Genomic DNA, 288,358 nt, shown 5'->3' on the forward strand with positions numbered 1-288,358 from the left:
TTTTAAAGGTTAGAGAAGACCTGAGTGTCTTCGAGACAGAAGGAAAAGAATGAGAAGAGAGGTGGAGATTGAAGAAGCAAATTACAGAGGAATTACTAAGTGAAGAGCTTAGAGCGGTAGGAGAGGATACTGTCCGTGGTGTAGGCATATGCTCCAGGGAGAAGAGCGGGCCCTCTGCAGAGCTAGGAAGGGCAGGCTGATGGCAATAGAGATTCCTCATGCTGTCTCCCTTAGATGGCCTGAGTCTCCTTGGCCTGGTGGTGGCACAGGGAGGGGCCCGGGGAGGTAGCCTGGTGGCTTGAGGACGGCAGAGATGTCACATAGCCACTCAAGATACTAGAGAATACCATAGGACTGTCAGATCCAAAAACCAATCCAAAAATGTTTATTGTGATGATTTATAAAAGAAATATCACCATAGCAATGTAAAGCTATTTACAGATTAAAAAATAAATTTACAGAAATGTATCCACATCATATTACATGAATCAGTTTTACTTAAAATATTACAGGTAGTGTTGAACAAACACAGCAAAACAAAATCAAGTTCTAAATCACATAAATGACCTCCAATCATGCTCAAGAGCCACTGGAAGGTAGTTCGGAGGAAAAACTGGAAAACAGGATTTTAGCAACCGGAGTAAGGATGATTCCACTACTGGTTATAGGTGATGGGGCCAAATAAAAGTCACTTCAATTTTCAACTGAAACCAGAAGCTTACATGTAGACAAATGGAAAAAAAAATGTGAGTTTTAAGAAAATTTTTTAACTTATTCTAGAGAAGCCCAGAGAACACAGAGAGTTGGAAATTTATGTTCTAATCCACATGAAAGTAGTTTTAATCAAGGATGATTTTATTTGTGGCTAATTGGGCATCACACCATTCTCTCGAAGGTTATATGCCAATCAGTGTTCCAGTGTGTGGGGAAAGGGAAAGTGTGAGGATTTGTACGGAGACTGTGGAGGTGGCTCTTGCTGCCCTGGGGCCTGCTCGCGTCTTTCTCGACACATTGTCAACACCCAGGGGAAGAACACCATCTGAAGACTTGGCGCAGACCCTGGCCTTGGATGCCGCCTTTGATAAATGCTGGGCACCGTCCCTGAAGTCAGGGAGGGAATGCTTGGCAGCTGCCTGGGCATGCTTCCCTTCGTGTGGCTGCCAGGCCAGATTATACCGTGGCTGGCAGCTCTGTGGAGATGCTATCGTTTGAGACCTACGTGTCAGAGACTGTGGTCAACAAATAATTTATATGAGGAAAGTAGTGAAAAACAAGTGTTTACCAAGACCTGAGAATTATTATGTAGTTTAATTAAGCAAAGGTATAGAGGGGTCCATTCAACTTATTCCTTCAAGGATGCCCCTTAAAAATCAAAAGAACTCCCCTACTTTATGTTTCTTGATTTACAGCCAGATATATGACCCTCAAGTGTAAGTTACAGGATACATGTTATTAATGATTAAAAATAGCGAATTTTACTAATCTGGCAACTTGTGACATTTCATGATTACAAGCCTTAAAAATTTCATCCAGTTTTTTCTTATATAGACTGCATACACATTTAAAATATCAAAGGCACTTTTAGGTTACATGATAAACAAAAATACTTCAATAGAGACAGGATTATTTATTGGTTCCTTCAGTTTCTGTGCCCATGTCGATCGTCGAGAGCCCAGTTTTGCACTTCACCTTTGGCAAATAGTGAGAAGAAAATGGCACCAAACACATTGATAGCAGCAGCAATGTAGAAAACTGTTTGCCATTCTCTAATAGTGTTCTACAGGGAGAAAGAGAAACATGCACATGAAAAAAATTTTGTTTATAGTCAGCTTTATAGAAAAGGTGGGATCACAAGACTGTTACAACAAGCCTCATGATGAAAACAACCCAAACTCCCTCCACAGTGAAACTGTGATATTTTTGCTCAGTGGAATACTATACAGCAACCAAAATGAATGTGCTACAACAACATCGATGCATCTCACTAATGAAATGTTACACAGAAGCCAGGCACAAAAGAGTATGTATTAAATGACTGCATTTTTATCAAACTCTATTACATAAAAGCTCGAAATTACACAAAACTAATCCATAGTGTTAAAAGTGGGAGTAGGGGCTCCTCTTGGTAGGGTGAAAGGGGAATGGCAGCCAGGAGCACCCAGAGGCTTTGCGAGAGAGGTAACGTCCCATTTCTTGACGGGTGTTGGTTACATGAGTGTGTGAACATTCATCCAGCTGTATACTTAGGATCTGTATATTTCTACACCAACATTTACTCAAAGTTTACTCCCATTTACTCAAAATAAAACATGGCATGGCTTTCAATCATGTGGTACTAGGAAAGCAGTATGCTTGCCCATCATCTCCCTAGTTCTTAGGTGGGAGATACAAGGCAGATCAAGTAAGGATGAGTTAAGATGGGCTTTGAATTTCGTTTGAGGCCCAGCACAGAGAACTCCTGATTGACCCATAAAACAGAACATGGATGGGATCTGCCAGTTAAGCGATCAACAAAACACAATTGTTTAGCATATAATACAGTGATATAAAAACATCAGGCAGTTAGCTAATTTCTGGGTCATGTGACTAACTTAAACAACCATTTTTTGGATTTTGCAATGTCAGTCTAACCAGAATGCTACATCTGCAGCATGGAGAAAAGAAAAAGCAAGCAGGGGAATTGGAAATGAGGAAGAAAAAGGAAAGGCACTAGGAAGCTAGTATGAGGTCATTCTTTTAGGAAAAAAGGAAAATCATGGAGAAAGACAGCACTCTGTTAAGTTATGCTGATCAGAGATTCATGTATTTTGGTAAAAAAAAAAAAAACCTTAGAAATCCATCTTAAATTTTAGTAACTAGTTAGATATGCTAACAATATGTTACTTATTTGTACTTGGCTCATTCTGCAAAGTTTCTGAGGCAGTGCAATAATTTTCAATTGTGAGCAATTACAATTGTAAAGGCAAGTATGTGTTTCTCCTTTTTTTCAAAAAGATTTTATTTTGAGAGAGAAAGAGAGTGCATGCGTGCATACATGCAGAGGGAGGGGCAGAGGGAGTGAGAGAATCCCAAGCAGACCCCACACTGAGCACAGAGCCCGATGCAGAGCTCTATCCCACCACCCCGAGGATCATGACTTGAGCTGAAATCAAAAGTCTGATGCTTGGGGCGCCTGGGTGGCTCAGTCGTTAGGCATCTGCCTTTGGCTCAGGTAATGATCCCTGAGTCCTGAGATCAAGCCCTGCATCAAGCCCTGCATCAAGCCCCGCATCGAGCTCCGCATCGAGCCCCGCATCGAGCCTGGCATCGGGCTCCCTGCTCAGTGGGAAGCCTGCTTCTCCCTCTCCCACTCCCCCTGCTTGTGTTCCTTCTCTTGCTGTGTCTCTCTCTGTCAAAAAATAAATAAATAAAATATTTTTAAAAAGTTTGATGCTCAACCGACTCAGCCACTCAGGGACCCCTGTGTTCTCCTTTAAAAAAATAATTTCCTTTTAATAACATTAAACAAATGTTATAATAGCCTATCCAAATTCAGTTCAGTTCCCACTTTACAAACACTCAAGACTTTAACTGAGGAATCCAGGTGTTCTTAGCAGAAATACTACGATTATCCATAATAAATGAAATTAATACATGGTAGTACGTTGACTTAGGTTCCTGTGTTGCCACAGTGCTCCGCAGAGATAAGGTTAAACATTCCTGACATGTCCATATCGAGACACAGAATTCTAGGGGGAAAAAAAATCACAACTTTCCCAACATCCGTTTCTATTAAGTGAGAGAACATAGTAACAAGGAGGCTTGGATTCATTCAAGTAAGGAATCAGAAATAGTGGGAGAAGGGGTGCCCGGGTGGCTCAGTCTGCCAAGCGACCGACTTTTGATTTTGGCTCAGGTCATGATCTCATGACCTGATAAACCCTGGGATAAACCCTCACATTAGGCTCCCTGCTCAACGGGGAGTCTGCTTGTCTTCTGCCCCTCCCCCTCCCCCTGCATGAAGGAACGAACTCTCTTAAATGAATAAATCTTGAAATGATTGAATGAATGAATGAATGAATGGTGGGAGCAGAGAAGAAATAGGAACACTCATTGTGGTGAACACATACACATCCGAAATCAGTATATTTAGTAATAAGAAAGTTTGTAAGCATATTCTGAAATTCTAAGAATTAGGTGGTGTTAATCTGATCACAGAGACAAAGAGAAAATTAAGTCTCTTTTAGAGCTTTAAGTCAGCCACTTGAAAAATATATTTCAACAGGCTTTAGATTTTTTTAAACAGAAATTTTGAGTCAGAGGTCATTTATTTTTCTTTCTTATACACTGTGAGCCACTGGTACAGTGCTGAATCTCTGCTGACTGATGTGGCACCACGCTGCCTCCTGGCTGGAGGTGGGACCACCCCAGGGCCCACTGCATTTTGGAGGCTGAGTGCCCTTCCCACACATGGCTCACTTCTCCAGGGCTCCTTCCCCACAAATTGCGTGCTCTCTCCCCTGTGCCCACAGCACCCTGCACACATTTTTTTTTTCCCTGCAGCATTTGTCACTGTACTTTAGCTATTCGATTATGTGCAATCCCTAAATGAGGAATTTCACAAGTGCAGAAGCTTGTCGTTTTGCCTTTGGATCCTCAGTACCTGGCATATTAATAGTCACTCATGAAATGCCTGTAGAATCCGTGTTTGACTATCTCAGGGCTCGCTAACTCATAAGGCAGCCCTTTCCACAGACTAGACAGCTTTTAACACAATTTTCCTATTGTGTCCTCATTACTTCTCTTCACATGTCTTTGTGGAACTGCCAAGAATAAGCCACCATCTCTCGTGTGGTCGTCCTTCAAGATGTAAAGACACATGCCGTGTCTTCGCAAGTCTTCTGCTCCTCTCAGTGGCGATCACTTCCCCAGTTCTTTACTCATTCCCACGTGACTTCCCGATACCTCACCTTTGTGGATCCACTTTTTGAATAACTTTCCATTGCCAGTTGTTCTTTGTTCGAACCAAAGACACAAGTTACTTACCTTGTAAAATATCACCACTTTTAAGTACTTGTGTGGTGTGAGCTACAACAGCTTCGCTGAACTTAGTTCTATCGTTTTGTCTAAAAACCAAGGGGTGTCCTTGGAAAATATATTTTCCTGTCCAGTATGGCATTTAGCTTTTTGCTAATGTAAAGAACTGCATAAGAATAAACATTCAGAATTTTACTCTTAATTAAAATATACTCAATTTTGACACAGATGTGCAGGCTCAAGTGAATTGTGTAGACATTTGCAGTTTACAAGCAAATTATCTACTTACATCAGGGGTCAGACTTTTAGCAATGACAGGCCCAACCATTCCTGGAATAGTGGCAAATGTATTTGTGATGCCCAGCAGGATACCAGCATACCTGCAGAAAACATTTTCATAGAGATTTATTACTGTGTTACACATTGAAGTAGCTTCTTTCAACAGATAGCTGTACTACTTTCAGAACACTCTATATTTTTGTGAAATTTCAAGTCTAAATGAAATGTCTTACTAAGCTGGACTGAATATATTTAGCTGGTGAAAAACTTGCATTTCAATAGTTAATAAGCATTCTAATATTACATAGGGGAATGCCACCACTGAAATGAAAATCCTCTTTATAGTGATTTAGAAAAGTGCTGAGATTGATTTTCGTACAGGGTACAGGACTGTATTAGACAGGAAGTTGGATGTGTCTTAAGATTCTTCAGTTTAAAAAAAAAAAGGAAGAATTTATTTCCTGATTACAAAATCTATTTCATTGTTGAAAATAAAAAAAAGTAAGAAAATAAAATTACCTTTGAGAGAATTGATATTAATACTTTGGTAAATATTCTAATTACTTTTGTTTATATGTATATATTTCTAATATACTATTATGAAATGAAATAATATTGAACATAACAACTTCCGATTTACTTGTTCTACTTATCATGTATATGCGTATAGCTAAGTCGTTGCATACTTCCCAGAAGTAGACAAGTTTGGTATACATTGTGTGGGTGTATATATAACAAAAAATGCATTTTTAATAACTCAGGGAAAGTTGATTTAAGAGTAAAGCTTAGAGGAGTTGGATATTCTTAGTTATGTTTAGATGCAAATCTTTAAAGAAAGAATTCCTGCTTTTATTTGGAAAGTGCTAATGGTCTGATTTCTCCAATATATAAGGAATGTATATAAACTAAGGAAGGCTGAATGAAACGCTTACTTTCCATAAAGAAGTCAAATTGAACTGCTAGTCAGGAGACCTAAAGATCTGTGACTTCTAGTTCTACCATTGACCATCTATGTGACCTTGGCCAGTCAGTGATAGATTATTTCCTTATCACTCATGGGTTCATAGATGTCCACATGTAACCTACCTGCTGCTCCCATGTGAGTCCCCCCAGGACCCACCAAGTACACTAAAACATTATTTTTGAGTATAACATACATATGGAAATGAACACAAACCATAAGTGCACAGCATGATGAATTTCTATAAAGTGAACAGAACCATGTCACTAGCACCCGGTCAAAAAACAGAATCTACTGGAATAAACATTTTTAAGGATATTTTACACATGGCCGAACTGCCTCTCAGACTGTATAAGTTTTAATTTGAATAATCATAATTTTGTGAGGTCATTCCTACTCTAAAACTTACAAGGATGGCTTAATGCTTGCCCTTAAAGAGATTATAATCATTTGCCTAATTTGCAATGGCCTTGCCCTCCCTGGTCCATCTACCTGGTCTTACTACCCAGTGCTGCGGACTGTGTCACTTTGGATTCCCACAGCTCCTACCCAGCTGCTCCCACCTGCTTGCTCATTCCTGTTATCCTCCCTCATACTCCACTCGCGGTCTGAAATCCATATTCCTTCTGTCCAGACCACTTGCTCAGCACCTCTTCTGTGAAGCTTCCTTTGTCTAGTTCCGCTCACACTGAGCTCTGTCTTCCCAGAACTTTATTGTCCTTAAAGCCAGTGCTATGGGTTCTAGGAGGTAATTGTTCTCTAAGTCAAGTTTGCTAGTTCTGATTCCATAGTCTCACTGCAAAGTTGTGCTTTATTCCCCTTTATTATTTGCAGGGCCAGCACATATATGCTCGTTCAGTATATGCTGACCAGAAAAGTGGCACGTGACCCGCAGTTGTTCCAGACCCTGACCATGGACCCCCGGGGCACTGGCTGCGCTGGCTGCTGGTGCTTTGTCTCACAGACGCAAATACCTCTTTTGGGTACTAGCTCCAAAGCGTGTTGATTCCTGATCCAAATGGAACCACACAGTATGCAACCTTTTGGATTACATATGGGGGTTGCTAAACATCCCAGGACGCCTGGGTGGCTCAGTGGGTTCGGCATCTGCCTTCAGGCTCAGGTCATGATCCCAGAGTCCTGGGATCAAGTCCCACATCAGGCTCCTTGCTCAGAGGGGAGCCTGCGTCCCCCTCTGCCTGCAGCTCTCCCTGTTTGTGCTTTCTCTCTGACAAATAAAAAAATAAAATCTTTAAAAAAATAAATAAACATCATCCCAAGTTGTTGTATGTATCAATAGTTTATTCGTTTTTTATTGCTCTCTTTGTAACTGAAGAAGCTGGGATTTTGTCCTATAGACAGTCCTGCATTCTGTTTTGTGTAGATTGCATCCCTGAGATATCATATAGCATAATCTTATGTTCCCTGTATTTCCTGTACACTGATAGCATCTAGACCACAGATCTCAGAGCATGGGTTAGAGTTAGCTTTGATATTTTTAGCAAGAAAATTTAAAGATGATGGTGGAGTTAAAAATTGGTGAATTAAGTAAATGGCATTTATAATTTATTTTTCATAAAAGTCATCTAGGTATATACAAAGTCCAATTAGAACTTTTTTTTTGAGAGTGAGAGAGAGAGCAAGCACAAGCAGGGGTTGGAGGAGTAGCAGAGGGAGAGGGACAAGCAGACTCCATGCTGAACACACAGAGCCTGTCATGGGACTGAATCTCAGGACCCTGAGATTATGACCTGAGCCAGAATCAAGAGTTGAACGCAGAACCGACTGAGCCACCCAGCTGCCCCAAGAACTTTTAATTTTCATGAAATAATCAGTGTTATCATAAAATAAAATACAATTCTGGTCCAAATTAAAGAAGCTCGGTATTTACTAGTCTATCCAGTCTTATTGTGGGGTACTATTATTTCTAGTAGTATTTAGGATCCAATGTCTTGTCTGCAGATGACTAATCTGCAATTTCTCTCCCCATTTTCCTTGTGGACAAGTGCCTGATACGGACTGAACTGTGTCCTCTCAAAACTCATATGTTGAAGCCCTAACCCCCACTGTGACTTTTTTGGAGCTACAACTTTCAGGAGGTAATGAAGGTTAAATAAGTGTAGGTTCTTAACCCAGTAGGGTTGGTGGCCTTGCAAGAGGAGGAAGAGAGCGAACTCACTCTATCTCTGCGAGCACTGACCAAGGAAAGGCTATGTGAGGACACAGGGAGAAGGGGGCCGCCTGCAAGCATGGAAAAGAGCTCTCACCAGAACCTGACTGTGCTGAGACCCTGATCTCCGACTTCCAGCTTCCAGAACTGTGAGAAAATAAAATTCGATTTTTCTAAGCTCTCTGGTCTGTGGCATTCTGAACGGCAGCCCGAGTTGACTAATATGGTCCCTAAATAAAACATCCTGCCGAACCTAAGTCAATGATCTACAATCATCACACATTTTTATGTTCAAAACTCGTTCATACTGGATACAGTAACAAAAGCGTACAGCACAGGTCTTTTTGGCTTATGCCCTTTAGGGAGTGTATCTTAAATTAACCAAGCTTGGCAGAACCTGTCTTTTTTTTTTTAGTTAAACCATTAACACCTTGGCAGTAGGAGGAACCAACTGCAATGTTGCCAGGCCTTTTCAGTGACAGATATTAAGTGCAGACGAACACTGTGAAATCCTAAATGTCAGCACTAAGAAACTCATTCAAGTATTTATATTACACTTGGCCAGGCAGGGCCATGAAAGATGGATGACTGCTGGGAAAAAAACATGTTGTACAGACCCAGTCTGTATTCTCTGCTGGTGCAGTACTAGCATGCTATGGGATTAATCGTTAAGTCTCTCCAATTCCTGTGTATCTGGGCAACAAAATTATCCACAGAAAATCTATTTTAATCTAGAGAGGAAAAGGTTTGGAAAATACCGCAAACACATCTTTATGTTAATAGGATTACTGATTGTGTATTGAAAAACCTTATGTCAGGAGTGGCTCTAAGTATTTTACATATACCCCATTTTAATAGTAAAATCCTCTCCATGAGGTAGGGATTCCTATCTCCATACTACAGATGAAGAAAGACTGTAAAATGTCACCCAATTTGTCTGACTCCAAATCAGTACTTAGTAATATAAGGTTATAATCTGTAATGCTGCCTGCTGAATAATGCTGCCATAGTCATCACTGAATTCAATCTATAGGAATTACCAGTTTTCTTGAGCTTAATTTTTCACCATAAGCTCCAGTGTTGAATGCTTAACAGTCTGTGGCCCTCAAATATTCTTGTTCTAGGGGCGCCTGGGTGGCTCAGTGGGTTAAAGCCTCTGCCTTCGGCTCAGGTCATGATCCCAGGGTCCTGGGATCGAGCCCCACATCGGGCTTTCTGTTCAGCAGGGAGCCTGCTTCCTCCTCTCTCTCTCTGCCTGCCTCTCTGCCTACTTGTAATCTCTGTCAAATAAATTTAAAAAAAAAATTCTTGTTCTAATTACCAGAGCGTTATCTAGTGCATGGGCACTCAGTTGTTACCAAAGAAAAAGCAACTAAGCAACAACATGGTCAAAAGATAGGTAATCCCCCAGTTAACCAATACACGGAGAACTAGAAACAACCTAGCATCCTTTGAACAAAGAAATTCTAGTTGGAAAATAAAAACTGCAAGCTCTTCTGAAGGGCTGAATCAAAATATAGGGAGGGAAATCATTTTGACTTTGATGAGATGACCTTACATTTGTACAGCAATATATTTTTAGAAGTTACATATGCTGTTCACATATATACATATGTTGATTACAACCACGTATCTGGAGGTAAGTGCATGGTGCATACATGTACTTACCAACTTCTACAACTACTTGTTGACATCATTTATGTTACTAAACTGTTTCGTTTCATACTATATCTAGATAAATGTCTTTTTTTGACTTATGACTCACAGAATGCCAGGACTAGAACAGGGTCTTCAAGATACGAAGTTCAACCACTCAGCTGATGCCTGAAGCCCAGTTCCAGGATCCTGCTTGGCCATCATCCAGTATATGCGCCAGGATGTGACCTTACCATCCTCCCAAGCTACCAGAAGCTTCTACAGATGCAAACAGGGACCATGTTACCTTCATGTTTGTGTCTTCAACATTTGGTAGAGTCGCTGGGTACAGTGTTTGTTAAATGACTAGATCCTTTAATCCACATGCCATGACACTGAAATTTAGTAATTACACACCCACCTAATTGTACATACAATTCATCTTTTTCCAACTTATCCAAAAGGTTATCATGGGAGATCTACTTGAAATCCTGATGTACCATATATATTGTGTTCCCTCTATGTATGAGGCTAAAAATGCTGAGAAATTAGACCATTTTGCTCTTTTGGCTGTTAATGATCCAATGGTTACTCCCCAGTAATCAGCCTTTTCTTTTCTAAGAGCTCACCAATCAGCCCTTTATTATTTTACTTGGATTGATTTGTAACCCTGGTCATGGGACCTGACTCAAAGTTTCCCAGAAAATAATAGTCTATTGTGTTATGTGCAAATGCACTTACTATAATGAGCTAAGTGTATAAGCAAGTGTATATGTGTTCTATAATCTTATAAGGTAGGTACTATGTGTGTATGTATACATATAAATATAAATATATATACACACATATATTTCCCCCCCCTTCCCAGAAGTTCTTGCCAGATTCCAGAGCTCCTGAGGACTGAAGGCACCTGGTGAATCCTGAATTACATTTCAGCTCCATGAAATGGAGTGGGTGGCTCACTACCTTTTTTCTGGCTAGCTGGCTAGTGAGCCAATTTTATGTTCCTTACAATTTTTACTTCTCATGTTTATTTACTTAGTTTTAAAATAAACTCACATAAACTGAGGCAACCAGAGTATGTATCTGTTCTTGGCAATGAGTTCTTTTCCCTGAGTTCTCAAAATAACTACTGAACAATGACCAGTTTTTAAGATCTTCAAGAGACAACTTGATGTAGCAGAAAGATCCCTGAATCATGTTGCTGAGACCTGGATTCAAATCTTAGGTCTGCCATTTCCTAGGGGTGACTTCGGAAGCCACCCAACTCCTCTGTCTGTACCTGAATTTCTTCATCTTCAAAATGAGTTCTTCCTGCTCACGTCTTCATGTGTTGCAGTGGACATTACCAGTGGCCTTCTCAGCATCCATTCCCATGAGATTTGGGGGATACTGACTCCTTCACCTCTAACTTTAGGGTCAGTGCTAATTGTCCTAAAGTCAGATGGTATTCTCTTGGTTGTAGGGATTGGTTCAGGGGTGGTTATGTAACTTGCTTTGGTTCAATCAAAATGAAGCCCAGGCCTTACTTCCATGGTACAGAGAGGAAAAGATTCTTTTCTTTCTTGACGATGTGAGTAGAGCAGCATGCAATTCTGGTAGTTACTGGCAATCATTTCATTGTGTGATTTAAGAAGCACACCCAGTCTCAGGGTAAAACTAATATCATGAAAGCTAGAGGGTGCAAAAGAAATGAATCTTTGGTAATATTAGTGAACAGCTGATGTCAACTCTTGCCTGAAGCCAACTGTCACTGGATTTTACACTAAAGTGAATCAATAGACTATGCTGTTTAGCCAGCTTGAATTAAGGTTTCTATTACTTCAACTAAAAGCATCTGAGAGATAACACAGCCTAGATATCTTGTGCCCAGACCCTCAATTCCCATATCCCATATTCATCAACCCTCAGCTTATTAAAATCTCAAGCCTAAATCAATCCTACAGCACATTTTCAGTGCTATACTTGGGCTGCTGAACACCACTGGAAGAACAACTCTGTAAAATAGAGAAGTACAAAATTCATCTCCAATCGCCTCTGATCCTCGTCAATGCCAAAAACCCCTTCAATGAGTTCTTACGGACAATTTTCCCCAGTAGCTAGTTTGAACTTTTATGATTCTCAAGTCTTTTTCTTCACCTATCTTCTTTCTTAGTCTCAGCAATGAACTTGAGTCCCATGTCACAAAGAAATCAAAGACTGACAGTTAAGATTTTTCAATTAGTTATCTACTGCTACATTATAAATTACTTCAAACCTTGCAGCTGAGAACAAATATTTATCCTCTCACAGGTTCTGTGGGTCAGGAATGTAGACGTGGTTTAGCTGGGTGGTTCTGGGTCAGATTTTCTCATGAAGTTTCAGTCATGTTGGCTGGGCCTGCATTACCCCCTTCTAAGCTCACTCATGCGGCTGCTGGCGATGGCCTTGGTTCTCCCCAAGTTGGCCTTGCCGCAGGGCTCCTAAGTGTCCTCCCTACATGATAGATGAGTCATCTGAGAGAGACAGAGAGCAAGGAAGCTGTTGTGATGCCATTTATGACCTAGTCAGATATCACTACTCCTGCCACATTCATTAGAAACAAGTCACTAAATCCAGTCCACACCCAAGAGAAGGGGAAATAGGCTCCATCTTCCAAAGGGAGACGTGTTGAAGAATGTGTGGACATATTTTGAGTCACTACAATTCCCACGTTCTCATCTCACTCAACTCAGAACTTTTCTTTAACTGAATCCACCTTACTACCTTCCATTTCTTCTTATTTGAAAGCTAATCCCTCTACTTGGACTCTGAGTTTCATCCCTTCCTGACTTCTACCAACCACTAGTTGTAACTTCTTCCTTTCAGCTTTAACCCTTCCTTGTTTATTGGACTTCTTTTCTCACTATATTTACAACCTGGGTCTCTTTCACCTTAAAAAAAAAAAAAGACAATCTTCCATCAATATGTGTCTCTCTTTAGCTTTTTCTCCTTCCCTTCATAGTTTATAGTTTTGAAACAGTTGTTTATTGGCAGTAGTTCTCACATTTTTAAAGTCCATGAAAACCACCGGGAGGAGCGACAAAATGCAGATAGATTCTTTCCCTAGCCCTGTGATCGTGATTCTGCTTTATTTTTAAGAAGCAGTCCTGATGATTTGGATGTGGATGGGCTAAGAATCACACTTTTGAGATCACTGCTTTATGCTGACGGTCTTCACTTCCTTATCTTTCCATTCATTCCTTAAGTCACCGCAGCCTAGCTTCCTTCTCCTTGTTCTACAGAAGCCTTTTCACCAATATGTTTAATGAACTTCTCCATCTGGAGAGGAACATTTCCATTCTTGCTTTACTTGGCTTCTCTGTGGCATCTGACACTGTTAATCAAGCCCTCCCTTTGGGGATTCCAGTCTCTACTTATTTTCCTTCTCTTTCTCCTGTTGCTTCTTTTCAGTTACTCCTGCGTCAGGTTCTTTCTCTTGATGAATTCCCAAGATTTTCATCATTTCCTGAGCAATTTTATCCAATTCCATGGCTTTATCTACAACTCATATGTTGTAGATCTAAATCTTTTATTAGATTTACATCTAAATCTTTAGATGTTGTAGATCTAAATCTTTATCTCTTATCCAGAGCCCATTCTTGAAGATTGGATGATCTTGGCTTTCATTTTTTTTTTTTTTAGATTTATTTATTTATTTGACAGACAGAGATCCCAAGTAGGCAGAGAGGCAGGCAGAGAGAGAGGAGGAAGCAGGCTCCCCGCTGAGCAGAGAGCCTGATGCGGGGCTCAATCCCAGGACCCTGAGATCATGACCTGAGCCGAAGGCAGAGACTTTAACCCACTGAGCCACCCAGGCACCCCGATCTTGGCTTTCTTGACAACACATTCTTGATTTTCCTTCTATCTTCCCTGTTGCTCCTTTTTAGTTTCCTTTTCTAGTTATTTCCCTCTTTCTGGGTGCTAAGTGTTTGCCAAGATCCAGTCCTGGGATCACTTGTCACTCTCTCCCAAGGCAATTTTTGTCTTTCAATACTTTAAAATGTGTATTATTATTCCTTAATTTTCATTTCAATCCAAATGCTCTGAGTTCCAGATCCATAAATCCTACTGCCTTTAATTACTATTTTCTAGATGTTTTCAGAAATATCTAAAATTTAACATGTCTGAAATTTTTATTTTCCTCCAAGACTCTTCCTCCTTCAAGGTATCCCAGCTCCAATAAGTGGCACATCCATCTATCCAGCTGCAGATACAGAATGCCTGGAAATCATCATGTTTGATCTCTCCTTACTCTTCAGGTCTAATCTATTGTCAAGTCCCATCTATTGTATGGGTGCCCTTAAAGGAAGAATGAGAGACACTGGAGCTCTTCTCTCTCTGCACACATGCGAGCATGCCTTCAGACACACGAGGGAAGTGCCATGGGCGCATATAGCAAAAAGCAGCCTATCTGCAAACCAGATAGTTCTGACAAGAAACTAAACATGCTGGCACCTTGATCTTGGACTTTGAACTGTGAGAAAATAAATTTCTGTTGTTTAAGCCACCGAGTCTATGGTATTTTGTTCTGGCAGCCTGAGTAGACTAAGACACACACTGATTTCTTTTCCTACTCATATAAATTCTTCTCTCAGGAACACCATTCCCTTTTTGCCTGGCTAACTTATTATTTTTTAAATAATTTTTAAAAAGATTTTATTTATTTATTTGAGAGAGAGAGAATGAGAGATAGAGCACAAGACGGGGGAGGGTCAGAATGAGAAGCAGACTACTGTTGGGAGGGGAGCCCGATGCGTTACTTGATCCTGGGAATCCAGGATCATGACCTGAGCCAAAGGCAGTTGCTTAACCAACTGAGTCACCCAGGCACCCATGCCTGGCTAACTTTTCTTTTTAATTAATTATTTTTATTAACGTATATTATTTGCCCCAGGGGTGGCTAACTTAATTCTTTCCTTAGACTTTAGCTTAAATGTCATTTGCTCAGACAGACCTTCCTTTACTCCTTCATCCACATTATATCTCTCTCTTGTATTCTCTCATTTTTTCTTCAGAAAGTTTTTTTTATCTGTGTGAGCCTTTCGTTTCTACCATCCTAGACCAAAAGCTTCACAGGCCAGGGCTATGTCTGTTATGGCTGGTAATTGGCAGGTATTAGATAAATATTTGTCAGAAGACTGACTTATCATAATATATTACAGTTATTTATTTTTTTACTGCTTATTTCCTGAACTAGACTGATCTCATTGCACACATCTCATAACACAGCTGGGTGTTATTTTTTATAGTGTCATAGAGAGCGAGCTCAACAGACATGTCTGTTGTAGGAGGGACAGGACTTGACTAGGCCAGGGCCTTGTAGCTGAAGATGCACAAGAATCACCTGAGGACCTTAACACGCAGATCCCAGTTCAGCAAGGCTGGGGTCAGGCCTGAGATTCTGCACTTTGCACAAGCTCCCGAGTTAACACTGATGCTCCTGGGCTGTGGGCCACACTTGGAGTAGCAAGGAATGAGTTACTGTAAATCCGTCCTGGTTCTCACTTTCTATGATTCTATAAGCTACATAATGGAACAATGTCATTTTGTTTAACTCACTTCAAGAGAAATCCTTTCCAGATTCCTTCTCTAATCAGTAGCATTAAAGAACATATTTCAGTTCTTTAATTATTTGCTATTTCTTTGAATCCTTTCTTGGGTAATCAGTCTTTGTTCCTACTTTGTAAATCTCAAATACATGCTTCACGTCACTGTGCAGAAATTTGGTTAGGCTTCTTCTATTCTCTGTCCCTCAGAAATGACATCTCATGTCTTTATTCCTTCAGCTTCAAGGGGCTCTTATTTCCGTTGTGTTTGTATCGATTTTTTTTTTAATTTATTTATTCATGAGAGACAGAGAGAGAGAGAGGAAGGGAGAGGGAAAGGAAGGGAGAATCAGACTTCTTGTGGAGCAGGGAACCTGACATCGGACTCGATTCCAGGACCCTGGGATCATGACCTGAGCTGAAGCCAGACACTTAACCAACTGAGCCACCCAGGCGCCCCTGTTGTGTTTGTATCAGATTCAGATCTTTCTTTCCTTTCCTTTCCTTTTTTTTTTTAAAGATTTTAAGCACTTGAGAGAGAGTGTGCACAAGCATGAGTGGGTAGGGGCAGAGGGAGAAGCAGGCTCCCCTCTGAGCACAGAGCCCTACATAGGGATCCCATGACCCTGGGATCATGACCCGAGCCAAAGGCAGATGCTTGACACTGAGCCACCCAGGTGCCCCTGTATCAGATCTTTCTAATTATCACTAAATTGAACAACATTTTCTTTAAAAAAAAAATTTTTTTTTTGTTTTTTTTAGATTTTATTTATTTATTTGACAGACAGAGATCACAGGTAGGCAGAGAGGCAGGCAGAGAGAGGAAGGGAAGCAGGCTCCCTGCTGAGTAGAGAGCCCGATGCGGGGCTCGATCCCAGGACTCTGGGATCATGACCTGAGCTGAAGGCAGATGCTTAACCGACTGAGCCACTCAGATGCCCCTAAACTTTACTTCTTAACTCACCAATAAGTATACTCAATAAGCATTTCCTAGCTTGTAAGTTACACAAAAATTCTTCCTTCTGTTTTGATTTTTTTTTTTTTTTTGATGAAGACTTTGGTATTCTGTAAACAATTCAACATTAGACATTTGGTCTCATGATAAAACCAGAGATTATTCCTTCAACAAATGTTTACTGAGCACACTCTATGTGACAGGCATTGTAATAAAACTTTCATGCATGGGGCTGCCTGGGTGGCTCAGTGGGTTAAACCCTCTGCCTTTGGCTCAGGTCATGATCCCAGGGTCCTGGGATCGAGCCCCACATCAGGCTCTCTGCTCAGCAGGGAACCTGCTTCCCGGCCCTCCGCCCCCCCTCCACCCACCGTCTGCCTCTCTGCCTTCTTGTGGTATCTCTGTCAAATAAAAAAAATTTAAAAAACCAACAACTTTCATGCATGATCAATTTTGGGATGTGAAAATATTACATTGCTAGATAGGATAAGACATATTCAGAGTTTTTTTTTTTAATCACAATAGACTTCTTACATACAGTGTAATATTTTTACTATTCTGCAGTCAAATGCTCTACCACTGAGCTATACCCCCAATATTTTTACTATTCTGATTATCAGATTCTTATACTTTAAAAAATGTAAGTCAGCATTACATTAAAAAGATAAAACAGGGGTGCCTGGGTGGCTCAGTGGGTTAAAGCCTCTGCCTTCGGCTCAGGTCATGATCCCAGGGTCCTGGGATCGAGCCCCGCATCCGGCTCTCTGCTCAGCGGGGAGCCTGCTTCCTCCTCTCTCTCTCTGCCTGCCTCTCTGCCTACTTGTAATCTCTGTCTGTCAAATAAATAAATAAAATCTTTAAAAAAAATAAAAAGATAAAACATTTTATATTTAAGTGGGATTAATGTAATTTTCTAGTTTAAAGATAAAAATCACATGAAACTATACAAGAGATGTTTGAACTTCAGAATTTAAACACTGCCAAGACTGTAACTAATGGGTTTAATAATGAATCACATCTATTTCTGGTTCTGAAAGTTTAAATTGATTTTAATTATTTGAAATACTATGACAATAATTAACTCAAGAAGGTACCACTTTCTCTGTAAAATGGGTGGCTATTTAGTCAGTATATACCAGTTATTGTTCTTACAAATTTCTAATTACCAACAAAAATATTACTGTTTAAGGCAAGTAGTTACCATTGTTAGTTAAATAAACAACTACCAGATTCAAACCGTATAAAGAATGACAGGCTCCATAGGCCTATGCAGTTTAACTTTTGTTAGAATTCTAAATTTTGAGGGTCCTTCTATCCTAAGTCTGTGATTAGATTAGCAAGGTATAAATCAGTGAGGTAAAGTAATATGCAGTCACATATTATTAATGTAGTTAATTCCATGAAAGAATTATGTGAAAGTAAATACATATATAAAAAAGTAAATAAATAACATATTATCCATAAAGTATGGCTAAATATTAAAATATGTCTATTTAAATTATTTTGGGTATAAAGCAAAGAAGTTGAGAGGACAAAATATTTTAATAAGTAAAATCTCATTTAGATATACTATTTCCTTTTATTCCTAATCTCAGAAAATATTGTATTTCTAACCTCAATCTCAATATTATTGTCAATATAAATTTACATAGTACCCTGTGGAATTCACTATTATGGAGACACTTTTAATATTTATTTATTATTTATGTAAGCTCTATGCCCTATGTGGCGCTTGAACTCATGACCCCAAGAACAAGAATTGTATGCTCTACCGACTAAGCCAGCCAGGTACTCCTATTTCTAAATTTTAAGTAAGCTCTACACCCAACAAGGAGCTTGAACTCACCACCCTGAGATCAAGAGTCACATGCTCTACTGAGCCAGCCAGGGGCCCCTACAGATACTTTTTAGAGCTATTTAAATACATATAATGTAGCTGATATGTGAACTCAGCTTTAACCCATACATTGTCCTAATTAACAGTTATGATTATGGAAATAAGGAGATAACTAAACAACTAAACTAGAATTAAGAAATAATAACTTCATAATAAAAGTAGCATACATTTAAAGCTGTCATCTTTTGCTCCTTTGTGGAGGAAGGCAACCCTACAACTCACTCTAGAAAGATTTGCAAGTCTCTGCTGGTACCTTGATAATTCTATGAAGGACTGAAGGATCACTTCAACATCCCAAAGATAAGAAAGTAAAAAAAAGTTTTAAAACAAGGCCTACTATGTGCTATTCAGCATACAAAAGATGTAAAAGAAATAATTTGATAAAATTGCCAACTTTTGTGTTCTGTTTTTTTTTAAAGATTATTTAAAGATTTTTTTAAAGATTATTTATTTATTTGACAGAGATCACAAGTGGCAGAGAGGCAGGCAGAGAGAGAAAGGAGGAAGCAGGCTCCCCACTGAGCAGAGAGCCCGTTGCAGGGCTCAATCCCAGGACCCTGGGATCATAACCTGAGCAGAAGGCAGAGCCTTCTGCCTTTAACCCACTGAGCCACCCATGTGCCCCTATAGTGTTCTACTTGTAAATAAACCTTTGGCAACAGTCAATGCTTCAAGTGATTTCTAAGTAGTAACTAACACCTGCTTAGGAGAGGCAATCTAACTTAGTAATGAAGGCATATGATCTCTTGCCAGGGCCTTGGTTTCTAAACACCACTCTTTACTGAAAGGAACCAGGATTCCTTGGGGAAATCACTGATTCCAAGGTATTTCAAGGCAGGGAAGATACAAGATGAATCTGGAACATCTAGTTGTTTCATCAATAAAGATGTGGTCAAAGAAGAAGCAGGGTGGGGGATGGTGAAGGGGTGTGGGGAATGTCAATAGGCTACAGGACCCAGCTTGGAGGGGCACCTATGGCTAAATCTGAGATAACGTGAGCATAAAAACAGATACGGACAATAACGGATTATAGCTCATCAAATAAATTAGGAATCTCTGAGTCCACGCTGATGATGCATAAATAAGTGGAGGAGGAGGGAAGATCTTCCTTACAAAAGAATGCCAACTGATTAAATGTGGAGGGAAAGATAGGGCAGAAATACCACGGTTTTGAAGCCACCATGGTAAAACTGGTTTGGCGTGGATCAACAATGGGTACTAAATCTAAGTTGGTGAGGAGGGTGATGAGAAGGATGTTTGTATGATCTCCAAGCATCTTTCCAGGGATGCCTTGTTGAAGGGGGAAAAAGTAAGTAGTTATTAGAGAAACTACAACATCTTGACTGGGTGATCAAAATTAATATTACCAGGGGCTTCTGGATGTGATTCCCTGAGGTCACAGGCCAGTGAATCTGGTCAGGGATATATTATCTGAATCTAATTACTACAAGACATGAGAAAAATCCAGAGTGCGGGCATTCCAGTTATATAGACTGGCATGAGCACAGGGCCAAAGGTAGAAAAGGATATGTGTGTGTGATGTGTGTGTGTCTCTTGGGGGATATTTTTTGAGAATAAATAGTAGTTTAGTTCACCTGGGGCGAAGTACAAATTAGATGAGGCAAGGGAGAGAGAAATAAAATTATAGAGGTAAATTGGGACCATAATGTAGAGGATTTTCCATGTTGGTTGTGGATTCTGTATTTAAATTTAATAGAGAATATAAAAATTGATTTTATTATATAATACTAAAGAAAGAGCATTAAAGAAAAGTGTTGACATACAATGAAATCAATACCCAAATATTTTTTAAGAAAGAGTTTTAACATGGTGCTAAATGTGAAAGGCTGTTTTCATTCTTCCATTCATGCCCTTGATTGAGACGTGACCAAGACCCAGCACAGGGCGAGGTTCTGGTATGGCTGGGCTCAATAAGGTGGACTTGGCCCCTGTGCTCTCTGTGCTTATAGTTCCAGAGCTTTTGCTTAGGTTACTTTTTATACCAAATGGTTTCTTGGTCCAGTGCCTAAGTGTTGCTGATTTTCCTCCTTGGCTCCTCATTGTTAAGGGTATATGTAGCACTGAAGTTCCTACTCCCTTGGTATGGTTATATAAATCAACCACTCAACAAGTATGGACTGGGTGTGCCTCTCCTTGTGCAGAAGCTGTGATATGAACGTATAGCCTGTCTCAGTCTGATGAGTTTACATCCAAATGGGGAGATAAGAAAGATAAGAGTTGCATTTAAAATAATTACAAATCAAGGTAAGGCAGTGAATATAAATGCATCTAGCATAAAATTATAACTGGAATGCACTGAGAAGAGGAAGAGAAGAAAGTAGGCATTAATGGTCTGGAAAGGCCTAATAAGAGCTAGGGTGTGAACTGAGAAGGGTGCAGAGGGGTGGAGAGGAAACAGCACTGCCACAGGGGCTGAGAATGAACCTTTAGTAGAAGGTGCTGAAAAGTGGCAGACAGGATTCAGCAGGGAGCTGGGCACACTTACAGTCTGATCTATGGAAACTTCTCTGACTTCTTCTTCTTCTTTTTTTTTTTTTAAAATTTTATTTATTTATTTGACAGACAGAGATCACAAGTAGGCAGAGAGGCAGGCAGAGAGAGAGCAAGGGAAGCAGACTCCTCTCTGAGCAGAGAGCCCGACGTGGGGCTTGATCCCAGGACCCTTGGGATCATGACCTGAGCCGAAGGCAGAGGCGTTAACCCACTGAGCCACCCAGGTGCCCCAACTTCTCTGACTTCTTACTGAAGTACTTATTGAAGGGATGGGAGACTGAGGATTAATAAGATCAGAAAATTCTGTGGTAGTCCAGGTGTGAAGAATTTGGGAAAGTGTAAACATGGTACAGGACCACTGATGTTTTCTCCAAAAATAAATTCATATCCATTAAAAATTAAGCACATAAAATCTTCTGGGCTAAAATATTTACATAGCCCCCTCCTCTACCTTGTTGACTGGCACAAATGAATCCTAGAAGTATGTGGTCCAAAGAATATTTCCAGAGAAGGAGCTGTAAAAAGAATTCTGGGCTTAAAGATAAGAAGTTTAGGTTCAAGTTTGGGCTCTATCATTTATTAGCTATGTGATGTAAGAAAATCACTTAATTGCTCTGAATCTTTAGTTATAAAATAAGTTAAGAATATCTATCTCATTAGGAATGTTTTAAGGATAAAATGAGGTAATGTTTGTGAAAGTGATTTATAAGCTATCAAGTGCTAGACAAATATATTTGCACATAGGTAAGATAATAATTGGACAAATAACTTGGTCTGGTCTTGGGCATTCATCCATCCAACTAAATGCCCACCATGTGCCAAGCCCATGGTAAGCCTTGGGGATGGTAAGACAGCATCTGCCTTGCGAGTTTCCACTCTAGATGGGTGGACAGACACAAGTTATCATGTGTTATGCGTAATGTTTTTTTGGAAACTGTGTACAGAGGTGATGACGTTAAAATTTTAAATTTAAAAAGAATTTCATGTGTTATTATGCAAACTGAAATCTTGTTTAAAAATTTGTTTTTTAAGCTATTTTATTTATTTGAGAGAGAATGAGAATGGAGTGGGGAGCAGTAGAGGGGGAAGGAGGGAGTCTTAAGCCAACTCTGTGCTGAGTGCAGAACTGAGGTGGGGCTGGATCCCATGACCCTGAGATCACCACCTGAGCCAAAACTGAGTGGATGCTCAACTGATTGTGCCACCCAGATGCCTCTTGTTTAAGAATTTAAAGTCATTCCTAGAGTAGTTAATTTATAGAGAAAGAAAGTAGAATGGAAGTTGCCAGGGATGGTGGGCAGGTTAGGAATGGGGAGTTAGTGTTTAATGGAAACAGTTTCAGCTTGGGAAGATGACAAAGTTCTAGAAATGGATGGTTGGTGATAGCTGCATACCATCTTCATACCTGAATGTAGTTAACGCCATAGAACTGTACACTTAAAAATGGTTAAAATGGTGTATTTCATGTTATATATACTTAACCACAATTAAAAAAAAATTTAAAGTCAATCATAGCCAATTTTTATATTAGTACTCACGAAGGAGCAATATCCAGATGGTTGATGCTAAATCCAGAAGAGCAAAAGCCTCCCAGTGTTGTCGATATGGTTAAGAATGCAACGGCCAATGAATAATCACAACCTATAAATCCAGCGGCTACCAGGAATACTGCAGGTCCAATCATTCCTGCAGTTAAAAAGTTATAAACAGAAAAGAAGCCCCAGTATTAATATTTGCTTCGGTTACCTTAATATAGTATAAATCTGAGATTTGACACTACTGCCACCTACTGTAGAAATGCTATACTGCATAGAAGACTGAATAGTTTTCACGACAAAACGAAAACTGCTGAAAAACACATAGACATAATGCAACTAATGTGAAAGTAATGTAAAAGACAATATCACAATGCAACATTATTAAATCTTCCTTGCCGAGACTCAGCTAAAGTTCTACAAAGAGCAAGAAGAGAATGAAAAATACAGTTCTAGAGAGAAGCTATATTTGGTACAGAATGAGATTTAAAGTTCATATGACCAAAGAAGATAAACTAGATAAATTCTGTTGAATAAAGTTAGAAGAACACTCCATCTAGGTTTTAGCATTGATAGCAATACACATATTTTATTATAGGCAGTTAAGCACAAAATAAAAGTAACAGGAAGGGACTTAATGAATGGGTTGCCACTTTTTCTCTGTTCTACAGCAGCACCTATCCAATAACTCTCTGTGATGTTGGAAATGTTGTATTTGTATGCACTGCAGTCAAGAAACTTATTTTTAAGTTTCAATTAAATGTAAATAGCCATATATGGATAGTGGCTACCATATTGGACAGAGCAGGTGAACAGAGCCAAAAAAGAGAAAATTGGATGAATCTAATGGGATCTATTTCATTTGCAGGTGAGGAAAAATTCTTGGGAGTTGAAATAAGTAAGCAATAGAACAGGACAGCACCTTCCAGCAGTAGCTGCTCAGAAGGGGTTTGCAGAATTATCCTGAATAGCGTCCTTTTATAAGGTAATTTCTGAAGCATAGCCATCAGAGACTTCCAGGGTCTCCACTTACCGAAGATCTTAAAAAAAAAAAAAAAATAAAGCAATTGTCATAGAAAGTTTTAAAATCTACCTTTATGAAAGCAGTCTGAAACATATGATTACTGAATGTTCCTTTGAGTTCTTTGATTTATAGGTCCTCACTTAATGTAATGATGTCAGTAAATGTTTTTGGATTCAAGTTGAAAATGTGTTCATTTAGAAAAGGGATGGAGGCTTAAATAATTATTTTCACTGCAAACTTAGACCTGAAAACACTGTGGTTTATAAAATTCTGGAAATGATATTCGGCAAAGCAAGCCATTTTTTATAGTTATAAGACTATGGTGGAGATAATAGGATATTATCAATATTAACCCTCAAGGGGCGCCTGGGTGGCTCAGTGGGTTAAAGCCTCTGCCTTCGGCTCAGGTCATGATCCCAGGGTCCTGGGATGGAGCCCCGCATCAGGCTCTCTGCTCAGCAGGGAGCCTGCTTCCCCCTTCTCTCTCTGCCTGCCTCTCTGCCTGTCATCTCTGTCAAATAAATAAAATCTTTAAAAAAAAATATTAACCCTCAAAATGCATGGTTCAGAAAGAACTAACCATCTTGTACAGAAATGCACTACATGCATTAAAAACATAGTGTTTTAATATGTGGACAAAATAAATGACTAATACCATTTTTATTTTGCCTTGCACTATAAACACAGTAAATAATGGTAAACTGAAACAAACCTTGATTCAATTCACTTACCTATCAGGCTAAAAACTCTTCGGACACATATTGTTGAAAAATTCCATTTTGCCCTTAAATTGTCAGCAGCTTGACCAGAAAGGATCATACATAACCAACAGCCAAAATAAGGCAGTGCAGAGAGTAGCCCATTCTGGAAGGAATAAGAAGATTTAGAATTAATTATGTGTTGGGGGTGGGGGGAGGGGGAAGAACCCAAACAACATACACATACGCACACCCACCAGCACTCAAAAAGGAGATTCATAGCAATATCCTGTTGCTGTTTAAACAGTCCAGTCTGCTCAAGGTAATCTTGCATGTTATTTTGGGACCTGGGGTACAGCTTCAGTAAGAGAGGACAAATCTAGTAGCTACAGATTCTCCCTATTGACTAGTTTTTGGTCAATTTTCACTTATTTATTTATATTTACATAATACTTACATATTATATATTATGTATGTATTATATCTTTATATTTAAAATTATTATATGTAATTACTCTCATTTATATTTTAAAATTTATTTCTATTTTAAGTGATATAATAATTTATATTTTATATAAATATAAAGATAGAAAATATTTAACATATATTTATAAATTATATAAAATTATATAAATTTAAATAACAAATAAAAATAAAATTATATAAAATTGTTATATGGTATATATAATTATATATTTATAATTATACATATTTATATTTGTATTTATACAAATAGTTTTATAACATGCAGATACAGAAAACTATATAACTCCAATGTATCGCTTAATGAATTATTCTAGAATGCACACCATCTAAGTCAAGTGTCCAGTGCACTACCACATACTTTGAGCAGAGGACACAGGTAGTGAGGTGACAGACCTCTATTTTTCCCTCTTCTTTTCCTTTAAGTTCCCACCTAAAAAAAATAAAAGCACCAGGAGATATGAAACAATTTAACATGGAAATGTGCTATTTGCTTTGTAGGAAGTGATCTGACAGTCAGCTTTTTAGGAAATCACAAATTCTGTAAAATGAAAAACACATACTCGGAAAAAAAGAAGACATTTCCTTCTTCTAATCATTTTTTTCCCAGCATAAACCTGGGGTGCCAATAATAAATGGTCTAATTTTGATAAGAACAAATGTTTTTATAGTCTGAGAAAGATGGATACACCTTTTAGTATTTTACAACTAAGGTCGTGTTTTACAAAAAAGGTAGAAAGATATTTTCTCAGTGGTATTTAAATCTGGTAATAATTCCATTTAAGCATCATGAATGGTACAAACCAAAAAAATCTGTTGATATTTTAAATTTAAGAATTTAAGTGTGCTTAAGATTCAGTTTTTTTCATCAGTTTGTGGTCCTCTATATTCAGTGCTGTATGCTTCAAGTTCTACTTCTATAGCTAAGATTTTTGTTTCTTTCTTGTACTGAGCTGAGTAATTTCCTCTTAAAATTTTTTAAAAAAAGATTTTATTTATTTGACAGAGAGAGAGAGAGAAACAGCGAGAGGGGGAACACAAGCACAGGCAGAGGGAGAGGGAGAAGCAGAGCAGGGAGCAGGAGGCAGGGGCTCAATCCCAGGACCCTGGGATCATAACCTGAGCCAAAGGCAGACGCTTAACGACTGAGCCACCCACGTGCCCCTCCTCCTTAAATTTTATTCTATTTAGATTTCTGCAGAGTAGGATCACATATATCATTATTTGTGGCAGAATCCTACACATGAATAAACTGAAGCAGATAGAGAAGTGAATTTTCTGATCTTGGTCTTGTTCTCTTGTGGGATAAGACTGATAATTCATCAGAGTTACTGAAATTTTCCACTTAAGGTTCAAATGTTAAAAACTCTGCTAGAACCTACAACTACGTTCTGCAAACTACTATAAATCTTCAAAACCGGGTGCCTGGATGGCTCAGTTGGTTAAGAATCTGTCTTCAGCTCAGGTCATGATCCCAGGGTCAGGCTCCCTGTTCAGTGGGGAGTAGGCTTCTCCTTCCGCCCAACCCTGCCCCCACCCTCGCTTGCTCTCTCTCACAAAAATAAATAAAATCTTTTAAAAAAAAAACTTAAAAAAAATAGGGACATTAGAATTAGGAAAAATTAGGAAAAAAGAAAAGTGAGGATAACTAGTGAAGCTAAACTATGAAAAAGAAAACTTATAACAAAGGATCAAGAGCTTTAAAATTTTAAATTGAGATTATAATTTTAAATATAACGCTTTTCCAAGCAGGCTTTATTTTGAACAAAGGTCAAAAAGGAATTCATTTTATTTTATTTTATTTATTTTATTTTATTTTAATTTTTTAAAAAAGATTTATTTATTTGACAGAGAGAAAAATCACAAATAGGCAGAGAGGCAGGTGGCGGGGGAGGGGGGGAAGCAGGCTCCCCGCTGAGCAGAGAGCCCGATTCGGGGCTCGATCCAAGGACCCTGAGATCATGACCTGAGCAGAAGGCAGAGGCTTAACCCACTGAGCCACCCAGGTGCCCCAAAAAGGAATTCATTTTAAAAAGGGGCTTTTATACAACTAGAGAATTATTTTAAACTTTTTTTTTTAAGATTTTATTTATTTGACAAAGAGAGATTGCAAGTAGGCAGAGAGGCAGGCAGAGAGAGAGGAGAAAGCAGGCTCCCCACGGAGCAGAGAGCCCAACGCGGGGCTGGATCCCAGGAACCTGAGATCATGACCTCAGCCGAAGGCAGAGGCTTGAACCCACTGAGCCACCCAGGCGCCCCGAGAATTACTTTAAACTTCATTCACATTTCTTTGAATTTTGAAAGAAAAAATATTTTTGTATAAAAATGGAAGATAAATGATTTCGGTTTACAGATATTTTCTCCTATTTAGTGGATTTTCATTCGTGTGTATGTGTGTGTGTGTATTTTCATTCTTGATAGTGTCCTCTGAGGCACAAAAGTTTTTAATTTTGATGAAATCTAATTTATATATTTTTTCTTTGGTCACGTATGCTTTTGGTATTATATATAAGAAACTGTTGTGAAGGTCACAAAGAAGTATACCTTCTAAGAGTTTTATCGTTTTAGCTCTCACATTTAGGTCTTTGACCTGTCTTTTATTTTGAAGGCAAAACACCACCAACTTTCCTTACAAACTGCCTCTTTCTCTTTAGGCTTTTCCTCAATCTCTTAAAAGACAAAACCCATCAGCACAGAGATTATGATAGAAACTGCCTCAATTCTATGGGTTCAAAAGAACTGGCAGTTTCAGGAGGTTTTTCTTTTTCTTTTTTTAAAAAAATTTTTTTTTTTTTAAGATTTTATTTATTTATTTGACAGACAGAGATCACAAGTAGGCAGAGAGGCAGGCCGGAGGGGGAGGAAGCAGGCTCCCCGCTGAGCAGAGAGCCCTATGCAGGGCTCAATCCCAGGACCCTGGGATCATGACCTGAGCCGAAGGCAGAGGCTTTAACCCACTGAGCCACCCAGGCATCCCTTTCTAAAAAGATTTTATTTATTTATTTGAGACAGAGAGTGGGGGGCACACAAGCGGGGAGGAGGGTCAGAAGCAGAGGGGGAAGCAGACTCCCCACTGAGCAGGGAGCCCAATGCAGGACTCGATCCCAGGACCCTGGGGTCATGACCTGAGCTGAAGGCAGATGCCTAACACAGTGATCCACCCAGGCATCCTAGGAAGGCCCTTCTTACACAGCTTTGCAGTTACAGCCTGCCAGTGCATGAATAATGCCTCAGAGCAACCTCTGCCCAGGAACCTCATGGCTCGCAAGTTCTCTCAGCTGCCAGCAGAGCGCCCTCACCAGCCCTTGGAGAAGTGACGATGGGTATGCTTGAAATTGTCATCTGATATCCTGGCACATTATGAGGGACTACTAAGACCTTTATGGTTAAGGGGGATACCTGCCAAAAGATGCCTTGAATCAAGAACACACACTGAACAAAGAAGGTACAACTGCGAAGCAAAAAAAGCAGTCTCTAAAAGCCTCTAAAAAAGCAGTGTAAAATGGAAGATACAAAATAACTGACTTTTATATGGGTAAAAACAAATTCTGTGTGCAGTTTCAAATGTACTTTTGGGGCACCTGGGTGGCTCAATTGTTAAGCGTTTGCCTTAGGCTCAGGTCATGATCCCGGGGTCCTGGGATCGAGCCCCACATCAGGCTCTGGGCTCGGCAAGGAGTCTGCTTCTCCCTTCCCACTCCCCCTGCTTGTATTCCCTCTCTTGCTTTCTCTGTCAAATAAATAAATAAAATCTTTTAAAAAAAAGTATCCTTTATATCAGAAAGAGATCATTATTTTTTCTTACCTCTTGAACATTGAACCTTAGGATCTCCTTCATGTAAGTAGGCAATAACGTCAATAAAGTATAAAAAGTCCAGTTGTAAGAAAAATGTGCAACTACAATAGCCCAAAGAGGCGATGATTTTAGCATGGATGTCCATGGCACTGACTTCTGTGAAGAAAGCTGAAAAAAATAACAGGCACTATTAGTACATGTTATGTTTATATCTGTACTTTATCAGCCAAAATCCCATCTGGAACACATTACCAGCCTTGATTAGTAAGCTCCAGAAGCTTTTTTTGGAGGGGGTAAAGATTCACTTATTTTAGAGAGAGAGAGAGAGAGAGAGAGCACAAGAAGGAGAAGGGGGAGAGATTGAGACAGAGAAGCAGACATCCAGCCTGATGCGGGGAAGATCTTACAACCCTGAGATCATGACCTGAGCTGAAATTAAGACTTGGACACTTCACCAACTGAGTCACCCAGGTGCCCCAGTAAATTCCAGAGTTTTAAACCAACTCTTTCAAAATATTAAACAGCGATAGAGATGTCCATGATTCAGGTTGAAAGAAAAAACAGGAATGTAATCTTATAACTCCTTATGAATGTCAGAATTCACTTGCAGTATTAATTTCTCCATCTATAAAATCTATAAAATAGAGAATAGTTTCATAATAAAATTCAGAGGTTGACATAAGGGCAAAGGAATGAGACTGCAAGTCCTATCAGAATTCCTATTTTTTTTTTCAACAAACAACAAGTATTTATTGAGCGCCTATTATGTGCCAGGCACTAGAATTCCTATTTTACCATCCAATCTTTACTCAGTTCCAATGACTTATAAGAAGGTCACAATAGAAGGTTTGTTTACGTGGCATCTGGAGAAATGGTCTTCAAAGTAGGGTGTAAGCACCCGAGGGGGATGTAAGATGATCCCTCGCTGTATGGAAGAACATTTTAGAATTTTTTTTTTTTTTTTAAGATTTTATTTGTCAGAGAGAGAGACAGCACAACGGCAGGCAGAGAGAGAAGAGGTTCCCCGCTGAGCAAGGAGCCTGACGGGGCACTAGATCCCAGGATCCTAGGATCATGACCTGAGCCGAAGGCGTCCCTGTTTTAGAACATCTATCTATACTCACTTTTATTCTAAAGAAGAGAAACTAAACACCATTAATATTTAATAACTAGGTTGGCCCTGGAGTATGTCGGACAGTCATACACTGTATTACCTCCCCAGTCCGAAGGGGTTGACGGTGTCCTCACTTGTCGGCTCACCCTCACAACTACAACACAGTACAGTTTACCCCCACCTTTTTAAGTGGGCTTATGGATTTTTTTTAACCAGTTTTAATGAAAACAAATCTACAAAACTGACACTGTCTTCAAAAGGTTCTAACAGAAAGTCATGGAAGAGAATTCTAATAACCCAGGCTCACAGGAACACTAAGACAACAGTGGAACTGACACTTGTCCTCATCAGTCTTTTGTCAGCTGCTGCACCCAGCAAAGTCACGGTAGGCTCATCAGATACAACACAGTCAACACTGCTCCCATTAAACATTATTATTACCAATTTTTAAGTAATAAAAAGTTTTTCCCATTGAAATTCCAAATTCATGTACACACTGTTTATTTCATTTTATTCACTCTTCAAAAAGTCTATTTTTAGACATGTTTTATAATACCTGTAAGTACAGTAGTACCTATAGATAAGCATGAATAAATATACCTATATTGAGTGTTAACCCCCACCTTTTTAATGATGATGATTAAGAAACATGAATCCACTGGCCTGGAGCATCAGATTATTACATTTCCTATACACTGAAGCTCTGTGGTTTCCTTCTCAAAAGCTAATACAGCCATCTATGTTTCTGCCTCCAGGGTTCATGACTATTTTAAAGAGAGGAAGAATTATTATTAATCTTCTTGTGCCTTTTTTCCCCTAGGGACTTTTTATCTGACTTGGTAGGTACACTCTTGTGTTTTTCACTCTGTATCAAAGATGTAGGGGATTTGGGGGAAGAGGAGGAGATGGAACTTTTATTTTGATACAGAAGCATATATCATATTGAAATTATGTGCACACATGTCTGTCTCTCTCTGGAGATCACAGGTACACCAGGAACCATGCCTTGTTCATTTTCTTTCTTTCTTTTTTTTTTTTTTTTTAAGACTTTATTTATTTATTTGACAAAGAGAGAGAGACACAGCCAGAGAGGGAACACAAGCAGGGGGAGTGGAAGAGGGAGAAGCAGGCTTCCCGTAGAGCAGGGAACCGGATATGGGGCTCAATCCCAGGACTATGGGATCATGACCAGAGCTGAAGGCAGACACTTAACCACTGAGCCACTCAGGCACCCCTCATTTTCTTTCTTGTATTAATTTTTAAGTCCTCAGTACCTGACAAAGAACCTAGGACATGGTAATTCTCAAAAAAAATGTTTAAAGAATGAATGAAGTTCAGCGGATGCTGCACATTTCTTAGATTTTAGATTCTTAGATTCTTAAGATTTCAAGATTTAAAGGTGGAACTTCATGTAACACATCATTATTTTATGACATTTCTTTTTTTTTTTTTTAAAGTAAATACTTTGTCCTATGCGGCGCTCAAACTCACAGCCCTGAGATCCAGAGTCTCATACTCTACCAACTGAGCCGGCCAGGCACCTTTATCTTGTGACATTTTTAATCACAACATCATCTGGCTTAAGAATGCAGTTTGGAATTCTATGAAACATAATCCTCCTAACTCCTCTAGCTTCTGAGTATTCCATTTTCTGAAGTATATGGAAAAACAAATTAACCTTAAGTTTGGGTAAGGGACAGCTTTAGACACATATCGAGGTAGAGAAAGCAAGCTTTTTAAAAAATCTAAATAAACTGGGGCGCCTGGGTGGCTCAGTGTGTTAAAGCCTCTGCCTTTGGCTCAGGTCATGATCCCAGGGTCCTGGGATCGAGCCCCGCATTGGGTTCTCTGCTCAGCGGGGAGCCTGCTTCCCCCCTCCTCTCTCTCTGCCTCCCTCTCTGCCTACTTGTGATCTCTGTTTGTCAAATAAATAAATAAATAAATCTTTAAAAAAATCTAAATAAACTAAAAGGTTTCATAAGTCCATAAAAATAGTGATGAAATAGTGATGAAATAGTGATGAAATGAAGTAATGAAATAAATAAGCTGTTACCATCAATGTTGAGAAAATGTGACAAGACGTATCAAGTTTTATATGGCAAGATCTCACAATGCATTACATTATTTTTATCTGTCCCTTAGGAGTAAAGTGGGTCACTCATTTGATCAACATCACAGAGGATACCAAGTGAATAAAGCAACTTTATACTATATTGTGATTTTTTTCTGCGTTTTTGCCAACCTGAAGACCAAGAGGCGCCATATTCCCTAAAGTTCAGCAGCTTATAGAGACATTTGTAGCAAAATTTAAAAACTTAAAAAGAAAGGTGAATGAGTCAATATTTAATTGCTGCCTGGTTATACTATATATAAAAACTGAAAATATCAATAATAACAACTTAATGGGTAAGAAAAGTTTTTTTTTTTTAAGATTTTATTTATTTATTTGACAGAGGGAGAGAGATCACAAGCAGGCAGAGAGGCAGGAAGAGAGAGTGGGAAGCAGGCTCCCTGCAGAGCAGAGAGCCCGATGTGGGGCTCGATCCATCGACCCCGAGATCATGATCTGAGCGGAAGGCAGAGCCTTAACCCACCGAGCTACCCAGGTGCCCCAAGAAAAGTTTTAATATAAAATATTTTGTTCTTAAACTAATAAAGTCACACTGAAGGCATTAAAATGCTAAAGAAGACTGAATACATTTTAATTTTTCCTGATTTTTTATGTTCTTTTATTCCCTCCAAAAGACAAATATTTTATTTCCATGACTTGAAGATTAACTGTGTTAAATTATGACAGATTTTTATTTCTGACATGCTATTGTGCTTTATTAAGTGATAAAAATCTAGCTTTAATAACATGTAATTCTTTTCCAAGGATCTACTCTAGAGGAGCAAACAGGTAGGTATATATCATACTATATGTCATAACAAATGTGCTGTTTTCCTTATTATATCACACTCATTTAAAATATAGATAAGGGCTTGGGAGAGGGGAAAAAAGAGAAGAGAAAAATAAATAAATAAATAAAATGTAGATAAAAACACTGGTTTTCTAACAACTAACATTTTATTTTCTATTAATTAAGAAGACAAACTTAAGATGCACCAATAATCATTATTCTAGAAGGTTTAGAGCAACTTATGGGCGCCTGGCAGGCTCAGTTGGTAGAGCATGCAGCCCTTGATCTCAGGGTGTGGGTTTGAGTCCCACATTGGATGTAGAGATTACTTAAAAAAAAGAAAAATTGAAGTGACTTATGAAAGTAATTTTTCGGGGCACCTGGGTGGCTCAGTGGGTTGAGCCTCTGCCTTCAGCTCAGGTCATGATCCCAGGGTCCTGGGATCGAGCCCCGCATCGGGCTCTCTGCTCAGCGGGGAGCCTGCTTCTCCCTTCCTATCTGCCTGCCTCTCTGCCTACTTGTGATTTCTCTCTCTGTCAAATAAAAAATTAAATAATTTAAAAAAAAAAAAGAAAGTAATTTTTCATGAACTTAACCTTAAAAGATTGGAATTTCTCAGATAAAATAAACCAATACTTCATCTATTTCATTTGCCTGGTCTCTACTTTGCCCAGAACACGCACAATAGAAATATCTGTTTAAAAAATTGGTACCTCACTTCTGAAGAAAAAAAAGTTCTGAAACTGTTTTAAAAATGTGCCAAATAGGGCACCTGGGTGGCTCAGCTGGTTAAGTGTCTGCCTTCAGCTCAGGTCATGATCCCGGAGTCCTGTATTGGGTTCCCTCCTTTGCAGGGAGTCTGCTTCTCTCTCTGCTTCTCACCCAGCTTGTGTTCTCTCTCTGTCTCCCAAATAAAAAAAATAAAATAAAATAAATGTGCCAGAGTCCATACCTGATTTTTTAATGATGAAAGAATATATTCTTTTTCATGGCGGGAGATTGTCTTGTGAGTTTCTGGCGTTTCACTAACGAAAAAGATCCATAAAATAAACCAAACGATGCCAACTATACCTGAAAATGGAAAATAGTTAAATAAAATTAGAATGCACCAACATCAATTTTTACATGTCTTGAAAAAACTATGTAATCATAAATTATCAAAGTAAAACTGGTTTCAGCTTGGTGTTGATTTCAAGTTCCACTCATAATTTCCTAGTGGGATACTTGCTATCTATATTATTTCCTATAAGTTTTGAATAGAACAACTTTAAGCATACGACTCTGCTTATCAGAGTCTACCAGACAAACATTTTGAAAAATAAATTTTCACAATCTATTATTTCCACAGGTATCTGTTTTCACTCATTGATTTGTTTTTTGTTTAGAGTGCAGATGTATTTTCTGCATGAAATGTCTACATGGCAATCTAATTTATTAAAAACATGTATCACCCTGCTAATGAGATTGAGAAATGAAAGGCCCTGAGACTGAATAAAAAGAGAAAAAATTAAAGCTATCAAGTGAGGGCATCCTACTTTGCTTGAGAAAAAATCTTTTCAAAATGTAAATTTTTATAATAACCAACACTGTAGTTTTTGGTAGTGAGAAAAGAAAGAGAAAGAAAGAGAAAATATTAAAGCTATCAAGTGAGGGCATCCTACTTTGCTTGAGAAAAAATCTTTTCAAAATATAAATTTTTATAATAACAAACACTGTAGTTTTTGGTAGTGAGCATAGCATTAAAGTCTTGGATTCAACAGCAGTTTCTATTGAGAAATATTCCAAAATTAGTATCACATCATAAGTCAACTAGATCATTTTAAGCAAATAAACTTAAAAAACAGATTTTCATTAAGTATTTTAGAAATTTGTGGTTTAGGAGTTGGTAACTTAGTGAGTTGGAATATATATTTTTAACCAGTTATTAGACTATTAATACATTTTGGAATTGTTACATTATGATTTAAGTTTAATTTTTGAGTAAACTTACCAAAAAGGTAGAAGACATAAGTCCAATTCATATAGAAACAAATTATTCCAGAAAGAGGAAGAGAAATTACTGTCCCAAGCTGTGCTCCTAGAACAACAATAAAAAGTAAACTTTATAGAGAGATGAACAAAGGGACTGGTCTACTGCTTAAGGAAGATGGGTAACAGATTTTCTCAAGGAATCATTTACTAGAAAACCAACAGTATGTAAAACATACACATTAATTCGTAATTACATTAGTTACAACTATGTAGCTATTGATGAATTAGAATGCATCAATCAGTATAGGACCTGTTATAACATGAGCTAGTAAATGCCACATTACTAGTAAATGAAATGAAATGCAAGTGTTTGGGGAAAGGTTCAAAGATGGTCTCTAAGGCTGATAAACATAATGTACTGCAGTACAATTGAGGAAATAAGAATGAAGCTTTTAGTAACCTAAGTCACCCAAAATATATTACAAAGAATTGTTTCAGACAAATAAATAATGAAATTCATTTTAATCACCAAATAGAAGACAGCTTAGTAGGTAGAGTGGCAGTTAAAATAATGAGATGTTTTTTCTGATGTCAGGTTTTAGAGGAGAGAAAAATAAATAAGTAATTATTACGGGTTAGAAAGGGTTAAGTGTCACAGAGCAGTGTGGAAGTTCAAATATGGGACAGATGACCTTTGACTGCCAGAGGTCAGGACAAGATGTAAGAGGCAGCAATAGACTTTGAAAGATGGGTAAGATTTTTGTCCCATAGAAACAAGGTAAGGAAGAAGACACAGAGGCAGATGTAACAGGATAAGTAAAGGAGTGAAGTAGGGAAACAGAGAGTGGGTTTAGGAACTTTGCCTGGTGAAGGAAAGGAACAGAGGATAAAGGCTGGAAAACTATGTTGGATAGTAACTGAATATCTGCTCCACTTCAGGCACTGTGTGCTAGGGATTAGGCTAGCTGCAACAAAGTGGTGAAGACTAAAGAATCTTGACCCCCAGCTGGAGCGCAGACCTCACTCAATACGTAAGGAGGAACCATAGGTAGTACCTGCTCATGAACTTATATCGGATTTCTCATGTTAGTCTTTACATAGCTGTAAGAACCCCCTTCTTAAAATGTAAATTGGATCATGTCTCTCTTTTGATTAGACACCTCTGATGTCTCCCCATTGTATTTTGGAGGAAAAAACCACAACAACTAAATTTCTTCCCATGGCCTGTAAAGCCTGATATAATCTGGCTCTTGTCTATTTCTCCAACCTCATCTTATTCCATTCTCCCCTTTATTCGTTAAGTTCTAGCCACCCACCGTGGTTTTTCATTTCTTTGAACTCTTATGTTATTTCCTGCCCGAAAGCCCTTGTACATGCTGTTCTGGTTGGCTGGAATGCTCCTCTGCTCTTTGCATGGCCGGTTCTTAGCCTGCAGATTTTAGCTTAAAGGTGACACCAGAGAGGTCTTTTTCAACCACTGTATTTAAAAGCAGACAGGTCCAAAAGTTTTCATTCAGTGTGTAATCTAGTAAAATTATAATTCACATATAAAGCTCACGCTATCTCACCCATTGATTAAAATGATAACAAATAAATGCATAGAAAAAAGATGTATGAAGAGGGGCTGAGAGTTATGATATGCTCATTAGACAATCAGATTAGAAATCACAACTTAAGGACGAAAGGGTTTAACTTTCCAGCTACTGGAACTTAAAAAAAAAAAGAAAGAAAACCATAGCATTCTTTATATAAACATCTGAATAAGCAACATGTTTTGAAATAAATGATGGCAGATGGAAAAAATGACATTAGTCAACGAAGCCACATTGCTATATGTTGTTGGGCCAAAGAGAAAAATTAATAATAAAATTATACCTCCAAAATTTTATTTTTCACCCAAAGGAGTATTCTGACATCGTTTGGGTGTGAACACATCTCTTTTTTATCCAACGCTGATATATACATAACAGATAATACCAAAGTTTTTACAAGAATATTTATCTCACCTGCATATGAAATGCTAAGAAGCTTGCTTCTTTCAAGAGGGGGAGCCCAAGAAGACCACATGGCATGCATAGCTGGAAATGTAACACCCTGAGGAGGGGAAAAAGATATTTCCACTGAAATACAAGGTAGTTTTGTTAATGTTTTAAATCTAGTTGAGTCTTTTGTTGTAAGAGAGATTTCTGGATAAGAACCACATTAGAATTGGGTTCCGCGAGGTGAGATGTTTCCACAGTGTTGAGTGAAAATACCTTATAGTGAAGTACTTCCAAAATCTGAACAAAGATTTGTGGATTCTGTCAAGTGGCCTGTGGACTACAAGGTAAAGATTTATAATAAATCTAAAAGAATACACTGCATGATGATGTAAAGGAATCCCTCTCAAGGCCAATTTTACTCATTCGCTTTATTACTGGCCTGAATGAAATGGGAATATTACTACCAATATAAAACTTTTAAAAAAATGCTGAGCTAATACTTTGGGACACTGGAAGAAAATTCAAATTGACCTTAATCAGTAAGAAAAATTGTCCAACAAAAAACCCCGATGAATTCAATTACAGTGTATATAGTCCTTTTTTTTCTTTTCTTCTTGGTGATAACTAGCTTAGTAAATGCCAGTTACTGATATGAAGTGGCAGTGGAATGGTGGAGGCAGGAGAGTCACAGAGATTTGGGAGAGGAGGAGCTGCTCGAGGAGAGGTGGGAGGGAAGAGATTTTGGTGGATTCAAAGCTGTGGATTCACAGTTGTCTTTGGTCACTCACTAACTGTGCAGTCTAACAAAGATTAGTTAACCTCCTTGAACTTCAGTTTCTTTATCTGTAAAGCAAAGATAATACTCCCTATTTCACATGATTGTTGTAAAGCTAAAGGGTAGCTAGTGCTATTATTATTAACAGAGACAAGAATAAAAGCTTTAACACTTTGTACTTTCTGCTGATTCCTTTAAAAACAAAACAAAACAAAACAAAAAAGAAGAACGAAAGACAGAAATACCAGTAGAAGGCAAAAATGATTTAGGCAAGGGCGCCTGGGTGGCTCAGTCAGTTAAGCATCTGACTCTTCATTTTGGCTCAGGTCACAATCTCAGGGTCATGAGACGGAGCCCTGCACTGGACTCTACACTCAGTGGGGAGTTGACTAGAGATTCTCTCTCTCTGCCCCTCCTGCTTGTGCTCTCTCTCTCAAATAAATAAATAAAATCTTAAAAAAAATGATTTAGGCAGCATTGCAAGTTGATAAGAATCTGTATCACAGGAGAATAGAGATCACTACAGAATAGAGATGAAGGTATTGGGAAACATCCACAGAAGTTATGTTGTGAAAAACTTTATTATAAAACCTTAGGGGCCCTGTGGGTATATTTATGGCGAGTCAGATGCTAGAGATGAAAGATGCTGACCTAAGTTTATGGATGAGGTAATGTACATGTGATACATACTGGTGGAACAGATAAAGACAAAAGAAGAATAAACACAACTTAAATTCTATTCAGAAGTAACATAGTTACTTGAGATAACAGTAGTAATACAATCAATATACTATAATGCTAAATTAATGATATAAACAGACAAGAAGCTAACATATGGGAATACATTCAGCAAGGAGATTCAATATCGGGATCAGAGAAAATACACTATAGTTAAGTATATTTTATTTATGTAAGAAGAGGAACCTGGTAATAAGGGAGTCATTTTTATTTTGTAGTCAAGAGAGTTTGTTTAGTACAACTCCATTTGATAAGGACAAAATAAGAATGCTCAGATGAGTGATCAAAGCTTAAAAATAACAGTACTTGGCAATTTCCAAAGTATTCTAGCAATCATTATCACATCTGAGCTGTGACTGAGGAGGGGGCAGGTATTTTAGTCCCAGTTTTAAAAATGATGGAACTGAGGTCTAGAGATGAAGGCTTACATCAGGTTTCACTATTAGATGCAGTGGAGTTAACTATTCAAGCTCTGATCTTAAGACTCCAGTCAGTGTTTTTCCAGCACAGCATGATTCACTGCTACCTAACATAATAAGCTTCATGCTACACATCAAACCCAGAGGTCACTATTTTGGTTGGGTCAAAGGTATGTTAAGAGCAAAATAAACCTATGTCTCAGTTTCACAGGTAGAAGCTCAAAGTCAGAAACAAAAAGAGACCATTATTTAAAGATCGAGGTACAGGGGCACAGTCAGGTGAACGTCCAACTCCTGAATCTGGCTCAGGTCATGATCTCAGGGTTGTGGGCTCAAGCCCTGTGTTGGGCTCTGTGCTGCACATGGAGCCTGCTTAAGATTCTCTCTCTCCCCCTCTCCCTCTGTCCCGCCTTCTTGCCTCTCTTTCTTTCCCTCTCTAAAACAAACAAACAAGTAGATACAGACTATGAAATGCAAAAGAGAAGTGGAAAGGAAAAGAAAGATAAGAATTAAAATTTCCAAGTGATAAAAATCTTAGGAGGAAAGGAAAAAAAAAGATAAAAATTGATAATTCTCAAAGCAGCAGAAAGTTCATAAGAATCATAAAACTAAAGAAAGATAGTTATATAAAATGATAAATTATTTGTCTCTAAGCTAGGGAATCAGAAAAAAAGAACAAAGAGGAAGCTCTATGATAAACAAGTAGGGGGGCGCCTGGGTGGCTCAGTGGGTTAAAGCCTCTGCCTTTGGCTCAGGTCATGATCCCAGGGTCCTGGGATCAAGCCCCGCATCGGGCTCTCTGCTCGGCGGGGAGCCTGCTTCTCCCTCTCTCTCTGCCTGCCTCTCTGCCTACTTGTGTTCCCTCTCTTGACATCTCTCTCTGTCAAATAAATAAATAAAATCTTAAAAAAAAAAAAAAAGAAAAACAAGTAGGGAGCCAGATGCGGGGCTCCATCCCAGGACCCTGAGATCATGACCTGAGTGAAGGCAGATGGTTAACCAACTAAGGCACCCAGGTGTCCCTAGTTAATCACCTTTCTAATTAAAAAATAAATCCCTATTATCTTCTAATGTTTATTTTTGGTTTATATTCATACCAAAGAAAGATACCTTTAAGAAGACCGGAAAGTGGTATAGGGTAAGAGGGAAAAAAAAAAGAGAGAAAAAAATTACCTCTCCCAATCCTTCTAGTGCCCTGAGTACAATGAGGGCTCCAACTCCCAAATCTGCAGCAATGGGAGTGAACAGGGTGAAGACAGCAGTGCCAAGGATCCCAAATCCTAGCAGCAGTTTCCCCCCCACTTTGCTGGCAATATATCCTCCAGGAATTTGGGTGATGATGTAGCCATAAAAAAAAGAACCGAGAATCCATCCTTGAGTTTCCGCATCCCACTGGTACTTTTTACCCTATAAAGAGTAGGAGGAAAAGAAACAACATTTTAAGACCTTGACTAAAGAGCTCTTTGTCTAACTGGCATGTTAGTATATATAAATATAATTTTGAACCACTGTTTTAGACTGAAGAACTTGCAAACGTTCTACTAGGTAGGTGAGTCACCACAGCACAGGCATGCAATTTCTAGAAGTGAATGGAAAGTAACTGAAAGCCATAAACTTCAAGAAGGCCTGTTATTTTATGAAACTAGAGTATAGGATGAGTTGTAGAGGCTTTGTAATGACCATAACCAAGAAAGCTCAAAAAAGAGGCACAGATTCAGTCCAGAAATTCTACCAAACAGAATATTGTAGTGGCTGAGCTGGACTTTGGAGCCATGGCTGGGTTCAAGACTAGCTCTATTAGTTACTGGATTTGCGATGTGGGAAGATTATTAAATGAAAAGGCCTGACACACACTTAACTGTTCACTTAATGTTGGTTATTAGTATGCACAAATATAGTTCATTAATATCTCTCTGATTCAGAACAAGTGCTTGAACAAGCATACAGAACAAGGCAAAAGAGCAAGAATTTAAACCAAGCCATAGCCTTCATGTGAACAGATGTCTTTTAATTAGGAGCAGCACATTGTAAGGTCATAATGAAGATTTAGTGACTCATCTGACATCTTTAATTCACATAGTTGTATCACTGAGCCATGTGTCAAGAACCACGTCAGGATCTCAGGATTTGTTTTTACTGGTCATATAAGGCAGATGAAGATAACTAGCTAGATCAACAAAAGCATTTGCTAAACGAAAGATACAAAGCACCCCGCTAATTATCCTTACTTGAAATGCCAATTTGTGGCTTATCTATAGGATTCTTGGACTTCATGAAACGTCCATCCAGCAATTATAAGTCACAGGGTGAAGCAGGGAAAGTGTGTGATGTGTACTCAAACACGTATTCAGCAACATTATTAAAGTCAAATAAATTTTTTTTTTTTCTAAGTCACTATTCTGCATGTTTGCTTGTTTGGGCAGAAACCCTCTCCTGAGCTTGAATGTTCTTGTGTATAAATGGCAGAGGACACTAACCCAAGTGCGATCTGGCTCCTCTGTGAGCACTGAAAATGGGTGACGATATACTCATAAAAAAGGACACCAGCCGTTTCTCCTTTTCTATCTCCCTGTGTCATTAGCAAAATAAAACACTTAAAGTATGCAAAACTCAATTCTGAACAAATGACGAACACACAATTATCAATTCCACTCTAACGGGAAGCAAGCGAAGTGCCTTAAGCAGCTTAAGTTAGGCATGTGTAAACTTTGGAAAAGAATGTCCTAAGAAATTGACCTGTTCTTATTCTTCCACTGCAGATGACCTAAGTTTTCTTGCAACCATAATCTTTTAAGTAAAACAGCTATTGCAGAAGAGTCCCATAAAAACTATTCAGCAACATCAAAAACAATCAAATTTTCTAGTATGCTAAACAGGTTTTTCCAAGTTATCTTCAAGGATGGTTGGTATGTTTATACAGGAAACCAAGAAACTACTTTTCAAACAGATCAAAGTATATTACACCAAGCAGCAGTAGCTGTAGTTATCTTACTGTTCAACCAGTTGCTGAAAAAAGCACAAGAAAAAAAGATTCAGAGCTTCTGTGAATAAATTGTGGTTTCTGTAGGATGAAGAAAGACCTTTCAATACTTTTACTTGGACATATTTTAGGATTAAGATTGCTTGTTTAAAAAGTAGCACTTACCGTTTGATTATGATGAACTTTTATGGGAGCAGAATGCTCTGCACACTCCTTAGAGGTTCTATTGTCTGCTAAAGTTGTATTTGAATCTACCATATCCACTAAGGCAACACTCAGATTCACACGTAATGCATAGAGAACGAAGAAACCAAAAAAAGCCAAAAGTGCTAAGTTGTAGCGAGCAGAGCAGCACACTGGAGCTGAAATAAATATTGGGAGACAACTTTCACTAGAAGAATAACTTAGATGATATTGTCTAAATTCCTAAAAAGGGTACTTTTTAGAAGTACACAAGTTAATAAACCATGAATATTCTTCTGACACTATTTTCAGATTAAGCATAACTAAAAACATTTATCAAAGAGAATTTGTTTTCGGTAGCTGTAGTTTTGATAAGCATTTACACATGAGACCCTGCACTATAAGACAGTTTCTTAAAACATGAAGGCAATAGCTTTATCAACTTTGCTCAGAAAAATCTCCATTACAGGGGCGCCTGGGTGGCTCAGAAGGTTAAACATTTGCCTCTTGATTTTGGCTCAGGTCATGACCTCAGGATTGTGAGACTGAGCCCCCCAGTGCTAAGCCTGCTTGAGATTCTCTCTCCCTCTCCCTCTGCCCCTCCCCCTCCCCTTGTTCCCCTCCCCCCGCTTGTATGCACAGGTGTTCTTGGTCTCTCTCTAAATGAAAAGAAAAGAAAAGAAAAGAAAACTCCATTACAGAGTCAAAACTGAATCCCTAATCCCTGCCGGTTGACAAAGATTCAAGAAAAATAGTTAAGCGGTTTAATGGCATCATTATTTCTGAAAAACTATATAAAACATGGCCAATCAGTACTAGAGTACTCATTACAGCAAAGCACTGATACCGGGGACTATGGGTCAGTAGCCATCTCACTGTAATTGAAGCCCAGCACAAAAAGTTTCCTGCCAAGGCTCGCATGAAACCCCTCTTGATAAATTTCTTACCTTGAAAAGTATCCTCGGAGGCTGGGTTTGAATCAGAAGCCATGATTAGTACTTAAGGCCCTCCTAAACTAAATGTATTTAAGAATCCAGAAGAAAACTTGCAGAATCTATGACAGTTGCAGCATCTGTGACAGTTGCTCAGTTGAACATGCTTAAAGGGCCCACATTAAAAAAGGAAGTAAGTGAACGTAACACAAAGATTAAAAAAAAAAAAAAGAGGAAGGCGGAATTGGTTGAAGGAACCAATGAAAGAAAGATCATGCAAGAGGAGGAGTTTTGATCTATTTTTTTTTTTTACCTTAATTAGGGGCGTATGCACATTAGTTTGTCTTTTTCTTCCTTTGCTGAGTTGTAGCATTGGAGAGGGGACAGGAATTTAGGAAGTTAAGGTTGAGTGATCCCTTAGTGACAGAGAGAGAGCGGCTAATCCAGGGTTTTACACCAGTGCTGGGCAAGCACCAAGTGTCTGATAAATAGCTGTCAAAAGATACAAACGTCTATTTTACTCGGTAATGACAACCTGGAGTTAAATACATATACATGAATATGTATGCTCTTGTTTAGTAATAACCTACTAACACTCCATATGTTTGTGTTTTTCTTCTACTCAGGAATCCTGGTGTTGCACTGACCCAACCTCAAGCAACAGGACATTTTTCAGAGTACAGAGGTCTTAGTACTGACTCAGACTGAAGCTTAATGAATATGGCACAACTCTACTAAGGGATATGTTAATGTATTATGATCCACCTCACTTTCTGGAAGCCCTCACACACTTTTTTTTTAAAAAATAATTTTATTTACCATAAATATGGTACCATAATTTATGACAAAGAGAGCAAGAGAGCACAAGCAGGGGGAGCAGTAGAAAGAGAGGGAGATGCAGGCTCCTGGCCTAGCAGGGAGCCTGACGAGGGCCTCGATCCCAGGACCCTGGGATCATAATCTGAGCTGAAGGCAGATGCCTAAAGATCTGGGCCACCCAGGTGCCCCTAGAAGCCCTCACACATTTAACAACTGCAGTCTGTTTTTCCTCTGTGTAGGAATGACATCATTTACCAGAGGATTTTTCATTTGGCATTCTCTACTCCTTTTGGAGGAGTCCAGCTATTAGAATTATGGCACTGCTGCCGAAGTGAGATCTTGACCTATGAGAACTGTATTTCTTTTATTTTTAATTTTTTTAAATTAAAAAAAAAAGATTTATTTATTTATTTGACAAAGAGAGCACAAGCAGGGGGAACAGGGGAGGAAGAAGCAGACCCCTCACCAAGCAGGGAGCCCAGTGTGGGACTCCATCCCAGGACCAAGGGATCATGACCTGAGCCAAAGGCAGACACTTAACTGTTGGAGCCACACAGTCCAGAGAACTGTATTTCTAAGACTCCGTTTATGCTGTCTCTGTTACCTGAATCTAGATACATTTGCTCTCTGCTCTAACCAAATGGGCCGCTATCTAGGTAAAAGATTTTCGGATAGTGTAAGGCACATTTTCTTTATCATCTGCTCTGTGTGGGACAGTAATACTTAGAGGTCTGGATGGCAGACTCATAATCTTGCCAAATTTAGACAACCATAGTGTTATTTGGAGTAACTTGGAACAAGATCATTCCAGATATATATACTGTCTGCTTTACCAAGGTACTATTGACAAAGTTCATTATGTCTTTCAGCAGAGAATGACAGTTGGTAATTTACGGTTTCAAGAGCTTCTCGGGTTGCCAGTGTGAAGATTACAAAGGGGGAGGTGTGTGAATGGTGGTGGAAGATATACACTCAGAAAGATCATTTATGGGACTGTTGTTTTCCTGGAAAGAGATGAAGGTGGCTTAAAGTAGGATAAAGCAGAGGCAATGGATCAGAATGGGCAGATTCTTTTTTTAAGATTTATTTATTTCCTTGAGAGAGAGAAAGAGAGAGCGTGTGAGCAGGTGTGCTGGGGGAGGAGCAGAGGGAGAAAGAGAAATCCTTAAGCAGACTCGCTGTTGAGTGAGGAGGAGCCCTGGGGCTCAGTCCAGACCCCATGAAATCATGATATGAGCTGAAATCAAGTGTCAGGTACTTAACTGACTGAGCCATCCAGGCACCCCAGAAATGGCAGATTTGAGATAAATTTAAAAACAGAACTGGCAGGCCTTGCCTACATATTAGATGTGGAAGTAAGTGGAAGGGAGGGATGAAGTTACTAGTAACTCAATTCACTAATTAGTCTAGACAACATTATTTTATGCCATTCTGACTTATAATGTTATTACTCCTCTCTATCCTATTTGCAGTTACCTTATTTTACTGTTTTCAGCTTCTCCCCATGTGATGCTTGATTTGGACTATGAGTGCATACCCTATGAAGATGTGGGGCAAGCAGCCTGATATTACTTGAAAAACTGACCTACAAGTTATGGATCAGGCAACTATGACTTTTTGGGGCAGAGTCAATAATCAGAAAATAAAAAGCCAACATAGATGTCACAAAGTATACAGCTATGAGGTTGTAAGAGATATTACAAGTATTTGGTCACTACTTTAAACAAATGGCTGTTGCTTACGTATCAGTCAGAAAATTTTTTTTTTCAAGAAAGCATGGTGATAAGACAAAATGTGCCCATGAATCTGGATAATGTTTGAAATTGGTCCAACAAAAGAATGTTTGCATTATGAAGAGAGAAAACATCCATCAAGCATCCGTCACACTGAAATCTGGTTGAAAGCAAAATCATGCTTGCATAACGAACAGAGCACTCATCAAAACAAACATCAGTTTCTAAACTATGGTTTAAATTTAGGAATGTGGAGTGGGTGTAGTTGAAAGAACACAGGCTAATTTAGAGAGAAGCAGACCTGGGAATGAATCTCAGTCCTGAATCTCACCAGCCGTGTGTCTTTGGGGGAAGTTACTTAATAGTTTTCATTCTCAGGGCACCTGGGTGGCTCAGTGGGTTGAGCTTCTGTCCAGCTCTTGGTTTCGGCTCAGGTCATGATCTCGGGGTCCTGGGATGGAGCCCTTCGTTGGGCTCTCTGCTCAGCACAGAATCTGCTTTTCCCTCTCCCTCTGCTCTTCCCCCACTCACATCTTCTCTTTCTCCCACAAATAAATATATAAATAAAATCTTTAAAAAAAAGTTTTCATTCTCAGGTTTCTTGGCTCTAGAATGAGGCTAACAATAACCACCTCACTCGGTTGTGTGTAGATTAAATGAAATACTCTCAGGCAGTTATAAGCACTCAGCAAAAGTGAATTCCTTTCCTGTTCACCCCGGAGAAAGTTATACCAGTAAGACAAAGTGCTATAATATATGTGCATAACAAGGGGCAAAAGAGTCACATTAAACTGTCTGTGTGTATGTGTGGGGGTGGGGCTCGGGCTCAGGGAAGGCCCCTTGGAGAAAGAACATTTATACTGAGTCTTCATCCATGAGTAGGAAGTCACCAGGCTTTGAGAGTGGAGGGGTAATTGTCTGGAAGCATCATCCATGTGGAATAAGGAAGAGTCAATCTCATCAATTAGCACATGAAAAGAGAAAATAATAACCCCTTGAGGCAACAGTGAGGAGTGAGAATGATATGCCCAGAAGGCCAGGTTTCTGTAGAAGCAAGGATGTGGGTGGAGGGAAGGCCGGTGAAAACCCTAGAATTCCGGGCATTTACTCATTGTGGAAGGGTTTGGCAGTGAGGAGAAGGAAAGAGTACTGAATAATGAGATGTTGAGACTGAAAATCCATGGTTAGGAGCTCTGACCCACACAGATGGGTGATTTTTCCTAGAGGTGGGTGGGCACTGGACATAGTGAGCTCCTCCCCTCCCCCCGCCCAGCCCAGGAATTGCATTAAAAAAGATTTCATATTGGGGCGCCTGGCTGGCTGAGTTGGTAGAGCATGTGACTCTTGATCTCGGGGTTGTGAGTTCGAGCCCCATGTTGGCATAGAGATTACTTAAAAAAAAAAACAAACTTAAAAAAGAAACAAGATTTCCTATCTAACATGAATACAATATGCTGTGTGTTTAAAATGGTAATATTCAACTGTCTTACTCTTCCTTATGGGTCATTAATTCCTGATAAATCCTTATGTATTCTCAGCTCCCAAATTAATACCTGTTTATGTGAAAACACCAAATTCCATTAAAATGGATCCAGTTACTACTGGTTATCATAACATGACCCAATGATCCAATGATCCAAGACCATTAGCCTTTGTTCTGTAATATAGTTGCTCTCTACCAGCACTCCATATCTTATATTTAAGGCTATATTCACACAAGAAGTATATTTGTGAAACTCAATGCTCGTATAACTAAATCCTGAATGTAACCCCCAACAGAGTGGTAGAGGCAAAACCCAAAACAAACAAAACACCTCTCCCCCACCAATGAAAAGAAAGCACAGAATGACCTATATTACAAGCTAGAAATCACAAGTTCCAATAGAGTGAGACCATGAAGAATGTGTCCAGCTTCTCCCAGGAGTGCAAAATCCAAATGGTCTTCGTTGATATTAGTGATAATAATAATAGTAATAGTAACTAACATTTACTATGCGCCAAACTCTTCTAAGCACTTCCTATTACCTCATTTAACCCTCACAATAACCCTGCAAGTTAGGTATATTATTTTCCCTGATTTATTGATAAGGAAAGCATAGAGAGCTCAGGTAATTGCTAAAGCTCACACACCTAGTTAGTAGAGGTGGGTTTGGGAGTAAAGGACTCTGGCTCCAAATCTATGCTTTGTCTTTAAACACAAAGAAATATTTTAGAAGCCTTAAAACTGAATTTTTCCTAACACAAATGAGCACATTCTTGGTGCAACAGTATTTTGAAAATCCACTTAATCAAATACAAGACACATGTCATTCATACAAAAGTAAACCTTCACCTGGTGCAAAGTATAAGGAATGAAGAATTTTTATGTGTGGATGGGGACGCTTTGCTCTTCCTTGCTTAGTTCCCTCCCTTCTTCCTACCTAAATTAGGCAGAAATATCTATACACTTCCTATTGTTCATCAATGTTGAGCCTCCCTTCCCCCATCATTTTGGTGCGCATGTCTGAAACCCACCAGGCTGAGTAAAAGCATATTCTCGAGGGGCAAACCATAGTTGGGTTACTGAAAATTCCATCATATTATGTCAGCCTGAGGGGCATTAATTCTTAACATCTTAATTTTAGCTCTCTTAGTAAAGAAACACTATGTATAATTTAAAACCATATCCTCATATGCGTGGTGTAATGGGGGAACTCACAAATTTGTAACAGATCAAGTAAAAACGATTAAGCATTATTCAAATAGGAATTTCTCAACTATAACACAAATGTGGCCACATACAAACTTGGGAATGTAACCTCTGCAGCCCCTGGTTGTCTATGTATAAAATGATGCACCACCAGATGGTGGTTAGTTTCTAAGGTCTTTTTAATACTGGAAAATATTACGACCAACATTTTATCAGCCTTTCCTTCCTGAAAATCAAAACTATACACTTAGCCGTAGATAAGGTACAGCTATATGTCTTTTCTCAACTTCAACAGAATATAGTAGTCCCCAGGGAATATTTTGATTATGGCATTTGTTTTTTTATTTCCATACTAGATTATTTTACAGAAGATTTTAGAAATCTAATTGCATGCCACAGAAAAAAGCTCAGTTTATGGAACTAAGTCCAACTTCCAGGTGGAACGTATTTACAGTATTTACACTGCGCGTCCTCTAAAATAAGCTCCCAGGCTGCCGGATGGAGAACTTATGTTGTCCCATCTACTGCCACCATCTGGTAATGTGAAAAACAAATAAAAAAAGATACCACAGGACAATCCTGTTCTTCGGTCAGGAAAAGCCAAATTTCTAATTCAACTCTGCTTCTCATGCACACATCTTTGAAACTATAGAATGCGTGCAGACGGATTTGTTCTTTAGTTTTAATTACTTTTTAAAGAAGTTCCATTTGTTAAAGTACTAAATGGAAATATATTTTAATTTCTCCAAATTCGGGGCAGATACATTGTGAAGTACTTCCTTTTCTATTTGTGGCAAGACCTCTGGCAAATCATCTTAGAGCTTTATAGCTATTCTATCTTGAAGATAACTGTTTTCTGACTTGAATCGTAGACTGCTACGATGTCACCGTAGACTACCATACGGAAAATCATTCGGGATACTCGCTGGCTTATGCAATAGTTTTCCTTCACAGACGCACAAATGTTGACCTCAATCCTCTACGGTTACAGCTCTCGCCCAAGGCGCTACCAGATTTCCAGCCTGCGGACGGCAGCTGCGGAAACCTGGCGGTGCTGACAGGAGAAAGAGCTACCAGCTCCGTCCAGCCCTTCGCCCACCGATCTGCAGGTTTCTCTCCCAGTCTGCTCTTAACTCCGGGTCTTCCGCCCGGCCCTTTGGCCATTGATTTACAGGTTCCACTACAATACATTCTTCCACGGGGTCCTCCGCTCGATATTATCGAGAATTGCCAGGAGCCCAGCGCCCGCGGCGCCCAGCATCTCCCGCCCAGACCCCGCGGAGCTGCACCTGCCGAGGCCCCACCCGAGCCTCCAGCCCGGCCCGGCCTCCCGGTCCCCGCCCGACCCCAGAGCGGCGTTTGAGTACCGGGGCAGGCGAGGGCTAAGCGGGGCGCTGAACGGACTCCCCCTCCTCGAGTTCCCTCGCGCTTTGGCTTCCCTTCCTCAAGACCCGTCACATCTAAGCAGCCCTGGTCCCATTGGCAAAGCGCGGGTATCCTGGCCACCCCCGCCCTGGGACAGCTCCGAGGCTCACCGGCTTCCACCCGCGGAGTGCTCTGCAAGAGGGGCGTCCTATCCGAACCCTCCTCGCCATCGCTCGAGGCCAGGCCCCGAATCGGGGACCTCATGACGCCTCCGGGAAGCAGCAGTGCGATACCGGCGGAAAGGAGAGCCGGGGCCCGACAGCCGAAGGCCGGGGCCGCGCTGGCGGGGCGGGCTGGCGGTGCTAGCACCGCCCCTCCGCTGCGTTCTGTCCCCGCGGTCCCGCCCAGAGGCGGCCGCAGCGACTCCGCCCCCGCCGCCATCTTAGGTTCGGGCAACTGTGGAGGGGGTGGGCGGCGAAGGCAGAATTCCGGGCGTTGCGGCCTGATGGGGCGCGGTGGGAGTTGACTTACCTCGCCCCTTGGGTTCTGGGCATGCTAGATCGCCGTCGTTCTGAGGAGCAACGCTCTCCCCTCTTGTGCTCCTTTGTAAAGCGTAGGGGCTGCCCCTCCGGGATGAGTGGGACCCTGGAGGCGCCCGCGAGGACTTGAATCCCTTATAATTAAGCGGAGGTCTGGAATCGAAATTGGGAAGTAGATGGTGTGTATTTGACGTCAATTTATCAATAGTAAAATGTCATGAATATTAACAATCCTGCTATTATCTAACCGTGACAGCATATTGTTCACGTAGTTTTTGCGAAGGAAAAACACTAAATGGAAACATACTGTTCAGTCCTATGAAATGGCTTGTTTTGTGGGTCAAAAAAGAAAGCCAGTACTGTCACTTTCATATGCTTCAACCTACAGAGTCCTCTAATCTGTGTGTGTAATATCCCCCTAGGTCTGGTTCGAAAAGTAACTTCTGGCATATGCTGACTGAGAAAGGAAAATGGGCCAGTCTGTCTTGGAGGGGGGAGGGTTGGGGAACGGGGCGGTGGGAGTGGGACGGATGTGGGCCTGCAGTCCTGACCGCAGGCTTCAGTTTTGCTGTTATCGTGAGTAATAGCGACCTGGAGATAGGAAAAATAAGATGTGGTAGGTGCCCTTGGGGAGCTCACTGCAGTCGGGAAGACTCACAGGACAGTAATTTAAAAAAAAAAAAAAAGGTCAGAAGCTTGGTGAGGTCCACATGGGAACAAATGGGTGGATTACTGTCACCCAGCACAGAGGGTGGGGATTTCTGAAGGCATCCCTCACTTCCAAATCAATAAATGCTAGGAGAGTTATCAAGTTAAAATAACAACAAATCAAGCCATGTTTCTGAGTTAGTGAATTTACCATGTATATTTAAAGTTCTTTAAGAAGGGGGGGCGGAATTCTGGCCCTTTAGGAGTATTCTACAGCAATGCCACTTAAACTTGAAAATGTGTGAAATCACCCCGCAGATCTTTTTAAAATGCAGATTCGGATTTATTAGGTCTGGGGTGACAGTTAATTTTACATGTCAACCTGGGGGGTGTGTTTGGATGAGGTTAACATTTAAATTGGTGAACTCTTCCGTAGTGTGGGTTGAGTTTACTCAATCTAAGGCTTGAATAGAACAAAAGACCTCCTCCCCAACGAAGGGGGATGTTGTCCAGAGGACTGCCTTTAGGCTTCATTTGCAGCCACGTGCTCTCCTGAGTCTCTGGGCTGTTCCATCACACTGCAGATTTGACTTTCCAGCCATCATAATTGTATGAGCCGATTCCTTATATAACTCTATACACACACACACTCTCTCTCTCTCTCTCTCTCTCTGCCTTTCTCTCTCTCTCATTCTTTTGGTTCTGATTCTCTGGAGAACTCTGACTAATACATCTGGGATGGGCCTGAGATCCTGTATTGCTAAGAAACTCACAGGTGACCACATTATGAATAGCAAATTTAAAGAAGACTTGGACCAGGGAATAAAGATTCTAACAGATTTGAAAAGATTTCAAACTGGAAGAGATCCTTTTTTTCTTTTAATACACTTTTTATTTTAAGAGTTTTAGATTTACATGAAAGTTGCTGAGGTAGTACAGTGAGTGCTCCCTACCCTTTACCTGATTTAACCCGTTAAGATCTTATAATAGTATGATACATTGGTCACAACTGATTAGCTAGTATTGATTGGTTATTATTAATTGAAGTTCATTCTTTATTTAGATTCCTTTAGTTTTTACCTAATGTTCTTTTTGTGTCCTAAGATCCCATTCAGAATAACATAGTACATATAGTCTTTGTGTCTTCTTAGGCTCCAGTAGACTGACAGTTTCTCAGACTTTCCTTGTTTTTGCTGACCTTGGCAATTTTGTAGAGTACTGGTAGTTTTTGTAGAAAGTCTCTCAATTTGGGTTTGTTTGATGTTTTTCTTATAATTGAACTGGGGTCATGTTTTTTTGGGAAGAAAGACTGCAGAGGCAAAGTGCCATGCTTATATAATTTCAAGGGAATGTGCTGTCGATATAATTTATCACTAGTGATTATCACTGGTGATGTTAAACTTCATCACATACCTGAGATAATATTTGTCAGGTTTTCACCCTATAAAGTCACTCCTTTTTCTCGCCTCTTTTTCTGTACTTTTCTCTTTGTAAGGAAGTCAGAAGTGCAGCTTACACTTAAGGGGTAGGGGAGTTACTCTCCTAGGTCTTTGAGGGTCAGAATCCTTTGTATGGGAGGTTTTTCTATTCTCCATTACTTACTTATTCATTCAAGTATTTGTTTATATTATTCTGGCCCATGGTTATTTTTACTTGGGTTATAATCTAACACTATGTTATTTATTTTGTTGCTCAAATTGTTCCTGCTTAGTGATTGGAAAATCTTTCAGTTGGTTCCTGTGTCCCTTTTACATGCCTCCCTTGTGTTTTTTTGAGCTCTACCTTACTTTCTGGTATAATAAGATGTTCTAGGATCAGCCTGTATAGCCCCTGCTCCTGCCATTTCTCCAGAATGCATGATGTTAGAAACCAAGATGGTGCTGGATGTATTTCTTGCTATTGCATTGTCATTGATTCTACACCCAGAGAAAGTATTTTTGTTTTGTTTTGTAATATTACAAAGAGGATTTTTTTTTTTTTAAAGATTTTATTTATTTATTTGACAGACAGAGGTCACAAGTAGGCAGAGAGGCAGGCAGAGAGAGGAGGAAGCAGGCTCCCCGCTGAGCAGAGAGCCGGATGTGGGGCTCGATCCCAGGACTCTGGGATCATGACCTGAGCTGAAGGCAGAGGTTTTAACCCACTGAGCCACCCAGGCGCTCCAAGAGGATTTTTTAATAAAAGATTTATTTATTTATTTGAGAGAGAATGAACAAGAGCACATGAGCGCAGCAGGGAGGGACAGAGGGAGAGAGAGAATCCCAAGCAGGCTCCACACCCAGTGCAGGGCCGGATCCCAGGACTCTGAGATCACCACTGGAGCCAAAATCAAGAGTCAGGTATAGAGTCAGATTCTCAACTGATTGCACCACCCAGGATTAAAAAATGGACAAAGGACTTGAGTAGACATTTTACCAGAGAAGACATGTAAATTGCCAACAGGTACATGAAAAGATGCTCAACATTACTGATCATTGAAGAAATGTAAATCAAAACCACAATAAGATACCACCTCACATCGATCAGAATGGCTATCACCAAGAAGACAAGAGATAGTGTTGGTGAGGATTGGAGATAAAAGGAACCCTCAGGCACCACTGGTGGTGGGAATGCAAACTGGTACAGCCAGTTTGTGGAAAACAGTATGGAGATTCCTTAAAAAATTAAAAACAAAACTACCATATGATCCAGAAATCTCACTTCTATGTATATATCTCAAGAAAGTGAAAACACTATCTCAAAGAGATATCTATACCCCCATGTTCATTGCAGCTTTTTGTTTTGTTTTGTTTTGCAGCATTATTTACAACAACCAAGGTCTAGAAACAACCTAAGGGTTTATCAACAGATGACTGGATAAAGAAAATGTGAGAGATATCCATCTATCACATATATATATTTATATATAATGGGATATGGAAATGAATATGGACTATGAATATGGAAAGATATAGAATATTATTTAGCCATAAAAGAAGGGAATTTAGCCTTTTCTGACAACATGGATAGACCTTGAGGGCATTATACTAAATGAAATAAATTAAGCAGAGAAAGACAAATACTACATCACATATGTTCAGGATCTAAAAAAACTGAACTCCTAGAAATAGAATGGTGGTTGCTAGGGGCTGGGGCAGTAAGGAAAATAGAGGAGATGTCAAAGGGTACAAACTCCCAGTTCTAGGATGAATAAGTTCTGGGGATCTAGTGTTTGTAGAATGGTGACTCTAAGTAACAATAGTGTGATATATAATTAAAAATTGTTAAGAGTAGATCTTAAATGTTGTCACTGCACACACACACAAAGGTAGTTATGTAAGGGGATAGAACTGTTAACTACTTGTACTAAATACATGTATCAGATCATCAAAATTGAACACCTTAACCTTACATATAAGTCAGTATCTCAATAAAGCTGAAAAAATTTCTCCTTTTCCCTGTATCATCTATATGTACCTCAGTGTTGTCTCCCTAAAATGCAGATCTGATACTATTACCTTAAAAAAAACCAACAACCCTTCAATGTCAGCTTATTGCCTAGGTCTTCACATTTTTTGATTGTGTACTCCATCAATAAAAATTGTGAATATGCACCCAACATGTGTATTTTTCATTTTCATTTTCTTTTTTTAAAAGATTTTATTTATTTATTTGAGAGAGTGTGAGCTGGGGGGGAGGGCAGAGGAAGAGGGAGAAGCAGACCCCTGCTGAGCAGGGAGCCTGTTGCAGGGTTCAATCCCAGGACCCTGAGATTATGACCTGAGCCAAAATCAAATGCTTAACCAACTGAGCCACCTAGGAGCCCCTGTATATTTTTTTTAAGTCACACACAGACACATAGACACATGCACACCCACACTGCACCCATCAAACACTCAAAATGTAAAAGGATGAGAAAAGGTAAATATAAATAGATGTTCTGATTTTTCATAGAAAAATTTTGCTTATGCTCTTGGGTGAGTGGGGTCACTTTGGAGACCATTTGTCTCTAGGATAAAATCTAAATTCTTTGGTATAGAACATGAGATCCTTACAAACTGGCCTGTTGCCAGTCTCATTTTCAACCACTTCCTGCCATCTGCTCTGTGCTTTACACATTGGACTACTCACTGAGCCTTATACATACAATGTTTTCCTTGTGTTGTTCCCTCTACCTGTTTGCTTCTTTTGTGTATAATGAGTTCTTATTTGTCCGTAGACTAAAATTTCATCTTTTCTTTAAAGATCTCTTGACAATCTCTCCCTTTTCCATTTTTTATTATAGCAAACTGTACTAGAGTTATCTAAGACAGTCTAATAGTGTGTGTCATTCCAGGAAAACAAGAACCTTGACTTACTTACTTTTCGTTCCCAGTCCTTAGCAGAGAAAATAGCCTAAGAAATATTTATGAAAAAAACATTTATGGAGCTTCATATTATGTGAGAGGCCCTGTTCTGGTTGTTAAGGGGGTATACAGGATGTATAAACATGGTTTCTGCCTTCAAGGAGTTTATAAGTAAAATGTACCTTGAAGGAAATATTTCTTAATTATCATCCAAGAGAAGTATAAATATTTCTCTAACAGTTATGAAAGTTAGAGGACATAGCTTTTATTTATATTTTCTAGAGAGCAAGTGGTATATGATAAATATATTCCAGAGGAAGAGGAATGGTATTTTTAGGAAGGAATTTAAAAAATGGATAGTCTGGACATAGTTTCCCATATCCTGTTAACTTTAGGCAGCTGTCCTGTCAGATATCCTTGGATAGTGATCAAGATATAAACAAAATAAGATAGGTAAATGTGCAGCTTTCTGTCACGTTTATATGCTAGCATGCACTCAATTGTTTTCACAGCAGAGTTAAAATTTCCTCAGTGCTTTATAACCTAATAATTGGGTAATTCTTGGAATAGATCCACAGGGACGTGGGTGTTATAACCACTTGTAAAGAGGGGAACTAGCGGGTGGCAATTGAATGAAGTCATTTGTTCAAGATCAGTGAAAGCCACTATTACCATTTCCATTTACTCCCTTTTCAGGTATTCGAATCCTAGGATATTGTATCTCCATAGTTTCCTTAATTTTCTACACCTTATATGTTAACTTTGCATCTTAAAACTTTCGAGTACAGTTTCACTTAGCTGTAGAAGTCATTTCAATGATAAGTATATAATGTGTGAAGTTGTCAACTGCTGATTACAAGTTATATGACATTTTCTTCCTCAATCTTTCATTTACTTGCTAGAGGGGAGCTGAAAAAGCAGCCTTCTTTAAAAAAAGAAGATATAAGTAATGTTGCCTCTGTGAAAAGCCTGGAAAAGACCAACAGATACAACTTATATACATGCAAAGAAGATACGTCATAGTTTTGTCTCTTTAACTTCAGGGAAATTAGACCAAATTTTGCAAATGTCATGGAATACCAGTGAAGCAGATAGTAAATCAGCTGGCTAAACACACAAGAAGCACAAGAAACAGAATGACCTTCAGAAATGAGCTAAAAGTGCATGCGAAGCAACTTAAAACTGAATGACTCAGGCGGATTAGAAGATTAAGGTTCAAATCTGTTCTTCTAACTAAGATGTCTAGCCACAACTCTGTTGAGTCAGCCCTTCCTGGTAATCCTTTTGGTCAGAATTCTGTCCCCACATACATTCGTATTTTCTTTTCTTTTCTTTTTTTTTTAAAATTTTATTTATTTATTTTTTACACACAGAGATCACAAGGAGGCAGAGAGACAGGCAGAGAGAGAGGAAGGGAAGCAGGCTCCCTGCCAAGCAGAGAGCCCGATGTGGGGCTCGATCCCAGGACCCTGAGACCATGACCTGAGCCGAAGGCAGAGGCCTTAAGCCACTGAGCCACCCAGGCGCCCCACATTCGTATTTTCTAAGGAAAGATATGCTGGCTTAGAAAATAACTTGTTTCATAACAGAAAAGAAAATCTGAGATCAATGGAATCTTCACAGTAGAAAGTGCTAGGGCATCATGATAACCAACTAATTAATACAGCAATACCTTATTTTTCCAATGGATGTGTTTCTAAAGTTTTATACAAAGTCAGCCATATTTAAGATGACATATGAGAGTTTGCTATTTTTAGAGAAACCATGATTAATCCTTTTGTTGAGGGATAGCTGAATTTTCTTTTCTTTCTTTTTTCTTTTTTTTTTTTTTTGGTGTACTCTATTAATAGGGAACACTTAGACTAGTTTTTCTCTTCCAGAAACTTAAGGAGGGAAAACAGCAGTTATGTTTAGATTATCTTTTTAATTGAGTTCCTCAGGAGTAAAAATTGCCATCAGAAAATCAGTTGTAATGCTAATAAATCAGAATATTAAAATTCAATCCTTCCTGTTTAAAAAAGTTCCAAAAGGACTGGTTACTTCATGTTGGTGAGATGATTCTAATTCCATCAGTAGTCCCCTTTTCATGCAAACAAACAACAAACAAATAGCAAAGAGTAGAAATCCAAAGACAAAACAAACAAACAAACAAACAAAACCCCCCTCTATGGAATGTGTTTGATTTACTTCCCCAACCCCAAATAAAAGCCCACAGTAAGAAACATAATTAATGAGCTGTGTAGAGCCATCCTTACACATAAAACAAAGCACCTAAACCAGGTCTCAGTTTAACTTACAAGATGTGGCTATAAAATAATGAGATTGTATGAAAGAGAAAGATTTAAGGCTAGGCTCTTAAGAATACTTAAGAATAAGAATAAGGATAAGAATAAGAATAAGAATAAGAATTTGGAAAAGTTCCGAAAGTATTTTGAGGGATTGAGAAACTGGAGAAAAGGTTTTTAATCTGTGAAATTTTATCTTTCCTTTTCCATTAACGTGTACTTATTTGAAACAAAAAACCCCAATAGTCTCTTGCATTATTGTCACATACTGTCTTTCATGTAGCCACGATGTCAGCTTAGCTACGGTGAGGTCAAGAGAGGCAGACCCCATATAACACCAGTGAATTGATAAAGAAAAAAATATCTTTCGTGGAGACTATAAGGTGGGGCTGTGGGGAGCACTTTTACCTGAAAGAGAAGAGATGATCAGAGTAAAACCAGAAACTAAGGTTATTAATTTCTTTTTAGATGAAATTAAATAAAATAAAATTTTATTTTATTTTTAAGTAAGCTCTATGTCCAACGTGGGGCTCAAACTCACGACCCTGAGATCAAGAGTCACATGCTCTACTAACTGAGCCAGCCAGGTACCCCAAGGTTATTCATTTTTTAAAAATAACTCTGCCAATAGTGCCTGCAAGCTTGAACTTGTAAAAACACACCCACCCTCACTTTGGTCCAGTGTGATAAGAAATAGAAGAAATTAATATTCAGTACCTGTTATGTGTCAGACACCACGGTAACACATATTATTTAATTATCAAGGCATTTGTAGGTCTTGGTATTAATTTTCTCATTTTATAGCTAAGGAAACCTGAGCTCAGTAGAGGGTAACTTTTTTAAGCACAAGGATTAGAACATGTGTTCGTCTTACCCCGGATCCCCCATGCTGTCTTCCTGTGGGTCATCTATGTAACTCCTTATCTGCAAGGTGCTAAAATTTGCCTGGCTTAGCTGTTAGTCAAGGCTCAGCGTCTGAACCCATCAACAGTGGGAAGGGGCTGAGGATGGGATTAACTATCTTGCTAGAGAAGCCTCAGCCTTAGAACGAAGGAGGCCAGACTCTATCAAGCCCAAGGGTTGGAAATGGGAACCCCAGAGGGTTAGAAGGTTGATAGACACAAATATGAAAAAAACAAGGATAAAAGAACTTTTCAAGACAACTTTCTCCTAAAAAGCTCCAAGTGGCCTGTAAAGGATATTTTTTTCTTTTTTTAAAAGATTTTATTTATTTGAAAGAGACAGAGACAGCGAGAGAGAGAATACAAGCAGGGGGAGTGGGAGAGGGAGAAGCAGGCTTTCCACTGAGCAGAGATCCCAATGTGGGGCTCAATCCCAGGACCCTGGGAGCATGACCGGAGCTGAAGGCAGATGCTTAAAGACTGAGCCACCCAGGCACTCCCTGTAAAGGATATTTTTGAAAACAAAACTCAGTCTCAGTCCGTACAGAGGGGTATCCCAAAGCGGTGCAGATTTGGACTGGGGTAGGGTTACTGTCTGCTGACCTCATTACTTCTGATGGCTTTAGTTGTATCTCAGAGGCATTGTTCTTACTGTAGACATTTTCTGATTACTTAAGGCACAGGAATGAATAAATTGAATGCTATGATGCAGGTTTAAGGAAATTAACACTATCATAACTTTGTAAATCTTGGAAGGAACTCTCAGTGATAGCTTCAGCTGTGTCTCAGAGTCACTGTTTACATTGGGGTTCATAGTTTACCTCAGGGTTCACTTTTTGTGTTGTACAGTTTTTGTGTTGTACATTTTGCCAAATGCATAATGTCAACATGTATCCATCATTATAGTATCATAGAGAATATAATTCAGTATCATGCAGTGTCACTGCCCTAAAACCCCCCCATGTTCCAGGTATCTATTCCCACTACTTCTCTTCCTCAACCCCTGGCAACCAACGATCTTTTTACCATAGTTTTGCATTTTCCTGGATGTCATATAGTTGGAGTCACATAGTAGCCTTTTCATGCAGGCTTCCTTCCCTCAGCAGTAAGCATTTAAGATTCCTTTGCAACTTTTCTTGACTTGATAACTCATTCCTTTTTATTGTTGAATACTAATCCATTGTTTTGGTTGTAACACAATTTGTTTATTCAACTATCGAAGGACATCTTGGTTGCTTCCAAGTTTTGGCAGTCATGAATAAAGCTGATTATCTACATACAGTATTGATGAGGGATAGATGCAGAACAATTTTCACCTTTAGCCCAGAAGACTGACTCCGCATGGTCTGGATAAGGATCAATAGGAGTGTGCTGCTACATTCTTAAAGGGTCTCATGACTGCCTGTACATCTTGCCGGGAGTTAATATTGAGCTGAATGATAAGCACCGGAGAAATCTTGCAAAAGTGGTTTTACGAGTAGAAATTCGAAGAAGAATTTAAGATCTAATACTCCCTACACATCCCCTCCTCCCTGAGCACTAAGCATATAACCACCAGCTTCATACAGCAAAAGGGCAGCTCTTTCTGCCCATGGGTCTTGTCCTGTGCTACTTAAATCAACTTACAAAGTTGTACTATAAAACGTCTCAAGAAGTCTTTCTTGACTATTCATTCCCAATCCCACACTACCAGCGGGTTTTTCTGTGGACATAAGTTTTCAGCTCATTTGGGTGAATCTCTGGGACCATGTTGTTGGATCCCATTGTAAGAGTATGTTTCGTTTTGTGCCAGCATTTGGTGGTGTCATTGTTTTGGAGTGTAGCCATTCTAATCGGTCTATAGCAGTATCTCATTTTTTTAAAAAGATTTTATTTATTTAGTTGGCACAGAGAGAGAGAGAGAGATCACAAATAGGCAGAGAGGCAGGCAGAGAGAGAGGGAGAAAGAGGCTCCCTGCTAAGCAGAGAGCCCGATGTGGGGCTTGATCCCAGGACCCTGAGACTATGACCTGAGCCGAAGGCAGAGGCTTAACCAATGAGCCACTCAGGCATCCCTGGTGTCTCATTTAAAAAAAAAAATTTGCAATCCCCTAAGGGGATTATAATGTTGAGCCTTCTAGGTCTTCCTCCCCCACCCCATAATAATTTTGTACCTTTCTTCTCTTGTCATGCCATTTATTTGCTAAAGAAACTAGACATTTATTTTGTAGAATTTTCCAGTTTGACAGAATCATGATTGTAAGGTATTTATATATATATATATATATTTTTTAAAGATTTTATTTATTTATTTGACAGGCAGAGATCACAAGTAGGCAGAGATACAGGCAGTGGGGGGTGGAGTGGGGAAGCAGGCTCCCTGCTAAGTAGAGATCTCGATGTGGGGCTCAATCCCAGAACCCTGAGATCATGACCTAAGCCGAAGACAGAGGCTCTAACCCACTGAGCCACCCAGGCCCCCCAAGGTATATGATAGAGGGTTTTTTTTTGATAGAGGTTCAGTATTATCATCTTCATGTTTGCAAGAGGACACACACGGAAGAGCATACTGGATGGAAAGACCTTAAGATTCTACTATATTTTATATCTTAATATTTAAAATTTAATATTTTAAAATATTTTGCCTACATAGGATAGATAGGCATAATATCCTTTGGAATCTCTCACACGTTTCAGATGGTAGGTTTCTTATTATATAATTTGTCTGATTTTATGTTAACTAGTAGGATAAAAAACAATCCCTGGCCAATGCGGAGTTAATGCTTTTCAATTCTACTCAATGCTGTCTATTTCCAGGATTTTGAAAATATAATTTTCTAAAATTGTTTCAGGCTGAATATATGTTCTGGAGAAGCCCTGTCCTAGCTCTTTTCAGGGATAATCAGAACTCAAGGGAAATATCTGATTAAGAATAGACTCAAGGCTGTTCTATTAGAGTGTTTTACTTATTGGTTTATAGTTCGTGTCCTGGCCATGATGCTTCTGTCCCTTGAGGCAATAATTTCTCTTGATCAATGCAATTTTTATTTTTATTTATTTATTTTTAAAGATTTTATTTATTTATATGACAGAGATCACAAGTAGGCAGAGAGGCAGGCAGAGAGAGAGAGTGGGGGAAGCAGGCTCCCTGCTGAACAGAGAGCCCGATGCGGGACTCGATCCCAGGATCCTGGGATCATGACCTGAGCCGAAGGCAGAGGCTTTAAAACACTGAGCCACCCAGGCGCCCCCCTCAAAAGAGTATCTACTACTCCTCTATGGCATATTACCCTTTTAATTCCCATGTTTTAAATGGCAATGTGGAGAGAACTGTCATATAGTTGGTGATCTATGGACTGATGCAGGTGATAGACTGAAAATTGAATTATCAAGAAGCAAATTTTCTGTTTTAAATAGTACACAGTTTATTTGATTGGAAGCAACAAATTACTTTAAAAAAGATTTCATTTAATGATAACCGTAAAATCGAATGCATATTTTTATCACCAAAATTTCCATGTCATATGTATTCTTGGGGATTGACAAAGTTTTATCAGGATGCCTCGTATTTCTATGGAATCTGTCCCTCAGTCTAGGCAAACTTTCTGGAGCTGCTCAGATCAATTACTATACATAAGGAGTCTTTTAAGTTCTTTACCCCATTGCAAGTGATAACTTGTTCATTCTGCTATCTCTTGACCAGGGTTGGTGTATATCAATTAATTTATTAACAGTGTAATAATTGGGCCCTGTGTAAGTTCAAAAGGGATACAAGGGCAGTACCAAAGCATCTCACAGAAACATACTTGGGACTTCATGGGACTTCAGTGTTGCTTAAGGGAACCCTGCTTTCCTATAATTGGATCCTTGGGAATGAATGGAATTGCTGAAGGTATTTAGAGAGAATTTAGCTATCTTCAGGAAACAAAATTGCACTAGCAATTATTTCCTCAAAGTTTAGGAATCTTTAAAACTTTCTGATAGGAGCTGAGGAAAAGCAGAGAAAAGATAAATCTTTTCCTTTCTGATAGTTCGTTCTAAGCCCAGTACTTGTAAAACAAATAAACCTGAGTCTCCTGAAAGTAGGTTTTAGAAATGTTGGCTCAGTTGGAAAAGCATGTGACTCTTGATCTTGGGGTCACAAGTTCAAGCCTCACCTTGGGTGTAGAGATTACTTAAAAAAAAATCTATATAAAAAGAAAAAATGTACTAGCACTTCTTTTTATTTTCTGTAGTAATCAATGGAGTGTTAGCTGTTATGGTTTCTAGAAAATGGCTCTAGTTGTAGATTTTTGATATTCTTTTTTTTTTAAGTTGCAGTGAGTTTAAAACAATTTAGAACTGATTATTTTTATCACTTATAGAATGGAATTAATACTTAGCTTCAGTTGAATGATTACTATAGTTTGTTATGTGGTTGTGCTAGGTTCTCATTTAATTTTTATGGCTCTTCCAAGGTGTTCTCTCTGTTTTTTGTTTTTTTATATTTTTTTTAAATTTATTTATTTGTTAGAGAGAGAGCAAGCGAGCACAGGCAGACAGAGTGGCAGGCAGAGGCAGAGGAAGAAGCAGGCTCCCCACCGAGCAAGGAGCCCGATGTGGGACTCGATCCCAGGACACTGGGACCATGACCTGAGCCGAAGGCAGCTGCTCAACCAACTGAGCCACCCAGGCGTCCCTGTTTTTTGTTTTTTTTTTAAAGATTTTATTTATTTGAGAGGGAGAGAGAGAGAGAGAGAGAGATCACAAGTAGGCAGAGCAGCAGGCAGAGAGAGAGGGGGAAGCAGGCTCCCCGCTGAGCAGAGAGCCCAATGTGGGGCTCGATCCCAGGACCCTGAGATCATGACCTGAGCCTAAGGCAGAGGCTTAACCCACTGAGCCACCCAGGCGCCCTATTCCCTCTCTTTGATAGACAAGGACTTTGAGGCTTGGAGATGGTAAGCAATATGCTCATGGACACAGATAACAAGCAGTAGAGGAAGGATACAAACCTAGTAACATTTTCTCAAGTTCCTAAGTTTGTCTGAAGGTTTAAGTAATGCACAAGATGGTGAAATATCTGAAGCAGGGTAGTGTTCCTTGAATGTTGATTTATTTCCTTTCCTAACCCCCTAAATTATGGGGAGGAGGTATGTCCTCTTTATGTGCATTTTCCTTTCCTCCCCTTTTTGCACTTAAATGTGTTAAGATCAGTTTGTTACTCAACATTATCCTAAAATAGGCTTATTTTAATAAATGATTTAGAGTCAACAAGAAGTAAAAAACTTTAATGATCTAAAACCAATACAAAAAAGTGAAAATAGACAAAACCCTAATATATGGGAGGATAGTACTGATTAATTCCAAATTAGAGATTAGCATCATCATGGAGTTTTGGGTTATGCTGCCTTTTTTTTTTTTTAGATTTTTATTTATTTATTTGACAGAGAGAGATCACAAGTAGGCAGAGAGGCAGGCAGAGAGAGAGAGAGAGGAGGAAGCAGACTCCCTGCTGAGCAGAGAGCCCGAAGCGGGGATCGATCCCAGGACCCTGAGATCATGACCCGAGCCAAACGCAGAGGCTTAACCCACTGAGCCACCCAGGTGCCCGTTATGATGCCTTTCGAATGCATATCAACAAGAGGTAGAGCTATGAATGGCTGTGAATGGTCCCTGCCACAGATGGCTTTGTGTAAACTGAGCTCCAAATTTAGGCTTGGGCCTGAAATTGCTACTCAGCTCTACTCTGGAGTCTGCTTGGTGGCTTTCTGCCCTCCACAGCTGCTATTTCTGGAGATACCTAAAATTGGGAAATCATTCAAGTCCACCCTGAGAGCCCTTGTGTTGGTTCAGAGTAACCTCTTTTCACAGCAAAGTTCTAAATACAATGGAAACTATTTTAGAATAAGCAACCTCGTCCTACTTTCAGGTTCTGGAGAAACTCTTCTCCAAGAAGTACAAGTGAAAGGTATTTTTAGGATGGGTGGCATTTGTCCTAAGATCGAGCTTGGCATTAAGTTGAGGTTATCTTCAATTTTTATTGAGGGAAATTGAAATTCTTACAGTGATGAAGAATACAAGACTATTCAAGATTAGGGTGGCAATCTGAAACTCCAAATTCTATAACAAGTGTAAGAATTACATTTCTTTATTATTGGAAATATCTTTTCATAATAATTTTATCACCAACTGCATTATCTTGTCACATTGTAACAGGAGTGTCTACTTCCTTCTCTCCCTTGGTTTGACCCAGTAAGCGCGGGCTCAGCGGCCCAGAAAAGGATGAGGCGTGTATACGGATCATGCTAGGACTCCAGGAACATGTTGCATCAACTGCTCTGACCACTAGGTGGCAGGCTGAGGCAGAATGGCTGTACCCTAGATAACTGGACATTGTTAAAAGTCTGGCAACTTCCCTGGCCACAGGCATGATGCTGATGACCATTCGTAGCAGGTTTTTCCTAGATTCAGAATGCAAGTTCAGTGAATTCAGGCATCTGTCACTTTATGGACCTATGATTCCTTCTGATTTATGCTTTTAGACCTTAAGGGTTTTATTCCAGATAACAGAGCTCTTTCTTTCTTTCTTTCTTTCTTTCTTTCTTTCTTTCTTTCTTTCCTTTTTCTCTTTTAAGATTTTATTTATTTATTTGACAGAGAGAGACAGCGAGAGAGGGAACACAAGCAGGGGGAGTGGGAGAGGGAGAAGCAGGCTCCCCGCTGAGTGGGGAGGCCCAGGTGGGGTTCCATCCCAGGACCCTGGGATTATGACCTGAGCCAAAGGCAGACGCTTAAGGACTGAGCCACCCAGGCACCCCGAGCTATTTCCTATTTTAATGTGATTTCAGGGTCTCTTAGATAGCCATCTAGAACTGACACAGGTCGCAGTTCTAACATTCTGAACCTTTTATTAAAACTCATATAACTCTGTAATGAAAATGTAAAACCATTACAGAATTCAGAAGTGGTGATGAGAATTGTAAGGAAGGTTTTATTAACTGCAATCACTGGAGAGACACTGCAGCCCTGACAAAATCGCCTTTCATTTCAGTGTTTATGAGAAGTCAAAAGGTTTCAGTCTGGGACGCCTGGGTGGCTCAGTTGGTTAAGCGGCTGCCTTCGGCTCAGGTCATGATCCCAAGGTACTGGAATCGAGTCCCACATCGGGCTCCTTGCTCAGCAGGGAGCCCGCTTCTCCCTCTGCCTCTGCTTGCCACTCTGTCTGCCTGTGCTCACTCTCTCTGGCAAAAAAAAAAAAAGGTTTCAGTCTAAGGTGGCTTCCAGTGGTCCATCCCTGGCTGGGATCCAGTTCTTCTCTCTTTCACCATACTCCTTCCTGTATCGCGATATTTACTCCAGTAGTGGCATTCAGTGTCTCAATGAAGACAAAGCAACTTTTTTTTTTTTTAAAGATTGTATTTATTTATTTGACAGACAGAGATCACAAGCAGGCAGAACAGCAGGCAGAGAGGCCGGAGAAGCAGGCACCCCGCTGAGCAGAGAGCCCAATGCAGGGCTTGATCCCAGGACCCTGGGACCATGACCTGAACCAAAGGCAGAGGCTTTAACCCACTGAGCCACCCAGGTGCCCCTAAGACAAAGCAACTTTTGCTCCCATGTTTCTTCAGATTGGACAAAGTCTATTTTTGGCCCAACTTGATCTGCCTTAAATGATCTCCATAGCAGTAATATTATTTGGTTCAGTGACTGACTGTCTCTGATGCTTGAATCTTCCTAGACTCTACTCTCTTCTCTCTCAGCTCCAGTGTTTCACGGCCCTACCTCTGGTTCCAGCGCTAGCAGATCCCCTGAAGTGTGCTAGCTTGTATCCTTGCCCAGAATGCCAACTCTGCCTTTTTGGTCCTGTCACCACGTTACGGGTAGTCTGTACCGCTAGCACCCAAACTTCTTGTGTATGCTACTCTTCTGTTTCAAGACTCTTCATGCTGTCACCATTGTGTCAATTCCACTCAAATTTTTCCGTGTCCCTGTGGTTGCCTGATGGAAGCTAATTAGTAGGAAATGCAAGAGACTCTGTAGACAAATTTTTAGAACGAGTAAGAGTTCAGCAGGGTTACTGAATATAATCAACATACAAAAATTAATGGTATCTTTTATTAGTAACCCATTAAGCAATGCAATAAAAAAAACCATTTACAATAACATCAAGGACTATAAGTCTGACAAAGGATAGGCAAAACTTTATGCAGAAAAAGTGAAAAATGTTATTGTAAGATATAAAAACATAAATATAGAATTATATGATGGCCATGTATGGGAACATTCACTTTCATAAAGGTGTTGATGCTCCTTAAATAATCTTTAAGTTAAAGGAAATTCAAATAAAAATGCCATCACACTTTCCCCTATGGAACTAGACATTTCCTAGGATTAATATGGAGGAGCGATAGTCAAAGAACTGCCAAAAGCAATTCTGAAAAGGAACTAGGAGAGGCGATTTACGTATTAGACATCAAAACTTATTATAAAATTATATTAATTAAGGCATGTGACCTGTGGTCCAATGATGGATATATAGATCAATATAAGAGAAACAAGAACTTAGAAATAGATTGAAGCATTTATGGCAAATCAATATAAATATATTAAGAATTCTTTCTATGAGTGATAGAACACTCCGTATGACAATGGCTCAAACAGGATAGATGTGTATTTCTTTCTCACCTAATAATGCAGAACAAGTCAGGGACCTAGACTTTTTGTTTTTTTAGAGAGGGTGAGAGAGAGAGAGAGAGCACACACCCACGAGTGGGGGAAGGGCAGAGGGAAAGGGAGAAGGCAAGAGAGAATCCCAAGCAGGCTCCATGCTCGGTTTGGAGCCCCACGCAGAGCTTGATCTCAAGACTCTGAGATCATACCTGAGCCAAAATCAAGAGTAGGATGCTTAACCAACTGAGCCACCCAGGTTTCCCCTTCTAACTTTTTATACCATGCTCATGGCCAACTTCTCTAAAGTCAACTAATGACTCAGGATGGCTTCTTTAACTCCAACCAAGTTGTCTGTATTGTGCCAGAAGGAAAGAGGTTTAGGAAGGAAAAAGGTACGACTTCTCCCTTTGGGGATATTTCCTGAAAGTTGCATATACTACTTCCTCTAACAACCCATCAGCTAGAACATGGTGATATTCTGTTCCAAGTAAGGCTGGGAAATGTAGTTAATTCTGAGTGCCCTGGCTTCCAGTTAAAATTTTTGTTACTAGAGAAGGAAATGGAGAAACAATATTGAAGAACTAGAAGATTCTGCTCAGGCAGCAATACGAATAAGTTGAAGAAGGAGTCACTAACACATTTGTTAGGACAGTGGATTCATATGGAAAAGTCAAATCAGATACCTTGCTTACACTGTACATAAAGAAAAATTTACATGGATTAAAAATCTAAATGTGAAAAAACTTTAAGACAACTTGAAGAAATATAGAACATCTTTTTGACTTTGCAGTAGGAAGAGATGATTTCTTTTTAACAGAGAGCGCAACCCATTAAATAAAAGTCTGACGAATTTGTCCATACTATGATTACCACAGAAGAGAGAATAAACAAAAACTAGAGACCGAGGAAGATATTTGTAACTTATATATTAGAATAACATTTTAGAATCTGGAATATATAAATTTCCCACAAATCAGTGAGCAAAGAAAACCTAATACAAACTGGGCAAAAGATCTCATAAGGCAAGTTATAGAAGGTGAAACCAGGATGGCAATTAATATGTGAAAGTGTACTCAACCTTGCTAGTACAAGTATTGAGTAGAAGGATGTATTCTTTTTTTTTTTTTAAGATTTTATTTATTTATTTGACAGAGAAAGATCACAAGTAGGCAGAGAGGGAGGCAGAGAGAGAGGGGAAGCAGGCTCCCTGCCGAGCAGAGAGCCCGATGTGGATGTGGGGCTTGATCCCAGGACCCGGGGATCATGACCTGAGCCAAAGGCAGAGACTTAACCTAGTGAGCCACCCAGGTGCCCCAGAAGGATGTATTCTAAATGACAATGATGGTTGCTTCTGGACAGGCAATGTCAAATATCCAGAGAGGGAGAGGAAGAGAATGGAGGAAAGAAGAAAGAGGTCTTGGACTTGTTTGGAGTTGTCACATAATTCCTAGTCTTTAAGTTAAAAAAAGAAGAAAGGAACAAAGATGAATCACAAAGCCCCCCCCCCCTTTTTTTAAAGATTTTATTTGTTTATTTGACAGAGAGAGATCACAAGTAGGCAGAGAGGCAGGCAGAGAGAGAGGGGGAAGCAGGCTCCCTGCTGAGCTGAGAGCCCTATGCGGGGATCGATCCCAGGACCCTGAGATCATGGCCTGAGCCGAAGGCAGAGTCTTAACCCGCTGAGCCACCCAGGCGCCCCACAAAGCCCTCTCAGTTGGGTTTTTCTTAACTTCATTTGCCCGCTCTTGGATGGGAAGCATTGAGGTCTGCTTATCCATTAGTCCCTGTGTACATGACAGAGTGTAGAGGGGACAGTTCTCCCTGAATTTGTCTTGGTTCTGGTCCCTTACAAGGCCATGGCTGAGGAGGGTGGCCCATTATTTGTGCAAAATTCTGTGGCTCTAGCTCTCTTTGTTGCCATATCTCTATGAAGGGAAATGTAGGAATCCTCTCTTGACTTTTGAAGAAGATCCCTGCTCATTCCTTAATCTTGCAGAAGGAATATGTGCCATTTTCCTTGTCATCTTCAGTGACAAGCTTCTACTAAGTACTGACTCTTGGGGGCGTTTAGGATACCTAAGTCAATTTGTTTTCTCTCTTGGCACCCTGTTCTCCCAGCTAAAGCCCAAGTATCCAGGGTATCCGAAGTATCCGATGGTCCTGATCCGTGGGTTGTGCCTAGCTAATTTAAAGAGAAAGGGAAAAATTAAAAGGAAAAAGGGCAGTATGCAATAATAAATTATTTCAGTAACGGAAAGATGCATCTGAAATGAAGTCCTCTTTAATATCTGATTTTTAACATATGGAAAATGAAAACATCATCTTTCTCTGAGACTACATGCAAGACTAGTTTGGTGGTTGGGGGTGACAGGCCCTATAGGAACCCAAGTGTATATTTGGTGCCTGTGAAAGCAAGGAACTGAGAAAAGCAACTGTGTGTGGCTCTGGCGTGAGCTGACCGTGGGAAGGGGAGAGAAGCCCAAGTGAGCTACATACGTATGAATGCACACAGGCTCAGGGTGAGTCTGGAGGCCAGCAAATCAGGCCATGATGGATGAATTGTGTCTAAGGTCTGGAGGCAAGTCAGCAAAGAGAGTAAAACTGGGCACCACAAACCCAAAGATACGGGTGGATTCATGATTCATTTCTGTTTTATTTGTTTCCATTTGAAGTCATTTTTATTTTTGTACATTGAATACTTGGTTTATATTCTAAACATATTAGGAACAGATTTATGTAGTACTATTTATACAATTTCTCTTCTCTTTCTGTTATCCAATTCCTTTTTTTAAAAAAATATTTTATTTATTTATTTGACAGACAGAGATCTCAAGTAGGCAGAGAGGTAGGCAGAGAGAGAAGGGGGGAAGTGGGCTCCCTGCTGAGCAGAGAGCCCGATGCGGGACTTGATCCCAGGACCCTGGGATCATGACCTGAACTGAAGGCAGAGACTTTAACCCACTGAGCCATCCAGGCACCCTGTTATCCAATTCCTTTTTGCAAAAATCTGTGATAGAAGGTCAGCAAGGAGATACATTCTAGCACATGCAGTAAATATACTCTTATAGCAGCCCCTGAAGCTCGATGGGATAAGACTTACAATTAAAACGTGATGGTGAAGGGTATGCCATAGTCAAATGAAAAAACATTAGAGAATGGGTGGAGAACTTGCCTTGTGTTCCAAGAAGGCTTAAACTTGTTGAGGATCATTGACTCCAAGGGTTGTGGGGGCAGGACAGGATGGGAAAGATCACCTTTCATGTTCCAGAAAGGCAATGAGAGGGAAGGGGCAGCGGAGAGCTTTGAGGTAATAGTAGCGTCGCCATACAGCTTGCCAGGTGCACCCAAGGGGAGAGTCCCAGGTGGGAAAGGCTTGGCAGCCTGGCAATAACTCAGGAGTTCCCTCCACAGGGAGATGAACTGATGGGGAAGTGGGCATTTGGAGTCCTCCAGGTGCTTACTCGTGCTCTCCGAGATCCAGGGACCGTCCACCTTTCTTTCCTCCTGGTCTCCTCAGGTGGCTTTCATCCCCTGAGTTGCAAGGTCTGATGTCTGTGTTCTGGGCAGGATGGAAGCAGACGAGCCAAGGGCCTATTCTCTTGAGGCGTTGCTTTTTATTCAGGGAGAGAATTCATTCTCTGTAGTCTTCTTTTTACGTATCATCGTGCAGAGTTATGTCACATGGCCACATCCAGCTGGAGTGAACCTAGAGAGGAGTACGTTAGCTTTGCAACTGCTCAAAGGAATACATGGCAGAGGGAGGCAACTGCATCACTTTTGTTTTTGTTTATTTATTTATATATTTTTAAAAGATTCTATTTATTTATTTGAGAAAGAGAGAGAGAGAGAGCACAAGTGGGGAGAGGGGAGAGAGGAAGAGAGGGAGAGGGGGAAGCAGACTCTTCACTGAGCAGGGAGCCCAATGTGGGGCTCGAACCCAGGACCCCGAGATCATGACCTGAGACAAAGGCAGACGCTTAACCGGCTGAACCACCCAGGTGCCCCTGGATTGCTTTTTGGTAGCCAGTCTACAGTGTTCATTCTAAGGTTACATAGGAGGTGTCCAAAAACCAAAAGTGAACAATGACAATGAAAAGCAAGGAGAAGCCAAGAAGTTAACGGAACAAAGCAGATGTATTAAGTTGATGTGACAATTAACCTTTGGTGTGTATATAGTGTTGGCGAGGTCTAAGAATCGGACACAGTGTTAAAACAATTTCTTATGCACATAGTTTATTTTTTAATTTTTTTTTAAAGATTTAACTTATTTATTTGACAGAGAGAGATCACAAGTAGGCAGAGAGGCAGGCAGAAAGAGAGGGGGAAGCAGGCTCCCTGCTGAGCAGAGAGCCCGATGTGGGGCTTGATCCAAGGACCCCAGGATCATGACCTAAGCTAAAGGCAGAGGCTTAACCCACTGAGCCACCCAGGCACCCCTCTTATGCACATAGTTTAAAGGCTCAAATAACTCTACAAGACTTAGTAGAAAAACAAAAAACCAGCAGTCCCCTTCCCCTACAACTGTCTATTTCTGGAGGAAGTAACTTTTAAACCGAGAATTTTCTTTCTTTGCATTTCTTGCTTGAGTCTCATCTTTCCATTGACTCTCCGTCTCTTCAGTGAAGACTCACCTAAGTATTTTCCTTAGGCTGTGGTAATTGGGGACACAATTTTTGGTCATAATCTTCATTTCCTCTGTGATAATATTTTTCTGATGAGTTTTATTAGCTAGTTTTCTGTTTTAGTTTTTTTCTTTTAAACTGATTTTTTTTGTTTCCTTGTATAAATATTGTTTTGGTACAAAAAAATTTTTTTAAGATTTTATTTATCTATTTGTCAGAGAGAGAGAGAGAGAGAAAGAAATAGAGAGCAAGCACAAAGCAGGGGGAGAAACAGGTTCTCTGCTGAGCAGGAGCCCAGTGCGGGACCCTGGGATCATGACCTGAGCAGAAGGCAGATGCTTAACAGACTGAGCCTTCCAGAAATTCCCCCCAAATATTTTCATTATGATAAGTTTCAAACATACACGGAAGTAGAGAGAAGAGTATAATGAATCCCTATGTACCCATCATCCAGCTGCAACAGTCATCAGCTCAAGCCATATAATTCCATCTTTGCCCCACCTGCTTGGCCTTTCCTGTATTATCATTTTTCATAGAAAAGCATACATAACATAAAATTAACCATTTTAATCATTTTTAAGTGTAAAGTTCTTTATCATTAAGTACATTCACATTGTTGTGCAACCAAGCCCCACCATCCAACTCTAAAACCTTTCATCTTCCCACACTGAATCTCCCTACTCATTAAACAATAACTCTCCATTCCCCCCTCTCCTCAGGCCTTGGCAATCACCAGTGGAGTGTATTTTCTGTCTCTATAAGCCTGACTGCTCTAGGTACTTCATATAAATGGAGTCATGCAACATTTATCCTTTCATGACTTATTTCCCTGAGTTAGCATGATGTTTTCAAGATTCCAACATGTAGCGTGAGTCTCCTTCCTTTTTAAGGCTGCATTCTATCCCATTGTAAGGATACACCACATTTTGTTAACCATCCATTCGTCAATGGGCACTTGGCTTGCTTTCACCTTTTGGCTATTGTGAAAAATTCTTCTGTGGACAGGGGTGTAGAAGTTTTCTGTTTGAATCCCTGCTTTCAACTCTTTTGGGCATATACTCAGAAATGGATTGTTAGATCATGTGGTAATTCTGTGTTTATTGTATTTTTTTTAGGAACTGCCATACTGCGTTCCACAGTGGCTGTGCCACTTAACGTTCCTACCATCAATGCACAAAGGTTTCAACAGAGGTTTCTACACCCCCCTCCCTAATACTTGTTATTTTCTGCTTTGTTTTTTTTTTTTGTTTTTATAATTGCCATCCTACTGGGTCTGAATTAGTTCCTGTATGATTTTTGAAGCAAATCAGACCCAGATGTAGTATTTCATCCACAAATATTTCAGTCCGTCTTTCCAAAAGATGAAGACCCTTTCAGAAAATAGAACTCCAATGTAAATGATTAATAAAAATTCTTTATTTTTTAAAAAGACTTATTAACTTGAGAAAGAGAGGCAGGGAGGGGAGAGAGAGGAAGAGAGAGAGAATTTAAAGGAGGCTCCATGCCCAGCACAGAGCCCAACTCAGGAATCCATCTCCTGACCCTGGGATCATGACCCGAGCTCAAGGCAGATGCTTAACCAACTGAGCCACCCAGGCACCCTGCTTAATTGTCTTTTCTGTTCCTTTAAATGCATAGTTTCTTTCCATTCTTTTATTTTCCTTGCAATTTATTTGTTGAAGAAATTACATTGTTTGGTAATTTCCTGTGGTCTGGATTTTGTTAATACATCTGTGTGGTGTTTAATATGTTCCCTATATTTCTTTGCCAATTGGTAGTTGAATCTAGAAGCTTGATATGATTCATGTTCAGTTTTTTTGGCAAGACCACTTCTTAGGTGGTAGGGGTTCTTCTACTGGGAGACACAGTATCTGGATGACTCCTTTTGTGTTGCTAGCAGTCATTTATGATGAGTGTTTAGGTCTGCATGATCCATTGTGGTGGCTATTAGTCACAGGTCACTATTTACATTTAAACTGATTCAAATTAAATCAAATTAAAAATTCAGTTTCTCAGTTGCACTAGCCACATGTCAACAATGCTCATAGTCTCTTGTTGCTCGTGGCTTTAGGGCAGATATATAGCGTTTCTATCATCACAGAAAGTTCTCCTGGGCAGCACTGGTCTAGATCTGTTGATTCATTAAGGGCTGTGATATGGTGTTATTCTAATTCTAACATTCATTTTTACATTTATTAGCTGGAAAACTTCCATGAGGATTAATTTCTTCATATCTACTCTTTGGTCACCCAGTGGTACAGTTCATACAGGAAAAGCAGAATGAAGCTTAATTCTTTCCCTTTAATGAGTTTGATTTTCTAAGTTATAAATCAATAAGCCATTCCTACATTGACATAATTAGGTAATTACTGTTTACTGCAGAGCCAACTGATGAGTTATGGCTATACTTCCTTTTTTATTCAGCATTCTTTCCCCCTGAGTATCTAATTCCCCTTCCCTTTTATTGCACTACTTTACTTTATTATAGTCTTCATCCTCTCCCCCCACCACCCAGTTTTCCATCATGTTTATCCACTCTATTAAGATCCCTTTTTTCCCCTTGAGGGCTTATTCTTGGAATTCTTCTTCCTGTTGAAACTTCTTTTTTCATTGTTCTCTGAGGTTATATATATATTTTCCTGATTCTTACATCTTTTGTCTTAGCTCTTTTTCACTGGTTTGCTAAGTATGTCCTCCTAAAGTGACTTCCTGAAAAGAATTTGTGGAAGGCAAAGTTCCTGAGCCATTCCATTTCTGAAAATATTTTTATTCTATGTTCACTCTTGTTTGATAGTTTGCTTGGATATAGAGCTCTAATTTTAAATTCTGGACTATCATACAGAAAGTTAAGGATAAGTCTCATTATTATTATTCTAAGGAATATTATTATTATTATTTTAAAGATTTTATTTATTTATTTGACAGACAGAGATCACAGGTAGGCAGAGAGGCAGGCAGAGAGTTCGGGGGCGGGGGAAAGCAGGCTCCCTGCTGGGCAGAGAGCCTGATGCAGGGCTCAATCCCAGGACCCTGGGATCATGACCTGAGCTGAAGGCAGAGGCTTAACCCACTGAACCACCCAGGCACCCCCTCTAAGGAATATTATTATTCCTTGTTAATTTCCATATCATTCTTTGTTATCCAGTGGACAGGGAGTTTCTCCTTCTGTTCTTGGGTTAAAAAGGATTCTCAGGGAATATTCTGGTGTTCTGTGCAGGAGTCTATCAAAATATTTCTCAAATAGATGGTGAATGTAAGTTGACACTAATTTCATATATAATATCTCTGAAAAGTTACAGATTTGTGTAAAAATCAAATAATAAACTCTAGGATGTGGTATATGCTCTAAATCAAAATTGATGTTTCTCCCAAAGGAAGCTTCATTGGTCTGAGGATAAAGGAGTGGAATAAGAGTGGTTCCTCTATTATCTCTAGTGACCCACTACTGAAATTTTTGCTTACCATTCAAGAGCAGCACTGAACTCTGCTGGTGCAGAGGTCTTGGTTTCCAAGACAGCAATGCTTCCAGGAGGGCACACTGCAATGTTTCCATTCAACTGGCAGTTGAGATTGCCACCCGGCCACTTGGAGCTCCTCGTGCCAGTGGATCAATAGCCAAAGAAGAGGTTACTCTTTTGGCAGGAGTGAGTGAATGATCCTGATTGTCAAGGAGTTGCCACTACACAGCGAAAATGAGAAGTATTTCTGGAATGCAGAAGATATACTAGGACATCTCTTAGTTCTTTCCCCAGGTTCTATGATTCAAGTCAATGGAAAACAACAATACAATACAGGGAGAACTGCTAATGGCCCACATCCTTCAAAATGAAGGTCTGGGTCACCTCACCATACAAAGGACCATGCAAAGAACTGAGGGCAGAGAAATAGGTAGTGGAAGAAGGTAGTTATAAATACTGTCTACCTCCATGTGATTGGTAGCAGAAACGAGGACTGTACTAGTTATTTGCATTTCCTTCTTGTTTTGATATAAATACACTTGTGTACATTATTAACCAATATTTTTTTTCTCCCTGTCATTCTTCTACCATATGTGTTAACAGTAGTTAACCTTATACCTTGGTATTGAAGTTATAGGATCTCAAAGGGAGAATGTGATTCAGCTAGAAGAGGCATGAACGAAGTCCAAAGACAGTTAGAGGAACTTTGTAGCCCCTTTTGGAGAGAGGGTTAGGTTGTGTTTGGTTGTATGAGGGAAAGTTGCATCATGCTAGGTGAAAGCATGATTTGTCTATTTTTTTCATCTTTTAAGTTAAATATGGTTTAAAAGGGTATATACAACGTCAATTTGATGAGGCACAAGTTTTGGTTGTTTTGTACTAAGGCAACATATCTAAGATGGAGCTAAATGTCTCAGAATTTCCCTCTCTGTATGGTTCTGAGTCGGTGTTGGCTGCAAGAGACATTTTGTGTGAACTTGGAGGAGAGCAGTGAAGCAGAAGCCGTATTGCTTACTCTCTGAAGGTCACTACAAGGTGCCAGACAGGTGAGCCACTGGCCCTCATTGTTATTGATCTGCTAGCTCACTTTGTGGGTGTGGGGTGGCAATGAGGCCTGTGCTCCTCCAGTTCTTAGAAGATTTCCTCCTTGATCTTTTCTGAATTCTGGGCGAGGTCCATATGTAGCTCCTGGTGAAAGATACCAGCTTCTCTTGCAGATTACCCAAGACATCAAAGTTGGAGGTGGTAAGAGAGAGAGGGGTTCCAGTTCTCCCTCATGTTTCCTTTTTCTTGTCCACATTTAGCTGACCTTGGGAGACTTCAGGTTCTACACTAGACGCAGAGGCCATGGCTGGGTAGGATCAGTCTCATACTAGTTCTGCTTTCTCATTGAACCACACCCTAAAGACAGGTCAGGAGGGACACAGAACTGTGGAGTTCTTATGCCAAAGGCCATTCAGTTTTCATGGGAGGAACACATGCAATTTTTTTAGTATTAAAATTCAAGAATTTTATGTAAAAGAGTTTCCAAGATGCTGCCTTAGAGACCTCTTAATAAAATAGTACCGTTTCATTGTTTTCTTCATAAATGAAAATGATATTTATATTCATTATAGGAAACTTGGCAGATATAGGTAATCACCAGGATAGAGACAACATTTTGGTGAGCATCCTTCAACTTTTTCTTCAATGCATATATCTACAATGTATATGTATACATAAATACACTTAGGGAATCATATTTAGGGATTCCTGGGTGGTTCAGATGGTTAAGCGTCTGCCTTCGGCTCATGTCATGACCCAGGGTCCAGGGATCAAGCCCCACATAGGGCTCCCTGCTCAGCGTGGAGTTTGCTTCTCCCTCTCCCTCTGCTCATGCTCTATCTCTGTATCTCTCTGTCTCAAATGAATGAACAAAAAAAATTTTTAAAAAAAGGAAACATTTAAATTCTGTTTTAGAAAACAGATTCTCTACCCTCCCAACAGCATATCATGAATATTTATTCATAAATAATTAGTCTCCAATTCAAGAACATAATTTTTAATTACTTCAGAGTATTCTATTGCATGGATATACCATAATTTATTTAACCCAATCTCTTATTGTCAATCTCAGACTATTTTCAATTTTTCTTTTTTTTTAATGGTCTGTTTTCTTTCTTTTCTTCTTTTTTAAAAAAGATTTTATTTATTTATTTGTCAGAGAGAAAGAAAGCACAAGCAGGAGGAACAGCAAACAGAGGGTGAAGCAGGCTCCCCACCGAGCAAGGGGTCTGATGTGGGACTCGATCCCAGAATCCTGGGATCATGACCCCAGCCAAAGGCAGACACTTAACCGACTGAGCCACCCAGGTGTCCCATATTTTCAATTTTTCTTAATTAAAAAAAGCCCGAGGGGCACTTGGCTGGCTCGGTTGGTAGAGCATCCAACTCTTAATCTCAGGATTGTGAGTTTGAGCCTCATGTTGGGTATGGAGATCACTTAAGGAAAAAAAAATAAAAAAAAAAACCCTCTGAGATGAACATTTTTACTAATCCTTTTAACACATTTTTATTGAGTACGTATAGCAGGCATGTAGTAGCTTCATCTCTATGCAAATCTACCTAGCTAAATTTCTATATGGTTAAGTTTTTCAGCAAGTGTGTATTGTGAGAAGGAAGAAATAAACACAGAGATACATCCAATTTAAGATCTGCACAGATTTAATTTTATAAAATAACTAGGTCACTCTAAACTGTTCTATAGGTCTTCTTGGAATGCAACATTCAAAGTCCCTCTTACGTTTGCTTGCCTCTAGAATAAACTTAAAGTTATTGCTGTGTCTCTGTGAAGCTTGAAAAGAATTTTCTCCATGATCCCAACTTCCCTTTTAAATCAAAGTACCCCCAAATTGCCTGTACTTGTAGACTTTCTGTGACCCCCTGTATACTGAAGTAAAGTACAATCTTAGTCCCCATCCCAAAAATAGTGTTTGCATTCCAACGTGATTATCATACATGTTAAGAGTTTGAGAAGCACTGGTTTAGACCTCCAGGCTTGGTTCACACTTGACCTTGTTCCTTGGCTCTGAACAACAGAGGTAAGGAGACTAGATCAGCAGTGACAGCCATGTCAGGGATAGGATCTGTACCCAAGATTCCACTCAGACACTTTTCACTATCCTCAAACCCTGCCTGCCCAGGAAGCCAGGCACTAAAGATAGGCTGCCTGTAAGAGCCATAAGGACATAAGGGACCTCTGCAAGCCGTTCAGCAGGGTGAAAAAGGGTGGAACAGGAAAGGGAGGAAAGCAAGTTCCTGGATTCCAAAAACCACAGTTTGTCTAGGTGCTACTTTCTCCCTTATTTAGCACATAGCTTTGTCATGTGACATCCCTTCGCTGACCTCTTTTCCTTGTGCGTTTTGCCCCACATGAAAAAGTCACCATCTAAAATTTTTCTTCACGAATTAGAAACTTTAAGTTGTCAGGGACTGAATGTGCCTGTTCTCCAACAGTTTCTGGCAGTTCTCTGCTTTTATGGTGTAGTCATGGTGAAACCTGAGTCATCTGAAGATGGTGCCAGTGCCAAAGAGCTGGAGAAGGAGCTGTTGACAAGCCAGGGTGGTGAGGAGCCGGGGAAGATCGGTAACTGCTGCACGGCGGCTCCCGGCCCGCTGGGACAGGAGAGCCACCCCAGTCCTAATTGTTTTTCTACAAATTGCTCCCAGCTTTACAGTCCTAATGAATACTGTCCGGAGGAAATGTGTTTAGAGACAGCCCAAATTATAAAGCATCACCCTAGATAATTGTTCTTCCCAGTTCCAAGTAGCAACACCTAACTGTTGAGTGTGCCAGAATTCCTTTCTTCCTTTTTTTTTTCCCAACTGAGAAACCACAACATTTTCCTGGAGAGGCAAACGAAATACCTTAATCTGCGTTTTAAGTAAAAACAGTTTTTCTCCTGTCTTTTCATATACATTAAATACCTTGGTTTGGCCTCTGTGTGTGTGCATGTGTGTGTGTTTGCCATTTCTCTAAAATTATGACTCATAGTCTGGGGGACAATGATTGATTTTTTCCCCACTTCACATAGCTGCTCTGAATTTCTCCTCACAAGGATGGGCCTGTTTATTCACTCTGGGCATCGCTGGTAGAACGCTAGTGTAAACAGCCCGGCAACCCGGTGGGCTGGGAAGTGGGCGCCCTGTGTTCTCCGCGGGGAGCAGGGATGCCGGGGCCGGGCCGGGCTCGACCGCATTTAGAGACCGCTCTCTGACCCCCTCCCACCCCCCACCAGGGTTTTCGATGCCGGCGGGAGCCGCGAGAAGCGCCATTGTGATGCTGGTGGGAGGGGTGGAGCCACCAAGTCCTGTCTCAATTTAGACTTCTCACTCCGCTTTTAGGCGCGCCCATTTCAGATTGCTAAACTCCAGAGTCAGGGGAAAAAAAAGCGGGGAGGAGGTGGAAAGCCACACCCCGCGGCGCCCGCGAATTTTCCCAAGAGCCGACGGTGGCCCAGGCAGACGCGGCCGAGATGCGGGGCTGGGGGCTCCTGACCGCCGCCCACCTCGTGTGCGTGTGGACCTCGGTGCTGGCCGCGGCCCCCGGGTAGGAGCGCGGGCGCGGGCGCGGTGCGGGCGGCCCTGCGGGCGGAGGGGGCGGCGGCTGTGCGGCCGCTGCCGCGGGTGGGAAGCGGCCCCGGGGCGGCACAGCGCGGCGGGGCACCCGCCGGGAGGGTAGACCGGCTGTCGCTGCAGCTGGGTTCTCCGCGGGACAGTGACTTTCTCCACCCGTGCAAGTTGTTGCAGCGTCTTTCTGGCCGTAGCGACTTTCTAGAGAGTCGTTTTAGTTCTAGTACACGTTGCCTCTGCCTTTCCCTCAACATTTTCCCCCCTTCCAAAGAGCGTGCCTTCTTTTCCCCAAGGCGTGTGATGTGTTTTTTCTAAGCGAGGTCTCTCAGCGGCGGCGTTGACAAGGTGTGGCTGAGGCGAAGTGGTTTGGGTGCAGACACCGTAGGAAGATAACTAATGAGACACCCACATTAATGAAAGTGCCCCACTCCTACGGGTTTTTGCAGCTGAGCCTTTTTTTAACCCTCGGCTTGGGCGGAGAAAGTGCTGTTTTTGCTGACTTTTATGCACTGCTACACCTGGACGTTTTACCACTGGTCCTTTAATTTCTGATGGTATATTTCAGCCAGTGGTATTTGTTAGGTGATGTTTTCTGGGGGCAGATGCCCATGGATGAAGGTTTGAATAAAAACCGCAAAAGTGTGTGTGTGTGTGTGTGTGTGTGTGTGTGTGTAAGCCAAGAAAAAAAATCACGCTGGGGTGAGGTTGTCTGTAAAGGAGAAGTTTAGAAGCTTGTACGTTGCCAATAACTTCTGCATGCCTCAGCATAAGCCATTCACACTGAGGCTCATCCTGCGCTGTCTGTGGTTTATAAAATGGAAATAATAACACATGCTCTCCTCTAGTGGTGCAGGAATTACTGTATTAAAGTTGACTTATGGGAATTCTTGTTTCAGAAGGGTTTCAGTGCAGTTGCTAAATGGAGCAGTGGGGCCATATTGGAATAATTGGAACAACTGCAGTTGGCGCAGTATGAAGTCTATTTCACTATCTGTGAAATTTGAGCATCGGAAAAGAATGGAGATGTAAAGATAAGAAATTGTGTTTTTCTCTTCTTGGGAACTCTTTAGGCCTAGATTTCTGGTGACGGCCCCAGGGATTGTCAGGCCTGGAGGAAATGTAACCATTGGGGTTGAGCTTCTGGAACACAGCCCCCCTCAGGTCACTGTGAAGGCAGAGTTGGTCAAGATGGCAGCCAACCTCACGGTCTCTGTCCTGGAAGCAGAAGGAGTTTTTGAAAAAGGTAAGATAAACAGCATGAAGTCTTACCCTTCTGTAGTAGTAACTGAAGTATGTTAATAAAGCCATGTGTTAGGTAGGGTAACAGAGAAACCCCAGAGTCGCAGTGTTTCATGTAGTACGCTTTGATTTTTGCTCATGGAGAGTCCAAAATGGTGTTCCTGGATACTCTCTCAACTGGAGATTCACAGACCCAGGTTCCTTCCACTTTGTGGCTCCCTCATCATCAACATGTGGCTTCCAAGTTTGCATGGGAAGAGCATGGAGTTCTCATGTGGGAGGTTTTTATAGGATAGGCCTAGAGGAGGCTCATATCACTTCTGTTCCTCTTCTGATGGCCACATTTAGCTGCAAAGGAGGCTGGGAAATGTAGGCCAGTGACAGCCAAGAGGGGGAAATGGGTAAGGTCAACAGGCTAAGGCAAAATCATATTTATATATAGTTTACATAAACCATATGTAACCATGTTTTTTTTTATATTTATTGAGTGCTAAGGATTTTATTAAGTAGGCCTGTGGAAAGGAAAAGAGCTATATAGTGTTAAAAGTTCAGTTTTATGGAATATTTCTTAATTTTTAAAGTACAGGAAAAAAATGATGTAAATGTGGAAGTCATTGTAAAAGAACCCACATCTCTTAAATTTGGATTCAAATCTGGTTTAGGATTAAATTGGGTCAATGAATGTCTTCTTTTTTAATATGGAGGGAAAAATAATTTGGGGGTTAAATACTTAAGCCTTTTTCCATTAAAATGAACATTTATTGTATTTTTTTCTCTAATTGAAAGAGTAGTATATACTCGGTGATTACATCCTGGAAGTAAAGGAAATAAACCAAAATCACCCATAATCCTACTTCCTAACTATAAACACAGTTAACTAGAAGCATGTTTAGATGTTTCATCAGAGGGCAGAGATTGTGGCCTAAATACCTACAGTATTAAGAGTTATCTTAAAAAATTAATGTAAGGGCACATAATGAAGGGTAGAAGGGATTCCACAATAGTTCATCTTCTAAATGTTTATCCTCTACTAACATACAGAAATTAACACCATCATGAAAAAAGGTAAAATCAAGGTTTATCTGTATCTTTTTTATATTTATTGTATTTTTTTTGTATATGTATATATTTTTGTTTGTTTTTTGTTTTTTATTTTTTTTCTTCCCCTGGAGGTCGACTGACTAAGGGAATAAGTTTGGGTTGGAAGTTAAGAAGAGTTCATGTATGGGAGCCAAGCCTCTTTGTCTTTCCTAGGAGTTATGTCAGGAAAGTGAGAGGCCTTGTTTCCTTGGAGAGGAAATGTAGCTTAGTGCTTAAGATCTGAGATTGTCTTAGCACTGGTTATATGATCTTGTGCAGTTACCTGACTGTTCTGAGCCTCAATTTCCTCACCAGTAAAGTGGGGATAACGAAACTTACATTCCGGAGCAGGTATAAGGTGAAAGTTAGTATCCAGCGCCTATGCATATTCAACACCTGCTGTTAGTATTATCCATAGTCATACTGAAGAAGAACATGCAGGATGTATTATTTCCTTTTATATGAGAGTAGACTTCTGCTTTCACTATTGAACTATTATTCCTGAAAATGAATGAGTGAATCCTGGTCTTACAATGATGGCTAAAGAAAATACTGAAATACTAAGTTCGAGTGGACATTACTTAATGTAGTTGCACAGTCATTATTTATCCACTAAGAGTTGTCATTTTGGCTCTACTAGTGCAGTAGTTTTGCTGCATTGCAAAGGTCCAGAATAACATGGATGATTTTGATAAATATTTGGGCTTTGCTCTGATGTTTGTATACTCTTATTTTAGAATTTCTACTGCATTATCTTTCTGTTGAGGGGATGAGGGGACTCTGGCTCATTTTAAAAATTTTTCTTAGATTTTTCTTTTGAGAAGAGAGTTGGTCCCATGTCTCTAGGAAGTCTAAAATACTCAAGACTGGGTCAGACCACACTATCCTGAGGGCAGCATGAATCTTTGAAAAAGAGAGAGAGAAAATGCATTTCTTCTAGTGGCTGTTTTCTGACTCTGTTGACGTAGAGTTTCATTGAAAATACCATTTCTGGGAGCACTCTCTCCCTTGCAAAGGAGAATGTTACTCCGTTATCAGAGGCTGTGAGTCATTGTTCTCAAAGCAGATGCTTCCTGTAATGTTAGGACTCAAGGACCAAGACACTTTTTTTTTTTTTTTAATCTAACTTCTCAGTGGCAGCAATATGTAGACAAATGAGCATTTTAAATCAATGGGTCTTCTAAATCCGGAGATCCTCCTAGGATCCATTTTTTTTCCTCCCTTGCCACATAAACACAAACAAATAAATACATTTCAGTCTGATTATGTCATTACTTTTTTATGAGGTCCTCCAAGAAAAGGTTGCTTCTAATAAAGATTCATCATCCAGTAGAGCTGGGTAAAGAGAGATATTATTTCTGAGCGGCTGTTTCTAACAGTCTGTTTTAGAAATTCCTGGGGCGGAGCAGTGTTTCACCATAACCAGAATGCATTGGTAGCTTAGTTTGTGTCAGAAATGGAAATAGCTAAAGGATTCAAATTGCAAAATATACTTTAAAAAAGGAATGGATGAAATTGGTGAAGGGGATTAAGAGTGCACTTATCTTGATGAGCACAGAGTAATATATGGAATTGTTGAGCCATTATATTGTACACCTGAAACTAGTATAACATTGTGTGTTAATTACACTGGAGTTAAAATAAAAAATGAAAAAATATAAATGAATTAAAAAAGGAAAAAAGACAGAAAAGTATGGCTTGTCCTCAAGGAAGAGTTCATTTACTTATTTGACAGACATAAGGAAGATTTTATTTACATTTCCATCTGTGAGGCCAGCAGCACTGATTACAGTATAGTTTATTAATTTTTATTATTTGTTTATTTACTTATTTATTTATTTTAAATTTTTTATTTTTAAATTAACATATAATGTATTATTTGCCCCAGGGAAGTTTATTCATTTTTAAATATGTTTCTCCATTTATTGGGGATCAGTTATGAGTTTTCTTGGGTGAACGGCAGCCCTTTAGAAAAAGTGTTTCTACTAGACTTTGTGGTATTCTGTAAAGGTATATTAATGCCTCTTCAGTGGAGAGATTCAGACACAGAAGTGTGCTTGCCACTATCACCACCAACACCATCACCCTCATTGCCACCATCACCATCATCGCCAGCACCTTTATACTGAACAGAGCTAGGTTCATAGTCTTCCGTCGCATAAAATAGTTAAGTGGACCCAATTAACAAAACATGGTAAAAGTTCAGTAGGTAGTAATTACTAGAGGAAAGACGATGGAGTCACATTTGAAATCAAGTCAGATTTGAAATCAAATCAGACTGCATGTTGGGTGGAGAGTGAGTCTGTCCCTTTATGTCTTTCCTTCTTGGTTTTTATCTTTTCCGTTAGTGAGAGGTTGCCCTGGAGTTCCATGCCAGATCAAGAAAAAAAGTTGAAGAATGTTCGAATTCATGGGTCATAAATGAGAACCATCTTCTCATCTGTGAAGCCATATGTAATGATTGAATTATTTTTAATGTCCTTGAAATTGTTATTTCTGCCTTATCCCCTCCTCTTTCTATAATCTGAAATGTTCCTGTGTAAACTTTCAGTGTTTCTCTTGAGTGAGAATATGAACTCACCCTTTCCCCTCATTAATGAATTGTCGGTGATTCACGTAAACCTGGTTTAAGAAAAAACCCTAAACAAAATGTCAGCGGAAGCCGTGGGTGCTCTGCAGGGCATCTTGTGTTGAGTGCCTGCTGATTGGGATGCATTGTTTAATTATTGATTGGGCCAAGCCTACTTCCATCTTCCCACTGAGGCACTGGCATAAGACGCACACTATGAGGCAGTGTGTCTATATCCTTTAGTAATTGCTTTTTCTTTTGCTCTAAAATCTTGGAGAGTCAATGCGGTGTTTACTCCCTACTTTTTAAGAGTTAAAAATTCTTCTTTGTCCTTTATTGTCTTTCTTTCCCACATTGACAAGGGGGTATTTTATTTTCCATCTTGATCCAGTAAGGGTGGGAAATCAGTGCTTCTTAAGTTTGAGCTATTATCTGAAAGACTTAAAAAAATCATCCAGTTCAGTTCGGATGGCTTTCTGGTGGAAACAAAGCTCCGGAACATACGTTTCATGGCTTGTAGATCAAAATCAGTCCCGTGGTTTTTACGAGAGTAGATTAATTAGTGTAGTGTGTGGGCAGATCTCCCAGGACAGGTTTTCACAGGCAGCTTTGCCAGGAGAGCTGAGTCTGAACTTGTAGGTACGTGAGAATTATTTTTAAAGGGTGTGGACTCCTCATTCACATGTCTTTGGTATTGTGATATATATACACATATATATATATATCTCCGAAAGATAAAGGACTACAGTGTAGTCATGAAGCCAGGCTACCTGATAGTCCTTCTATTAGTAGTTGTATGGTTGTGGGCAGTCATGATCTCACCGGGCTTCGGTTTTATTATCTGGAGAATAGTGGTTCCTGCCTTATGCAATTACAAGGCTATTGTACGGATTGAGTGAGGTAACATGTTGAAAGCACTTAACACATAGGAATTATTCAAGAAGAGGATAGCTGTTGTTATTAGAAAAGAATAGCAACAATCATGACAGAGGCAGTTATTAATCATCAGTTGGGGTGATCTTGAAGTGGGAACCCTGTAAAAGGCACATCACTAGAAGGGGCTGGGAAAGGGATTTAACATATTAAATACTGAATTTCCTTATAGTGCCAGAGACTTAATGCACAATATTTAATGTCAATAAGCTTGTGAGGAAGGCACTATTATCTTCATTTTAGAGATGAAGAAACAGGCTAAGAGAGAAAAAAAAATTTTTCCATAGTTAACAAGCTAAATAGTGAAGCCTGCATTTGAAGTTGATTCTGTTGGTTCTGAATTTGAAGGTTGAGATCGGATGGAAGAATATGACATAGTTTTTGTTTGTCTTACTTTGGGATATTGATACAATGTTCTATCGGTCATCTTCCTATAATAAAATTATCATCACATTTGCTTGTGGTGATTTAGTCCTGGATCTAACGAAATCCAGTCTGGATCTGAAGAATCACAATGCAGTGCTAGCTCTCTACCCACTTTACTTGGAGCTTTATAGAATTCTGGATCTGGATGGGACCTCAGAGATAAGCCAATTCAGTTACCTAATTTATGGCCGAGGAGACTGAGGCCTGGTGTTTGATGATTTGCCCACGGTGAAATCACTTATTGGTAGCAGAGCTGAAGACCCCACACATCCCTAAGTTTGCAGGCCCGTGCTATTTCCATTATACTCTAGGAAACTTACCTAACATATGGAGAACTGTGTGTAAGACCTAGGATATATTTGCAAATGTTGATTTTTCTGATATGGAAGAAGATAAGGCTAACTAAGGAGTTTTAAAATGCTTACCTGCATATTTGTGCAAGTCTCTTATTTCAGCTCAAGGTGGAGTTGCTCTTTATGGACTAATGATTCTGCATGGGGCAGGGGCTGGGCGGGGAGCCTCATGGATCTTTCTAACCTAAATCCTGTTTCTGGGTTTTTCACTGTGTGAGTTGTGCTTATTAACAGCACAGACTCAGGGTACCTGGCTGGCTCAGTTGGGGAGCATGCCACTCTTGATCTCGGGGTTGTGGGTTCGAGCCCTTCATTGGGTGTAGAATTGGCTAAAAATAAAATCTTACAAAAAAAAAATGCCATGGCCACCCCTTTAAGACGTGGGTAAGGTCTAGGAATCTACATTTTGTTTCAAGCAGTCATCACAAGTGATTCTTAGCCACATTAAAATGAAAACGACTACTTTTTACTATCTCATGAATGGCTCCTGACCAAGTGTTGGAAAGCCTGAGAATGAGAGGCATGCCTTTGCAAGTCTGTGATGATTCATGGCAGCTGAGCCAAGTCCCCTCCCAGACTTCTGTATTTGCTTTCAAGCAGCCCCCAACTCTAAGCATGGGTGTTCATTTTAAGCAATGGAGAATCCTATTTTGGGGTTTGATTATGAATCAGTGATTGAGTGAAGCTGAAAGGGAACTTACTGATTCTTTAAACTCCAAGTTAAACATGTGGTGCTCCTTTTCTAACACAAAATGAGTCACTGTCCCAGTGACTCACTGAGGGGTTGTGGTGGAAATAGAAATCAGATCCTGTAAGAATTCGGGCTGGATTACTGTTTGATCCTTTATGTTGCTAAGAGGGCTTTGCAATGCTACAACTAGTTGTTTGCCCAATGACATTTTCCCCCACTAATTTATTATTTCCTGATTATTTGTTGTATGTGATTGTGGATGAATGGGGGCAGTTGGGGAATAAGAGAAAGGAAGGATTAGAAAAGTTTCAGAGATTCTAGAAGGATAATATATATTTAAAGTGCAGAAAGCCTGAGTTTTTATTTCTTGTTTTTATATAAAGAATTCAGTGTGGTTTGTAAATAGTGCTTCTTGTGTATGACCTTGTGCTTGGTGCTGTTACCTTTTACATCCAGAGTTATACAAATGTCCATTCATACGTGTTCCACTCCTGCTGATATATTTGGCATTTAGTGGGAGAAGTCATTTCACATACTAGGGGAGGGAAGGGTGTGCCGGAGGAAAGAGCTGATGGCTGGGAGTGGCAGCCATGGGGGGATAGAGGTTTGTGAGTCTGTTTTCTGAAAAGATGCTACACTCTGCTTTAGATATAAATTTGGGGAGACATCCAGGTGGAGATGTACAGCAGATAGTTTTGAAATTGTAGCTAGGGAGAGAATCTAAAGCATTGTTTTCACAGAGGCAGACAATACTCGAAGTCTTGGTGGGAATGCACAAGATGTACAAGAGAGACAAAACTTATGGAACAAGACTGGTGACAGAAGCTTGAAGAAGGAAAAGAAATCAGTGAAATGGATGAATGATGAGTGGCCAGAGACAGGGATAGATTGAAGATGGTGAGATGTTTCTGAAGCCAAAGGAAGAAAGTTTTAAGAAGGAAAGTTGATAGAGTTGGGTGTCCCAGAGGGTCAGAGAAGAGAGGACGAAGACAGAGAAAAGGACATTGGGTATCTTTAAGTGAATGGTTTTAAGTTGAACGTTGGGAGCAAAAGCCAAGTTTAGGTAATAAATGAGTAATGAGAAAATATAAGAGTGTAGACTACTCTTTACCGAAATTTGACAGTTGAAAGGAGAGAGGTAGATGTTCTCTTAAAATACCCAGTAGAGAGGTAAAAGTCGTCGATGCAAAAGGAGGGGGTGGATAATTCATGGATAAGAAGTCATGGGATCAGGATTAGGTGCACAGGTAAGTGGATTAATCCTTGAAACAAACAAACTTGTACTTTTTGTTTTGATGCAAGAAAGAGATTAAAGAGAATGAATAAAGAAAAGAAATATTTTGAGGTATGAACTTGCAATGAGGAGTAAAATTGGAATGCAGTTTCAGGAAAAGTTTGCAGTAGTTATTTACCTGCCTCTAAATTATACACATTGGTCGTCTCTTCATAGGGAGTGGGGATATACATAATAAGTAGTAGCTCATTGGAAAGAGAAACACAGAATGGAGATACTCTCTTGTGGTATCCAAATGGATCCCTGCTGGTTTGTGGGATGTTGGAATGCAAGGGCGGATCAAGGTATCAAGGAAAGGAACACAGGAGAATAGAGAAGAGAAAGGGGCATTGATGGTGGTAGTATGCTTCCACTTGAAGCTTGAAGGGATCTGGTAGTTATTTTATTATTGCCATGGGATTGTCAGCATGAGTAGGAAGTGGAATTATAATTTATTATCTCTTGTCCTGGGCTAAGGTGATCACCAGATCAAAGGTGCAATGACAAAACTTGAGGAGAACTTTTCTCCTCAAGTTAGAACTTTTCTATTCTACATTTCTCTTAGGAAAATTCCATGACTTGACTTTCTTCCTTTGCAAGGGTGAGGGTGAAATTGGCCAAGGAAAATTTGGTGGAGGGAGTTGGGTGGGAAGTAGTGGGCAGGTCCTTGGGTCTTTAGTTTTGAAGAAATGACTCATGAATTAATCTAAAAACCAAAATGGTAAAGAGCTTTGAAATAAACAGGGAGTTACATTCTCTTAGGAGTACTTGGTAGCTTCTTTTTGGCAGGGCAATGCTGGGAATTTACATTTATGGAAATGTAGATGGCAGAAATGATTTAGTATTATAAATGTAAATTTTGCTGAAATCTTGTTAAATCTTCTCAGAAATATAGTTGAGACAGGGCATTACTATTTTGAGAATTCCAAATATTTATTAGGCATCAAATTATATATGGCACAATATTGGGTGGCATAAATATTGGGCTCTTCACGGGGATGCAAAGTAGGTTTCTTTTCATGTGCCATCTCAAGTTGGTGGTAGAGGCTGCTTGGAGTGCTCTGTTGATGGTGTCAAGGTCAAGTCCGGGTTTACCACAATAGAGAGTAGATGGATTAGCTGTGTCTGCCATGGGCGTGGGGATGGGGAGTGTCTTATGAATGCTGTAAAGAAGGCTGTTGGGTTGAAGAGGGATGGACTTCTACAGGGCTACATGGGGCTTGAGGTAATCACAACATGGATGAGAGAGAAAAGGTAGAAGAATGGGTGTGTTCAAATACTATTGCGAGAGTGCACTAAGTACAGAGGAGGGACAGGGAGGAAACATGAGATTTTGTTGGCACCAATATTTTGGAAGTAATATCCAGGTCTGTTCTGTATAGTTTGGGAGGCATAGTGAGTCGGACTCAGGGCTCTAGAACCACACTGGAATTGAACCCTTAGCACTACCTCTTATTACCTAAGTGGCCTTGGGCCGGTCACTTCATTTAATCTAATCTCAGTTTCTTCATTTGTATGATGGCAATAATAATAGTACCCACGTTAGAGCTTTGATGTGCATATTAAATGAGATAGTACTTCAGACCTGTGCTGTGCAATATGGTAGCCACGAGCCACCTGTGGATTTTGAGTGCTTAAATGCGGTTTGTACAAGTTGAGATGGGCTGCAGGTAAAAAATACACACTGGACTTTGAATACTTAATACCAAAAAATGCGACAGAACTGAATTTTTTTTTAAACTGATAAGTTTTTAATATTGTTATACCTTCAGGGGTAATATTTTGGGTCTATTGAGTTAAATAAAATATATTATTAAAATTAATTTTATCCATTTCTTTTTCTTAAGTGTATTGCCTTAGAACATTTATCATATTGTCTGGCACATGGTAAACATTGGAGAATGTCAGCTGTGTCGTACCTAGCATTTCCTAGTATCACATGTTATTATTGATGCCGTGCAGCTGTGGCATCAGGCGAGGTCTCTGTTGATGGCAGTTTGATTGTGACTCAGCTGGGCCTTCGACCTTACTCCTTATCCCTTGAGAAAGGAGGAGATCTCTCTAAAAAGAGCACCATCCCATAGGGGACAGTAAACTTTTCCAAAAAAGGCCAGATGGTAAACATGGTAGGTTCTGCTGCCTTATGGTTTTTGGTGTTTGTCCTTGTAGGCGCAGAGTAGCTATAGAGACAGTGCATAGTAAATGAGTGTGCTCATGGAACTTTAAGGACCCTGAATTTGGAGTTCATGTATTTTCATGTGTCATGAAATATTTTTTTTTCTTTTCCCTGCTATATAACAATGCAAAACCATTCTTAGTTGACGAACTGTAGGAAAGTTGGTGTGGGCCATCTTTGGCCCATGGGCCTTAAACTGCCAACCCTGCCATCGTAAACGCCTGGACATTCAGTAGCCCAGAGCCTTGTTTGACTCTTGGTTTTTCATCTGTTTTGAACCCAATATTTAGTTTATACTGTAACGGTGTATTTATTTTACTTTTAGTGGGTTTTGTTTGACCTGTTGATGCTCAGTGGTCTAACTGGAATAACACATTATTTATGAAACTCCTGTTTATTGGGATGTTTGTAAATAAGGAGAGGCAGGAGAGAAAAAAAAAATTAAAGGAGTGTGTAAGGGGCCAAAGGAGATATTTTTGCTTTGTTTTACTCGAAATGCTTGTCTTTTCTGTGTAGATTGGATGCACTGAAGAGTTACTTAGCTTTACAGTGACAGTAAACCGTGAAGCAGAAGCATGTTTTAAGGTTTTGTCTTCCTCGGATTTGTAGCGGGAAACCCCATTTCTCGCTTTGTCTCCCTGTGATCAAAGAAAATGCTGAATAATGAGAGAGTATTTAATAACTTGGTAAGGAGGTCCAAGTTTTCAGCCAGGATAGTGATATACTTTAGTTTATATTACTGAATAGCAGAGAACTACCAAAAATAATTAAGCAGTAAATATTAAGTCAGACATATAAATGTATATGTATGTATATATATTTGCATATATATTCATATACATACATACATACATGCATATCTGTTTATATGCATTTAGTGGAAAAGCTGTTTTTTTTACCCATAGGGACTGTTTCTGGATCTGTTGGATTTCCCATTACACATCACCCCTTTCCTTCAGCATTTCTCCACAGAGCTATTTGGTGAGCACAGATGTCAGAAGAGGCAGCATATGGTATTATAGAGTGTGTTTAAAAGCTAAGGGAAGGTTCGTTTTTGTGTATGCTTATTATACAACTTAAAAATAGCTTGACTCTATTTGTAAATCAAACGGCCAGCTCTCAGGCTTGTGCCAAGTGTGAAGCCTTAAAACAAGGTTTCTTTTGAGTGGCTTCGGCAGCGTTGGGAAGGAGAAAGCATCTGAAAGGGTTCTAAGATTGACTTTCTGTGGTTACACACAAGAATGACCTGAGTCCTACAGACTTATCTACAACAATGTTGAGAAGGACTTTTCGTCCCAGAGCGGATCTTTTGTCTGCGATTTAAAGGAACGCGAGTTAGTGTTTCTAGAGGTGGTGCCTGTTTCCCGTGTCTGAGTGGAACCTTGCTCAGAGGGAGCAGAAATGGTCACAACACTTTGCGAATGCTGTCTATTTAATCTTCAACCTAGCAACAGCATGGAAAGAGATTACGGTTGCGCATCTACATTCCCACCCGTTCGCTCCCAGCTTTAGGTTTTGGTTGTGTAAATTATTGCTAGAATGTTAGGACTTTCACATAAGGCTGAGTAAGTGCCTAGGACATTCCAAGCTGCGTTTGTAAATTTGGAGAGAACACAAGTTGAAAAAAATGTCAAGTACTTAAAGTTGACCTTTTAATAATGACACATGAGACCAGTGAGTGGGCTTTAAACTGGATCTCTCTACACATCCTTTGAGCCACTCCCTGAATCTAGCAAGAATTAGGGGTGGGTGGGACATCTCAGCCCTGACGCTCTGGCTTTTGGGAGCAGCTTCTGTTTCTGGCCCTGTTTTTCCTGGGTCTGTGAACAGATACCGTCATGTGTCAAAGTAGTGAGAGCCAGGCATGCGGTCAATCTCCTCTTCCAGTTTTTCTCTAATGAGAAAGCCCCTCAAGGGTTTGACCCAAAAGAGCTACATTAAAAAAAAAAAAAAAAGTTCTATGAACTGGGATTTCCTGCACTTCGAATCTGGGTAGCTGGTCCTGAGTTGCTGAAATGCTTGCCCTCCGATTAATCAACCTACTGGATTTATTTGGATCGTAGATTCTCAGCTGTTTTTTGTTTGTTTTTTTGTTTTGTTTCATTTTGTTTTTTACTTTATCCTTGTTTAGTGTCTCTTAGATAAAAATAAATACCCCTGGTCCCCTGCCCCAAAATATACATACACACATACACACAGACACACACACAGACACACACACATACACACAGTCTTTGTAAATTTGCCAGTGATGGGAGGTAGACTGCGTGTCAGGCCATGATGGAGAGGAAGCACATTGTTTTCTCCAAGTCACAGGCCTGACAAAATGGCCAACCCCGACGATTTATCCTAAAGTAATGAAAAATAAATACCTCTCTCTAATCGAGGGTACTGGTTTGATGGGGCTCCGCTTTCTGTAGTTTAATTTTGTCCATTTTCTCCCAGTGTGGGATATCGTGGTGGATCTGTGCTGTGGCACCCAGGTAGAGCCCTTCGGAGAAGAAGGACTGGTTCCCTCCAGCTCCTGGGAGCGCTGTGGCATTCTGCCCTCAAAGCCAGGCCACTTTGGGGATTGCATCTGCTAAGAGAATCGCCTTGCCCAAGGGGCACCCTTCCTTGGGTGAAGGTCCAGCCCCACCCCCTGGCTCAGGACAGTTCTCAAGGGTCTTGGCTGTTTCTGAGAGTGCGTGTCTTGTGAACACACCTCTGGAGCCTGCCTTGCAGCTCTGGCCCCCCGCCCCACCAAGTCCTATCACTTCCCTTTACCAGGTACTGAATACAGCAGCACTTCCCACAAAACCCCTGGCTTCCCTGGGGTCCCAGCTATAGACATATGTGGTTATTTTTAACTTTCCTTTGAAGAAGGATTTTTCAGATCTTGAAATTAACTTCAAATGTATCAGAACTATAGTATGAGGAAGTGATATGAGAGTTGGGAAATTTTCTTGTTTTTGTATCCTTTTCAGAAGTTTTTGTATAACGTGAATTATTTTAAAATTAGTTCTGCTATTGCAGTACTTATAGCTGAACTGGAAGGTTGGGAGCAACATGGATAAAGAAGAATCCCTAGGTCCTTTGATGACTAGCATAGAGCTGGGGAGAAAAGTCCTGAGATAATAGAGGTTTTGAACCTCTGTGATGGAGGGTTGAGAATGTGCACAAAGAGGCTCTCTAGGCTGGGGAACTTTTACAATAATCAAGGGTATGTAGAATAAAAGCACAAAGGTAGGGCACTTGGGTGGCTCAGTTGGTTAAGTGACTGCCTTCAGCTCAGGTCATGATCCCCTCTGGGGTGGAGTCCCATATTGGGCTCTCAGCTCCGCTGGAAGTCTGCTTCTCCCTCTGACCTTCTTCCCTCTCATGCTCTCTCTCTCTCAAATAAATAAATAAAATCTTAAAAAAAAAAAAAAAGGCACAAAGGCTCAGCTGGTTGTTCTGTGCTGAGAGGGAGCCCAGAATGATGATTTATGGCTCAGACCCAAGAGCCAGGCTGCCTGGATTAGAATCTTGGCTCTGTTACTTCTTTTCTGTGGGTGACCTTGGGCGAGTCACTTAATGTCTCTATGACTCAGGGTTCTCATTTGTAAAATAAGGAAAATAATGCTTAATGGGATTATGATGCGGATTAGATCAGTTAATATATGTCATGCTTTTATAACACTAGAAATAGTATCTATTATTATTTATATTCACCATATTTAAAAATTGCAGGCAATCAGATCTAGCTGGTTGTTTTATTGCTTCTAAGCAGAAATGTGAGTCCTCCATCCTCCAGACTAACGTTGTCCAATAGAAGTATGATTCTACCATGTATGTAATACAACGTTTTATAATAACCAAAATAAAAAAGTAAAAAATAGGGGCATCTGGGTCACTCAGTTAGTTAAGCGTCCAATTCTTGGTTTGGCTCAGGTCACCATGTTCTCAGGGTTGTGAGGTCGAGCCCTGTGATGGACTCTGTGCTCAGCATGGAATCTGTTTGTCCCTCTCCCTCTGCATCGCACCCCCTCTCTTTGCTCGCTTGTGCACACAGACTCTCTCTCTGGAATAATAAATGAAATCTTTGAAAAAAAAAAGGTAAAAAATAGGGGTGCCTGGCTGGTTCAGTCAGTGGAGCATATGACTTTTGATCTTGGGGTTGTGGGTTTGAGCCCCATGTTGGGTGTGGAGATTACTTAAAAATAAAATCTTTAAAAAAAAGGTAAAGAAAATCCAGATAAAATTATGTAATAATAATAATAAAAATAATAATAATGTACTTTAATTTAACCCAATAATTCATAAATATAATCAGTTCAGCATGTACTCACTATGAAATTATTACTGAGATGGTTTACATTCTTTTTACTTCTTTAAGTGTTAGAAATATGGGGTGTATTTTGCATTTGTAGCACATTTCAGTTGCTCATTTCAGTAGCCACTGTGGATGGAGGCTGTTGTGCTGCTCTGTGCACCTTTACGGGTTTGCTAGTTAATCTTTTTATTTCAAGAGTGTTCCAGTCATCCATTTCTGTGAGTGATCCACCCAAAACTTAGCAGTTTGAAACAACAGTACTTCATTATTTCTCACGAATCTCAATCACCCAGCTTGTATGCACAAGATTGATGATTGTTGCTTGAATCAATTATTACCATGATAGCTGTAAAATTTCCCAATTCCATGATTCCTTCTATATTTACTTGTTGGAATTCTACAGTAAAGAAGAACTTTTTCTTCTCCATCATTTAGTCATGTGTTTAATTATAGAGCAGCATGAGCTCATGGACTCTTCCTTTATTCAGTAGGTTATAATCCATAAATTATTTGAATGTTCAAGTTGTCTGACTATTCCATGATGTATATTATTATATATAATCTTTTATTTATATTATTTATGTATACATTTATAGAATTTACAATTTATATGATATATAGGAGTGATCAAATGATTTGAACAGTCAAATAAAAGCTTTTTTTTTTTCTCCAAATTTTCTATATTATCCCTGTCCCCACACATGCACAGCCTTCCCCATTATCAAGATCACTAAACCAGATGGTACCTTTTTTTTTTTTAAGCAGGAATGAAACTACACTGACACATCATAAACAATGGAAGTCCATCGTTTTCACTAGGGTTCGCTCTTGGTGTTGTATATTCTGTGGATTTTGGCAAATGTATAATGACATATAACCATTATTATAATATCATACAGAGTATTTTCACTACCTTGAAACCCCTCTGTGCTCTGCCTATTCATCTCTCCATACCACTTCCCAGCAACCGATCTTTTTATCGTATCCATAGTTTTGTTTTTTTCCAGAATGCCATTTATTTGGAATCATGCAGTATGTAGCCTTTTCAGACCTGGCTTCTTTCACTTCACAATATACATTCAAGGTTTCTTTCTTTCTTTCTTCTTCTTTTTTTTTTTTTTTTGAAAGATTTTATTTATTTGTCTCAGAGAGAGAAAGAGAGAGAGCGAGCGAGTGCACAGGCAGGCAGAGGTAGAGGAAGAAGCAAGCTTCCAGCTGAGCAAGGAGCCCGATGTGGGACTCGATCCCAGGACCCATGACCTGAGCTGAAGGCAGATGCTTAACTGACTGAGCCACCCCGGCGTCCCACTTTTAAGGTTTATATGTCTTTTCATGGCTTGATAGCTCATTTCTCTTTAGAGCTGAATAATATTCCATTGTCTAGATGTACCACAGTTTATTTCTTCACTCACTGACTGAAGGAAACTTGGTTGCTTTCAAGCTTTGGCAGTTATGAATAAAACTGCTGTAAATACCTGCGTGCAGATTTTGTGTGTGGTCATAAGTTTTTAGCTCTTTTGAGTAAATACCAAGGAATGGAATTGCTGGATTGTATGGTAAGAGTATGTTTAGTTTTTTAAGAGATTGCTTAACTGTCTTCCCAAGTGGCTGTACCTTTTTGCATTGTAAACCAGCCGTATGGGAGTGTTCCTCTTGCTCCATATCCTGGCCAGCATTTGACATTGTCAGTGACTGATAGAAGTTCCTGGTATCTTATTGTTTAATCTGCATTTCCCTACGATGTGGAGCATCTTTTATTATGCTTCTTTGCCATCTGTGTATCTTCTTTGTTGAGTTGTCTATTAATGACTTTGGCCCATTTTTTAGTCTGTCATTTGCTTCCTATTGTTGAGTTTTAAGAGTTCTTTGTAGATTTTGGACTACGGTCCTTGACTTTTGCAAATATTTTTTCCCAGTCTGCAGCTTTTCTTCTCATTCTCTTGACATTGTCTTTTGCATAGCAGAACTTTTTAATTTTGATGAAGTCCAGCTTATGAGTTCTTTTTAAAAAATATCTTATTTATTTGAGAGAGAGAGAGAGAGAACACGAGTAGGGGGAGGCAAGGAAGAAGCAGCACCCCCCCCCCCCCCCAGCTCACCCTCTGCTGAGCAGGGAGCCCAACATGGCGCTCAGTCCCAGGACCCTGTAATCACAACCTGAGAGGAAGGTGGATGCTTAACTGACTGAGCCACCTATGCACCCCTGAATTGTTTCTTTAATGGATTGTATCTTTGGTTTTATATCTAAAAAGACCAAGGTAATCTAGGTTTTCTCCTGTGTTATATTCTAGGAGTTTTGTAGTTTTGCATTTTATATTTAAGTCTGTGATCCATTTGGAGTCAGTTTTTCTGAAGGGGGTAAATGCTATATTTAGGTTCACTTTTTTTTTACACGTGGTTGTCCGTTCCAGGATTATTTGTAGAAGAGACTGACTTTGCTCCATTGCGTTGTGTTTGCTCGTTTGCCAAAGGTCATTCGACCATATTAGTAGGGGTCCATTTCTGGGCTCTTTATTCTGTTCCATTGATCAGTTTGTCTGTTCTTTTGACAATAGTACACTGCCTTAATTACTGTAGCTTTGCAGTAAGTCTTGGAGTTCTTAGTACCGGTCCTCCAGCTTTTGTTGTCCTTCAGTATTGTGATGGTTATTCTGGGTCTTAGAATCAGTTTGTTGATGTTCATAAAATAACTTTCTGGGATTTTGATTAGGATTGCATTGATCAAATTGGGAAAAACTGAGGTCTTGACAATGTTGAGTCTTTCTATCCATGAACATTGAATATCTCTTCATTTATTTAATCCTTTCTTGATTTCATTTATTATAGTTTTGTAGTTTCTTCATATAGATCTTGTATACATTTCATTTGATTTATACCTAAGTATTCTTTTTTGGGGGATGCTAGGGTAAATGGTATTATTTTTAGTTTCAAATTGCATTTGTTCATTGTTGGTATATTTTTTATTGAGAATACACTCTCTTCATCTGCTGAGGTATGTGTTAAGATCAGAGCAAATTCTGCTCTATAGAGGATGTTCTCAATTCCATCTATTCCTGCATATTGAGCTAAATGTTTCAGTCCAAATATTTTACAGGGTTTGTCTTTTTACCTGGAGAGTACTATGACTCCCCTTAACAAATATTTTTACAACACAAAACTTGTCAAGTAAATTGTCTGTATTTATGGTTCTTTTGACTGTTTGACCAAGTTCAGTGGGTGCAATATCATAGGGCTTCTCAAATCTTACTTCAGTTCAGTATAGAATATGGCTATCCCATTAAAAAGAAGAATTTAATGAGGAGAAGTTTCTTCCCACAAGTTATACCAAAGATATCCCAAGTTATACCAAAGATATACCAAGATAATACCAAAGCATGATTACAATATTTCAAAGTTAAGTCTTGTGCAAATTAAACCCATCTCTTAACAATATTTCACTAAACCAAAACGATTCAGGACAATTGCTGCATCAGGATGCTGGGATAGTGGCATAACTTGGGATATTCAATACCAGCCAGGACTCACTCTGTGCAAAAGGCCTTTCAGGATCTCGTCCAACCTCATCTCTCTAGTCCTCTCCTTGCCAGCTCTTTTCTTCTGTAGACTCATGCTGAGCTCCGCTCTTTTGCATTGGCTGCTGCTCTGCCTGGAAACTCTTCCCTTCCTTTCTCATCTGGCTAATTTTTCCTTATCCTACAATCTTAGACTTCTGGCATCGTTTTCTCTGGGAGCCTTCCCCTGGTCCCTGTGGGGTGGGCTCTGTCCTCTTCTTATTGCAGCCCTTCCGTGTTGTGCTGTATCTGTTCAGTTGTTTCCCTTTGTGACCTTTTCAAGACACTTTTTGTCCAGTGTCCTGTTGTTTAAGAGTCCTGCTCTTTGTTTCCTATGGTGACAGTCATTGGATAAACTGATCTGTGCTAGGTGATAAGTGATTTTGATGAATTGCTTATCTGCTTCTGAAAACATTGTATTTCACTGAGGTCCATTGGGGCAGTGGTCTTCAGGTGGGTGTGCACACATTGGGGATTGTGCAAGGCCATTTATAAGGGTGTAGGCAGAAAATGTACCCACTTTTACTTCTTTTATTTTATTGAACAAAACTAAGAAACTAAGGTTTTCTAGTATTTTGATTGAGAAAGTGCATTATGTATATGACTTGATAATCTAACTTGACATTGGTGATGTGTACTGATCGACTGAGTGCTCCATTATGAAAACGGGAAGACCCTGCTATAGAGGCATGCTGACATCCCCAGAGGAGATCTCTTACAAGTTTTCTGGCGCTACAGTGACTTACATTTATCAAGTGTTTCCTCCGTGCCAGACACTGTTCTATACACTTTCTAGGTATCAACATACTTATTCTTCACAACCACTTTATGAGATTGGTCCTATTATTAACATGCTCATTTTATGGGTGAAGAAATTGAACCCAGATAATCAGGTAACTCTTTCAAGGATGGGGCTAGTACATGGTTGATGAGTATAGAAATTGTGGAGTCTAATTCCAGAGGCCACTTGCTTAACCCCTACTCTGTACTGTGCTCTGCTCTGGTGTCTGTCTGTTTCTATAGGATAGACACATGTGGGTTCCAGGAGGACAGGGACCATGTCTGTCTTGTTCATGGTGGTAAATACTTCTTAAATAATCACAAGTATTTCTTAAATGAAGGAACTGTGAGAGTCCATCATCACCTCTGAATTCATGTCACTTAAACAGGACCTTTGGATAAGTACTCTTTTATTTTTAAGTTGAAACATTTTTTCCCTGGAAATAATTAGATCTGATGAGAAATTGGCATGAGTTAAATTAGCAGTCCTGTGTTTAGAAACTGTACATGAAAAGAAGTCTGCATCACTCTAATACCAGTGACTCAGTGATGAGTCCCAGCTCACCCCTGATGTGACTAATGCCTTCCTTTTCTTCCTTTATCATGAGGGTCTGAGAACATAAGAAGTAAACCTCAGCTTCTTTCTCAACACAGATTCAAATGTCCCTCCAATATGTAGAACCTTAAAGCAGCCACAAGAACAGCAGCAACAGTGACAACAAAAATGATAATGGAAAAGAGAAGCAGAACTTAAGCTAATTTTGCGGGGTGGGATTCACCCACTGATGGCTTTTTAAGTCTGGCTTAGCTTTCCTTAATTCTTTGGCACGAAGTTCTGTGGTAATCTCTCAGGTATTCTGGGCTTTCACATAATTGTTTTGTTTTGACCAGACAAGTTTACGATTCTGTAAGCTTATGATTCCTTCTCCATCTGAAAGAGTATTAGGAAAGTCTTTGGAGTTGTGTAGTATATCATCGTATTCAAATTATGACTGTTTTCTTCCCTGTTTTGCTTTTAGGCTCTTTCAAGACACTTACTCTTCCATCAGTAAGTATCCATTTAAAAAATTTGGTTTCAGAAATATACATTGCTTTGACCAGTGAAACAAAAAAATTAATATTTTGTTGGCCTTTATATCAATTTACACCCTTGTGAGTTTGGCTTGAGTTCAGTTTCACCTGTAGACTCAGAATACTGTTACTTCAGGGAGATTGGTTATCAGCCTCTTTAAACCCATGGCAGAGATTTTCCTCATGTAAACCAGGGAACTTCACTGAGGGAAACTGGCCTGGACTATTGCCACAAACGCAGGCATCTGCCTTAAAAAACCTTACAGTTTTGAGGGTGTAATGATCACCCTGTCCTTCAGTTTCTCTGTCCTGGAAAAGTGGAGTGCCATGCTAAGCTCTATTGAAGGCTGAGGCATTGATGATACTGATCCTGTCTTTATTGAAACTTTTTTTTTGTTGTTGTTCATAATTTAATTTTTTGCATTATTTCTACTTTAAAATATTTTATTTTTTTATTTTTTTTAATTTTTTTTTAAAATTTATTTATTTGTTAGAGAGAGAGCGAGCGAGCACAGGCAGACAGAGTGGTAGGCAGAGGCAGAGGGAGAAGCAGGCTCCCCGCGGAGCAAGGAGCCTGATGTGGGACTCGATCCCAGGACGCTGGGATCATGACCTGAGCCGAAGGCAGCTGCCCAACCAACTGAGCCACCCAGGCGTCCCTAAAATATTTTAAATATTAAAAATTTATTTATCTTGATTGCTGAATTTTTTTTTGTCTCCTCTTTAAGTTTTGCACCTGGGACAAGGGCCTCACCCACCTTGTCCCAGCCCTGGAAAAGGGGATAAAGAAACTGCCTCCTGTTTCATAGGGGATATACCAGAGGTGAAGTAAGATGTGAAAGTGCTGTACAAATTTCCTATAGAAGTGGAAAGGGGTTATTATTTTGTTGAGAAAATCATAAAACCTGATGATTACATGCTGTTTGTGAACGGATCCTACTTGTCATAGCTTTGATTTGGAAGTTTGTGCTTTTATGACTATGTTTTGTTTTTGAGCTTCACACTTTGAATGTACAATAGAGAACGGAGACCACAGCATCCAACAAGAGATGCCATTTAGTATACTTTTCTGAGAAGAGATGACTGGTGACTTTGTTAAAAAAACAAAACTCAGCCTAGTAAATCTGAAGATCTAATTGGCCTTATTAAGACATTGGACAGGATCCCATCTAGCAAGTAGAGGGGGAGCTCCAGAGTTGTACCATGTGGAAGATTTTTGTAGGAAGGAGGGTGGGGCAAGGAAGTTATTAGCAAAAGAAAAGAAAGGATTGTTCCAGACAAGGTCACCTTCCCTTAGGGGGAAGGGCCTGGGGTCTTATCCTGTAGATTACCTCATCTTCCTTTGAAGGGGGGTGGGGATCGAGAGGGCCCATGTGGCAGATTACCTCATGGGTACTTGTCAGAAAGTTCCAGATTGATTGTCCTAAAAGTCCACTCCTGGAGAAGTTGAAACCGCCATTAAATCTCAGTTTGCTCGTCTGGGAGCAAGCTAGTTCACCTTGGGCCGGTGGTTTTCTTTTGAACAACTTTAGCCCTGACACTTTACATACTTAATGTAGAATCAGCATTACCTGATGAGCCAGGTTCCCCCATTTCCTCCATTACTTCTTGAAGGTTACTTATGAAACATATTCAGGAATCACACTCATTTTTCTGCTGGGGGTGGACTGAGGTTGTTCCCAGAGAATACAGTGCGGCCAAACAGTGCTTTATAAAAATTACTTCTATTCCATGGCTATTATTTCTTACCTATTATGTTTGTGCTTTCCTTACTAAGAAATAAAACTGCTTTTCTACTGTTAAATAGAAAGTAGGGAAAAAGAGGCAAAGCAGGTGGAAGGGGGGAAACCCAATCTCAGTGATGATAAAACATTGCCTTGTGTTCTTGTACCCTAAAACATTAGAAGCTGGCCATACGCTGTTGAAAGAATTTTCTAATAAATGGTTAAAGTAAATCCTGTCTAATACAATAGTCCTACAGCAGAAGTGGTGGGATTTAAGTCCATGAACCACAGTTTATTTTTTTTATTTTTAAAAAATATTTAATTTATTTATCTGAGAGAGAGAGAGAGCCTGAGGGTGGGGGGAGGAGCAGAGGAAGAGGCACACTTCCTGCTGAGCAGGGAGCCATGGGTGAGGCTCGATCCCAGGACCCTGAGATCAGGACCGGAGCCCAAGGCAGACGCTTAAGTGACTGAGCCTCCCCCGCACCCCCAGGAACCACAGTTTAAAGTACAACTGTCTGGTTTCTTCAGAGAAGCCTGCAGGTGCACAGGCTGGAAATGTAGAAGGGCTGAGCAGGGAAGGCATCAGGCGGGATGAGGGCACATGGGCCTGTTCCGGTAATGTCAGTTTATTATAAACTGTACTTGGCCAAACTATCATTAAGCTGGAATTTGGCTGCTCTGACTCTTTTAAGTCTTAACTGTGTGAAATACAAACTCCAACATCCTGTATTTGTCTTTAATATTAATGCCATTTCTATTGTTGTAGATATAGCAATTATCTATTGAAAGCTTTACTGGAGATTATATTTAGGACTATATCCCTTTTCTAGTAAAACAGAAGTTTAAAGACCTAGTCATAAAGTGTCTGGGAAAACGTGATCATTCTTGGCAAAAATAGAAAGTTCTGTATTGTTACGAGTTTTCAGTTAAAATAGACCCAACTTTCAGAGTATGCTCTTGCAATCTCATGTTTGTAAGTGTAACATTTTGAATTGTTTTTTAAGGTTCTCTTGAGTTTTTGCTGTAAAATATAAATATTTTGACTGCATTGAAACAAATGTGTTTTTAATATCCGATTAGCCTATTGTTTCTACTTTTGATACACTACAGTCAGCTTTTAATAAGAAGTAAATTAAAAAACAATTGATGCTTAATACCATATTACTTTTTGCAGAGAATGTGCTACGAGAAATTTCTTTTATTCTCTCTGTAAAGAAGTCCAACTTAAAATGAAGGAGTGGCTTTTAAAGTTGGAAATGTTTTTAAAGTTTATTATATGTATAATTAATATTTTTAAAAAATATTTTTAATAGAAACCGCCCTCTTAAATTCCCCAACTTTATTTTGAAAGTTATTTGAAATCTCCACTACTCTTAGTAACTAGCATTATTAATGAAGTAGAGTAGGATAAATGCTATTGTGTTGTCTCAGTTTCCTTGACAACTGATCTTTTAGAGAGGGCACGGTGGTTTTAGTCAACCCAGATTAGTTCCTTGCCCACCAAGGGACCTTTTTAAAAATTGTTATTTATTTTTATTTTATTTTTAAGCAAACTCTCTGCCCAATATGGGGCTTGAACTCATGACCCTGAGATCAAGCATCACATGCTCCACTGACTGAGCCAGCCAGGTGCCTCTCCACTAAGGACTTTTTGAGCATACCTTCCTTCCATATCTTGGGCAAAAAGCAATAATTTACTCAGAAAATTTGTATTCGTGTATACACAGAATAGACTTAGCCTAATGAGAATCTTGCATGCCCAACTCAGATGCTGATCGATACTTTGCTGATCAAAGCCCCTTGATGTTGTGCACTGCCCGACTCTTGTCCTGCTGCTAGACAGTGTCATCTGTGGGCATTGTATCTTTCCCCAGCCATCTGTTCTTGGCTTAACATACAGGAGTCCCAAATCTCTGTGGGTGAATAATTGGTACTTGTATAAGAGATATGGAAATCTCTGATGAGGGAGCCTCTTTATTACCAATCCTGGGAACTCTTTCAGTAATTGTGACCCCAAGAAGGCAGAAGGCAGTTGATCAGCGAAGATTCAGGAGCTAATACCTTCTGGTGTCCTCCCATTGTGGGGAGCAGGTTACAACCCATCCTAGGTCTGGTACAGAGAGAAACTTCCATAGAGATTGCTTAAAATCCATGGTGTTTTCTTCAGTCTCCTCATTCTGCCCCTGTACTGTTAACAATGGAAAACTAAGGTCTCTACCATGGCTCAAGATTCCTGGTGCCATGCAAAGTCTGTGGGGACACCCCAAGGCATATAGTGATGCCCTGTGGCTTGTAGAGTCACCCCTGCTCTTCTGATATACCAGGTTCACTTGTCATCTCTGACTTTCCAGCCCTGGGATTAACACTGAGGCTCTGAGCATCTTGAACTATGTAAATCTTACATATGCAGGAGTGGGAGGTGAGATTTCTAACAGGGAAGTTGAGAAAACAAATTGGGGTGGGGGGTGGGCATGTGGAGGGCGAGGTGTAGCTGAGAGGAGCAGAAAGATAGTACTATCTCCTCCTGAGGCAGTGCAAGCGCTCCCTGAAGGAGGATGGATAGGAGAGAAGGTTTTTGGACACATTGTATTTTACTTCTGTTTCTTTAACTCTTTGATGTTCTAGTGATTAAAGGGCCTCTTCAGTTTTGGGCCACTGCATCATGGATTTGCCATAAATCTTCAATCTGCTATCTGTTCTGGGGCCTAAAAATGATCAAACTGTCTCCAGATCATGAAAATCAATCCTATCAAATACCATATTTTAAACACGAAGTATTTTTGAATCTTCGCCATGTGTAAGTCTTTGATAGGCTGGCATAGACCGTGTCCTACTTTTAGTATTAAAATATCTATTTAAAAGAATCTGGGAGCTGAAGTATCATTTGAGAAAATGGAATATAAGAATGCAGGTTCCAAGCTAGACTCCCAGCCCTATGAGGTTGCACGTCTTTGGTTCATGTTGTATCCCAAAGACTTAGAAAAACCTGGAGACAGAAGGTGCTCAATAAATGTTTACTGAAGAAAAGCAGAAATTGGCACTGGAAGTTATTTGAGTGTGATGCTACTGATTGTTTTTTTCTAACTTTTTATTAAGAAATTTGCAAATACACACGAAACATGAAGGAATTCATAATGAACCCTTTTATACCCACCACTCCGAGTCTCCCATTAACATTTTACCATACTTGCTCTATAACATGTCTGCCGTCTCTCCATCCATTAATTCATCTTATTTTTTAAATGTATCTCCAAGTAAATTGTGGACATCAGTACTTCTCTCCCTAAATATTCTTTGTTGACCATTTTATTGGTGCTTTGTTACATTCCTTTGTATTCTTAGCCATCTTGCTTGCTTCCAGGTAGCTGCTATGACTGGAAGGTCTCCGAGCTTTCTGTGGACAAAACTTATTTGCAAGAATGAATCAGAATTTAGTTGTAGAATCGCAGGTTTATTAACACGAAAACCAACTGAGAGTCAAGTATGCTAAGTCGTCTGTTGTGAACCGATTATCCCAAAGCTTTGGCATTAAAACAGCAACAAACTTTTATGGCTTCTCACAATTTCTGTGGGTCAGGAATAGGGGAACCGTGGAGCTGGGCTGTTCTGATTTGGGATATTGCAAGATGTCAGTTAGACTTGCAGTCACCTGAAGGATTCCCCAGGGCTGGGGATCCTCTGTACGGGAGCTCATTCATAAGGCTATCAAGCTGGAGCTGAGGGAGGCCTCAGTTTGTCCCTGCAGGCGTCTCAAGTGTCTTCATCACGTGGCAGCTGGATTCCTCCAGAGTGAAGAATCCCAGAGAGAGAGAGAGGGAGAGAGAGAGAACCAGGCAGATGCCATCCTTTCTATGACACAGCTTCATTCTCTTCTTGAGAAGCAAGTCCCTAACTTTGGAGAAGGAGACTCCACCTTTGGAAGGGCAGAGGGGCAAGAGTCAGGGAATGGTCGGACGTGTTTCAGAGCCAGCCAGTGGAGGCTTTTCGCAGAGTAGCATAGCTCATTGTGGGTTTGCATCTTTGCTCCTGACCTGGAGCAACTTCCCAAACTCCTCCAAGCCCCTCTTTCCTTGCTTATAATACAGGTGTTAGTAGGAGCACCCATCTGGAGGATTGTCGTCAGGTACCACAGGTCACACAAACTGCTGAGTAAGGCTTCTGGTCTGTTCATGCTGGAAGGTAGAAATTCTGTCAGTGAGAGCCTTAGGAGAGCAGCAGTAGTGCCCCGGTCCTTTCCAGGACCTCGACTCGTGCTGTGCGGGGTGCAGGAAGCGTGTGCGCGGTAGGAAAGAACTCGAGAGAGTACAGCAAGGAAAGAAGTCTTGTGCAAATGTGCTTTTCACCAGTGGACTGCCTCAACTAAGGGGACATGGAAAAAATGTTGAAAGATATTAGCTATCCCAACCCACAGCGACCATGAGGAAGAATTTGCTCCGGGAATAGGAAATGACATGGTCACTGCTGCTGAGCTCTCCTTTCCAGGAACCCTCCGATTTAGCTGGGGAGAAAACTGCAGGATGTTAGGAGGAGATACAAATTGTTTAATGTCGGTGCCTAGGAGGGGTGAGTTTTTCAACAAGGCAATTGCTGTTAATAATACTATGGATTTAAATGTTCTAGTCTGATTTACAATTAAAAACACTTTTAAGGCAAAATGAGAATGTCATTTGTCTGATCTCTTTATTTTCCCCAGCTACCTCTGAACAGTGCGGATGGGATCTATGAGCTGCGTGTAACCGGAAGGGCCCAGGATGAGATTTTATTCTCTAATAGTACGCGCTTATCATTTGAGACCAAGAGAATGACTGTCTTCATTCAAACAGACAAGTCTCTATACAAACCAAAGCAGGAAGTGAAGTTTCGTATTGTTACACTCTTTTCAGATTTTAAACCTTATAAAACATCTTTAAACATTCTCATTAAGGTAAGTGCCAGACAGAAATAAAGTAAGTTCAAGTTATCTCACTAAAGCTCTCTTTGAAGTCCTGTTCATGTTATTTTAGAATTCACCATGGGTAAGCTTCCTTCCCAACATGAGAGTGCTCTCTCTTGGAGGGGAGGTGGTAGAACAATGGGTTCAGAGCTTAGGCTCTGGAGTTGGGGCAACTCGGGCTCCAGTCCTTGCTTTTTCATTGATTAATTCTTTGGTCAAACATTGAGCTTCTGTGTTCAGGGCCCTGGGATGGGTCAGTGAACAGAACAGAATCAGTCTCCTGCTCACATCAAGAGTGTATTTCAGTGAATAGTGCAGAGACAGACACTAAACAAATACATAAATATGTGTATGAAGTGGGGCGCCTGCAGTCTGGGTGGCTCAGTTGGTTGAACAGGTTGATCTCATGGTTGTGAGTTTGAGCCCCCACATTGGGCTCTGTGCTGGGCAAGTAGCCCACTTTAAAAAAAGAAGGTGCAGGGACGCTTGGGTGTCTCAGTTGGCTAAGCGTCTGCCTTTGGCTCAGGTCATGATCCCACAGTGCTGGGATCGAGCCCTGCATTGGGCATCTTGCTCAGCGGGGAGCCTGCTTTTTCCTCTACGTCTGCCTGCCGTGCACCCTGCTTATGCTCTCTGTCAAGTGAATAAATAAAATCTTTAAAAAATGTATATAAAAGAATAGGGGTGTGTGTGTGTGTGTGTGTGTGTGTGTGTGTGTGTATGTGTGTTAAGAGAGAGACAAAGAGTGTTTGTGTTTGCTATTTTCTCTAGGCTTGTTAGGGAAGTGCTATTTGAGCAGAGACCTAAAGGAAGTAAAAGAATGAGCCCCTACAGAGGGAACAGCTTGTATAAAGGCCCTGAGGTGGGAACTTGTTAGGTGCACTGGGGGAAAAGAGGCCGATAGTGTCCCAGAGAGTGAGGGGACAAGTAATAGGAGATGAGGTAAGATATAGGTAGGTGGGTTAGAGGAGGGATAGTGCAGGATCTTCTTAAGGGTCATGATATGGACCTTGGATTTTACTCTGAGTGAAATGAGAATTCACTAGAGAATTCTGAGGACAGACATGGCGTGATTTGGCTTATAAAAGGATCACTGTCTGCTCTAAGAAGAATAGTTGCTAGTTGTGTGACCTGGAGAAAATGCACCTCTCTGAGCCCCAGTTTCTTTATTTCTAAGATGAGTAATGATGATAATACCTCACAAAGGTTTTTGTGAGATAATCCAAGTAAAGCATTTAGAATTATGCCTGCCACATAGTACATGTTCACTAAACATTAGCTCTTATGTTTATGGGAATCCCCTATGGCAGGAAGTCATTTGGCCTCTGCTTCTCCAACGCTCTGATGCCCTAGAGGCAACATAGTTAGACTGAGTGCTTTCCTATGAGAACCAAGTTGAGGACAATTGAGATCCGGCTGGACCTGCTTTTCTACACTTATGCTGAGGAGAATATGAGACATTGGATCACTACATGGAAATATGGTGGTGACCAACCCATCCCTGTTTTCCTGGGATTCTCTTGATAATACAACTGAAAGTCCCTGGTCCTGGGATCCCTCTTGGTTACCCTAAATGTTCTGATGAATGCCATAGGATGGAAGGCAAGTTCAGGCTTTTTTAGTTCAGTATCTTCCTATTCTTTTTAACTTCTTTGTCATTCTAAATTAAACTAAAAAGCAAACAAAAATCAAGCAAACACGTATACGTGTAACTTCAAGCCAGTCTGTGTTTGTAGTAAATACAACGTTGGTCGGCAGGGTGCTCGATGCATATTCTTGAATTTCCGAGAATTGTAGCTCTGTGAATTTCTGCCTTTGCTGTGTGTTGGAATGTTTATAAAGGAGGTTGACATAGTGAATAGCATTTCTTTCTTTCTTTTTTTTTTTCCAGAGATTTTATTTCACTTTATTTTTTATTTGAGAGAGAGAGAGAGAGAGTGAGAGCGAGAGAGCGTGCAGGCAATGAGGAGGAGCTGAGGCAGAGGTAGAAGGAGAAGCAGACTCTCCACTGAGCAGAGAGCCTGTCTCGGGGCTTGAGATCATGACCTGAGCCAAAGACAGACGCTTAACTGACTGAGCCATCCAGGTCCCCCAGAGAATAGCATTTCTAAATTCAAATAGCTCTCTAAGCAGGGTTTTATAGACTGCATTCATACCATCTTTCAAGTCAACATCTGCCTATTTCTGGCTGTTTTTATCCAATCTGCCTTGTTCTACCTGTGGCAATAAAAGTCAGCACTGGATAAATTGCCTGCTCTAGGCATTAATCTGGAACTACTGGATTAATGCTGATGCTGGACAAACACCTCCCAGGAATTTTTGTGAGGATTAAGTGAGATAATTTAAGTAAAGCATTTAGAGTGGTGCCGGTCTGTGCATTTATTATTTTGTTTCTCTATGCTGCTTTAGGATCGCCTTTGAAACCTTCAATTTGTACTCTTGGGCTCTTCTCTCTAATTCTGAGCTTAGCTTGCCACATTTGAGTTTCTCAGATGTGCTCAGAGAACTCTCTGGTCCTAGTTGCGTGGTCAAGATGTGGCCCTCTTGGCCAGGGAAGGGGGTTTAGACAGGTTGGAATTCCACCTGGAACCCAGAGTGTTTGGGCACAGGTGCCTGGGCAGGAAGCCATCCTCTGCTCTGTGCACGCAGGCAGTGCGGCTGGGGCACGAACTCAGGTCCAGCGGCCTCCTTCCCTCTAACTTGTGGAAGCCAGATCAGAGCATTGAGGCCCCCACTGCTGTCCTCCTTCGTCTGACAGCAGTCCTTTGGGCCAGACTGTGATGTTTTCTCCATCTTTGAGTGTGCGATAGTCGGTTTCTTGGCAAAGCTTCCCAGAAAAAAAGTAGAACTTGCTGTAACAAAAGAGCCTCGGACTTGAATCCATGTGTACGCCCTAGGACAGCACCACCTGCAGGCTACGGTGGAGAAGTGCACCTGATGGCTGAGAGGCCGACCTCTCAGGACCCATCTTGCCGGTCAAGAAGTCAGTGACTGGGGGGAAAATCAGAGGGGGAGACGAACCATGAGAGACTATGGACTACAGGAAACAAACTGGGTTTCAGAAAGGAGGGGAGTGGGGGGTTGGGTGAGCCTGGTGATGGGTATTAAGGAGGGCACATATTGCATGGAGCATTGGGTGTTATACACAAACAATGAAGCCTGGAACACTACATCAGAAACTAATGTACTGTATGGTGACTAACATAACACAATAAAAAGACAAAACAAAACAAAAAAGACAGTCAGTGATACTGTCATAGCAATGTAACGGGACCGACAGTAGCTACACTTGTGAACACAGCGTAGTGTATAAACTGGTCAAATCACTAAGTTGTGAAAGAAAAAGAATGGCTGTAGGATGTAGCTAAAATATTGATTGTCACGGCACGTTCAGGGGTGATCAGTGTCTTTTTTTTTTTTTTTGTCACCTGATATTATTCATTTTGCTGCCTCAGTAGCTGACCTTCTCGATGAGAGGGCCTTCAGAGCCCTTTCAGCAGTGGTAAAAACTTGCCCTAATTCCGGCTTCCTGCAGCTAATCTGGGCTCACACTTTGGAAATAAGTGCCTTCGACACTGGCCTGGCAGCTGGCTCAGGGGGCTTCTGCCCTGACTTCCTTCTTGAAAGGAAGGAAGTCCTTGTCCAGGGGAATGACCTTGCCTGGGGAGAGGTGTTGTTGGGGTTCTATCTTCCGATTGCGCCCTGGCCCTGCAGCCTGGAGCAGCTGGGGCAAAACCACGACCTCATCCCTGGTGAGGTGAAGGGCCACCTTGTTTAAGTGACTTGACTTCTCCAGTTCTCCACTCTAGACAGACCCTGGGTGCATCATCCTGGACTCTAACGAGTGGCCAAAATTCTCTGTGGGGATGCATTCTGCAGCCAGGGAGCTTGTGGCTGGAGACATTCTGGCCCAGGCAGCAGAGACTGTGCTGAGCTGAGACACCTGAGAGAGATCCTGGGCCATCTAAAGGTGACTCTGAGAGCACAAGGGGCCACTTTCCCAACACGTCCAGCTGTGGTGGCTGTGGCGGCTGTGCCAGGGACACGGTTCACATGGTACCTGGCAGTCTTGCTTGCGACATCGCAGGAAATGATGACGTGCGAATGCGGGGTTCTGCTCTGATGCCCTGTTCACATCCCGATGTGTTTCTGCGCTCTCTGTGTTTTTGGTGACAGGCCTAGGTCTAAGACAGGCTTGAGCAACCGGGGAATTATCTCGTTCACTCCCAAACCTCCAGATCCTCTGGACAAAGTCATCAAAGACTTCACTTAGGATATCCTTTGCTTGTGAGGCCGTGCCGCCCCCCCCGAAAAATGTGTACCCTCAAATGTGTACCAAAAGAATGCACCAGCAGAGTACGAACATTCCTTTCTATACAGTTTAAATGACACTGGGAATTACTGTTATTTTTTTATTTTTGTCAGATGAACAGAAGAAAAATGGTATTTTTTTCTCATTTTCACTTGCATTCCCTTTATTATTAGACAGCATGTATTTATTCACTGTTTGTGTTTTTTTCCTTGGATTTTGAGTGTTTAGACTTTGTGGATCTCGCATGCATCAGGCGGTGGCAGGCACAGGAGAGCCGACTGCTGATTAGAGTGCCTGTCCCAGGAGTTGGCCAAGGGTGGTGACATGCTTAGTCTCGACTTGCTTTTGGTTTTCGGTTTTAACAGTGAGTTTCAGGCTTACTAGACTGTACCGTATTCAGTTCTCAGCATTGTACTTAACCTATGACTTTCACGTTCTCCCCCACTCAGGAAGAGGGGTTTCTTCTGGCTTCTAGTAACTGGGCTAACCCACTACCTCTAGTCAAAGGACAGAGCATAGGAATAAGGGAAAATATTTGATCCTGCTCTCAGGAGCTCACAGTCTGTTTGGGAACAAAACCCCCCATATATTAACCATGAGTACCTTACATAGTAATATGTTCTCAAAAGGGGTAAACTCCAGGTATCCTAAGGCTCTCCAGGAAGTGGCCATTTCATCTGCTGGTGGTGTGGATTGGAGGCAAGATACCGGAACTTATTGCACCGACTGGACGGGAAGGGAGGGCATTCTAGGCAGCAGTTGTAGAGACCTAGATGCAAAGGCTTTTGGGGGTGAATTGAAAACAGATCTGTGTGTTTGGAGGAAGATGAGCTTAGGAATGTAGATGGAGTCAGACTCCTAAGTTCTGTACGCTGTGTAGAGGAGTGTAGACCTCATTCTGTAGGCAGACAAAAGCCAGCATCACCTAGTGGTCCAGCATAATGATCACAGCCGGTGTGTCTTCACTGCCTGTTGTGTCAGCAACGGGACCAAGCATGTTGACCACTTTGTCTCAGTCTGAGATTTATGTTTCAGATGGATAACACTGTCGGCGGTGGGGAGGATGTCTTGGAGGGGCGACACTGGAGGAGGGAGATTAGTGGTGATGGTTAGAAAACAGGCCGTGCTGGCTGGATGTGAGGATGGAAAGGAGGAGAAAGATGAGAGAGAGGTTAAAGAGCCGGAGCTGACAGGGCTGGGAATGTGAGAGGGATCCGGGATGGCTGCTGGATTGGCTTGGATGAATTCTGCGTGAAGGGATTATTCCCTTTCCCTGTTGTCTGGGAGAGTCTAGGATGGAAGGGTTTTTCACATATCCGCTTGGGTGAGCATCTCTGTGATACATTTTTTGGATTTAAAGGCACATGGGTTTGAATCCTGAATTTACCTATTACTTACAGTTGAGTGCTTCCCTAAGCTCTCTAGGAATCTGTTTTCTACTATAATGGGAGGACAGTCCTCCCCTGGGGGAGAATTACAGATTTAAAAAATTTTTTATTAAAGATTTTGTTTACTTATTTGACAGAGAGCATGCACAAGGAGGCAGAGGAGGAGGCAGAGGGAGAGGGAAAAGCAGGCTCCCCACTGAGCAGAGAGCCTGATGTGGGGCTCCATCCCAGGACCCTGAGATCATGACCCGAGCTGAAGGCAGATGCTCAACCCACTGAGCCACCCAGGCGCCTGATTGGGTGATGTGTGATTGTAATGACTGAGTGATGTGTGATTGTAATGACTGAGTGATGTGTGATTGTAATGATAAAACACAGTGCCTGACACACGGTGGGCCTTAAATACACGAGGCCTGTGATCTCTACAGTTAACAGTAACAACACAGGTTTGGTGGTGTTCGTGCCATTGTGTTCCATGTAGAAGGATATATAGTTCCGAGAATTAAAAGGTGGAGCAGAATAAAGATGGGGAGTATGAGAAAGGAAGAATTTTGGTTGTCTTCTGTCTCGTAGTATATAGCCAACATTTTCCAAAAACTCTCTATGGCCATATTTTGGATGTGCCTGGGAGTGCTTCAGGGCATCATTCATAACCAGATAGGGTACACATGTACACGGCAGTCTATACAGTTAACATGTACGGTTTTCATTGTAGGACCCCAAGTCAAATTTGATCCAACAGTGGTTGTCAGAACGAAGTGATCTCGGCGTGGTTTCCAAAACTTTTCAATTATCTTCCCACCCAATACTTGGTGACTGGTCTATTCAAGTTCAAGTGAATGTGAGTATAAACGTATTTTTAGGGGGAATGCTAAGATGATTTGAATAGGTTAGGTGGGGAAATAGCTCCAAAGTCATTTATTCAGCGAACAGAAAAATGTTAATCTGAACATTTGGACAATTTAGGCGGTTTATTTTTAATTTACTGCGTTTTTCAATGGGTTAGCTTTCATTGTAACATATTAAAGTTCTAGTCATTACTGCTTTTTTCTGTAATATAATGTTTGAAAGTTAAAACATTGCATTTTAGTGTAAAACTGATTAAATAATGTTTATTTTATTTATTAAGTGTACACATTGAGTATTTTAAAACTAAACAATGAATACATAGTTATTATTTGGCAGATTTTATGTCTCTGAGTGATGAGATTGGATTAACCTACTTTATCTTTGTTTTAAAAAACAGTGATTTTGGGAGGTAGGTGGGGGGTGGGGTAATTAGGTAATGGGCATTAAGGAGGGCACTTGAAATAATGAGCACTGGGTATCATATGCAGCTGATGAATCACTAAATTCTAACTCTATGGATAATAATACAGAATGTATAAACTAAATTGAATTTAAATAAAAAATTAAAAATGAAAACCACAGTGATTTTAAACAACCACACCAATTTTATGTTCCCTAGTCCTCTTTCTCTCCAGCTTTTCCACATGCTTCCTTTGTTCACTGCCAACTTTTGTAGCTCTGAGACCCAACAGGGCAGGCGCACGGCAACATCCTCATCTTTCTGCCTTAGGTTTCCTCTTGCACATCACTGTGTGATGTTTGAAGACTCACTGAATATTTTCCCATTTTCTTCGATACTTATTAAAAAATGTACAGATATGAATTTTGAGCTCGTATGAATATGAGCTTTTAAAAATAGTTCTGTTGAAGTAGCTTCTCACTGTTGACATTTTGGCCACAGCGCTTTTCTGCAGGCCTTGTCAGGTGCGCTGGAGGATGTTTAGCAGTATCTTTGCCCTCAGCCCACTAGATGCCAGGAGTAGCTTTCCCTTCCTTCCAAGTGTGACAACCACGCACGTCTACACAAACAGTCAAGGTCCCCAGGGGAAAATACCCTCTCTCCCCTGAGAACCACTTTATTAAAAGGAATAATCATTCACTAACATCAGACCTTTAGTGGGATAGAAGTACCAAGTACTTCATCAATAAAAATTAAAAAAGAGTTTCCTCTTTTGGTTAACGTATTTTGGGGTGATATCCTAAAGGCAGAACTCGTCCCTCCTCGCCAGCACGTGTTCTGAGCACCCACGGAAAGATGAAGAGCGCCCGTCGGCCTGCGGAGAGGTTGTGCTGTGGAGGGAGACACGTGGGCAACAAGAAAATGTAGAGCGGTGCTTGGGGGTTGTTGGGTGATGCGTTCTGGGGGGAACAGATGTTTGTGCTTACAGAGAAGGAGGAGCTTGTATGTTTGGGAAACTTCAGAGAGAGAAAGCTGTGTGTAGAGGCAGGGAAAATGCAAGAGAGCCTCACAGGTCTGGGGGTGTGGGAGAAGTTTGGTGTTCCTCGCACGTGTGGAGAGGGATGGGAGTTGAAGGTGAGGACGTACACATGAGTTCGAAGGAGTTTGGGATTTATTCTCAGTTCCCACCTTTGATTTTACCTTAAACTCTCTAGGATCAATTGCTTATTTATCCATCCATCTGTACATCTTTCCTTCTGTTCTTCTGTTGAGTATGTGGTGAGGGCTTTCAGGGCAGTGATACAAGGAAGTAAACACGCGGCATTTGTGTCCTTGAGGACTGTCGGTGTGCTGACATGAAGATTAGGATAAAAGCTGACTAACACAAGCGTGACAAAACCAAGGCAGTGCAGCAGCGGGAAACCGCCAGGTGCTGGGTCAGCGAGCTCTGAGGTCTGTCAGAAGCTTCTAAAGAGGGTTTATTGTAAGGATGAGCATGGATGCTTCTGGGGACACTGCTCCCTCTGTCTCTTGTGGCCTGTATCATTCTCCTCTTGCTCTTCTGTCAACCTTTAAATCCGAACCGGTCGCAGTGGCTCTGCTAAATAGCCATCATCTCAGAGCCCGGCAAGCCAGCGTCTTCACCCGTGGCTGGCAAGTGGCGGACATGCTTCCCTTGGGTCAGCTGTCCATTGTTGGCCCATCTTGGGGCAGCTCTGCACACTGGCCAGGTGGGGTCACAGTCTCCAAGGGGTAATTTGTTCAGAGAGTGGTGACCAGAATATGTACCAGAAGACAGAGGGCAATAGAACAGTGGAGAAGATTTTGGAAGATATGAGGTCGTAGGTTAGAAGATTTTCAGGATTTCTCATGCCGTGCTTTGTGGACTCGACCCATCATGTTGCTTTGGTAGGAGAAAACCACAAGGAAATGTAGGTGCTTACGAAATTCAAATAGTTGACATGATTTGGCCTTTACCGACCTCTAAAGCCTTGTCAAGTGCCACCCTTATCCTTGAACCCTGTGCTTTAGACATTTTATGTCCTTTAAGTTCCTTAAACTCACAGTTCTTCCTGATCCCAGAGCCTTCCCATGCTGTTCCCTCTGCCTGTAATTCTCGAGGCTTGCTGTAATTCTAGAGGCTTGCTTTTGCCCTTCGGGCATCATCTAAAATGGCCTGATCCCTCTAGACATTCCCAGAGCACTCTGTGCTTCTCTTGCTTCATTCATGTCACTTTTAATGGGTGGTACCTACTAGACTGTGGTCTTTTGGGGCCTGTTCATGTCTGTATCTCCGTGACCTAGCGCACATTTTGCACTTGGGTGTTAGTCAATATTTATTAGGTGAGTGTATTAAAGCTATATGATAATCATTTGTATTGAACTAAATGTAATTTCCCCTTTTCCACATTCTATAATGCATCTTCGTCTTTTAGAAGACAAGCATATTGATCAGGTACTTATTGTTGGTGATATATTTTTTCCCCCAATTTTATTGAGGTACATTTGACAAATAAAATGATAGGATTTTTAAAGTGTACAGTGTGATTATTTGATAGACATACATGTTATGAAAGGATTCCTTCCAGGTGATATAATGTTAAGGCACACACTAGAGGAAAATAAACGCTTTAATTAAGAAAAAAAAAAAAGTCTTTTAAAGGCCACCAGGGGTCAGTATAATCAAAGAAATGTTATGGGACACAAACCCAGACTCCATATTTGTCTCTGGTTTTTATCTTTCCTTGACTCCTGCATAGCAGTCAAAGACTGTTTATTGCTTATTATTAAACTCTTTTTTTCCCAGCAGTGAATAATGACTCTGGTGAAAATGTATTTATTATTTAAATAGTCTACCACGGTAAACTATATTTTTGTTTTTCTAAGGCAGTGACCATTCTCAGTATAAATCTCAGGGAGGAGAAAATATTTATTTCAGAAGAATGTTTGAAATTCCATTTGTCTCTAGAAATAATATGGAATGATCCTAGTATTAGACTTATCAGAGCTTTGATTTGTAGTGACTGTGCAGATAATCAGTGTGGCATTCTTTTTTTTTTTTTTTAAGATTTTATTTATTTATTTGACAGAGAGAGATCACAAGTAGGCAGAGAGGCAGGCAGAGAGAGAAGAGGAAGCAGGCTCCCCGCCGAGCAGAGAGCCCGATGCGGGACTCGATCCCAGGACCCTGAGCTCATGACCCGAGCTGAAGACAGCGGCTTAACCACTGAGCCACCCAGGCGCTCAATCAGTGTGGCATTCTTAAATCACACTTTTGGCTAGGTCAGGGAAAGGATCCTTTAGGTGAAGTACACTTGGTGGGTTCCTTGGCATTTCTGCAACTATAAAATGTACCATTATGTGAATGAGTCATTTACTATATGCTAGCCTACCTGGATTACTTACATTGCTTTTGACCTTCAAGTAGTGCATTTTACTTTCAGGATTTTAATAATGAGTAATTATTTTGATTTAGTTAAATTTCTAGGTTTTTATTATTTTTATCTATCGTACAGTATATAATGGTAGAGCATATTAAGTTCCCTATATATTCGTAGACCTGCATTTTTTACAATGCCAATTTAATTAAATTGCAAAGCTACTCATGATGATGATAACTTTTTAAAAATATTATATTTTAAAAGATTTTATTTATTTATTTGACAGACAGATATCACAAGTAGGCAGAGAGGCAGGCAGAGAGAGAGAGGAAGGGAAGCAGGCTCCCTGCTGAACAGAGAGCCCGACGCGGGGCTCGATCCCAGGGCCCTGGGATCATGACCCGAGCTGAAGGCAGAGGCTTTAACCCACTGAGCCACCCACGCGCCCCTAAAAAAAAATATTTTATTTATTTTTTGAGAGAGAGAGAAACAGAGAGTGAGAGAGATAGCGAGAGAGGGAGAGCACAAGCTGGGAGAAGAGGGAAAAGCAGTCTCCCGCTGAGCAAGGAGCCCGACACGGGGCTCGATCCCAGAACCATGGGATCATGACCCAAGCCAAAGGCAGATGCGTAACTGAGGCAGGCGCCCTGATGACGGTAACTTTTAAGCTCTTTTAAAGTTAGTAAAATTTAGTAAGAGCACTGATTTTTTAAAAAAGATTTTATTTATTTATTTGAGAGAGAGAGTGAGAGCGAGAGAGAAAGAGAGAGAGAGAGGGAGCACAAGCAGGGGGAGCAGCAGGCAGGGGGAAAAACAGGCTCCCTGGGATCATGACCCCGTGCCTTAAGGCAAATGCTTAACCGACTGAGCCACCCAGGCTCCCAAGAGCACTGATTTTTTATGTGTGCTGCTTCTGCATGTACTTAATTTCTATACCTGCTTGGAATGTGGACAGTTCTTTGCTGCGATGGGGACTGTGCTTCTTTTGAAAAGAATCACCACCCTTTCTACCTCTTTCAGCTCCCTGCCCCCATCATCTTTTCTCTCTTAACTTCAGGGACACTGTGACTTCCCCTTAGAAGGAAGAAATTAATTTTAGCTGTAATACCTCTTCACAGAAGTGTGTGTTACAGAGTTGCTATATTTCAGATACATTCGAGGACAAGTGGGGAAATGTGCTCCAATTTAATAATCATCTTACAAATATCCCTTGGTCAGTTAACTTGTGAGAGTTAGACATTGCTTGTATTTTCATTTTTTTGTAGTACTTCTCTAGGTGTCTTATCTCTCTAGGTATCTATCTCTTGACTCGGATCCTTGGCTGTCCCAAATAGTTGCACGTTTTTTTTTTTTTTCATTTTTAAAAATTTTGGTAAAATAGATGCAGAATTTACTCTCTTAACTATTTAGGGTACAGGGCAGTGGTATGAAACATACATTGTTATGCCTCCCTCCCTGGGCTCCATCTCCCAAACTCTTACCCTCTTGCAGAACTGAAACTCTGTAACTAAACACGACCTCCTCATTCTTCCTCTCCCCCAGCGGGAGGCAACCATCGCTCTCCTTTCTGTCTCCGTGAATTTGACTATTCTAAGCACCTCATACAGGTGGAGTCATACAGTATTTGTCTTTTTGTGACCGGCTTATTTCACTTAGCATGATATCCTCAAGGTTCATGCAGATGGTTGCACATGTCAGAATTTGCTTCCTTTTTAAGGCTGAAAAATATTCCACTGTATGTGTGTGCCAGGATTCATTACAAATGGTCTTGCATCTCTGATTTAAAAAATTGTATTCTAGGTTCCTAGAATACAAAAAATTGTATTCCTGGCTTAGAGGTTTTTTCAAAGAACTGCTAACGTTGGTGTGTGAACAGTAGGCTCCTGGAGCGGGGAGGGATCTGGCCACCCCAGCCCGCTCCCCAGAGGCACCCACAGCCTCTGGGTGACCCAAACATGGGTGCTCATGTTCCTCTGAGAACCCGAAGGGAGAGGGAGTCACAGAGAGAATCCTGCCCAGTTGATAATCGTAGCCCTTGCCCTTCTCCAAGGTGTGGTTGGTGGAAGCCTGTCTTCCCTTCCAGAGGACTTCCCGCAGCTCAGCTGACCACCTGAGGTTACGCTTGCTAGAACCTTCCAGTGGTTCTCAAACAGCAGTGTGCCTGAGAACCAGCGGACTGGCGAGCTTATTTAAGATGCCCAGTTCGGGCCCCGCCCCCAGATCACAAGTCAGTATTGCTGGCATGGGCCCGAAGAATTTGCATTTTAAATAAGCACTCTGGGAAATTCCATTTGTCTTCTGGACCACATCTTGAGAAGTGCTGATTACTGTCCTCAGCCAGGCAGCCTTCCTTTCTGTCCATTCTGCTGAGAGGCAGAGTCGGGTGATGTAAGAGGCGCAGAACGGGAGACGGGCCTGCGATGCAGTCTTTCATTCTCTACCGGGGAGACTCTGAGCTAGACTTTGCCTCTAGGTAACGAGGTGACCCAAGCATGGGTGCTCATGTTCTTCTGAGAACCTGAAGGGAGAGCGAGTCACAGAGAGAATCCTGCCCCGCTGATAATGGGAACTCAGAAGCAGTCCACCTTGAATTGCTCCTTTCTTCATAGCACTTGGCATCCGTTCTTGCGAGTTAGTTGTTGTGGCAGGGCTAGGAAGGGTTGCTAGGGGCACCAGCTTCCCACAGCCTTGCAGCGTGCTCCTTATCTTTCCTGCCTTGCTGCCTAGCTGCTGCCTGGCTGGGTTCGCTTCCGCTGGAGCCCTTTGTCCTTTGCAAAGGAGCATGTCTTTGTTTGGACAGTTCCTGTCCTTGAAGCTCTCTGGAGTAGCATCTGGTGACCCCGCTCCTGGCTTGTGCTGACAGCTTAACAGAAAGCATGGAGCGATCTGTGACAGCTCAGAAAACAGTGGCATCCTCTGGAATGTGGACGGGGCTTCCAAAATACTTTCACTAGCCTCCCCTTGAAGGAAGACTGCTTTTTTTGGGAATCGCTTCAAGTCCTTCCATGTGCAGTGAGAAAGGCAGGGAGGGGAGTCGGTTTGAGGATTTTGGTTTCTTACAGCAGCAACGGGCAGAGGTGAGCACCTCGTTCTCCATTCTTCTCTGGGCCCTGATACACATCTCTACTACAGCACTTGCCAGTCAGGGTAGCTGTTTCCTTGTTTCCTTGTTTTATTGTGGCAAAATATAAATAACATAAAATTTACCTTTGTAGACACTTTTTAAAATTTATTTTTAAATTATTTTTTAATTTTTTTATAAACATATAATATATTATTAGCCTCAGGGGTACAGGTCTGTGAATCGCCAGGTTTACACACTTCACAGCACTCACCATAGCACATACCCTCCCCAATGTCCATAACCCCACCACCCTCTCAATACCTTTGTAGCCATTTTTAAGTGTATCATGTTCAGTGGCATCAAGTACATTTATATCCATCCCACCGCCAGTTTCCAGAATTTGTTTCATCTTTCCAAACTGTGATCAGTGTAGTTTTTAAAAATGACTGCCTTGTTTATTAGACTGTGAGTTCCTTGAAGATAGGAGTTCTGTTTTATTAATTTTCATATTTATTCTGTCTAATGGAGTATCTGACCTTTTGTGTGAACTCGTTCATGCTTGAGGGATGAAAGAATGAATGAATGGTTTCTCCTAGGCTATTGACATTGGTTATTATCCTTTGCTTTTTTTTTTTTTAAGATTTTATTACTTATTTGAGAGAGAGAGAGAGAGGGAGAGTGTGCACAAGCAGGAGGAAGTGGCAGAGGGAGAGGGAGAAGCTGGCTTCCCCCTGAGCAGAGAGCCGGATGTGGGGCTCGATCCCAGGACCTGGGATTATGACCTGAGCCAAAGGCAGACAATTAACTGACTGAGCCACCCAGATGCCCAGTGGTGTGCATTTTAATTTCTGGATCCCAACCTAAGTTTTGTGAGGAGTTCCTTGTCTTGTTCTTCCTCTCCAAAAGCTGCCCTAGGACTGCCCTTCCTTTCAAGTGTGTCTTACCTACGGCTCTCTTCAGGTACCTCTTTTTGGCATCAGGTGGAAACTCTGAGATCAGACGTTAGCATGTCCTGATCCTCAGTGAAATGGAGGATCTCGGGAGGCTGTCAGCCTGTAGCAGGTTTCCCCAGATCCATCTCTTCATTTTATGGAGGAGGAACTGGAGAGCAGGGATGTGACCTGGTTAGGCTTACACGGTGTTGTGGTAGCATCAGGGCTCAAAGACAGATCTCCTGACACTTTCAGCTGTAGAACATTTAACTATCTAGTATGTGTAGCAATTGCTGTTTAAAGATGGTCACCTTTTTGGTTGAGTTGAGATGTTAACAGAGCTTGCCGTATGCATCGGAGGAGAAGATGCCTACCTCTGTGACATGATTCACGGGTGCCATACAATCACTCCTTCACACATTGGCCTTTTTTTTTTTTTTTGGCTTTTTAAGTTTTTATTTTAATTCCAGTTAGTTAACATACAGTGTAATATTAGTCTCAGATGTACAATATGGTGATTTAACACTTCCGTACATCACCCTGTGCTCATCATGACAAGTGCCCTCCTTAATCCCCATCAGCTATTTCCCTCATCCTTCCACCCCCCTCCCCTCTGGTAACCATCAGTGTGTTCTCTATAGTTAAGAGTCTGTTTCTTGATTTCTCTCTCTCTTTTTTCCTTTGCTCATTTGTTTTGTTCTTAAATTCCACATGTGAGTGAAATTGTATGATATTTGTCTTTCGTTGACTGATTTATTTTGCTTGAGCATTATACACTCTAGCTCTATCCATGTTGTTGCAAATGGCAAGATTTCATCCTTTTTTATGTCTTAATAATATTCCACTATATATGTGCATGTGTATATATGCCACATATATTTGCCACATCTTCTTTATCCATTCATCCATTAGTGGACACTTAGGTTGCTTCCATAGTGTGGCTATTGTAAATAATACTGCTATAAACATTGGGGTGCATGTATCCTTTTGAATTAGTATTTTTGTGTCCTTTGGGTAAATACCCAGTAGCATGATTGCTGGATCAAGGGTAGCTCTATTTTTAACTTTTTGAGGAACCTCCATACTGTCTTCCACAATGACTGCACCAGTTTGCATTCCTACTGACAGTGCCCGAGTTTTCCTTTTTCTCCACATCCTTGCCAACATGTGTTGTTTCTTGTATTGTTGATTTTAGCTCTTCTGACAGGTATGAGGTGATATCTCATTGTATCTTTGATTTGCATTTCCCTGACGGTAGGTGATGATGAACATCTTTTCATGTGTTTGTTGTCCATCTATATGTCTTCTTGGGAGAAGTGTCTGTTCATGTCTTCTGCCCATTTTTAAATCAGATTACTTGTTTTTTGAGTGTTGAGTTTTATAAGTTCTTTATATATTTTGGATTCCAACCCTTTATTGGATATGTCATTTGCAAATCTTTTCTCCCATTCAGTAGGTTGCCTTTTAGTTTTGTTGATTCTTTCCTTAATCGTGCAGAAGCTTTTTATTTTCATGTAGTCCCAATAGTTTATTTTTGCTTTTGTTTCCCTTGCCTCAGGAGACATATCTAGAAAGAAGTTTCTATGGCTGATGTCAAAGGGGTTACTGTCAATGTTCTTGTCAAAGATTTATTTATTTGAGAGAGAGAGAGTGAAAGAGTGTGTGGGAGGAGGGGCAAAGGAAGCAGGAGAGAGAATTTCAAGTAGACTCCCCACTGATCACAGAGCCCTCTGTGGACTTTGATCCCATGATCCTGAGATCATGACCTGAGCCAAAATCAAGAGTCTGATGCTTAACCACCTGAACCACCCAGTTACCCCTGCCTATGTTCTCTTCTAGGGTTTTTATGGTTTCAGGTCTCATATTTAGGTCTTTCATCCATTTTGAATTTTGTGTGTGTGTGTGTGTGTGGTATAAGAAAGTGGTTGGGTTTCATTCTTTTGCATATAGCTGTTCAGTTTTCCCAGCACCATTTGTGGAAGAGATTGTCTTTTTTCTATTGGATATTCTTTCCTGCTTTGTCAAAGATTAGTTGTGGGTTTATTTCTGGGTTTTCTATTCTGTTCTATTGATTTATGTGTCTGTTTTTGTTCCAGTATGCAGTGTATCAAATGGTTATATCTTTTTTTTTAAAGATTTTTAAAAAATTTATTCATTTGAGAGAGAGAGAATGAGAGAGAGAGAGAGTGAGCACAAGAAGGGAGAGCGTCGGAGGGAGAAGCAGACTCCCCACAGAGCAGGGAACCCGATGCAGGACTCGATCCCTGGACTCCAGGATCATGACCTGAGCTGAAGGCAGTTGCTTAACCAACTGAGCCATCCAGGCGCCCTTCAAATGGTTATATCTTAATGTTATTATAGTTCAATATCAAAACAGTAAAATTACATTGATAGGATGTGTGTGTATAGTTCTGTAAGATGCTTAGTTTTCAATGGCAGAGGGAGTTTGGGAAGATTACAGCTCATTGGACTCTGCTAGTGGCAGTCCTGGGTACCAGGGTAGGTCACTAAAATGAGTACTGTGTCTGTCGGGTGGAGTGATAAAAGGAGAAATGAGCAAGAAATGGAATTATTTTGCTTCAAGGGTAACTTTTCCATTCAATACAAAGTTGTAGCTACATTTCTGCTTTTTCATCTTGTTAGAGATAGGTGCCCAAGAAAGGGGGTCATGGGGGCATATCTTTAAAAACTTTTATTTTTTCCGATTTTCAGGAGAAACAAGGTTAAGTGGATGGTTTTTGTTTGTTTGCTTGCTTGTATTAAAGGGAGTGTGTGCTTCTAGTTAGCACTTTTCTGCTATGGAAACCAGTTTGTCTCTTGTACAGCATAAATTTGTACTGCAGATGGAGAAACCTTTTAGAAGTATGCATGTGCTTGTGGTATGGGTGTCTGGTCCACCGTGGAGTCTTACATGGTCTATGTCTTTGTTATTGGTTAGATCCATTTTCCCCAAGTCTTCTTACTATGAGTAACTATTAGGTATAGACTAGTTTAGTTCCAGTCTTGATGAGTACCAGAATATTTGTCATTGTTTCTAATGAGAGAGGGGATTCAGGAAAATGCTGTCTCATGGGAGGGATTCTGGCCCCTCCCTCCTCACTCTCGGTAGGTAATCTTTCTTTGTACTTCATAAACAAAGCAGAACTTGTTAGATAGGAATTTTTTAAATTCCTCTGCCAGATCTATGTGTCTACCTATGTGTGTGTGCCCATCTCAGGGTCATCCTCTTTCCAGAAAAGATGTAATTCTTCATATCTAAGACCAAAACCTCAACCTCTTCCCTGGCTTCTTCATATCTAAGACCAAAACCTCAACCTCTTCCCTGGCTTCTCCCTTCTACTTTTTCAGAAATCTTAACAGTATTTATGATTTCTTCTTTCTCCATCTTCTACCTGGATCTCTCTCTGTCTCCTGGATCTTTCCACAAAATCTAGTCTGTTCAAATCTCTTACATGATTAAGGGAAAGGGAGAGAGAGAGTGAGATAAAGAGAGAGAGAGAGAGAGTGTGTGTGTGTGGAACAGAGAGAGATTGGGAAGGGTCACTGAACTCTGCCCCTAGTTTCCTTTCCAGTAACTTCACTTTCTTTGTCTTTCCCATTCTAGCCAATCCACCAAAAAAAAAAGGGGTTGTCTTAATCTCTTCCACAGCTGTTTGGGACTTAGGTTTCTTTCTACAGGTTTGCTAGTCTGAATTCTTCTCCTTATCTTGTTTTGTCATTTATTCTTTCTTACATATGGGCATATCGTAAGGTTTGGCTTTAAGTTTCTTTCATTTCTCACTCCAGACCATGTCATCCATAGATATGGTTGTATTTTCCATCTATACACTAAGAACTTTCGTATTTGTCTGAGAGAACACAGACCTCTGTGTTCCAGGCCTTTATAACCATCAACCTATTTAACATCTCTACTTGGATGTTTTAAAGGCTTCCTAATCTCCTCACGTCTGATATTTCATTCTCATAATCTACCCTCATCACATCTGGCTCTTCTCCAGCATTCTCTAGCTTATTGAATTACTCTACCATCTATCCAGTTGTGCAAGCTGGTAACCTTGGAGTTACTTGGGGTTTTCCCGTCATCTCATGCTCTGTCACCATCCTAATTACCCAGACCTTCACTGATTCCCATAGATAGTGTCCTCCAAATCCATCTACTTCTACTTCTCTTTATTTCCACCTCTACCTTTTTTTGTCCAAGCCTCCCTCATATTTCCCCCAGATATTTGCGATGTCTCTTAATGCATCTCCCTAAATTTGCTCTTTTCCCCTTGCAACCAGTTCCCTACACAGCAGCGAAAGTAATGTAATCGTTCAATTGGATCGTGTTCTTCCTCAGCTTAAAACTCTCCACAGGCTTTCCATTGCCCTCAGAATAAAATTCATATGTTTCACCATGGTCTACATAAGGCCCTGCTATGGACTACTTTTCCAGCCTCATCTTCAGAGGTCATAATTCCCTATAAATTTAATTCACAGCTTTTATCATTGTCTATAATTATATATTCATGTGTGTGATTATTTGATTAATATCTTCTTTCTACCAGATTAGAAGCCTCATCCTGGGCAAGTGTATCTCTGTCACTGAGCACAATGCTAAGTGTACTTAGGTGCATTACTTCTCTGTTGTAGGGTGGATGAATGAATACATTTGCTCTGTTTGGGCTGCAGTTCTCTTAACGCTGATTCAGCAGCTCTGGGGTGGGAATGGGGCATCTCTGCTTATTGAATCTACCACAGTTGATCCTGATGCCTGGGCTGAAAACCCCGGGAGAAATATGTTGCAACTACAGTGTGACCACAGATGTTTAGACTCTAAACAGGAAAGGCAAGGATCATGTGGATGTTAACCAACATTTCCGTTCTTTCGCACATCTATCATTTCTCCAAGTAGGTCAGTATCCACTGACACTTTTATGGATGGTGTTTTCACTGTGAATTCTTGATAATTTTTAAGTTCTTTGCTAATTTTGTGGTGAAAATGAAAGAGGGAAAAAGATGAGATACAACACAATTACTGTTCTGTAAATATTATGGTAAAGCGTAGGAAAGTTAATAAGCATCTGCATAAAACTAAAAATAAGGAATTTTCCTATTGTGTGTTTGGTGGGAAGAAACACAGTTAGTAAACATCTAAAGACGATAAGACACAGACCCTACTATGAAGGAGCTTAGAGTCAGGGAAGTCTTCATGTAATAAATGCAGAGCATTAGATTGGGAGTTACGTGAACGTGGGGCCTTATGCTGTAGTCGAGGGACTGTGGACAGGTGGTGTCAGCCGTGGATCTGTTTCCTCAGCTGAAAATAAGTCCTGTAAAAAAAAAGTCCTCTTGGGGCAGAGGACTTGTAAGCCTCTTCATGCCTTTAAAATTCCGTGCTTCAACTAGATGGAGGTGAATGACACTGTAGAAGTCAGACGGGGACCATGGCGGTAGAGGTGGCATGGGGCTTGGAGCTGGGTGAGTTGGGGGCAGACACTTGCCTGGAGTGGAGGTCCTGCAGGGAGTAATAGTCAAAGAGGACTGTGAGAAGAGTGTGTCGGTCGAGGTGTGGAACATATTGGATATCAGGCTCATGTTTTAGATTTCATTTTGTGCACGGGTGGAGGGGGGCTCTAAAAACTTGATTTTACTTTGAATGTTAATGTTACAAATTTCATGTAAGACTTCTGAGGACAAAGAAAGCAAAAATTATGTGTGAATGAGTCTCTTATTATAAAAGATATAAAAATTGCACTTTTATTATTTTCCTCCGATTATACAAGTAATGCATGCTCAATATAAAAACGCTGAAATATTATGCAGTGGACAGAATGACATGCTTACGAGAAACCCCTGGACGAAAAAATATGTCTTCATTATTTGTTGTCTTGTTGGCTTCTGTAGTATGACATGATTGCAGTAGTCTTTCAGGAAGATCGCAGCATGTCGGGGTGATTAAAAGGAGAGGAGCCAAAGACAGGGAGAAGGCCAGGGGCTTAGTATCATTGCTTTGCAAATACAGCCTATACAGCCTACCTTCTGTGTTAGGTGATAACAGTCTAGTCTGAAGGTAACAGAGGGTTGCTTTAGGGGAGCAGCATGAACTCAAGAAGAATGGGTGAATTCAAGAGACACTTTAAAGGATGATTCATCAGGTTTAGGCACTGATTAGATTGTGATTGTGAAGGGAAGAAAGAGGTGTAAAAGGTGTTAAATTAACTAAAGAAGGCCATTAGACAGGTGTGGTTCTGTTCCCATGGTGGACTGCTTAAGCAAACTAGACTCTAAGTCTGTAAATCCCTCAAGGTTACGAAACCAAAATGCTAGGGATAACCAGTCACAAACAGCTAACGAGTCTTCAAGTTACAGCCAGTCAATACTTTCCTTACTTACTTTTCTCTGTGAAAGTTTCTCCCTGAGCTCCTGTTGGTAGAGGTTGCCTGACCCCTTGCGGTTCAGGACTGCCCACTGCCAATCAATTTTTGTTCACATAAACTCTTTAAAATCTTTAATGTGCTTCAGCTTATCTTTTGACGAGTTGACTCTGGAATTTCAAGGGTGATCTTTGGGAGAATCATCTGTTACAAGCGAAGTCAGGGCCAGAAGCTTGGTTTAGGGGAGAGAGGGGGCAGGCTGATCAGAGGGAAATCACTACATTTAGCAGCTAAACAGAGGAGCCACCCAGAGCACCAGAGAACGAACAGCCAGGTTTGGAATGAGAAAACCCAGAGTGCAGGCACAGAGCAGAGGAGATGGGATTCAGAGAGGGTGGCCACAGAGTTAGGTGCTGCACAGGCCTCCAGGAGAACCTGGCCTGAAAGAGAGGCCACGGGCAATTAGCAGAGACAAGTAGCCATCACTTACTGAGCACCCTTCCAGACCAGTGACACGGAAGAGCAGAGTCCAGGTGACAATAAAGAGTATAGACAGCTCATTTAAAGCTTTTGTTTCTAAGGAGAGAATTAATATAGTATGTTGTGGGCACAACAACAAAACACCATGTGATTTTGTTCATATTATGGTAAAGTAGACATTTGTGGAAGAGTGGAGAAATCTAGGTTCTAGTGGGAAACTAGGAGTCAGAATTGTTGGTATCCTTTGCACCCCAGCCTTTCTTAACATGAACAGCTGGCCAGTTTGGGATGCCCAGTTATTTGTGTGGGACTCTGACATTGAACATGTATAACTGAAAGGTGCAATACGAAAACCACAGCATTATTCTTTTGCTATTTAGTCTTGTTCTTTGGGAACTATTCTTCCCTATTACTTGGTTGAAATGTAGGCCAAATCCCACCATTTTCCTGGCTGTTTTTTGGTAATAAAGGTTCTGTCATTTTTGGTGATATTTACACACAAAGAAGAGTCTATGTTCAATAACTAATATGTCCAGTTCAATAAAGTCAAGTGCTGTCTTCTCCCAGTTTGGGTCTTCTCTGGTCTGGCTATCTCTCTCTGGCTCAACTCCAGGATTGAACAGGGTGGAGGGAAGAGAGGCAAGGGGTTAAAAAATCCTTACCTGAGACTTCAAGCTCTATTACAAAGCTGTAATCATCTAGACAGTATGGTACACCTACACTGTTGGTGGGAATGCAAGCTGGTGCAGCCACTCTGGAAAACAGCATGGAGATTCCTCAGAAAGTTGAAAACAGAGCTACCCTTCGACCCAGCAATCACACTACTGGGTATTTACCACAAAGATGCAGATGTTGTGATCTGAAGGGGCACCTGGCCCCGAATGTTTATAGCAGCAATGTCCACAGTAGCCAAACTATGGAAAGAGCCTAGATGTCCATCAACAGATGAATGGATAAAGAAGATGTGGTGTATATATACAATGGAGTACTATGCAGCCATCAAAAGAAATGAAATCTTGCCATTTGCAATGACGTGGATGGAACTAGAGGGTGTTATGCTGAGTGAAATAAGTCAATCAGAGAAAGACAATTATCATATGATCTCTCTGATATGAGGAATTTGAGAGGCAGGGTGGAGGGCTTAGGGGGTAGGGAAGGAAAAAAATGAAACAAGATGAGATCAGGAGTGAGACAAACTGTAAGAGACTCTTAATCTCATAAAACAAACTGAAGGTTGCTGGGGGGTGGGAGGGTAGGGAGAGGGTGGTTGGGTTATGGACATTGGGGAGGGTATGTGCTATGGTGAGTGCTGTGTAATGTGTAAGCCTGACGATTCACAGACCTGTACCCCTGGGGCAAATAATACTTTACATGTTAATAAAAATAATTTAAAAAAATCCTTACTTGATTTTTGATCAATTTGCCAATTATGTCCTACAAAACCAGCAGTTTAATATGGTTCAATGTCAATTATGAAAGAAATTGAAGAGGATACAAAGACAGGCTCATGGATTGGAAGAAAAAACATTGTTAAATGTCTATACTACCAAAGCAATCTACATAATCAATGGAATCTTGACCAGAATAGCACCAGCATTTTTCACAGAGCTGGAACAAACAATCCTAAAATGTCTCTGGAACCACAAAAGACCCCAAATAACCAAAGCATTCCTAAAAAAGAGAAACAAAACTGGAGGTATCATGATTCTGGACTTTGAGCTATATTACAAAGCTGTAGTAATCAAGACAGTAGGTGCTTGCACAAAGACAGACACATAGATCAAACAGATCAGAATAGAAAACCCAGAAGTGGACCCACACTATATGGTCAACTAGTTTGAGACAAAACAGGAAAGAATATCCAGTAGAAAAAGGGCAGTCTCTTCAACAAATGGTGTTGGGAGAACTGGACAGCTACATGCCGATAAATGAAACTGGACCACTTTCTTATACCATACACAAAAATAAATTCAGAATAGATGAAAGACCTAAATGTGATACAGAAAGCCATCAAAATCCTGGAGGAGCATAGGCAGCAACCTCTTTGACCTAGACCGCAGCAACTTCTTACTAGACACGCTGCCAAAGGCAAGGGAAACAAAAGCAAAAATGAACTGCTGGGACTTCATCAGATAAAAGCTTCACAAAGAAGGAAACAGTCAGCAAAATTAAAAGGCAACCTACAGAATGGGAAAAGATATTTGGAAATGACATATCTGATAAAGGGTTAGTATCCAAAATCTAGAAGAACTTACCGACTCAAAACCAAAAAAACAAATAACCCAGTCAGGAAATGGGCAGAAGACATGAATAGACATTTTTCCAAAGAAGACACCCAGATGGCCAACAGACGCATGAAAAGATGCTTAAAATCACTCATCATCAGGAAATACAAATCAAAGCCACGATAAGATACCACCTGACACCAGTGAGACTGGCTAAAATTAACAACATAGGAAAAAACAGATGTTGGTGAGGATGTAGATAAAGGGGAACACATATTGTTGGTGGGAATGCAAACTGGTGCAGGCACTCTGGAAAACAGTATGGAGATTCCTCAAAAAGTTAAAAATAGAATTACCCTGTGATCCAGCAATTGCACTACAAGGTATTTACCGAAAAGATACAAAAATACAGATTCAAAGGATACATGCACCTCAGTGTTTATAGCAGCATTGTTAACAGTAGATAAACTGGGGAAAGAGCCCAAAATGTCTATCTACTGATCGATGGATACAAAGGATGTGGTTATTTTTATACCTATATATGTGTGTGTGTGTGTGTGTGTGTATATTACTCAGCCATCACAAAGATTGAAATCTTTTGATTTGCAACGATGTGGATAGAGCTAGAGGGTATTATGCTTAGTGAGATAAGTGAGTCAGAGAAAGACAAATACCAGATGAATTTAAGAAAGAAAACAGGTGAACATATGGGAAGAGGGGGGAAGAGAGAGAGGGAAATAAACCATGAGAGAGTCTTAATGATATAGAACAAACTGAGGGTTGATGGAGGGCGTGGGTGGGGGATGGGCTAAATGGGTGATGGACAGACATTAAGGAGGGTACTTGTGATGAGCACTGGGTGTCGTATATAAGTAGTGAATCACTAAATTCTACTCCTGAGACCGATATTACATTGCATGTTAACTAACTAGAATTTAAATTAAAAAAATTGAAAAAAAACATGGTTCAATGTCATACAGTTGTCATCTGGCATTAGAGCTCTTGGGGCGTGGCAGTCATTTAAAACTAACACCTTCCTTCATCAGACTCTTCTGTGGGCTCTTTGGAGCACCCCTACCTTTGCTGGGAGGCTTCACATTCAGTGTCTTTGATGCTTTTGAACCTGTCTCCTCCTCTGGCAGCTCTTAACTTTGTCTTTGGCACCTGGTCATCTATAGTATACCTCCAACTTCCCCCTCCAGAGGTGCTCCCTGTCTGGAGGCTTTTTTTTTTTTTTTTTTTAAGATTTTATTTATTTATTTGACAGAGATCACAAGTAGGCAGAGAGGCAGGCAGGGAGAGAGAGAGAGGAGGAAGCAGGCTCCCTGCTGAGCAGAGAGCCCAATGTGGGGCTTGATCCCAGGACCCTGGGATCATTACCTGAGCCGAAGGCAGAGGCTTTAACCCACTGAGCCACCCAGGCGCCCCTGGAGGCTATTTTTTTTTTTTTTTTTTTTTTTTTTTATTTTTTATTTTAATAAACATATAATGTATTTTTATCCCCAGGGGTACAGGTCTGTGAATCATCTGGTTTACACATTTCACAGCACTCATCATAGCCCATACCCTCCCCAATGTCCATTTCCCCACCACCCTCTCCCGTCCCCCTTCCCCCCCGCAACCCTCAGTCTGTTTCTTGAGATTGAGTCTTTTTTTTTTTTTTTTTTTTAAAGATTTTATTTATTTATTTGACAGAGATCACAAGCAGGCAGAGAGGCGGGCAGACAGAGAGAGAGGAGGAAGCAGGCTCCCCGCTGAGCAGAGAGCCCGATGCGGGGCTCGATCCCAGGACCCTGAGATCATGACCTGAGCCGAAGGCAGAGGCTTAACCCACTGAGCCACCCAGGCGCCCCGAGATTGAGTCTTTTATGGTTTGTCTCCCTCCCAATCCCATCTTTTCATTTTTTCTTTTCCTACCTCCCCCCAAACCCCCCCACCTTGCATCTCCCCTTCCTCATATCAAAGAGATCATATGATAGTTATATTTCTCCGATTGACTTATTTCGCTAAGCATGATACCCTCTAGTTCCATCCACGTCGTCGCAAATGGCAAGATTTCATGTCTTTTGATGGCTGCATAGTATTCCATTGTGTATATATACCACATCTTCTTTATCCATTCATCTGTTGATGGACATCTAGGCGCTTTCCACAGTTTGGCTATTGTGGACATTGCTGCTATAAACATTCGGGTGCACGTGCCCCTTCGGAGCACCACGTTTGTATCTTTAGGATATATACCCAGGAGTGCAATTGCTGGGTCGTAGGGTAGCTCTATTTTCAGTTTTTTGAGGAACCTCCACACTGTTTTCCAGAGTGGTTGCACCAGCTTGCATTCCCACCAACAGTGTAGGAGGGTTCCCCTCTCTCCGCATCCTCGCCAGCATCTGTCATTTCTTGACTTGTTAATTTTAGCCATTCTGACTGGTGTGAGGTGGTATCTCATTGTGGTTTTGATTTGTATTTCCCTGATGCCGAGTGATGTGGAGCATTTTTTCATGTGTCTGTTGGCCATCTGGATGTCTTCCTTGCAGAAATGTCTGTTCATGTCCTCTGCCCATTTCTTGACTGGATTATTTGTTCTTTGGGTATTGAGTTTGATAAGCTCTTTATAGATTTTGGATACGAGCCCTTTATCTGAAAGGTCGTTTGCAAATATCTTCTCCCATTCTGTCAGTTGTCTTTTGGTTTTGTTTACTGTTTCCTTTGCTGTGCAAAAGCTTTTGATCTTGATGAAATCCCAATAGTTCATTTTTGCCCTTGCTTCTGTTGCCTTTGGCGATGTTCCTAGGAAGAAGTTGCTGCGGTTGAGGTCAAAGAGGTTGCTGCCTGCATTGTCCTCAAGGATTTTGATAGATTCCTTTCGCACATTGAGGTCCTTCATCCACTTTGAGTCTATTTTCGTGTGTGGTGTAAGGAAATAGTCCAATTTCATTTTTCTGCATGTGGCTGTCCAATTTTCCCAGCACCATTTGTTGAAGAGGCTGTCTTTTTTCCATTGGATATTCTTTCCTGCTTTGTCGAAGATTAGTTGACCATAGAGTTGAGGGTCTATTTCTGGGCTCTCTATTCTGTTCCATTGATCTATATGTCTGTTTTTGTGCCAGTACCATACTGTCTTGATGATGACAGCTTTGTAATAGAGCTTGAAGTCTGGAATTGTGATGCCACCGACTTTGGCTTTCTTTTTCAATATTCCTTTGGCTATTCGAGGTCTTTTCTGGTTCCATATAAATTTTAGGATTATTTGTTCTATTTCTTTAAAAAAAATGGATGGGATTTTGATAGGGATTGCATTAAATGTGTAGATTGCTTTAGGTAGAATAGACATTTTCACAATATTTGTTCTTCCAATCCATGAGCATGGAATATTTTTCCATTTCTTTGTGTCTTCCTCAATTTCTTTCATGAGTACTTTATAGTTTTCTGAGTATAGATTCTTTGCCTCTTTGGTTAGATTTATTCCTAGGTATCTTATGGTTTTGGGTACGATTGTAAATGGGACTGACTCCTCAATTTCTCTTTCTTCTGTCTTGTTGTTAGTGTAAAGAAATGCGACTGATTTCTGTGCATTGACTTTATATCCTGACACTTTACTGAATTCCTGTATAAGTTCTAGCAGTTTTGGAGTGGAGCCTTTTGGGTTTTCCACATATAGTATCATATCATCTGCAAAGAGTGATAGTTTGACTTCTTCTTTGCCGATTTGGATGCCTTTAATTTCTTTTTGTTGTCTGATTGCTGAGGCTAGGACTTCTAGGACTATATTGAACAGCAGTGGTGATAACGGACATCCCTGCCGTGTTCCTGACCTTAGCGGAAAAGCTTTCAGTTTTTCTCCATTGAGAATGATATTTGCGGTGGGTTTTTCATAGATGGCTTTGATAATATTGAGGTATGTGCCTTCTATCCCTACACTTTGAAGAGTTTTAATCAGGAAGGGATGCTGCACTTTGTCAAACGCTTTTTCAGCATCTATTGAGAGTATCATATGGTTCTTACTCTTTCTTTTATTAATGTATTGTATCACATTGATGGATTTGCGGATGTTGAACCAACCTTGCAGCCCTGGAATAAATCCCACTTGGTCGTGGTGAATAATCCTTTTAATGTACTGTTGGATCCTATTGGCCAGTATTTTGGTGAGAATTTTCGCATCTGTGTTCATCAAGGATATTGGTCTGTAATTCTCTTTTTTGGTGGGATCCTTGTCTGGTTTTGGGATCAAGGTGATGCTGGCCTCATAGAATGAGTTTGGAAGTTTTCCTTCCATTTCTATTTTTTGGAACAGTTTCAGGAGAATAGGAATTAATTCTTCTTTAAATGTTTGGTAGAATTCCCCTGGGAAGCCGTCTGGTCCTGGACTTTTGTTTGTTTGAAGATTTTTGATGACTGTTTCAATCTCCTTACTGGTTATGGGTCTGTTCAGGTTATCTATTTCTTCCTGGTTCAGTTGTGGTAGTTTATACATCTCTAGAAATGTATCCATTTCTTCCAGGTTGTCAAATTTGTTGCCATAGAGTTGCTCGTAGTATGTTCTTATAATTGTTTGTATTTCTTTGGTGTTGGTTGTGATCTCTCCTCTTTCATTCATGATTTTATTTATTTGCGTCCTTTCTCTTTTCTTTTTGATAAGTCTGGCCAGGGGCTTATCAATCTTATTAATTCTTTCAAAGAACCAGCTCCTAGTTTTGTTGATTTGTTCTATTGTTTTTTTAGTTTCTATTTCATTGATTTCTGCTCTGATCTTTATGATTTCTCTTCTCCTGCTGGGTTTAGGCTTTCTTTGTTGTTCTCTCTCCAGCTCCTTTAGGTGTAGGGTTAGGTTGTGTATTTGAGACCTTTCTTGTTTCTTGAGAAAGGCTTGCACTGCTATATATTTTCCTCTCAGGACTGCCTTTGTTGTATCCCACAGATTTTGAACTGTTGTGTTTTCATTATCATTTGTTTCCATGAATTTTTTCAATTCTTCTTTAATTTCCTGGTTGACCCATTCATTTTTTAGAAGGATGCTGTTTAGTCTCCATGTATTTGCGTTCTTTCCAAATTTCCTCTTGTGATTGAGTTCGAGCTTCAGAGCATTGTGGTCTGAAAATATGCAGGGAATGATCTCGATCTTTTGGTACCGATTGAGACCTGATTTATGACCCAGGATGTGGTCTATTCTGGAGAATGTTCCATGTGCACTAGAGAAGAATGTATATTCTGTTGCTTTGGGATGGAATGTTCTGAATATATCTGTGATGTCCATCTGGTCCAGTGTGTCATTTAAGGCCTTTATTTCCTTGTTGATCTTTTGCTTAGATGATCTGTCCATTTCAGTGATGGGAGTGTTAAAGTCCCCTGCTATTATTGTATTACTGTCGATGTATTTCTTTGATTTTGTTATTAATTGGTTTATATAGTTGGCTGCTCCCATGTTAGGGGCATAGATATTTAAGATTGTTAGATCTTCTTGTTGGACAGACCCTTTGAGTATGATATAGTGTCCTTCCTCATCTCTTATTATAGTCTTTGGCTTAAAATCTAATTGATCTGATATAAGGATTGCCACCCCAGCTTTCTTCTGATGTCCATTAGCATGGTACATTGTTTTCCACCCCCTCACTTTAAATCTGGAGGTGTCTTCGGGTCTAAAATGAGTTTCTTGTAGGCAGCATATTGATGGGTTTTGTTTTTTTATCCATTCTGATACCCTGTGTCTTTTGATTGGGGCATTTAGCCCATTAACATTCAGGGTAACTATTGAGAGATATGAATTTAGTGCCATTGTATTGCCTGTAAGGTGATTGTTACTGTATATTGTTTCTGCTTCTTTCTGATCTACTACTTTTAGGGTCTCTCTTTGCTTAGAGGACCCCTTTCAATATTTCCTGTAGAGCTGGTTTGGTGTTTGCAAATTCTTTCAGCTTTTGTTTGTCCTGGAAGCTCTTTATCTCTCCTTCTATTTTCAATGATAGCCTAGCCGGATATAGTATTCTTGGCTGCATGTTTTTCTCGTTTAGTGCTCTGAATATGTCATGCCAGTTCTTTCTGGCCTGCCAGGTCTCTGTGGATAGGTCCGCTGCCAATCTAATGTTTTTACCCTTGTATGTTACAGACTTCTTTTCCCGGGCTGCTTTCAGGATTTTCTCTTTGTCGCTAAGACTTGTAAATTTTACTATCAGGTGACGAGGTGTGGACCTATTTTTATTGATTTTGAGGGGCGTTCTTAGCATCTCCTGGATTTTGATGTTTGTTCCCTTTGCCATATTAGGAAAATTCTCTCCAATAATTGTCTCCAATATACCTTCTGCTCCCCTCTCTCTTTCTTCTTCTTCTGGAATCCCAATTATTCTAATGTTGTGTCGTCTTATGGTGTCACTTATCTCTCGAATCCTCTCCTCGTGTTCCAGTAGTTGTTTGTCTCTCTTTTGCTCAGCTTCTTTATTCTCTGTCATTTGGTCTTCTATGTCACTAATTCTTTCTTCTGCCTCATTTATCCTGGCAGTGAGAGCTTCCATTTTTTATTGCACCTCATGAATAGCTTTTTTGATTTCAACTTGGTTAGATTTTAGTTCTTTTATTTCTCCAGAAAGGGCTTTTATCTCTCCGGAGAGGGTTTCTCTAATATCTTCTATGCCTTTTTGGAGCCCGGCTAGAACCTTGAGAATTGTCATTCTGAACTCTAGATCTGTCATGCTACCTATGTCTGTATTGATTAGGTCTCCAGCCTTCGGTACGGCCTCTTGTTCTTTTTTTTGAGGTGAGTTTTTCCGCCTTGTCATTTTGTCCAGGTAGGATTTGCTTTCTCCTGCTGTGGAATTCCGCTGTTCTTGGTGACTGAAGTTGGTTTTGGATCGGTTTCTTGTTGATCTTCTGGGGGAGGGGCCTGTTGTAGTGATTTTCAAGTGTCCTTGCCGCAGGCGGAATTGCACCGCCCTTGCCAGGGGCCGGGCTAAGGAATCCGCTCGGGTTTGCTTTCGGGAGCTTTTGTTCCCTGAGCGCTTTCCGTAGAGTTCCGGAGGACGGGAATGAAGATGGCGGCCTCCCAATCTCTCGGCCCGGAGGAGCGGAGAGCTTGGGGTTCCGCTCCTCAGTGCGCTCTCAGAGCAAAGCGCCCAACAGTCCCGCCTCCCTGGCTTGCGGTCGCGCCTCGAGGAAAGCAGTCAATTGTTGGAGCTGGAGAAAAGCGCCGGGTCGCTTTTGTCTCTGTGGCCTCCGGCCGCGCTCCGAGCCCACCCAGCCTGCGACCGGCACAAGGTAACCCTGGGCTTAGAGCTCACTCCTCGGCTTTGTCGCTATAGCCGGCTTCCCCGCTCCAATACCTGCGAGCTCTGCGGCACTCAGACACCCCCAGTCCTTCTGTGACCCTGCGGGTCCTGGGGTTATGCTGACCCCGCCTGGGTTTCCCCCCAGTTTAGCCTCTGGAGCGATGTCTCCCACTGGAGCCGACTTTTAAAAGTCCCGATTTTGTGCTCCGTCGCTCCGCCGCTTGCCGGGTGCCGGCCCCTCCCCCCGGGGTCTATCTTCCCGTCGCTTTGGATTCACTTCTCCGCAGGTCCTACCTTTCAGAAAGTGATCGATTTTCTGTTTCTGGGATTGTTGCTCTTCTTCTCTTTGATTTCCCGTTGGATTTGTAGGTGTTCACAATGGTTAGATAAGCTATCTAGCTGATCTCCTGCTACCCGATGTCGTCTCAGCCTGCTACTTCTCCGCCATCTTGACTCCTCCCCCCTGGAGGCTATTTTTGATCAGGATAGAAGAAAGCCCCACGTTGACTCTCTCTTTTTTTGCATTTCTAGTTTAGGGAAATTGCTTATCCTTTCTTAGCCTCTTGCAAGTCAGTAGGCACAGACCACTCCCAGTGCAGCACTGCGTTTTGGCTTAGCTGTCTGTACAGCTGGCCAATACCAGTATTTTGCTCTTAGATTGTCCAGGCATGTCAAGTGCCTGCCTACAGCCACTGATGTGTGAAAGCACATCAAAAGCTTTCTCCCAAAATTCCTTTCTAGTTTATTTCCATCTTGACCTTTTTGGTTAGGAGTTGCAAAACGAGTTTTTGGAAACCTCCTTTGTAAGTCCTGTGGGCTAGTTTACACCTGGCTTGGGAATGTGGATGTAGTTGGCATCTGTGGTCTTGGGGGACAGAGCCAAAACTGAGTCTGAAATAATTCTCTATTTGTTATGTGTGGATTTAAAAAAGCTCAGTGTCTTTCTTAATCTTTAAATACAAATTAAATGCAGACACTGGAGATCAGTGCTGAAGCAGACTTTTGGGAAATTGAAACGATCATGAATGAACATAAATGTGCAAGCAAAAATCCACTCAGCACCTTTAGTTCTGTTTCTGGCATTTCTTTTTACTCCAGAAGCAAGAGTTAAAAGTTGCTGACCTGCACTTTACCATATATATTTTTTAAAAGGTCATGTAGCATGTCATATTCCTTCAAGTTTATTAAAAATAGGAATTCTCTCAAAAGTTGCATGGCTTCGTGGCTAGAGAAGAGAAAGTCTGTAACTGGAATAGATGTTTTTAGCAATTCACATGTCTTTAATTTGCATCCAGTCATAGCATATTTTTTTAGGAACTAGTAAAAGTAGTGTATTTTCTCTTTTCTCTTTCATTTGACTGATGTTTTGAACATATAGGGTCCCAGTGAACTATTGGTTTAGGGATAAGGGGAATAAAGAAATTGCAGAGATTACTGAGAATACCTCCTGGTTTGTCTTCTCCGTTTCTCCTTTAGAGTTTGTTTTGGAAAGTCTAGTTGAGGGGCGCCTGCGTGGCTCAGTGGGTTAAGCTGCTGCCTTCGGCTCAGGTCATGATCTCAGGGTCCTGGGATCGAGTCCCACATCGGGCTCTCTGTTCATCAGGGAGCCTGCTTCCCTCTCTCTCTCTCTGCCTGCCTCTCTGCTACTTGTGATCTCTCTCTGTCAAATAAATAAATAAAATCTTTAAAAAAAAAAAAAGTCTAGTTGAGACAGGCTTCCATCTCATACGAATGAAGGGGGAATGTATGCGGTAAGAGCAGGCTTTGTAAGGGAGCGCTTTCCCCATGGAAGAGTGACCACTTGGGACTTGCAGAGCTGAGCAGAGCTGAGAGGATGTTGATGAGTCATGTATTCTTGCCCCTGGAAAGGGGTTGGCTTGCAAGACACGCTGCTCAAGTATTTACTCTTTCAGGTCAGCCTTCCTCTCCTGTTGCTGGCAGAGCGAATGAGTACAAACCATATTTGATGAGCTAGAATAAACATGAAAACTCATGTTGAGGCAGATTGTTTCTGTGGAACTGAAGGAAGATTGTTTAGCCAATGAAATTGTGCTTCCTACAAAAGCACTGTATTTTTTATTCCTTTTTCTTTCTTCTCCATTGTTCTAGCTAAGGTTAGTCAATTTAGTTCAGCTAGAGTTAACATAGAACAGTTTGGAAATACATTTTATTTTTTAGATCAGGGTTAAGCAAGCTGTGGCCTAATGGCCAAATCCAGCCCAACAGCTACATCTGTTTTTGTAAATAAAGTTTTATTGGAACACACTCAGTCTCATTTACCTCTTGTCTCAAAGCAGAGTCGAGTGGTTGCAACAGGAACCATATGGACTTGCAAAGCCTAAAATATTTACTATCTGGCCCTTCATGGAAAAACTTCACAAATACCTGTTCTAGGCTTATGAAAGTACTCAGTATCAGTATTTTTATGGTTATATATGACAAATTGCTATTAATTCTCTGATTTATTATTAGTTTCAAGTATTTCAATATCTTATACCAGTCCTGATGATAGGTTTTGTAAACATATTTAATAAAAATCACTAAACTCATTGTGGGAATTGGTATGACCCGATTGCCTAATGGATAATATGTTGGAAATTACAAAACTCATTTCTGCTTTTGAAACCCCTTGGAAAGTAAAAGAATTTATTTCTTGATTTGCATTTCACCACTTATAAACACCCTGGGAAAACCTCATCCAGGACAAAGCACCCTGTCAGCGCTCAGTTACAAAATGATTTCGTGATTTACTGGAACAATTTAAACTGACAGTGAAAAGAAGCACTTCTTTGCTGCCCATTAGTGTTGCATGCAGTTGGCGTCTTCTACTCTTTGACATTTATATTCCTTCCAAGTACAGGGCAGAGAATTAAGGTTACTCTGTGGGCCATTTGCAATTTGCAAAATGGCCATGTCTCTTCAGGGTTGTCTGATTCTTCTCATGAGAAGGTTATTTCAATTTCTGGTAGGAGATGCTGTATAATAATTGAGGCCAAGCTGAGGAGCCCTGTAAGAACCAGCCTGCGGACAAGAATCCATTTTTTCATTCGTTTATACACACATTCATTCAACAAACATTCAAGGCATGCTGCATTAGGTGCTGGGTCCCCAGTGATTTCATAGTCTGTTCTAGGATATGGATACAAAGCAGATAATTATAATATATTGTGTTAAGTACAACAATTGAGTTATACACAAGTTATTATGGGAGGGAATGGTATTGAACTCAGTAGGGGGAAAGGCAAATAAGAAAATGTCCCTGGGCGAGGCTAAATCCTGTTAAAGACGTCCAACACATTCTGTAGGACATTCAGGTGGAGATGTACAGAAAGTGGACTTGAGTCTGCATCTTTGGGCTGAGGTATGGGTCAGAGATAAAGATTTAGGAGTCTTGAGTATAGAGATGGCAGTTAAAACCAGGAGAGTTGATGAGCTCACTTAAGGGTCTAGAGAATGGCAAGAGCCTCAGCCTCGGGGTCGGTAGGGCCCACATTTCAGGAGCAGAAAGAGAGGACCACTAAAGAAACAAGGAAGTAGTCAGAAAGATACTTAGGAGTACCAAGAGAACAAAAGAGCTGAAAATGTTTATAGACTGAATGAAAGAGGAGATCGTAAACAGAGAGATGGAAAATCAGGAGTTATCAGGGATGATGAATAATGCAGGAAGCACGAAAGGAGAATTCATTTCAAATGTAATTCATATAACTACTTATCTGTTAAATAATTGCCTAAAACTTGGTTTCAAGGCTGTTGTTCAAAGTAGGCCCAAACAAATTAGTTGATTTCCTACATTTGTCAGATCTACTACTATTTACCTAACACATATTGATTGAGCACTTTTTTGGTATTAGACACTCTTAGGCTGGCAGCTCAAGGGATGAACTATGAGGCGTAAAAAAATCAAGCAAGGGCCTGGCCCTCAAAGAACTTGCAGCAAGATAAACTACATCCCTAAATATTTATGATATACTTTTTACAGGATGCGAAGGGACAGAAGGAAGAACTAAAGAGCATGGAGGCTCAGAGTGCTGAGATTGCTCTTAAATTGGGGATTCGGGGAAGCGGTAATGTTTGAGCTAAGTCTTGGAAGATGAGTAGGGATGGAAGTAATGGATAGGTCAAGCTTAGGGGAGAGTAGGAGCCAAAGCACAGTGCATGAAACTGGAAACAAATTAGAATTTATAAATGAACCTAATATAGGTAATTTGTAACATTCCTATATAGGACATGAAAACAATTTACGATAGAAGCCACAAATGTAGATTCTTATGACTTTGATCACACAATTTCTTTGGGATCTACTTTAAATGACATCATCGAGATCAAGTTTTAGACACTTATTTTGTTGGCATATAAGCAGTTACATTTGTTTCATATCTTGATTGCACTCTATTCTTTTAGGATTAAAAATAACTGTTCAGTTGATTTAGATTAACTAAAGGATGATTTAAAAAACTAATATTCTGTAGCTGGATCTGTGTAGTTGCTTTGATAAACACAGGGAATCAGATTTAGAATACAAATTTTGTTAGTGGAACTACTTAGTGATTTCAAGGAAGTTCTAGTTAATATGTTACTTATGGACTTAGGGTGGACAGAAATATGGGAAATTAGAAAAAATGATATAACAAGAGGCCACATATTTTCTTGTTGATCTTGGAAAAGGAAATAGTTAACAATATTTGTTACAATAGGGCAGAATATATTGTATTGTTTTAAGGTTTGCACAAGAAAATGGAAGGTAGAAGATGTTGGTCCAAGATGATTTTGTATTTTTGATTATGTATAAATACTTAAAATATGTGTAACTTTATTTTCTCCATTGGTTTTTTTTTGACAGTGATATTCAAAACAAATTTGAAGTCATAGTTTGGCACGTGGTATTCTTGCTTCATAAATTTCTAAACCATCTAATTTAATTTAGTTTTCATTTCACAAATGATGGAAGTCAAATTAAACAGTTTGTTCACATGACTGCAGTGAAATACAGAGACAGGTCACCTTTTTATGTTAGTGAATTGACAAGAAAAACTCATGAAATCCCATAGGCTTCATGTTGCAGATGACTAAGAGTAAACTTCACAAGTTAAAGTTAACTGTTTTTCTCATTAAATCATTATAAATGCAATTAAAAATAATTACCTAAATCTTTCTATGTAAGTAAGTAAGCAAGCAAAATAATTAAATAAGAACTCATATGTTTTCTTGTCTTTTTTTTTTCCTCCCAATAGGACCAGACATATTATCAATCATTTCAGGTTTCAGAATATGGTAAGAGTTCTTCAATTTATTCTGAAAGAAAAAAATATTTGTTACTTTCCATAGAGATAAGAGGAATTTCCAAGAGATATGTTATTTAAAGTACAAATGCTAGTGAGGGCAAATTCCTGGTGTTTCTTACAGGCCTACCTAAACATATTTTTTCCTTTGTAAAAAATATAAAAGGTCATTATAAAGAAAAATATACAGAACAGATCACCTGGAGTCCCATTATATGGTCTCTCTTATGCATACTTTTTTTGTTTTTCTACTTCATTGTGATCTTAACATATTTTAGTTTTTGTAAAATTTTTTTTTAAAGATTTTGTTTATTTATTTGACAGGCAGAGATCATGAATAGGCAGAGAGGCAGGCAGAGAGAGAGGGGGAAGCAGGCTCCCGCTGAGCAGAGAGCCCGATGTGGGGCTTGATCCCAGGACCCTGGGATCATGACCTGAGCCGAAGGCAGAGGCATTAACCCACTGAGCCACGCAGGCGCCCTGTAAATTTTTTTTTGACATAACAGTTATTTCCCCTATTTTTCATTTGGTTGGCTTTGGTAAAGACGGTCTGTTTGACTTGGGCAAATCCTTTTCTTGCAAGTGTCACATTTATATAACAGTTAGACATGCATAGATAAAAACAGCATGGTCCAACTAGTTTGTTGGTGGATGGAGAGGAAGGAAAGATAAGACTAGGATCTCATCTGTTAGTATAGGATCTGACTATTAGTTATCATTTGGATGGCTGTTTTGAGGTTATACATGAGCTTTTTCATTTGATTTGTGTCACTTTTTGACACTGTGTCTCATTCAGACAATAGAAATTCTGGAAAGTGGTTTGTTCACACCTTAGTGGCTCAGAGTCCACATATCTCATACAGCACTGGTCACTCCTAAGTCTCATAATCCACGAGAACAGGGATCAGCAAATTTTATGCTCTGTGGTCCTTATGTCTTTGTCATAACTACTCAATGTTGCTGCGGTCGTAGGAAGTAGCCATCGAAAATATGTAAGTGAATGTGGGTGTGACCCAATGACATTTTATTTAGAGACACGGAAATGAAAGTTTCCTATAATTTTTACATGTCATAAAATATTCTTTTGATTTCCCCCCCAATGAATTAAAAATTTATGAACTCTTCTTAGCTCATGCTGGTTGTCGTTTACTGACCCCTGATCTGGAAACCGTGTTGTTCAAGTTGGGGGTCACTTACTGCATGTGGCTATTGAGTGCTTGAAGTATGACTAGTCCAAGTGAAATGTGCTGTAAGTGGTAAATTATCAGATTTTGAAAACTTAGTTAAAAAAAAAGAGAAAGAAAAATAGCTCATTAGTAGTAATTTTTTGTATTGAGAACATGTTGAAATGATAATATTTTAGGTATATGGCAGCAAATAAAATACTACAAAAATAAATTTCACATGCTTCTTTTTACTTTTTAAATGGGCTACTAGAAATTTGAAATTATACATGTGGCTCACATTTTATTTCTTTTGCACCACCCTGATCTAGATGAAGAAATTGGAGGTGGCCAAGGTTTATCTAGGCTATTTTCATTTCACATAGAGGTGGTGCTGAGTGGTTATATGTAGTTGAATTGGATATGGTGGAGGTGGGGAACTGATTGCCAACCTATGATGTTTGCGGAGCGGACATTTAAATTCTTCGTTCTAAGGAAATTCCACCTCTGAGTGGATCATGTGGCTTTCTTGGCCCACCAGTCCTACATTTGTCTAGGACTATCTTTTTTTTTTTTTTTTTTTAAAGATTTTATTTATTTATTTGATAGACAGAGATCACAAGTAGGCAGAGAGGAGAGGCAGGTAGAGAGAGAGGAGGAAGCAGGCTCCCTACCGAGAGGCAGGTAGAGAGAGAGGAGGAAGCAGGCTCCCTGCCGAGCAGAGAGCCCGATGTGGGGCTCGATCCCCGGACTGTGAGATCATGACCCGAGTTGAAGGCAGAGGCTTAACCCACTGAGCCATCCAGGCGCCCCTGTCTAGGACTATCTTGACATACTAATGGCCTTTGGCCTGGTCTGGAGCTGGAGGTTTGATCTATACTGTTGACCCACTGGCCTTTTTGACACTTCTCTTGTGTTAAGTGAATGGTGAGGTGGTTTGTAATGAGACTGATCTATTTGTTGAGCTAGTGAAGTTTGAGAAAAAAATTTCTATAGACTGGAAGGACACAATATTTTTTTACTCTGGTGGTATGCTTTATATCAAATAGTGTTCATATTTATAAAATATTTCACATCTTAATTATATAAAGCTGACCAAAGTCAGGTTTTTTGACTTTGAGATTGCCCTCAGAAATCACTGTCATGCAAGAAAAGCATCATTACTTTGTAGTCATATCTTAGTGATTAACTCAGAAATCCTACTACACAACTTTCCCTTCATAGCATTCCATGACATTTGACTGTCCCCAGATTCCCCTTTGATTGTCTCAAAGCATAAGGATTCTGAATGACTGCATACATGGTACCATGCAGAGGGAGAGTCTTAGGGCCCTAGGATGTGCTTTTAGTAACCACACTGGAGAATGGTCCTAGGGAAAGGGCTGCTCTAGACGCAAATATTTAACACTTGGTGTGGGAGTATTTTAACAAGCAGTAAGGGAGCACTAATGGGAGATGCCTGGTCTCCCACCATCCAGACACCTTAGCATCTAGGATTCTGGATACAATACAGGTTCTACTGTTGAGAAACTTCCAGTGACACAAGTGTCCAGAGCAACTGGCCCCCACTGTCACTGTCTAGTCATCAGCCTCATAAGGGTTTCTCATTTTGGCTGAAATGAAGTGCTTTTCATCTATCTCTGTGTTAATGTGTCTTTGGAGTCTAAGGAATCTAATTCAAATCAAATTCAAATAGTACCAATTGTTGACTTCCTTGGAACAACTTAGTCTTTATTTTGTTGTTAAAAATGATAGTAAAATAGATTTTTTGAGATATTTATGCTTGCTTCTCTTTTTCAGTACTACCCAAATTTGAAGTTACTTTGCAGACACCATTATATTGTTCTTTGAATTCTAGGAGCTTAAATGGTACTGTCACAGCAAAGTAAGTATCATTTTTTAAAATGGCTATATATTGTTATAAAACTGACCAAGAGCTCATTATATACTCCAGAATATTAGCACCATGTTCTGTTTATTAAAATACCCCAATGAGCAGGAAACAAATATCTGTAGTAACTAATTAAGCACGAAACTTATCTGTACAGGTCTTTGTATCCACCTGCCTGCTTCCACGCTGATCCAATCCTGAAGTATTTCCCATAGACGAGGATCTTTCTGAGACTAGTCAGGGGATTTGCATTATAGATTGTTCCAGATTAAAAAAAAAATTGTATCTTTATCCCTCATTCAGCTGACATGGATCGAGGCTACTTAGGTCTTCTTCGATCTTAATTTTTTTCTGTCAGTAATGGAGGTTGAATCTTGAGGGAGGAATTTGGTTGTCTTAATGCAATTAGCAAACGAGTAAGGAGTTCCCCCTCCTCATTGTTTCAGTGGACGTACACGGAGAGATTCCAGCCCACCTGTATCTGGTGTATCATGGTTCTCATGATTTTGATCCACTGGCTGGAACAGCAGAGGGTTTCATTTTGGGGCGGCAAAAGCATCCCGAGAGTCCCAACCTACCAGAGTTATTCCAGAACCAATCTTATGTAGCTTTCATTTTTGATGTGTGACTAGCTGTACTTTGGTTCCTGAAATTTATTTAGTTTCAGAATTTATTTGTAATGGCTGATAAATACTGGACTCCCTCTCACTGCTTTCTCATCGCTATATTCCTCTCTTGGTGAGGGTTTGTGGCAGGGGCAAGTGACGGGCAGTGAGTCCCCTGGTGGAAGCAACCCACTCCTGCTTCAGATTTTATTTGGAAAAACAAAAACAAAAACAAAACACAAATACCAACCCATGTGAAAACCCTGTGACACAAAGGCAAAAATGTGTCTACAATTTATAAACCAACTTAGTGTTCTGCCTGTGTTCAACTAAGAGGCGGCTTCTAATATGAATTTGGGTACTGTGGATGGATTTATGGTTTAGAAAACATGTAAATGCCTGCATTTTACAAAATTATTATTCTGTCCTTGATCTTGGCTGAAGGCTAAGGATTCTGAGTTTTATTTTGAGTTCTTTGACTAGAGTTTTTAGAACAGTGAGTGCAAATCCATACAAACCATCAGCGTCTTCGTGGATTAGGTTGAGTGTGGAAACCTTCTTTGCTTCTGGTTTTTGGTTTTCAGGGCTGTGCCAGGGAATTCAGTACAATCAGTTAGAACAGTGATTCTTGAGCTCTGGTAACTCTTCAGAAAGTTTTATATACAATTTTGGGGGTGGGTGTGGATCCCCTGATACCCTCCTCCCTGCTAGCCCACTAAGAATTCTTATAGGAGCATCTTTTTAGGTGCTAGAAGGGATGCTGCCAATTCATGAATTGCTTAGTTAAGCCAATTAGGTTAAAAAAAAAGAAAAAAGAACTCTTCTAGTTTCATCTGGATTCTCATTTGTCGAGCCTCTTTGAAATACCACTGTCTGAGAACAACATGGTCATTGTGATGGCCCCTGGTATTTCTTTAGCATTCACCACATCCCACTCGCATCCTTTTCCTTGGGACACGTGTCCGTTAAGGCTCCGTAGGAGAAGTAGAGCCAGTAGAAGATACATATTAAGAGGTTGTTGCGAGGAACGGGCTTACATGGTTGTGGGGGGCTGGCTTACATTCACACTGAGGATATACTTTACGTCTTTGCAACAGATTAAGGAAATCTTTTGACCAGCAGAGTATTTTATCAGTCTATAAAAATTGGTGTAGACCTATTCTATAAATACTGTGTCCTGCAAAAAATGGAGATGTGTTGATGAGGATGATGATCCTATGAGTGGTTAATAAACAGTTCGGGCTTTTCTTTTGGTCAAAGCCATCTGTCCATCAAGGCATGGTTAAGGTGAGGAGCATTGCTGGGAAGTTCCCAGAGAAGAAGGTTAACAGTCTCTTTTTGGTTTAGAAATCTTTTAATTTTTATTTATTTTTAATTTTAAAAAGAGTTTTATTTATTTATTCAACAGAGAGAGAGAGATCACAAGTAGACAGGGGCAGGCAGAGAGAGAGGAGGAAGTAGGCTCCCCACTGAGCAGAGAGCCTGATGTGGGGCTCCATCCCAGGACCCTGAGATCGTGACCCAAACCAAAGGCAGAGGCTTAACCCACTGAGCCACCCAGGGACCCCTGGCTTAGAAATCTTTAACTGAGATGAATAAAAATATGCATTTATCTACTGGCTTTGATGTGAACATCTGCTCACTATTCCCACCTCATTAAAATAAATAGTAGACTCTTTCCCCACTGACCACAGAGGATTCTAGAGGATTGTAAAGAAAATAATGTAGCATGCATCTAGTTATTTCTAAATATTCTGCAGACAGTAAAATAAAAAAAAATATTTATTAGGCTAAGGTTTATTTAAGTGTATTTATTATTTGATGAATTGAGACATGTGTCTTCGAAATTACATGAAAAAAGGGTGGGAGAAACATGAACTATACTGGCTGGTTCAATTTTTTAGGTATCATTTTGTAAACCTTTTGTGCTATGTCTATTTAAAAAAAAATCCTTGTTTTGTTAATGGAACTACCCTAGAATATGCTTGATTTGCTTTTTAAAATGTTGTCAAACTATTATTTTCTGAATCATTAGTTTATTCCAAATGCTTCCAGACTTATTTAGGACAATAATTATCAGTATCCTTGTTTCATAATTATTATAATCAGCTTGAGGCAAAGAAGGCTAAATCTGCTTCACATTTAAACAAAAATAAAAAATATTTGTATCTGAGAATACATTAAATGATGTCTGGATTTTCAAGTCCCCGGTACTATCATGTGATAGAACTCTTAGAATATGTTTTGGTAACCTTATGCATTTATTTAAGCTTTAACAAGATACAAGAACTGTTAAGTTTTGAGGACTCTCTTTTGAATGAATGAACTTTGTGCTGAAGTTGCTGACCAGGGTTGCCACTGACTTTACTGTTTTCATTTAGAAGGTGATACATTTGAAAACGTATTTGTTTTATTCTCCTCAATTTGGAATGTACTGCATTTCACCGTTGGCTTTTGAGTTGAGTTGATCCAGATGAGGAGCCGTTTCTGTGTCCAACTAATGGATTCAGGAAACAGGAGTTTACTGTTAGATTTATAGAGTGCGGAGCAAAATTGACTTCCACATTTGGCTGAGCATTTATTACACAATAGAAATGGAAGGAACCCAGGAAACACATTTAAAAAAGGCTTTCTGGCAGTAAAATGGTTTACCAAAGATTGCCTCTCTTTTTCACATGAAGAGATTTTCCCATCATGAGAGAGGATTAAAATTAATACATACAATGTAAAGCAGCAGAGATGAGATTTGACTCCAGAAAATAATTTTGGTACTATGGGTGAAAAATTTCACTTCTTTTACATTTTTCTGCACAAAGCCAAGTTTTGATAACCATGAGCACATTTGGTGCCACAGTGTGTTTGGTCTAATAAACCCTTCTGGGTAATATTGGAACATGCAACAGTGGGCCTTGGCTATTGCAATTTCAACTACCATTTAAAAATGTTCAAAAGCTGCAAAGTGTCCTGGGCATGCAGTTAATGGGCCAGTCTAGATTTCTAGGAATAAAACGTTTTTGTAGCTTGAAAAAAAAAAATCTTTGGACAGGAAACTGCACTTGCAATTATAATCAGATTTATCTCTGCAGTGTCTAAAATGGTTAGAGGTGAAGTATGTGCTATGAATGGTTTTTGAAGTATTGTCATTAAAAGTCTTTTCATTTCAGAGACTTAATTTCAAGGATCACCATTGATTAAGGATATTCCTAGTAGTGATTAGTTTTAAAAATTTGCAGTGAGAGTATTTTTAAAAATATAATTCTTTTAAGTTGGATTTCCAGTGATGCTATTGAAAGTAATATTTTCTTTTTTGGAAAGTCATATTTTCATGTGCTATTTTGATACTATCAAGTTGAAAATGTAAAAAAATTATTATTTTTCAGGTATACGTATGGGAAGCCCGTGAAAGGAGATGTAACACTTACATTTTTACCTTTATCCTTTTGGGGCATGAAGAAAAATATTACAAAAAATTTTAAGGTAACTTTTACAGAGATCTTATGACCTCAAATGGGGAAACACTATACGTATATTTTTACTAGAAATAAGATTTCATACTGAATTAACAAAGATTAAGTGTAAGAAAATCAAGAGTTTTTTAGAATCGGATAGATGAGAATCTACCCATTTATACTCCAGAGCCATCATATTTTTCTAACTCAGTTTGAATTTTATTTCTAAAATTTGAATTGCTGAAGTGAAGAATAAAATTGAATTATTTTAAACAAAACAGATAAATGGATCTGCAAACTTCTCTTTTAATGATGAAGAGATGAAAAAAGTAATGGATTTTTCAGAAGGGCTTTCTGAACACATGTATCTGTCTTCCCCTGGGCCGGTAGAAATTTTAGCCACAGTGACAGAATCACTTACAGGTTTGTAGACGTTGAAGTGAAGGTAAAGCCGCTTATGTGGTGCTGCTCTCTCTCCTTTCTTGTTACGACTAGCACATTCATTTGGGAGCCTTTCTAAAGATGCTACTTAATTCTGAAATTGTCATGTCTGTTAATTAGTGTCACTTGCAGAATGTTTTCATTATGAAGGAGAAACTTCTTTTCTTTCTTTTCATTTTCATTTTAAATTTTTGGGGGGGAATACCTGTTTTCTACCACAGTCTGTGCTTCAACCACATGTAATAGGTATTTGTAATTTTCTCCATTTCTGCTTTCTTTTCAACCTGGGAACTACATGGAAAGGCCTGTTTTTTCAGCCAACTAACCTAACCTTCTGTTTTGTGTGTATGTGTTTGTGTTTTTAATCATTTAACATCTTCTGAGCTCTTGTCTGCTCATGGACAGTTCTTTTTCAGTAATAAAATAAAGGTTAATTGCTTGAATCTTTCTGTTGCTATCCAAAGCTTTAACGAGAACTCGAAGGAGCAAAAAATGATTCAGTCTGTGGCCTTAATCTTCAGTGTCCATGTTGCGGATGGACACAGCAGTAACAGTGCTTAGAAGGGGTCCATGGAAGCCGTAATAGAACTGTATGGTTGTCTTTATGACCGAGCCAGTGTGGGAATGAGGCTTCTGTGCCCCATTAACCTCTTGGGACGTAGCTTAGATAGAGAAATTGGGTGAGTAGAAGCTGTTGGTGAACAACATTTCATTTCTAAATGGTGCAATTTCCAAAACAGGTATCTCAAGAAATGCAAGTTCTAATGTATTTTTCAAGCAACATGATTACATCATTGAATTTTTTGATTATGCTACTGTCTTGAAGCCATCTCTCAACTTCACAGCCACTGTAAGTTGGCATGCTTATTAATGATCTAAAGCAGCAAGTTCAGTTTAATGAAACAGAATGACAGATAATATTTTTGGTGCTTTTTAAAAAAATATTAAACTCAAAGTAGATAGATTACTTTTCCCCCTTAGATATATGAGGTATGTAGAGTTGTTCCCAAATGACATTTGTCTAAGTTTACTTAAAAAAGTAGTCTCCAACAAACGTATTTTCCTCAAAATTTATTTAATAAGGAATTTAAGTTAGATTTGGATTGCTACATTGAAGCTTTTATAAATTACTTGAAAGAATTAAGTGTCAGTCAAAAAATTTCAATTTCAGTTTGATTTTCATAATGACTAATTTTAGTTCTAGCAAAGATATTGCATTAAAAATTATCAACAATTACTCTTTTTTTTTTTAATTTAACTCTTATTGAGTGAATTTTGACAGTGTGCAAGGCAGTGTGCTGGGTGGGGCTTACAGAGCTAAGAAGAATCCAGTCCCTACCCTGGATTCACAGTTTTTGTGATGGTGACAAGAAAGTATACACACAAGTATGATTTAAGGCAGGATAAGGTCAATGTCATGCATACATTTCTCTAGTGATTTAAAGGAGGGGTTGGCAAACTTTTTCTGCAAAGGACTGGATAGTAAATAATTTTAGCTTTGTGGGACATATGGTCCCTGTGACAGCTACCCAACTCTGCCATTGTAGCATGAAAGCAGCCTTAACTACTTTGTAACAAAGTCAGGGTGGCTGTGTTCCAGTAAAACTTTATTTACAAAAAGCCTTCCTGCCTGCCATAGTTGCTGAGATCTGGTTTAAAGAAGGAAGGTATGACTTCTTGTTGAATGGATCAAGAAAAGTTTTAGATAGTTTCTGATTTCAATGATCACATAATTTAGTTTGAAAAAGTAAAGAAGAAAACCCTTCAGGCTGCAAATGGTAACTTCCAGATGAGTAGAGTGAGACAGTAAGAGTCTGGAGGAAGAGTTGGCTTGGGATAGGGAGGAGGGTCTTTAAAGGATGCTTTATGGAAGGGGAAGATTTAAGCTATTTGCTAAAAGATCAGTAGGGTATTATTTTATTTTTTTCGAAGATTTTATTAATTTATTTATTTTAGAGAGAGAGAGCGAGAGAGTGCAAGTGTGAGCTGGTGGAGGAGCAGAGGGGGAGGGAGGGAGAGAGGTAAAGAACCTCAAGCGGACTCCACGCTGAGTGTGGGGCCTGACGTGGGGCTCGATCCCATGACCTGTGAGCCAAAACCAAGAGTCGGACACTAACCAGCTGAGCCACTCAGGCGCCCAGTATTAGTAAATGTTTGGTGTGGGGGTGAAAGGTGGGGAACAAGATGTGCTGAGACAAGTAAAGACCCCTCTTTGCCAGGTTCAGGTGCATTCACCTGGATGGGTACAATTGTAGCAGGGAGTTGTGTCCGGGGGTGGTGAGACAGAAAACAGGAGGCAAAGCGTGGGAAGTTGTCAAGAATCCTAAATGGCACATGCATGTTTTTGAACTTTATGCTCTAGACAGTGAAGAGCCTAGGAGCCTTATGAATGTGGGAAGGGTATGGCGAAAGCCGTATTCCAGGGAGATGGATGGGGCTGTGTGTAGGAGGAATGCTGCAGCTCAGGCAGGAGGTGGTGAGGAAGCTTGAGGGGGTATGTGCTAATGGAGAGGATGCAAGACAGAAGTACAAGACTTGGTGTATATTTGATCTGGGAGGTGGAAAGAGGGAGGGGTAACTGAGAGATGTGAAGCCTGGCAAAATTGTGGTGTTAGCAAAAATAGGAGAGGCAGGATGGTTGCTCAGTGATAGATGCACTGAATTTGAGTTGACAGGGATACTTAAGTAGAAGTTGTCTGCAAGTGGAAATTGGAAGTGTTGAGTATGAACTCCAGAGCAAGGTGAAGAAAGCAGTAGGAGTGCTGAGATCTTTGAGAAAAAGAGAAGCACAGGTAACTGATAATTTAGCCTTGACAAGTTTCCACATTTAGGAAGAGGGACGTGGAACCCAAAAGGACACATGAGGATGCAGAAAGAGGGCTCTGAAATAAAGAGAAGGTTGTTGTGGAGCCATGGAAGGCAAGAAAAGCCATACTAACAAGAAGGGAATGGTCAGTGGTGTTGGAAGCCTAGAGAGAGACTACTTCTTCTGGAAGTTAGGGTACTGCCAACAGTTTTTGAGAATTCATTTTCATCGGAATACCACGGATGGGGACTGGATTCATCTGAACTTAAAAGCTTTGCTTTTCTTGTTACCTGTTTTTAAAATGTTGTGTTTTGACAATTAGGTGAAGGTAACCCGTGCTGATGGCAATCAACTGACTTTTGAAGAAAGAAGAAATAATGTAGTTATAACAGTGACACAGAAAAATTCTTCTGAGTACTGGAACAGATGGAATAGTAGAAATCAGGAAACAGGAGCTGTCCAGATCATAAATTACACCCTCCCCCAAAATGGAATCTTTAAGATTGAATTCCCAATCTTGGATGATTCCAATGAGCTACAGTTGAAGGTACCATTTGTTTTTCATCGTTATGTTACTGTAAGATCATTAAAATTCTAATCTCATGGTAGGTACTCAAACCGTTAGAGGTCAAAGTGCACAGGAAGTAGGAAGTAGACACGTTTCTATTTTAAAACATGGAGGAAAATGTTATAAACAATTTAATAACAGTGGCTTGAGGGATGGACCAAGTACTTCCTTGTAAATTCATTTTAAAGAGCACAGTAAAATATAGCGCTCTGAAGATATGATGAAACTCCTCAGATTCCCAGCCTAGGTTGGTTTTCAATCATTTGAAAGTGTATTTTGGCAGGAGCTGAAATGAAGAGGAAAACATTTTTGTAAACCTATGTTCCTTTGCTGAACTCTTCTCAGAGGGTCTCATTTGGGACACCCCAACCATTCCTGCTCTTTCTTTTTGTTGCTCAGCCCTGCCACAGGTTTGGTCCTTTGAGTTTTTCTCTGACTATTGGTAGGTACATGAGTTGGCCTGATGTTTTCTTGTAAATGAACTCTGTGTTGTGGAGAGAAGGAAAGGAATCCTTTCTCATTTTGTTCTCTCTTCTCATTGTGTTTCTAGATAATGTACTTTCATTTCTGAAATAAGTTAGGACTATGCTTTTTCCTCTTAGATTATGGTGATGAAGACCCCCTTCTGTGTTTTAAAGCTGTCACTTTCTTTATAAACTATAAAGTGAAGATCCAATGTCTGGAGAACATACTTTTTCTTTCTGCAAGAAAAAAAAGTAAAAGTGAATTCGCCTTTCAGGAATTGTTCAACAGATAGTATCCTTTCTCAGGGTGTTACTGAAGATGAAAATTTATAGCTCCCTTTTCTTCTATTATAGGCTTCTTTTCTTAATAGTGTGAGTAGCATGGCAGTTCATGGTATGTTTAAGTCTCCCAGTAAAACATACATCCAGCTAAAGACAAGAGATGAAAATATAAAGGTAATGCCTACAGTCACTTATAATTACAATATAATTGTTCTCTTTTGCCATTCATATGTGCTTATTAATTAAGATTTTTTTTTTCTAGGTGGGATCACCTTTTGAGTTGGTGGTTAGTGGCAATAAGCAATTGAAGGAGTTAAGCTACATGGTAATCTCTTATAGAATCTGAATTTATTATCTCTTATAGGATCACCACGAATGATATCTACCTTATGTCTAAACTCATTAATTTTTAAAATTCAGTCATATATCCTTTAGCCTGCCCTTTTCATATTACAGTCAAAATTTCTTTTTTATTCCTTCACCTGTATTTGCATTTCCAACTTAAGATGGATAATTAAATCTTGCATTGTGTTTAAAGTTTAATTTGTTTGAGATAATACATCTGAGTTTATTGCAGAAAATTATAAAGTATGAGAAAAACAAAGTAAATAAATAAAAATTGCTACCCATAGTCTTGAATTTTGCTCGTCCTGGTCTCCCCAGTGGTGCTCTATATTCCTCCCACTCAAAAACAGATTCTTGACTGTGAAGCTACTGTTGTCTCAATCAGTATTTCTTTTATCCTTTTCTGTCTCCTAGCTTATGCTCTCTGTGTTGGTCAGGGAAGTTTCTTTGCGTTCATAAAGGCTTTGAAGTTGGTTTAAGTCAAAGATTTGTGTGTATGGTTAAAATTATGATGATTATAGCTGCAGCTGAGATTCTTACCAGCTTTGGCATAAAATGAAACTCTTCTACTCTTCTTTTCAGGTCGTATCCAGGGGACAGTTGGTGGCTGTAGGCAAGCAAAATTCAACAACCTTCTCTTTAACGCCAGAAAATTCTTGGGCTCCAAAAGCCTGCATTATTGTGTATTATATTGAGGATGATGGGGAAATTATAAATGATGTTCTAAAAATCCCTGTTCAGCTTGTTTTTAAAAATAAGGTAAGATTTAAGGTAATGAATGATGTTAGAAGAAAACTTTGTATTAGTGAAGTCTGAGAAATGTTACTATTTCTTTAGAAAAGTATCACTAAAAAAAAAAAAAGAAAAGTATCACTAAAAAAATTGATTCAAAATTGAATCAATTATTCAATTGATAAACAAAATCAATATTCTTGATATTCATTTCCAGAACTATGGTTGAACCTTTTCATCTTGTTACATGTGTATTTTCACATGTGGAATTACTGGGCAGTGTGGGTCTTAAACTTTTAAGTTATGATTCTTGGCTTTAAAACTTTGACTGAATTCCGTGAGGCTGTTTCAGGATTTCTCTGATGGTGGAGTCGATATTGCTGTGGCATGGAATTCCAGTGGCGATTATAGAATTTGTGTGGTGCTGATATTGGCGTGAGAGTGAAATGAAGGGGTGGGTGGGTGGGAGGCCGTTAGCAGTGATATGTGGAATTGGAGCCCGGATTTGGTTTATCCATTTCATTGGCCTGGAAACTGAACCAGGACAGATTTACAGTAAGCCTGTCTTCCTTGCATGTGGAGATCGGTGTGGAGTTTGTTCTCCAAAAGCACAAGGGATTTTTATAGCTTAAGATTTATAGCTTGTGTAGGAAACCCCCTTTGAGCCCCAACTTTGAAAAGTAACCTGGTTGCAAGAGTGCGTCGTGGAATTGAGTCATGTCACGTGTACTAAAATGAGCCATTGTTCTCACTGGAAGTTGCTGCCTTCCCAGTTCATTTTTTTTTTTTTATTTTTAAAGATTTTATTTATTTATTTGTCAGAGAATGAGAGAGAGAGAGCGAGCGAGCACTGGCAGATGGAGGCAGAGGGAGAAGCAGGCTTCCTGCCGAGCAAGGAGTCTGATGTGGGACTTGATCCCAGGACGCCAGGATCATGACCTGAGCTTAACCAACTGAGCCACCCAGGCGTCCCTTTCCCAGTTCATTTTAAACAAAATAACCATTGTTTAGAAATGTTGATTTGAAGAGTACCATTCCTTTGATAGCATTTCTGTTTGCTTAATTTGTTAAAATTCTGAGAGGCTGCAAAGTCATCCATGCATTTTTGTCAGTGATGGTTAGTTAACTAACTTTGATTGTCAAGATAGAATGCAAACATCTATTTTTCATTTTATGAAGAGTTTTTTCTAAGACAGTGCTATATTCTGTTGTTTTTAGAGCACAGATTTTGACTTCTACTGGTTCCATTAATCCCCTGACAAAGATGAGTTTTAAAGCAGGAGTCAGGCTTAAATAAGGAGATGTACATCTTTGATAGTGAGGGCAAGTATTAAAAAAAGTTACAGTGTAAGAGGTCATTGGCTTTGAGGAAGCAGAGTGTATAAATAGCACAATTCCAAGAAATTTCTTAGCTATGAAAAATAAAAAGTATAGTTTTAGCTATATTTGTGAAGATGTATCTTTCTCTACATTTAAAAAAATATTTATTTGTCAGAGAGAGAGATAGAGCGTGAGCATAAGTAGGGGGGAACGGCAGGCAGAGGGAGAAGCAGGGTCCTCGCTGAGCAGGAAGCCCGATGTGGGGCTTGATCCTGGGACCCCAGGATCTGAGCTGAAGGCAGACACTTAACCGACTGAGCCACCAAAGCATCTCTACATTTTTTTTTTTTAAGTAATCTCTACACCCAATGCGGGGCTTGAACTTACAACCCTGAGATCAAGAGTGGCATGTTCTACCGACTGAGCCAGTCAGGCACCGCTTTCTTTACTTTTTATATAATTTTTATTACATTACACACGAAGAGACTACAAATTTGAAAAGGATATATTTAAGCAAGAGAAAATTAGTGAGTCTTTTTGAGGTTCAGTAATGATTGTGGAATAAATAGATGGGATGTGGAAGGCGAAAGTCTTTATTTAAGACTATTGCAGTGGGGGCTTGGAGGAGTCAAGATGGCAGAGAAGTAGCAGGCTGAGACTACATCAGGTAGCAGGAGATCAGCTAGATAGCTTATCTAACCATTGCAAACACCTACAAATCCATCAGGAGATTGAAGAGAAGAAGAACAGCAATTCTAGAAACAGAAAATCGACCACTTTATGAAAGGTAGGACTGGTGGAGAAGTGAATCCAAAGCAACGGGAAGATAGACCGTGGGGGGAGGGGCCGGCTCCCGGCAAGCGGCGGAGCAACGGAGCACTAAATCAGGACTTTTAAAAGTCTGCTCCACTGAGGGACATCGCTCCAGAGGCTAAACCGGGGGGAAGCCCACGTGGGGCCAGCGTGGCCCCAGGTCCTGCGGGGTCACGGAAGGATCGGGGGTGTCTGAGTGTCACAGAGCTCGCAGGTATTAGACCTGGGAAGCCGGCTACAGAGACAGAGCCGAGGAGTGAGCTCTCAGCTCGGGGTTACCTTGAACCAGTCACAGGCTGGGTGAGCTTGGAGCGTGGCCAGAGGCCAGGGAGACGGGAGTGATTGGTCTCTTTTCTCTGAGGGCGCACTGAGGAGTGGGGTCCTGAGCTCTTGGCTCCTCCGGGCAGGAGACTGGGAGACCGCCATTTTCATTCCCGTCCTTCGGAACTCTACAGAAAGCGTTCAGGGCACAAAAGTTCCCGAAAGTGAACCTGAGCGAATTACTTAGCCTGGCTCCTGGTAAGGGAGGTGCAATTCCATCTCGGGCAAAGACACTTGAGAATCACTACAACAGGCCCCTCCCCTAGAAGAGCAACAAGAAATCCAGCCAAGACCAAGTTCACCCACCAAGGAGAGCAGCAGAATTCTAGAGGAGGAGAAAGCAAAGCACGGAACTCATAGCTTTCTCCCCATGATTATTTAGTCTTGCGGTTAATTAAAAATTTTTTTTAATTTAATTTTTTTTTCTGCTAAATTTTTTTAACTTTTACCCTTTTCTTTTTTAACGTTTTAAAACTAGTTTATCTAATATATGTATATTTTTCTTTTTTATATTTTTTCTTTGTTTTCTTTTTTTAATTTTTTTTTTCTGAACTTCTTTTTATCCCCTTTCTCCCCCCCCTCACGATTTGGGGTCTCTTCTGATTTAGTTAAAGTGCATTTTCCTGGGGTCTTTGCCACCCTTTTAGTATTTTATTTGCTCCTTCATATACTCTTATCTGGACAAAATGACAAGACAGAAAAACTCACCACAAAAAAAAGAACAAGAGGCAGTACCGAAGGCTAGGGACCTAATCAATACAGACATTGGTAATATGTCAGATCTAGAGTTCAGAATGACAATTCTCAAGGTTCCAGCCGGGCTCGAAAAAGGCATGGAAGATATTAGAGAAACCCTCTCTGGAGAGATAAAAGCCCTTTCTGGAGAAATAAAAGGACTAAAATCTAACCAAGTTGAAATAAAAAAAGCTATTAATGAGGTGCAATCAAAAATGGAGGCTCTTACTGCTAGGATAAATGAGGCAGAAGAGAGAATTAGTGATATAGAAGACCAAATGACAGAGAATAAAGAAGCTGAGCAAAAGAGGGAGGAACAACTACTGGACCACGAGGAGAGAATTTGAGAGATAAGTGACACCATAAGATGAAACAACATTAGAATAATTGGGATTCCAAAAGAAGAAGAAAGAGAGAGGGGAGCAGAAGGTATATTGGAGACAATTATTGGAGAGAATTTCCCTAATATGGCAAAGGGAACAAACATCAAAATCCAGGAGGTGCAGAGAACCCCCCTCAAAATCAACAATAGATCCACACTCCATCACCTAATAGTAAAATTTACAAGTGTTAGTGACAAAGAGAAAATCCTGAAAGCAGCCCGGGAAAAGAAGTCTGTAACATACAAAGGTTAAAAACATTAGATTGGCAGCAGACTTATCCGCAGAAACCTGGCAGGCCAGAAGGAACTGGCATGAGATATTCAGAGCACTAAATGAGAAAAACATGCAGCCAAGAATACTATATCCAGCTAGACTATCATTGAAAATAGAAGGAGAGATAAAAAGCTTCCAGGACAAACAAAAACTGAAAGAATTTGCAAACACCAAACCAGCTCTACAGGAAATATTGAAAGGGGTCCTCTAAGCAAAGAGAGACCCTAAAAGTAGTAGATCAGAAAGGAACAGAGACAATATACAGTAACAGTCACCTTACAGGCAATACAATGGCACTAAATTCATATCTCTCAATAGTTACCCTGAATGTTAATGGGCTAAATGCCCCAATCAAAAGACACAGGGTATCAGAGTGGATAAAAAAACAAAGCCCATCAATATGTTGCCTACAAGAAACTCATTTTAGACCCGAAGATGCCTCCAGATTTAAAGTGAGGGGGTGGAAAACAACTTACCATGCTAATGGACATCAGAAGAAAGCTGGGGTGGCAATCCTTTTATCAGATCAATTAGATTTTAAGCCAAAGACTATAATAAGAGATGAGGAAGGACACTATATCATACTCAAAGGGTCTGTCCAACAAGAAGACCTAACAATTTTAAATATCTATGCCCCTAACGTGGGAGCAGCCAACTATATAAACCAATTAATAACAAAATAAAGAAACACATAAACAAAAATACAATAATAGTAGGGGACTTTAACACTCCCCTCACTGAAATGGACAGATCATCCAAGCAAAAGATCAACAAGGAAATAAGGCCTTAAAGGATTATTCACCACGACCAAGTGGGATTTATTCCAGGGCTGCAAGTTTGGTTCAACATCCGCAAATCAATCCATGTGATACAACACATTAATAAAAGAAAGAACAAGAACCATATGATACTCTCAATAGATGCCGAAAAAGCATTTGACAAAGTACAGCATCCCTTCCTGATCAAAACTCTTCAAAGTGTAGGGATAGAGGGCACATACCTCAATATTATCAAAGGCATCTATGAAAAACCCACTGCAAATATCACTCTCAATGGAGAAAAACTGAAAGCTTTTCCGCTAAGGTCAGGAACACGGCAGGGATGTCCATTATCACCACTGCTATTCAACATCGTACTAGAATTCCTAGCCTCAGCAATCAGACAACAAAAAGAAATTAAAGGCATCCAAATCGGCAAAGAAGCAGTCAAACTATCACTCTTCGCAGATGATATGATACTATATGTGGAAAACCCAAAAGACTCCACTCCAAAACTGCTAGAACTTGTACAGGAATTTAGTAAAGTGTCAGGATATAAAATCAATGCACAGAAATCAGTTGCATTTCTCTACACCAACAACAAGACAGAAGAAAGAGAAATTAAGGAGTCAATCCCATTTACAATTGCACCCAAAACTATAAGATACCTAGGAATAAACCTAACCAAAGAAGCTAAGAATCTATACTCAGAAAACTATAAAGTACTCATGAAAGAAATTGAGGAAGACACAAAGAAATGGAAAAATGTTCCATGCTCCTGGATTGCAAGAACAAATATTGTGAAAATGTCTATTCTACCTAAAGCAATCTACACATTTAAGGCAATCCCTATCAAAATCCCACCCATTTTTCACAAAGAAATGGAACAAATAATCCTAAAATTTATATGGAACCAGAAAAGACCTCAAATAGCCAAAAGAATATTGAAAAAGAAAGCCAAAGTTGGTGGCATCACAATTCCGGACTTAAGCTCTATTACAAAGCTGTCATCATCAAGACAGCATGGTACTGGCACAAAAACAGACACATAGATCAATGGAACAGAATAGAGAGCCCAGAAATAGACCCTCAACTCTATGGTCAACTAAACTTCGACAAAGCAGGAAAGAATGTCCAGTGGAAAAAAGAGCCTCTTCAATAAATGGTGTTGGGAAAACTGGACGGCCACATGAAGAAAAATGAAATTGGACCATTTCCTTACACCACACGCGAAAATAGACTCAAAATGGATGAAGGACCTCAATGTGAGAAAGGAATCCATCAAAATCCTTGAGGAGAACACAGGCAGCAACCTCTTTGACCTCAGCCGCAGCAACTTCTTCCTAGGAACATCGCCAAAGGCAAGGGAAGCAAGGGCAAAAATGAACTATTGGGATTTCATCAAGATCAAAAGCTTTTGCACAGCAAAGGAAACAGTTAACAAAACCAAAAGACAACTGAGAAAATGGGAGAAGATATTTGCAAACGACATATCAGATAAAAGGCTAGTGTCCAAAATCTATAAAGAACTTAGCAAACTCAACACCCAAAGAACAGATAATCCAATCAAGAAATGGGCAGAAGACATGAACAGACATTTCTGCAAAGAAGACATCCAGATGGCCAACAGACACATGAAAAAGTGCTCCACATCACTTGGCATCAGGGAAATACAAATCAAAACCACAATGAGATACCACCTCGCACCAGTCAGAATGGCTAAAATTAACAAGTCAGGAAATGACAGATGCTGGCGAGGATGCGAATGGGGAACTCTCCTACACTGTTGGTGGGAATGCAAGCTGGTGCAACCACTCTGGAAGACAGCATGGAGGTTCCTCAAAAAGTTGAAAATAGAGCTACCCTACGACCCAGCAATTGCACTACTGGGTATTTACCCTAAAGATACAAACGTAGTGATCTGAAGGGGCACGTGCACCTGAATGTTTATAGCAGCAATGTCCACAATAGCCAAACTATGGAACGAACCTAGATGTCCATCAACAAATGAATGGATAAAGAAGATGTGGTATATATACACAATGGAATACTATGCAGCCATCAAAAGAAATGAAATCTTGCCATTTGCGACGACGTGGATGGAACTAGAGGGTATCATGCTTAGTGAAATAAGTCGGTCGGAGAAAGACAACTATCACATGATCTCCCTGATATGAGGAAGTGGAGATGCAACATGGGGGGTTAGAGGGGTAGGAAAGAATAAATGAAACAAGATGGGATCGGGAGGGAGACAAACCATAAGTGACTCTTAATCTCACAAAACAAACTGAGGGTTGCTGGGGGGAGGGGGGCCGGGAGAGGGGGGTAGGGTTATGGACATTGGGGAAGGTATGTGCTATGGTGAGTGCTGTGAAGTGTGTAAACCTGGTGATTCACAGACCTGTACCCCTGGGGATAAAAATACATTATATGTTTATTAAAAATAATAATAAATATAAAAAATTAAAAAAAAAAGACTATTGCAGTGGGGGAGAGAAATTGAGCTCAACTTCACTGAAACGAAAGGCAGGAGAGTTTTAAGCAAAGGATGGGCATGTGGAAAAGTACTGGAGGACATTGAGGGGAGGTTGGTCAATGTGATTAGGCCATCTGTGTTTGCTGACTGGCAATGTATAAGTTAGGCTCCTGTCCTCCACGGAGACAGGAAGATCCACTGGGGACTCTTTTCAGTGATTACATTTCAAAGGATAGGTCCCCAGGTCCTTGGAAAAGACAGTCCTGGGTTGTTAAACTGTCAAGAGGCTGGGAGAAGACTGACATTTCAACGTGGCAGAGAAACAATTCACAGTTTCAAGCTTTCTAAAGTAAATGCTGTACGAAAAGCGAGTATCAGGGGCTTTTGGTCAGGAAGGATCCCGTCTGGTGTTTCATCAAGCCGAGGGGAACATGAAGGCCATCTTGGTCAGGATGTTCAGTCACTGCACTATGGCCAACTGAAGTAGAGCTAGACAAGATGAACATTCCCAGTAGGAGGGGGCCTCATGACAAAGCCATTCAGTTTCGCCATGTTGAGATGACTGAGACCCTTTGGGAAGTACTGGCTAGGACCATGCTTTGATGAATGTAATGAACAGAGAAAGTTCAAGTGACCAAGGAGACACAGAGCACTGGGCCTAACTAGTGTTTGCTCTGATCATCTCCTCACTTGGAAAGATGTCCCTCCCTGCCCCCAGCCCCCAGCCCAGGCCATTCTTTGAGTCCCAGGGGAGCTCTCCCTTGACTCACTTATAAGTTGAGGTTACCAGCATGTGAACATCTCTGGTTTCTTTCCTCTTCCCTGTTCCTTCTCCAGGATACTGGCCTTTCCCAGGTGTCCCAGACAGCTGCTTTCTCTTTAGCATTGACTGCGGGCTGAGGGTGTGGGATGGAGAAAGGGAAGAGGAGAGGTAGAGAAATGAAAGATAAAGCAGATTTATGCCACTGTGGGAGGTCCTATGACTTGTAAACATCGTGCATAAATTTTAAAAAATTTTCTTTCCCTGCAGAAGGCTTATGTATGGTTTTAGAATTATCCCTGAGTCAAGGCAAATGTAGAATCTTTGTTAGATTTTGAGTTAGTAAGACATGTAAGTAATGATTTTTAAAAAGTCAAATAAATCAGTCCTCTTTTCTCCCTTTCTTAGATAAAGCTATTTTGGAGTAAAACTCAGGCTGAACCATCTGAGAGAGTCTCTCTTAGGATCTCCGTGACACAGCCAGACTCGACAGTTGGGATTGTAGCTGTTGACAAAAGTGTGAATCTGATGAATGTCTCAAATGATATTACAATGGAAAATGTGAGTTTAGCTATTTTTTCTTTACAAAAATACATGTTAAAAGAGTAAAAAGGAAACCGATTGCATTACTTCAGATATCTAAAGGAAATTTCATTAGTTCCTCTTAAGTCAATAATCAGTAAAGTTTCCAAATAAAAAGGATTTGGATTCTGGTTGTTATGTTGGAAAGAGGCTTCATATGGTGAAGAGTCTTTGCTGTTTTACATGAGAGATGCCATCTAAAGTTTTCCCTTATTTTCATACTGTATTTGAATTTAAGACTGTCGAGAAAGTACTAGGAAATTGACTTGTGTATTTCTGGATGACACTGGAGAAGAGAACTTTAGATAATTTTGAAGTACTTTTTATTTTGGTTATACATAATGATTATATATAATTATAGTCTTATTGAATCTGGAATTTGTCATATATTGAGGGAGTGAAATCATGTTAATCTACAGAAAGCTTATAAATCAAGAAATATGGGAACATCTAGTGTTACATAAATTAATCCCCTATTCATTAATCATTTCATGTTCATTTGTAAGTTCTTGATAATATCCTTTTGTGCCATTGTCAGTTGAAATCTAGATTGTATAACCTATGTCCATTAATAGATTAAGTATATATAGGAGGAAAGATATAAATGTTTAGGCTAACTGAACAATTTGTTGTAAATTAATCCACTTGATAAAAATTATATATAATTTTTAGTCTGTAAAGATAATTTTTAAAAATCCATTTTATTTATTTATTTATTTATTTATTTAATTTTATTTTTTAAAAAGATTTTATTTATTTATTTGACAGAAATAGACACAGTGAGAGAGGGAACACAGCAGGGGGAATGGGAGAGGGAGAAGCAGGCTGCCTACAGAACAGGGAGCCCAATGCGGGGCTCAGTCCCAGAGCCCTGAGATAATGACATGAACCAAAGACAGACACCTAACTGACTGAGCCAACCAGGCGCCCCTTGCTTTTGTTTTTTAATGTCTGGTAGTCCATGTCCTTTAATAAGCTTATTTAACCCATTTACAAGTGCGGTAATTCTTATTCTAATTAAGATTTATTTCTACTTTATTTCATACTTTTAAGTGTGATTACTTTCTTTTTCCCCTCTCTTTTCATCTTTTCATTTTTCTTCTTTCCAAGGGTTAGATAAAATTTTATTCTTCTGGTTTTGAAGTTTTACATTCTGTTTTTGTTCTTATGATACATGCCCTTAATTCATGAACCACGCATATTTATTTATCATGTTGATTTCTTACAGCTATCAATATTTGTATCTTTATCTAACAGAACAAGCATTTTCGTATCCTCTCATTTTCTTGCATATCCCTTTTGTCTTTCTCCTGTTACCATCATCTTCTCCAACCCCAGCCAGACCATGTTGCTTTTGTGAGGGATTGTAATTCTGTGTCATTATTGATTGCCCTTTTGATCTATGCTCTTCCTTCATTTTTTAATTCTGGAAATTTACATCTGTTAGTTCTTCATATATTTCCTCTTCTCCATTTAAATTTTTCTTTTCTTCTGAGACTCTCATTATTCAGAGATTGGCATACCTGTTTCCTTTCTCCATATCTCCTAACTTTTTTTTTTATGTTCTCTATCTCTTTGTCTTTTCTGTGTTTCTTGAGAGAGCTCCTCAGGTGACTCTGCTCACTCATTGTTTTTCAGTTGTATCTATCCTACTTTGATTTCTTATATTGGGTTCTTTATGTCAGCTATTATGTTTTTAATATCTATTATTTTCATTTGGTTCTTATCTTTTGTTCTTGTTTTATATCATCCATATTTTTCCTTATCTCCTTATGTATATTTACCATGTTTATTTTAAATTCTTGAACTGGGCTTTTCAGTATTTTGATTCACATGTTATGTGTTGTCTACTTGGATGTCTTTTATGGAAGTCATACTCTTTGGATGTAGTTGGGTTGGCAGCTACTCTGATAATGTCTTGTTGAGGAAGGCTCAATGCCCCATTCCAATCTGTGTGTCTTTTGAGTTTAAAGAGAGGATGGGGTTAAGCTCTAGGGACTGGAGAAATACTCTTGATCCTCCTTGTGTGATGCTGGGTTTCATTCAGTGTTTCATTTTTAAGCTCTTAGGGAAAAGCATCACCAAGAAGAAGCAATCTCTTGAGATTATGATTCAGCAGCCCTGAGAGTTTGGAGGACAAGAGGAAGAGTGAATGCTTGGGGCCATGGATCTGTCCACAGGTTCTCCTGTTTCTCACACCAGAAAGGCAGAGGAGCTGACTTATCTTCCTGACACGTTGCAACAGGAAGTGTAGGCTGCTGCTGCAGCTACTGATTTGGGCAGTGAAAATGCAGGGAATGATTGTCCTGAGACTACCCATTGGAAAGAAGCAAGAGCAGAACCTTTTCCCCCAGACTGTCTGCCTCTAACACTTTCTGCCACCCACTTACTCCCAACACACCAATTCAAGATATCCTTCACTCTTCCCAGGGTCTTCTCATCCCACTCATCCGAGTTTCCTACTTGCTTTTATTGTTTGTCCAGAGTTGGCTCTGGGGGAGGGCATCAGGAGCTTGTAGTGACAGAACATTTTTGTTTCTTTTGTTCTTGTTAAATTTATAAGTGATGCTGAGAGACTCTTGAACACCTTGGGAAAATTTAAGTGTGCTAGACCTTCTGGAAATAATTTTCAGACACCGGCCTTTGCTGCAGCTTTGGCAATCAATGCCTTTTTGTTGAGCCACTGAGAAAAGGAGACTCTCTTTTGGAGGTAGTTGCTTCTTTCTAGATAATTCCGCTGATTCATGCCAGTGTGTCAGCAGAAGGTGATCCTGCATGCATTTGTGTTCTGTAGCAGAGTTTGAGTCACGGGACTAAAACCTTCTCTCTCCATTATGTCTGGTTCTGGGTCCATTGCCTCTTTGCCAACTTCTTGAGATAATCTGACATTTCCTGTTTTCTCATTCAGTTGTTTTTGTCTTGGTGCCTGTTCCCGCACCATGTTTGGTTACCATGGATGTAGCAATGGTGGTGCTTAGCATGGCAGAAACACTGGATGCACGTGTTTCATTTTAAACGGGGTGTGTTTTTTAAACTTGGACTTAGAATCTTTCATGATTTTTATTCCCGCCTTTGTCTTAAGTTGTTTGGTTAATGCTAATGTAAATAAAGGAGATGCATTGGAATAGTTACCAAAAAGGGTATCATATCTTAATTTTTTATTGTGGTGAAATATAGATAACATAAAATTTGCCATTTTAACTGTTTAAAAAAAGACAATTCAGTTGGTGTGAATTACTTTTATAATGTTGTACAAGCATCATTACTATCTGTTTCCCAAACTTTTTCATCACTCCGGAGACTCTGTAACCATGAAGTGATAATCCTCCATTTCCCCCTTCCCTCACCCCCGCCGAGCAGCCTCTAATCTACTTCCATCTTTATGAATTTGCCTAGTCTAGATATTTCATGTAAGTGGAATAAAATTTGTCCTTCTGTGTCTGCCTTCTTTCACTTAGCTTAAGATTTTCAGGGTTCATCCGTGTAGTAGCACCTGTCAGAACTTTATATCTTTTTATGGCTGCATAATATACAATTGCTTGTGTCTACCGCATTTTGTGTACCCATTCTTCTGTTGATAGACATTAACTTGCTGTCTTTGGCTATTGTGACTGATGCTGCAATGGACTGTTGGCAGGTTAGACTCTTTAGGTCCCTATTCTTTTCAGTATATACATGGGAATGGAGTTGCCAGGTTATATTCTAATCTGTGTTTAGCTTATTTATTTATTTATTAAAGATTTTATTTATTTATTTGACAGAGAGAGAGAGAGAGAGAGAGAGGGAACACAAGCAGGGAGAGTGGAAGAAGGAGAAGCAGGCTTCCCACAGAGCAGGGAGCCTGATGCAGGGCTTCATCCCAGGACTCTGGGATCATGATCCTGGTGAAGGCATATGCTTAATGACTGAGCCACCCAGGCGCCCCTGTGTTTAGGATTTTTAGAAGCTGCCAACTTTACTCACTCTTTTAACCTATTTCACTCACTCCTGCTAGCAAGGAGTGCTATTCTTAAAAAAATAGCCTTGCTAATGTGATGATGCAAATATCTCGGTATTGAAAAAGGTATCTCATTGATGTTGTAATTTGCATTATTTTGATTATCAATGAGGTTGAATATTTTTTCTGCTTATTAGTAATTTTTCTTTTTTGTGAATTGCCTCTTTTTGTTATTTTAAAAAATATAGTTAACTGACATTTTGCAGAACTTATATTAACCATCAAATTTAGCCCATTTATCTGCCAAAAGTATGGGTTGTTTTCAATGCTGACCCCTATGTGTTGGTTTAGTCAACTGGTGACATTTAAGTTCTTCCTGGGCAAAACTTAAGCATACACTTTTTATTTTAAAGATTTATTTTATTTTATTTTATCTCTTTATTTTAAAGAAGATTTAATTTGTTTATTTGAGAAAGAGAACGTAAGCAGGGGGCAGTAGCAGAGGGAGAGGGAGAAGCAGACACCCCACTTAGCAGGGAGCCAGACCTGGGGCTTGATCTTAGGACCCTGAGATCATGACCTCAGCTGAAGGCAGACACTTAACCAACTGAGCCACCCAGGTGTGCCTATTTATTTATTTATTTGAGACAGAGAAAAGCCAGCAGGAGGAAGGACAGAGGTAGAGAGAGAGAGAGAATCCACAAGCAGATTCCCAGCTAAGTGCAGAGCCTGGTACATGGCTCGATCCCAGGACCATGAGATCGTGACCTGAGCTGAAACCAAGACTCGGCTGCTTGACCAACTGAATGACCCAAGTGCCCCTCAGCACACACCTCTTAGGAACTCTCTAGCACTGAACAAAGTAAAAATAAGTTAAGAGAGGAAATGTATTTTTAGCTGACTGAATCATGAACAAGGCATTCAAGTATTCTTTATTCCTCCATTTGTGTCATTTTCATTTAAGCTTGTGGGCTGTGTGTTGTCTAAGCAACATACAAGAAATATGACAGAGGGCAGAACAGGTTGCTGTGATTCAATTCTTGCATGTATTTTATCTTCTCCTTAGGTGGTCCATGAGCTGGAACTTTATAACACTGGCTATTATTTAGGCATGTTCATGAATTCTTTTGCAGTTTTTCAGGTATGTTTAATTTGTTACAGACTTTGAAAAGATATTAATATCTTTTACTATTGCAAACACTTTCAGAATTAATTATCTGAATTATGAAATGTTAGGCTTTTCTTAAATGTGTTGCTGAAGTGGAGTGTTATATAAGTGTAATCTGAAATGGAAAGATAATCATCCTTCCAATTTTAAAAGCAAATGGAAAAAGTACATGCATGTGTGTGTGTGTGTGTGTGTGTGTGTGTGTGTGTTCTGTGTATGGAGAGGGAGAGATAATGCTCTTGTACATATGTAAATTCTCAAAAATGACATAGAGTAAAAAATAACCTTTCTCATGTGCATAAAAATGAATGCACAAGAGTGAGTTAAGAGTATGGGAGGCTGCTGGGACATTTTATAGAGCATTTAAACTTTTATTTTTAAAGAAAATTAAAATTGTTCTTTCTAGGAATGTGGCCTCTGGGTATTGACGGATGCAAAACTTTTGAAGGATTTCATTGATGGTGTTTGTAAGTAAAACCTGGCAATGTGCTTTAAAGTATTTAAGTCTTTCATCCTAGGTATTTAAAATTATTCACATAGGTATGAATATATTCTGGTTGGACGTGGATATCATGATTTTCATTTTCTGTTCTCTTATCCTAAAGTCTTTGGCGTTTAATGTTCATCTGAGCCATGACATGGAATGTTTGTCTGGGCTTCTATCTAGACTTTTGAAATGAATGCTTGCCATTTTCTCTCTGTAGTTCTTTGAGATGGTTATATTTTTGGACATATTGGAAGATCCACCGCTTCCAATTTGTATTGCAAACTTGCATAAATGAGAATGGTTAACTCTAGACGTTGTTCTCTTTTCTTTCAGGAAACCTCATGCTAATGTCACAGTTTCTATCCCTGAATTCCCTATGCCTGTCAGTTGTTCTCAGTTACTCCATACTGACCCCAGGCTGTCCAGCTTTGGGTTGGTTTTCAGCACCACTGGGTACCCGAGCCTCTGTCCTGAAGCTAAAAAGATAATTTTATAGCCTTAAAATTTTTATGAAGTCATTTTGATTTCTATGTATTAAAGACAATATGGTGCAGTTACTTTCTTCCTATAATGATCCATCCTGTACATCTTCTAAGCAATATTTTTCCATTCTCTCTTTGCCAGTATCAGCTTTTACCTATCTTTGTTCATCTTATGAAATCCTGATTTCCACTGTAATGCTCATTCTGTTGTTAGTTATACTTATTCTATCCTTTACCTTTTCCTGAGAACTTTCTTCTACCTTTCCACCTCCCCCGCAACATAACAGAAGAAACCTGATACTCTGATTAGTATACTGTGTCCTTAGAAACCTTCTCAAGTGACTGACATTAATTTTTCTGCTTCTCTTCTGGATCAGGCTTCCTAAGTCCCTAGTGTTCGGTGTTCTCTTGAGTACTTCAGGGTCACTGCTCAGCAACCCTCAGTTAAGAGCCATTTATCATTTGAAGCTCAAAAATTTCCATTATAGTTCCTTCAGTCAACATTTAGGTCCCCTACTTTCCCTTTCCTTCTGTATACATTGAAGACTCTCACAAAAGATTCAAAGTCTTACTCTTATTGTCATCCTGGGGATTTGACTGTCTGTGTGGTCGATCCATTTAATGTGTACTCTCTTGCAGTCACCACGACGGCTGTCAGTAGTTAATCAAGGCCATTTTATTACTGGAACACTGCTCTACTTTTAGAATTCAAATGCCTATCCTTCTACCTTGTATTTTCCTTTGTTCCCTTTAATTTATCTAATATTTTGCATTTTATTTTATTTTTTTAAGATTTTATTTATTTGAGAGAGGGAGAAAGAGAAAGCATGATGAGCAGGGGGGAGGAGCAGAGGGAGAGGGACAAGCAGGCTCTCCGCTGAACAGGGAGTCCGATGCGGGGCTCCATCCCATGACCCGGGCATCATGACCTAAGCTGAAGGCAGATGCTTAACTGACTGAGCCACCCAGGTGCCCCTATTTTGCATTTTATTTTGAAATAGTTTTAGACTTACAGAAAAGCTGAAAAAAATAGAAGTAGGTGATAGAAATAGAAAGGAAGCTTTTGGTGGAATATGGGTCAGGATGCTGTGTTAACCACCTTGGTAGATGACCTTTCCTTGAGAATTTGGGATCTACTGTTTCATGGTTACTTTAAAAAAATTTAGTTATGTGAACAATTTGGAAAATGAAAACTCTTCCAAAAATGGTTTAGATTATATTGACTTTTCTGGAAATGTGTCAGTTTGCCAGACAACATGACTTTATTTTTAAGCTAGTAAACTAGATGATTGTAGCATCTTGGGGCTGGTATAACCAATGGTAATGATCACTAGGGAACTAAAAAGAGAAGAGAAAAGTTGGAAGGAACTTTAAAAATGTAATTTAACTTGTTTTTTAGCAGCTGTAAGTAGTTTTTCAGGCACTGGTTGTACAGGCAGGGAACATTTTTTTTTTTTAAGTTTTTGAGCTGCTGTAACTGGCCTCAGAGCTGTAGGTAAGTCACTTGACTTTGGTGGGTCTCAGGTGTCTTATCTGTAAAATGAGAAAGTTGAATAAGATGAACTCTAAAGTCCCATTCAGCTGAGAGGTTTTGCGGTCCTGTGGACTATGTTTATAATCATCTGCTACAGTGACTTTTTCCCCAACAGTTGTCAATATTGATTTTTAGATGACAGTGTTGAATTTCTCGAGAGGTTTGCAGAGGAAACTGAAGGATACTTGGTAGATTTTCATGACTTCTCTTCGGTTAGCAACCCACGTATCAGAAAGCATTTTCCAGAGACGTGGATTTGGCTAGACACCAACATGGGGTAAAGATTTATGATGTTCTTTGCTTGTACCTCTTTTGTTTAGTGTTCATTTTAAGTAAATTTTGTGTTCTTTCTAATGTTTAAGTACAAATATATTGTGATGAACAACTAAATAGACCAAGAGGTTTTTATTTTAGAATCTTTCTTGTATTTAAATGTAGTGTTTAAGAAAGCCACATGCAAATTGGGGCAGTGAGAGTATTATTAAGAAGATAGACCATCTTCTAATGAAGGGTGGTTTTAACTTCCTTCAAGTTTCATGGTACTTGTTTGAGAAAATTGCTGAGAGTATGCTTATTGGCTTAGGGTGGGAAGCACTTGTAATTACTCTCTACCTTGTGGCTCCTTGTCAAACACCCCCGTAAGCCACAGGAAGAAGGAGCACAGGTGGTGGGAGGATTCAGCTTAGTTGACCAACCCTGAGCTTTCTGGCCTGATGACTGAGCAGATGAGTCATGAAATCTTCACATGTTTTATGGCCAGCCATTTATGGAAACTTGAAATAAGACACAAGTCAAACCTCAAAAAAAAAAAAAATAGCATTGACAGAGATACAGAGAAACTTGTATGCAAATTGACAGAAATAAATCGAGTTAAATTAGAAAATAGATATTTATTGTCTCTATATAACATTTATGAAAATAATGGTCATTCTGAAGGTATAAACATTGTAGAAAGCTTTTAGTGGACCCTGGGTCAGGATGCAATGTTATGGCCTTATTAACTGAAATATTCCTTAAGAATTTAGGATCTACTCTTTCATGGTTACTTAAAAAAATTTAGATATGTAAATAATTCGGAAAATTAAAACTTCTAAAAGTGGTTAGGTTACATTGACTTTTTTTTTTGACATATGTCAGTCCTTGGTGTCGTGATTTTTATTTGTTTATTTAATTTTATTTTTAAAAATTTTATTGACATATAATGTATTATTTGCTTCAGGAGTACAGGTTTGGGAATCCTCAGTCTTACACAAGTGATTTTTATTTTTAATCTTGACTTCAGTTCTAGGCTTTACCAAGAATTTGAAGTTACTGTGCCTGATTCTATCACTTCTTGGGTAGCCACTGCTTTTGTGATCTCTGAAGACTTAGGTCTTGGACTAACAAGTTCTCCAGTGGAGGTAGTGTATTGAAGACCTGCTTGCAAATGTTAAAGCTCCCAAAGCAAAGAAAGTGTCAACTCTTCAATGAATTTTCAAAAAATGATTCCTTATGATGTTGACTGGTGTCTAGAGATTCCTTGGCCTTTCCTTTTTGTTTTTCGTTGGTTTTATATTTTAGAATGTGAGCTGTATTAAACTCCTAAATGTGCTATGTCCATATTAAGATTTGGATAAAACTTCATTATTGACTGAACTCAGCTATTCCAAAGGCAAGAAGAGAGGTAGTTTCTGTGTATTCCCTCTGCAAAGGATGGGCAGACCTTCCCAAGATGTGCCCTAGCATATCTTCCCATTTCTGGTCAAACTGCATCACGTGTTACTTCCTAAACCGGTTGCTGGCAAGAGGAATATTATGAGCATGTCTGGTCTTAGACCGTTAACTTTCACCTCTGTCATAACTAAAGTCCCCCCCCCCTCTTTTTTTAAGATTTTATTTATTTATTTGACAGACAGAGATCACAAGTAGGCAGAGAGGCAGCAGAGAGAGAAGAGGAAGCAGGCTCCCTGCTGAGCAGAGAACCCGATGTGGGGCTTGATCCCAGGACCCTGGGATCATGACCTGAGCTGAAGGCAGAGGCCTAACCCACAGAGCCACCCAGGTGCCCCTAAAGTCCCCTTTTTACAATAGATACTTTGTTTTCCCCTTCACCATCTAGAATGAAGGTCATAGGAAATATGGTATACTTATATACTCAGTTAAAAAAATCAATATGATGCCTGAAGTGAAATATTAAGGAAAAATGAAAGGAAAGTAATGTGTAGTAAAATATATATATATATATATATATGTGTGTGTGTGTGTGTGTGTGTGTGTGTGTGTGTGTGTGTATTACACTATAAAAGTGGTCAGACATAGTTGCACTAGATGGCATAAATCTTTAAATATTTACTCCATGCATATAGAAGCACCCTGTGTGTAACAGCTGCAAGTGAAGTTTGATATGTATGTATTGTTTTAGCATCTCAAAAACCTTTAGTGGCAGGGGCACCTGGGTGGCTCAGTGGGTTAAGGCCTCTGCCTTCAGCTCAGGTCATGATCCCAGGGTCCTGGGATCGAGCCCCGCATCGGGCTCTCTGCTCAGCAGGGAGCCTGCTTCCCTCTCTCTCTGACTCTGCCTGCCTCTCTGCCTGCTTGTGATCTCTGTCTGTCAAATAAATAAACAAATAAATCTTTAAAAAAAAAGTATAAAACAAAACAAAACAAAACAAAACCTTTAGTGGTACTGCCTGTGGTGATGTCAGTCTTTGAAACCGTGAACAACTTTTGGTAAAGTCACAAACAAAACAAAGTGCAGTCTTCTGTTGATTTACAACATAGTTGTATTTGCAAAAAATTCAGGGTGTATTGAAAAATGCTTTGGGTTTACATATCAGGTGGAAATAGGTTGTAAGTTCAGGTCATTATAAGCAGGTACTTTACGGGAATGTCTGAAGAGATATTCAAGAATCATGAGGGATGGGGGACACTTTTTCATTGTCTGGGACTGTCCTGAGCGTCACAGACTCTCACCTACTACCCTTCAATCATTGTGACAATCTAAGACAGTTCCACAACTGTCTAAGTAAACCTCTAGAGGGAATTACTGCTGCCAGTGACAACCATTGGCCTAAACTAATAAAGATTTATTTTCAGAGGTGAGGTAGCTGTTCAGCTTCCCTATAGGATTTGGCCGACAATCTCAGAATTGGGTCCCCAATGAGAAAGTACATGCACATGTATATGTCAGAAGGTAGTAAGCAGAACATCATCTAGACTTTCCACATGAGTCTCAAACAGGGGTGTTGGATTTGGCAAGTGGCTTTTCAAGCAGTTGGCTGGAGTCATAATAGCATAGTAGGTGAGGAGCTTGGCTTTGGCATCAGGCATGCTGGGGTCCTTTTCTGGCTTCTCCATTCACTAGTGACGTGACCTTGTACTAGTTACAGAGATTTCTGGACTTCAGATTTCTTTTCTGTAAAGTATGAACATAGAACCTGCCTCATTGAAGTTGTAAAGATTAAATGAAATAATTTGTGTAAAGTGTCTATAAACTTTAGTGGGACTACATCAAAATAAAAAGTTTCTGCACAGTGACGGAAACAACCAACAAAACTAAAAGGCAACTTACTGAATGGGAGAAGAGATTTGCAAATGACATACCCGATAAAGGGTTAGAATCCACAATATATAAAAACTGATAAACTCTGCACCCCAAAACCAAATAATCCAATTAAAAAATGGGCAGAAGACACAAACAGATATTTCTCCTAAGAAGACATAAAGATGGCTAACAGACATATGCAAAGATGCTCAACATCTCTCATCATCATGGAAATCCAAATCAAAACCACAATGAGATATCACCTCACACCTGTCAGAATGGCTAAAATATAAAACTCAAGAAAAAACAAATGTTGGTGAGGATGTGGAGAAAAAGGAACCCTCTTGCACCACTGGTGGGAGGGAAAATTGGTGCAGCCACTGTCGAAAACAGTATGGAGGTTCCTCAAAAGACTAAAAACAGAACTACCTTATGATCCAAGAATCACACTACTGGATATTTACCCCCCAAATACAACAACACTAAATCAGAGGGATACATGCACCCTGGTGTTTATTGCAGCACTATCAATAATAGCCAAACTATGGAAGCAGCCCAAGTGTCCACTAATAGATAAATAAAGGAGATATAGTATATAAATAATAAAATATGGAATATTATTCAGCCATAAAAAATGAAATCTTGCCATTTGCAACAGCATGGATAGAGCTAGAGAGTATTATGCTAAGTCAAATAAGTCAGTTAGAGAAAGACAAATACCATATGATCTCATTTATAGGTAGAATGTAAGAAACAAAACAGATGGGCAAAGGAAAAAAAAGACAACCAAGAAGCCGTTTCTTTTTTTTTTTCTTTTCTTTTTTATTTATTATTTTTAAAAAAGATTTTATTTATTTATTTGACAGAGAGAGAGATCACAGGTAGGCAGCGAGGCAGGCAGAGAGAGAGGAGGAAACAGGCTCCCTGCTGAGCAGAGAGCCCGACGTGGGACTCGATCCCAGGACCCTGAGATCATGACCTGAGCTGAAGGCAGAGGCTTTAACCAACTGAGCCACCCAGGCGCCCTCTTTTTTCTTTTTTCTTTTTTTTTTTTTAAAGATTTTATTTATTTATTTGACAAGAGAGAGAGAGATCACACATAGGCAGAGAAAGAGGGGAAGCAGACTCCTTGCTGAGCAGAGAGCCTGATGTGGGGCTTGATCCCAGGACCCTGAGATCATGACCTGAGCCAAAGGCAGTGGCTTAACCCACTGAGCCACCCAAGCGCCCCCCAAGAAGCAGTTTCTTAACTGTAGAACAAACTGACAGTTACCAGAGGGGAGATGGGTGGGGGGACGGAGGAAATAGGGAATGGGGAGTAAAGAGTATGTTTACCATGATGAAAATAAAATAAAATAAAATAAAATGGTAAAAAGATAAAGTGGCTGGATCCGAGTAGGCACTTAATAAACTAGTTAAATTATGTTAAATAACATAAATCACATCAATTTATCAACATTGACTTGGAATAAGTTGGCTATTTGTTTTCCATTGATAGGCAAGTGGACATTTCCATGTGGAATTATAGGCTTTACAGGTTTTGTGAGATTTGCTTTTAATTGCATGAAATGTGAAGCATTTTGACTTGAATAAAGTATGTATTTGTTGTGTTCTTTCCAGCTACAAGCCTTCCAACCATTTTTCATATTTTTGAATCTTCCCTACTCTGTTATCAGAGGTGAAGAATTTGCTTTGGAAGTAACCATATTCAATTATTTGAAAGAAGCCACTGAGGTAATATATTTAAGGTTTTGTTAATCATTCACACTTCAGGAAAGAACAGAGAAAACACACAGCGATTGGGTTGTTAAATGTTTGGATGTCTGGGAATCTAAGCTTTTTATACATTTCTGAGAGACTGAAAATATACATACTTTTTCAGTGATTTCTTCTGCTTAATTAATGTCTAAGGAGAGTCTTAGCATCTACACATTCTCTTTATTTCCAGCACAGGAAAAACCTGCTTTAGCACAGGGAAAACCTGCGTTAGCTGCGTAAGTCCTTGAGGTCTCTGAGGCGGGTCTTTCTCTTCCCTGCCTCCCTGTACTTTTTCCTAGTCCTCCCTGCATCTTGGAGGGTGTTGCTTCTTCTCACTGCCATTCTGTGCTCCTTGCGGTTGGCAAGAACTTATTCAAGACTTGGCTTGAAGCTAGGATGCCTTTCCTTACCCATTCTGTTATGTGTTGTTCCCATGTTTATATAGTGTATTTGATTCTGAATACCGTGTGTTCAAAACAAGGCTTTGTTTTTTGAGTCATGTGCTTTATGTTTCCTTAGTTAGTTCCCTGGAAGGCAGAATTAGGCCACTGTTGGTGTTGTGCTCCTTGTAGTACTAACCAAGTGATTGATTTTTTTTCCCCTCAGAGTAAATAGGGATTATTAATCTCATTATATGAAAATGCTGCAATCTCTTTAAGCACTATGTTTATAAACTGTTACTTTAAAATTGTACTTAAAAATTTGGGGGGGTAAGATTTTGTTTATTTATTTGAGAGAGAGAGACAGAGCACAAGTGGAGGAGGGAGGGGCGGAGAGAGGGAGGACAAGCACCTGATGTGGGGTTCGACACCAGGACCGTGGGATCGTGACCTGAGCCAAAGTCAGACACTTAACCCACTGAGCCATCCAGGGGCTCCTAAATTGTACTTCTTCACCTAGTCAACAATTGTAACATTGTAAAGAGCAAAAGATCTGGAATCAGAAGGCCGGATTCAATGTCTTGCTCTAACACTTACCAGAAAATAAGTTAATAGTAGTTTCCTCATCTGCAAAATGGGACTAGTAATTATCCCTACAGAAGATATTTTGAGAAACAGATGAGAAAATAAATGGGAAACAATTCATAAAGTGTAAGTCCTAGATAAATGCTGTTCTCGGTAAGATTTGCAACTTTGACATACTTTACTAAATTTTACAACCAACATATGCTTCAGGACTAATGTCTGCGTCATTCTTTCCTTGGAATAATTTTTTTTAAAAGATTTTATTTATTTATTTGACAGAGAGATATCACAAGTAGGCAGAGAGGCAGGAAGAGAGAGAGAGAGGAGGAAGCAGGCTCCCTGCCAAGCAGAGAGCCCGATGCGGGGCTCGATCCCAGGACCCCTGAGATCATGACCTGAGCCGCAGGCAGAGGCTTAACCCACTGAGCCACCCAGGTGCCCACCTTGGAATAATTTTAGTAGAGACTCTGAGTAGTTGTAATAACACTTCATCCTGTGTGTCTTAGGTTTTTCTAATGGGACCAATGTCTTAAGATGACACAGTTAAACCAGGCTGGTGGCAATACCATAACATGAAATAACCTTTCTGGGCCATCCTTCCCCTCAAAGGCTTCGGGTAATAACAGAATTTAATGTTAGTGGGAGTTTAATCTTAGAAACGGAACTGAAGGGTGCCCTTTCTCCATATATCTTGAGATGGAGGAGGAGAGCATAGAGAAATCACCTTTTCCCTGATAACTCTCTTGTCCTGTCCTTGGCTGCATCTGTCTCACTTTCCTCTCATCTTGAGCCTCACAGATTTAATAAACTTTACTGTAGTAATAAAGCAACACTTTCCTGAGGAGCATTTATTATATAAAACTTTGATAAATTTCCTTCCAGGTTAAAGTAATCATTGAGAAAAGTGACGAATTTGATATTCTAATGGCTTCAAATGAAATAAATGCCACAGGACACCAGCAGACCATTCTGGTTCCCAGTGAAGATGGGGCAACTGTTCTTTTTCCGGTCAAACCCACACATCTGGGGGAAATTCCTATTACAGTCACAGCCATTTCACCTGCTGCTTCTGATGCCGTCACCCAGAGGATTTTAGTCAAGGTAAATATTTGAAGTCTCAAATAAGTGAGATGGAAATACATAATCGAAAGGGAAACAGAAGATGGTTTTTCTCGTGGTTAAATTTGTTGTCAAGATCTAGTAGGTCATCTCCTCCACCCTCCTGGTATTGTGTGATTGTTTTCTCATCTGTATGTAAAGATCTATAATATGTTTTGGAAGTAATTGCCAATGACCTCTTTAGCTTTATGGTATGCCCCTATAGCTAATCTCTTTTGCTGTCAGTTACATTTAGAAACTGTGTTATGTTGGGGTCCTGTTAAATCACCCCAAGTATATATATAGATTTTGAATTTTGGAATTCCTTAATACAGTTAGAAGAGATTTCATAAAATTTTTTTAAACCATTTTATTTATTGAGAGAGAAAGCATGAGTGGGGCAGGAGGGGCGGACGGAGAGGGAGAAGCAGACTTCCTGCTGATCAGGGAGCCCAATGCAGGACTCATTCCCAGGACCCACGCCGAAGGCAGCTGCCCAACCAACTGAGCCACCCAGGCGCTCGGTAGAATTTTTTTTTTTTTCTTTTTTTCTTTGTTTTTTGAGAAGGCAGAAAAAGACAACTCAGCCTTGTGGATAAGCACTTGTGTCTCGGGTGAGACAGCCCTAGGTTCATATCCCAGCTCTGTCAAGTGTGACTTTGGACAAGGTATTTAGTCTCTCTTTGGATAAGAATAGGATTTACTCAGAGGGTTTTTCTCATCACCCTTTCATCTTCTTTGCCATTTCATGAAATGTTTTGTTTACTCTAACTAGAAAGTGAACATTTATTAACAGATTTGAAGCAGGAATAAAAAACAGTAGGTATTTATCTAATTGTACACATACTGTGAACACAGCAGGCAAGATGTTTATCTTATTATTTGCATAAAGTTCTCTGTAAACAGAGGAGTCGAGATGATGTCAATCGATATTGTGTTTCTTTTTTCCAACAGGCTGAAGGAATAGAAAAATCGTATTCACAATCCATCTTGTTAGACTTGACTGACAACAAGTTTCAAACTCCCCTGAAAACTCTGAGTTTCTCATTTCCTCCCAACACAGTGAGTGGTAGTGAACGAGTTCAGATCACTGCTATTGGTAAGAACACAGTATATCACCATCACAGCTGGTTTATTTGTATGTGACCACATGCATATCTATTTTTGGATGCATTTTCTTATCTAGTCCTAATGAGAAGAGGTTGCAAAAATTTTTAGTTGGTACCAACTGATGATTACAATAGAAAGACTAGCAGATAGGTGTCCTAGGCCAGTTCTTAATCGCAGTGTCCATATAAATCATGGGGATCTCCTCTAAAGGAAGATGCTGGTGTAGTAGGCCTGGGGTGGGGCCTTGGGGTATGTATTTCTAACAGGCTCCCAGTTGATGCTGATGCTTCGGGTGGATAGACCACTCTCTGGGCAGTAGGGCCTACTATAATGGGGCTGGAGGGAGGGGTTATTTCTAAGAGCAGAGCTTCTGCTCTCTGTGGCTCTCGACCACTGGTACATAATCAGAATCTTCTATGGAGCTTCATAAAAACACAGGCTCCCCTTGCAACCTACATAATCAGAATTTCTTAGCTATGGCTAGGGTGCGTATATTTTGAAAAGGTTTCACAAGCGCTTGTGAGGACGGAAGGTTGAGCGCTGTTTGCCGAGAGCAGTTCTCTGTGCGCAGATAACCTTCAGAGCAGGAAGCGGCCCGCTGACTTCACCCTCTCCTCGTGACCTTCTGGCAACCCGAAAGTACTTTTTCGTCAGTTGTTAAACATAGCTTCCACACAAACGCTTTGTTTATATAGCTGCGCTTCACAAATAACTGGAGGAAATGTTTAGATTAATGAAGATTAATGAGTCTAAATAGTTCGTTAGGTTTTCAGGCTGTCAGGACCTAAGGCACTTTTTCAGAGATTGTTTTAAATCTCATCTGTAGGTGGAATGCTTTCCAGTATAACTCAACCAACCAGTCCCTCTGGAGGGGACTTTTTGGGAGCCTTAGGTGTAATTCTTAAGAAGAATTAAATACGCCCTCTACTTAGGGGAATAAATTCTCTCATAGTGTTCGGATGCTGGGAGGTGCAGCATACGTGGCGGGTGGGGGAGTGGGGGTGAGGGGGATACTGCCCACAGGCACGCGCATGCGCTCACACACAGGGAAGAAGCCTTGAATTTCAAATGTATACCACCACTCCTTCCTACGTTGGAATGAGTCTGTCTTTGGTTATTGAAATACTCTCGAGGTTTGATTTTTTTTTTTTGAAGATTTTATTTATTTACTTATGTGTGTGTGAGAGAGAGCACAAGCAGAAGGAGCAGCAGGCAGAGGGAGAAGCAGACAGCCTGCTGAGCAAGGACCCGGGTCCTGGACTCGATTCCAGGACCCCGGAATCATGACCTGAGCTGAAGGCAGACACTTAAGGCAGATGCTTAACCTACTGAGCCACCTAGCCCCGCCTCACAGTGGGGTCAGAATTAGAACTCAGCCTCTGTATTTCTGAAGTTTTACTTATTTCCCTGAGTCATAGTGTTAAAATGTGGGTAGAGGTGTCTTTTAAGCAGGCATTTTCTTTAATTTTACGTTACTAACTTTGAAGAATAGTCATAATCCTTTTTGATCCTGAGATTCATTGAAATATCTATATATATATTTTAAAGATTTTATTTATTTATTTATCTGAGAGAGAGAGAGCACAGAGGAAGAGTAAAAGGAGAAGCAGGCTCCCCACTGAGCAGGGAGCCCAATTTGGGGCTTGATCCCAGGACCAGAGATCATGACCTGAGCTGAAGGCAGACACTTAACTGACTGAGCCACATAGGAGCCCCTCATTGAAATATTTTTGCATGTTAATTCTACTTTGTTTTTGCTAAAGAGAACACACTGAAAAATACTACAATCAGGCGTTTTGCTGATTGCCCTTAAAAAAAATCATTTCTCAAGTGTTTATAGGGTATTAAATAAGAAGTCAGAGTGAAGTTCTACTTATGTGAAGAATACTACTAATAAAACATTTCTTTTCTATATAAAAATGATGGTTTCCTAATCAGTTCCTGACATTTTTGTTCAAGAATGATTTTTTAGGGATATATGGGTGGCTTAGTCGGTTAAGCATCTGCCTTCAGCTCAGGTCATGATTCCAGGGTCCTGGGATCGAGTCCCCCATGGGGGTCCTTGCTCAGCAGGGACCCTGCTTCTCCCTCTGCCTGCTCTGTGGGTTCTCCTGCAGCTATCTGTGCTTCTGTTCTCTCTCTGACAAATAAATAAATAAAATCTTAAAAAAAAAAGAATGATTTTTAAACTTATTTTTTGCCTAGTGTATGCCACATCTTTACCTGAGGTAAACATCTGATTTGTCCCGTAATCTATGAGCTCAGTGCCACTGTGTTACCAGTTATTTGACCAGTTTTCCTAAAAGCTCAGCGTAGACTTTGTACTCTGTTCCAAGCGGTGGTGTACTCATCACTTCAATGTCAGCTGCCTTCTGTCCTCCGCGGAAGTCTCCTGGCCACCAGGACCGTTTGCTGAATGTATGGAGTATCTTGTGCTTTCAGGAGATATCCTCGGTTCTTCCATCAATGGCTTAGCCTCACTGATTCGGATGCCTTACGGCTGTGGTGAACAGAACATGATAAATTTTGCTCCCAATATTTATGTTTTGGATTACCTGACTAAAAAGAGACAACTGACCGAAAACTTAAAAGAAAAAGCCCTTTCATTTATGAGGCAAGGTAAGCATTTTAGAAATATAGTTTTATTTGTAAATTAATTTCTTCCTCCCTCCCTCACTCTTTCCTTCCTTCTTTCCTTCCTTCCTTCCTTCTTTCCTTCCTTCCTTTCATTCTATCTTGGCAGAGTCCATATTTCAGTATAGTCCAATTTGTCTTTGCTATGTGACTGTAGGACTAGATGGTGTTGAAATGTGCTACAAGTTCAAGCCGTGGGAAGCTGTCACCATTCTTCCTGAAGCTAATTGTCACTAACGCCTGCTAACACGTTAAGGAGTTAGTGTCTCGAGGGGTTTGTATTTTAATAAGGGACCTGACATTTAAAGCTACTTAAGAATCTAGAGGACTGAGTGTTCATTTATTCATCACACCATTCATGGAGTATCTGTTGGTGCCTGCGTCAGCTCTGCCACTGAGGAAACAGAGGAGGTCAGGGCGTTTCTTGTCAAGGAATTCCCTGTCAGGGAAGACCGTTGGTACATACACGCATGGGGTGTCATGGGGCGGGCATCTTCTCAGTGCATTTGAAGTATCAGGTAGGTGGGAGTTAGGAGGGCACATTTATACGGGGAGGTCCTGCTGGCCCCCCAGATGATGCCACACTGGTAGTTACTGTCCCGACTCCTAGGGAGGCTGATACCGTCTGCAGACTCCGGATGCTTTGTGCCTTGTAAGTAACAACAGTTGTCATTAGCTGAGAGCTTATATGTGGCAGGCAGTGTTCTAAGCACTTTATACCTGATGTCTTATTTAATGCTCACAGTGTTAGTATTGTCCTCCTATTTTTACAGATGAGGAAACTGAGACACAGAAAGGTTAATTAACTTGCCCAGGGTCACACAGCAATGAGTAGCAGAGATGGGATTTGAACTCACTCCCTGACCTCAGAGTTCATGTACTTAATGTCCACACTTAGATAAAAACAAAAACTTTTTTTTTAAAAAAGATTTGTTATTTATTTATTTGACAAAGAGAGAAAGATAGTGAGAGAGGGAACACAGCAGGGGGAATGGGAGAGGGAGAAGCAGGCTTCCAGGAAGTCCGATGCAGGCCCAATCCCAGGACCCTGGGATCATGACCTGAGCCGAAGGCAGAAGCTTAGTGACTGAGCCACCCAGGTGCCCCCAAAACAAAAGCATTTTTAATAATAATAATGTGAATTTGATTTCCTCAAATACTCCAGAAGCCAACCACCCAAAGTTACAGGCTCAGCTTTGCATTTCCATGTTAGGGGACTTCTAGCAAAATCTCTGTGTGGCTGAGTTTATCTGTACACAGTTTGGGATATCTGCTGCCCCTCAAACTCATGAGGAATAGAATGGTTTATGTAAAATGCTGACAAAAGAACCCCTTGTTCAGTGTAATCTAAAAATCAAGTCAACACTTCCCAACTCCTAAGTGTTTTATTTATTTATTTCTTTTGGAAGGAATGGGTTACATGCAAATAGAGGCAAGCTGTTAGTGGTTTTGCTAACTTCTGCACAGTTAAGAATTAGAAAGCTTAAAGACACTATTTTGATGTGAGCTTTTCTTCCAGGTTCCCTCATTGTGTAGGGACTTGTTTATCCTAAACTAAATTTTATGTTATAATGGTAATAACTAACCCTGTTTAAAGGCTTTCCAAATGTTTTCATTTAGTTCCTTTTTTCTCCTTAAGATTACCTATTTATTTATTTATTTGAGAGATAGAGAGCGCGCACACGTGCGAGTGTGCGAGTGTATGCATGATGGGGGGAGGGGCAGAGGAAGAGGGAGGTAGAATCTTAAGCAGACTCTGAGCTGAGCATGGAGCCCAACGCGGGGCTCAATCTCATGACCCTGAGATCATGACCTGAGCTGAAACCAAGAGTCAGACACTTAACGATGCCACCCAGGTGCCCCATGTTTTCATTTAATTCATACAAAAACCCCAGGAGGTGGGTGTACTGATATTATTTCCATTTCACAGATGAGGAAACTGAGGCACAGGGAGGTTACATAACTTACGCATGATTACTCCCAGGTGGTCCGGTTCTGGAATTCATGTTCTTCTTCAGATCAATGTGGGATAAGTTTACTTTGCAACATTCTTAGGTTGTTAAAAGCAATAAGCTTGGGATGGAAAATGTCCAGGAATTGGCCAAAGTGATTGAGTATGGCCAGTGTGCAAGAAGTCTCAAAGGGGCTTCTGATAAAATAGTAAGGGGGGAACATGGGCTCCTATGGGGAAGGAGACAGCAGAGACACCTGAAGTGTCAGGTTAGACCAGAATGTGGGATCCAAGAGGAAGAGCTGGTGAGGGTAGGGTCCAAAGCTCTCCCTGGGGTAGGCTGGCACGAACAAGGGCTGAGAGGGAGGAAAGGGGTTGTGAGTCAGGAACCACGTACTGCTTGAGAGGACAAACTGAGGGAGACCAGGGATTGGAATCAGAGCTGAGTCGGAACTGAGTGTTGCTGTGGGGAAGGTGAGAGCGGTATATTTTCCCTCGGGTTAGAGCCAGGCCCCGCAGGCCTGCAATGTGGTTAGGTCTTCAGGAAATTCTCAGAAATCTCCAATTGTTACTTTCCATTCAGAGCTGCCTATTTAAAATTATCATCCTTCATACATGTATCTGTGGATCAGTCATATTTAAATATATAAATACAAGAGCTACTTTTTTCAAGTTCTATTATAATTAGGTTTAAGAAGTGGTACCGAGTGTGCCATGCTAAAAAGAAAACTGAGATTTTACACATTGCCATATGGTTATACTTAAGGAGATGAAAAATATTTGGGATTGTCATAATTCAACTGTACCTTTTTAAAAACAAGATGCTGACTTGTATTCAAAATTTGGTGTGACTGGCTTCAAGTAGAAAGTAGGTAGGAGCTAGGCTATTGCTAGGCTATTGATACACATTCTTTGGGATAATTTAATAAAATAAGGTAAAATATTTTAGAAAGTGCCCCATAATTCTGTGTTTTATATGCTTTACGAATTATGATGTTGTCTAGTCAAGAATCAGTTCTTTAAAAAGACAGAATGAATTTTCTACTTTGAACCACTTAAGGAATGATAAAATGATAAATCATCCCTTAAAGATAATTTGAGTTGTGTTCTAGATACTTTGCTCTGGGTTAGCAGAGGTCCTAAAAAATGAATGTGCTAAATCCTCGGTATGGGTTTTTTTGTTTTTCCCAAAAGGAGCGCTCGTCCCTCAGGCCAGCCCTAGCCAGGCTGAGCGCCAACCTGCAGTATTTCAAAGCCATTCTCCTGGGGGCTGCATTTCCTTGATGCTTGGGAGCCTTCCTCACCCTTGCTGGTTGTTTGAGGGTGCAGAGGGCCAGGGGGCAGAAAAAACATGGTTCTCTGAAGGCTGTGTAGTCTTGCAAGCTGCTGTAGGCTTGAAGAACACTACTTCTGTGAAGTAGGCAAGCCTCATGTTGGGGGACAGGAGAACCCTGTGGTGACAGTTCCCACTGTGGATCCGGTCACACCGGGGCTCTGAGTCCTGCCTACTGCTTTGGGCCGGTTTCCCTGAGCCTTGTTTTTCCACCTATAGGATAGGGGTCATAAAATACCCACTTCACGGGGGCTGTTTTGAAGATGAAATAAGACATTTTAGCACTTTAACACAACAAATGCCCAGTAACTGTTAGCTGAAGTGTATACAGTCAGTTGCATCTGACGGGGAGTTAGGGTCTGCAGTCAGCAAGCAATCGCTGTCCATCTGCCTCAGAAACAGATGTGAGGTTCTGCTCTTTCCATCCCATGGCGAGTCCTTCCACTCACACACCATCATTGCTCAGCTGGACAACTCCAGTGGCTTCCTTTTACAAAGCCTCTCTGCTTCTATGTCCATTCCCCTTCAATACAAGCTCCACATATAATAAAAGGGATTTTTTAAAAAAAGATTTTATTTATTTGTCAGAGAGAGAGAGAGAGAACAAGCGGGGGGTGGGGGGAGCAGCAGGCAGGGGGAGAAGCAGGCTGCTCTCTGAGCAAGGAGCCCAATGTGGAACTGGATCCTGGGGACCCTAGGATTGTGACCAAGAGCTTAACCGACTGAGACACCCAGGTGCCCCAATAAAAGGGATCTTTTGAAAATGTTAAAATCAGGTCACTTCCTTGCTTAAAATTCTGTAGTGGGTTCTGCAGCGGGTGACCTGGCCTTGGCCTCCATCTCTCACCTCACCGAGGCTGCCCCGTCTTGGCCCCCTTGGCTCCATCTGGAACATTCCCAGCTCCATGGTGCTTCAGGGCTCTAAGCTTAGCTCTTCCTTCTCCTGGGACCCTCCCGTGGCTGGCTCCTTCTCATCACTTAAGTGGTGTTTCCCTCGCAGTGGCCTTCCCTTCCCATTTAGGAGCTCTCATTTCTTTTTCTTTACCACACTTAGCATTATGTACAGTCATTTCGGTTGCCTGTTACCTGTGTGTCTCCAGCACTAGAAGGTAAGCTCCGTGATAGTGGGGGCCGTGTTTAAGCTTCTCACCATCCTATCGCCATATGAGCCCTGCTTTAAATGCAGCCTGGATGAAGGAGTTACTCTCAGTATTCATTCCTCGGGGCCTCAGATTCCTCATCCTAATGGGGGCTGGGCCCAGAGCATCTCTCAAGTACTTCCACAATGCCGTGATTGTTTATAAACACTAAAGGTTCTACCTGGCCTGGGCCTTTTCTTAGGATCTAGGCACTGGGGCCAGTGGTTTCGGCTCACCTTCCGAGCTGGCGAGATGGCTGATGGAAGTCGACACAATGGTGCTCCCCCAAATACATCATTTCACAGGCTGAATTCAATTTTTTTGTTTCAAAGTCGTGGACAAAAGCTTCTTGGTATAATGATTTTCATTATGAAATCAGTGTCTCATTTCAGAGACTTTGTTTTTTCTTTTGCCATCACATTTGCCAAAGTCCTTTAAATACACTGTAGTTGTTTTTACTTTTTAAGAAATTAAAGTGGCTTTGGCATGAGTCATGATTATATTATTTAAATGTCATTTATGAACAGCGCATTGTTTTACTTAAATCATGCTTGGCCCAGGAGCCTTGTAACCTAACCCATTGTTTTTTTGGTCAAAACAACAGCTTCATCATTGAACGAAGTCTCTCCTGCTGTCAAAAAACAAAACAAAACAAAAAAAACCTGTAAAACAAAAACTGTTTTTGATAAGGACTGGAAATGCTGTTAATTGGAGATTTAAACCCCTTGTTTTCCTGGAATATTTAAAAATGGAACCTGTGGCTCCATTTTTGAAGTGAGACTCAGACCGAGCCTAGTTGAAAACACATTATATTTATTTTCTGTTGAAATAAAAACAGGAGGGGCACCTGGGTGGCTCAGTGGGTTAAGCCTCTGCCTTCTGCTCAGGTGTTGATCTCAGGATTCTGGGATTGAGCCCCACATCGGGCTCTCTGCTCAGCGGGGAGCCCACTTCCCTCCTCTCTCTCTGCCTGCCTCTCTGCCTACTTGTGATCTCTGTCTGTCAAATAAATAAATAAATAAATAAATAAATAAATAAATATCTTAAAATAAAAAAGAAAACAGGAAAAATGGGTTTCAGAATTTTTTTTTGAAGATTTTTAAATATTTATTTGGAGAGTGAACCAAAGAGAGTACATGGTGGGAGGGGGGTAGAGGGAGAAGGAGAAGCAGACTCCCATGCTGAGCAGCAAGCCTAACACAGGGCTCAGTCCCAGGACTCTGAAATCAGGACCTGAGACAAAAGCAGGCACTTAACTGACTGAGCCACCCAGGTACCCCTAGGTTTCAAAATTCTGATGCTGCTATGGTAGTCACAGGAATGGCTAGAGGCAATAATGAAATTACTGAAAAACTAAAAAAACCGGGGGAAGTAAGTTCTCGCTCTCAATATTCCATGTCATACAGAGTAAGGACATTGATAATGATTACTTTTCTTTTAGTACAGAAACTATTTTTATCAGCTTTTTACCAGAGAAAGTGAGTGATGGAGTCACAAGGAGCTGATTTTACTTCTTTTACTTATATGTAATTTCAACACTTGAGGTAAACCAAATTTGGTAAACCAAATCAAATTATGTTCAGGATTTTTTTCTGTGTCTTTCTATCGACAGCATTTTCATCTTTATTATGGTAAATTGTAAATATTTTACATTCATGGCTACTCCAAAGAAAATTCATGACCCAGGAAGTGTGTAGCTTTTCTGGCCTTTTATAAATAACAGTTCATGGGTCATTATCCCAACAGTCTCTTGACTTCTTCTGTATTTTAATTTTCAGAAGTGTCTGTTAATTCCTATTATACTATTGCTTTCTAACTCAAGAGCTATTCATGAAACTATGATCTTCGGGCAATACTCTTATTTCCTCATAAACTTTTGGAGGAAAGCATCTTAATACCTTTTTCACCTATTATGAAAATTTCCAGCTGAGGTGACTACACTTGAATGTTGAATTGTGTTAACCATAAACGTCACACCGAGTCAACGGTGTCTTTTACTGCTTGTGGAGTGGTTGAGTTGCAGGAGAAGCAGCAGAGGGTTAATGATGCATGGCTGATTTAGGTGAGGAAGGCTGCCTCACAGGATATTCCTACTGGGAGACTCATATAAGTTCCTTTCTCTATGTCCCGATTCTCTCCTTTGTTTTGCCATGGGAGCAGAGCTGGAGGTTTGGAGTCTCCGTTTCATCTAAACCAGCTCAAGAAATGCACTCCACAACTGGAGATTGTTTGAGTCCTCCCCCTCCTCTGGGCTGGCTGCCCCTGGTAGAGGAATGGTGCTAGTTGTTGATATTAATGGGGACTGTTGGAGGTCAGCCACTTGAGGGGTAATTTCCATAAGCAGTGATCTCATCTGCATGATCTCATCTCTCTGGTTTTACAATAACTCATACTTGGAACTGCACTTGTTGACGTGATTTGGGGGCTTGGAAGCACATGATCCTCTCTTTAGAAGCTGGTCGTCCTTCTCACAGAGACATTTCCTGTAGTGATGGGGGGTCCTGAAAGCTTTCTTTCCTTCTTTCTCTTCTCCTTTCCTGTCCTCTCCACCCCTCTCTCTCTTCCGCTTCTCTGTCAGATTGAGTTCACAGTTAAATTCTATCTGGTGGATTTAGTCCTGAACGGGAAACTGAAGGAGAATGTCTTGGACTCTTTCGCTAATTTCCTTTGTAAACACTAGAAAGTTTTTCAGCTTCTCTGTGAACCCTGACTGCCTCTGAAAAAGGAAGAGATTATATACTGTTTTTTTTTTTCAAGGTTTATGAAAACTAAAACATGTTGAAGTGATCTAGTCTTAGTAATGCCTATCATTTTTTTCTCTTCTTGTTTGTTTTCTTTTTTGAATATGTAGAACATTAATATGCTTCCCAAAGACCAACTTACTCTTTTTGTGAATAACTTTGTGTGACCAACTTACTCTATTCTGTGAAGGGATGTCTCTCCCTCTTGTATCCCTTCTCCCAGCCCCTTGTGGGTAACTTCATTAGTTTCTAGTTTCTTTTCCTCTCTCTCTCTCTGTGCAGAAATTAACATATGCATATATATTTTCTTATCTCCTCTTTTTCTTACACAAAAGGTAGTATACCATACATACTATTTTAGACTGCCTTTTTCACTTAAAAGTACATGAAGGAAATCATGCTTTATAAGTTTAGAGGGATATCCTCATTTTTTTCACACTTGCATAGTCTCCACTGTGTTTATGCACTACAGTTTACTCAACCAGTTTCCAATCTGGGGGCATTTAGGTACTTCCAGTACTTTTGCAATTACAAATAATGCTGCAGTGCATAATCTTATCATCTTCTGCATACTTTTTTTTTTTGTATTGTTGGAGGTATATCTTCAGGGTAGAATCCTTGAAGTTGGATTATTGGGTCAAAAGACATAGACATTCCCTTACACAGCACTTGTACTGTTCTGACTTCCCTCTAGCATCGAATGAGGTATTGGTGTTCTTACAGCCTTCCCAACAGAATGGGTGGTCAGACTTGAATCTTTGCTAACAGGATGGGTGAGAAATAGTATCTCAGTGTAGTTTTAATTTGCATTGCACTTATTATGAAGTTGAACATTTTTCCATATATTGAAGTCCATCTCCCTTGGTTTCATTTGTGAAATTTTTCTTGTCTTTTGTCCATTTTCTTTCTTACAGGATTTTACTCTTTTTCTCTAAACTTAAAAGGTACTTTATCTAAGTATATGTATAGCCATGTAGTAGTAATATATAAATATATATATAATTTATATGTTAATTTTAGGGACATTAGCCATTTATCTGTGTGTGGCACATATTTTCTTCTAATTCATCATCCTTTAACTTTGCTAATCTGTGTTTTGCCATGGAAAAGTTTAAAATAATTTAAATTTAAAAAAATTTAAAATTTAAAAAATTTAAAATAACTCTTTATGGTCCTATTTATTACATATTTTCATAAAAATTGGGTGTTAGAAAGCCTTTTCCCATGCCTGTGGTATGGAGTGATACCTATTTTTACTGAGGGCTTGCCATGTAAAAGGTGCTGTGCTGAGGACTTTTCATACATTAACCACTGAAGGAGCTCTGTGAGTTAGCTGGAAACAGCAGCTTTGGAGACCTAGACCTTGGCTATGTCTGGTTGTGGAAGTTGACTAGTTTCTGGCTTCAATACCTCCCAGCTGCATGACCTTGCACTTGGTGGGTTGGGAGTTCCAGTGTCCTCATCTCTGAAGATGTTATCTCTAAATAGCCTTTGTATCCTAGAGTTGTGAGAATTACCTGGTTTCATACCTGTGAAAGGGCTTTGAATACTTCCTGACATATAATCAGTGTTGGATCAAGATTGGATATTTAATTATTGTACCATAATATTTCAATTTTAAATGACAAGATTATAACCCCATTCTTTAAAGCAAAATTCTGGCATCACCTAAATGTTGTTTATATTTCTTTCTTTTTTTCTTTTTTTATATTTCTTTTCCTATAGGTCTTAAAGATCACCATGACACAGTGTCTTGTTTTTTACATGCTTTGTCTTATTGTAGCTTAAATCAGATCTGGGGAAGGGCTCAAGGAGGAAAGTTTGGGACATGGCAAGAGCAGATCAACTGTGATTTTAAACCATCAGTGCTCATTTTGTTAGTTAAATATGAATTAATTACTTAGAGTTATTGATGCTTCTAAAATACGGTATTCATAGAGTAAACTTTTTTGTTCCTAGAGTTTACTAGAGATTGAATTCAACATTTTGTAAATGCTTATGGTTGCCAAGCTCTATGTGACCATGCTGCAAAGTTCATACTGTGTGATGTCACCTGCCTATAGTAGAATCTTGTAATTTTCAGGAAGAGTTCGTGGTTCCCAGAGAATCATTGGTAGTGCCTTGTGTTGGAAAAACTTCACTTTTGCTTCTGCTTGCTTTCTAATGATAAATTATCGATATTTTAATTTTATTTTTAGCAGCTTAGTTGGTTGTGGGTTGTTTGGTGAATCTTGTAGTGATCTCAGTCATTGGTTTTTGAGACCTGCGTGCATTGCTTTGCGAATATGAAACACCTGCCTTATTTGCAGCCATTTATTTGCAAATATGAAACATCTGCTTTTATTAAAGCCACTATATGAGCCTTAACCCCCTTCTCAATTTACTTCTAAAGCGAGACTTCATTACCATTGCTGGCTTCTTCTTCTTTTTTTTTTTTTTCTTTTGTGAGAATTTGGAATTGATGTGGTGGGCAGACAGGTTGGTTCTTCGGTTTACTTCAGTTGGCCATTGCCAAAATATTTTAAAGCTGTTGTCTTAGATTATTTAACAATTTTCTCACTCTGTTTCTGGCCTAAAAATAGAAAGTATTTTTACTTTTTATTTTAGCTCAAAACTTTGATTTTGATACTCTAGATAGTATTTTTCTTAGGTAGCAAACAATTTTAGATGATTAAGCATGGAAACTATTGTAGTCAACACTACAAAGTTAAATAAAACTTGGCCTTTAGTTTGCTTACTTTTAAGTATTTTATTTATTTATTATTTATCTAGAGCATGAGTTGGGGGAGGGACATAGGGACAGAGAATCTTTTTTTTTTTTTAAAGACTTATTTATTTTTGTGTGAGAGAGAGGAAGAGAGAGAGAGAGAAAGAAAGAACACGAGCAGTGGGGAGGGTCAGAGGGAGAAGCAGACTCCCTGCTGAGCAGGGAGCCGGTTGCAGGACTTGGTCCCAGGACCCTAAGATCATGGCCTGAGCAGAAGGCAGATGCTTAACCGACTGAGCAGCCCAGGCACCGCCCCCCCCTTTTTTTTGTGGTGCAAAAAGGTGATTTTATTAAAGTGCAGTGATAGGACCCATGGGTAGAAAGAGCTGCTGCAGGGAGAGAGAATCTTAACTCGCTCTCACAACCCTGAGATCATGACGTGAGCCAAAATCAAGAGACCAGTTTGCTTCCTTTTAACTGGCTAGAATTGTCGTCTCTGTTTGGTATTCTTCTGAATTTAATTGGGGCTATCACAGTTCTTATTTTACACATTCTGCTTGAAAAGTCTTGATAGTTTTACTCTCTCACAGCACTCAATATAGAAAATATCCAGTATCAGTTGCTGATTTGATATCTTCTTTCCCATTCTTTATGTTTCTGTAATATGAAGTCATGATTAGAAACTTCCATTCATTTCAAGTTGTGATGACATCGATCATCTGTGCCCTTTTTGTCTTACAGGTTACCAGAGAGAACTTCTCTATCAGAGGGAAGACGGCTCTTTCAGTGCTTTTGGGAATGATGACCCTTCTGGGAGCACTTGGTAAGTGTGTTTTTGTTTTTGTTTTAAGATTTATTTATTTGAGTGAGAGAGTGCCAGCGAGTCCGGGGAAAGGCGCAGGGGGAAAGAGAGAGAAACTTTAGCAGACTTCTCGCTGAGCTTGGAGTCTGACTTAGGGCTTGATCTCAAGACCCTGAGATCATGACCTGAGCTGAAACCAAGAGTCGGACATTTATGCAACTGAGCCACCCAAGGGCTCCCACTTGGTAAGTGTTTTTTACAAACAGAACAAATCTTTCCTGAGTTGGCTCTTATTCAGTCAAAATGGCCATGAAACTGACAGATGTGTCCCTATGTATATGGGCTTATAGGTTGCTTTTCCTATAGCCCGTCTTTAAGGGAGATTTTCCTTTTTAAATATGGTTTTAAAACACTAATAAGTAAAATGTTTTTATTTAGAAAAGATAAGCTATAAATCCTTTTTTTTGTGGGAAAAGTAGTAAAAGTACTTTGATGATGGTACAGTTGACAAGAAAAACTGGTTAGAAATACTGAGTGATTATGACATAGGTTTTTTTTTGTTGTTGTTGTTTATTTTATTTTGCTTTTTTTTTAGAGAGAGCATGAGTGCAGGGGTGGAGGGGCAGAGGGAGAGGGAGGAGAGTGAATGTTAAGCAGGCTCCACGCCCAGTGTGCATGGACATTTAACTCACTGAGCCACCCAGGCACCCCGACGTAATTCTCTTCTTAGTCATACATGATCAATACAAATTTTGTATTAACACAGTCAACATAGGTTTCTTTAAGGTTATTTTTTGTGAAAAACAGTGATAGAATTAAGTAATAAGCATCCAGATTTCCTCCAGAATGAAATTTCTGTGCGGCTGATTTTGGATGATTATTTTCTCTCCTTGCACTATTGTCAGTTAGTTCTTCATTTCACCCAAAAGATTGACTAACTGTAGCAGTCAGGTTGGACAAGGCACGTGGTGTAACAACCCACTAATCTCAGTAGTTTAACAAGAGCTTTTCTTGCTCCTGCTGCAAGTCCACTATTGGTCAGCAGGGGGCGCTGTAGTCCTTCCTCAGAAGACACCATTTTCCAGGACGCTCCAGGCTTATGTGAGTCTGGGAAGAGAAAGCTGGAGTATCCCTCACTGGTAATTAGGTGCTTCAGCCTGGGTGCAACATTTCTCCTCACGGAATCATTGTCAGAGCTGGTCACATGGCCGTGCTTAACTTCAAAAGGGTGAAAAAGTGAGCTTCTCTGCATACTCAAAGTAAAAGAGGATCGGCTGTTTCTGAATACTAGTAATATCTATCACACCTCAACAGTTCACAGGATGAGACATATCGGCTTCACTTCAAATTCTCTTTTGGCCTGTGTCGGGATATAGATCCATAAATAGAAAGCTTTCAGTGTTTTATTGCTTGATGATCTTTTCACCTAAATATTTATTGTTCTGTAGCAGGCATTGGCAAACGTTTTCTGTAAAGGCTCCGACAGTAAATATGTTAGGCATTGCAGGCCACATAGAGTCTCTGTTGCATGTTATTTCCCCTCCTGTCCTTCTGTCTGTCTGTCTTTCTTTCTTCCCTCCCCTTCCCTCCCCTCCCTTTCCTTTCCTTTTTCCTCTTCTTCCTTCCTCTTTCTTTCTTTCTTTCTTTCTTTCTTTCTTTCTTTCTTTCCTTCCTTCCTTCCTTTCTCTCTTCCTTCCCTTTCCAAACCATTCTCAGGTGGAGGGTAGTGGAAGGGACACACGTGTAAACAGACACTGGGCTGGATTTGGCACAAGGACCAGATTTGACAGAGACAGATTTGGTCTGCAAGCTGTAATTTTCTGACTCCTGTCCTGCTGGAGAGAAATTATTCGTTTTTTCTAGTTAAAAGTGCTACAGTTTGACTGTGAACTATATATGCTTCATCCATGGCTTTAGGGCTAAGCCAAGTGTGTAATGGGATCTTCCTTGGTAAATACCTAGAACACTCCAAAAATGATAACTTTGGACAATTTAATTCTTTTGGAGTGTTGAATTCTCAACTTATAAAATAGTAAGGGGGGAGGCGCATGGATTAGATGATTTCTAAATTCCTTTCCAAATCTGATATTTTGGAAGCTGACCTGGAATTTCTTGGCCATACTCAAGTGGAAACCATGTCTACCAGCTTGGCTGAGATGTTTATGTTGCCTCCTTGTTGCCTTTTGTCCCTTTGTTCTTTCTTCGGTGATTATCCTTTTGTGAATCTTGTGGTGGGGGAAAAATGTTACTGTTGGTGTTTTCTTGCTCAGTGTTATTTAGAGGACTTTATAAAGTGCATTTTATGCAGTTTTTCTCCTTTTTTCACCTAGGTTGTCAGCTTTTGTTTTAAGATGTTTCCTTGAAGCTGATCCTTACATAGATATTGATCAGAATGTGTTACACAGAACATATACGTGGCTCAAAGGACGTCAAAAATCCAATGGTGAATTTTGGGAGCCAGGAAGAGTGATCCACAGTGAGCTTCAAGGTGGCAATAAAAGTCCAGTAACGCTTACAGCTTATATTGTGACTTCTCTCCTGGGATATAAAAAGTATCAGGTATTTAATCTTTAATAAATGATGGATGGGAAATCACAAGGAAGGTACGTCTTGATGAGTCAAGAATGTGTCTGGAAACTAAAAGAGTTCTGCAATTTTACATCACATTTGAAGTATGAGTTTGGGTACCTTTTTGCTTTGCCTTTGTGGCTATATTCTAAAATCTGAGAATGAAAATATGAATCTGCTCTTTCAGAATAACTAAGAATGCTTTCTTGTATAAATGGCATACTTGCTATTGGTAAGATAAATCAATATGTATTTATCATTGGAAAGATTAGTTTCTTAGGGGACAGAAAATCCTTCACAATTTGGGAATGCATCCTAGCACATTTAGGTTGTGAAGAATTTTTTTTTTAAATTTCTAAAATATCATGGAGCAATTATAATGTCTGCTAATTTAGTACAAAAGTATACCCACACTCTAAAAATCATGTTAAAGGGGCGTGGATTCTAGATGAGAATGAGTATGCATGGAAAGTTATGCTAATGAACTTATTTTTGCTCCAGAGCAGCCTCAGTGATTGATGCCTTTACTGCTTTAATGACAACAATATTTCACATAATCAAAAAGAGCCATTCTTCATAGTAAGCTCCTGCTGTTTCCCTAGTCCAGTACTAGACACATGGAAGATAAACTTTCCCCTAAGCTTAGAGGTTCGACACATGGGAGCAGATATGAATAAAATTTTTCTCAAACTATATTTTGTGCTTGCCTCTGAGTTCATGATATTCAGTGGTAGAAGCACTGGCAAAAGTTCTACTTTTCATTTCTTATTCCTTGTAGGGAATGGTGCCTATTTACTCATAAAAACCAAAAAGCAGTGTTTTCATTTTGTTTTTGAATCTTTCCTTTTAAAATCTTTTCTTTTCTTTCTTTTTATTTAAATCCCAGGTAGTTAACATACAGTGTGATATTAGTTTCGGGTATACAACATAGTGATTCCACACTTCCATACGTCACCCTGTGCTCCTCATGACAAGTGCAGTCCTTAATCCACGTCACCTGCTTCCTCCTGCCCACCTCCCCTCTGGTGACCATCAGTTTGTTCTCTACACTTAAGAGTCTGCTAATGGTTTGCCTCTATCTTTTTTTCTTCTTTGTTCATTTGTTTTATTTCTTAGATTCCACATATGAGTGAAATCATATGGTATTTGTCTTTCTCTGACTGACTTGCTTCACTTAGTGTAATACTTTCTGGCTTCATTCATGTCACTGTAAATGGGAAGATTTCGTTCTGTTTTATGGCTGAGTAATATTCCATTGTGTATGTGCATGCACGCGCACACACACAGACACACACACACACATATCTTCTTTATCCCTTCATCAGTCGAGGGACACTTGGGGTGCTTTCATATCTTGGCTGTTGTAGACAGTGCTGCTATAAACATCGAGGTGCATGTATTCTTTTAAATTAGTACTTTTGTATTCTTAGTGCAATTGCTGGTTTATACAGTAGGTTTGTTTTTAATATTCTGAGGAACCTGCATACTGTTTTCCATGGCTGTATCAGTTTGCATTTCCACCAACAGTGTGTGAGAGTTCCTCTTTCTCTGCATCCTCACCAACACCTGTTGTTTCTTGTGTTGTTGATTTTAGCCATTCTGACAGGTGTGAGGTGATAACTCATTGTAGTTTTGATCTGTATTTCCTTGATAATCAGTGATATTGAGTTCATGTTTGTTGGCCATCTGTATGTCTTCTTTGGAACAAAGTCTATTCATGTCTTCTGCCCATTTAAAAAAAAGATTTATTTATATGAGGGAGAGAACATGCGAGCAGAGGAATGGACAGACGGAGGGGGAAAGAAGCAGACTCCCTGCTGAGCACAGGCCCAAGCACAGGCTTGATCCCAAGACCCCAAGATCATGACATGGGCAGAGATCAAGAGCTGGATGCTCAACCAACCAAGCCATCCAGGCACCCCCCTCCACTTTTTTTTCTTAAAGACTTTTTATTTTTAAGTAATCTCTACACCTAGGATGGGACTTGAACTCACAATCCTGAGATCAGGAGTACATGTTCCATGACCAAGCCAGCCAGGTGCCCCTCTTCTGCCCATTTTTAATGGGATTATTTGGTTTTTGGGTGTGGAGTTGAATCAGTTCTTTATATATTTTGGATACTAATTCTTTATCAGGTATGTTGTTTGCAAATATCTTCTCCCATTCTGTAGGTTGCCTTTTAGTTTTGTTGATTGTTTCTTTGGCATGCAGAAGCTTTTTATTTTGATGTAGCCCTAGTAGTTTATTTTTGCTTTTGTTTCACTTGCCTCAGGACACATACATAGAAAGAAGTTGCTATGGGGGACATCAAAGAGGTTACTGCCTTTGTTCTTTTTTTATGTTTGTTCTCTTTGTTCTCTTTTTATGGTTTCAGGTCTCACATTTAGGTCTTTAATCGATTTTGAATTTATTTTTGTATATGGTCCAGTTTTATTCTTTTGCATGTGGTTGTCCAGTTTTCCAAACAGCATTTGTCAAAGAGACTGTCTTTTTCTCATTGGCTATTCTTTACTGCTTTGTGGAGATTAATTGACCATATTGTTATTGCTGGTTTATTTCTGGGATTTGTATTCTGTTCTGTTGATCTAGGTGTCTATTTTTGTACCAGTACTATACTGTTTTGATTACTACAGTTTTGTAATATAACTTGAAGTCTGGAATTGTGATGCCTCCAGCTTTGCTTTTGTTTTTCAAGATTGCTTTGGCTATTTGGGGTCTTTTGTGGTTCCATACAAATCTTCGGATTGTTTGTTCTAGCTCTGTGAAAAATGCTGTTGGTGTTTTGATAGGGATTGTACTAAATATGTAGATTGCTTTGGGTAGCAAGGACATTTTAACATTATTTGTTCTTTTACTCCATGTGAGCATGGAATGTCTTTCCACTTCTTTGTGTTTTCTTCAGTTTCCTTCATCAGTGTTTTATAGTTTTCAGAGTACATGTCTTTCATCTCTTTGGTTAGGTTTATTCCTAGGTATCTTATTTTTGGTGCAATTATAAATAGGTATGATTCCTTCATTTTTCTTTCAAAAGCAGTATTATTTTCAAAATGAATAGCAAATCTTTAAATGTCAATGATCATCCTTGATTCCCATTGCCCAGGACAAAGTCAGGTGCTTAAACAGACACTGAAATTCTTTTTTGAATGAATGTTTGGAAATACTTTTTGTTTAAATGTGTGGTAATGGGTTACTTTGAATAGTAAAATATATGTTTTTTTTTTCAAGCCTAATATTGATGTGCAAGAGTCTATCAACTTTTTGGAGTCTGAATTTAATAGAGGAATTTCAGACAATTATACTTTAGCTCTTATAACTTATGCACTGTCATCCGTGGGGAGCCCTAAAGCCAAGGAAGCTTTGAATATGCTGACTTGGAGAGCAGAACAAGAAGGTAATGCATGGGGTTGTTTGAGATTGTTAGACTGCTATGCATTATGAAATATACAAAGTATGTGAGAAAGTTTTGTAAGCCAGATAGGAAGTTGATAACATTTACCTCTTCTGAATGGGATGATAAATGAAATGCAGATGAGATCAGTTGAGTCTGACACGGCTGCTTCTGCTCTCCCTGTGTTTTCTAGAGAATTTCAGGGCTTGTGTGTTTCCTTGTTTTAGATATGTTCTGCCCTGTGTCAGTTACCTTTTGAGCTCTTTGGTACCATTTCTGGTTTGGTGGCCTTGAGTGGTCATTAGGACAAAAAGTTGTAGAGAGACTTGGGTTCAAATTCTAGTGCTACTTGCTTTTCTGAGCTTCAGTTTCCCTAACTATAAAATGGGAATAACAACTAGCAAATGTTCAAAATTTGAACTAAAGTGCTATTTAATAGAAACGCGAATACTGAAAAATGCTGTTAGTGAGTTGGATGACTTTTTTTTTTTTTTAAATGGGCTACAACAAGATAAAAAGTACAGGTGTTGCTACTTCCCGGATAGCCTCTATGGTTGGGATCCAGGTGTGTGTGTGTGTGTGTGTGTGTGTGTGTGTGTATGTCTGTGTGCACATGTGCGTGTGTGCGTGCACGTGTGAGAGAAGCACGGGTAGACAGACAGAGATGGGGATGAGTGGGCAGAAATAGATAATGTCCACTGATTTGAAGCCTTGTTAATTCAAGAAAGGATAAATGTTGAAAGTGCTTAGAGATTTTTTAAGACTGTTAAAAATATTGCATTATTATTAGCAGTAATTTAGATTGCGTTCTTATTATCTTTACTGCCTTTTGCAGTGCTGGGCACTAGATTGTTACCTGGAGACTGTAGGCCTTGACATTTCTTCTCTGCTTGTTTAAGTGGTAGTTATTATTCTACCTGAGTGTGATCATCATCTAAAGAATAATATTTGAGTGGGGGGGAGGAGGTGCCCAGTAAGATGTTCCTCTGAGGGTAACAGGAATATCTCTAGGAAGATTGTTGAGTTGGCCAGGGTCCTTCATTTTTTCTTTTTTCCTTCAGGGCTTGGATTTTGAACTTATAACACCAAATTTCAGATAATGAAAAAAAGGAGAGGTTTCCGGGAACATTAGAGCTTGTTAATGGCAGATTCCCAGAACAGGATTCTTTCTAATGTGTCCTAAAATATTTTTAGGATGGCCTGGTCGGAAAAGTTATGTACATTATCTTGTGGAATATAGTATGTTTTTCTTTTATTTATAGCTGTTTAGTTTTGAGCCAAACATGTGGAATTTCCCTTGGGAAATTATTTTCATCAAAATATCCTCAAATACAAGGAAATGGATGAAAATTTATAAGTTGCATTAGTTTAGAAAGTGACCTATAAGTACCTGTTTACATATGTGTCTGTGTTTGTGAATACACATATATTTGCATGGCATAAATATATTCATATTTGGAAATATATATATATATATATATATATATATATATATATATGTTGTAAAGTAGGACTTGGACCAGTGTAGGAATATTTAATGGTATAAAATAAAATTTTTGCTCCATTGGTCAGACTATTACTATTTGTCTCTTGCAGGAGGCATGCAATTCTGGGTGTCATCAGGGCCTAAACTTTCTGAATCCTGGCAGCCACGTTCCCTGGATATTGAGGTTGCGGCCTATGCGCTGCTCTCACACTTCCTGCAGTATCAGGTGTCTGAGGGAATCCCGATTATGAGGTGGCTCAGCAGACAAAGAAATAGCTTGGGAGGTTTTGCATCTACCCAGGTGAGTGATGATAGTTTTTCATTTTTTAAACTAAATATAGTTTAAATATAAATGTAATTTTTTAAAGGAAGTAGGTGGTTGCTTTCTTCATGACTTCATAAAATTGGCAATTAAAAAATTTAGTACTATAAGTCAAAGGTCTAAGTTACTAATTTTCATCTTTTTCTCATCACGGATGTAAACATGATCTGTGCTGTGTATGTGGGACATGTGCTATGTATCTGGGCCATCTTTCATGCGTGGTAACTGATGGAGCAGATACTCAGTGTCAGTCAGCAGATACTTTCTAAGCCTCTCCTGTACTGTATGTCAAGGACCTTCAGAAATGAATAAAGGAGAACTCCACTCCCAAGGAAGGTGGATGACTGCATGGCGGGTGTCCTAATTACCCACTTTAAAGACTCTTCGGTGACACTGATCTATGCTTGTATGCACACATGTTTTTCTTTCCTCAATAGGACACCGTTGTAGCCTTGAAGGCCCTATCTGAATTTGCAGCCCTAATGAACACAGAGAGGACCAACATCCAAGTGACTGTGATGGGGCCCAGTTCACCAAGTCCTGTAAAGTTTCAGATTGACTCACAGAACCGCTTTCTCCTCCAGACGTCAGAGGTGTGGACAAGGGGGTGGTTATTTACAATTATGTGCAGGTGATTCCTTATGCTGGAATGCTGTTTTATTTCCATTCTGTTGACTTCAACAGAAGTTTGTTCCTAGAACCCTGTAAAGAGACTGGGAGGAAGGAGTGCCTTCCTTTAGTTGAATTTGCTGAGCTGGGGAAGAGGGGAGAAGAGGAGATGGGAACTTTGGAAAGATTTGGAAAAGGAGAAAATACGGGCTCTATCATATTGGGAAAGGAGTGAACACCTGCTGAGTTCCTGTTCTTTGCAGGCAGTGTGCCAGATTTCTTCACATGTACCATTGCATTTGCTTCTCAAACCAACACTAAGAAAGTATTTCATCTCAACCATGCACATGATAAAACTGAGGCTGAGAGAGGTTAAGTAACTTGCTCAAGATCATGTTGCTAGTAATAGCAGGGCTAGGATTTGAACCCGTGTTTCAGACTGTGTTCTTTCCAGCTGTACCACATGGCCTCTTAGGGGAATTGATAGAATCAGGACCAAATTCTTACTTTAAGATGGAATAAAGGCTTATCGTAGACCCTAACTTTATTCCTGGGGTTAACCTTGTGGGAAGCTGAGAGTAATGAATGAAAGTGATAACTTCAGGGCTGGAAACTGAGGAAGAGGGCTGGTGGCAAAAGAAAAGGAGTAGTGTGAATCCTGGTCCCTGATCACATGCCTCTGTGTTCACAGAAGGCCGACAGATTAGTCGGATTGGGCACTAAGGGAGATGGGAGGAGTGGGAGGACTTTTGTTTCTTGTCTCTCACTTCCGCACCTCTAGGAGGGCAGCCCTATCCCCTCTCTCAAAGTCAGAGGTGAGGGTGCGTGGAGAGTGGGCCCTTCCTCTGCCTTCACCTCTCTTACCTGGTTGGCTTTTGACATGGGAAGCTGTGTGAAACTCTTAAAGCTTTTCACAGATGGCTCACACTCCTAGCGAGGGGTGACACTGATATCCTGTGCTAGCTAGAAAGACGTAGGTATGGAAGATTAGTCTTACTCACTTTTCCCCCCATCTTTATTCAGCTTGCTGTGGCTCAGCCAACTGCTGTTAATATTTCCGCAAGTGGTGTTGGATTTGCTATTTGTCAGGTATGTAACAATATTCATTTTAGTTTAGTTCAATAATCCTAAATGTTATAATAGTTCTTTCATTTGGGGTACTGCTGAATCTGTAACAGATAATGCATAAAATTCTTAAGGATCTCTATCTGTGACTTAGGTAAGATAAATCACTCTCTTTAATAAAAAGTATTAGAGATGTTACTACTAGTCAGTGGACAGCAACCAATGGATTGATAATCTTGGAAAAATATTCCTTAAGTATTATACGTTCTTTGAAGTTAGGATTAAATTCTTTCGATATGATCAAGTGAGTTGTTGGGAATGCCCATCTTTTTTGTGAAAATACAGCTCAGAAATTGTAATGCTGGGAGAGTTTCTACTATGACTTGATAATACAATATGTTTTGCCCATAATTTCTTAATCTTCATCTAACAGTATAAAGGTCAACATGGTATTATAAGGAATAGATTTGAAGATAGGAAATGTGTCCCTTTAATGTAAATTCTTATGTACGTGTTGGCTAATTGAATTTAAATTAAAAAATAGTTTTATATAATAGTAAATAAAACAATTAGAGCATGATATGTCCAATGCTTTGGTATAAGAAAAATCCAAATAAACTTACTTTTAATTGTGCAATAGCATTAGAATAAAATGGAAGTAGTATGTAAAATCCTGAATGGAATAGTTATTATACTTAATACACTGGAAGTTATAGGGACTTGACATAATCTTATTGCAAACAAAAATCATATGTTATAGGACCAAAAATGTTTATGTGCTTGGTTAGAATATACAAACCAAACAAACCCTGAAAGATTTATTGAGAAAGTTAAAAAAAAAAAAAAAGCTGTTATAGGGAAAATGTACTTTTTCCAAAAACCAGTACAACTGTTATAGTTAAAAGAAAAGGTATACTTGCTAAGTATTGCAGATAGATGGTCAGGTATCATTTCAAAACTTCCAAGTAATTCTAAGATTGTATAATATTCAAAACACGGTAGTAAATGTTTTTTTAAAAATCAAGGAAAAATGATCACAGTTGAAAGGAACAGTATTCAACAAAAAGGATAGAAAGAGAAAAGAGTGAATAATTTCTATTTGTCTTTACTAACAAAGGCCACGTAAAAATTCTCACTCTCAAGCTGTCTTTCAAAGCAAACAGCAAATCCAAAAGTAAATACACAGGATAGTTTGGATACAACTGAAAAATCACACGTGCTTATATCACCAAATTGGTTGGAATTCATTCTTGATTAAACCAAATGTAGATAAATTACTGAAGCCAAATGAGTTTTACTTGAGCTTTGAAGGACACAGTGTAAATGTGGTACATACTGGTCAGAAGGCTCACTACTCCAAATGAACGTTTTCCAGAAAACGAAAAGGAGGGACCGATAGGCACTTGTTAGGATGGAGAAATTTGCTAAGAAGTTGGACACCTCAGAATGGGTATTGAGATTCTTTTAGTTGATATTTTTGTTAAGTGCTCTAGATAAAGAAAGGAAAGAAGTCTCTGAGGTTTGCAGTAAGTGTTAACCCCATATTAAGTACTGAAATGCTAAGCTGTTGGAAATAAACTGCAAGACATCTGAGAGTTCGCCGAATGAGCAGTTGGGCTTTTCGTGGGTCAAATGTTAACCCCAATGCTTCGTTAGAGATGAGTATTAATTATGACCCAGAGGACAAATCTAGTAGTTCTTGTTTGTTTCCTGATGACATTGGTCTCTAAAGGACGACTGCATGCCACTGGAAAGGGGATGATGGAAATAAGAGAGACCATCTCTCCAGTTACGTGAAACTATTCTTCACCTCCTCCAAGAATATTCTAAAATTTTAATTGTAGTTTAAGAAGGAGTTGGAGACAACCAGAATGATCAAGGGGACGAAGGGATTATACAAGCTAGGTATAGCAGAATAAAAAGTTGGAACTCGTAGGTTTGAAAGATGAAGGCTTAGAAAGAAGATTTTGAGTATTATATGCTTTTTGAAGTTAGTATTAAATTCTTTTGATAGGATTCATGTGAGTTGTTGGGAACTCCCATCTTTTAAAAAAAATTTTATTTATTTTTAAAAAAGATTTTATTTATTTATTTTAGAGATAGAGAGTATGGGGGGCAGGGAGGAGCAGAGGAAGAGGGACAGGCAGACTCCACACTGAGCACAGAGCCCAAATCCGGTCTTGATCCCCCGACCCTGAGATCATGACCTGAGCCAAAAGCAAGAGTCAGACCCTTAAATGACTGAGCCACCCAGGCACCCCAGAAAGAAGATTTTTTAGAGTGTGAAAATCTACAGAGGGTACTGGATGCTTAGTTCTGGGGTGTGTGTGTGTGTGTGTGTGTGTGATTTAAGTATAGGAAAATACAACATTATGGGATGCCTGAGTGGCTCAGTTGGTTGGGCGTCTGCCTTTGGTTCAGGTCGTGATCTCAGGGTCCTGGGATTAAGTCCCATGTTGGATTCCTTGCTCGGTGAGGAGTCTGCTTCTCCCTCTGCCTCTGCCTACCACTACCCCCGGTTGTGCTCTCTCTCCCTCTGACAAATAAATAAATAAAATCTTAAAAAAAAATGAAAAAAGAAAACACAACATTAAATAGCAACAGTAAAGTTTATGAAACTTGGTATCAAAAAAGGCAGAAGAAATAGATTCCAATTCAACTTGGCATGAGGCAGGTGTAGGAAATTTTGAGTAAATTCCAAGCTTCTGATCTTGGGAACCCTTTGGGGAAAAAAAAACCCAAAAGAACGAAAAAACAACAACAAAAAACTTCTCCTCACACTTGCCCAGTGTCCCCACAGTACCTTTCACTAGCGGTAGGCACAGAGAATTAGCTGAAAAAGACCCAGTTGTCTTGAAATCCGTCATTTATTTTGTCATGTTTTGAAAGTATTGTACAACCAAAAGAATACCGAGCAGTTGAACAAGTTTCTGTTCAACCAGGGCTTGAAATGAGTTTCTAAGGTTCCGGTTTGTGAAAAACGACATCACTTGGGCAGCAGAGCTTAGAAATTAGTGTATGGTCTCAAGAAAGAAATAGGCAGTAGTTTCATTTTTTCCCTAAAGGGAATGTTTTACATTCTTTGAAAAAAAAAATACCTATGAATATCATGAAGGTCTATACCTGTTCTGGAGTATTACATAAAAATTTTCTCAATTTTAAAAATTATTGCTTATAAACTTTTATAATTTTTGTTAATAATGATACTTTTTGGTTAGTAAAACTAGTTTTTTTCTTGGTCGAAGATTACAAATCTAGTTGCGTTTATCCCAAAGAAAATCAGTACCTAATATTTAGAATATATGGCGATGGCAATTTATTGCTAATAATTTATGACTAGCTTATTATTTATGCTAATTTATTGTTTGCAGTTTAATGTTATTTATAATAACATTATAAATAATGTTATTATAATTTAATAATTTAATAATTTAATAATTTAATAATTTAATAATTTATAATAACATTATAAATAATGTTATTATTTATAATGAGAGATTATAGTGAGAGATTCGGGTTCCCCAAGAAGGCTTATTATTTATGCTAATTTATTGTTTGCAGTTTAATGTTATTTATAATGTGAGAGATTCGGGTTCCCCAAGAAGACGGAGATCTATTCAAGACCAAGAAGCTTTTGATTTAGACATTGCTGTAAAAGACAATAAAGATGATACCAATCACTTGAATTTGAATGTGTGCACAAGGTTGGTATTGCTTTAAGTCCTTTCTCTCTCTTTCTTTTAAATAGATTTGAAGATTAATTAATTAATTTAAGAGAGGGAGAGAGAGAGCACATGTGATGGGTTGGGGGGGGCGGCGAAGAGCCATGGGAGACTGAGAGCGAGAACCCTAGGCAGGCCCCATGCTGAATTTGGAGCCTGAGGCGGGGCTTGATCTCATGACACTGAGATCATGACCTGAGCCGAAATCAAGAGTCAGACACTTAACTGACTGGGCCATCTACACCCCCGATTTGGAAATTATATATATGTAGTTATCTAACTATATCGATATAAGGAGTTACAGGGGCACCTGGGTGGCTCCGTTTGTTAAGCTTCTGCCTTTGGCTTGAGTCACAATCCCAGGGTCCTGGGATCAAGTCTCATGTTGGGCTCCCTGCTCAGTGGGGAGCCTGCTTCTCCCTCTGCCTGCTGCTCCCCCTACTTGTGCTCTCTCTCTCTGTCAAATAAATAAGTAAAATCTTAAAAATACATATATAAAGAATTACATTTAACAAAGATTTCAGTTATTTAATACACTTCAGATTATAAACTAGAAATACGGCTTAATTATGTTTAAGTACTTCTCAATGTGTTCAAAATTATTTACAAGTTTTTTGTATTTATAATAACTAAATAGAAAAATTTAATAAAATGTAGGTCTTAATTTATGAAAACTTTAAATTAACCAATCATGTTTAATACTCTAAAATTCATTATTCCTTGGTTAGTAATTTTCTGTTAAGTAATTATTCCAAGTTTATATTTAACCATTAGTGTTATGCTTTTAACCCAAGACTTTATAAGAACATGCAAGTTTAATGAAGAGAATAGAGTTTTTAAAGATTTTATTTATTTATTTGAAGACAGAGATCACAAGTAGGCAGAGAGGCAGGCAGAGAGAGAGGAGGAAGCAGGCTCCCCGCTGAGCAGAGAGCCCAATGTGGGGCTCCATCCCAGGACCTGGAATCATGACTTCAGCCGAAGGCAGAGGCTTTAACCCATTGAGCCACCCAGGCACCCCGAGAATAGAGTTTTTAGACACCGTGAGAATATTCTAGTTTAGAAGGTGTTCACCTTAGATGAATAAGCACTTTTAAATTCTGGGAGTACTTAATAAGGTTTATTCTTATTAATTCCTAAATTTAAGAAATTAATTTTAATTTAAGAAATTAAATAAAATTTAATTCTTCAACTTAAGAATTCTTAAATTTAATTCTTAAATTTAGTCTGTATCCAAAATATCTGAGGATCTTATTAAGTCAAAAGGAAAAGGGGTGGGGTGCCTGGGTGGCTCAGTGGGTTAAGCCTCTGCCTTCAGCTCAGGTCGTGATCTCAGGGTCCTGGGCTTGAGCCCCGCATCGGGCTCTCTGCTCAGCAGGGAGCCTGCTCCCCCTGCCCCGCCCCCCACCCTGCCTGCCTCTCTGCCTATTTGTGATCTCTCTCTCTGTCAAATGAATAAATAAAATCTTAAAAAAAAAAAAAAAAGGAAAAGCCGTTCCAACTCAGACCTGCCGACTTCACAGATTCCAAGTCTGTGAAGCTGCCTTCTTCAGGTTCTTGGTTGATGTACTGCACACAGGTTTCAGAGCAACTCCTCTAACAGGTTCTTGAACCAGGAGACTGCAATTTGTCGGTCTGTCCTCTTACCTCTACATGATTCGCCATGAAGTTGGGAGTTACTATGAGGATACACTGATATTGAGGAGCTCTGTCTGCTCTTCTTAAGTACCCGCTGGTGTTCTGGTTGAACTTGGCTTGTTGTTGGGCTGGGAGCCACTGATGTGGTCCTGAGCGGCCAGATGCTCTTCAAGGTTATCGCTGGGTGTTTCTCCAGGGGGGCCAACCTCCTTAGCCATCGCGTGAATCCAGTCTCCTCCATTACTACTACCATCTCTACTACCTTTGGGCCTTCATGTTCATGATTTTGATATAAAATGTCACCTGTGTTTGTCCCATTCATTCCCTTCCTGGGCATTTTGGACCCACAGCAGGGGGATAGCAGGATTCCTTCAGTGGCCTCCTTTTCAGCTGAGAAGAAAGTAGGACTTCCACTCCTCTTTATGAAGCTTATGATTGGGTTGTTTTCCAGAATAACAGCATCAAGTTATTATTATTCCAAGTAAAAATAATCTGTATTTATCACAAACTTACATGCCGGGCATCATACCAATCACTTTCACATGCATCTCATTTAATTGTTATAGTAACTCTATAAAGTAGGTGGCGTTATTATCCCTGCTTTTGTCATTCACTCATTCATTCATTCAATATCTGTTGAGTCTCCATTCTGTACCAAGCACAGTGTCAGATGTTGGAATATAACAGTGATCTAAAAAAGACAGAGGCCCTGTCTTCATGGAGCTTACTGTTTGGAGGGGAGACAGAGAGAAACTAATAAAAATAAATCTTCTAAATAAGTCTAAAATTCTGGTTTTGAAATGGACAAAGAAAAAAGTCTTTGGAGCTATGAGAGGGATTTTACCTCTTAGGGAGGTCAATTGAAGAAACAGATGAGGAAAATTAGGTGAAATCAAGATTCCTATCAGGATGGCGCCTCATTACTTACGAGGGCTCATGAAAGGATGCGGGATTCCAACTTTTAACCTATCATCAGGAATCAGATGGGTGACAGATTCTGATAGAGGATATATATATCTTTTTTCCTTTTTGGGGGGAGAGAAACTAGAGAAGGGAACTGTTTTCATGTGAGAGTAGCAATTGGTAAAAAAGGATTTGGATGCTCTACTAGTCTTCTGAGAAAAATCTGATATGAATACAATTAACATTTTTAGTGAAAATTTTCAGTGGAAAAAGAAAACGATATTTTAGGTGCTTTATTCCCATCCGTAGGGTCCAAGCCCTTAATCAACTCAGAGGAGGTTTTCTGTGTGTGGCGTGGGCATTTAACAAATTCTGCCCTGGGCTGATAGAAAGACCAGGTCAGCCAAGGCGCTTTTGATGGTGTCCCGAGAAAGTCATTGTATTTAAGCTGATTGGCTTAAAGTTTGCTTCAATGTTTGCTCTGACACAGACACCTCTAACTGCAAGGCACTTGGTTTTCAACGACATCTCTCTTGGCCAAGTGCATCACTCTGCAGATGGTTTCCCTTGTTTGTGATTGCTGAGCCAGCTGTCATCGGCCCTTGTGCTGTGTGGCTTTTTAATCAGACGTGTTTGGCAGCCCTCGGTTTGCCGCTCTCAGAAGCAAGATTCTCTACCAGCCCTTCTTGCTTTTGCTGCCTGAAAGGACAACAGGAACTCACGTAACAGCGCTCCGATCCTTTCACATTGTAGGCTGACTCCTTTCTATAACCACACTGGGCTCTTACTGCTCCACAAAGAAGCTCTTGCCACCTATTATTCATTGCAGAAAACCGTTTATTTTAAAGGAGACAAAACGCCGTGGGCGCCCAGAGCCTTTGCTGCTCAACGTTGTGTACAACAGGGTGAGAGAACAAGGTGGTGACACAGAATTTTCCACGGCTTGGCATTCTCGCCAGGTGGCCAAAGAAAACACAAAATGGGCTCTGAGTACATTTTGGAGAACAAAGGGAGGGACCCTCCCTACTGGTCTTCTTTTTCTAAAACCAGATGAAGAGAAGATTGGTAAAGACTTGGCGGTGGTCTCCTGCTTTAAGTGGTCAAGTTTTCAGTTTCTTTTTTGGGTCCTGGCTTTCAGCTGGAAAGCTCAGAGCTGTCAACTTCTGAGAAAATGAAAAATGCGATTCAGTTTGGAATCACCCCGATTCCAAATCACATCATTGCCCACTGAGAGGGCATCCAGGTTGTACTTGTTACAACCCTGTGGGCACAAGGCTGACACACTGAAGGCATTTCACGTCAAGTGAATGCATTGCTAAATTATTATTCCTCATATGGTTGAAAATTATAAGAATTTCATACCTACCTGTAAGGAAAGGATTTACCGGTTTTATAATAACTTTCTATAGAGATTTTTTTACTTCAACTAAACCCCAAGTATTTGAAATAACACTTGGCAGTTTTAATATTTATGTGATGAGAGTTTGCCAACAGCTCGAGGTTTTTCCATCCTTTCCTCTTTGCTGTAGGTTTCTGGGCCCCGCTAGAAGCGGCATGGCCCTGATGGAAGTGAACCTCCTCAGTGGTTTCACCGTGCCTTCGGACGCGATTCCTCTGAGCGAGACCGTGAGGAAAGTGGAACATGATCATGGAAAAGTCAACCTATATTTAGATTCTGTAAGTAATAAAACGTAAGTTTCATGTAGGTGCCTGGTGACAAGGTGCCGTTTATTGTCTTGGAAAGACTGCCTTATGCTAGACCTATTTCCTTTGTCTTTATTTCAGCTTTTTGTGTTCCCGAATGACCCTAACGTGACAATCGTATATTTATCCCCACAAAAAGACATCACTATAAAATCAACTTAAAGAGAATACTGTTAATTATGAGCCTGATGAAAGTCTTGATAACTAAATTATTATTTCATGCCAGATGAAAACTTTATAGAAACTGTCACATTATATTTTCAAAAACTTAGTCCAGGTCTCAGTTTGAGGACCGCTCTGCCTTAGGGAATTGCTAAAATTATCTTTTTAAAATTTTTTATTTATTCATTTTTTTTAAGATTTTTTTTTTTTTAAATTTATTTGACAGAGATCACAAGTAGGCAGAGAGGCAGGCAGAGAGAGAGAGGGGAAGCAGGCTCCCTGCTGAACAGAGAGCCTGATGTAGGGCTGGATCCCAGGACCCTGGGATAGTGACCTGAGCTGAAGGCAGAGGCTTTAACCCACTGAGCCACCCAGGCGTCCCATAATTATCTTTTTTAAAAAAAATTTAATTTATTTGAGAGAGAGAGAGAGAGAGCGCAAGGAGGGGGAGCAGCAGACAGAGGAGAAACAGGCAGCCTGCTGAGCGGAGCCTGATGTGGGACTCGATCTGAGGACCCTGGGATCATGACCTGAGCTGAAGGCAGATGCTTGACCGACTGAGCCACTCAGCATCCCTAAAATTATCTCTTTAAATGCTGATGATGAAAGCTTTAATTACAAGTTCTAAAATGCTTTCATAGAAATTTTAATAAATCCCAAGGGGGTTAATATTCCTGCAATGAATATATTAGGTGCTTAAATCATAGAAGAATGTTCTCAGAGGTTTGGTCTTCATACAAATTATTATATAATTTTCATATACTCTTCTCATTGTTATATGAAAATTACTGATCCAAGAATAAGGTGCATAAGAGAGACTTAAGTGAAAATTCAACCGTACTTATGTCTCAAAACTGCTGGCATATAACTTATTCTTTTTTTCAAACATCTATATGAAACTCTTAGGTTGAATCAAAATAGAGTTCTAAGTGTTCTTAGGCTTTCATGTTATGTTGGGAGAATTCCCTACATTTCTTATTGCAGTTTTGCCAGGTATGAATCAGAAATATATTACATTAGCGATATATATACTTTAAAAACAACTAGTTCCTGAATTTCTCATTTGTCTTAAGACGGTCAAAAGCCACTCTGGCCAAAACTTTGTTAAAACTTGTCCAAAGTCTCTAGCTTCTTCTGTTCAGGAGTTTTCAAGTATTATTATGTACTGCTTGAATACCAAGGGCTTGATTTGGAACTTGAAAAACAAGTTTGAGGTTTTTATGTAATAATGCAATTGGTTTTGGAGTTTGTCCTGTATCTATGATGTACTTGTATGTATGTGTGTATCTGTGTATGTATTTATTTGATGGTTATCTTAATTTGAGTGTGCAGTATGTTCTGACTGATTAATTTGACTTTTCAGTTACTGCTATTGGCACGTAATGGAATATTTGAAGGAATTTATCAATTCTCAGGTTCCTTTAACAATATTGGTTGTTGCATTGGCCCCTCCTGGAGGCAAGGAGCTGGCCTTTTGCACCCCATATAAGTTTTTGGCTATGGGGTTACCTCACAGTAACCCATGAGGTTGCTCCTGTGAGCTGAGGGCCATTCTTCAGGGAAGGGGGCTACTGGGAGCTATCAGCAGCGACGAGGTGGGCGTGTTGTAGGAGATGGGGGCTGAGTTAGGCACCCGGGCCCAGGAATGTGAATCCTTGGACTTGCTGCTTCCTTAGCCCTTCTGATTCTCAGTATTGCTTTGGTAAAATGGAAGTGAGAACGGTACCTATCTTGTAAGAATTGTTTTACGAGCTCTATGAGATAATTTATATAAAGGGCTTGCCAGAACACCGGGAATGTAGAAATCCTCCCTAAATGTTAATTTCCATCTGTTTCCTAAAATGATAAGAAAAAGAAATGTTGTTTGGTTTATCATGAACACATTGTCTGTCACCTCCTTAAGTCTTTTGTATTTTTCAAGGTAAATGAAACCCAGATTTGTGTGGATATTCCTGCTGTGAGAAACTTTAAAGTTTCAAATACGCAAGATGCTTTGGTGTCCATCACGGATTACTATGAACCAAGTAAGTGTGTTCTAGAGTTTCTAATATCTTAGAAGTTAAGTCAGACGTTTATTTATTTGTTCATTCATTCATTTGTTTACCGTGGCCATGCATCTTGTGTGTGAGGATGGTTGTTGGGGAGAGCATAAGTGTGGGGGGAGCATAGGAGAGTGTAGGAGGTGAGCTTTTCAATTAAATGAAGACGATTGATAATTTTAAAAAGTCACATGATAGCATTGAGCAGATGAATACAAAAAAGTGATGTTTTTCCTAATAATTTTAGGTTTTTCCTCATGTTTTAGGTTTCTAACTCACACTTACAAAATTTACAAAGAAAAACTGACCTAACCATGAGTGTAGTTATATGCAGTTTCCAGGATTTTGTTCTGTTCCATGCATCCCTTCCATCTGTTTTCTGTTTTAAAATGGGATTTCTTCAGGAGAGAACATGAGTCTCATTTGCAGTATGAAAGACTGGGGTGGGTTTAGCTGAGTCTGTTGTTTTTCTAAAATTCATACATTATATCAGGTTTTTTGATTAGCAGATCAAGAAAAATATAGCCTGTCTGGAAAATAACTTGAGCTTCTTTGATCTTACTGGTCACTTCTTACTTTATAAAATGTTAAAAAGTTAGGATGTGAAAGCAGAGATCTGGTTTGTAGATCACCCAGGTTAATTAGGACTACTTCTACGCTCAGTCACAGAGCGAAGTTCTGTTGAGAGTATGATCTCTATAATTGTAATAGATCTCATTCTGAGTGGGTACTCCTGGTGGCTCAGAATGTGCAAGAATCAGTAATGTTTTGATGAATTTAGGAGTTGTAGGTAATTACACTCTAAAGTGAAATGAACTTGTTCATGTCGTCAGTAGTGTTCGATAGAGTATCATAGAAGATGAAGGTTAAGAACACCAGTTCTTTCTCCTTCTGAGTCAACAAGTCAGTTCCTCTCATCTTCTGCCTCCTGGTGGAACTGGGGAAAAGCATTTGCTCAGGTTCTTGTGGGAGGTTTGGGGGAAACACTGAGGGTGGCCCTTCTTTTCTGTGGAAGGACAGGATACACAGTGGAGACTCAATGGTAGCGCCCGGTTATCCAACTTTGGAATTCAGACTAGTTGCAGAAGTCTCCAATTGTTGTTTCTTCAGCAAATGGAGAATATTTTAAACATTTGAGAAATAAAAAAGATTCAGTCTGTGTACTTTGTGTGTGTGTGTGTGTGTGGGAAGCAACTTTTTTAGGAGGGGGACATTTTCAAATGAAAATGTGGGAAAGATCAGAAATAGTAAAAACCTTACCAACCCAGTTTTGAAGATTCTAAAATTAAAAAAATATAATAAAAATATTTAAAAACAATGTCAAAAAATCATGAAGAAATTTGAAATAGAATGTGATTTTAAAAACTGTAAAAATAAAAATCATTTGTGTTATACAGTAAGTTTACTGTAGTGCTGTAGGTACTTTATGTAGTTTTTAAAAAAATACTAGATTATGCTATAAAATTCACCCCCAGATATTAGCCTGTACTATAAAATTAGATGCTATATGCTCAACGTTTTAAAATGATGAAACTTGTTACAAAGGCAGGCTTCCCTTTGTATTTTTATATTTTTTAATAAAGCCCACAGTAAATCTCTTTTCAGGAGTTCTAATGAGCTTTGTTTGAATGCATGGAAAATGACACTAGAAAATAAACTCTCGAGGTTAAACAAGCCTCAATTTCAAGTCTTTCCTGTTCCAGATTGGAGTCGCAGAGTGCAGCTGCGGTCCCCCAACTCCCCAGGAACCCCCCTCCTGCCCACCGCAGGGCTGACCATCTGCCCGGAGGGATGGTGGAGGTGGGGGGGGGTGGGGGGGAGTGGGGCACCGTGCTGGGAAGGCATTGTTTCTCTCTTGGATTTGGTTAGCAGTGTGGGCCCCTCCTGAGCGTTTCAGTTGTTTCTTGTAAAGAAAAATAAAACTGTGTGAAGAATGGAAAACTCCGAGATGTGTATTGAAGTGGTGGTAAGGTTTGGTGGAGTAAACGTTTCTCAGCAAGGGATCCGTGTAAACTGGTGTCTGCCTCTGCACAGGGAGACACGCTGTGAGGAGTTACAACTCGGAAGTGAAGCTGTCCTCTTGTGACCTCTGTGGGGACGTTCTCGGCTGCGGTCCTTGCGAGAGAGGAGCTGCAGCCTCCCTTTATCCCGCTTCGGTCGTCGTGGTGCTCGGGGTCGCACTGCTGTTCACTTTGCAATGTGGGCTGTGATTCATTTTTTAAGGACTCCATGGAACATGGACATTTCCAGAAGTCACACGTCTTGTTTTCATTATCAAGTATTGCTTCTGTTCTTGAAAAACCATTTTTTTTTCTCTTTGTGGGGGTGTGGGGGATGGTGCACAACAGGTCCTAGATGCATAGATGTCGTCACTGACTTCTGTGTGGAACAGAACCTCAGAGTTTTGCAGTCGTGGGTCTTTATTTCTCCCCTCTTAAAAATCGTTCAGGAGTGTTTCAAGGAGGTGTTGTTTTCCCCAAAATAAATGTGTTATTTTAGATTAGTTATTCTTTTTATTTTCAAGAAGAAATGAGCCTAGGTTCTTAAGCATTACTATACAGCGGTGTTGGCTTCAGCATTAAAGGCAGATGTCTGGGAACTGGGAGGCAGCAACCAGAGGAGGAGCTCGCTGTTCCCTTCCCACTTCCACCCACTTCCACCCCCCTCTGCCCACCCCCATGCCTCACCCCCGGTGGTCTCAGTCTATCCTTCATAAATAATATCCTTCTTCCTTTTTAGTAGGGGGTGAATTTTTTTTTTTAAGTGAAGTGTTTTGTTTTGTTTTGTTTCACTCCAATTGTAATCTCATCCTCCAACCTTTAACCTTCCTGTTTTTTTTTCTGGAGAGAAGGAGAAAAGGAATGTGTGATTCAGAGCTGGAGGAGTGTACGGAAAACTGCCCTAAGGAGTCCTGGGTGCCCTGCCTTCCCTCTCACTTCCTCAGCCCCACACATTGGCTCTGGTTCTGGGATGAGAGTCCGAGGCCATGGCAGAATGTGCCTTAGACCAGAAGATGCGGCTTTGTTAGCAATGGGGGACGATTAACCAGGGTACACGATTCTATCGAAGACGGACAGGCTGACTCCCTGTGGTCTGGGCAAGAAGCTGGGGCTTGACAGGGACGGAGAGAGGTGAACATGACTGCTGACCTCAAGTATGGTAGGAGGTTAGCAGGAGTCCTGTAAAAGCTCTTCTAGGCTCAGGTGTCTGAGCGTCAGATAGCCGGCTGTCTGGCGTGAATGCTTGTGTGAATCTTTAAGATTTCTGAACTTTGAGCACCTGGATAATTGGTTACCCTGTATTCTAAAGGATAATATTCTTCTATCTGGGTGAAAATTTTATAGAAAAATTCCTTTCCTTCCACCTTCCTCCTTTTCCTCCTTTCTCTCTTCTTTCTTTCTTACAGTCCTCCCTTCTTCCTTTCTTCTTTCCCTACATTGAAATATTTTAGGTATATCAAAAATAAACTAAAGATCTCTTACTAAATCTAGAAATGGTTTAATTTTGCTGCTTAATTCCATGGCGTTCCCCTCAAGCGAACATGGAAAAAATAATTGCCATGAGCTCCGGAAAGTCTGCATGACACTATTTCAATTATTTAAAAATAAATCCATCAGAAATAAAGGATGCAAATAATATATTTTAAGAGGAATTTTTAAAACTTTTAAAAAATCTTAGTGAATTTTAAGAAATTGTAGTGAAGTGGATGTTCCTATATTGCTTTTGGATATTTTGAATTGAATACCAAGGTAGGAGTTACCAACATTCAGTGTTTTAAAACTTGAAACCTAGATGTAGAAAGTAGATCCTCAGAGAGTGGTCTATAGAGACGGGGAAGTTAAATATCAAATAAATAATCTTCTTGTATTTACTTTTGGTGGGTGTAAGTTTGTAGTTCTGTTACAGCTTTGAAAGAGTCTTATCGAAAAATAGCATTTGTCATATTTGGGCCTTCAGGTATGGTATTTCCGGCCTTTACATCCTAGGACTTCTTTAAGATGAAAATTATCTTCTGATGAAGTCGGGGAAGGGTGTTGGCACAGGGTGTCCTCCTCGCCTGCTTGCCCAGGGAACCTTCTACCGACCATCGGTACCTTATATTCTTCAGTAAATAATTTATTTTGAACTTCAAGTGTAGGATATTGGGAAACACTAGAAAGGAAAGGCCAGTGGAAGATAGTTTGTATCATTCTCAGGCCATATTCCCTCATTTAAAAACTAGACCTCTATTACTTTTTTGCGAAGTACTTTAGGTTTTCAGATTAACAAGTCATCTTGTAACTCTTCTTGTAATACATCTCTTTTTATTATAAATTTGTTAAAAGTGGAGGAGGAAGAAGAGGAGGAGAAAGTCAGTCAGCTGTGCTTCTTGGTGCATGGGCTGCATTGTCGTCGTCCTCCTTCATATCTTTCTTCAAACACTGGCTTTGCTGCAGGTAGTGGGGTTGCATTAGAAGTGATGAAAAAGCCACAGGCAGAAGGGAATAGAAGCCATGTAGGAGTAAAAATTAATAGTATAGACTGCATATGCTATGAATAGAAGCCGTGTAGGAGTAAAAATTAACAGTATAGACTGCATATGCTATGAATAATTATATTATGAATAATTATATTAAAAAATCCCATTTTACCTTTAAGTTTGCTTGTGCTGAGACTCTTCCATTTAGAATGCCGTCCATCTCATTTCCTGAGATGGATCTAATCTGACATCTCCCCTTCTCTTTCACCGAGTGGGAACCTTATTTAGACAACAGCATCTCCCATTTGCAGTTTTCACTGACCAGTGGTTCTGGACACTGACCCATGCACTAGTGGCCAAACAATTCAAAGACAGAACAACACTTTTATATTCGGTTTTCCCATCGTACTACCTTCAGGTAGAATTCTGAAAAAGAAATGAAGGCAACTAATGATTTGTTTGCTCTATGAGTTCAGAAAAAAAAATGCCCGGTTACCGAACTGCTTTTTTTAACTGTATCACTCTGTTATACTTTATGTTTTTCAAAACACTGTAACATTAGTATCTTTGGTTTAGTATTTTGGGTATAGTATAATCTGAGGAGTGTTGTGCTAATATGAAATCCACCTACAAGTCTATTACCTAACAACTTGTTACTTAAATATGCAATATCACATCCTACACATGGGGATTTTTAGGAGTGTAGATAGCATAATTCTCCCTGCTCCCATCCTTTTGAGCCTGGGCATAGTTATTTTTTTTTTTAAATTTATATTGAGCCCTATTTTCTGTTTATGTAAATTATAGTTATAAATAGTCTGGCAATATAATACCAATTATCTTAGCTATAATTCAGTTATTTAAGTCAACATTTCTGGCTGTCTGATGACATTTAAAGAAAACTGGAGCTATCATTTCTCTTTGTCATTTTTAGAACATGGCATTTTATTAACCTCTGGCATATCATCTGGAGGTTTTTGTAAGAGCCTTACTTTTTTCTCATTTGCTCCATTGAAGTTTAATACTGATTTCTGTAGAAATACGTTGTAAATATCTACTTGACAAGGTTTCTTAAGATGAAGACAGTACTTATTTGAGTTTGCCAAGTGGCAAAGTGCATCATTTTCTGGCACAGTAGAAGTCTGAGACACTTACAGTAACTGAACTTGCTCTTGGGTTAGCTTCAGAACCTATCCTACCTTCGGTAGAGGCTTCTGTTAGAAGTGTGTATTTCTCATTTTCCTTTGTTTTCAGACTCCAATAAAGCATATCACTTTTAAGAACTTAAAAATTTCATATCACCTATTCAAATGATATTTATGTTAATAGTAAATATGTTAAGTTACATCGGGAGACTCTGAGGTGTAATTATTCTTATCACTACTTTGAATAGAGGACTGTTATCCTACTTTCTTCCAGAAACTAAGTAGTAAATATACATGTTTAATGAAGTATGCATTAGTTAGAGTAGGCTTGTTTCAAAATGATTTCTAGCCAGTGTGTTTTTGGCTGCCTCATCCAAACACATTGTATCATTCCATAAAATGTCATTTTCATTTCAGTCTTCACCCAGGAAAATAGATATTTTGTAGGTGATTTCTGAGCTTTTCACTTCAAAGGACACTTATACATGATATGTGCTTATCTCTGTAATAGGGATGAATGATATCGGTAGACGTGTGGCTTCATATTTAGGAATAATTTTATCTCATGTTGTCATGAGGCTATGATTTACCACTCTTCTGCCCAGTGCTTTGAATTTGTGGTAGAAAGTAGTATCATGTTCCATTTGTTGGTCTTTAAGATTTATCTTTGATAGCTTCGGGAGAATGTGGCTCTATTTTCATTCTTCTTATCTTTCCGTTTTGGATTTTTAGTAGGGTCACTGGTAGCTGATCTGATAGAGTCAATTTATTTTCTACACAGGAAACTTAATAAAATTTTATTCATGAATCCCCTATTTTAAGAATCTCTTTGGCATATGAGAAGAATACTGTTGAAATAAAACATTATTTTCCCCCAAATTAAAGCATTACATTGTTATACCAAAGTGATTCTGAAAGTTTAAATTTTAAATGTTAGAATGTTATGTTGTTGTGAATTGTACTCTCTTATATATTCAGGAGGAAATCATGGTTTATCAATAAAAATTAAAATTCCCACCTATTACTATCAGTGTTCTTTTTATTTTAGTTTCAATCATGTCTCTAACACACCCCCTTTACCTACACCTGTTAATTGTGAGAGTGGGTTTATTGTGTTACAAGAGTCTGACATGAGTGAGATGAAGGGAATAGCCACCAATTCAAAACAATTGTTGAACAGCTCCACCTCCCTCCTCATGCTTTGCTTTGGGGCTGGAGTGGGGTCTGTGGAGAGGTAAGTGACAGACCAATAAAGAATGTGAGGTGAGGACTCACTCAGCTTGTGGAAATGATATAGAAATATGGAATGCAGAGTTTGCATACACAGGAAACTGGAGGCATGGATGTTGTCTCTGGGTGGGTCCCTTTGAGTCTGAGCTGCTTTCTAATTCTCACAGTAGAGGTAGTCCTTGGCTTGGGGGCTGTTGGATTCTCCTCTTCCTGCTACGGCTTGGGTTATCATTTCTGCTAAGGTGATCTACAAATGGACCTGAATAGGGTTCAAGTAATAATTTATTTGAAGTCATTGGTGGTAACTCCAGATTAAGGGGCTTCAGAGATGGAGGTATTGTGCACCTTGATCTAGTCATGCTGCACAGGCACGTGTGGCATCACCCCCAGACTTTTGCAGCGTCCTCACAAGGGACGCTGTCAGCAGAGGAAGTAGAGGGTGGATTCTCGCAGCTTTCTCTAGGCCCTCGCCCCTTCTCTCCCCATTTTTATCCCTCTTTTTCATCCTGAAGCTCCCACCTGATCCACTTCTCCTCTCAGAAGTCTGAGTTTCTGTCTTCAGTTTTCTCTTGGTCCGGTGTGCACGGCCAGCCAGAGCTTTCTGTCGTCTGCCTGTTCTGCCGGTGAGTCAGGTCTCTGGGGTAGAGGAGTGATGAAGACTCTTTGGATGATTCTCCACTCTGATTGGTAGTTGGCTTTTATTCTCTTTTATGTTGTCCTGATGATGATCTAAAAGGTCAGGCAACCGCATGAATTCAGGATGAGGGAGACATTAGATGGCACAACACACGAACAAGACTTGATGGTTAAGCAAAGTATGAGTCAGTGACCAGAAAGTTAATGCCTCCAGTATCTCAGCAGGGGAGGTATTGGTTCTGCGGTAGCCTGCACTTTTCAGGGTGTTGCACCCAATACTAAGGTCACAGTCTAAGGAGGTAAGAGCACCTGGGGTCCACATGGGGCAGAGTGGCCCTAACGGTGTCAGGATGAAACCTCACTGGGTTTGGGAGTGCTTAGCTGGTGAAAGAAAAAATGTGGACTCAACATTTTCTTTAAATATGGGAAATGCTGTCACCTGCAAGCTCACATTGCAGAATTGTTGCAAGTGGGTAGATTTTGGCACAACATTGGGAGGAATTAAACAGAACTTCGTTATTTCAGAAGACAGTGACTACGTGATCACTACACAGTTTTGGCAGAAGCTGATCAGTAATGGCAGACTTTCTAAAATGGTACAGGATCCATTACTTTTTTTTTTTTTTTTTTTGCACTGAGTGTTAAAATTGTTAAGAGTCAAGAGGTTTTCTTGTTGAGCTCCCATTATAGATTGAATTGTGTTTCCCAAAAAAGAATTGTTGAAGTCCTAACCCTCAGTACCTCCGAATGTGACCTTATTTGTAATAGGATTGTAGCCGGTATCATTCAGTAAGATAAGGTCACACTAGAGGAAGGAGAGCTCCTATACTGGTATGACTGGTGTCCTTACAAGATAAGATGGCCACGGGAAGACAGAAACACACTGGGAGAATGCCATATGATGACAAAGGCTAAGGAATGCCCAAGGCTGTCAGCAAGCCATTAGAAGCTAGAAAGGGCATGGAAGGATTTCTGGTGGGCCTGGCCCTGCCAACACCTTGATTTCAGACTTCCAGCATCCAGAACTGTGAAACAATACATTTCTGTTGTTTTTAGCCACCCGGTTTGTGATACTTTGTTGTAGCAGTCGTAAACGGATGTGGCTCCCCAATATTACTAAGACCCTGAGATGTTAAGTGCCTTACACAGGTTCTACAGCTTCCCCGTCCCCCCACGCCCCAACTTCTCAAGAGCAAAACTGGGACTTCTACCTGGTGAGTATCAGGCACTAAATAAATATTGTGGCATGAATTAACCCACTGCTTTACTTTGAGTTTGGATTCTACTATGGTGATGGCTTTCCTAGCTCCTGCTTCTTGTGGGCTTGGTGCTGGTGGCTAAGCCCCCAACGTTTACCCTCTGCTCTTGGCATTCCTCCCTCCATGCCTTCACTCGCGGGTGGGAGGGCTGGAATTGCCATCCATTCTAGGTGTACTTACTGTCTTCTATATAAACCCTTAATGGCAAGGCACCTGGGTGGCTCGGTCGTTAAGTGTCTGCCTTTGGTTCAGGTTCTGATCCCTGCTCAGCGGGAAGCCTGCTTCTCTCTCTCTCCTACTCCCTCTGCTTGTGTTTCCTCTCTTACTATCTCTCTCTGTCAAATAGATAAGATCTTAAAAACAAACAAACAACCCTTATGGAAGTCAGGGCCAATAGATTTCCTCACGAATACCAGCTGACTTCGTTTGGAAATGACTGCCTGGGGGGATTCTACAGGGATTTTGAGGCCACTTCTGAACCTCATGGAAACAAGACCTACACTTAGCTGTGAATATCTACAAGGAGAAGGCAGGGTACTTGAGCTGGGAATTTTCCATTCCTGATTCAGGGACTGTACTGTACAATGTAGCATTTAATTACATCGTCCTGCACTGTGAGCTGATGGCTTTTCTTGGTACAGACCTTCATCACTTACTACATTGTAAAACTTAATTTTTAGAATTTTTTACCCCATACCATAGACTATATATATTTGATGTCTCTGTCATCCACCTCTTTCACCACATTTATGATAAGTGCTTTTTGATGTACTTGGTGCATTCTGTAGGATCTGAACTGTAGATTTATCAAGAACAGGAAGAACAACAAAAATAATAATAAAGTTAAGCAATAAAGGTCCTGGTATTCTAAACAAGTGAAAACGGACGATTTTTTTTTTAAGATTTTGTTTATTTATTTGACAGAGATCACAAGTAGGCAGAGAGGCAGGCAGAGGTGGGGGTGGGGAACAGGCTCCCTGCTGAGCAGAAAGCCTGCTGCAGGGTTCCATCCCAGGACCCCAGGACTATGACCTGAGCCAAAGGCAGAGGCTTTAACCCACTGAGCCACCCAGGTGCCCCAGAGAATGGACAATTTATTTATTTTTTAAAGGCTTTGATTTTCCAGGTTTAGTAGTTTTTCTTTCTTCTCTGCAAGTTGCAGATTTTATTTCCTTAGGAACTGGTTAACGGATGTTGAAGAACAGGAGTTACTCAGGCAAAGAAGGTAGTTTGGTAAATTGGGCAAGTATAAGCTCATAATTTGAAGGTTTTAATTTTTCTCATTTATCTTAAAGAAGCATACCAGTATTTTTCTCCATTCTTGGGAAATTTAAACTAGCTCTGTGTCATTTTTCTCAGTATCTTCAGAAAGTCCTATGCTCACTTCTCATATTGCCCTAATCGTTACTCCATTTATCAAAAGCAATGAGAAGCAGGTTCCTTGAAGGGCAGAGATTATGCCTTACCTAGTTTTTAATTTTCACCATTTATACAGTTTGGCAAATGGTAGATACTCAATATGAGAGGCAGCAAAATATTAACTTTTTTTGGAGAACAAAGACAATATCACTTATTTTTCAGGTCCATTCATTGCCCGATTTCCTCCAGAACCTCAGTGAATTTGTTTAGACACCAAATGTCCTGGTCACCAGTTCCAGTGTGTGTCAGGGGTTTCTCCACACCACCAAGCAATTCTGGGTCAGTAGCTGGATGTCTAGAACTCAGTTCTGACAGAAATAGCATCAGACCGCGCAGGTTCCTGCTTCAGTCCCACAGGACAAGCCACTTCAGATGCCAGTGGCCTGTCTAAGCCCAGGCTGTTTCCTGTTCTTCTGACAGGCCACAAATTGGAAGCTCCCATAGCCCCCTACTTGGGGTCAATTAATTTGTTAGAAAGGCTCGCCAAACTCAGAAGACCTGTTTACTTACTAGATTACTGGTTTATTAGACAAGGTTTATTATAAAACTCAGAAACAGCCAGATGGAAGACTGGCATAGGGCCAGATATAGGGAAAGGGTGTGGAGCTGCCCAGCCCTCCCCAGGCCTGTCAGTCTCCCAGCACCTGCGTGGGTTCCCTAACCTGGCAGCTCTCAGAACCTTGGCCCTTTGCGTTTTTATGGAGGCTTTTATGCGTTTTAACATAGGCATGATTGATATAAATCTTTGACCATTGGTGTGGTTGAACTCAATCTCCAGCCCCTCCTCACCTCCCCCAGGTGGGGGGTGAGGGTGGGACTGAAAGTTCTAATTCTCTAACCCCATGGTTGGCTCCACTGGCAACTAGGCCTCATTGCTCTGTGTGCCAAAGGGCATGTTATTAGCATAACAGAAGAAACCTTTCTCACTCCCGACACCTAAGAAATTCCAAGGGTTTGGGGAGCCTGGGAACTAGGAACTATGGAGAAAGATCAAATATGTATTTTTCTTATAAATCACAATATCCCCAAATCACAGTATAATATCATATTTGTGCTTTATCTCGCAACATCCAACACTACCTTTGACACTGTAGATACTCAGAAATGTTAAACCGAAAAATGGAATTTGAAGAACCTACAGTTAAGGACTTTTCCGTGTGAATAAACAGAAGATACAGGCCTAGAGACAGAGGAAGTAAAGAGGGAAAAGGATGGAAAGAAAGAAATGCAGGAGATGGAGAAATAAGGAAATAATTTGAGGCATAATCATCATTTGACTTACTAAATTTCAATTATGGGGATTTGGAGAATTTTGGCAGATTCCCAAACACTATAGATACTGAAGTCGTGTGTTTAAGTGCGAGTGCTGAGTAAAAAGTTAACCTTCATTTATAAAGTGATGAGTAACTGTGGCTCTGTGTGTTACTGCATTAGCTAATTTCCGGCTGTCCTTGTGCAGGCGTGCAAGGGAAAGACTGACTCTTCTAAATTTTAACTGATTTCAGGAAAGAATGTCATAGTTATGTATCACTGAATATACTGAAAGTACTGAGTATATTAAAATAAGGTCTATGAAAGAATAGTAATCAAGCCTCCTTATCAGGAGAATCTTTAAAAATCTTAAGGCTTTCACATATTAAAAACTCTGTCCTGTCTTAAAAACTCTTCTCCTGTCCCAGCCAAACTTCTTGAGAGAATTCGCTGTATTTATTAGTTACACTTTATAATTTTGTATCCATTCTTCAAACCACTGAAACCCGGGTTTACTCTATAAAAGATACTCTGAATAAACTGATCTGCTCTCTTCTTCTCTGCATCTAATGAACATTCTCCTTCCTTCTCTTCTTGACATCTTAGGAGCATCTGACATTGCTGACAACTCTCCTTCCTGGGTCTTCTTTGCCCTTCGTCTTATTTGTCTGCACACTTTCCTGATTTTTCTCCTTTGAATTCCAACTTCCCTCTGTATATTTTTATTTTTATTTATTTATTTATTTTTAATTTATTTATTTGACAGACAGATCACAAGTAGGCAGAGAGGCAGGCAGAGAGAGAAGGGAGGAAGCAGGCTCCCTGTTGAGCAGAGAGCCCGATGCGGGGCTCGATCCCAGGACGCTAGGATCATGACCTGAGCCGAAGGCAGCGGCTTTAACTGTATATTTTTAAAATCCAGACTCGAGATATTTTGGAGGTATTATCAGGAAGACTTTGGAATAGATTGGACATAGAGGGTGAGGAAAAGAGGGTTCAGAAAAGTCTAGCCTTAGAAACTAGGTGATGAGAGCTAAGAGGAGGCATTTACTGAGATGAAGAAAAAAGACCGGATAAAGGAAAGTGTGTGTGTGTGTGTGTGTGTGTGTGTGTGTGTGCACGTGCGTGCGCATGTGTTTCAAAGATTCCATTTTGTGGCATTATACCTCATTCCATTCCCAGCAAAGAGGAACGACATATATTTATGATCCTTAGCGATTTGCTGTTAAAAACAAGACAACAGGGTGCCTGGGTGGCTCAATGAGTTAAGCCTCTGCTTTCAGCTCAGGTCAAGATCTCAGGGTCCTGGGATCAAGGTCCACATCGGGCTCTCTGCTCAACAGGAAACCTGCTTCCCGCTTTCTCTGCCTGCCTCTCTGCCAACTTGTGATCTCTCTCTCTGTCAAATAAATAAATAAAATCTTTAAAAAGACAACAACAACAACAACAAAAACAACAACAAAAAACCAAGACAACAGGTTCCAAATGGAGTTGCTTGTGCTAAGCCTCATGTCACCAAACCAAGACTTAATTACAGCATTGACTCTCCAAATGGACTCTTAAACCAATCAGCTGGGAATTACCTGGTCAATACTAGTTAAGTAATCTTCATGATAGACCCCTTCCAGCTCCTAAAGAGAAATAACCTTGTTGGGGTGCCTGGGTGGCTCAGTGGGTTAAAGCTTCTGCCTTCGGCTTGGGTCATGATCCCAGGGTCTTGGGATCGAGCCCCACATCGGGCTCTCTGCTCAACAGGAAGCCTGCTTCCCACTTTCTCTGCCTGCTTCTCTGCCTACTTGAGATCTCTATCTGTCAAATAAATAAATAAAATCTTTAAAAAAAAACCTTGCAATAACCAACCTACTTTATTATTTTTTAAAAATCAGTATGATTTCTTTGTTCCTGCTCCCTCTTGGCTATAAAATCTTTCATTTTGTACAACTCTTCTGGTCACCTTTCTATTAGATTAGATGCTGCCCAATTAGAATCAATTTTTCATGTAAATAAACTTAAAATTTTAAATTATGCCTCAGATTTATCTTTTAATATTACCAATGCAAAGAATAACAGCACCATATTACCTAATTATTCCTATAAAATAATCTACTCCCATTTTTTTTTTTGTAATCCAGAGAAATTTAGAAAAATCCAAAAGAATTCCTATAGCAAACTCATTGGTATGAACCACAGGATTTGATTTTTAAAAACTTTTTATTTTGAGATAATTATAGACTCACAAGTTGTAAAATACTGCACAGAAGGCCTGTATGCCCTTCACCCAGCTTCCCCAGTGGTGACATTAACTATAATGCTCTATCAGAGTAAGGACATTGATCAATACAATACAATTAGCTGGACAACAGACCTTACTTCATTTTCATGATCTTTTTACATGCACTGTTTTCTTATGTGTCTTTATGTATAATCCTAGGACATTTTATAGTGCTATGGTCTGAAAGTGTCTCACCCAAATTCATATGTCGAAACTTAACCCTAAAGGTGATGTTATTAGGAGGTGGGGGCCTTTGGGAAATGATTAGGTCATGAGGGGAGAGCACTTGTGAACGGGATCAGTGCCCTTATCAGAGAGACCTGAGAGATCCCTTACTCTTTTCAGCTATGTGAGGTCAGGGAGGAAAAAAATAGCCATGTATGGACCAGGAAGCAGGCCATTACCAGACACCAGAGCTGCTGGCACCTTGATCTTAGACTTCCCAGCCTCTAGGACTGTGAAAAATAAATGCTTCTAGTGTATAAGCTACCCAGTCTATGGTGTTTTGTTAGAGCAGCTTGACTGGACTAAGACTTACAAATTTGAATAACTGCTATTATAATGAAAACACAGACCCATTTCATCACTCCAAAGGAACTCCCTCTCGAAGCTTTAGAGTCCTACCGTTCCTCTCCTTCCTTAATCCCTGGCAACCACTTATCTGTTCTCTGTCTCCGTAAATCTCATCTGGAGAATGTTGTGTAAGTGGAATCATATAGTATGTAACCTTTTGAGTCTTTTTCCCCGTTCAGCATCACGCTCTTAAGATCATCCAAGTGGTTCTATGTATCAATGTTCATTCCCTTTTACTGCTGAGTAGGATCACAAGATTTGATTTTGAGAGCCTGTGGGACTTCTAGGTATGGAGTGTGCATGGCCTTGCCAACCTGATGTAAAATATTCAAATGAGTTCAAGTTGACACAAAAGGAATAATAAATGTGTCAAAGGAAGAGAATCATAAAGAGGGAAATTCTTAGCCATGCTCAGGAGAAAACAGTGGGGTTGGGAACAATGCCTATATACCAACACTTCCCAAATTGTAATTTACAGAATGACAACAGGTCTAATGTGGAAAAAGTGTTTAATGGCAAAGTTCAGGCAATCGCAAAAAAGTGTCACAGTTGTAGGATTTATCTTTAATATAGTCATGTATATTTTGAATTCTAAAAGGAGGATATGATATTCTGTGCTTTCCAGACCTTCAAACAAGTACATGAATGTCATTTTTCTCAGAATATTTCTTTCTGAGAGTTTTCCAGGGAAAATACTTTGGGAAAAGCTGTTGTAAATTAATATACAATACTTAAGTTCCAAAATGATCATGAAACTTTATCATAAAGTTTCATCACACAGTCAAATGTGTTTATGAAGTTGATTTAAAGGTTTATAATAGGTATAAAAGACAAAGTCGCTTTAATGGCAGAAATGTAACAATCAAATATTCCTAATGGCAAAAAAAAAAAAAAAAAAAAAGAAAATCAAACTTCTAGAACCAGAGAGTGGAATGAATGATGGTTAAACAGGGGCTGGTGGTGGGGGAAATGGGAAGATATTAATTAAAGGGCAACTTTTCAGTTATAAGACGGATAAGTTCTGGGGATCTAACATACAGCATAGTGGTTTTGATAATAATAGTGCATTGTATACTTGAAATTTGCTAGGAGACTAGATCTTCAGTGCTCTCCCCACACCAAAGAACAAAATGAAACAAAAAACAAAAACGGTCATTATATGAGGGAATCGATGTGATAATTAACTTAATTGTGGTAAGCATTTCACAATCTTTCTATATATCAAATCATCATGTTGTACATCTTAAAAATACGCAATTTTTGTCATTATGCTTCAATGAAGCTGGAAAAGTTACATAAAAATATGCTGCCACTAGGGGGCGGAAGAGGATTAGAACAAAGAAAACCCCCAACTCGCCTAATTTAAAAATTCCTGTTGTGAACTAAAAATGGAATGGGATCCTAGAGCTTTTTCTCTTCTTTGTGCAAACAGAGAATAAAGTTATTAAGATATTCTGCTTACTACCGTATACGTCTGAGGATGCATTTTGTTCTTTGGCATGTAATTTATGCATAATAATTTATTATTTTTAGAGTAAAAAACATATCCAGAGTGGGAGCTGCTTTTTGATTTTATGAAAACAAATCCTGATATTAAAAAACCTAAGAGAGCATTAGCTTTTGGAAATTTAGAAAGAAATGCCATTGCCATATTCTGCTATCATTCTTCTAGCCTATTTTGGTTAAGGAATAAGTTATGGCAAGTCAAGTTTGACCTAGTTTGTGGAATTTTAATCTCTTACTAGAATCAAAGAATCTCCATTAATCCTCTAGCATATATTTATTACTTTCTTTCTCTGCTGACTTCTGCTGTGCGCTTGAAGTATTTTCTCTCCTCCCAGTGCTGCTGCTTTCATAATCACAGCTGGAGAAGAACAAATATAACCAACAGGAGAGCAAAATGGGCTTGTTAGTGGAGGTTTGGTTGCCTGGTGAGCTTCTCAAAGCCTGTCTTCACTTACAGCACCAGGCTCCCACATGTTCTTTTTCATAGTGAACTAGCTCATCTAAATAAAAGTGTTTCATGAGAATCCAGAAAACCCCTCTCATCTGAGAGAATAGTCTAGAAATTTCCTAATAAGAAAGAGCTTTATCAGTTTGATACTGTACTGACCGGATCTCCCCTCCACAGCGCCCACCCACTCTCTTCTTCCCTTCCCTAGAGTGCATCCTTGTTTGTCATACAACTTTCCTGGTGAGAAGATCCTAGGGTGGGGTTTGCATCTCCCTGGAAGGGGGTTGTCATTCCCAGGGGCCATTGTCAGGAGAAGTTGTGGGTCCTCAGATAGGAAAAGGGATAATAGGCTTGGGAGAGGGAAACCTTGCCTTTCTCTGGATAGTGCTCTCTTGGGTTTGGACTTGGGGGATGTTTAGACATGCTTGAGGATGCTCTCAGATAGGAGGGTTTAGGATGGCCTCTGCCAGACAGAGGAAGGCTAGGAGATGGAGGAGGCTAAAGATGAGCGAATTATACTATGTAAACCGGATTCCCACTTACTCTCTTCCTGTTAACTTTTAGATGCTAGTGATTTCTAAATGTTTTGTCCTTATTTTAGTTGCACTGAAGGGAATTTTATAAAGAATTTAAACTGTAGGGTGAGAACCGTGCCTCCCTGTGAGGCCATTGTGGAAGTGATGGCTTTAATAAATAGCGACATTGAAAGCCGGAAGTTGAGTGTCTGGGACACTGTCCCACACAGGGATGTGTCCACTTTGTTGGCCAGGTCTTACTCTGCAGTCCAATAGAAGGTTTCTACTAATTCTTTATTTTCCACCCAAGGCTGTGCTAAACAGTATCAGATATTAATTGCATGGTCTTCAGCTTTGTGCTGAAAGTGGAATTCTTCTAAGGACTCTGGGATCTTGATCTGTGTGGCTCATTGGTTGAAAGGAGAGATGCAGAAGTTTCTCCTAGATTGCCACAGCCAAACCCCGAGGCTGTGAAAAGATGAATGTTTTAGAGGAGTGTGTGTGACTGTGTGTGTGTGTGTGAGTGTGTGTGACTGTGTGTGTGTGTGAGAGAGAAAGAAAGATTTAAAAAGAGAGAGAGAGAGAGAGAGAGAGAGAGAGACTCCTTTTATTGCCTCCTTGGGAAAGAAATACTGGGCCAGGGGACATGGAATCATCACTGTTCATCCAGTACACTGAAGCGCAAAGTCCTTTCTATTGTTAATTAGACGTGAAAGCAGTGAGCCATCTCAATTCCAAGCAAGGGGCCATTGAGCGGGAGCACCAGGGTGTTCCATTTTCTCCTCCTCAGTGCAGTTCATCTCGTGGGAAAGGAACACCAAGATGTTGATGACAATTACTTAGTAACATGTATTATTGATCCCCTGTGTTCCTGTGAAAAAGCAAAATCACTGTGCGGGATTGTTGGTTGCTCTTCCGTAACATCCGTCCTCCTCCTGCATGACAGCTTTCTGCGGCCAGCGTGTGTCATTTGTGACAACAGATTGCTTATTTACTCTGTGCCTGGCATTGTTCGAAGTTCTTTACATGTTTTATGTCAAATAATTCTTCCAAATGCCCTATAAGATAGATGCAGTATTCCAGAAAAAGATGCTGACAAAATGAGAAGTATATATGTTGATGGGAGGTAGAAAGCCTGCACTCAGATCCTAGCATTCTGGTTCCAGAGCATGTGCTCCTAACTACGACACCATCCTGTCACCTGGTGGCATTCATCGGACTTCCCTGAAACCCTATGGATCTGGATTAAGTCTTCTGATTTTAATCCACAGTCCCTTAGGTTCTGGTGTGACCACATACATGAAAGTTACTCTTATTTGGGGAGAGCAGTCCAAAATGAAAACTAGAGTTTAATGATAAAATCATTCTAATATCAACTCAAGAAGAACGTGATCTGGGAAGTCATTCCTTATATCCAACTCATTAATATCATTTTCAAATGATACCACTAATATTTATTGAAACATTATTTAGTACCTCTTAATCCACCCAGTGACCAAATGGGGTAAATACTATTGTCCTTGTTTACAGATGAGTTTAGGGTTATTTAATAATTTCTCAGTGTTGTACAGCTTCTTAAAAAGCAGAAGTGAGATTTGAACTCAACACTATATGACCCCAGAGCCCACGTTCTTAACCAATGAGTTTTACTGATATCCTATTGTAGTTCAAGATAGACAACTTTCCAATTAGTTAGCTTTCCTGAAAAACTGGGAGAGGTATAGTCTTGGTCTCTCTGTTCCTGAATTTTGTTTTGCTGATTCTGTTCTGCTCTTGAACCATCTGTGTACCATTCTTTCTTTCTTTAGTATTCAACTTTCATCATCTGGCTTTGATTTGCTCAAACTCTTTCCTCTATGAGATTTTTATTGTTTTAGTTTCTTTTCCTATGGAAACCATTTTTTTGTAGTTAATTTAATAATACATGTTTTACTACTTTGAAGTCTTATTTTTTCACTACAATAATGGAAGTTATATAGCACTATGATGGATATTTTCAGGAAAATGATATATATGGATATATAACTTTAAAATGATAAATTTTGGGCCCTACAATTATCCTTGTGAATGATTTGTCAAACAAAACTGATCCAAACTCACTTGCCAGTGTCACTTTTTCCACATGGCATGATCTGAGGACATACCTGCCTTAAAATGTTTGTTAACGGCATAGAGAAAGAAAGAATTATATCTGAAAATTCTCTGAAAATGCAAATAAGGTCATCCCTGGATGATCATGTATTAGGAGTGCCATATTAGCCAAATGAGTTCTTTCAAGTTACAGAGAGTGGGGCAGAACCCATGGTGAAAGGGTTCTGGGGTAGGTACATTCATTTCCAGTGCAGACAGATCACTTTAAGTACAAATGGGTAGGTCAATGAGCTTGAAGGGTGGAAAAATCTTGAAGAAAGTGGGTGGTAGTAACAGTAAGTGTTGGTGGGGGTGGAATTTGAAAAAGTGGGAAAGTCTAAATATGTATGTGGACTCGGAATGGACATTTATGCATTTGCCCTTCTAGCTCACAGTGGGGAGAAGCCAAATTCACACAACATGTATTTGCCTTCACAGCTGACTGGGTAAAGGTGGGATGATACGTCCCTTCTCAAATCTCTGAGACCAAGAGATTCTAGACAGTGGGATGTTTTCCGAAACAAAAGTTTAAACCGGGACTTCGGAGAGAGAGAATAATGAGACAGATGCTAGAGAGTGGCAGAGATGAGAAATAGAAATTTTTAGTTCTCTCCAGTGTTCTAGTCATCGCCTTTCCTCAACCATTCCCTAGGATTTTTATAACTCTGCCTTTGGCATTGATGGACTCCTCTGCCTTTTTGCTCAATTATTGAACTTCTGATCGTTTGTAAATAGTCACATTTTTATTGTAGCAAAGTATATAAAACATAAAATTTACCATTTCAATCATTTTTAAAGTGTGCAATTCAGTGGCATTAAGTACATTCACATTGTTGGGTATTCATGGCCACCATCCATTTCTGGGACTTTTTTCATCCTAAACAGATACTCTGCACACATTAAATAGGGGAATTACTATTTAAAACTCCCCATTCTCCTCTTCCCCTCGCCACAAATCTACTTTCTGTCTCTGAATTCTGTCTCTGACTACTTATAAGTGGAATCATCAGTGTTTGTCCTTTTGTGACTGACTAATTTCACTTACAGTAATGTCTTCAAGGTTCATCCATGTTGTAGCATGTGTCAGGACTTCCATCCCTTGAAGGCTAAATAATCTCATCAAATGCATATACTACATTTTGTTTATCCATTCATCCACCAATGGACACTTGAATTGTTTCCACATTTTGGTTATTGTGAATAATGCTCCTATGAACATGAACATGGGTATACAAATATCTATTTGAGTCCTTGCTTTAGATTTTTTTGGTATACACCCAGAAGTGGAATTGCTGGACCATATGAGAATTCAGTGATTTAAATTTTTGATAAATTGCCATATCATTTTCCATAGCGGCTTCACCATTTTGCATTCCCACTTACAGTACCCAAAGATCCCAATTTCTCCCCGCCCTTGTCAACACTTGTTATTTTCTGTTATTTTGATAATAACCATTCAAATGGATATGAAGTTATATTACATTGTGGTTTTGATTTGTATTTCCCTAAGGACTAATGATATTGAGCATCTTTTCACATGCTTATTGGTGATTTGTAAGTCTTTTTTTGGAGAAATGTCTATTCAAGCATCCACTTTATTTATTTATTTTTTTAACATATAACGTATTATTTGTTTCAGGGGTACAGGTCTGTGATTCATCAGTCTTACACAAGCATCCACTTTTCCATTGGATTTTGGTTGTGTTATTGAGTTATAGGAGTTCTTCATATATTCTGGATCCTTTATCAGATACATGGTTTGCAAATATTTTCTCCCATTCTATGTGTTGTCTTTTCATACTGTCTCTAGTGTCATTTGAGGTATGTAAGTTTAAAATGTTGATGTAGTCCATCTTCTCTACTTTGCTTTTGTTGCCTGTGCTTTTACTGTCATGTCTAAGACATCATTGTTAAATACAATGCCGTGAAGCTTTTCACTTATGTTTTCTTCTAAGAGTTTGAGCTCTTACGTTTAAATCTTTGATCCATTTTTAGTTAATTTTTGTGTCTGGTGTAAAAGCCCAACTTCATTCTTTTGCATGTGGGTACCCAGTTTCCCTAATACCACTTGCTGCAAAAGACTCTTTTCCTCATTGCACAGTCTTGGCACATTTATTGAAAATCATTTGACCATATATATGAAGGTTTATTTCTGGGCTCCCTGTTCTATTTTATTTATTTATATGTCTGTCTTTATTCTAGTGCCATAACTTTGAGTAAATTTTGAAATTAGAAGTGTGAGGCCTCCAGTTTTGTACTTCTTTTTAAGATTGTTTTTGGCTATTCAGGGTCCCTTGAGAGTCCATATGAATTTTAGGATGGATTTTTCTATTTCTGCAAAAAAAAAGTCATTGGGATTTTGATAAAGACCGTCTTGCTTGAACTCTTGGATCTTTGCTTTGAGTCCCTGTTTTATAGATGTAGTTTGTTAATTTTTAAAATTTGCTTTTATTTGTTCCCCAAAAATATTTTTCCTGTGATTATTTTTTTGCCATTTTTCCTCCAGCTTCCCCTCTCTCTCTCTTTCTCCATCTTTCTCTCTCTCACAAACGTTTTGGTGGAATTTGGGGAAGTTTGTTTAATGATTCCTTTTAAATTTTTCTTCATAATGAGTAGAATTCTTTCTGTACTATATATTACATGAAGGTTATGTGTAAGAAGGGAAATTTTTGAGCTTGTAGAAAATTTTTTTTGAAAATTTTTTTATTACAAGTGAAATTCCTTATGATATAAGGTTGTGTGGGTAAATTCTTTTAGCTTTTATTGCTTCACAGCCACTGCCCATAATGTACTCCATTCTGCCTTACTTTTTGAAAGCTTCCTAAAAATATGGAGTGTGTGAATGATTCCTAGTTCCCTACCTTCCTTGTTCCTCCTTGATACAGACTATATACCCTCTCAGGTTGTCCTGCTGACCCTGGAGGCCTGTGTTCTGATAGGCTTGTTTCGTTTGAGATTGTTAGCTAAGGACTTCTCTCTGGGTGTCTTGCCATACCTCTGTTTGACCTTTAATGCGTTTGGCAGCCCATCTTCACATATTATGTTTTGAAATGACAAAAGTCTCTGAATTTTATTAAAAGTGGAGCTTAGCTTTCTGTTTCTCATTCTCCTAGTTGTTTTTGGGTTATTTCCTGAAGGAGAAGAGACAAGCCTTATAGTTTCCAACAATGAATCTGTGAGGCAAGAACGTTAGCTCGTAGAAATAACAATCATAGAAAGTTGACCTTCTTGAGCAAGAAATGTGAGGAGGTTGGATAATATCAGAATCCCAAACAATTCCTTTATGGTGAATTCTAGCTAAGTAAAGACACCTGTGTGATCTGCATGAATGACAACACATGGAATGCAGAACTGATGTGAATTAGCTGCCATTGCCTTTCATAATCAATCTTAGGGTGCTCTGGAGATCTCTGCTTTAGGCTTATGTGTATTTCTCAGATTTTGTTTTTGAACCTAGTATTGTCGTTTGGTGTTTCCACCTTTAAATTCCTGGCTCAAAGTCTTTTCATACTCTTGTTTGTGGCTTTTATTTGTACTGTGTAGTCCATTGACCCTGTTGTCCTTTCTTCCTTCCATCTACTACCAATCAACAAATATCTGCTTAGTGGACTGTGTGGATTTCTGGATTTTCAAGGTGATGTGAGTGTGACAGGGGAACAGTTTGGAATTTGTTTCCATTAAGGCTGTTGTAACTGAAATTATGAAGAGGAGATAAGAAATCTATAATTGTACCTTATATTCAAGATATGACCAGAAGTTGGAATCAGATATGAATAAGGAAGGGTATGTATTCCACGTGAAATTAGAAATGCTTAGATAACAATAGTGTTTGGTCAGCCAAAGAGTGACATCCTAAGAGAGGTGGTGTGACAGAGAGGCTTGGATGATAGTTGGCACCTGTAGTGATAGTATCTAGGACAAGGTGCTCCAAGGAATGCATTCATGAGTAGTATCAAAGTGCTGTGTTGAGGGGAGTGACAAGATAGAGGTTCATTGAAGCAGTGGATTCTTTCTTTTAGCTGTCGGCATAACTTAGCCCATTAAACTTTTTTCAAGAAAATAGGTGGGACTTTTTCTTTCCTTTTCCAGCGCTACCCTTCTTTTATGCTTCTCTTTGTGATTACTTTTCCCTTCAAAGCTATCTTAAGTGTTCATTTCACCTTTTATAAAGTTGCGAGATGTGGCAGATGATTGAGGAGGTTGGTGAGTTTATACTATAGAGATGGCCCTATCTTAAGCCTTGTAGATTCCTTGATATTACAACAGAATATAGAAGATCTATTCAACCAAGATCATAAAATTAGCCTTCAAAGTACTAGAAATAGAACACTTATCTTTTAAAGTTCCCTTCAGAAATGGTTATAATTCCATAATAATTATGTTAAACATATTGCTTCTAGAGGTTTCATCTAGAGAGAAGTAATGCGGCTCCTAATGCTGTATATTAAGGAGAGAATAAAAGTATATAGGCCTTATCAAGGCACATATAATCAAGTGCATATGTTCCAAATTCTATATTCAATTATTTAAATTTTTATAAGGAGCCCTTTCTATAATAGACGTGTCACTTTCTATGTAGCATAGGGTACCGACCATTATGTACTTTCCAAATGAGCAAAATTAGTTATATCAGATTAATTAAAGGAGAAATCATATACATGTTTCTTAAATGAAATTATATGTTGTCACATTATCCTAGGGTTATCTGAAATCTCTCATATGCTACATCTCTTAAATTGATCTCATTCTTTTAATGAGATTAAATTAAATTAAATTAAAATAGGTCTCTTTTAATTGTATTGAATATATGTTTTTGGAGTCCTAGGAAAGATTCTTTGTCAAAATTATATTTGGCTTCTTTAGTCCCCAGAGCTTGTGAATGATATCAGAGTGGGAAATATTATGAATTAATTCCAAATACTTGGAACTTTGGAAATGAAATTCATGCTCCATGCAAGTAAAATAAAATTTTTGCCTAGAGCACATTAATTTTAATTTTATTACTCATCTAATTTGTAAAGTTTTTCTACTTTTTATGTGGAAAAAGTAAAGAATAGAATGGCTACACACATTTCAATTATGAGAAACTGTAGTAAAATAGGCCAAAATTAGAGAATGTCTTCTACTTTTAGAGCTAATATTTCTGTCTCTTTTATATAGGAAAGGGAGTCATTTAGATCACTTCCTGAATAAGATATCCTTTCCTATATAGCACATGCCACAACAGTTTGATGATGAACCTAGATTCTAAAGGATTAGTTCAAATTTTCAAATGTTAAAGAGGAGATAAAACCCATAATTCTAAGCAAATTCTCTTCCTTCTGAAGGAGAAATGGAATCTGTATATTTTTCACTCACATAACAGAGAATCTTAGAGTTGGCAGGGGTTTAATTTACACTTAAAATCTCAAAGGTTCTTTTTCCAAGCTATCTGATCCAAGAATGATGGGCTCCTTCCTGATTATTTAAATTTGGCCGTTTTGGAGTCTGATTCAGAAGTTAGGAAGTCTTTACTTAGTCAAGGGCTGCCAAACTATAACATCAAAGAATTCAGCTTAGTTCAAAAATAAGAAACTGTGAATTCTGAAGGCTAAACTTGGCAGTTAATGTTCATGCAAATCATCTGCCTTCCATAAAATGGGTTTGATACATCTTTTGGAAATTATGCCCATTAGTTTTTTAGATTGATTAGATGTGATTCTAGTTCAAAGCTGACATTTTCAATTAAATGCTTGTAATGTAACTATTAATATTGAAAATGTGGGCTGTGATATATAGGAAAAGTGAACATAACAAGATGAATCTCTACTGTTAAGTATTATGTAATCGTTAGAGAAATTTATTTAGTGCTTAGTGTGAAAAAATTCCTTTCATTTGCCTATTACAGCACATGTGCTTTTATATAACATACTACTTTTACACTCCTCTGTGTGACATATACAGTTAAAATGCATAATCTATCATACACTTAGAGTAGGCTTGTAAGTATCTTATAAATATTACGAATCAGGTTTATAAGCTTCATATGCTTGGTATATCAGTTCATATTTAGTGTTTTCAAAATTCTTTAAAAAATGAAGTATACACAAAGTAACACAATAATTACAAAACTTATGAACACTAGTATTTAATCCAATAATTACAATGTGATTGATTCATTTCTTCATCATCTCTATAATTATTTTGATCATTTGCTGGAGTTGCAAGGCTACCCACACAACCAAGAGGAGAAGAATTACCCTTTCTGTCTGCAAAGTTATTGTTTGGGGATTTGGGATTGGAATATGGCCCCTGTGGTGTACCTTTGAGGGGGATTTGATCCAAGCAGGAGCTTTTCAGGATAAGCCTAGAAAGGGAAGTTGATGAAATTGTCTTGAGTCTCAAATGCAGGACTAGGAATTTGAATTTACTTTGGCAGGAACTATTGTTGGCTTTTGAGTAAAGGAGATACAAAATGAAAGTGGGGTTAGGAAGATTGATAAAGCTTTCAATTGTTTTCATTTACTTCAATGTACAAAGTCTTCTTGAATAATAGTTGAGATCTGACTTTTGTTCTGAAAATTTTCCCTCAGCTTATTGAACTATGATCGAAATAGATTGTACATATTTAAGGTATACAAGTGTATATAGTTAAGATGTACAATTATCTATAACTAAGGTGATATTTTGATATACATATACATGTGAACTGATTGCCTCAGTCAAACTAATTTGGAGTAATGTATGCATTACTCCACATAGTTTCCTTTCTTTGCTGGTGTGACAACTTGAGATATACTCTCTTGGCAAATTTCAAGTGTATTATATATTATGTTCTGAAATTTTTAACAAAAGTCAGGGTATTTAACAGGATAAAACCAAGAAAAAGTAGGGAATTAGTAAATAGCTTTCTTTTTCTTTTTTCTTTTTTTTAATCAGTCTAGATAATTGGTTTTTAAAAAGGGAGTTTCTTTTGCCTGTCTTTCCAAAGGACATTTCGCAACTCCTCTTGTAACTGGGAAAGGTGCTACTTCATCTCGTGGTTACTAGCCATGTGGGTAGGGACCAGGAATGCTGCTAAACTTCCTACAATACATGGAATGGTCATCTACAACAAAAAATTATCTGGCCCCAAATGTCTGTAGTGCTGAGATGAAGAAACACTGGTGTGTACATGTTGAGGGCATACTCTTGGCAGAGCATGAACTAAGTGTGTGAATCCCCTGTGCTCAGTCTTCTTTGAAGGACTTGGGTAATTATTTGTATTTTCTTTTGACACCCATGACATCAGGGGTAGTTATTTCACTGAATGTGCTTTTTTTTTCTTTTTTCTCTTTTTAAGATTTTATTTATTTATTTATTTATTTGACAGACAGAGATCACAAATAGGCAGAGAGGCAGACAGAGAGAGAGGAAGGGGAAGCAGGCTCCCTGCGTCACAGGGAGCCTGATGCAGGGCTCGATCCCAGGACGCTGGGATCATGACCTGAGCCAAAGGCAGAGGCTTTAACCCACTGAGCCACCAAGGCGCCCCTGAATGTGCTTTTTTTTCATCATAGAATGTACTTTGAAATTAAGTTTTCAGAACATCTGGTATTAATAGAAGCTCTTCTTTTTATTCAGATATGCTTTCTTTTCAGTCATATTTTCTGAAATAAAACACATGAATATAGTGAATGATCATTAGTTAAATAGATCATGTTACAGGTACTACTGGGGTGCCACAAAATAGAACTAAAAGTGGTTGAATTTTATATGGAAGGATAGCCTAAAAATTATATAATATTTGCTTTAGCCAATAAGGTTAATTATTTTTTCAGGGTAAAATTTAATAATTTAAAAAGCAACAGGAAGTGGCGATCATATTTTTAAGATGTTCTTAGAAAGTCCATCTGAAGACATATTTGATTTTGAAATCATTCACATTTTAGAAAGGAGAATCTTGAGTCCTGCATTAAGACCTGTGACTTTGTTATCAGATTTAAGACTTTTAACCTTTTTGTTTTGAAAAAAATTCAAATCTTGCAAGAGAGAACAGTGATTACTGTATGCCGTTCAACCAAATTAACAAACTGTTAACATTTTCTTTCTCTCTGCTTTTAACATGTATGTGTTTACATGTTTTATGCTTACTTATTTTCTTTTCCTCCTAAGAACAAGTAATTCTCTTATATAACCATAACCACCATTGGAGAACACATGATGTGGACTGATTGACCAAAAATAAAATGACAACAACAGCAACAACAAAAGCAAAAAAGAAAGAGAGGGGGGGGGGAGAGAAGGGGGGCAGGTGTTTGTTAATTCTCTATTATTTCTTGTTTTTTTCCCTGTTAAATATCCTGATTTAAAAAAAAGCTTAGAACAAAATGTCTTATTGTATACTCAAAATTTACCAAGCGAGTAGGTCTCAAGTGTTCTCAACATATAACACAAAAAAGGTAACTAAGCAAGGTGATGAATATGTTAATTAGCTTGACTGTGGTAATCATTTCATCATGTATCCAAAAATCAAAACATCACCTTAACTCAGAAGTCAACAGTAGTTATGGCCATAATAAGTATAATGATTAAGTTAAGGAAATTTAAAATCAATACAATATTATGTAAATATAGTCCTCATTCAAAATTTGCCAATTGTGCCAATATTGCCATTTATAACATGTGTATCTACCTCTTCTCCTTTAATTTGGAATATTTTCTCAGTATTTTTTGTCCCTTATGATTGGTGTTATGGGAGAAAACAGGTCAGTTGTCTTGCAGAATATCCCTCACTTTGGATTTGTCCTCCTGTTCTGCGTTAGGTTGTACATCTTCAGCAGAGGGACTGTTATGTAAATGGCGCTGTGTCTTTCTCACTGCATTATACCAGGAAGTACCCAAAGTCAGTTGGTCCCATTATTGATGATCATTTTATTTTTTATTTTTAAAAAGATTTTATTTATCTATTTGAGAGAGCTAGAGAGAGAGCACAAGCAGGCAGAGCAGCAGGCAGAGGAAGAGGGAGAAGCAAGCTCTCTGCTGAGCAGGGATCCCCATGCAGGGCTCAATCCCAGGACCCTGGGATCATGACCTGGACCAAGGGCAGCTGGTTAAGAACTAAACCACCCAGGCACCCCCTGATGATTATTTTAATCACGAGGTTAGGGTGTGAGCTTCCAGATTCCTCCACATAAAGGCATCACTTCCCCTCTAGGTAATTAATAAATTCTCTATGGGGGAACATTTTAAGATTGTGCAAATAATATGTTCCACATAAATTTGTATCCAATGATTTTAGTGTCCAGTGATGGTTCTTGCTTGAACCAATTATTAGTATAATGATTATGAAAGAGTAATTTTCTAGCTCTATGATTCCCTGTACACTTAATAGTTGGCTATTTACTTTAAAAAAGAGTTTTTTTCTTTGGTAACTTTTTGTTTGTTTAGTTATCAGTATGAACTCACAGATTATTTTTATTCATTGTGCTGTAATCCATGACTTTCATGATTCATTTTATACTCAAATTATTGAATGTTTGGGCACTGAGAACCCTGTTTGAGTGGCTCTTGTGACCTTTTGCAATGTTCCCATCAGTTTCTGAGCCCTACCTTGCTGGCTGGCACAGTAAGATATTTCAGGGTTCGACATGTACTTTCCCTGTTATTGGCCTCTCCTTTTAGTTGGAAATGGGATTTAGAAAACAAAAAAATGGATGTCAGATGTGTCCACTACTACTGTGATATCTTTGCTTCTAGGCCCTTTTAACAGAATTAGGAATAGACTTTCCTTCCTTCCTTCCTTCTTTCCTTCCTTTTTAAAGATGTTTATTTCTTTATGAGAGATAGAGTGAGAGAGCAAGAGTATGAGCCAGAGGTGGGGCAGAGGCAGAGGGAGAATCAGACTCTCTACTGAGCAGGGAGCCCAATGCAGAACTTGATCTCAGGACCCTGGGATCATGACCTGAGCTGAAGGTAGATGCTTAACCAACGGAACCACCCAGGCACCCTGATTTCTTTTCTTTTTTTTTTTTTTTAAGATTTTGTTTATTTTATTTACAGACAGAGATCACAAGTAGGCAGAGAGGCAGGCAGAGAGAGAGAGGAGGAAGCAGGCTCCCCGCTGAGCAGAGAGCCCGACATGGGGCTCGATCCCAGGACCCTGAGATCATGACCCGAGCTGAAGGCAGAGGCTTTAACCCACTGAGCCACCCAGGCACCCCTGATTTCTTTTTTAAAGTTTAAAAATTATTAACTTTGGCAAAATACATGTAAAATTTACCATTTTAATAATTTTCAGGTGTGTAGTTGAATAGTGTTAAGTACATTCACATTGTTGTGAAACTAATCTCCAGAACCCTTATCATCTTGCAAAACTAAAACTACACCCATTAAACAATTTCTCACTGCCCTGTTCCCCCAACCTGTGGCAACCACCATTCTGCTTTCTGTCTCTATGAATATGACTGCTCTATGTACCTCATATAAGTGAAATCATATGTTTTTCTCTTTTTGTGACTGGCTTATTTAACTTTAGATTTTTTAATCACGAATTCAGTAAGAGTATATTTGAAGCATTATGTCATGGATTTCTATTAAAGTTGCCAAAATTTTTTGGAAAAATGTCATTTTAGAAATAAATGAAGCTTCCAGATATACTTTTTATAGTTAAGGGTGTTGACCAAGTATTTGTATCTAAATATTTGTCAGTTTCATTAAATACTAAATGCTTGGTTTTGGTAACATATGAATCACATCTACTTTTCCTGAATACACTTAGTATTTTTTTCTTCTGGAATTGTATGAGTACTTAGAAAAGAGAATATTATTTGAGAACTATGCCTTTTAAATAGGAAAAGGTTAAATGAATTTATAAGTAGTTAGTAAAGCTATTTCAGATAAGCATGAATTTTATGTTGTATTTTTCTAGCCAGAACACTGACAAGTCACTTAATCACTTTTAAAGAAATATCATGCATATCTACATATCTATCTGTAGCTCTGATGGATGTATTGGAATGCAAAATAGCTAACATTCTAAGGGAATGTTTCAAATATGTGAGTTGATGCTTTTTTTTTTTAAGATTTTTATTTATTTGAGGAAGAGAGAAAGCACAAGCAGGGGGAGAGGCAGAGAGAGAGAGAGAGCGAGAGAGAGAGAGAAAGGGAGAAACAGACTCTCTGCTGAGCAAGGAGCCTCATGTGGGGCTTGATCACAGGACCCTGGGATCATGACCTGAGCTGAAGGCAGACAATGAGGTGATGCTTTTAATAACTGACTAGAGAAGTAAAAAATTACTGAAGGCCATAAAAGATGAATGCCATGGAACTACATGTGATTCATAAGAATTTTGAATGGGTTCCCAAATTCTGTGTCAGGCAAAATATTTGAACAAATTTGGATTTGATTTGTGAAAAATTTTCTTAACATATTATATAAGATTTGTATATGTAATATATATAATTAATTATGTATATGTAACCAGGTAAATATGAGCGAGACATTCTAAAAACATCCTTTCTGGGCGCCTGGGTGGCTCAGTGAGTTAAACACATCCTTTCTTTCTATGTAGCTAAACTTTTCAGTTCTGTTACAATGTACTAGTTCTTTAAAGTGATATAAATTTGTGCTATCTTTTGGATTTTGACTGAAGAGATTTGATGAAATTCATAGTAGAATATGGGACCAGGCAGTGGGGAGTGGAAATTGGTGTCCCAAATCAAGTTTTCATTTAGGCTCCTTAATCACTGGGCTAGAATAGAAGGCCCCTGGCACGTTTAATTTCATCTAGTCCAAAATTTGTTAACTCTCTCTTACAAAGATTGCCAAACCCACATCCTCATTCTTACCTAAGGCTTATCATTCCATCCTTAGAAAGCTCTATCTGCTAGAAAATCATCACCTACTTATCCTGGTCCCATCCATCAGCACTATAGAGAAATGTCTTCTCTCTCTTCCATATGACTGACCTTCAAATATTTAAAAATGGTATGATTTTATTTTCATAAATTGGAACCTTTCATCACTACAGCCCAAGGCTCAATTCAAGAGGCAGAACAGAGGCAGAAAAAGCAAACAGGAGAACTGATGGAGTTTAGGACCTGTTCCCTCATGCCATAAATCGGAACAAGATTTGCTGGTTCTACCAGCCAGGTGTAGCTTCCGCATCCCACTGCCTCGTGCAACCCCTATTGTTAGTCAGCCTAGTGCAGGTATAGTCCAAATTCCATAGCCTACAGTGCTTTGTTGCTTTTAATGGAAAAAGTTTGGCACTTGTGGGTAAATAAAATATATACTTTCTTTGTAGCAATTTAGGGATGAGCGTAACTTGCTATTTCACAACTAAGCAGGGCACTGGTAATTATCATTCTTGTCAAAATTGTAGGGGCTAAGTGTGAAGGTCACTATGATCATTGTTTCGTTATGTTAGGACATTGACTTTTCCATAATTTCATGTTTGGAGCGCTGATTGTTATAAGATTGTGTAAAAACTGTTTAAGACATGAAGTATAAACCTAAGAGCTTGGAAGAGAGAACACCTTGAATTTACTTCCAGTATTCTCACTGTCCTAATGGTTTCATTAGCTCATACTCCATACCAGGTACAGATAGTACCTGCTCACACAGCAGAAACCTGACTTCTGTCCAGGATCCACCCTTCACCATCCTATGTATTTCAGGGAAGGCAGGCTCCATATTCAGCCCCAGTGGCCAATGCTGGCGATCTTCATAGTTGGAAAAAACATATTTTAGGCATTTTTGGTAGGCTAATTCTTTGTTTTTTTGGGACCGGTTTATGCACTGCAGGACATTTAACATCCTTGGTCTTCATTGTTTAGATTCCAAAGTATCTTCCATTACTGTGACAACTAGAAATGCTCCAAAACATTTCTAGATGTTCCATGTGAGCAGGGAATGGAAGGAGAGACTAAAAGACATGCTGAGGGGTTGGGTAGTAGTACTCCCATGTGCGAACCATCAATCTAGGACAATCACAGAGGTCCCTTTCTTCTTGCCAATGATGGTGTGGGCATGGGGATCTAACACAATTCTGACCAATAAGATGAAAGAGAAAGTCTGTTGGAGTGTTTCTGGGAAAATTTTAACACGTTGTTAAATGAAAAGGAACAGTTAATTGTGTCTGGCCATTCTCGTGAAAATATGATGTCTACAAACTGTGGTTTCCAATTGCTTGTGGATGAGGTGATTTACTAAAGACAGCTAAACAAAAAAGGGGAAAGAAACTGATCCTTAATAGTACCAGTGAGCTGTTGAATAGATCAGTCCTGTATTTTGACTTCTTATTATGTGAGATAATAAATTCCTCATTGATTGAATCAATTGAAGTGAAGTTTTCAGTTACTTAAGTTAAAAGCATATTAAATGATTTGACTTATCTTGTTTTCTTCCTCCCACTCTTCAGTCTTAAAGATCACTTTATTGAAACAAATTAAATTATTAAGAATTAGCCCAAGTTAAAAACTAAAAATATTCATACCTGAAGCAAATACCAATCAATGCTCTTTGAAAGATGGACCTGGGTATGTCTTTGGCACTATTCATTTATCAGATTGAAATAGGTCAAAATAATAAAGGCAATGTCTTAAGTCCAATAAATGATTTCAAAATCAGAACCAACTTGACAAGTAGCTAAACATTTTCCTTTTAAAAATTTACTGGTATTAGAATAATATTCATATGACATCATGTCATGTCACAATATTCAGTCACGGTGGCCTTTTTCTTTTATCTTTGGTTTCTTACTTGAATCATAACATTAATTTTTGATATTTCAAAATTTTGAAACGCCAGCTGGTGTTTCCCAATTTGACTGGCTTTTGCCTGAAAATAAACACATGCTTGGAAACTAAGGTCAGTGTCTCATGAATGAGTCTATCGGTGGTGATCTTAACTCTCATTTTAACAAGGTTTAAAATTTTTCGCAGATCTGTGGAATGTTAGTGCTTGGGTGGACATCAAAGGTAATCTAGCATGCAAAAATCCTTTTTGAATCCCTAATTGGAAGGGGGAGACTGGTTGATAGAATGCATTTTATAGTTGGTATAAATTCTTGAAGAGATGGCATGTCATGGTGAAGTAGAAGGCACAGGTATTAGGGTAAGAAAACTAGTTCTTCTGGTCCTGGCTTTGGCATTTGTTGGGTGTATGACAGATCAACTATTCACCTTAGTTTCTTTATCTATAAAACAGATTTAAAAATATTATGTTAAGCGAAATAAGTCAATCAGAGAAAGACAATTATCATATGATCTCTCTGATATGAGGAATTTAAGAGGCAGGGTGGGGGATTGTCGGAGAAGGGAAGGAAAAAATGAAACAAGATGGGATCCGGAGGGAGACAAACCATAAGAGACTCTTAATCTCCAGAAACAAACTGAAGGTTGCTGGGGGGTGGGGGGAAGGGAGAAGGTGGTTGGGTTATGGACATCAGGGAGGGTATGTGCTGTGGTGAGTGGTGTGAAATGTATAAGCCCAATGATTCACAGACCTGTACCTTTGGGGCAAATAATACATAATATGTTAATTTAAAAAAAAGTTAAAAAAAATTAGCTCTGCTTGTCTTAGAGGGTTGTTGTGAGAATTAAATGGAATGCTGAATTATCCAGCTAGCAGGTGTTAACAACCACCACCACTATCACAAAAACAACAACATTGGGTGAATTTATTTTGAGGAAGAACCATTGCAGATTAAAGTTAAAAATAAATAAATAAAAGAAAAGGAATAAATAAATAAATAAATAAATAAATAAATAAAACTTTGTTGCTTGCTGGAACTACTTTCTCCCTTTTGCCATTTGGTTAACTCTTTATCCAGCATCAACCTCTGCTTTAGGCATCACTTCCCTCCAGAAGATTCCTGCTTCCCCGCAAAAGCAGTCCAGATCCTCCTTGTGTTCCTTCAGTATCAGATTCATAACTCAGTTACAACCCTTACTTGTCTCCATCTTGCTCTGTAGCGGTGGTTCTAAGTATGCTTAAATACATTCAGGGAACTCATTTAATAAGAGATTACTAGGCCTTCTCCCGAAAATTCTGATTCAATAGGTTCTGGGACCTGAGTGTCTGAATGTTTAATGGCTGATGATTCTGATGAGATAGCCTTTGGACCACACTTCAAAATCTCATTCATCTCAAGAGGGCTCTCTGAGAGCCAGGCTCTAACTTTCTTCTTTGCATTTCCTCTACTAGAATGGGGCTAGGTGTATGGCGGGTGCTCAGTAGATAAATATGAAATGAAAGGCGAAATTTTTCCAGGGTTCTGTTTGTAGAAATACATAATTCCTTTGACTTCTCACACACAATTTATACATATTGCAAAAAGCAATGTATTTTGCCTTTTGTGGTCTAAACATTCAAATGTCTGAAATTATTATTGTTCTGTTACATAGAAAGGAAGTCTTTCAGCGTTTTTTTAAATGTTAGGGAAATGCAGAGTAAGTCTTCACTTATTTAAAAAAATAATTTATCAAGTGCTTTCAACATGCATACATTGTGTTAAGTGCCACAAAGATAGAGGCGTTATAAGTCGACGTAAGCAAGATATCAGTTGCTCAGGAACTGGACATCTGGGAAGAGAAGATAAAACCATATATAATGACTCTGCATTAATGTGAATACTAGAGTGGAAATTAGGTTGGGTACTGGGTGTAGGAATGTTTGAGAAGATGTGTGGAGTTGCTGAGTCTTGACGAATTGGAAAATGAGAAGGAAATACTATTGAGAAAGGTGGAACTGCTTAATAAAAAGCTTAGAATCAACAGTAGGCCTGCCTTTGGCATGTTGGAAGAGGAGTAGGAGTCTCAATAAATCGTGCTGCCTTTTCTCTCCCTCCTGTTGAACAAACAAATAAAACAAAGGAGTAGATGATGAGAAACCATGATATCGACATCTTGAACTCAGATAAAGGCTAAGTCTGAGATTTTAGTTCAGTGTGAGAGCCTAAATCCCTGCTACTTGATTTCTTGAGGGGTAGCACAGCAGATGATGTCTGTAGGGAGCTTACTCCAAAAAAGAAGGAAAGGACTGAGCTGGGCATACTCCCCGCATTTAGTAATCACCGAAGTCACTGCATTTTGCTTGCTTTGACAGAGGGAAATAGCACTTGGTCACTGTGTATACATCTAGATCTGTGTGTCATTTGCATGAATGAGTATAGTTGGTTCAGGGTTTCAGAAGCTCTGATGCCAACTCTCTGACAAACCTCCTTCACAAAAGGGGTCTAATGAGTCGATAGGACCTCATAGTACTGATCCTTTACCCTACAACTTCAGCAAATAACCTATGCAAAGTTATATTCCCAGAATCCAGTGTGTTGTATTGCCAAAGGTCATGAAAGAAATCCAATAGTATCTGAGGCAAAGAATGTAGACAAAACAAAGCAATACCAACCAACCGACCAACCAAACAGACGACACCAACAAACACTTGGTTCTAGTTTCTCAGGGATGCCAATTAATGCCTGTTGTTCAGAAACCACAATGACTTAAAGTCAGCTGGGAGAAATTTCTCACCACTTTTGTTTGGGGGAAAAAATCCATCTTTTCTCCCACTCTTAAAAAGTGGTATTTGAGATGTTGTTTTCTTCTTGCAAAGTTTATAGAGATTTGCAGTGTGGCAGCCCTGCCACTCTCTTGTTGACAGCCATTTTGTTCCTGTGCCCCAGTAGCTGTTCCCACTACTTCTTTGTGTGGAATTGCTTTGGCGTGTAAAATCTGCCTCTTGGGGAAAGCTTCTCTCTCATGTGTGCTTCAATCCAGAACCTGTTTGATAGCTCTTGCCTGTGGGTGACTATAGACATACTGACAAACTCTAAGGTTGGTCATACCACGGCTCGCTCCTTGGACATGCAAAATGAAATTTTGTGCAGCCAGTCTAGTGTTGCCTACCTAGTCCCAGCACTAAAGAGTTAAATCCAGAACCTTGAAAGGGCTCACTAGCACAGGTGGGACTCTGCTGCCTTGCAGACTTGGCTGAGAGACACAACAAGCTAAAGGACCAGGGAAGACTCTATTCTACCAATGACTGAATCCTTACCCCGTCCTGCCTTAGTAGATCACTGGCTGCTGTTGTGTCCCTAGGCTGCCTAGGAGAGCTCACCTGTCACTTGGATCAACTTATCCCTTATATTTCACTACTCACCCTTTGATTCAAGTCTGAAGCCCCAAGTCCTTCACAGAGGGTTCCCAGCCCTACTCATGCTGCTCCCCATTTGCCCTTCCATTGTACTGAAAGCCAGTTTTGTTGGAGACCTTGCTTCCGTTGCGGTCCAGATTGCCCACCAATGCCTAAAGAGATCCAATCCCCCTTGAGGCAGTCAGACAAACTTTGTGTTTAGCCCCATTGAGGTGAGCTCTGTCTAGTGATCCAACCCAAATATCCTAATAGGATAATATCCTTTAGGATAGGAAGGGTAGCTCACCTGGATGTTGTGGTGATGTATTTGGACTTTACAAGCACTGTCTTTATTGTTGTTATTTATTTAATTAATTAGTGAATTATTCGTTATTGAGCTGAAGAGTGTTGAACCGTTGTATACTTGTCATCAAAAATGAAGGCAAATGTGGTAGGTGGGCTGATTTGGTGTAGATGAAAGGCTCTATTTGGAGTATGTATAGGGTTTTGCGGAGGTTATTCCAGCAATCTAGGCCAGGGAGGTGCCAGGGACAAAGGGCGTATTTCCTGAGATATTTACAAGAATTAAAATGAACAGGTGACAGGATCAGTGGGACACAAATTCCTACAAAGCAGTCCTGACCGTGGGCTTATGAATATTCTCCATTCCGTTCTCTCTGCCTTTATGGCTCTTGATAAGGAAGGGTGCATCGCCTAAGGGGCCAAAGGGAAAACATTTATTAGGCGACATTTATTAGTGGAGTGGTTGTAACAGATGTCATGGAAGATTCTTAGCATGCCTTGAGTTATTCTGATGTACGGCATTGGAATGTGTGTCTGATTTCCCCTCTCAAGTACTTGAAAGATGCGCCCCTGGCCTGAGGTACCATCCATCCTGAAGCTAGTTTTAGACATCTGGTGCTAAGACCGTGCTCTTGACAAATGGCTAACATTTTAAATAAAGGAAAATATTACATCAGGGAATTCCACTTATTTCTCAAAACTAAATGGCACTGAAGCCACTAGATGTGTCATTATTAAAAGTATTGTGGACTCAAGGGAGGTAGTAGTAATGAAGAGAGTTTCTCCAAGTTTCTAAGCCCCAATTTAAAGAGCATTCCCTGATACACTCATCTTTTTGCCTCCTGTAAAAGGAGAGAAATTGCTTTTTATCCAATGAATATTTGGCCAACATGTTAATGATGTCCACCTGTTTTCTACAAACACAGCTGTCTTCTTTCATTCCAGGAGAGCTGGGCATATAGTGTCTCACCCACTGTCAGCACTTGGCTTCCAGAACCTGACCAGAATCCAGATTGACATAAATTCCCAGCCATCTCCTAATGAAACACAGCTTTACAATCTGTAAGTGATGTAAGGTGTCCTGACCAAAACTGGGCCCCTGTGCAATTCACCCCAGAAGAAATGAGGATGGGATGTTTTTGTTTCAGGGGACTTTCCTAGTCTTGTCCTCAGGACCACTTGTAACCCATCACTGAAATATTTTAATTAATAAAACAATTTATTAAACTCCCAGTTAGAAGGGAAATGTCTGGAAGAAACTTAGAGTCAGTTTTTGTGTTGTTTAAAGGAAAATCCCACTTGACAGTTACCATCAAAGCGGATCTAGGAAGAACTGAGCATTGCTTATGGATAAGGTATTGATTGGATCTAATCCTGAACAAGATACAAAAATGGAGATTACTCTCTTCCAATGGAAAATCTGCAGTGTAGGTGAGGCCTTCCCACTGTTGGCTACTGGCTGGACCTTTATAGTACATGATCTGTTTGCTAGATCACTGACCCCCTTCCTTACCCACAAGCTTCAGTGGAGACTCTCCGTGTGAATCCTGTGTCTCAGTCTCCCTAAAACCACTGAGTAGCTGTTCAGGTGTTTTCCATTTTCTTTATCTAAAGACCCAGGCAATCTTTTAAATAAAAGGGAATCTAAACAAAGGAGGAAGAAAGTAAAACAGCGTACTTAGGAAGATTTTCTCAAACGGTAAGTGATACTGGAGGCTGGGAGAATTCTGGGGACCTGCGACGTCAACCGCCAGCCGGTGCCAGGTTCTTCATTTTGCGGGAGAAAAAAAATTCAAGGAGCAGAGTAAAGCATAGCAGAAGAAACTTTATTGCAAAGCAAGACTACACACCGCAAGTGTGGGGCGAGAGGGTGCCCATATACTCCAAAAGAGGATCTGAGTCACAGCCTGTGGATGAGAGACCCTGATTTTTTACGGGAAGTTATCACTGAGGCGTAAAGCATTTAGGCAGGGCCCTGGGGCAATTGGCGGGGATTTCTAGGAGCTCTGCGTAACGTTACATCCACTTTATGGTTCCTACTATGCGCAGGCGCACTCTGATTTCAGGCTAACTAGGTCTTTGTGCGCATGCGTGTCATGCACTTGCGTGCTGGCTGCAGGTTGTCTGTGGCCATGAGAAGCCTCAGAGGTGTCACAAGTTTGTTTAGTTGCCACAGACTCTGTGGGGAGTCAGACTCGGTTCCTAGGCGTATGCTCTTCCTGCAGATAGCCGGTATGTCCCTATTCTGTCTAGTCAGGAGTAGTTAAAAAAGAAGTTACCCCCCCCCCCCCACTCCCCCGCCTGAGCACAAGGGTGTGCAGCACGATTCTCCGTGGGTCCGGGGTAAGTGAAGGCACCTTTCTCTAGCCTGTGTGGCCTTTGTGTGGGTGGGTGAGTGAGCTGCAGCCTTCTTTTTTTTTTTTTTTTTAATTTTTAAAAATTTTTATAAACACATAATGTATTATTAGCCACAGGGGTACAGGTCTGTGAATCGTCAGGTTTACACACTTCACAGCACTCACCATAGCACATACCCTCCCCAGTGTCCATAACCGCACCACCCTCTCCCTACCCCCCTACCCCCACAGCAACTCTCAGTTTGTTTTGTGACATTAAGAGTCTCTTATGGGGGGCGCCTGTGTGGCTCAGTGGGTTAAAGCCTCTGCCTTCGGCTCAGGTCGTGATCCCAGAGTCCTGGGATCGAGCCCCACATCGGGCTCTCTGCTCGGTGGGGAGCCTGCTTCCCTTCCTCTCTCTCTGCCTGCCTCTCTGCCTGCCTGTGATCTCTGTCAGGTAAATAATTAAAATCTTAAAAAAAAAAAAAAAAAAAAAAGAGTCTCTTATGGTTTGTCTCCCTCTCGATCCCATCTTGTTTCATTTATTCTTTTCCCACCCCCCAACCCCCCCATGTTGCATCTCCACTTCCTCATATCAAGGAGATCATATAATTGTCTTTCTCTGATTGACTTATTTCGCTAAGTGTAATACCCTCTAGTTCCATCCACGTCATTGCAAATGACAAGATTTTATTTCTTTTGATGGCTGCATAGTATTCCATTGTGTGTGTGTATATATATATATATATATATATATATATATATATACACCACATCTTCTTTATCCATTCATCTGTTGATGGACATCTAGGTTCTTTCCATAGTTTGGCTATTGTGGACATTGCTGCTGTAAACATTTGGGTGCACGTGCCCCTTTGGATCACTACGTTTGTATCTTTGGGGTAAATACCAAGTAGTGCAATTGCTGGGTCGTAAGGTAGCTCTATTTTCAACTTTTTGAGGAACCTCCATGCTGTTTTCCAGAGTTGCAGCCTTATTTCTTTACTATCACTCGTGTTGAAAGCCTGCAGGTACTCACATATTTCCCAAGGTAAAGCTTCATTCTCAGGCACTGGATCGTCTGTACTCCTAAAGAAGAAATCGTTTTCTTGTCTTACAATTTGCAGTCTCTCTTTCTGTGCAAGCAAGTATTCTTTGTATTCCTATTTTCAGATCATGTGCCTTAGGGACTGCAGGAATAGGAAAGGATCGAATTCCTTTTTCCTGTCTCTTTGCATATACAAACTTGGTCTGTGAGATGACAGTTCTAGAGAGGCTATTTCTTAGTAAAAGGAGTTTATTCTCCTCTGCTTTCATCTGGAGGAAGGCAAGAGGAGGGCCACCAGTCCAGTTATATCATCTCCAATCTTTCCAGCCAGCCTAAATATCTTAATTATTTAATTATCACTTTTTGGATTACTAATGAAATTGAGCACTTGTTGGTACATTTGTCTGCTCCTTTGTATATCTTTCGAAAATTGCTTGTTCAGTTTCCTTCCCAATTTCCTGTAGACATGTCATATTTTCCTTACTGATTTGTAAGAGCGTAAAAACCAAATTTGATAGTGCATGCCATCATGCAAAATTAATGTGTGTTCTGTCCCTAATAGAGTAACTCTTGTATTCTGAGAAACTCAGGCCAGATAAAGCCCTTCCAATTCTGCTTGTGGTAGAATGTCTTAATTTGAAGGAACAGGATGGAAAATCTGTATTGAATAAAAAGTACGATACCTTATTTATGTATTGTTTTACAATTTAAAGGGAACTTTTATACAAATACTCACATTTGGTACCAAGTGAGGTGTTCTCTGAGTTCTTAGACCAAATGGAATGAAATCTCTTCATGTAGCTCACAAGGGTTTGAATGGCGCTCACTTGTTAATTGTTTATATTTCACAGGTCGTTAGCCCGTTTGGCTTCAGGCCTTGTATGACAGCTGATTCCTAGAACTCTTCCCCTGGTTAGTGCTAAGTGATCAAGAGAACAGAGTCTGTTCTTTGGCTCTTATGTTCAATTTGGTAGATTCGGAATTGGGCTGAGATTCAGTGTACCTGAGCTGGAGGTGCTATTGCATTTTTAAACATTCTTAATTGTGGTAAATACACATACGTTTACCATGTTAACTGTTTCTAGGGGTACAGTTCAGTGGTATTAAATGCATTCATGTCACGTACCACCATCACTACTGTCTATCTCCAGAACTCTTCATCTTGTACAACTGAAACTCTGTTTCAGTTAACAATAATTAAATAATAACTCCTTATTCTTCCCTATCCCCACCTCCTGGCAATCACCGTTCTTTTTATCTCTGTGAGTTTAACTGCTATAGGTACTTCATACGAGTGGAATCGTAAGTGTCTGTCTTTTTTTCACTGGTATTTTGGGTGGGATAGTTCTTGGTTGTGTGTGACTCTCCCTTGCATGTTGGTTGGCTCCGTGAGTGACTTTCAAACACTAGATGCCTGTGGAAACACCACTCAGTGCCTTGTACAATCAAAACTGGAGGATGGTAGTGCCCCTTTGGCTGGGTCTCCAAATAAAACCTCCAAACCATCTGAAGTTGATTCTTTTAAAAGCAAATATGTATTTGAAATGTAAATAGCTCCTTATCCCACTAAGCATAAACAAGCCCCAGATGCCACTGTCTCAGACCTGAGAAAGCCAGGCCAAGTTTCATTAAAGGCTCTTTCAAAGTTCAGTTCCTTACCAGGCACTTGTAAACAAGTTTAAATGCTCCCTTGGAGTGCATGGTTTGCAGGTTTGCATTTGGGTAGTTGGGATCCAGGGCCCTTGACTTCTTCCAGGGGGAATAGACTACACGGCTTCTCTTCCTAAACTCCCTTCTCCTTCCTAACCTTCAGGCACTGGATCCTCTGAACTCCTAAAGAAGAAATCCTAAAGAAGAAACCCAGCCGCTAGTGAGGCTACCACTTAATGCTCTTTGTGTAAACAGTTTATCACCCTGTTTATTACTTATTGCATTTTTCAATATATTTATTTTAGCAAAAGTACCTCAAATAGCTTAGAAATGCTGCAAGCACTTTTTGAACTCCCAAGTATAAATTTTATTACAAAAATGTTAATAATGACGATGATAATAGTAGTAGTAGTTGTTGTAGTAAAACCAAGTGGTAGAGTGGGGCTCTGATACTTGGTTTTCAGAGCAAGCTATGGAGTGTTGGCATCAGTCCTGATCAGGCAGAACCAGAATGGCCCGCCCTTGTGAGGGCAGAGAAGTCCTGCCCTTCTCCATCCCAGAAGGCAATTAAGACCAAGGAGCAAGCTTGTCTTAAATGTGAGGGTGGAAGTTGGATTTGAGGCGAATAGCCTTCTTGGTGGAAATGGACACCTCTAATGATTCTGGGCTTTCATGAGGCACAAAGAACAGCTAATCTTGAGGGTCTTACCATTATTGCCATACATACTCACCAACTAACCCTTCATTTTTATTTTTATTATTATTTTTAACCCTTCATTTTTAGAAGGTATTTAAAAGTAATAAATATAATAAATGTAATAAATGTACATTATATTTAAATATAAAATATTTATATTTAAAAGTAATAAATGTACATTATTGAAATATCGAATATAAAGAAAATGATGAAGAGAAAGAATAAGGAGAGAAGGAAAGTAGATCATGTGTAATTCCAGCATCCGTAAATATTTATGACTCACCTATTGGTTTATTGACTTCCGGTACATTGAGTGCATTAAAAAAAAAAGCCAGTTTCTACCTTTTTTTTTTGCTCTCCTCTTTCTAAGGGAACATTCTGATACTCAGTGGTACTACATTGATTGATCATAAAATTATGGAGGTAAAATTAATTCAGTGAGCTCACCTCATCCATCCGATCATAAAACTCCTCCGGGGCAGTTAGAGGCCTCGCCCATGGTCACAATACTGTCCAGAGCTATGTTTGGCAACTTTTCAGTTCGTGAAGTTGAGAATGTCAGTGATACCTTCAAGGAAGTTTGGACAATTGGAAAATCTGCCTTCTGAGCTGTGTGTGCTGTCGCCAGTCCCTGTGGCTCTGACTCTGTGCCTTTGAGGTTTCATCCTAATTCTTCTTGGTTAAATCTTATGAGGCATTTTTTCCTATCCATCCTCAGCAACTGCTTTTTAAGGTTATATGATACTATACCAACTCTGTGTATATCGTACTTAGGAAGTTAAGTTGTAGTAAGTCATGGTTCAATTCAGTGGACAGAAGGAGAACAAGAAGGCCTGAGTGTGCCTTTTTCTTGGGCAATCACAGAGTTCTCTAAGCCTCAATTACCCTCTCTGTAAAATGGGATAATAATGACTACCTAAGAGTTTCTTTAAGGATTAATGAGGTAATGCTATGTGAGTACTTTGTAAAAAAAATGCTAGTGTGAATATTTTATGACCTAATACACTCATTCCTTCTTCCTCATTATTTAAGATCAAGTATGGATCTTAGGTGAAACTGGTGAAGTTTTTGGATAATTTGTTACAATGGCAAGATAGAGTATTGCTCAAAATTATTTAGTTAGTAAGAAATAAGAGCCTCCAGGATGTTGAAAACACTAAGAGGGGCTTAGAGTTATAAAGAAATTTGAGATGTGATTCTCACTTTTGAGGAAGGAGGGAAGGCTACAAAACGTAGAGTCAAAATAATGTACCTAGTTTAATACATCTTTTATCTATCCATGGCAATGTCTCCTTTTTAAGAACTCATATTAATGTGATTTAACTGTGTGTTTAGTCTCTACCATGTGGTTCATGTACCTCTTGATGATTCTCTAATGGTTACTTGTGCACCGATTCTACCACTCAGACTCTCCATTTCTCCAGAGCCTGACTTATAATTTATAGTTTCCATATCTTCCTTGTAGCAATAGCACAGATCAGGCACATGCAGAGCCTGATATAAGCTTTGGCATAAGGGAAGAGAGAGAACAAAAGGATGGGTAAAAAGATTTCAGACTCCCAGGAAAATTTTGCTTTAATCCAATGCCCAGAAGCAGGCCTAGAGATAGAGTTTGCTTCATGTCTCGCTGTTTGAAGAAGAGCTACTTTGAGAGGACATGTGTGCTATCTCATAGATAAAAACCTACCCTGTTGTCTTCACTAGAATACTCCTCTGTCTTCGTTTTGTCATTCAGGTTTGGGTTTAAATGTCATTTTTCTGTAAGGGTTTCCCTGCTGACTCAATCTAAGTTTATCCCATCTTCCACATTGCTTAAGTGATTATTTTCTGTTGTATTGTTAATTTATTTCTGTGCAGTCCTTGTCATTAGTTGAAACGATACAAATGCCTTTGTAAATTTACCTCACATTCTCAGTGATTTACTTTTGTAAAAAACTCAGTGAGTTACTTTTGTTTGTAACTCCTGGAATAGTGGCTAGTATTCAAGAAGTGGTGGTTAAATAAATAAATAAATTACATGCAATCACAATTAGTTATAAGGAGACATCCAAATATTTTGACTTAAAATTTTATGGTCAAATATTTCTTTAAAATTGGACCATTTGGGAGTGCCTGGATGGCTCAGTCAGTTAAGCATCCATCTCTTGATTTCGGCTCAGGTCATGATCTCGGGGTCCTTGGGATCAAGTCCTGAGCTGGGCTCTGTACTCAGCAGGGAGTCTGCTTGAGGATTATCTCCCTCCTCCTTTGTCCTTCCCCCTGCTCACGCACTCCTTTTCTCCCTCCCTCCTTCCCTCTCTCTCTTTCTCTCATCAATCAATCAATCTTTAAAAAACCTGGGCCATTTGGATAAGAATTGGAACTACCTAAGTATACTTTAATGTAGGATAATGAAATGAGCTGTTTTTATTATAACACTTATTATGTTACTGTTAGATGACTGCAAATTCTTATGGTTACTCATGAGAATGGGTAAAAGCAATAAAATGTCAGGGAACAAAAAATGGGCCAGTGTAAAGGTCTCTTTATCTCAGTTTTCTCATCTGTCAGGTGGCATAACTTGGATGGTCTCAAGGAGCTTCTGAAATTCTGTAAGAGGAAATACAGAGCAGAGAGTCTTTAATGTGTGCATATAAACAGACATGTTAAAGCCTATCTTTAGAAACAAAAACAGGACATCCTTTAAGCCATTGTGTGGCATGTTAATTGATGAACTGATTACAGCTCAGTCATTTATAGGAAGAGCTTGGAGGGAATTTGAGATAGGAAACAATTTCCAACAGCTTTCTTTGTTGAACAGACAGCTGTCTGTCTAGTCAATACAGGAATTTTCCTTTAATTTGGGACCTAGTTGATGACTTAAGTTGGCTAGTCGAAGCCAGCTGAGAAACTTGGAGCCAGACTTGAAGATTTTTTTTAATCATTTGCTTTAATCAGAACTCTTCCCTCTAAGTCAAAGAATGTATGGCTGTTGCTTTTCTTTCTAGCTGTAGGCCATTGCTTTTAGTTTTATCTGATTGTAATCTTGGCGCTGTCACTAGGCTTGGTAGGCAGGTTAACAGAAGAATTGGAAATAGAAGGTAGTAGGAGGCAATGCTTCCTTTATAGATGCTGACAGTTTACCCCTCTTTCCCTTTTTAAATCTATCACAAATGAATAAACAAAGTAATGGCAGTGCTTAATGAATGGAGTAGTTGGAAAAGCACTTACAGTAGCGTCATTGTGGATTGTGACAGCAGCTTGACAAATGAAGATATAACATGATGTGTAACTTACATGGAGGGTCTCTGGGCAGGTATAAGTCACTTTTATTAGACACTAGATCTTTTCTACTTTCTCTATAACATATTATATTCATCATTTAAGAAAATGAATTTTTATTTTTCTTATATTTCTAAATGTTAATAAGCATTAAGGTGATTTTTCTCCAAATAAATGAAAGAATAATTGGCCTGTTTAGTACAAATCCCAGGCACGAAATTCTGATTAGTTGTAATTTATTCCTGTTGTGTTTACTTAAATAAAGCTGTAAATACCACTGATGGTTTTATAGGGAGACACACATGTGTTCTAATTGTTAAGCAAAATTATTTGTGAATTGAAACATGATGACCTTAATGAGATTTTCTTTAAAAATTTATCTTCAAAAATATGTGTATGTGGGGTGTCTTGGTGGCTTAGTCAGTTAAGCATCTGTCTTCACCCCAGGTGATGATCCAGGGGTCTTGGGATCAAGCCACATGTAGGGCACCCTGCTGCTCAGTGGGGCGTCTGCTTCTCCATCTCCCTCTGATCCTTCCCCCTGCTGGTACTCACTCACTGTCTGTCTCTCAAAAAAATAAATAAAATATCTTAAAAAAGAATTTGTATGGGGGTGCCTGGGTGGCTCTGTTGATTAAGTGTCTTTCTTTGGCTCAAGTCATGATCTCCAGGTTCTGGGATCGAGTCCCACATCTGACTTCCAGCTCAGCAGAGAGTCTTCTTTTGCCTCTCCCCCTGCTTGTGCTCTGTCTCTGTCTCTCTCTCCATCTCTGTTTCTCTCTGTCTCTCTAATAAATTAAAAAAAAAAACTTTAAAAAAGATTTGTATGCATCATTATCAGAAAAGAAACTTGTAGAGTAGAAAAAATTCTGGACTGGTGGTCAGAACATATGGGTTCCAGTTCTGGCTCTGTCCTTAAAGCTAGGGACTTTTTGATTCTTTCTGCAGCTTTCTTATTTATAAAAGGTCCTGATTTGGACTTCTTGTCATACAATCCTGTGGATTTTAAGATATATGTAAAAATTATATTGATTTTTGTAAAAACAAATTTGAAGAAATGAAAATGAAATTGATATTAAATGGCCTAAGATTGCCATTGTGTGTGTGTGTGTGTGTGTGTGTGTGTGTGTGTTTTATTAGGATTTTCTAATTCTTGCCTCATCTTTTTACAAGGGAACACAAACTTCCTATAAACTTTAAGGGAAAAATTTTTTTCTACTTAGGTGAGAGAGAGAGTTGATTCACCCTGGTAACAGTGCACCTGGTTAGAAATAGCATTCAACTAAAGATTGGTCTTCCTTTGGCATCCACCTGAAATGCAGAAAGAAATGAGAATAAACTAAGGAAATCTTGAGCTGTGATTTGGCATCCCCGAATCTTGGTGCCTTCAGTACTCTGTGCCATGTGGCTTGTGGTTGTGCCAGGAGCATGATGCTCTGATATAGCGCCCCTGGTTTAGGGTGTGTGTGTGTGTGTGTGTGTGTAGAGGGAGGGTGGAAGGAGATTAAGGGATTGAGGAATTCATTTTTGTCTGCCTGGTAGGATAGATTGGTCTGGCCTTCTTTCCTGGAGAATTCACTTCATTAAAATTTTAAAGTAATTATGCCTGAAAAAGGACAAATGAGTAAGACTTACTGCCAAAGAGTTGCCATTTGGTGCCAGTGATCAGGCGTTGCTCCGTACCACTCCCCATGACACAGATTGTGGTCTGATATTTAGTCTAAGTACACACTCCACTTTTTTCTGGACACAGGGAAGGGACTTAACAATGTTTCTTTGTTATGGAATAACTTCTTAGAAAACTGCTTTCTCTCCTCTTTAAAAATTAGAATTACTCAGACCAGGATGAAAAATACAAAATTAGCCCTGGCCTTTAAGCACTCCCTGGCCCCCAGCAGCCATTTTGGTAGAGGTGATGAACATGTTTTAGTGTTTTAACATTTTTGGAATGTAAGCAGGGTCAGTCTGCATAGAGTCAGCAAGGTTGTTACTCCAGGGACCTAGTACAGGCTTGCTGACCTGGCTGCAGCATCCAGTCTTGCTGGGAACAAAGCCTGCCCCTATCAGTTGCCCTTTGATATTTTGTTTCTTTGGATTTTTACATCATGGAACGTGGATGGTATTGAGTAAGTGAAATGAATGTAATAAAGCAGTCTTTTCATTCATACATGTTATCTGTATATTATACTTTTGTGTAATAAAATACCTTGATGGTTTTTGCACTTACCTAGAATTTCAAAGTTGTTGGGGAGATATTTCTTATATAAGGTCATTTCAGTACCCATCAAATCAAAATGATACAGTTGTGTGATTTGCAGTTGGTATTTTTATTGATTTGTTGACATTCTCCTTAAATTAATACAATATAGAACATCAGCAAAGTGACAGAATAGATGACCCCCAACCCTCCCTCTCATAGAAAGACCAGCTAGCAAGCTATCTATAGACAAGACACCTTTGTGAATATTTCAGAGCTAGGGGTGAAACTGAAGCACCCAATGGACCACAGAGACCAAGAAGGACTGTATTAGAAGGGCAATAAGAGTGTTTTCATTTTGACTGCATTTTCCCTCCCCCAGGATGACAAAGCTCTACATTGATAAGACCCCACGGGGCCTATGGTTTCTCCAGGGATAAAAGCCCAAGATGATATCATTTTCTCCCGCATGCTTCCTAGAACGCCTAGTTGGATCTTGCCCTACAGGCAACACCAGGGGCTGGACCATCAGGGATCAGACAGAGATGGAAAAGTGGGGAGGGGCTACAGCAGTGATTTTTGATTTGGATTTCCCTGATAATTAGTAATGTTGAACACTCTTGCATGTACCTGTTGGCAATCTGTGCATCTTCCTTGGAAAAATATCTATCTAGATTCTCTGCCCATTTTTAGTAGGTTTAGGTTTTTTTTCTATTAAGCTATAGATCTTTATATATTTTGTATATTACCCTTAATATTACCTGTAGATGCTGGTGGACCACATTTCTATGGGTGGTGGTACCCGAACAGAAATCCCAGTCAGTGGCTTTACCCATTTGCAGTCCCCTTTGGACAGGGAACTTGGTCAGCACTTCTGTCTGTTTTAGGTTCCCAACCAATGGGCTGAACTGGCTGTGGAGACCATTTTGTGACCCCACTTGAATAGGGAAGCAAGTTGGCAGCTTTGCCCAACTGCTGAGCATACCCTCCAGTCCTGGTGGACTGGAAAGGCTGGCTAGAGATTCTAGGCAGCTGCAGAGCCCATTCTATAGCTCCACTGAGGCCAAAAAACCAAGCCAGCAACCCTGCCCATCTGTGGAACATAAATTCCTCCCCTGCCTGACCAGGGAAACAGTGACCTGGGGCAGCCTTGGAATGAAGCCTATTTTGGAAATATGGGAAGTAAGAATCATCTTAAAAAAATCTAAAACCAAGAAAAAAAAAGGAAACTATATTAAGTAAAACAAGGAACTAAGATTCTAGAAAATATTAATGTCTGGAGGAAGATGGAGAAGAGAGTGAAGCAGAATGAAGCAGAATGAGTAAGCTCAGCCAGTGACAACAGCTAATTCCACAACATAGCCTGCAGCCCTACCTGACCACGGAGTCTGGAAAGTGACCCCACTAGATGATATAGCATAGCCTCCAGCCTCATTCAACTGTGTATCTGGAGGCCCTGTCTGACCAGGGAGCCCTGCCAACAACATTTCCAATGTGGAGCATAGCCTGTGGCTTACTTCAAACTATACTAAAGAGCTATAGTAATTAAAACAGTATGGTACTGGCATAAAACAGACACATAAATTAATGGAGCAGAATAGAGAGCCCAGAAATAAACCCATGCACATACAGTCAACTTGTATTGGACCAGGGAGCCAAGCACATTCAATGGGGAAATGATAGTGTCTTCAATAAATGGTGTTGGAAAAACTGTATAACCACAGACAGAAAAATGAAATGGAACCTTTATCTTATACCACTTTCAAAAATTAACTCAAAATCGATTAAAGATTTGAACATAAGACCTGATACTGTAAAACTCCTGGAAGAAAAACAGGGAAAAAGCTACTTGAATTTGAACTTGGCAGTGATTTTTTTATTGTTATTTTTTTTGGCAATGATTTTTTAGATATGACACCAGGGGTACATGCAAGGGTGCTCAACATTACTAATTATCAGGGAAATCCAAATCAAAATCACAATGAGATATCATCTCATACCTGTTAGAATGGCTGTCATCAAAAAGACAAGAGACACCAGGTGTTGGCAAGGATGTGGAAAAAGAATCTTTGTGCACTATTGGTGGGAATGTGTATCAGTTCCACTACTGTGGAAAGCAGTTAGAGTTTACTTAAAAAATTAAAAATAAACCACCATATGATCCAGCAATCCCATTTTTGGGTAAATATCTGAAGGAAATGGAAACAGGATATCAAAAAAAATCTGCTCTCCCATGTTTATTGCAGCATTAGTCACAATAGCCAAGACGTGAAAACAACATAAGTGTCCATCAACAGATGAATGATACTTGTCAGCCACCAGGAAGAAGGAAATCCTGTCATTTGTGACAACATGGACGGATCTTGAGGACATTATGCTCAGTGAAATGAGTCAAAGAAAGACAAATACGGTGTGGTATCGTATGTGAATAAAGCTGAACTCTTAGAAACTGAGAATAGAATGGTAGTTGCCAGGGGCTGAAGTTGGGGGATTTGGGGAGATGTTTACAGGTACAAACCTATAACGAGTGATAAATATGTTCTGGAAATCTAATGCACAGCACAGTAATTGTAGTCAACAGTACTGTTTTAAAAACTTCAAAGTTTCTAAAAGACTAGATCTTGATTGTTTTCACCACAAAAAAATGATAATTACATGGCATGATAGAGGTGTTAGCTAGTGCTGTGGTGGTAATACCTATTGTAATTTTAATTTATAAATGTATCAAATCATGTTGGACAGCCTTAACACAATGTTATGTGTCAGTTATATCTCAATTTTAAAAAAATATTTTTGTATCCTAAAGATATTCTCTGGCATGCAGGCCTAAAAAATTTGCTAACCAAATATCCCCATTGCAGACTTTTAAAAATAGTTTTCAAATGAAAGAAGAAAAATGCACGTGATCTGTAAGAAATATGGGAAGTAAGAATCATTTTAAAAAATCTAAAACCAAGAGAAGAAAAAGAAAATATATTAAATAAAGCAAGAAACAAATACTAGAAAATGTTACTATCTAGAGAAAGATGGAGAAGAGACTGAAAATCAAATGAACCTGAGTGGATGATTACTAACGAGTAGTAGGGGAAGATAAACATAGTGATAAGTTTAAGAAACCAATAGAAATTAATAAACATGGATGAATCTTATGTTAAAGAAAATCACTGTCAGAATAAAAATAAAATACATAATTTTTTATTATGTTCAGTTAGCCAACATATAGTACATCATTAATTTTTGATATAGTATACAGCGATTCATTAGAAAATATGTAATATTTAGACTAGAATAAAAACGCTTGATCAATCTGACAACTGGAAAGGAGAAAAAAGTCTATGAAACAAAAGTAGAAAATATTTTTAATGGAAAAATACAAAATAAGATAATAGAAAAAAGACCTACTATAACGGTAATTATAATAAATGCAAATGGTTAAACTTGTCAAATAAAAAGGCAGGCCTTTAGGTTGAAATTTTAAAATATAGTTTTGTCAATAAGAAATATATGAAAAATAAGATGCAGAAAAATTGAGAACGATAAGAATATTATACAGATAAGTATAATATAAGAGAGATGGAATAACATTGTATCTAAAAAATAAAAATTAAAATGTATTATAAAAACAATCATAGTGGACAAAGAGGAATATTACTTAAAAATAACCCCAAGAATAACTGAGAAATATGTGAATGAATGAGTGCACCATAAGAAGAATAGATAAATCAACAATTTTAATGGTAGATTTTAATATACTTTCCTTGAAGCTATCATACCAAGCAGGGAAAAAATATACAGTAATGTCTATGACCTAAACAATGTAAAAAATGAGCCTCAGCTATTAGATAGAGAGATAACTTTTCACTTAACAGAGAATATTGAAGCTTTACAAACATACCATAAACATATAAAAAATTAAATATTAAATTGAGCCCTAGTACATCTCATGGTATAAATATTTTGCATACCACATCTTCTAGCATAATACAATAAAGTTAAAGATTAATAACAAGTAGTTTAAAAAGTATGTTTGGAAATATATATTGCCATATTACCCTTGTTTTTAAAAGGAAGTCAAGAAATATTTAGAACTGATGGAAAACCCTGTTTTTCAAAATCCATGGGACAGCTAAAGGAGTACTTAGAGGGAAATTTAAAGACGTTTATTAAGGAAGAAGAAAGATTAAAATAAATTAGCAAATCATTCAACTCAAGATGTTGTGGAAAGAGCCACAGAGTAAACTTAAAAGAGCAACCACAAAAGAAATAATAAAGACAGAAAAATCAGTAAAATGGCGAACAAATATTAAGTAATGAGAATAGTAGCAAAACCAAAAGCTGGTTGGTTCTTCGAACAGATTAATAAGGTAGACCAACTTCTGGAAAAATTTGAGTTTATTCAAAACAGGTATTTTGACTTGTCACCTAATTGCAGAATTCTGTGTCTTTGAATTTAGTTAATGGAAGATTGTTGTTATCTTTTGCTGTTGATATATTTCTTTGTTTCTTCATGTTCTTTGGAGTTTTCTCATTTATTTTTTATTATTCATTCATTTATTTAATTATTATTATTTATTAATAACTTTTAAATAAGATTATTTATTTGGTTGAGAGAGAGAGAGAGCGCACACAAGCAGAGAGAGCAGCAGAGGGAGAGAGAGAAACAGGCTCTCTGCTGAGCTGGGAGCCTAAGGTGGGGCTTGATGCCAGTACCCTGGGATCATGACCTGAGCCAAAGGCAGATGCTTAACTGACTGAGCCACCCAGGTGCCCCTGGAGTTTTCTCATTTCAAATAGCAGACACCTCCCGAAATCTTTACTTGTCTTCGGGTGAGACATACTTTTCGTTGGTCCTGTTTATATCTAGGACTTTCTCCAACCTTGTATAGATACACCTGCTCACAGTTCTGCTTATTGCAGAATTTTTAAGCTTGTATAACGTCTCTGGTTCTTACAACTCATCCAGCTGGTGCTGGGAATATCTCTGTCTCTCCCTCTCTCTCTTTTTTTCATAAAGTGGCAATGAAGTTCAAGATTGTGGATTCTCCCTTGCCCTCAGACCCTGGCCTGTTTTTTAAGGGGACTCCCTGTTTACTTGGAAGCACACACAAAGATCTGGCTGAATAGAAGAGGGGAGGTGTGGGTTTAGCTCTGAGGACATTGTGGGTGCCCGCAGGTCAAGTGTGGGGATCTGCCCTGGGTAGCTGGGCATTTACTCATCACTCTGCCTTTCACCTGTGGAATAGAATGTCTCTGGCTAGTTCAGCCCTGCACTGTGCTACCTTGGAAGAGGGGCAGTACTTGCAAAGTTCCCTTTTCCCTCTCCAGTGCTTCCAAATTCATACTTTTCTTTTCCATTGGAATGCTATTATCTCTCCTTGGAAAGGCTGGATTTCTACAAAGGCTCTGTCATCCATAGGCGTCTACCCAAGTCATCACTTTCCTAATTTTCCCCAACTGCAGCTGAGAGGGGCTGTGGCCAGTGTACAAACTCCTGCTGGTTCTGCAGCCTCTACTGAGGTCTGCCTGCCTATACCTAATGCACAGGAGGGTGAGCCTCCTCCTAGGAGTGTGGTGCTGGGTCCCACAACTACCATGGAGAGACTTTTGTTCATGGATGGGTACAGAATTAGTTGATGAAGAAGGACAAAAGGAGGAACGTCTGATAGAACCATGATGCTGATGCTGAAACAGCAACAGTGCTACTAAAACATTTTGAATGACATTTTGACTGGATATAAAATTCCAGGTTCAGATCTTTGCTTCTTTAATACTTTAAGAGATAATGTCACTTTTTAAAATTCACCTAATTCTGCTGTTGAGGAATCCAGTATCAATATGATTCTTTGTACATGATCTGATTTTTCTGGAATTTTAAAAGTTTTGCCTGTCTTTAATATTCTAATTTCACTTTAACATATCAATGTGTGGTTTCCTTCTTCTTCTGTTCTTCTGTTTGGCACAGAATTGACACTTGCAATATAAGATATTTCAGCTTTTTTAATACTAAGACATTTATCTCCATTTATTTTTTCCAATGTTTCTTCGTTCCTTCATTTTTATATTTTATCTCCTTTTAAGACTCTTTTTTTAGCTTTTTTCTAAATTGTTATAAATTTAAATTCACTTAATTAACATACAATGTATTATTGATTTCAGAGGTAGAGGTAAGTGATTCATCAGTCTTACAAAACAGCCAGTGCTCATTGTATCACGTGTCCTCTTTAGTGGTGGTGGACATCACCCAATTATCCCATCCCCCTCCTCTCCAGCAGCCCTTAGTTTGTTTCCTATGATTAAGAGTCTCTTATGTTTTGTCTCCTCTCTGGTTTTGTCTTGTTTTATTTTTTCCTCTCTTCCACTATGATCCTCTGTTTTTTTTCTTAAATTCCACATATGAGTGAAATCATATGATAATTGTTTTTCTCTGATTGGCTTATTTTGCTTAGCATAATACCCTCTAGTTCTATCCACGTCATTGCAAATGGCAAAATTTCATTTTTTTTCTTGATGGCTGAGTAGTATTCCATTGCGTATATATACCACATCTTCTTTATCCATTCATCTGTCGATGGACATCTGGGTTCTTACCATAATTTGACTTTTGTGGACATTGCTGCTATAAATATTGGGGAGCAAGTGTCCCTTTAGATCACTACATTTGTATCTTTGGAGGTAAATCCCTAGTAGTACAATTGCTGGGTTGTGGTAGCTCTATTTTCAACTTTTTGAGAACCTCCATACTGTTTTCCAGAATGGCTACACCAGCTTGCGTTCCCACCAACAGTGTAGGAGGGTTCCCCTTTGTCCACATCCTCGCCAACATCTGTCATTTCTTGACTTGTTAATTTTAGCCATTCTGACTGGTGTGAGTTGGTAACTCATTGTGGTTTTGATTTGTATTTCCCTGATGATGAGTGATTTGAGCACTTTTTTCATGTATCTGTTGGCCATTTGGATGTCTTCTTTGGAGAAATGTCTGTTCATGCCTTCTTCCCATTTCTTGATTGGGTTATTTGTTCTTTGGTTGTTGAGTTTGATAAGTTCTTTATAGATTTTGGATACTAGCTCTTTATCTGATGAGAGATTTGCAAATTTCTTCTCTCATTCTGTCAGTTGTCTTCTGGTTAAGATTCTTGTTATATGGATGTTCTACTACTGCTTTTGTCCTCCATATCTCTAAGTTTTTCTTACATTATTTTTCTTTCTGCCTTTTGGGGGATCTCCTCAACCCAGTCTTCCTACAATTCATCTTTAAAATATCTGCCTGTGATTATTCTCATTCCACTATTTTATCTTCATATCTAAGATTTGCACTGGACTGTTTTAAAAAAAATTCTGTTCTTGTTTCATTTTATTCTCTACTTATCTCCTAAAGAATATCTAGTATGCTTAATTTAAAATCTTAATTTGTCCTTCCCAGTAATTCTACTTCAAATAGTATATGCTTTCCAGTTTGTTCACTTAAAAAAAATAGATATTCTATTCCTCACATGTCTTGTTTGCTGTTTGAGCCTTTGAGTTCTTATTTCTCTGGGGCTGCCATCTATTCTGTCTGGTAGTGAATGTTTGGGAGGGGATAAGAACCCATCCCTAGTCAGTATCAGTACCAGCACATTAGGGAGGGGGAGGAGGAGAGAAAACCAAGAGTCACAGAATTCTTTTTGGTAATTCCTTTCTCCCACTTTCTGGTCAAGGACTTATCTTAAAGCCCTTGGGGGAGAAGCAGCATTGGAGAGACAGCCTCCAGAATTACAATCCTCAGCCCTGAGAGAGTGTAGGGTGGATGATCAATCACCATCTGTTTTCCAAACCTCTTCACCTCAGCTGGGTTTGTGTACTTCCCTGATATTTCCTCCTCATGGACACACATGGCCTCAGTGTTCTCTAAGATTCCTGTCATATAGAGTTAGGAAAGGAGTATCACAAGACAAAGTGGGCCAAGGCAAGAGCAGAATTAAAAGGCTTTCATGCAGCCCATTGTCTTGGTGCTGGCTTCTGGGCTGCAGCCACTCAGCTCTCACACAAACCAGTTTATGGCAGGCTTCAGTCTCTGGGATTTTCTTATCTTTTTATTTGTTATTAATTACTGCAACCCTGTGTTCCTCTCCTGCATCTAGTTTTTCTAGATGATTTTGGAGGAGGGAGCCAGTATCTTGTCCTAGATTAACATTTGGCAGGAACCAGAGCTATCTTGCAATTTCTCCTCCCATAGCTTTGGCTTCATTAAAAGATGTTCAGAGAGTAAGCAACACATATTTGGGAGCAAATTTAAGAAGTCAGTTTGTTTTCATTCTGTGAAAAGCAAATTATTCAGATAGACGGGGACCTCTATTCATTCTCTTAGTAGGAACACAAAGCTTCAATTTGGCAGTGGCATTTAGTAGTAAAACCGTCTCCATCCTTTTTTAGTTTCCTAAAAGATATTAAGAAGTCCATTTGAAAGTGGATACAAGTGAAGCAGCTTGATTGAAATGGAAGCTACTTTTGGCCATTGAGATGCAGGGGACATCTTCTGAGAGGATTTCTGGGGGAAGATCTTCTCTGTTAAGAATAGTGTGGGAGAGAGCCACTTTCCATCTGCTCTCCTCCATCCTGCTTGGGATGCTGAGGGGTGATGCTCAGATCTGTTTCAGTCACTCTAGTCATGACCGAAGACACTATTGTGATCCTTAGGATGACAGATGGGAAGAGTGGAAGGGGCCAGTGCCATTGCTTTGCCGAATCCACTCTGGGCCCACCTAATTCTGGACATCTGTCACATATCAGTAAATATCCTTATGGTTTAAGCCATCATGAATCGTGAATTCTTTTACCTGCAACCAAGTAGATCCCAAATGAAACACAGTCTATCTAATAAGTAAAACATGTTTTTGCCAAAACCTGTCTTGCTAATTTTTAATCACAAAATATCAGCTAGTCATCACAAGTCCCAGTGTACGAACTAATACATTTTCACTTCTCCTTTGGATGACCCATTGTGCTTTAAGTAGGCCTGTTTTTGTGGGAAAATGCTTTGGGCAGTATTCTGGAGCTTCTGTCTTGGAAGTATGCATGTTAGAATGGTGTTCCAAAGTCTTGTTTTTGTCATATAGCAATTGCTGATATAAACAAAATATAATGTTCAAATACATGATAAAATGTATTTATTTGTATCATTATCTTTTTAAATAAGAGTAACTATTTTTCTCTGACACATTTTCACAAGATCTGGTATAGCAACTAATGCTTTTTTTCAATCTGACATGAGCTGTTTGTTTTGAAGGCCATATTACAGGACTTGCAGTCATTGGTTTTGAGTCCTGGGATTGCTAAGCCTCTGCTTGCAAATTTTGTGAATGTTGGGGTTTTGGGTAGAAGGAAGGGGGCTAGTTTCTGAAAGATGGAGTTTTGAACCAGAAGATAAATCTGGTGAGATAAGGACTTTGGTGGTGCTGTGTCATGGAATGAAAGGCAGTACATATGTTTACTGTGCATAATAAATGTTTATTTCTAGATATAAGAAAATATTGATAATATGTGTATGCATAAAAGATTGTTTCTTGTCATTTTAAACTCTGTTTATATGACTATAAGTGTTCTTAGTCTGAGGATGATTTGCTTCCTCCTGTATTTAAATTTATGCCCAAGTTGCATCTCAGTATTTTCTGACCTAAAAAAATTATAAATAATATTCTTCCTTCTCCTTCGCTCCCTTTTTCGCTGTGTTATATAACTGACAGTGAGAGACCTATTTCTTGGAAAATAATTTCCTCTCAAATTACGTTTTGGGTAGAGACCAGCAAAGACAGCAGCAGCCTAATGACAGATTTTCAGATAATTTTGAACAACTGAAGCATTTAACTTTTTTTAAGATTTTTTTTAAAAATTTATTTGACAGAGATCACAAGTAGGCAGAGAGGCAGGCAGAGAGAGAGGAAGGGAAGCAGGCTCCCCGCCGAGCAGAGAGCCCGATGCGGGGCTCGATCCCAGGACCCTGAGATCATGACCCGAGCCGAAGGCAGAGGCCTCAACCCACTGAGCCACTCAGGCACCCCGAAGCATTTAACTTTTTAGAAACATTTTGAGCACTTCCTTGCTGATGAATATGTGGCTTTTGATGCCATTTTCTTTTTTTTTTTTTCCAATTTTTTATTTATTTTCAGCGTAACAGTATTCATTGTTTTTTCACCACACCCAGTGCTCCATGCAATCTGTGCCCTCCCTAATACCCACCACCTGGTTCCCCCACCCTCCCACCCCGCCCCTTCAAAACCCTCAGGTTGTTTTTCAGAGTCCATAGTCTCTCATGGTTCACCTCCCCTTCCAATTTCCCTCAACTCTCTTCTCCTCTCCATCTACCCTTGTCCTCTATATTATTTGTTATGCTCCACCAATAAGTGAAACCATATGATACTTGACTTTCTCTGTTTGACTTATTTCACTCAGCATAATCTCTTCCAGTCCTGTCCATGTTGCTACAAAAGTTGGGTATTCGTCCTTTCTGATGGAGGCATAATACTCCATAGTGTATATGGACCACATCTTCCTTATCCATTCATCCGTTGAAGGGCATCTTGGTTCTTTCCACAGTTTGGCGACCGTGGCCATTGCTGCTATAAACATTGGGGTACAGATGGCCCTTCTTTTCACTACATCTGTATCTTTGGGGTAAATACCCAGCAGTGCAATTGCAGGGTCATAGGGAAGATCTATTTTTAATTTCCTGAGGAATCTCCACACTGTTCTCCAAAGTGGCTGCACCAGTTTGCATTCCCACCAACAGTGTAAGAGGGTTCCCCTTTCTCCACATCCTCTCCAACACACGTTGTTTCCTGTCTTGCTAATTTTGGCCATTCTAACTGGCGGAAGGTGGTATCTCAATGTGGTTTTGATTTGAATCTCCCTGATGGCTAGTGATGATGAACATTTTTTCATGTGTCTGGTAGCCATTTGTATGTCTTCATTGGAGAAGTGTCTGTTCATATCTTCTGCCCATTTTTTAATATGATTATCTGTTTTGTGTGTGTTGAGTTTGAGGAGTTCTTTATAGATCCTGGATATCAACCTTTTATCTGTACTGTCATTTGCAAATATCTTCTCCCATTCCGTGGGTTGCCTCTTTGTTTTGATGACTGTTTCTTTTGCTGTGCAGAAGCTTTTTATCTTGATGAAGTCCCAGAAGTTCATCTTTGTTTTGATGCCATTTTCACATGGTTCATACTTCTAAAATATATTACCAGCAAAGCCAAACAAGTGTCCAAGATATGCAAAAGAGAAACCTTGAATGATGTGGAAGGCAGAGTTCTAGGATGACCCCTGATGACCTTCACTCTTGTATAATCCTTTCCCCCTTGGGTGTGAGTAGAAGCTGTGGCTACAGTGAGATATCACTCTCATGATTATTTTATGTTATTAGGATGATTATTCTGAATGCACATGACCTAATCATGTGAGCCTTTTAGGAGCACAGTGTTGTCTGTTTTTGTTTTTGTTTTTGATTGCTAAAGAAGAAGTCAGAGAGATGTGTTCTGGATGGTTTGGAAGAAAATAAACATCTGTGCTGTGAACTGCCTACGGTGGCCATGTGGTGAGAAACTGAAGGTGGCCTCTAGGAGCTGGGAATGGATCCTAGAGGACAGCGATCAGGACACTGGGGCCCTTAGTTGTATAACCGCAAGGAAATGAATTCTGTCAATAATGAATGAGCTTAGAAGAGACTCCTGTACTCCAGGTGAGAACTGTAGCCATGGCGGACACCTTGATTTTAACCTAGTGAGACCCAGAGCAAAGAATAGAGCCATGACATTCCTAGATTCCTGAGCTACAGAAGCTGTGAGATAATACATTTGTGTTGTTTTAAGCCCACTAAGTTCATGACAATTTGTTATGCAGCAATAGGAAACTACTAGAAATGGCAAAAGGGCATTCCCAGCAAAAAGTCAATGGCATTTCTGCATGTGAGCTTTGGTAATGATACCTATCCTAGTGGTGTACGCTCACAGGGTTCCTTTGAGTAATGTTAGCTATTGTAGGCTAGGTGTCTACATCCTGTAACTAACTATGCATTAAATCACAGGTTTAGAGAACTGCTTGGGTTTGTGTTTTCTATTCTCTTTGGATCCTTATTGAGTGTTTGCAGCACAAACTTCATCCCTCACATAAACATTCCCAGTTGAATATAATTGAGATGATGGCTATTTAGGCATATGGTAAAAGAAAAGTATTCCATGCCCTTTCTTACCACCCCTTTCATGCCATTTCAAAATGTCTGGATGGAGAAAGTCAATGTGAGAAATCTAAGGTGTTGAGTGAACAAAAAGGTGATAAACTTAGTTGTTCTCATAATCAGTAGAATTTAAGGTGTATACTATTCCAGGTGAGTCAGTAACTTACAATGTAATTATATACAAACAAGGTGAGAAGATAATAAATACCACAAATAAAAATCTTGGAAAAGCCTTCTATAAGAAGATCTAAGGCCTTCATGAGCAAGTCCTAGAATCTTGCTGTTATAGATTGAATTGTGTCCCCACAAAGGTAGGTTGCAATCCTAACCCCTAGTACCATAGAATGTGTACTCGTTTGGAAATAGAGTTGTTGTGAATATAATTAGTTAAGAGGAGCTCATACTTGACTAGAATGGGACCCCAATCCAGTATTACTGGTGTATTTATAAGAAGACAGCTATGTGAAGGCAGAGACAAGGACAAGGACATATAAAGATGGAGGAGTAATGGAGCTTATAAGCCAAGAAACCCCAAAGATTGCCATCAGACCACCAGGTGCTAGGTGATGGCATGGAAGCTTTCCCTACAGGTTTTAGAGGGAGCACGATCCTGTCAACAACTTGACCTCAGACTTCTAGCATACAGAAGTGTGACACAATAAATTTCTGTTGTTTTAATCCACCAAGTCTGTGGTTTTTTGTTAACATTAGCCTTAAGAAACTATTCCTGCTAGGCCTCTACTGATTTAAGAAAATCTCACCCACTTGCAAATGGCTCTATGTAGTCTGAAGGTATTGCAGGAGGTCAAACAGTTTGGTTAGCTGCTAACTGTAAAGTGGGAGGTAGCAGGGTCATTTCTTGGAAATGCTTCCCCCTCCCAGCCAATCCTTCCAGTCTCAAAAAGTTTGGCCCTGATTAAGTTTAATACTTTATAAAGGGATTTACTTAAAGCTCTTTATCTTGCTTAGCATTGACTTTTAGTCACAAAATGCTAGCTCTTTTCCTATTTATTTATACATTATCTAAAACCTACCTCCTATTTTTTAATAACTCCAATTTCTTTTTTTTTAAAGATTTTTTAATTTATTTATTTGACAGACAGAGATCACAAGTAGGCAGAGAGGAAGGCAGAGAGAGAGGAGGAAGCAGGCTCCCTGTGGAGCAGAGAGCCCGACGCGGGGCTCGATCCCAGGACCCTGGGATCATGACCTGAGCTGAAGGCAGAGGCTTTAACCCACTGAGCCACTCAGGCACCCCAATAACTCCAATTTCTTGAGAATAATTTTCAAACGCCAATGTTTTGATAATACAATTGACATTATTTCTTAAAGTGTGTACGCTGAACTGTCAAAAGGTATGATTTACTGAAAGACTTCTGAGGCCAAGTACATTTGGGAAATGGTGAAATAGACAAAGCTAAGCATGTTTCTCTTCTTTGCAGGACTTCTCATAGTCTTAATATGTTCACATATACAGGTAATCTCTAACAGACGGAATGGAGATAGAGATTTATAGGGTCTCCCAAGGTTATTTATATACTTACACTTTTTATTTTGAGGAAACCTTCTGCGGGCCAGTGTTCTCCAGAACATATTTAGAGAAATGCTAGATGAATGGTAGGATTTTTAGAGCTGGAATATAATTCAGAGATGACTTATCCCAATTTTGAGCCTTCGAGTTATCTGAAGTCAAATAATTAATGGCAGAGCTAAACTTAAAGCTCAGGTCTTCTGAAGCTGAGCATGGCTACTGTCAACTGTTTTGTACAACTTTTGTTTAAAAAAAAGGCTTTTAAAATTATGTACTTTCATTGTGCCGAACAAAGCAATTAGGCCTGTGTTTTTCAAGGTTAAATTAAATGTAAAACCAGTGCTCTTTCTGTTACCTGAATAACACTCTCTAGAATTGTTACCCTTTTCCTTTTGATTGGAACTATGTCTGCTTTTCAGGAAAGGGAAGTGTTGCCATTAGATTTTGGCATTCTCTGTCCATGCAGAAAGCGATTCAGAAATAGCTGGGGACCAGGAGATCTATGGATGGGAGTGAGTGGAGAGGAAGAATGGGAACAGAGAAAGAGCTTTCTAAATGAACGATAGGGGAGCAGCTAAGTCAAACCTGAGCTTTATTTATGGTTCCCATTTCTGTCCTGTTACTTGGAAATATTAGCATTCTGCACTTGCCTTAGGCATTCATCCTTGCCTTTTACAGACTAGGGAGGCCATGGCAAGCAGCCTGCTCCATTGTCAGTCCCAGTGAGCCTGCATCTCCACCCTCCTGCTCCCCGTGCCTGCCAGCAAGTTCGTAACTCCAGGAAGCTGATCTCACCTCAGGCACTTGGGAAAGAGTATGTCTTAGGACTGGGAAAATCTTTGTGAGTCCGTCCTATTAGGAAACATCAAAGATAACCATGACAGTCTTCTCGAGTCATTTTTCTCCAATTTTCCTGACCTGATACAGGGAAACGCACATGGAGGTCACCTCTACAGATTTCAGGGGGTGCTTGGCCCTATTGACATCTTGCTTTAAAACTTCCAGCATCCAGAATTAAGACAGTAAACTTCATCTTAACAAAACTTAATGATTAAATGGACCTTTGGAGATGTCTAGGATCTAGTCCACAAGCTCCAAACATCAGTCCATAAGCCGTTTGAAGAACCACAGATGAGCTTCATAGCATCTGAGAATCCCTGAAGTGGTATGCAAAATATTGTGACTGTGTCCATTTTTCAGGGAAAGGAGTTCATGGGTTTCATCAGATTCTCAAGTGAGTTGATATCCCCGCAAAACTTAAGAACCATTGATCTAGTCTGATTTTCCTAGCTTACAGAGTTGAGGAAACTGAGTCTCTGAGAAACCGAATGACTTTAATTATAAAATCAGGCAGTTTTTAGTGGAAGTTAGGCTTATCGTACTTTTTCAGTCCAATTCAAGTTAGTATTCTAGTATTACATGAGTTTAAAAAATAGCACATTTCTATATTTGGGCATTCAAGTTTTGAAGAGAATCTGGGTCCCATATGGGATTACCTATCCCCAGATGAGATTCTTAATGATTGTTTATAAGATATTCGGAAGTGAAAAGATAGAGTGACTCCTGCTGCTATGTTACTCATTTTTTCCTTCACTCTTTTGCTCAGTATCTATTCTTTCCTAGTTACTTAAAAATAATCATAATGCAAAATAAAAGTTTCAGGGTAGTCTCATTCAGAATTCAGCTAGGAAACAATCTAGACTTTTCAGCAGAGGGAATTTAACAAAATTGGTCACACAGGGGATGAAAGAACTCAGCGGCTGGGCAGGGCACAGGGAGGCAATCCGGAGAACAACAAGAATAGCACACTGCTCCCCCCATCTTGTCAGAGGGAGGAGGCAGAAATGGTGTTTCCATATCCTAAAATTTGAGGTTCTCTGAACCATGGTGGAAGGTCTTGTGGGAGCTAGAACCACACTGGAGGCACAGCCATTGCCAGTGGCACCACTGAAAACAGGGAGAGAGACACAGAAGGAGGCAAAGAGAAAAGAAAGACTCTGGCTTCACTGCTCTAGCATTCTGGTCTCCTGCCAGGACCTTCCATTGGCCAGACCTATCTGGAAGGCATAGGGCAAGAGACTCTGGGAGCTGTAGTTCCCTGAAATACAGACCACAGAAGGAGATGGGAGTAGGATGGACACGAGAGGGGAACAAAAAAGCGGCCAACTGGCATAGATTTAAAAACAAACAGGAAAAGCTAGGCAGTGAAGATCAAAATGCCACCTTGGAGATGAACTCACATCTTCTATGAAATTTAGCACAGCCACTTTTACTTCTGGTATTGGAACAGATAGTGCTTTTAAAAAAAGAAAAATTGAGAACTACATGACATATTTGGCTTTACTCTGGAGTCATCTTGTATGAAAAATATGAATATTTCAATGCTAAAATCACTCAGCTCAGTACATGCTCAAACCTTGAAAGGTTGCTGGAAACAGAGAATGGGGGTAAAAGCAAGTTCACACCTTCCATTCCAGACTCACTCAGAAATCTCAGTCTCTCTCTTTCTTTCTCTCTTTTTCTCTGGATGGATAGATAGATACAGATATGTGCTACAGTGGGTGGAAGAACTACCTCCACTATTAGTTGATAATTCTCTCCTTATCCTTCTCTTTTTCCTTCTTTCTTTTCTTCCAGAGACTATATGCTTGTGTAAGCTAAATGCTGCTGTAATGCTGCTCAGTCCCACTGAATTCGACAATGTACTATGTATTCTGCTTAGGGATGAAAATACAAAGTTTGTGAGACATGGTTCCTGAATTTAATGTGCTTGTTTGGAATCAGAGTTTATGCAGACTACTGAAAAAGATTTCAAAAAGAGAGGACAGTGCAAGAAGCTAGTTTATTTTTTGTGGTTGAAGTATTTTTTGGGGGAGAGCTGTTTTAAGAAATTCATCACCTGAAGTGTGTTGATCACTCATTACATAGACTTAGTGACACATCGAGGAACGAAATACTGTGTGGGAAGCAATATTTCAGTAAAGATTGGTAATTTTGATGACTCCTTGTCCACATAAAAATTATTCCAACAGAATGTTATAAAATGCTACCCACGATTTATTCCTCATCTGTCTTGATCATCAATTGGTAAAATAGCATACTAAGGGAGGGACAGGATGTCACTTTGACAAAGTCAGAAGAAATGAAACTAGGAGCCATCTCTGTGTTCACTTAAATAAGAAACTTGATTACTGGTCTAGTAGGTGGTCTTCATTATTAACCAGTTAGTATTAATCAGTCACTGATTAACTGTTATTGAAGGTAATATTCATTAAATAATACAATAATATAATTTCTCATTGATCATCATCACAGAAATTCTATGTGGGTATTTCCCCCATATCGGGTAAAAAACCCAAGCTCTAAGGAGGTGAAATGATTTGCCAAAGACCATGTAATATTTGTGATATTTGTAATATTTGTGAGCTAGGGACGAGATCCTGTTCTCCTGACTATACTAGCCTTGTCCTATGAGATCGCATGGTTTCATGAAAACTACTGCTAAGGTATAGGCAAAGAAGGGTTATAAATGATTAGACAAAATTTAGTACTATAAATGATTTGTTAAAAAATGTTTGATAAAGTATTTTTTCAGATTCACCTGATTTCTCAACAAAATAGCTGATGTGACTTTAGCCATTAATTATGAAATTGGGAATATAGAGAGACTATAATAGTGATCCTTTCCAAATCTTTGAATACAAGTTCAAAAAATGTTTTGAAATATCTTGACTCAGAACAAGCAGAATGTAATTTTATCAGAAAACAGATTTGACTTTGTGTTAATTACACAAAAATTTCAGTGATTTCTGTAAAGTAAAAATAGCACATACCATATTTTCTGAACACAAGAAAGGAAAATAAAAACTGATGTAGGAAGATTTTAAAAAACAACTTATACATTTGGAAATTAAAAAATATATTTCAATATATTTTAAAGAGTACTAATGAGTTCTATAAAAATTAAAATACTCATCTATTAGAAGTAAATGAAAATTAGATCCCTTAATACCACAAAAAGCCTATAGATATTACCTAAATAGCATTAAATGTTTCAGTCTTAAAGGGATTTAGTACGAAGTGAACATTTTTATAATTTTTGGATAAGGAAGACTTATGAAAGTTAGATAACTGAAAGCCACAAAGAAAAATACTGATGGATTTAATTATATGAAATTTAAAACTTTAATTGGCAAATGACACCATAATCAGTGTTAGGCAACTGACAGAGATTCAAGATTGTATATTTGTAACATATAAAATAAAGGCTTAATATGCAGAAAATGTAGAGGTATCATACTTAAAGAAGCTGTCAGTTTAATAGCAAAATGGTGAAAGATAGACAATTCAGATGGAATATAAATGGCTAAGAAACTTGAAAAATATATAAATTAAAGTAAAAAGAGGTAATACATTTTTCCTCATTGTAACCATTTTAAAGGCTGGTAAACATTTGAAAGGTTAGTAATATAGTTATAGGGCAAGCATATGGAGTAACATAAACTGTCTGTAGACCGTTGGATGGAGAGTAAATTAATACAGCATCTTTGGAGGGCAAATTAGAAGTTCCAACTTAGATTAAAAACATGAAGATCCTTGAAACCGGTAATGTCAGTTGTAGGAATTTTTTATATTGTATTTGTGTAAGGATGTTCATTTTGGAATTATCTGTAATTAAAACAATAAAATGCACATACTTTTGGATATTAAGTAAATATGATATATCCATTTTTTTCAAGATTTTATTTTATTTATTTATTTTTTCTTTTTTTTTTAAAATAATTTATTTATTTTAATAAACATATAATGTATTTTTATCCCCAGGGGTACAGGTCTGTGAATTGCCAGGTTTACACATTTCACAGCACTCATCATAGCCCATACCCTCCCCAATGTCCATATCCCCACCACCCTCTCCCGTCCCCCCTCCCCCCAGCAACCCTCAGTTTGTTTTTTGAGATTGAATCTAAAATAGTTTGTCTCCTTCCCAATCCCATCTTCTTTCATTTTTTCTTTTCCTACCCCCCCACCCCCCCCACAAAGATTTTATTTATTTTAGAGAAAGCAAGCATGAGCTGGGGGAGGGGCAGAGAGGGAGAGGGAGAGAGAATCTGAAGCAGACTCCACCCTGAGCTTGGAGACTGACACGGGGCTTGATCCCACAAATGCAAGATCATGACCTGAGGCAAAACCAAGAGTCAGACACTTAACTGATTGAGCCACCCAGGTGCACCAATATATCCATTTTATAAAATACCCTTCTAGAAAGAATGTATAGATCTATGTATACTGATATAAAAATGACAATTCTCTGTTGTCCGGAGAGAAAGGAAGTTGTAGTAATAGATTGTATCTAGGTTAAAAAATATATATAGGTATCAAATTCCCACAGTTCTAAGATGTGCATTTCCCTCTTCTTAATAGATCTGCAATTAGAATGCAATATGGAAAAGTTATCTGCCAGGAATAAGAAAAACTCATAACCTAGTTGTCACAGGGACTGTGCTATGCAGAGATGTCCTCATTTCTTATGATTATCGCTTGAGCATAATTATGTCATGATTACCTGCACACATGGTTGAGTTTTATATCTGGATCCTTCATTGTCACACAACACATACTGGAAAAAATTCATACCATAATGAAGCAGCAAAGCAAAAAGTTATTTGTGCCAAAGAATGAATGTTATTCTATAGGAAATGCAATGAGAAATTGCTGAAATTGCCAAGTATGTCCCAGTAGATCACAGAATTTTCAAAGCTAGAAGAGGTTGCCATGATCTTTTCATGTGTTATGAGGGATTATTGCACAGATAGGCCACACTTGCCTGTCAAAAACCTGTCTGGCTTTAAGGAAAGATCATTTAACTTCACTTGATGAGAAAGTCAATTAAGGGAAAAATAAACAGGAAATAGAACCAATATCTTCACTATGATTTGAAATCCTATTGTACTTAAGATGTTAAAAAGATAAAATCATCATCCTGGGTAGTAAAGAGCAGAGGTCAACCATAGTGTATGCTAAAGAGTGATAGAAGTGATTCAGAAGAATCTTTAGACTTTGTCCATGAGAAAGCCTTAGACTCAGACCTTAATTGTGACTTGATTGACCTTGCTGTTGGAACCCCTTCCACCTGTGTAAGCTATAGCCTTTATTTTTTTATTTTTTTATTTATTTTTTTAATTAATTAATTTATTTTAATAAACATATAATGTATTTTTATCCCCAGGGGTACAGGTCTGTGAATCGCCAGATTTACACTTTTCACAGCACTCATCATAGCCCATACCCTCCCCAATGTCCATATCCCCACCACCCTCTCCTGTCCCCCCTCCCCCCAGCAACCCTCATTCTGCTTTTTGAGATTGAGTCTTTTACGGTTTGTCTCCCTCCCGATCCCATCTTCTTTCATTTTTTCTTTTCCTACCTCCCCCCAACACCCCCACATTGCATCTCCACTTCCTCATATCAAAGAGATCATATGATAGTTGTCTTTCTCTGATTGACTTACTTCGTTAAGCATAAAACCCTCTAGTTCCATCCACACCGTCGCAAATGGCAAGATTTCATTTCTTTTGATGGCTGCATAGTATTCCATTGTGTATATATATACCACATCTTCTTTATCCATTCATCTGTTGATGGACATCTAGGCTCTTTCCACAGTTTGGCTATTGTGGACATTGCTGCTATAAACATTCGGGTGCACTTGCCCCTTCGGAGCACCACGTTTGTATCTTTAGGATATATACCCAGTAGTGCAATCGCTGGGTCATAGGGTAGCTCTATTTTCAGTTTTTTGAGGAACCTCCACACTGTTTTCCAGAGTGGTTGCACCAGCTTGCATTCCCACCAACAGTGTAGGAGAGTTCCCCATTCGCATCCTCGCCAGCATCTGTCATTTCCTGACTTGTTAATTTTAGCCATCTGACTGGTGCGAGGTGGTATCTCATTGTGGTTTTGATTTGTATTTCCCTGATGCCGAGTGATGTGGAGCACTTTTTCATGTGTTTGTTGGCCATCTGGATGTCTTCTTTGAGGAAATGTCTGTTCATGTCTTCTGCCCATTTCTTGATTGGATGATTTGTTCTTTGGGTGTTGAGTTTGATAAGCTCTTTATAGATTTTGGACACTAGTCCTTTATCTGATATGTCGTTTGCAAATATCTTCTCCCATTCTGTCAGTTGTCTTTTGGTTTTGTTAACTGTTTCCTTTGCTGTGCAAAAGCTTTTGATCTTGATGAAATCCCAATAGTTCATTTTTGCCCTTGCTTCTGTTGCCTTTGGCGATGTTCCTAGGAAAAAGTTGCTGCGGTTGAGGTCAAAGAGGTTGCTGCCTGCATTCTCCTCAAGGATTTTGATGGATTCCTTTCTCACATTGAGGTCCTTCATCCATTTTCAGTCTATTTTTGTGTGTGGTGTAAGGAAATAGTCCAATTTCATTTTTCTGCACGTGGCTGTCCAATTTTCCCAGCACCATTTGTTGAAGAGGCTGTCTTTTTTCCATTGGACATTCCTTCCTGCTTTGTTGAAGATTAGCTGACCATAGAGTTGAGGGTCTATTTCTGGGCTCTCTATTCTGTTCCATTGATCTATATGTCTGTTTTTGTGCCAGTACCATACTGTCTTGATGATGACAGCTTTGTAATAGAGCTTGAAGTCTGGAATTGTGATGCCACCAACTTTGGCTTTCTTTTTCAATATTCCTTTGGCTATTCGAGATCTTTTCTGGATCCATATAAATTTTAGGATTATTTGTTCTATTTCTTTAAAAAAAATGGATGGGATTTTGATAGGGATTGCATTAAATGTGTAGATTGCTTTAGGTAGAATAGACATTTTCACAATATTTGTTCTTCCAATCCAGGAGCATGGAATATTTTTCCATTTCTTTGTGTCTTCCTCAATTTCTTTCATGAGTACTTTATAGTTTTCTGAGTATAGATTCTTTGCCTCTTTGGTTAGATTTATTCCTAGGTATCTTATGGTTTTGGGTGCAATTGTAAATGGGACTGACTCCTCAATTTCTCTTTCTTCTGTCTTGTTGTTAGTGTAAAGAAATGTGACTGATTTCTGTGCATTGACTTTATATCCTGACAGTTTACTGAATTCCTGTACAAGTTCTAGCAGTTTTGGAGTGGAGTCTTTTGGGTTTTCCACATATAGTATCATATCATCTGCAAAGAGTGATAGTTTGACTTCTTCTTTGCCAATTTGGATGCCTTAAATTTCTTTTTGTTGTCTGATTGCTGAGGCTAGGGCTTCTAGTACTATGTTGAACAGCAGTGGTGATAACGGACATCCTTGCCGTGTTCCTGACCTTAGCGGAAAAGCTTTCAGTTTTTCTCCATTGAGAATGATATTTGCGGTGGGTTTTTCATAGATGGCTTTGATAATATTGACGTATGTGCCCTCTATCCCTACACTTTGAAGAGTTTTAATCAGGAAGGGATGCTGCACTTTGTCAAATGCTTTTTCAGCATCTATTGAGAGTATCATATGGTTCTTATTCTTTCTTTTATTAATGTATTGTATCACATTGATGGATTTGCGGATGTTGAACCAACCTTGCAGCCCTGGAATAAATCCCACTTGGTCGTGGTGAATAATCCTTTTAATGTACTGTTGGATCCTATTGGCCAATATTTTGGTGAGAATTTTCACATGTGTGTTCATCAAGGATATTGGTCTGTAATTCGCTTTTTTGATGGGATCCTTGTCTGGTTTTGGGATCAAGGTGATGCTGGCCTCATAAAATGAGTTTGGAAGTTTTCCTTCCATTTCTATTTTTTGGAACAGTTTCAGGAGAATAGGAATTAATTCTTCTTTAAATGTTTGGTAGAATTCCCCTGGGAAGCCGTCTGGTCCTGGACTTTTGTTTGTTTGGAGATTTGTGATGACTGTTTCAATCTCCTTACTGGTTATGGGTCTGTTCAGGTTATCTATTTCTTCCTGGTTCAGTTGTGGTAGTTTATATGTCTCTAGAAATGTATCCATTTCTTCCAGATTGTCAAATTTGTTGGTGTATAGTTGCTCGTAGTATGTTCTTATAATTGTTTGTATTTCTTTGGTGTTGGTTGTGATCTCTCCTCTTTCATTCATGATTTTACTTATTTGCGTCCTTTCTCTTTTCTTTTTGATAAGTCTGGTCAGGGGTTTGTCAAGCTTATTAATTCTTTCAAAGAACCAGCTCCTAGTTTTGTTGATTTGTTCTATTGTGTTTTTAGTTTCTATTTCATTGATTTCTGCTCTGATCTTTATGATTTCTCTTCTCCTGCTGGGTTTAGGCTTTCTTTGTTGTTCTTTCTCCAGCTCCTTTAGGTGTAGGGTTAGGTTGTGTATTTGAGACCTTTCTTGTTTGTTGAGAAAGGCTTGCACCGCTATATATTTTCCTCTCAGGACTGCCTTTGTTTTGTCCCACAGATTTTGAACACTTGTGTTTTCATTATCATTTGTTTCCATGAATTTTTTCAATTCTTCTTTAATTTCCTGGTTGACCCATTCATTTTTTAGAAGGATGCTGTTTAGTCTCCATGTATTTGCATTCTTTCCAAATTTCCTCTTGTGATTGAGTTCTAGCTTCAGAGCATTGTGGTCTGTAAATATGCAGGGAATGATCTCAATCTTTTGATAGTGTTTGAGACCTGATTTGTGACCCAGGATGTGGTCTATTCTGGAGAATGTTCCATGTGCAATAGAGAAGAATGTATATTCTGTTGCTTTGGGATGGAATGTTCTGAATATATCTGTGATGTCCATCCGGTCCAGTGTGTCATTTAAGGCCTTTATTTCCTTGTTGATCTTTTGCTTAGATGACCTGTCCATTTCAGTGATGGGAGTGTTAAAGTCCCCTGCTATTATTGTATTACTGTCAATGCATTTCTTTGATTTTGTTATTAATTGGTTTATATAGTTGGCTGCTCCCATGTTAGGGGCGTAGATATTTAAGATTGTTAGGTCTTCTTGTTGGACAGACCCTTTGAGTATGATATAGTGTCCTTCCTCATCTCTTATTATAGTCTTTGGCTTAAAATCTAATTGATCTGATATAAGGATTGCCACCCCAGCTTTCTTCTGATGTCCATTAGCATGGTACATTGTTTTCCACCCCCTCACTTTAAATCTGGAGGTGTCTTCAGGTCTAAAATGAGTTTCTTGTAGGCAGCATATTGATGGGTTTTGTTTTTTTATCCATTCTGATACCCTGTGTCTTTTGATTGGGGGCATTTAGCCCATTAATATTCAGGGTAACTATTGAGAGATATGAATTTAGTGCCATTGTATTGCCTGTAAGGTGACTGTTACTGTGTATTGTCTCTGTTTCTTTCTGATCTACTACTTTTAGGGTCTCTCTTTGCTTAGAGGACCCCTTTCAATATTTCCTGTAGAGCTGGTTTGGTGTTTGCAAATTCTTTCAGCTTTTGTTTGTCCTGGAAGCTCTTTATCTCTCCTTCTATTTTCAATGATAGCCTAGCTGGATATAATATTCTTGGCTGCATGTTTTTCTCGTTTAGTTCTCTGAATATATCATGCCAGTTCTTTCTGGCCTGCCAGGTCTCTGTGGATAGGTCCGCTGCCAATCTAATGTTTTTACCCTTGTATGTAACAGACTTCTTTTCTGGGCTGCTTTCAGGATTTTCTCTTTGTCGCTAAGACTTGTAAATTTTACTATCAGGTGACAAGATGTGGACCTATTTTTATTGATTTTGAGGGGCATTCTTAGCATCTCCTGGATTTTAATGTTTGTTCTCTTTGCCATATTAGGGAAATTCTCTCCAATAATTCTCTCCAATATACCTTCTGCTCCCCTCTCTCTTTCTTCTTCTTCTGGAATCCCAATTAGTCTAATGTTGTGTCATCTTATGGTGTCGCTTATCTCTCAAATTCTCTCCTCGTGGTCCAGTATTTGTTTGTCTCTCTTTTGCTCAGCTTCTTTATTCTCTGTCATTTGGTCTTCTATGTCACTAATTCTTTCTTCTGCCTCATTTATCCTAGCAGTGAGAGCTTCCATTTTTGATTGCACCTCATGAATAGCTTTTTTGATTTCAACTTGGTTAGATTTTAGTTCTTTTATTTCTCCAGCAAGGGCTTTTATCTCTCTAGAGAGGGTTTCTCTAATATCTTCTATGCCTTTTTCGAGCCCGGCTAGAACCTTGAGAATCGTCATTCTGAACTCTAGATCTGTCCTATTACCAATGTCTGTATTGATTAGGTCCCCATCCTTCAGTACTGCCTCTTGTTCTTTTTTTTTGTGGTGAGTTTTTCCGCCTTGTCATTTTGTCCAGACAAGATTTGCTTTCTCCTCCTCTAGAATGCTGCTGTTATTGGTGAGTGAAGTTGGTCTTGGCTGGGTTTCTTGTTGATCTTCTGGGGGAGGGGCCTGTTGTAGTGATTCTCAAGTATCTTTGCCGCAGGAGGAATTGCACCACCCTTGCGAGGGGCCAGGTTAAGTAATCCCCTCGGGTTTGCTTTCGGGAGCTTTTGTTCCCTGAGCGCTTTCCATAGAGTTCCGGAGGACTGGAATGAAGATGGCGGCCTCCCAATCTCTTGGCCCGGAGGAGCCGAGAGCTTGGGGTTCCGCTCCTCAGTGTGCCCTCAGAGTAAAGCGCCCAACTGCCCTGCCTCCCTGTCCTGCGGTCGCGCCGGTGGGAAAGCAGTCAATTGCTGGCACTTGGAGAAATGCGCCCGGTAGCTTCCGTCTCCGTGGCCTCTGGCCGCGCTCCAAGCCCACCCAGCCTGCGACCGGCTCAAGGTAACCCCGGGCTGAGAGCTCACTCCTCGGCTTTGTCGCTGTAGCCGGCTTCCCCGCTTTAATACCTGTGAGCTCTGCGGCACTCAGACACCCCCGATCCTTCTGTGACCCTGCGGGACCTGGGGCCACACTGACCCCATGTGGGCTTCCCCCCGGTTTAGCCTCTGGAGCGATGGCCCTCAGTGGAGCAGACTTTTAAAAGTCCTGATTTAGTGCTCAGTTGCTCCGCCGCTTGCCGGGAGCCGGCCCCTCCCCCCGCGTTCTGTCTTCCTGTCGCTTTGGATTCACTTCTCCGCAGGTCTTACCTTTCAGAAAGTGGTCGATTTTCTGTTTCTAGAATTCTTGCTCTTCTTCTCTTCGATTTCCCGTTGCATTTGTAGGTGTTCACAATGGTTAGATAAGCTATCTAGCTGATCTCCTGCTACCCGATGTTGTCTCAGCCTGCTACTTTTCTACCATCTTGACTCCTCCCAAGCTATAGTCTTTAACCCAAACTCTCAGGTGAGTGCACCCATACTAAAACAGTCACCTGATCCAAGGTCATAGTCTTTTTTCTTTGGTCTCAGGTATATGTAAGTAAGAGTGCATGTGAGAATACATGTATAGTATTAGTAAAATTTTGCAATCTTTTGGCATATGAGCTATTTCCTTTTAGGTCAAACTTTGTCCTTCTCTTCTGGAACACGATGAGATATGACCCTACTTATGTGTGTGATGGCAGTGAAGGATAGTTGGGGTGGGTCTTGATAAGAATGGACACCCTTGCAGGACATCTGCCCTTGGTGAAATATTACGTGAGCTTCAAGCAAGGAATGGCTGGTCTTCTCAGTTCTGGGAGGGCAAGCTGCTTCCCTAGCATGGACAGCTAGTACTGCCTGGGTGTTAAATCCTCAAGTCAGGGGAGTGGTGACCACTGAAGCTGATTCAGGGTCTTGTAATAAAATGATCAGCTCTCAGATGTGACAGAGTATAATTTCCATATGAATTATGCTTCAAAAGTCATGTTGCTGTGCATACTGCATACCATATATCTAAGAAAGAGGCAAGTGGTAGAAAACCAAACCAAACAAAACCACTGAACTTATGGACATTTTCAACATATGTGCAGCAGGTATGCACTGAGCCTTGTCCCCTTCTGTTTTAGGACTGCTTCTGTTGCTAGAATGTTCTCTGTAGAATAGTTCAACCACGAATACTCATGCAGACCATGTTCAAATACATAAAGGCTAACTTATATTTCTTGTACTGTATTCATCTGCACAACAAGCCTTACAACTTCACTTTCTATTAAATCCACGTATCTGTTACTGACGATAGAAACATCCATGGAATTTCTTTTGTTTCCTATGTACTTCATGGTTTAATCTTCCCCCAAACTGTCTCCTTCCTGTCTCCATTCTATCTGAAATGTTAGTAGACAGCATGTAAACCAGACTGCTTTTGGATATTTCCATTTCTTCTTTCCTAGGCAAAAAGAAAACGACAACAACAACAACAACTTGGGGCTCTTGCCTTTTATTGGAGTATAATTATCCCTTGTGTACATTTCAAAGTCAGCTGCATTATAGTGGAAGAACTTCTTTCATTCTTCTTTCTCCAGCTTTTTTTTTTTTTTTTTTAAAGTTCATTTAAAAGTGATTAGCCTGCTGTACAGACTCATCATTTTTGGACAGGAAAAGACCCACCATTAGATCATCTGGTTTCATCCTGCCTAGCACCAGAGCTATTCCCACAATGCATTTGCCAGTGATAATCTTGGTTCATTTAAAATGTTTCAAGCACTAGCATTTATAATAGTCCCTTGGGGTATAATACAGAGTAAGAGGCTTCATTTAGGAAAATTCTCTTCTTTTCCAAGACATACATAATCCCTACACAAAAAACTTACTAATAGATATACATAGTAATGTTTTGACTTGGTTCCTATTTTAAGAATTTTATTCTAGGACTTTAAATTGAATAAACTCCCTTCTATAAATGCTCTTGGAATTAGAACTTTTCTGCTCTACATGCAGCTATCCTGCCTTTCTCTCTTTGTTTTTTTTTTTTCTTTTTATTTTTTATTTAACATCTGTAGAACCATAGTAGGAGCTAAAATGTCAAATATATCCTATAATATTTTTTATTATTTTCCACTTATTTACATAAAAATAGCCATGCATGATAAAGTTGAAAGCAGTGAGATGACATCCTTGATTTTAATTCTTTCTCTGTAGTGTGTTGGCTATGCCAGAACTGTCCTAAGCCACCTTTTCAAGATTCAGCTTGGTTCTTGTGTCTTTTATTAAGTTTTGCCTTGCTAATTAGACCTGATTAATGTCTCCCTTGTCAGAATCTTTTACATAATTCTTAACTTTGGCAGAGTGTTGTTACTTGCTATTACTATGCATTCTTGTGCTATAAGGGGGAGAGTAACCTACTGGAATTTGGGGACTTTGTCTTGTCTACCTCTGTCAATGAGCAATGCAGTCAGCTAACACAGTAACTGTGCTAGAGAAGTAGGTGGATTGATTTTTTAGTTCTGTTTTCTTCTTTTTTTTTATTTTTAAAGATATTTATTTATTTATTTATTTGACAGACAGAGATCACAAGTAGGCAGAGAGGCAGGCAGAGAGAGAAGAGGAAGCAGGCTCCCTGTCGAGCAGAGAGCCCGATGCAGGACTCGATCCCAGGACCCTGGGATCACGACCTGAGCTGGAAGCAGAGGCTTTAACCCACTGAGCCACCCAGGTTCCCAGTTCTGTTTTCTTCTTATAATTTGATCATGTTTTTTATGACTGGCTTAAAAAACTTTAGTATTCTAATTGTTATTCCAATTTAATATACTTAAATTTATACTAAAATACTTCAGAGGAGTTGTGACTTCATGATTGGAAATCCCATCATGCCAGGTTTTGATTTATCTCCTTGGTCTCACAGGCTTGTCATTTGTTTGGTGTCTGTGTTTGCTTTTCTGCTGTTGTCCCCTGCTTGGTGTCACCATAAGCTAGGATCTCTTGAGTGGGTGGTGGTGTTCCATATAGGCTCCACCATGTGGCCAAAAGGCTCCGCCATGTGCAGGTTTCCTCTGGGACCCCTGCATGGTTTCCTGTCATGGGTTAGGTTAGCTCCCATAGGTGTAGCGTTCCTGATCCGCCGCC

The 288,358-nt window shown here is 39.6% G+C and overlaps 2 protein-coding genes across 2 annotated transcripts; one reads left to right on the forward strand and one right to left on the reverse strand.

Moving 5' to 3' along the window:
* Positions 1-362: 362 nt before the first annotated feature.
* SLC17A5 (solute carrier family 17 member 5) lies at positions 363-49,485 on the reverse strand. Its single transcript, XM_080806998.1, has 11 exons — positions 49,301-49,485; positions 41,575-41,771; positions 39,603-39,836; positions 36,522-36,609; positions 34,535-34,621; positions 33,497-33,615; positions 28,540-28,698; positions 24,285-24,417; positions 22,533-22,680; positions 5,306-5,396; positions 363-1,777 (listed from the first exon to the last, which is right to left on the reverse strand). Exons 1-11 carry the CDS (start codon positions 49,392-49,394, stop codon positions 1,640-1,642), a joined length of 1,488 nt encoding a protein of 495 aa, XP_080663124.1. The 5' UTR covers positions 49,395-49,485; the 3' UTR covers positions 363-1,639.
* Positions 49,486-78,905: 29,420 nt separating this feature from the next.
* CD109 (CD109 molecule) lies at positions 78,906-217,237 on the forward strand. The gene is made up of 33 exons (XM_080806381.1): positions 78,906-79,125; positions 80,219-80,391; positions 99,533-99,561; positions 106,005-106,235; positions 112,660-112,785; positions 142,115-142,154; positions 145,126-145,210; positions 149,202-149,298; positions 149,552-149,693; positions 150,452-150,561; positions 152,840-153,064; positions 153,904-154,005; positions 154,094-154,156; positions 154,759-154,935; positions 163,156-163,308; positions 168,333-168,407; positions 168,841-168,901; positions 171,073-171,214; positions 172,220-172,337; positions 176,081-176,194; positions 178,066-178,284; positions 179,236-179,380; positions 181,834-182,010; positions 192,638-192,719; positions 195,029-195,257; positions 198,492-198,657; positions 200,251-200,441; positions 200,900-201,055; positions 202,095-202,160; positions 205,698-205,840; positions 209,929-210,076; positions 212,187-212,289; positions 214,339-217,237. Exons 1-33 carry the CDS (start codon positions 79,052-79,054, stop codon positions 214,512-214,514), a joined length of 4,338 nt encoding a protein of 1,445 aa, XP_080662507.1. The 5' UTR covers positions 78,906-79,051; the 3' UTR covers positions 214,515-217,237.
* Positions 217,238-288,358: the final 71,121 nt, after the last annotated feature.

Source organism: Martes martes (genome assembly GCF_963455335.1).
Source record: "Martes martes genome assembly, chromosome: 6".
Taxonomy (NCBI): Eukaryota; Metazoa; Chordata; class Mammalia; order Carnivora; family Mustelidae; genus Martes; species Martes martes.

Excerpts from the sequence above, each read along its gene's own strand:
- SLC17A5 (XM_080806998.1), bottom strand. The coding sequence starts at position 49,394 with ATGAGGTCCCCGATTCGGGGCCTGGCCTCGAGCGATGGCGAGGAGGGT. Across the intron at positions 39,837-41,574 it reads AAGTTCATCATAATCAAACG|GGTAAAAAGTACCAGTGGGA; the intron begins GTAAGTGCTACT and ends TACTCTTTATAG. Across the intron at positions 24,418-28,539 it reads TAAGGTTCAATGTTCAAGAG|AATGGGCTACTCTCTGCACT; the intron begins GTAAGAAAAAAT and ends TATTCCTTCCAG.
- CD109 (XM_080806381.1), top strand. The coding sequence starts at position 79,052 with ATGCGGGGCTGGGGGCTCCTGACCGCCGCCCACCTCGTGTGCGTGTGG. Across the intron at positions 171,215-172,219 it reads TGGCTAGACACCAACATGGG|TTCTAGGCTTTACCAAGAAT; the intron begins GTAAAGATTTAT and ends TCTTGACTTCAG. Across the intron at positions 198,658-200,250 it reads TTGGAGAGCAGAACAAGAAG|GAGGCATGCAATTCTGGGTG; the intron begins GTAATGCATGGG and ends TGTCTCTTGCAG.